This window comes from Ixodes scapularis, unplaced genomic scaffold, assembly GCF_016920785.2.
Source record: "Ixodes scapularis isolate PalLabHiFi unplaced genomic scaffold, ASM1692078v2 PGA_scaffold8__174_contigs__length_109621045, whole genome shotgun sequence".
Taxonomy (NCBI): Eukaryota; Metazoa; Arthropoda; class Arachnida; order Ixodida; family Ixodidae; genus Ixodes; species Ixodes scapularis.
The window spans coordinates 81,036,292-81,324,649 of NW_024609883.1; the positions used below are offsets into that span (position 1 = coordinate 81,036,292).

Genomic DNA, 288,358 nt, shown 5'->3' on the forward strand with positions numbered 1-288,358 from the left:
ACTTAAGAAGCAATATCTTTTGTTTTATTCTCCCCTTCGAAGCCACTCAAAAGTGCCTTTTCTCCCTCTCCTGCCTGTCATGTGCATTTTTTTCTTTCTCAACCTTTGTGTCTCCTGCGTCCCTGTGCTGTCCCTTCAACTTGTGCCTAGGGAGCCTTCATGTGCACTTTGCTAGGGTGATGCCACCCTTTGTAATACCGCTCGCCGACAAACCAGCAGCCATTTTGGTTCTCGGCGATAATCCGTGGTGTTTATAACCCTCCCGGAAACAAGCACCTTATCTCACAAGTTCGGAGCAGCGTTGTGGAACCCACGAAGGGAGGAGGATTAGCGTTTTCCCCCTGGGATGGGAGGACCGATGGACGCAAAGGCCACTTTCCGGCGCACGGGGAAACAATGAGAGGGACAAAATGGCGGTGGAAGAGGGTGTGGGAAAGGGAAACAGGCAGTTGGCCTGTTTCTCTTTCCCACACCCTCTTCATGTGCGCTTCACTCTATGTGAAGCGCACATGAAGGCACCCTAGTCGTAATTTTGCAGGATTTGAACGGTACGCGGTCGCGCATGCGCAGTTAGGCCTACGGTAACGGTAGTACGGTAACGGTTTGCTAAACGTCCCCATTGACTGAAAAGATTTATTCTGTCCTATTCAGCAACTCCTGAGGAAGCACGACTACAGCGAGCCCTAACAAACGGCTTACCCGTTGCCAGTGGGAAATCCTGCTTTTATTGGTTTCAGAAATGACTCAATGGCACGTATTTATACTCTGGGCCTCCTGTTTGACTGCAAAAGTTAACGTATTAAGTTTATATTGGTACTCGGTGACTGCTATGTGAATGTAAATAATTTTTTTAGCATTAATTAAACAAAGTATGCAAAAAAAAATGTTATTTAAAAGCTTATTTTAAATATTTTTGGGCGTGAACCACAAATATGTCACTGAGATACTGCGGACCCCCGCTTGGTTTTTCAGTCCACATCTTGCGGATGATTTCCGCCACGTCCGACTTGAATACTGTCTTCGATCCTTCGGGCAGCAATGGCAGAATGGGATCTAGTGAGAGTTCCACCTCTAAAAGAAAGGGAAGAGGGCAAGGGAGAGTTCAACACCACCTACAGGGTGTCACAAAAGAAAATTTACACGGTCTTTTTTACCGCAAAAATAAACTAGGCGTCGCCGAACGCTCATTCTCCGCCCAAAGGTAGCGCAAGAGGTCACAACCAGATGCCAAAGTGTCAGTCCGATACAATAACTTAATCAAAAGTAATAAGTGATTTTCTGAAAATTTCAATGGGAAAATGGCGGCCGACGGAGTTTTCAATTAGATGGGGCTCTATGGCACCAGGAACCGAAAACGGGCCAAAATGGGCTCTCTCTTTCCATTGAAATTGCCCTAGGAGGCCGGAAATATCATGGAGAATAGAAGGGTAGGAAGGGCATGACGTCAACCGCGTAGCCTCCACAAGTCATGCTCCCTTGACGCCTCGCCTCTTTCTCATTTTCCTCCTTACTCTCCTCACTTACCAGCCCAACATGACCACATCACGTGACCGTCGCTAGCCTTCGTCTAGCCTTCGATCTGATAAAACCTACGGGACGGAGCGCGCGAAAGCCTGCAAGGAATCCTCCTACAATCAACCATCCATCTCGCACGTGACATGTCACGCGCACCAATCGCCAGAAAGATCTGCGGTCATGCTGGGCACAATACCGTTTAAAAAATTTTATGACTATAGGCTTCACCAATATTGCAACGTGCCCCCTCCTAGTACTTCTAACCTCCATGCGGAAATATAGTGGTCTGAGGGCCGCCATGTTTTGGGCTTCGATCACTTCTTGCGCGAAGCGTGCGATTGGATCTGAGTTCACGCCGAGAGTTGACGCAGCACTCGTGACCAATACAATGCGGAGCGCAGGTTCGTCTTCTTCTTGCGCAGGCGAAAGCCGTTTACAACTAACTCCCTGTAAAGCGCGAAACACATGTACGACGAAACCGTCCGATCCGACGTCCGACCGCGCAATACGACGGTCGGAGGCGAGGGTTTTCAACGCTCTCCGATGCTACGAAAACCCTCTCCCCCCAAAGTCATTCCGGCAGTCCGCACGTCGGATCGGACAGTTTCGTCGTGCATGTGTTTCGCGCTTAACGCCGAATCAGAGCCCAGCTCTTGAGGAGGAGGGAAGGGTACTGAGGAAAGGGTACACCCGTCCCCCCTCCTCCTCACCTCCTCATCCTGTCTGCTACTCCTCCCTCCGAGCGGCGTCGCCGTCGGCGTTACCGTGAGGTCACGTGACCCTCGTGATGTCACGGAGGTCAGGTGACGCCGCGAGGACGTTTCGACACGGTGCCGAAACGTCATCATGCCGAAACGTCGCCGCAGTTACGCCGATGACGACGGCGTAACCGTTTAATTCGTAAAAAAAAAAAAAAAAAAAAAAAAAAAATAGTGGGTAGACCTTAAGGCATTTAGCATTGAGATCTGCCCGAAATCCTTTCAATCAATGCCAATCAGAGCTCAGCTGGCCATGCGGGGAAAGGTTTTGCCGCTAAATTTAGTGGGAAAAATTGCCGTGCTAAATTTAGGAGGAAAATTGCTCTGCTAAGTTTAGCGGGAAAATTGCTCCGCTAAATTTGGCGCGAACATTTCTATGCGAAATGTCGCGAGACATCCTGACGGTCACGTAGCTGAAACGTCGCGTGATGTGGTCACGGGACAGCGTGACGTCATGTGACTGTGACGTCACGCGCCACAACTGCCCTACGCGAAACACCGCTGCGAAACCTGCTGCCAATAACGGCTGTCACCTTAAAAAATATATCTATGGTCCTATAGATGTTGCTGTCCGTTCACGTGTCGTCGAGACAAGAGAAACCAGGCTAGGATAGTGACGAAAACTTACGGACGTATTTGTCCACATGCATGTGACTCAAGTCTTCGGACAGCACCTGGCACGTGCGCGGATTCAGGTTGGAACCCTCGAGGACTCCCAGCATGTATGAGGTGAGGCCCGACCTGTCTTCGATGTCCTGGCTTGGCGGAATGAAGCGCTCAACGACCTACGAGAAAGTGAAGGATGGTTGGGCCATTCTCCCGATTAGTTTACCTTTTATGTCGAAGAAAAGATAATTATAGCGACATTGATTTTAAGTAATAATACGAGGCTTTTTTTGTTGTTGCTTTTTTGAATTTTTGTTTAACTGGGTGAAAACAACAAGGGTGATGAAAGACGTTTCAATATGCATGAAGCTGGAATGCATACCGTAAGCTACTTCCCGCAATCACTGCACAGGTCTAGGCATTTAGCACGACGTCGCACAAGCTTTTGAATATCCACTTCGAAACAGGTTGCCGCCTGTGTTCTCAGTTATTCAATCACGCGTTCAACCGGACCCTCAGTCGCCACAGACGCTCTTTCCCGATCCCCAACATGATAGACGTCTGTTCGTCCTCCCCTTTCCGAAACTAAATGCAGGTTCCTCCATTTACGTTGCACGTCTGTGGTACTGGCATTAGGTTTATTTGTACGTGAATAGTTTGTAACTTTCGTGGATATCTTATTGTTACTTACGACACTGTAGAAGTACTCCACTTAACATTTTCAAATTTTTGTACTTGTCAGGACACAATAAAAATAAACACTGTCCTGGCAGTTGAATTTTACATTTGCAAACTCGGCACTGTGGGCTCAATCTCTTTTTCTTTATATGTTTCTAACTTCAGCTGGTCCTGCCTGATCTACAATGTGTTTGACCCTGTGAATCAGTCCAAAAAAAAAACTCAAATCACAAGGTGCAAGTCCTCACAGTAATACTAAATAGATAAACTAACTCAAGTAGCTGGTCTGAAATATCCTCGATCCCAACTCATTTACGTTTCATACGTCCACTCTTTATCCGTCGACTGTTCTATAAGGTGCTCCGAGTTCAATTTCTTATATTCACAGACAAAATAAAGCACGCAGGGTGTGTTTAGTCCCGAGCACCTTATAGCTACGCAATCAATCAGATTGCGGCATTACCCGGTATAAGGACGCCGAAGAAACAGACGTGAACGTACAAAGTGATCCCCCAAAACGCTCATTCTCCGTTCAAATGTAGCGCTAAAGGTCCAAATCCAGGTGCCAATGTATCAAAACAAACCGTGATCCCATTCAAAAGTTGTAAGTGATTTTCTGAAAATTTAAACAAAAAATGGGGCCCGTTTTTTTTTCCAGTTACTGACAGTGTTCTCTAGTAACGGCCATTATTCCGTTCCATGTATTCGAAAGTTCCGTGTACGTAATAAGCCATGCCTTGAGTATCCTGAGCTGTCCGCGACTGTAGAAGGGACGGGTGGTCGTGACCAAACGCGGACTCATAAAAGAAGTTTTTCAGTTGCGCGTGCTGAGAAAGCTGTTGGCTGTCATCTGTTTGTATGTAGGCATCGCTCTAAGAATATGTAGCGACTCAAAATGACGAAACACGGAAGCAAAATGAACAGATGAACTCACCGCTTTGTACTGTTTCCACCGATCCATCGCCACAATTTTCCTCCACACCCTGTACAGGGTAATACGAGCCGGGAACACCAGCAGGCACTCGCCGTCGTCGGTCATCAAGTCTGCCACGTTGCGGAGGGCCGCAGTGAGGTCCTCCGTCCAGTGCAGGGCGAAGAACGAGTAGACGCGATCGAACTTGCCGTACTTCTGCACGAGTTCCGAGACGTCGCTTTCGATGTCCTGTACCTCGTACGCGATCTGCGGATGCCCGAAGTTCTCCCTGGCGTACTCCAGCATTTCTCGGGAGACGTCGGTGGCCACAATCCTGCGGCAGGGCTGACAGCGTGGCAGCAGTTCTTGCCGAGTGAAGTCGCCCGTCCCGCAGCCCACGTCAATGAACTGCTGGCTGGCATTCGGTTTGCTACCAAACGACATTTGCATCATGTCGAGAGTTTTGATGTTAGTTTGTCGGGGAAATTGGTTGCTTTTTGCGTAGAGCTCCGGGGCAATAAACGTCTTAAGCGCCCGTTCGTTGACAGTGTCAGCATCGGAACCGGAAGAAGCAAATTTGGCCATGTTACTGTTGAAGTGTCACCAACTGTTGAGATGAAAAGCATATTTTGGTCATTGCTCCGGTGGAAACCCATGAAATTTAGAGCCCTGATTCGGGTTTATCAGCATTACTTCGAAACAAAACTGTTTTGGTTATTTAATTACTTATTTCACAACACGTTCGATGTTTCAGACGGCATAGTCCAACAGTGGGTGGCGAGAAACCATAAAACATATTATACCTAAAACACCTGGGTTGGTTTGCTGATCAATGCGTGTATTTTACACGCAGTGGTGATTTTCATGTCACGTGACCGACTACGGGGTGACAATAAACTAAGCGCAGCGTTACAAGCACATTTAAGGTCCGATTCCGCGCGCGGAAAAAGGGGAAAGAGGCTTGAGATGTAAGTGAAATGACAGAGCTGATCTCTTTCCTTTGGTCGGAAAACGCAAGAAAACATATTTTAAACTGAATTCAACGATAACCAAAAACCACCTCGTGAATGTCTGTAGCTTCAGTGGCATGTCGGGACGACATCATGTCAGTAAGAGCAGCACCACAACGGAAAGTACGCTCACTCAGATGTTATTAGTACCGAGCCGCTTTGGTGAAAAAAACTAACAACAAAGTTGGCCACGGTGTCAGTTTCGCGTGGTCTTTCCGGCAACGCTTGTTTAGGAATTGTGTCCGTGTGATGTAAAGTCGACGCTACGAGATGTCGATTAATAAGGGCCCGCGAATGCCTACCTCTGCCGATGACGGGATAACCGCTTGGTGGACTGCTGCGAACTCGACCGCTACGAAGTCAACACAAATCGTTGCTAGAAGGAGACGGCCCGCACGGCTCTGCAAAGTGGCGCACATTTAAACAAATCGCCGCGGCGTGTTTCGTGGCTTCGGAACGCGGGAGGGAGCCGAGGTACAGGAAAATACGTTTAAACTATAACAGTGCCACCAAGAGCCACGTAAATACCTGTACAGTCTGGGAGCGGAACTTCACTGGCAGCCCGTTCGTGGTAACCGCTTTGGGAACGGTCTTTTACAACCGATATTATGAACAACTGCAAAAAGAACTGTTCGGGCTCGACATATGTTGGCGCACCGTCATGTTGGATAAAGGGACAATACTAGAAACAGTGCGTATACCTACGTTGCGGAGGCAATCCATATGGCGTTTATATAACACACAAAAAATAGATAGAAATAATTAGTTTCCCTTTTCGACGAGAGCGTTCGCTACCGCTGCACCTGACAGCAAGGGGACAACGAGGATAAAGACCTGCCTTCTTAGCCGAATATAGAAGCCAGAGTTCAAACTATTCATACAGGAAGGGTTCATGAAGGTCCCATGATCGCGTGGGCATATTCCATACAGCAAGCCAGCCGGTTGTGGCACCCTGACCAGGGTCGTCGGAACATCATGTCGGAGTACACTGCTAGAGCGTACTATAGCCAGTCTGGCAGTCGCTTTGTCGGTGGGATCGTTGTCGTTGTAGCTTTTTCGGGTACCCGTGGTTCCAGCGTTTGTCTCCGCGGCGTTCAGTTTCAAGTACTTTTCTCTTTCTTTTCTCTCGGTGTTTGCAGTCGCGACACGCGCGGAGAGCACGCAGGAATGCCCGTTGGTTGTCGCGGCGACGTAAGCGAGCTATGTTGCTGGCCATGTGGATTTGGACGTTAAAAGTGCGCCACCTTTGGAACTGTCGTAGGATTGCATTGTGTTGTCGTGCGCACGTTTTAGTTGTCGTAAGATCGTTTCGTGAATAAGTTCTGTTACCTGCGGACGATGAAGACAAGACAGACGGGTAATACCAGAGGCTCCGGAAGTCTTTCTTTAGAGGGGGGGCTCGACATCTCCGAAATCCTCAAGGTTAGGTTGGTTTCAGGTTGACATTAATTGCCACATTTGAATGAAAACATATTAATGCACCGCGTTCGCATATTCACGCACATATCCATGGAAAACAAATTAAAACAATGGTTCAGTAAAATAACAGTAAGAAGCTTGCACTGACAACTCATACAATGATTGGATAACCACTGAAATCAGCCGCACCATGTGTTCTTTATTTTTTCTTTCCTATACCAACTGTTACATGTCAACCGCAGCTGTGCCTATGCCAAATTGGCTATGTCTAAAAATGAAAACCTTCCTTCATTTAGGGATTCTCGGGGAAGCATGATGTATTAACGCAGACGTAGACAAACAAGTGTTAAAAGTTTTAGACAAAACCCCGAGACTCGGGGGAAAAAAGGACAACACAACACGGAGTCTCAAACACAGCAAGTTGGGCCATCGGATGTCTTAACTGGAAGCAGAGGTTGCATACATCGGTATGTACCTCAGGATCAAGTGCATCGACCGTGATCGCTTCGGACTCCTGGCGTCAATACAAGTTGGGGGGCATCACAAAAGGAGGGTACTGAAGGATAAGAGCTGTGTTTCAGACTTCGTGTTGTGTTGTCCTCAGTTTGTAAACATGTGTCGCCTCATGCCTCACCACCCTGCGGGCACGACGCCGCATGCGCGCAAAGCTTTCGCCATCAAAGGCGCCTTGTCAAATTTGGGAGCTCGTAGACTTTCGCCTTTTCTAAGCACTCCCGAATCCCCACTCAAGCTCACCAGCCCCCCCCCCCCCCCCTCCCCCTTTTCCTAATGATGGCCTTTAAGCGCCGCGGTAGTACCGCCTGCCTGTTTTGTCCGCGGGCCAGAAGCACCATGCATCTTCTGGGCTTCTTGCTTCCACACGGGGGAAGCAGACAAACGCTCGCCGACGTCGTCTTGTCGGAATCCATTCGTTTCGCTGTCTCCTCTTTGCTCGCTCTAAACTGGTTGTCAATCAGGCTCATGAGTCCTGCCTGTCATTTTCTTCTGGTTTTGACTTTTCAAGCAAGCCTCTCCGTCGCCCCGGTGCTTTTTGTGCTTGGCGGAGTTGAGGAGGGCGGTAGGTCAGCATGTATAAAGAGTCATTTCATTTATTTCGGCTCAGGAGAGACGGAGGTACAGCAAATAGGCCGAAGGCCCATACCAGATAACCTGCAAACACACAAACTAAAAAAAAAAAAAAAGAGGGAGGGGGAGGGGGGGCTCGGCAGCTCGGTCCTGAGGACAGGAGGGGCTCAAGCCCACCCTGCCCCCCCGCTTCCGGAGCCCCTGGGTAATACGGATTCGGCTCTAGGCCGAATCGTTTCTCGGCCATCATGGACACTGGTGGCCGAGAACCAGGAACTCTCTGCTCCGCCTTTTCCCATTCCCCTTGGCCGATAGCTTCCAGTTCACTAATTATACTGTCTTCCTCCTCTACTCCTATACCGCCTATAAGTCTGCTCGTTACAATTGTGCGACGGCCCCCTCTTGTGTCTGCGATAATTCCGAGGTAATCAATCGTTCATACCAATTTTAATAGACAAATGGGCCATGCACTAATGTAATATTTGTTTTCTGCGTGAAGTTATTTCTAGGGAAAGCCGTGTTTAGCGAGAATTAAAGAAAACGACAGGCAAGGGCTTCATCTTTAGGAGGAATCGGCTGGAACGCTAGTTACTTTGTTTCCCACGAAGCTGGTCTCGTGGCCTCAAAATCTCTGTTGCGTGTGAGGTGTATACCGGCGGAAGAAGAGACACCCGCATTGATCTGTAAACCGGCCCTGGAGCGTACGTGTTCCTTAAATATACCGGGTAAGCATTACAGAACGCTCTAAACACTCAAGTTAAATTAGAAAAGATCAAGTGGATTACAAATATTCTTTTAACTATACAATCACGTTTTCTTACAAAATACGCAAGTTTCGCGTTGAGGTGCGATACTTGTTTCTGAAAGGCAGCGAGAAACGCGAACATGCTGTAAATGCTATAGAAACGCTGGCTATATAACTTAGGCATAATACAAAACGTGGTTATGTTTTATGTCCTTAGTTGTCTATAAAAAGCCGCTTCCGTAATCGGCTTCACGTGGCTGTGAAGCTAAAGACGTCTTTGATTAACAATTTAAACGAAAAGACCCTCGCACAATGCCAGTCAAATGTGCGGAACTATAACCTCCGTTTCGGACGTTGCTGCAGTGTATACCCTTCTCAAAAGTGTGCCTTATCTAGTGGTTGGTGCGCCGATTTTCCGAGTCCGCCATTGCTTGGCCGCATGCGCTGAACAGTTATAGGACACGAGGGTTACGTCAGCGTTCGGCGAGGACTCTTATCCAATCATATGCGGCGAGCAAGTCGTCTGCTTCTTGCTCGGGAGTGGCAGTGATGTCAGAACGACGCCGAGTTCTTACCGGGTGATTGAATAAAATAGTGGGTAGACCTGAAGGCATCTAGCATTGAGGTATACCCACTATCCTTTCAATTACGGCCAATCAGATCTCGGCGTCGTTCTGACGTCACCACAACTCCTGAGCAAAAAGCAGACGACTTGCTCTCCTGATAACGCTTGGCGCCCAAGAAATGGCGACCGCCAATACTGCTTGATGGGGTTCTGGAATAGGGTCGATTATTTCCGCCGTCACGCAAAGCTCTCCGTAATCAGCTACGAGATCCGGAACACTACTGACAAGGCTGTAGCGGTGCGCATGCGCAGTCGGGCAGGCGTCTTCATTACGGAGTGCGTAGAGCGGAGGGCGTCTGCAGAGATTCGCGGGTGCAGAATCCATTTCGCGAATGCTTGCGGCTCGGTATTTACTAGGGATGTCGCGAACCACCCCAAGTTCGATTTCGAAAGGTTTCGATATTTGAGAAGCGAACTGAGGTTCGATTTCGAAAAAATTCGATATTTTCGTACCGACCGACCGAGGTTCGAATTCGAAATATTCGCAACTTTTGATCACAGTGAAGTTTCGAATTCAAAAAGGTCGAAGCTTTCACGGTTTCTAAAATTTCGGATTCGAATATTTCGAATATTTTTTTACTTCAGGTTCGATAAATTCGAAGATTTCGAAATTCTTTGGAAATAAAATTCGAAAACTTCAAACGCTTCGAATTTCTTTCTGCATAAAGTTCGAAAAGTACGAAGGTTTCGATTCTCCTTTAACGCTAAATTCAAAAAAAAAAAAAAAAAGAAACTTCGAAGATTTTAAATTTCTTTCTAGTCCAAGTTTTCAAAGTTCGAAGTCCGGTTTTCAAGTTCCTCCACAGTTTGTTTCAAATAACGTTTTCACGACTCACTGGTTTTCACAAAATCAAGTTGAGAAAAGTTAGGGTGTGATATCTAGATTCTGCGAAGTTGGTCAGGCAATTAAATGAGACGACGAGTGTCCCGGTTGTGCTGGAATATTTGCCAGTGCAGAGTGACGTGTGACCATGGATCAGTAATTGTGACCGCCAGCCCGGGGGGGGGGGGGGGGGGGGGGTCTTTAACATGCATCACGGAGTAGTGATCACACGAACACACTGTTTTACGAGACTCATCCAGTTCGAAACGGCCAGGGACGAGGAGGAGGTTGAGGCTCAGAAAAACCTTAAAGCGACCTGGCAAACTACCTCGCCACCCCTTGCACGCTGGTAGTAATCGGATCGAACGCCGCCCGAGTGACGCTGGCATATAGTAAGTTAAGTTTGTAATTGTCCTGGAGGTTTATTTTCTGGGACGGAGGAATCGCCTCGCAAAAAGCCGACACAACTCGAGGTCGAGGAGCGTTCTACCATACAAGTGGCGTCGGAAGAGGAAAAACGGGGGGTAAGAGGGTTAATGAACAAAAAGTAAGGGCGCAAACGAGCTGGTGTACATTGCACATGTTTGAAAAAACCCCGAGACTGCGGGTAAACGACACAACACTAAAAAGTCTCTAACACAGCTGAAATTTTTATTTTCCAAACCTGGTTATATAGGCACTTCGATACAAAAGAAAAAAAGGGGGAGAGGGTGAGAACCCCAAAGAATGCCACTTTCCACCAACGTAACCTCTGACTAAACAACAAGGACAACAGACTCTGCGTCACGCACTTCTCTTATCTTTGACCCCTCGCTTCCCGACCGCCAAACACACTGGTAACCCCAAGCCCAGTAACACATATACAAAAAAGAAAAAGAAAAGAACGACCCATCGTCCCTTCTTCCCGAAAACCGACAGACATAAACCTTGAAGGTCAGAACTTTTCACAGCCTAAGAAAACGCCGCAGTTCATTGTCCAACCCAAACGACGGCTTATTAACTGCATTCCCGTGACCTAATATCGTTAATGACTCTTTTATCAACCGCTTATGATCATCTTTTTCCCGCAACTCTACTGAAGTTAGATGCCACAACGGTACACAGTTTCTACATTCGATAACATGTTTTGACACTTCGGAGTACGGGTCTTGTTTCATTATACAACGTTTGTGTTCCATCATGCGCTCATTTATACAACGTTTAGTCTGTCCAATATAACAGAGGCCACAATCAAAGGGTATCTTGTAAACGACACCCGACGAACATTCTACATCCTTTTCTCTGTGTTTTATCGTGCAACCTGAAACAGTTGAGGCAAAAGGGGTCAAACGGCTCTATCTATAATCTGTAGAAAAGGCAGTGCCAATATTAAACCTGCTGGCTAACGCTTTGATGTTGTGCGAAATTTTATGAAAATATGGAAGGACTACTCGCTTTGAAGGTCTAGGATTTTTCCGAATTGACTTCTTTGGACATATCATATACATCAACTGCCTTAAAATATGTTCCTGTGGATATCCAGCAACCTCGAGCAATTAGTGCATGTAGTGCCTTCTGACAACAAACTTAGTGGTTCGGAAGTTCACGCCTATGTCTTTTCGACCTAAATACCTGTGCCAATAGTAAAAAAAATAAAAAAATATAAATAAAAAAAAATAAAAAGAATAAATGCGGGGACAAAAAGCCGGAGAAAAAAAACAAAAACTATCAAGAATTCGCCGGAAGTGTTGCATTCTTGCGTATTCAGAGGTTCAGAACTTCGTAACAAGTTTCTTTTACCGAAATGTGTACTTTTACCGAAGTGTGTACCGAAATGTGTAAAAGAAACACGTCCCAGGATCGTGAAGCGAAAAAAAAAAAGTTTTCTTTTAATGACGGTGCTGAACTTGAACACTATTAGAAATCTTCACCCATGAGTTAATTTATTCCTTAACGTGAAAAAACAATAAATACATTATTTTGTATTCTGCAGATGGCAATGATATGTACTGTCTGTGGTGTTAATTTAAATGCGATACCTCAAACAACTTAGACGAAAATAAATATCAAGTTTAGGGCATAATTGCATGTAGATACATGTTTGGACATTTTTTTCGAAACTCACGTTGAATAACAATAATCACATCTTAAAGGGATACTACAACGAAATTTCGGCGCTCATTTTTTGGTCTATATGTGTTCAAAAGAGCAGTATCACATGGAACATACCAATATCTTGTTAAAAAAAGTCTCGAAAAGGAATTTTAAAACGAATTAAATGATTAGCAAAGAGCACCTGGTGGATGTCGCAAACGCCTCGTTTGTAATGCTCGTCTAGGAACCTTGATAGCTAGTGACGGAGGTTGTCTCGTCTCTGGCCACGACGAGAGAAGGGGGGAAGGAGGAACTCCCCTCTTCCCGAGAATCCCTTTTGTGTGTCGCAGAAGTCGCTATTGTCCCCCTACAAGATTATAGAAGATTAACCCGTCACTCAAAATTCGTACAAAAGCAGCCGCTTCGGTGGCTGGAACGACTAGGCCATCCTCTCGACGTCAGCCTCGCCGTAGCTTTGCTCGTCTTGAGACGACCTACGTCACGATTGCATTGGATGTCACGTGCTCTAAGCTGGGCCTTCTCCGAGCGCTTGCCAGAGTGGGCCGTTTATAACGAAAAATACAGCCACCAGGATCAAAATACAAACGTGCGATTGTCATTTACGGATATTGTGGATCATATTCAACCTATGTTTGAACACGACGGGAATATTTCAAATTTCGTTGAAGTATCCCTTTAAGACGGCACTTACCTAGGCTATACATAGATCATTCTTAAAAAGTATAACATCTCTACCACAAATAGCTTCGGCTACAGCGCGCTTCAAATCTGGCACAAACGATAATCATCAAAAACCCGTCGTCCTTCCTCGGCCCTTCAGAAATTTATTTCTTTAAAACTAAGCATGCCAGAACATTGAAACAAACGCCATTGTCTTTCGTAAGGAACGCAGCACCGCGTGTAAAAGTTCGAAAAAAAAAAAAACTACGAATGTACCTTACTACTTGAATTCAAATGAAACCGTCCGCTAGTCTTTCGAAGTTCGACGAACGTCGAACGTTTACCCTAAAAGTTCGAAGTTCGTCGAAATTCTGACTTTTCAGGATTCGAAAGTTTGAAAATTTTCGAATTCTCTTGATAAATAAGTTTAAAAGTTCGAAATTCATCGAATTTTTTTGTCAGTCAAGTTCGGAAGTTTGACAAGCATCGAACTTTGCAGCGCAATAAGTTCGAAAGTTCGAAAAAGATCGAATTTTTTAGCGTAAGAAGTTCGACGGTTCGAAAAGCGTCGAACTTCTTAGCTCAAAAAGGTCGAAAATTCGAAATTTTACGATGTAGACAATTCGAAAAATTGAAATCTTTCGAACCTTTCGAACCGCTCGATTCGATTATCGAAACTTCGATTCGAAAAAGTTCGCGGCATCCCTAGTATTTACGTTGTGCTGCAGCAACATTTGAGCCACCTGCTTTAAATTTCAACTTACATACGGTACAGAAATGCCATGTATAGACCTATATCTATTAATAAAAGAAAAATCCATATAGACGCTTTGCAGCTGCTGTGCATGTGCGCCGCCATAACCGACAATCAGTTTTTGTTTCCTCTTGTTCCGTTCGCTTCGCTTCATCGTTGCCACAGCAGGAGAGGTTGTTGCCAGTTTAGGTGCTACTTTGTCCTTCTCCCTGCCTTTGTCGAGGCTGGTCAACGCCCGCTTCAGTGGCTCGGCCTCTCGGTGAGACAGGAGAAGGTCGGCAGTGGCGGCTCAATCTGGCGCGTGTGTAAAGCTTTCATATGCCCATATCAAGAATTGGGCAAATAAGGCGCCATATATGTAGGGTTCTTCGTTTTCGGGTTTTATTTTGTTCGAAAATCGGGTGGTAAAAATCGGGCGCTCTTTGTCAGCTCGATAATCGGGTAGAAATCGGGTCTTTCTGAAGCCATTAGGAAATCGGGTTTTCTCAGGTCTTATTTATGGAGGGCAAGTACCTGAAATGTGTTATTTACACGAACAAAAGTCAATAAAGTATATGATATAGCAATGTGCCCGATCTTACAGTATATTTCCGTCTTCTGACTCATTCTGAAGCGAATATATGCATGGGTAACGCAAGTCGAAGAAGTTTGTTATCATCAAACGAGTGATCGAGGAAGCAGTTCTGAAACAGAAGTTCAAAATTGCTCTTATTTTCTATAAATTCAGCTGATTTAAAGACCGGTATTTGGGGAGAAACCGGTCTATTTTCATAAAAAAGTGTTCGGGGTGCAAAAATCGGGTAATATCGGGTTTTGCCCGAAAGCGAAGAACCCCAGGTACATTTGCCTGATTCTCGATATGACCATATATAAATTTTTCTATATACGTCCATATATGGCAATGTAGGCATATACTTTATACATACGTTTCCGTATATGGTCCTATTAGCCTCCCTAATATGACCATATACTTTTTGTTTTATTAAATACAAATTTTTCTAAATAAAAAGAAAAAAAACCTTCAAAGCTACAGAAATGCGGTACGCGCAAGTGAGTTATACAACCAGGCGGACATTATCTCCAAGAGAGAATGCAACTAATATATGACTAACTAATGAAAATTCACTAATTTTCTTTTTTAATTAGACGTTTTGGGCACATGTTGGTATTGAAGAAATGGAGGCAATCCACGTCGAAGGCCGGCCCAGTTTTTCAAAATCCTGGATCGAGCACCCAGTTCGAGCTACGCTTTAATCATAAAGGCGAATAAAAAAAAATAATTGAAAAAGAACAACTAAACAAAAAGTGAATGCTTCGACGCATTGTGACGCAAAAGCGATGCAAATTTTGTCATTAACACGAGACCCTCCGGCGTCAAATGAGGGATCGTCCTTGCGGCAGGCATCGGCGTGTGGATTCGGTATGGACAGATTTCCGGAACAAAATTTAACAATGAATAGCTCGAACTGCGTGCTCGATGCACGAATTAACAAAAAAGAAGTTGTTTGTCTTCGGCATTGATTGCCCCCTTTTTTTAATATAAACATGCGCCATAAAACGTATAATTAAGGGGGTGGGGGTAGAAGAGGACACTACAAAAAAAAAAAATTCTGCAAAAATAGTTGATTTAGAAACATGTCATATTTACATCTAGTAACACCTAGAGAGTACTCCCAGAAAGTTTCATTAGTTTACACTGCATAGTTATTTTTTTTATAAATTATTTTCGGTCCACCGATACTAAAGAAAAGGTAGAGGTTGGAGCATTTAGAACGCATTTTACACTTTCTGGCATAAATTTAACTTTCAGAAAACTATCATTTTGTTATTACGTAACTTGGATTTAAAAAAAAATTCATGTATTTTCGCAGCTTGTTCCCGAAAATGACATTTATATAGAGGGGTATCCATATTAGAGAGTTTCAGGGAATCATTTTTGCACCCCCGCGCACGATGGGCCTTCTGGTACGATCTGTGCATGTAGGAGTCTTCTGCGGTAAAACGAGCGCGGTTCGTACCGGAAAGCCCACCGTACCGCATGGGATGTGCGAAAATGGTTCCCTAAAATTCTATTGACGGAGTCCATATTAATGAGACATGACTGTATCAGGTCCATGGCAGCTCCGAAAATCTGTTAACAACAAAGATTAAACCAGAACGCACATCTCGATGCTCGCCGTCAACTATTTCGTAGCGCAGCTTCCACAGTGCTGCAGCTCCGCAATGCGGAACAGCGCTAGCCTTGACGACGTAGCATAAAATAGTTGACGCGGACTTCTTTTTTTTGTAGACATTTGTACTGCATTGAGTAGCGAGCTATTTGTAAAAGAAAGCTTACGTATCGGATGCGAATCCCAGCTCAGCACGCCACAGGCAGCGAAAGATGAAAACACCGTACACTTTGCTTCGCGTGATGTTTTCAAAAAAAAGATACGGTTCAGGGTCGACACCTGTTACCAACGAGAGATGCATGGTTGCCGCGTGTAGAGCAAAACACTTTTATGATTAGGTTTGTGTATAAACGCATCTGCCCGAAAGGTGTCACGCACAAAACTAGACCAGGTTTGCGATGTCGATCCGAAATTTGTATCGTTTCAAAGTTCTTAGACTTCGGCTTACTTCTGGTTCAGCTTCGCGGGGCAGAACAAAGGTTTGAACCAAACCAAACCGGAAAATGCCGCAAACATAAGGTTTCGACATTTTCTAGGAGGGAACTATATATAAACTTTTGGCTTAACAATAAATATGCGGACAATGATAGCCACCCATTTGAAGTAACAAAAATAAAAAAAAATATCGGGAGCAGCGTCTGAAGGTGTAGTTGACCAGAGAATGAAAGCAGACGACACGCAGACGAAATCCGTCGGCAGCAAGAGCACGTTTGCAACCGCGTTTTCTTTTATTTTTGCCACTTCAAATTTTCTCATCATTGTCCGCATTTATTTTTAAACCAATTACAAACGGGTTATAATCATTTTAATAGACCACGGTCATCGCGGGCAGTCTCGATATTTTTAAAAGCAAGCCGGAAGGAGCTCTAGCCGTATAGTGCCATCTATCGATGCGTGCGCCAAACACGCCCCACCACTCAACTCGGTCGTTAGCGTCACCGTCCGTCGTTGACCATAACAAACCTTTTGGCCCTTTTTTTTACATAAAGGGAATTACGTTTTGTAATTTTACAAGGTAAAACCCGCCTGTGAAATACATTTCTGACAAAAAGTTTAGATTGCTACGTGCAGGCGCCAATCTTCACGGCCAATTTTAGATTGAACATCGGCTTTTCAAACACCTTATATTTTAAACGTCAACTCGTTTTTTTATTGAGTATTGGCGCGCGCGTGGTACAATCGGCAAGGCAAGTGGTTGCCACACGCTCGGCTGGATCTTTCTTTTATTAATTTGTACTGTTTTGAAAAGTTCCCGTCTATCTAGGCAATCATTGAGTCGTCTGGTTTAGAACATTTCTGCGTGTACCACGCATATAAAAGCAGCAGCAACGCGCTGCTTCGCTTCGGGTCAGTCACACTTCCGTCACCGACGCAGGATGTTTTAGTTTGTGGGCGCAAGCTCGCCTCATTAGACATTTATTTTCAATTTTACACCCGTTCATCATTTTCCATCCGTGATAAAATTAGAAATAAGTAGACGTTGGCTCACGGAGAATTATCGTCTTCTCTCACCATCGCTAGCGTCATATTCTCAAAGTTTCAGCTTTCTGCGATGCGTCGTTTAATTACGCGGACCGCCAAACACGGCTCGTTTTTCTCGCGAACAGCCGGTACTTCACGGCCGGAGGCTGTCTCAAACCGAAACTCATCGGAAAAAGATCGACAATGCCATAGATATATTTCCGCCCATGCTTGGAATCTCGGAAACGACGTCATCTGTGATACAAGATAATTCGCGCCTCCAGCTCGTTGCTCGCCCTCCCGCGGCAGAAACGGGAAGCGTTCTTGAGGGTCTCCCGATTCTCCTTCTCAGCGGGCACAGCTGAACTGTTCGCGATCATGGCTCGCGAAATGTCATTTCCGAACGCAAACAACACTCTTCACTGTCACAACGTAGTGCTGCAGACGGTATGGAATTTACTTTACTACAGTCCGTTGCAACTCAAGAACGAAGGGCGAGGGCGAAATTAAGTCCCGTACCGAGAATTAAATCCAAAATAAAGATTAGTTTCGGTTTCGCTTCAGAGTTAAAGCGTGCCACCTGTCGTAAATATTATACGCTAAACACCGTTTATGTATTCAGGATAAAGAGGTGACCTCCGCTCATAGCACCCTGGCTGTGTTCCAGATCTCAGCCAAATGAATCCGCTTACTCCGGCGGGTCGTGTCACGTTACAACACAGATTCACAAACGCTGGACGCGAGTAGGTTTTAAAACGCCAAGGTAAAAAAAAAAAAACCTTTACCCTGGAGTAAAATCGAGTAAATTTTGGAACACGGCCCCTAGCCTTTTCGTATTACCAGAAATAATTTGTGTCGCCCTGCGAAGCCAGCACACTAGACGGGCTCAGCAGCGGCAGGGCTCTGAGCAGCGGCCACGCATTTCCGACCCTCACTATAACCACCATTTTGGAAAAACGAGTGGCGCCACCTATAGTGAGTTGGAGTCGCGAATATGCCCCTCCGCCCGAGAAGTTCGCGTGGCGCCCCCTTACGGCGAACCGGGGTGACGTCACGGCGAGGAGAGAATTTTTCCCCGACTCGCCCCGGTCGCACTGTGGAGGCTGTGACGACGCCAGCTGTCGGCGCGCTCGTTTCTATTTAATCTTTTTTTGGCGTGTTTTTTGTAGGAAGTGTAAACTTTTATATGTGCCTTTATTGAGGTATGGCCTGTAGCTAAAGGCGAAACTTCAACCAACATTTGAAGCATGGTTGACAGGGCAGGCAACGCATGAATCGCAGCTGGTATATGAAAATGAAGAAATATGGCCACAATTGCAGGAGCATCACTATAGATTTACATTTCGCAGAATACATGCTGCTGATGGTCTGAATGAATGAGCAGGTTATGTATACTTTTTTTTTGTATCTCTGTTTTTAAACAAGATCGCCGAAGCAGAAAAGCTGCATGTTGTTCGAGCAACATACTAAATACAGTCTGTGGGCCATGGGGAGAGAATCACAAGTACGACAGTCCAATTGCTGGGGCAAAGTAAAAAAACAAGATACATTTATAATATACATTGCTCGCATTTGACCTTTGTTGGATTCGGATAGTATTTCAATGGATTACATGGGTGGTATCTGTGAACTTGTTTATATCAAGCCTCGAGTAATGTATAACAAACGTAAGCGAAGGTGTAGGTGTCTAGCTTGTTATTAGTCCCTTAAGCCCTGAAATTGAGATTTTACTTAAATTGAATTGTCCTGAGGCTAAAATATCCCAAGCTTTTCTCACGCAGACTGTCGCCCTACACAGGTTCCACATTTTCTGCTACTAGTGCTGCATCTACCACTGGACAGCCGTTCGAATGCTTGCTTTTACTCCTGTTTTCCTCTGGTGTCAGAGGGTCCAGCTGTAGGGAGTGTGGAGGCTGAGGAAGCTTTTGGGGACCTGCAGCAGTGTCTCTTTTAATTGGAAATGACAATTCAGGCTCAACGGTGTATTTTCCGAATACCAAAGGCTGGAAGAAGGATACCAAAGGCTGGAAGCACCTCAAAGATCATCAGACGCAGGGCCTTTAAAACATCTGCGAACCAGCACATACAGAGTGGCAGCGCAGAGTCGGGGTCGCGAGCTAATTTGGCGACCACCCAAAGGCCCATGATATAAATGCTACTTCAAATGCCTTGAAAGCGGGATGTAATATCTTCCTAAATCATGAACATGCAAGGAACAGAATTCTAGCGTCTGAAACACTTGCGCCACCGCTTCACCGACCCCTCGCAAGATTGCCGTGTGTCTAGTGGACGGACGAGGAGGTTCATCGGCGGAATTGCCTCCGCCGATAGCTTTCGGGATTTGCAACCCACTAATAAAGGTGAAAGGTACGAGCAGGCTTATAAAATGTACGGAAGCACGTCAATATCGGCCTAACTCAACGTCTTGTACACCGGGTAAACGAAGTCCAGCTCCTCGAAGAGCTTGCGGCACACAACGCCAAACCAGGAAATCGGTACTGGGAAGCGAGCCGATGCGAGATCGCGGAGCGGAGTACTCCCCCTGACGTCACGGTACACCTCACCCAATCAGGGCGCGGCGACCGCAGCGACGCTTGTGTTCGCTTTGGGGGCTAGGTACGAACCTGTGTCTTTTACGAGAAAAGATGTGGATGACGCAGAGTTCATCGATTCGTAGCACTATTTGATGCCTGGAACGTGCCTCCGACTGGTCTGTTTACCGTGTCTTAAAAAGTGGTCCCTCCATTTCCGCCTGATGACGTCATAGAAGTGCCATATTGTGACGGTCGCGATCCTAACAGTGTCCCCACAGCGGTGGTGAATACGAGAGAAAATTGTCCAGCTGCAGGTCGCCCTCCAGCTCGACATCAGTCCACGGAAGCTTGTGCAGCCAGGAGGGGGACGTCTGGGTGGACGCAACGACGACAGAGAGTTCCATTCACTCGTAGTTTTTATGGAGGATTCTAGCATCAACTGCCAGGATCGCGACATCCGATAGCATGACAGGCCGGCTTGTCTGACGTCACTTGTGTCCACTTCGGAACTATTTTGATGTATGGGTGGAATAGGGTACGCTAAACACACCCCTCGGAGATGCATTCCGTGCATCGTATAGTTTAAGCATAATTGAAAAATGTGAGCCAAATTTGCTGAATTCGCGGCCTTCCGCCCCTACTGCAATTTTGACGCATTATATACATCCCTGGAGGTTCTCGTATTCAGACTTCTTTTCGGGAATAGCTGAAACTTGACCTTTACGTTGTATCACGAGAGAAGTCTCGGGAGCGAAAGCTCGCGCTGCAGAACCCAGGTATCCTGGGTTCAATCTGCACCCCTGCCCGTTTCGGTCTGGATGAGCATCGTACCGGCGTGCGGTCATGTATCACTACTGCGTGAGCAGGTTAAAGACCCCAGGTTAGCAGTCGTACTGCACTGGCGAAATTGCTCATCTACAGTGTGAACCAGTGTTGCCCCATCCAAGCCTTGGCTTAATACCCAATTGTTCTCTTTGCTCATACCACGAGATATGTTGGGGTCTTCTGCGGAGGTGTTCACACCAGGGCTGGACAGTGGGCCGATTGACTATCCGAATAATCGATCAATGATTTTAAAGCAATAAATTTATTTAACCGGTTAATTGGTTTAGTTTTGCGTTAGGAATTTCGGGAAGGGAGTAAAAGTGCTTGCTTCTTCTTCGTGCGCATTTATGTACTTCAGAATGCAGCACTGCAGTATTCCACGGTAAAACACCTTAGTATTCCCTTTCGTTGTAATCCAGACTGATTGTCAGGCTAAATATAATGTAAAATATTGTATTGTTGAAATGATTTGCCCTATTTTTTTTGTGTGGAACAGCCTTAAGTTTCAAATAAGGTGTACATTCGCTTATAAATGACATCGCAAAAAAAAACAACAAAAAAACACAGTTTTTTTGATAATACCGGTTGTAGATAAACACAGCCAATTTTTCGATTATTGAATTGACTAAGAGGTAGCGATTAGTAGGGTTAAAACGTTTTATCCACGCCCAGCCCTACTTACGCAGTACTTGATGGGAATAAGTCGTGCGTGTCACAAATGTAACGAGGCCTGCTTCAACTGGCTGCGCCGCCGTTCGCAAACACCAGATGGCGTGTAGGTCAACTAAGATTATTAAAGGTCGTACAGCTGGAAACCGAAAACCGACATGTTCTGCTTACCCCCAAGAAAGGCCAACGCGGCTCAGGGTTCGCAGAGAAGACATTTTCCTAAGCCAACGTTCTCGGCTTGAGTTACCACTCCCCGCTGTCTTTCTTCGGTTCAATCCAGGATCCAAAGACACCGCAGAGTTCACGAGGAGTGATCGGAAGAAAACAAACTTAAAATTGACCTAATTACCAAGTAATTTTCTTTTTATTGTCATTTGCAACAGTCCCCAAAAAGTGCGTCACAACAAGAACAAAAGCACAAAGTTTTTCTTACCGTTGGTATAAAAACAAAAAAAGAAAAAATCCTGAAGCATATATTTACAGAGAGTGTTGATCAATGAAGTTATAGAAATATGGACATAAGAAGCTACAACCTGCGTTCCTTAGGGTCTCAGCGGCTTCAGAAAGCGAGGACAAACTTACCGTGTCGGCCACAAACCGGTTCAAACATTCAGACGAAGAAATCTATTTGATAAATTTAGCAGACGACGCAGTCGTTGCCTGAACGAGTCGTGAACCAGCTATACGTCATCGAGCCATAATCCTGCGTTTATTTGTTTTGAACATAACGATTTCTCAATGGGATTTGACAGGCATAATATCACTCGTGATTTGTTAGTTTCAATTCCATAATTTTTTTTGCGTCCTTTTGTGTAAACAAAAAGGTGTCTACATGCATGTACCGGTACCTCTGCCGCACTATATGAATAACGTGAATAATTTTATACAAAGGACCGGTAGAATAACCAAATTCGCTTCATTTTTTATGCTCATTTTGAAACTTTTCTGGCGTGAACCACGAAATTGTGCCCGATATACTGTGAATTCCCGGCCGGTGTTTCAGTACAAAACTTGCGGATAACCGCGGCCACGTCGCTCTTGAATTGCGTCCTTGATTCTTCGGGAAGCACGGGTAAGATGGGATTCAATGAGCGTTCCCTTTCTGAAAAAAAAAAAAAAAAAGAAAAAAAGAAAAAGAAATTGCAAGAAAACGTTTTTTTTTTTGTTTGTTTTTTACGGCAGAAAAAAAAAGGATCGTTAGGTGAAGCGAATTATTTGTCCCAATAATGCTATTTAGTCATGAAAATGCCCCGTGATCTTTGGAAGTGTCACTTGTGAAACTGATCATGAAGTACCCGACCGAAAAGCCCAGTATAACTTTTCACTATGTGGATTAGGGAACTGGAAATCTAACTGGAACTGGTTCTGGAAACCTGAGGTCCAGATTGCAGGCAAGGGAATAATTTCTGAAAACCTGGAATCGAGATAGTATCCAGATAGATTTCCAGTTCCATAATTCAGATAGCGAAAAGTTATATTGGGTTTTTCGGAAGGGTTATATCCCATGTAACCTCATGTTCTGTGTCACAAGTCACACTTAGTTTTTGGGGACTTTACAAATTTTCGACCTATTTATTCGCCGAGTTTCTTTCCCAGACAGACCACGGTCATTAAATCGTCACCTTCTTGATAGCAAGGGCACAGTGCTGGTACTGTGCCTGGAATGCTTCTCTGACTGGTGTGTTTAGCGTCCTATTCCGCCCATCCGTCGAAGGGGGGGTCTCGAAGTGAAAACAAATGACGTCACAAAAGTCAGAGTGTCACGCTGTCGGATGTCGCGATCCTGGCGGTTGGTCGTAGAACTTCCGGCAAAAAGCGCGAGCAAACGCGAGTGTCGCTGTCGTCACGGCGTCCCAACACCTGGCCGCCGAAGCTTCCGAGGACTGTCCAAGCAGGAGAGCGACCTGCAGCAGAACAGGCGTCAGCCACGTCCACCAGCGATGCTGTGACGCCGCCAGTATCGCGGCCGGCGACAGCGTGACACTTCCACGACGCCATCAAGCGGTGCGGAAATCGAGGGACCACTTTATCGGACGCGGTAAACAAACCAGTCTGAGACGCGTTCCAGTCACCGTATATTTATTTATTTATTTATTTATTCATATTACACCTAAAGGCCCTCGGGAGAGGGTATTACATAGGGGGGGGGGGGGGTACATAAATCGTTCCAATAGGAACTAGTGCACAGTGAGCAACATATGAGAATACTAGAAAACAATCAATACACTTAATAATAAAAAGAAAATAAAGGATACACTCAAAAACGAATAAAAAAACATACACTCACTCATCACACTGCAATAAAGCTGAGTCAAGGTAAAAACAAAATAGTACACATTTGCTCTGCACGTTCCGGAAAAAAGGAAACAACAATGTAAAACAGCAAAAGTCAGATGGCATCAGTATTTTGAATTTGTTCTTGAAACTTCGTGGTGTCTTTTCCTGAGGCAATGTGCGATGGTAGATTATTCCAATCGATTGTGGTACGTGGAATGAATGACCGGGAAAAAGCAGATGACTTACAGGTTACGCGTTTAACTTTGTAGGGGTGATCGCGGCGTGGAAAAATAACGGCAGGTGGCTCGAAGAAATCACCGTGAAGTGACGCGTGGTGGTAAAGTTTATGGAAAAGAGATAGGCGTGAAAGTTTGCGACGATGGAGTAGTTCGGGTAGCTCCGCTCGGCGTTTTAGTGCTGTGACGCTGGAATGACGAGAATAATCTGAAAATATGAAGCGAGCGGCACGATTTTGCAGTGATTCAATGTCGTTTATGATGTAAGCATGTTCGGGATCCCAAATGGCTGATGCATATTTTAATTTCGGACGTATTAGTGTGGAAAAGGCAAGTTTGCGTATGTTAGGAGGAGCCTGTTTAAGGTTACGCTTGAGAAATCCGAAAGAGCGGTTAGCAGCCGCCAGGGTGAGCTTTATATGGTAGTGCCATGACAGATCAGGTTGCAAATGAATTCCAAGATATTTATAAGTGGAGACGAGGTCAACAGTATTATTATTTAACACATAGGAGGTAGGAATCCGGGGTACGTGGTTAGTAAATATAGTAATGGATGTTCGGCGAAGATGCAAGTTCCACGCAACTGAACACCGACACAGCACATCTGACCAAACTGTGCAACCGTGATGGCCTATACGGCAAGAGATATAGGAAACACATCCGTATAAGGCTTTCGTAGTCTTACATCTATAGTTATGCCACTGACAGCTTCAAATGCGCACTGGAGTCTCGATAATCTTATTATCGCTCCCCAAGAACGAATCACGGAGCAAAAGCATGAGCATACTAAGCGATGGCCTGCGTTTGTTAAGTTGTTCTTGTTAGTCCCTATTGTTCTCTGCAACAGAGAAGGTGCTCCGGCAGCTTTTAACGTTGTTTGTCGCTGCTGTCAGACGCAGATTGCGCGTTTCTACGTGTCCTGGGAGCAGGGAGAACAGTCACCCACGAGTGTAGTCCCTGGAAAGTACGAATAGCACATACGCGCGATGTGACAGGAGAACAATCGGAGGTCAGGAGAAGTCAGGAGAACAATCAACGGTCAGGAGAAGTCAGGAGAACAATCAGAGGCGCGGCACATCGTATTGCCGTTTGGATCGGACAGACAACTTTTCGGACAACATTCATGGCGGTACGTCGAGGGCCGCCGTCTTCAAAGACAGGTCTGATAAGCAGCGTCGTTTTCAGACGAAACTGCACCGCAGAACATTAGCGAGAAATCGATCCATAGCTGAGGATCTTTTCGTCCGGCCACGCGTGGGCGTCGGCATAAGGAACTATGACAAAGTCTTTACGAAAAAAAAAAAAAAAATCTTACCGATGTGTTTCTCCACATTTCCGGGGTCTGTGTTTTGGGTCAGTACCTTCCAGGTGCGCGGCTCGAGGTTGGCACCCTCGAGAACGCGCAGCACGTAGGAGCTAAGGTCCGACGCGTGTTCGATGTTTTGAGTTTCTGGAATGAAACGCTCGACGGCCTATACGGGAAACAAAATAGAAAAGATTGTATACACGAGTAAGCGATTCACTCCTCTATAGGCATGTCGCCCTCCACACACAGAACGGTGCACTGGTTATAGGCCCGCGCTTTCATTTGAGTGACGTGCCAAACTATATACTCCGCTTCACTTTTAAGTATAACCGTAGTCGACGCGCGCTGTGATTCGACGGAGTCAACCAAGCAGCTTGAAAAGTGAATCGTCACGGTGCCGCTTGGTTCAAGTGTGAACGCGTGCCTGCGCGTTCACACTTTCGTTAGTGAGGACAGAAAGCTCGCGCTGAAGGCGGAGCTTCTAGTCTCAGCTTAAGGATGAACGGAGTATAAACCAAACCGCAGTCACACAGCTAATACATTTCATCATATACTAAAGACAGTGTGCAGACACTGTCTGACGCGTATTCCTTCCTTGTATCACCGGTCCTACCATATTTACCGCACAAAAACTGTCCGTATAGAGATGCTCGAAGCACACGTATTTGTATAACGAAAACCCGCTTATTTCGAACCATGCTTGTGGAGTGTCCACCGATAAGCCTGTCATCATGTCTGCAGAGAAACTCCGCGCCTTTCGTGTAATATATATGAGTAGGTTGACTGCGGTTAGGGCATCCGGCGATCTTATATACACTCTCGCTATGCAACGAACAATATTGCAATATTTGATGATAAGAAGACCAAAGATCGAGTCACGAAGTTATAAGAAAATGCTTTACTAAGGAGGGGGGGGGGGGGGGGACACATCCTTCTCCGCTCATTTGCATTAAACAACGCTCATATACTGTGCCCATTTCTCCCCTGGCGGTTCGAACGTCTCGCGGTGCCGGAGATTGCAGTATATATATACTACAATCTCCGACACCGCTGTAATGGGTCGGTTGTATAAGAAGGATTCGATCGCCGACGTGGTGCGAACTGTGGATGGCTGCAAGAACCGCGGATCGCAGGGAAAGGACTAGTCCTTCTTTCGTTTTCCTTGGGACCCACGCGTGTGAGTGTAGACGGCGTTTATGATCTCGTTCCTGTTCTCGATTGATGCATCTCAACTAAATGATGGGGTATATCATTGTAGCCGGTGGGAATGGGCAGTTCGCTGCAGGTCTGCAGGTTTTGACGCCGTTTCCAAAAAAACATAGGTCAGATCAAACTGAGCCGGATTCTTTGTGTAACAAACGTGTGTGCTCCTATCATTTTCACGAGGACGACTTCAGCAACCCGATTTTGAATAGTCCGGGGTGACGAATTGCGAGATAATATTTAAGTGTATGTCTGTACACTGCATTTTATTTACATATTCGCTCTTTTTTTTCAGCAATACTCAGTGGCGCCGTCTTTTGGGTAGCCCCGGCACACTTCCGGTTCACGTGTATTTTCTAATTTTTTACTCATCATTTTTTTATCATAAGACTGATTTAAGCCTGGCAGTACTATAAGTGACCATTTCCAGAAGATAGCGCGTATATTTGATTTCGCAAATACTGCGAAACCCACCGTTTAGTTCAGAACCGGAGGTGGTTGTGTGTTATTCGCACACTGGCGGCACCACGTTTCAACTCACGAAAGCACAGCAAATTGTTGTGCGTATGTTTATACAGCCTAGAGCTTGGTCTGCCTCAACGGGCGACGAGTCTCCCAGCTATAGATGAGCAATTGAGCCAGTGCAGTACAACCGCTAGCCTGGGATTTTTAACGTGCACCACGCAGTAGTGATACACGACCGCACGCCGGTACGATGCTCATCGAGATCGAAACGGCCAGGATTGAGGGATTGAGCTCAGGATCCTGGGTTCTGCAGCGCGAGCTTTCGCTCCACGGGCTCCGAGCTGGTGTGCGCTAGAGTGGCTCTAGTTTGCGCTAGCCCACTCGGCCTACGATCCCCCTCTTTCAACTCACGAGAGAAAAAGCGAATATACATATACGGAGTCTGTCAGAGATTGAAGAGATCTAAAGCGCGAGCTCTCTTTTTCGAAACGGCTTTGTACTTCGTCCTTCTTCATAGTCAAGGGAAGGGTGGCCAAGCTACGGCTCGCGAGCCGCATACGGCTCTTCGCGGGGAGGAAGGGGCTAGGGGAGAGATTCCGATTCTGCTATTTTCAAGAACAGTGTATTGTACACCGCAAGCTGAAGCAAAACAGCATGCCACCAAGGAACTCGGCCAACGGCCCTGCAAAACAGAGTGCCACCAAAAGCAGGACTTTCAAGAACGTCGCCAGTGGTTACAATTGGTTGAGAAATAAAGCATTGTCAGTGTTTAAATGAAACTGTCCATTTTTATCTAAAGGGTGTTCCAAAATACGACTTATGATCCGCACTAAAATGGCCCGCAAATATCAGCGCTCGAATACCTGTTTTACTGGTCACAGTCGCGCAAAAAATATTTCGAAGTCTCAACTCCGAATAATATAAAAAAAGGAACTGGCTATGGCACAAGACATTCCTGCAAATCATTTCTTTTTTGTGCGTATTTGGAGTTGAGACTTGAAAATTTAATGCGAAAATGTGACCAGTTAAGGAAGCATTTGAGGAACGCGAAGTCGCTGATTTTGGCTGCCCTTTTTATACCTTCAATATATTTTGGGGACACCTGGAAAAATGACTTCCCAGTCTTATCGTGTATCTCTGCAGGTGCTCGTACTGAGCAAAAAATACTAGCGGACATTACCCTTTTAAAGTTGCATAACTCATCAACGCTGATTGGTTGCATCGTGTGCTCATAAAGGCTCCCTACGTTACATTGCATATAAATGTTTGATGTGTCCACAAATTTTTTAAATTTCATATCTCATCAGCGTTTGCTATTTTATTCAAACAGTTGTGTATGAAGACGCTTTAGATATTATAATTTCCCCCAAACATAATTTTGCTCCAAAAATGTTTAGGGAACATGCTGCGACACATATTGAGCAAGCACTTGCATCGACCGAAAGGCCTGCGGCGCGCTCTTTGCCCACCGGCGAATGTTTGGTAACCACGACTTCCATGGCAATAGGTGGCGCCTCCTACCACTTCCAATTCAATAGGAAAAACTCAAGGCTGCTGGTACTCCAACCATTCAAACTGCGTCAAACCTGTTTTCGCCAAGGCCATTGTATTATCGGGGAGTAGGATGTACTCTACCTAGTAAAATAAGTTGTGATAAGCGTGAAGCAAATAGGCCTACGCTATGCATTTGTTAACCCATACTCCGGCGCTATCAGCCTGTCGTACCAGCAGATGGATTCGAAGATTATACCGCGTGTTATTTGGACATTTCGCCCTTCGGGGTTAGAGACGATAAAAGCGGGATCAAATTCAGCCTTTGTTGTTGCGAGGAACGTTCATCCTTCTTAAACCGAGGTCACAAAACCCTGAGTGCAGCTCGGAACATTCGTTCTTCATCTTAGATGTTTCTATTTTTGTTCCAGCGTTCTTCTCAATAGCATTTAAGCGTAAGTTACCCTGTAGCAACACAATGCGAAGAAATTTTCGTAACAGTGAAATACCACTTAGAATCGAGATTATGCAGTACTAGACGTGGGCATATCGAAAGGATTTTATCCATGAACACGGTGGGGTTGAAAGGGGTGAGTCAAGACCATGAATAATCCGAATGTCGTGTAAAGCTGTGAAACCCTTTTTTTTAAATTGTGATTCTGAAGTTTGCAACCAAAATAGAAGTCCTCGTAGAATTATAAGTTCACTTACTGAATCATTGGGCTCAAAATTAATGACATACAAATGTAATCTTTGAAGAGTTTGCCCAGCAGAGTAGCTTCGCTTGCCTTAAGCGTTCGGTTTCACTTGATAACAGGAGACAATGTATGTACACTTTATGCATTAAATTTTTAACTGAATGCACTAGGAGGCTCGTGTGTCTTTATAGAACACAGACTGACATGATGAACTTTGAAGCTGCGCGTGCAAAGATAAGTGGACTCGCTGTGGCGGATTACTAGGAACCGTTTCATCATTCGCTAAAAGGTCAAAATATAAGAACTAGATGAACGAACACACTCACTGCTTTGTACGACTTCCATCGATCCATTTCCACGATTCTCCTCCACACTGTGTACATTGCGTGTCGAGCCGTGAACACTAGCAAGCACTCGCCGTCGTCGGTCATCAAGTTTGCAACGTTGTGCAGAGCCGCGGTGAGGTCCTCTGTCCAGTTGAGTGCGAAGAAAGAGTAGACGCGGTCAAACTTGCCGTACTTCTGCACGAGTCCCGAGACGTCGCTTCCGATGTCGTGTACCTCGTACGTGATCCGCGGATGCCCAAAGTTCTCTCTGGCGAACTCCACCATTGCTCGGGAGACGTCGGTGGCCACAATCCTGCGGCAGGGCTGACAGCGCGGCAACAGTTCTTGCCGAGTGAAGTCGCCCGTTCCGCAGCCCACGTCGAGGAACTGCTGGCTGGCGTTCGGCTCGCTATCGAACGACATTTGCGCCGAGTCGAGAATTTGGATGTTAAATTTTCGCTGGCCGTGGTTGGCTTTGATGTAGAGCTCCGGAAGAATCGTCGACTCAAGTGACTGATTGTCGGCAGTGTTACTATCGGAAAAAGCATTGGCCATGTCGCTGCAAAAAGTTTCCCAACTGCCGAAAAAAAACAAAACATTATGTTATTGCTTTGGTAGGAATTCTTGAAGCATGAGCCTGTAGCTAAGATGGTTGACCTAAATTTACGTGATATTGCTGATGGAAACTGTCCTGGATTTTTACTTATTGCTTCGATTCACGGTATACAGTCACTGTTTCCGTGACTAAACGTAGAAGAAATTGTGAGCAGCAGTAGAGGTTTTATTTTCGTCGCATTGAGTAGAGCCTGCTCTCTTCCAAGTGTAGGGTTAAAAAAGAGCAGCTCGAAACGTCGAAAATAAAGCCTCTGCTGTTGCTCACAATTTGTTTTACATCTGATACTCTCTTGGTGAAGAACCATGCTTATTAACACTTTGAATTTCGGTGACCACTATTATAGGGGTGATCAGCGGAAAACGATGAACAGTGATCGACACGCAAAACACAAGGAGCGTATGTCTTAAATACCTTATAAGCATCGCATAATATTAAATTGTTGTGTTAAATAAAAGAAAAATCCAAAGAAATGGTAAAATTATTTTTGCAATTCTTTTTGTAGTGTTTTTTGTCTGAATGTTTGTGAATGCGAGGATATGAAAACCTAGAAAAGCAATCACTATTTATTAAATAAATCTCGCTTTTGGATTTGGTACCTATTTCGGATGGACAAACTGACGACCGCAAAGATGGAAGTCTGCAATTTTGGCCAAAGGTATTTTTTTTATAAAATAATAGAAATACAGAGCACGCGCGCACACACACACACACACAAACACACACACACACACACAAATACACGCACACGCACGCACACACAAACAAACACACACACAAACAGTTGCAAAGCATTCCGTAAGTGAAAAGTACCCCAGACAGCACACGACGTCGGGCCAACATTGGTATTCAATTGGCAAACAATGGTCCAATATTGGGCCAATGTGGCCATCGCAAAACCAATATTGGTGGTACACTGGAATATACTGGCCAACGTTGGCCTCACTTGACCAACGGCTCACCAACGTTGGTAATCGATTGGCTTAGGCCGCCCAACATTGGCCTACCTCAGCCAATGGCTTACCAACGTTGGCAATCGATTGGTTTAGACTGGCCAACATTGGCCAACCTCAGCCAACGGCTTAGCAACGTTGGCTATTGGTGGGCTTAGGTTCGCCAACATTGGCCTGTCTTAGCCAATTGGTTACGAACATTGGTAATGAATTGGCTTAGGCTGGCCAACATTGGTCTACGTTAGCCACTGTGTTGCCATCATTGGTAATCGATTGGCTAAGACAGGCCAATGTTGGCCAGCTTAAGCCAATCAATTACCGACATTGGTAATCGATCGACTTAGGCTGGGCAACATTGGCCTGTCTTAGCCAGTGGCTTACCAATGTTATATATAATTGGCTTAGTTCTTTCGCGCACGCTGAGAACAATCTCTAGCTATGCCTCCGGGGGGAACGATTCCTCTGTCTTCACACGCAGAGAAAGTTAGCAACTGAATTAGAACGTTGTATGCATTGCGAGCTGCAGCAAGTTTGAACGTCCACGCAGAAAAAAACCGTGTTCGGTGACAGGTTAAAAATAAAAGCTGGGGAGGAGGTCGACTCCTCCTGATCTTTCGATCTACAAATATGGAAAGAGATGGGAGGAGCTTCTACCACCTGTCCCCGACTATAACGAACACGCGTCTTCCCAAAACTGATAGTTATGCTTAGTAAATTCCACACAAAATACAAAATGCACGCTTCCTTCGATTTGTGTATATGTTTATACGGCAAAAAGCATAGTGCCTCTTCTCTTATGCCCATTTAGCGACGCAGCCCGGAAACCTTTCCAAAGAGGGGGGGGGGGGGGGAGGAGGCAGGGTTCAACCCCGAAATTTCCACCCGCCTCCCCAACCTAGGACACGGGTGTATTGTCAGCTGTATGTGATCTTAAAAATCTCAAGGCAACCCGCTTTGCTGAGCCGCAAAACGCGGCCTGTAATTCAGACTGAACCGGGCAAAATTAAAAAAATAAATAAAAAGCACTAATAATTTTAGCAAAAAAAATAAAACCTTAAACAAATATCCAGCGACTGATTAAGCAATTACATGTCTTCACGAATAAAAAATTGCGTTGAATTAACATCTCGAACACCCTATGTTTGAGGTAGGAGGTGACATAAAGCTGATGCGCATTTCAATCTGCAAAGAAAGGTTATCACGCAACATATAGACCTTTCCAGAAAAGGGCTGCTGGCCGGTTTCATTTTCAGTGTTCGTGCATATCGCGCGTGATTTGCTCGCTTTCCGAAGCGACGCACACGCGCGCGCTGAGCTGTGGAGATCGCACGCTGAGCTGTGGATTTCTAAACATTGGAAAGGTCTATAACAGAAGAAGCTGAGCATTATGCCTGCTTGCCCAAAAATGACTTCAAAGTGCGTACAAAATACGGCAACTGCAGTACTGACTACGGTAATGACAACGCCCTCAGAAATATAAGCTGTAATAGAGCCAACGGGTTACCAAAGTTGGCAATCGATTGGTTTAAGCTGGCCACCAATTGCCTGTCTTAGCCAGTGGCCTGGCGCCCTCCTATGGTTCCCCCTTGTGACGTCATTACCTTGCGAACAACAAGTTCGATGGTGTTTGTAAATAGCATGGTGGAAGCCTGAAATCATTGCGCTCTCAAAGGAACACTGCCAACACAATCGAAATTAAAGTTCCTTCATTCTTCTTATTTCCGTCGATGGTATACCCTTTCCGACGTCATAGTGAGCTTTTGGGCCAATCGTGAAAGGCCGACCACAGCGACGCTTTCGGTCGCGCACGTCGCCAATTGATTGGCTTAAGGCCGTTTCAGACACTTGCGTTTGAGTGGGTTTGACTGCGTTGCGTCGAGTACCGAAAGCGAGTCACCGGCACATCTGTGCTTCGTATGAAGCGTGGAATCCAATTCAAGGAATCATCTTGGCACGCGATATAAGCAGCAGGGATGTCCTGGTTTCTCGCTGCCGCAACGCAGTAAAACGCAGTAAAACGCAACTGTCTGAACCAGGCTTTAGTCTGGTGTGATGAGCGATCCCGCGACCAGCCGAAGAGGACGAGAAAGAAGAAGACGAGGGGGGGGGGGGGGGGGGGGCATGCGAGGAGCGCGAGAGGGGACTCGGGCGGTTGACAAAGGACGGTGCAGACGCGACCAGGCCGGACCTCCGTCGGCGTGACCAGACGTCAAGAGGCCCGACCCACAACCCACTTCTCACGCAGTCCGGGCGCCAACCTTTCGGAGGTAGACAAGACTGCATGCGTGGCGCAGTTGAACACCCGCTGCCACTCCGTGCCACAGACGTTCTGAGCCTGACTCAAGCCTTCGGCCAACGCCCAACTGCCTCGTCGCTACGTCCTTCGGTCCAGACCTTGGCGGACACCTGGTCATAGGCTGCCACCGGCGTACGGGGCCTGATTCAAGCCTTCGGCCATCGGTCAACTGCCTCGTCACTACGTTCGGACCTCGGCCCGGACGTCGTAGACCCCTGATCATCGGCTACCACGGGTGCTACGTCGCAAGGACTGAAAAGTCGTGAGCGAGGGACTTTTTAGGGGACACTCAAACCTTAACATTTGTTGAAGTGCTGCTTGGGAGTGTGCTTTACTAAGACCAATGTGGGTTTGAAAGCGTTGATCTTTGACCTTTGGATCTTTTCGTAGATGCCATCAGTGCGAAGCTAACAATTGAAGAATCGGCAGCTTAAAAATGGTGCTGAAGTGGCTGCCAGGGTCTTGCGACAGGGGAGGCTGCAGGAAGGGGCGTTCGGAAGCCGTAATGGCTCCCCAGCCCCAGGACTCGCCCCAGGACCTTCCCCAGGACCAGGCATAGGCTCCCCGCTGAGCTTCCTCCCTAGCCCCTTTCAATAAAAGTTCCGAAAAAAGTATTAATTGATCTTGAAATAGTCATTTGCTCGCCAGATAAAATAGTGCACAGACAGAGCATAGGCGGACCTTGCCATTTGTGCCCAGAATGTTTTTCTTGCAGTGGGCTGCTAATAAGAAACAGGCCAGGGGTTCTTAAAACCCAATGTTGGAATAACCAGGATTTAAACACATTGCCATCATTGCATGGCCAGCATTAAAGATATGGCATTAACACTGGGACATGCCAATGAATCAACTTGACTGCAGATAACGGACTATGTCATTGGCTATGCCAATTTTGGCTTTCACACTAATTCAATGGCTATGCCATCATTGGTATACAAGTTCAATATTCAATGATTGAACTTGTATACCAATGATGGCATAGCCATTGAATTAGTGTGAAAGCCAAAATTGGCATAGCCAATGACATAGTGTGGATGCCAACGATGGCTGAAATATTGGTTTAACGATGGCCTAAAAAAGGTGCCAATAATGGCTGGAGCATTGGTTGAACGATGGCCCAACGTTGGCGCCAATGACGGCTGGAAGGTTGGTTGAACGATGGCCCAACGTTGGTGCCATTGATGGCTGGAACATTGGTTGAACGATGGCCCAACGTTGGTGCCAATGGCTGGGCCAACATTGGAAGAAGTTGCGCTCGGCCAGAATACCAATGTTGGACCAACCTCCGGAGCCAGCGTTTGCCATTGTTGGCCCAATGTAGGTCCAACATTGGTGTGCTGCCTGGGTACGCACTCACTGCAATAAATAAGTTCATAATAAATACAAATTCTTATATATACACAATATATATTTTCGAAAAATCAATCTTTACAATTTAGCTTTAAAAATGATGTACATTAGGTCTGAGAAGCTTTTGTGACTCTCATGTTTATACATAATTTTTAATGAATCAGATGTCAGAAAACGACAGGGTTTGAAGATGCTCAAAAGCTCCTGATAAACCTGTATTCACACTGGGGCTACGTTTTATACGTCTCATACTACCAAGCTGTTTTTCTAAAGGGCTTTATTCAACCCTAAATTTAAAGTAATGTTTTCGAGTAACAGCTAGTATTGTCTTTTTTTTAAATACCCTCGTACAATGCGTCGCCAAATTTAATGAACCCTGGTCTTGAGTCGTAACAGCAATGACGACGCATTATTTATCGACGTCTGCAGTTTGGCGTGCACAGAAATCCTCTCGCGAATGGTTGAAACTTAATATTTACAAGGCTATAAAACCGAGGGGTTATCTTTCAGCTTAATTGTTCAAAACTTCGCTGGCGAAAAGGATTAAATTAGAACGAAAGACTCTAAAGACAACAGATTAGATCAATGAAAGTGCGACCATTCTCGCTTTGATGCTTCAGGAATAACTTACATGACCTTCACGAATTCCGGCGCTGCGCGGTGTAGCGAACACCTCAAATCTATACTCTGTTACGTAATGTTTTAGACACTGAAAAAAAAAAAAAGAAAAGCTGAAAGTCACCAGATGTGTAATTATTACTTCTGTCACAGTACGCGCGTTGCAAAATGCCTTTATGATTGGATTCGTGCACCTGTGCACCGCGAACGTTTTCGGATCTAAAGTTCTAAAGTTACACCAGGGGTTCAAAATATTTTAGCAATATATTCGAAACTTTTAGAAACTATTGTGGTAAAGTATTTGCCGGCTTTCTATCTTCAAAATTCTTTACGCAAAAAAAAAAAAAGGAAGAAAGAAATGATTGGAGTACATTTAGAAATGCAAGAATATTCCGACTTTAGACAGTCGCCCGAATGGTTTGTCAGCGCAGTTTCGAACTGCCGACGCTTTCACGACTCGACGCATTTGTTCGACGAAAAGGAAACTATTAATGTTTGAACTTTTTCTTACAGAACTTCTTCGCAACGGCATTGGAGCGCTTTGTACTTGACCGCACCGCGGCACTGGCGTCGAGATGGGGACAGACAGCCGCCAATTTAACCATCACCGCTTGAACTCTGGCAACTAGAAAATGTTATCGGAATGTCAATCCTACCTGAATAGACCCGTCTTGAAAAGTCAGTCACCTTGTGGCAGTTTCAAAAAGATACAGTATTGCCGTTTTAATGGCGGCGATAGCAGATCATGCTCGGCTAAATCAAGTACGCTTGATATCATGAATTGAAGGTGACGTAAAGAGACAAACGCCTTTTCCCCTTTCTGCTTTATGCTTTCGAAGACGTTAGCTTTTCCTGTTGTGTGGAAGTTGTGTAGCGCCACCTAAAGTCACGGGATCTTGGGAAAGTAGGGCCAAGCTCCCCGTATGGTCGCCATCTATGTTCGTAAAACGAGCAATTTCTCCTTGACTCCTCCGTTCTTGGTGAGCCGATTTAATCTCGCTATTGACGGGTAGCTTTATGGAAATGTTTCTTGTATACCGAGGTTTTGCCATCCACACACTGGCGAAACAAGTGCACATCTTCGTACCGCCACCACATGCTGTGTCGGTGCTTGGAGGCACTGAAAAATAAAGTTTACTGTTTTGAAATATGCAAGAAGAACAATACAATTATAAGGGATCCGTGGAGATGGGTATGATTGATGAGTTGATTGCATACACGGCGCCAAAGACGCTTATATTGGCGAGTAACGCTTCCAGTACGATGATGCTCCATGGCGATCTCGGCGCAACTGGTTTAGAACAAGCCCCTGCCCAGGTAGCACCAAACATTGTATAGTAACGTTATTTTATTGTTGCGTATGTTTAAATAACGTTATGTGTTATACCTCAACATTAATGTAACGTTCAAGTTAAACATACTATGTTTTAGTTGTATTTGAAACATTAGTATAACGTTCCAGTAAAACATCTAATGTTATATGTTGTGTTATTAACGTTAATTTAACATCACATATGTAACTGCGAAATAACGTTAAAAATAGAATGTTCAAATAATGATTTTGGAACATTTATTACTAACGTTATTTCTGTGTTATTATTGAAACGTTAATGTAACATCACATATGTAACTGTGAAATAACGTTAAAAATAGAACGTTCAAATATTGATTTTGGAACATTTATTACTAACGTTATTTCTGTGTTAATATTGAAACGTTAATGTAACATCACACATGTAACTGTGAAATAACGTTAAAAATAGAACGTTCAAATAATGATTTTGGAACATCTATTACTAACGTTATTTCTGTGTTAATATTGAAACGTTAATGTAACATCATATATGTAACTGTGAAATAACGTTAAAAATAGAACGTTCAAATAATGATTTTGGAACATTTATTACTAACGTCATTTCTGTGTTAATATTGAAACATTAATGTAACATCAAATATGTAATTGTCAAATAATGTTAAAAATAGAACTTTAAAATAATGATTTTGGAAGATTCATTACTAATATTTTTTCAGTGTTAATAATAAAACGCTATTGTAACTTTATTTGTAGAACAATAAAATAATGTTGAAAATAAAACATTAAAATAACTTTATTTGTAAAACAATAAAATAATGTAAAAAATATATGTTCGCCGGTTCCTTTTTTTTTATTTGCCCGATTTTTTAAAGGTCTTTCTGAAAAGTACTCTACCTGCCCTGTGATAGTTGCAAGGAGGTGAAGGAAGAGGATTAAGTACGGGAGAAAACGGAAAGAAGAAAAAAGGAAATTTTTCTTAATGAATTACTTCGAAGCTAGGTGGCGCAAGGTACCGCCCGTTATAAAGGGAACAGCCGGAACAGCCAATATTCATCCGTCCGCGTTCCCGCCACTGCAACTGTGGCCCCTGCCACTACAGGTTTCGCCGGTTCGATTTCTTCGAGCGAACTTCTGGGACAGTTTGAATAGCTTGAACTAGTTTGAACTTTGAGTTACTTTGATTTCCAATTAAGCTACGTCCAGCCGCGTCCACAACGGTGACTGCTGACTGATAAAGCGGACAACCGAACAGCTTCTGGACGGCGGGACTCGAGAACCGTAAGTAACCACCTTTTTGATAACCACTGTGCACTGCTTATTTTCTTGAAAACAATCTGACGTAAACTGGTATCCTGTCATTTCTTTGTTTCAAAAGTAACAAGAGGGGGAAAAATGAAATGACATAGAAAACCGTTACATCGTCTGTGCAACCGGCAAAAAAGAATTATTGCCGAGAGCGTCCGCGACCATCTTGCAGACATTTTTCCGAACTCAGTTTTTGTGGCGGTGGATAGGGATTTGATGGTCGACGGAGCGGAGGACAGCGACAACGGAGCGAAAGAGGTTTTACGCAGTGCTACCGAACGGTTTCAGTGATCTTTGCGTGGACACAGATTCAGAGTCGGGTGGTACTGAAATCCGGTCGTAAGGTCTTTTGAGCTTGGCAAGCGAGCTATAGTAGCGAAATGGGCTAGGTCATCAGTGCGACGGTCTGCCCAGCAGTTTCTTTGCGATTTTGGAAATTCTTCGTGAAATTTGGGCAAATGCTAGTGAGAGGTCTGATCCCACATGGAGACACGACTGTTTGTTTTGCCTGTTGCAAAAGCTGAAAATGTCAGTCCCCACAGGTGTGCACAATGGCAAGGAGGGCAGGAGAACTTTTCGAGAAACTTGTTTGAAAACAGGTGCAACTCACACTACTTTTTTAACAAAAATGTTTGCTATTAGTCGACAACTGCCCACATTATCTCTCCGTCATCCCTGCAAATCTTTGACAAAGGGCTGAATATTGAACTAAGCGAAGTGAGTTCAGGAAAGCATGCTATGCTTCCTTTATAGCACCTTGTTAACAAGTTTAGGTGTTTTGTATTTAGTGTTGTGTTGTTTTGTTTGCAGGCAAAGAAGTCCTAAGCATCGTGTCCAAAGCAGGAAGTGCTGGTGCGAATCTCAGCTCTAGAAAGACGACATTCTGTGTTTACTTTTATTTTATCTTTTAAAAACAATTTATTCTTGAGTATTTGCCACCTGCTCAGTATGGCAATAATGTTTTGTTTTGTTTTTTGTCTTGCTTTCATCTAGACATCGGTTGTGGACATTTCTTTTAAAACCTTTTCCTAATCACGTGTTCCAGACAGGTTTTTAAGCTTTTTATAGCTCTATTTTTACTTTTGCAACTTGAACATTTATAGCTGCTCGGTATGAGAATGCGGAGAGCTCAAACTCCTCTGAAACGCCTTCGCGGTTGGAGTAGGGTGTGAACGTTTGAGAACATTTACTAAATTATAATAAAGAGAAATAATTTTGGTGTGAAGCGAGTCCACTGTAAAATTGTAAGGTGACATTTTAGTTCTTGTAGCATTCATTTTAATGAGAAAGTTTGTGAGCAGGAAAGATAATTATGCTTTCTTTCATGATGGCAAGTTTTTTCCACCAAAATTAGTGCTAGCATCCTCGGTGCTATTTTTTATGTACCGCAAATTAGGCTTAAGATGGACGTCAGCTCATAGAGAATTTTTTTATTCTTTTATTTTTATTATATTTTGACCCATGTAATGTCGTGTTTTCAAACTTTTGTACCCTACTCCAATCGCCAGGGCTACATTCTACCAGAGTTTGAGGTCGTTGTGATGTCTAGTTTATTTTTGCGGTAGAGAAACACTGTTGAGTTTTCTCGCTCCTTTCTTTAATTATGTGAGCTTCATGAACCCAATTTACAGGCCTTCAAGCTTCTTCGAAAGTGTGAATTTTTTTTCATAATTGTTCACTTTAATTTTTTTTTTTTACAGGGAAAAGAATTTTAAGTGCATAGTCTAGCAATATTGTCGCTGCTCATGTATACATCAATGTTCCAAATTTGGAGAGTCAATAAATGTACTCATAAACATGTACCAAACTGTTTTCTTTTCACAGCAGGGGTAGACTGCAATTAATCACCTGGGAATCATAGTGTTCGGCGCAAAAAAACAACGGACATAAGAGAGAAAACAGACATACAGGTGCCACTCACAACTATATATATTTGAAAAGTTCAGAAAAACAGGAATACATCTATCGTCATCTTCATCACGTCCACGCATGCGCTTAGCCATGTGATATACGCCTCATCTAACACATGGCTAAGCGCATGCGTGGACGTGATGAAGATGACAATGTATGTATTCCTTTCTTTCTGCACTTTTCAAGTACAGTTGTGAGTGGCACCTGTATGTCTGTTTTCTCTCTTGTGTCCATTGCTTTTTCGCGCCTTACACTATGATTTCCAACGTTCACCAACTAGCCCAACTACAAGTTCTTCTAAAATTAATCACCTGTATGGTAGCTTGTTTTTGCTGCGCTAAATCTGGTGATGGTTGTATCCCACACTTTCTGCCAAGGGAACACTTTTTTCTTCAATTAGTGGTGTGTCGAGTGGCATTATGGCTAAGCTGAATAAATGAATTTCTGATTATTCCTCCCCAGGAAAATGTGAGGCGCACACAGCTGTTTATGTTCCGAACAAGTGTCTTTCTATATTTATGCTTACATCTGTTGTCACAAAGAAGCTTTGTGATGGTTTAGTGTTCAATATTTTAAATTATTATGCCTCTCACAAACACACTTTGTTCAATTGCTGGGACAACCAGTATATGGCCAAACAGATTTGACAAGTTTGGGAGAATGATAAACATAGATCAAGTTTTATTTGCTTGTTTATCATTCTCTGCTTAGATCTCACTTGAAACTTTGGGTGAAGAGTGCAAAGATATTACAATAATCATAAGTTAAAAGGCCATTTGGAGTAGAATCCTTTTCTGACATGTATGTACAGACGTGGAAAGATTCAACGAAGCCACAGGAGCGTGCTGCCTCGAGATACTCGCGCACTTCATGACGGCAGCGAAAAGAACTAGTATCGATGGCTGCTGCAGCTAGCTGTGAAATTAGCTGCTGTCAGCATCCGTTTAGATGACCTGCTCTGCCGCCCTGCTGCCATACTAGCGACCATACGCCTAGAGTGGCACTCTCTACACTGCATCTCGATAAGGCTGGTTATCTGTATCGAACAAGCTGATCGTGTGTACTTGGAATTGCGGAACGCAACAGAATGTCTTTCCTTTTATTTCCGCTACAGTTCCAGTGAAGCACAATAAGCTTTGATTCACATCACGACAACCATATTGAACCAAAAGCATGCATCGTTGCAAATAAAGTTCTTGAAAAGCGCATTGTCTGTTCAGCTGACAAAACATTTCAATGTCAGTGTACAGTGCGCCACTTTAGGCAAATGACTGTCAGTACGGCAGCAGTGCAGGTCATATAACCTTGGTGTTGATAGCAGGGTTGCCAGGTGTTTGAACTCCAACCCGCCAAACGTCTACGAGATATAGCCCAAAAATAGCCAAATGTCGATCCAGAAAAATAGCCCAAAAATAGCCAAAAAACAAACAAACAATCTTATCATTTGAAACGTTTATTTTGAGCAGAAAAGACACATAATACATTTATATCCACCAAATGCCCCAGAAATGGCGTCCCTTGCACGTTCGGCGAACTTCCTGAAATGCTCGTACAAGCGCATGACAACGATGACCAGAATGACGTCACGGTATAACTATGCAGAATTAGCCAATCAACAGACAACCTAAAGAATGCGCAGAACAGGTGCTGTTAAGGCCGCAAGGAATCGCGCCGTCACTTGTTGAGTTAGAGGAATAACAACACATGCTTGCATTCGGACAAAATTCGGAGGTAAACAATTGCACAAGGCGCGCAAAAAGAAGACGAATTTGTTTGCTGTCGCGTACTTATCAGGGTTAAGGGACTGAAGCGCCCCCCAAGAGAAAGAGGACTTGAAAGCCTGGTGCAAGGAGGCATTAGACTTCCTCCGGCTGTGACGGACACCTCCTTTTCGGACTGACACGTACCATCCCATATGATCTTTGCGGTAAACATTAATTACCGTTAATGTCCTTGTTACTGTTGTGTTAAGTTCCTGTTGTACTGCGGCACCGCAGGCCTCAGGTACGGGCCAATGGCCTTTCTGTGGTGCTGCGACCCTCCAGGGTTGAATAAGACTATCTATCTACTCTAAAAAACACATTTGAACCTATAAACCTAAGTGCTTTTAGGCATTTTGGTTCCAGCACAGGTCAGAAATTGCCTGATGCACAGGTCAGAAATAGCCCAATACTAGCCAAATAGCCAACTACCATTTTCTCCCGCCAACTGCAAATAAAACTAGCCCAATTTGGCTATTTATAGCCCAACCTGGCAACCCTGGTTGATAGTCGCTAATCTCGCTATCTGCCAGTATTAGAGGGGATAGTTCCCCACGCCACCGGCAGGACGCGCACACATAGTTCGAGGTTGCACGCTACTGTGGCTTTTTTTTTTCTTGTTTTTTTTTTTTTTTTTTCTTGTTTTTTTTTGTTACGATTGTATTAGCAAAAAGCGCACCTAGCTTGGTTAGTGTTCACGGAAAAAAAAATGCAATTGCTTTTATGAAAAAAATTTTGGAGGGACTGTTAAGAGTCACGAAGACAAACCATACATGTCTGTTTTATTTAGTCTTTTCACTGGTGTGGAATATTGAAATGTGTTAATCTGCTGTTTTGAAAAGGTCTAATAATGATTGTGCCTCACATTTTTATGCTCATTGCAAAGCCCCCATCTTCTGAGTAAACAAGACTCAATAATAGCTAGGGTGTCATTGCTGTGTAGAATTGTTTTGGCCCACCATATATTGTTTCAAGGAGTGTTAAAGCTTGTGAAACAGAAGAGAATGTTACGCTGGTAAAATGTCTGCAAAGTTTGGAGGAATACTTCTGAACCATAAAGGCATATATATACTGTGTGTAGGGCACATCTGAACTAAGGCTACTTCAAACACTAATTTGACTGTGTTGCAGGGCTTGCACCTTGGTAAGACGACTGAGTTACCGTATGTGACAGGTGTTGCCATGGCAATTCACCGTCTCTCGGCAACAGCCCTGGCAATGCAGTCAAACACAACTGTCTGAACCAGACTTTTACAGTATATATTTGTCTTCATGGTTCAGAACACTCCTCCGAACATTTTGCATACATTTTTCTGTAGTCGGTGACAGGTCAAGAACCAAGTGGAAGCTCCTCCCACCTCTTTCCTCTTTAGTAGAGCGAACGCTGGAGAGGAGACGACCTCCTCTCCAGCGTTTGCTCTGCTCAAGTGGAAAGAGGTGGGAGAAGCTTCTACTTGGTTCTTGACCTGTCACCGACTATAATGTGGTAATAACATGTTTTACGAATATTATTATAACGTTTGCCAGAACATTATTTTAATGTTTTGTAAACATTATATTTCTGTTGTAATAACGCTGTGTAAAAAATTTATTTATGTTGTACAAATGTTACTACAATGTTTACAGTAATGTTATGCTAATGTTTTCCGGACATTGTATTTACGTTGCAAAATTGTTTTCCAAGTGTTCAAATAACGTTTATCAAAACGTTATAAGAATGTTCTGCCAAACGTTCAAATAGCTTTATACAGGCGGACATTAAGAACATTCCTCGAACGTTTGGGACGAACATAAAAATAACATTATTCTAATGTTTTCGTGTTACCTGGGTGGAAGCTTCAAAGATTTGAATGGACCGAGATGGCGATTTCCATAACAACATTGAGGGGTTGGCTAACTTGGCTTGTGGATTGTGGAGCCTGTATATACTGTACATAGCGCGTTTTCGGTTTTTGGTTTTGTTGTAGGCATGGCACCACTGTTGTAAATAAAAATTTCTAACCAGATTAGCCAATCGCCTTGCGAGGTTTTGGCCCTCTGTATGTTAGTATCTGTTTGTGTCCAGCGCTACTTTCCCACGATCCACTGACTTTAGCGCCACCATTAGAGGGTCGGGTTTTGCTCCGCACAGGGTGGGTAGATTGATTTTTGGAAAACGTCTATTACACACCCCTAAATTTTGGTGACACTTAAAGTGTTTTGTAAGCGTGCGGATCTTCGGCTCCGTACACACAATAAACTGCTCAAGGCTCCTTTATCTGCGACAATCTTCGAAAATTATATCACATTAAATTTAATTTTTTTTTGCCGTAAAATTAATTTTCGATAGTGCCACCACCGTCGAAATACAGCGCCGCGAGTGGCGGGACGTGTCAAAGCTGAGTGGAATATAACAGAAAGTCCGAACAGTGGTGCACGCGGCACGATTTTCTGCTGATAATTTCAAAACACTAAGTTTCATCTGCCTGAAAACGTAACAGCTGCGAATGAAGACAAACGTACAATTTATACGCCTACATCCCGTCACGCTTAAGGGCGAACACCCTGTATACCACATGGCTCGTGAATAGATGTGTCCTTGATGAGCGTCGCAGTTGCACATACTGTCACGAATGACAAGATGAAACAAAGAATAACTGGGGAAACTGAAACGTTTAATGCGGGCCGAACTTGTGCCCAAAAATAAAAAGGAAACAGAAGATAACAACAAAGCGTCGCGGGCGTCGAAGTCGGCGAAAGAGCAGAGTCGAACGCTGGGGCGAAACTCACTCCGGTTCGCCACGCGGAGCCCCTTATGTGTACATGCGTGAGCTTCTGGAATAATCGGCGTAGAATGTTCGACGCGTAGGGCGGAGCACGGCGATCAAAGTGACGCCACAGCGAACGCCCAGTGAATGCGTGATGACGAAGCAGCCAAGCCCGTTTCGTCATTGATTGAGGTCGAGAGTGAACTAAAGGACGCGGGTGTATTTGGCGGGAATGAAACGCACGAGGTGCGCAAGGATCAGGCGAACTTGCACACCGCATAGATGGTCCAAACGCGAACAGAACCGCTGTACTTCAAATACATTATCGATTTTTTTTTTGTTTTTTTGCGATCGGCGTTTACAGTTTTTGCTTCGCAGCCAATTCGATTGCGTCATCAGCAGACAAGAAAGCCGCAGAAGGAATCACGATGCAAGATGGCGGCAAGTTCTTTTTTTCTGCAGTGCACGCAGACAGCCGATCAAGGCGCAAAATAGAAAGATCCTAGCGATTGACAAAGGTCAGAATATGACTATAAAAAAAAAAAAAGACGAAATTTTGTTGCATACGCGTGAAACGTTCTAGCATCACGTAAAATCAGGTCACAGACTTCAATTCCCCGCTTAATTTAGCGGGGAAACTGAATTGGCGTGTAGGTCACGCAACATTTCCTTTTCCGCTAAGTTTAGAGGAGAGACCAAATTGCCGTATAGGTCACGTGATGTCGATTTCCCTGCTAAATGTAGCGGGGAAAGTGAATTGGTTTGTAGGTCACCGGACGTTAGTTTTCCCGCTAAACTTAGCTGGGAAATCGCCGTCACGTGACCTCACGTCACTTCACCTATACACTAATTCAACTTCCCGCTAAATTTAACAAAGAAACTGAATTTATTTGTAGGTCTGTGACGTCCTATAATGCAACACTGCGCGCGTTGCATTACGGGGCGTCAAAAACCTATACGCCAGTTCAACTTCCCGGTTAAATTTAGCGGAGAAACTGAATTGGTGACGTCCTATAATCTAACACTGCCCGTGTTGCATTATGGGACGTCACAGGCCACGGCTTCACGAAATGCGGCTTTACGAAATGCGGCTTTACGAAATGCGGCTCCACGAAATGCGGCTTCACCAACTCCGGAGCTACTAGACAAAGAACATTTCGCGTTAAAGAAATGCGATGTGCACAGCACGATGAGCATGACGCTTAAAGGCCCGTTCACACACTTGCAACTTCTTAGGACCGAGTGCCTTGAAACCTCTTAAAATCTCTTACGACGAGAGGATGCACTGGCACCACCTATCGGGTAGCACTGAGACACTTGGCGCACCTGTATATATTATATTTATTTCCCGCATCATACTTTCTTTCTTGGCATGGAAAACTTTTGTCAATGTTATAAACGAACATTTCTCAGTGCACTCGATCTCGCAAATACCGCCAAACCTTCGCTATAGGGAAATGCAGTTCCAGAATCACCCGATAGATGGCGCCAGCGTGCCAGTGTGTTCTGTCGTCGTAAGACACACTAAAGCGCCGTTCGCGCACTTGCAACCGAGTAAGACCGAGAGAAACCAGACCGGTTTTTAAGCCTTTTGCGACTTCTTAGGACCAGTTGCGCTGCTGCGGAGCTGGTCTTAAGAGATCTCAAGAGGCTTAAAAACCGGTTTGGTCCCTCTCGGTCTTACTCAATCGCAAAAAAGTGAACGGGCCTTAAGATTTCTTTGGTTCTAAGGAGTCGCAAGTGTGTGAACGGGCCTTTACTTGCTCATCGTCACTGCTTAATTTGCACTTTACAGGTGTAATCGAAACGTGTCTTTGCGGAGCGCCTGGTTCGTCTGCTTCTTTCGCAGGGGTTGTGGTGACGTCACAACGCCGAGCTCTGGTGGGCTCTGATTGAACGCTATAGTAGGGTAGACCTCAAGGAAGCTTGCTTTGAGGTCTACCCGCTATAGCCAACCGGCAACGGCCAGGCGGCGCCAGTAGGGTGAGAGCGCACGATTATATCCTGTCTCGTTGTAACTTGGCAAAGGGTGAACGATAAGCGCCACATTGCGCGCCGAAGGCTTCGAAATGCGCGACGTATACGAGCGCAACGCACTCATATTGGAGCATGACGCAGCGAAAAGCCTGATACTTCTCCGGAGTTGAGGCGCGCTCCGGTGATAGGCAGTCACGTTCCGGTTGGCCCGCCAGGGCCGTAGCTTCCGCTCTACTGGCACGTTACGCGATCACGGCTTCTTGGGATACCCAGTATTTCTTGCTTCAGACACTAGGCTAAGCGGCGCCACCTCGGCTAATAGCTCACGTTTGAACAATGCAGCCATCACTCCCAGGGGTACCCAATATTTCTTGTTTCAATCACTAGATGGCGCCAAACCAAACAGGATTGCAGGTTGCCTATATCCTTCCAAACCGAGCCAGTCAGAGCTCGCCGTTCTGACGTCACCACAAGCCCCTTGCAAAAGAAGCAGACGAACTTGCGCCCCGCATGCCCTGTTTCTCTTCAATTCCTCAGTCGACGTTACAATCCGACAGAGCCAATCAAGCAGCGTCAAAAGTGCATCGTCATCTTTGCGCTCGTCGTCTTTGCGCGTTTTCCGTCACCGGCTACACCAATCGCGGAAAGAAACGCAGGATTGCGGCGGATTCACAGCGTGTGATTGGTTTAAGTCGGAATTGTAAACGCACAAAGACAACCAGCGCCGTGACGATTCACTTTTGACTGCTTGACTGGCTTCATAGGGTAGGGGTTTGACGTAAAAGTGGAACAGAGTTTAGTAACTTTTAAGTTTATCAAAAGATACGAGGGGTGATCTGAAAGTTTTGCAACTCGGCTATAACGAAAAGTGTGACAGTGATGTCTCTATAACAGTTGGTTAGCTCACCTCTCTAGAGTCTAGCCAAACATGTTCGTAATACCAAGACTTCCGGTTCCGCTTTTGGACTGCACCAGTCAGTTAAACATGGCGCCCTCCCCTGATTTCAAACTTGAGTACCGGAGCATGATAAAGCTTTTGTGCAAACAAGTGAGTTCCGCCAAGGAAATTCGCAGTAGAATGGTGACTGTGTATGGCGATGAATGCTCTTCATATGCTACAGTAACGTTTTAGTTCAACGAGTTTAAACGAGGTCGTGTGGACGTGGAAGACGACCCAAGGTCAGGGCGGCCCAGCACTTCGACCGATTTGGATCATATAGCCCGAGCTGAGAGCCTCATTATGAAGAATCGCCAAATTAAGGTGTCCGAAGTTGCTACAGAATTGTACATTTAGTATGGCAGTGCTTTCACGAATCATCCATGACGTTTTGGTTATGTCGAAGGTCTCGGCACGACGGGTGCAACGGAACCTATCTAGGCATAATCAATAGCACCGCTTGCATTCGTCAAGGGAGCTTTTGAACATTTAGGAAATCGACCCAGAAGATTTATTCGCCCGCCTTGTGACTGGGGATGAGACGCGGCTTTACCAGTGGGACCCCGAAACAAAACAGCAGGCTATGCAGTGGAGGCATTCGGGGTCCCCCCCTCCGAAAAAATTCAAGACACAACACTCGGGGAAGAAAGTGAAGGCGACAGTTTTTTGGGAAGCAAAAGGGCTCCTGCTGATTGATTATTTGGAAAACAGCAGGACAATAACAGGCGAATACTATGCCAACGTTCTCCGAAAACCGCGTGAAGCCATCTTGGAAAAACGACGAGGATTGGTAACAACTCCACCTTTTACAAGTCTCGCGTTGCCCAGGCTGTCATTCGAGAGTGTGCTTTCGAAGAGCATGACCACCCACCCTACAGTCTTGAACTGGCCCCTAGTGGGTTCTTTTTATTCCTGAATCTAAAAAAAGACACCTAAAAGGAACAAGGTTTGATGACTTGAGTGCGCTGCGAACTGCCACAGAGCAGTGGCTTAACAAACAATAACTTTTTTTTTTTGCGAGGTATCAAAAGCCTTTAAGGCAAATGGGAGAAGTGCGTTAGTGTGAGGAGGGATTATGTTAAAAAAATATCTTTTTTTTTTTTTCAAAACCCTCTGTAGCTTTTGTTATATGCAAGTTGCAAAACTTTCTGATCACCCCTCGTACACGACACAACAGAGTGACTAGTCAAGATAATGTGCTACGGAACCCCCGCTGCCAGTACGCACCAACACGGTGTTTCCAAACAAGCCCGCTTCGCCCTGCACTGCGCATGCGCAGAAACCAAATTTTGGAAAAGTGAAGAGTCTGCGCATGGCGCGGTACCGACAGCAGTGCCACCGCAGTGCCATGACGTCAGTGGGTTGAGTTGAACTATACAGACACCGTGCGTGCTTTCGGTTCCCAGCACGCGGTAGGCATGTACTGCTCGGCGAAGAGACGTGCAGCTGTTGGTCTAAATCGCACCACGTGAGGTGTGTTTTACGCTGTCGCGACCTTCAACCCGGGGAAATTTTTCCTCGCAGCGCTTTAAAACCGCGCAAACCTGCCTTTTTTCGTCGGCACCGCATGTCGCAACGCAAGCGGCCGTGCGTCATCTAACCCCAATGTGCCGGCTTCTTGATTTTGCATTTTGTGTCACTTACTGCCTTTTGGTGCTGGCGGAGAGTTGTTTTTCGTGTCTGAATCTGATGCGCGTGTCTGTTTTTGACGAGGTTTGCGATGTGTACAAACGCAGTGAAACACCTCTGACGCGTTTCCATGGGCTGCCTTGATGTTTTTAGTCAAATGTTTAACCACCACCAGCTTGTTTGCGCTCTAACCTTTTGTTCACTAAGTCTTACTACTGCCGAATATTCTCGAAAACATAAGACAAACAGCCCGTTTCAGCGGTTACACCTGTCTCCAAAGTATTAGTCGAATTTGTAGCATGCATGCAAATTTAGACAGCGAGAATTTAGTCTGCCCTGGTTCGAATGCCGCGTGCCAAGCTTTCGTCTTTAACTCATCGCCATGCGGCATTCGAAGCACGGATCAGGCGGCGACTCGCGTTCGAATCTGTATGCAGACTGTCTTTCGTAGGATGTATTACCGGTGTGACCCCGGAGTAAAGCTGAAACTGCAGCCAATATCACAAGCACGAGAGCACAAGCTCGCGGCTTAAAAGTTCTTCCACAGAACTAGCGCTCGCGCTAGAAGGGCACGTCTCGGACCCAGGAGCGCGGAGCTCGCGGTTCTAGCTTTGGCACAGAAACGAAAATCAAAATAAACGGAAAGGGGTACAGAAACGAAAATCAAAATAAACATAAACCTTTCCAAAATGAGTGAAAGGACCTGTGATATTGTAGATGACAATCGCACGTTCGTATTTTGAGCGGATGGATATATACCTTTCGTTTCAAGCGTCCGATTCTAGCGACCGCTTCGAAACTGGCCATCGAGGCGTGCGATGTGTCATGGGAACTCCGTCGCAATTGTGACGTCAGGCTCCTCAGCACAGCCAAAGGCTGGCGTGATTATGAGCGCCGCCACGGCGGTGGCTTATGCGTGTTACAATCTCGCGTTTCGGAGTGGTGGAGGTCTGGACAGCTGCACGATGACATTCGTGACGTATTCATTTCGGCTTTTTGAGTCCGCGGTGCGTTCCGCCAAGGTCTATGAACTCGATAGGACGAGGATTTTGACTAGCAAGGGGACTCGGAATATGTCAGTGAGGACGAGTAGTCACTCTCTCACATGGTGACGGTCAGGCGATTTGGTCTAGAGCCGTACGAACTATCCGACAGACCGACCGTTCGCCCGGCAAAATCTGACAGGCGTAGGGGTCGCCGAGAAACGCCTCGCATTCAATAATGATTGGCCAACTTGGAGGTATGCCTTATTTGGTGTTTTATTAACAACGTGCTAACTTACCAGTTTGCTTCGCTTTTCGTGCGGTTCGCTGAGCTCTTCTGATTTTCTTTCCTCAGAAAAAAAACTGTTGGCACAACCCCTGGTAGCAGCCGAATATTCTCGCTAGGAAGACCCAGACTCCTGAAAAGAGTGTTCCGCCTTTCATACTCCCCATCGCGAAAATGGTCACTGCACAGGCGATCGGTCTTCATCAGCGCCCGAGATGCGTGAGACGGATCCAGACGCTTCGGAATTTCTCACCGTTCGGAAATCCGTGGCTTGGCGTCTTGTAATTCAGCACGCTGTTGTCGCAGCCCTCTGCCGCGCAATAGCACAGCATCCTGCACGCAAACGTGATGAATAAACACCGTAACAACTCGGTGGTATAAAAAAAATAATCGCGCCCCGTGCGAAGCAGCACGATTGCGTCATTGCGTTCACGGCTAGGGTGTCTACAGGGGTGTCAGAGAAAAAAAAATTACAGGGTTTTTTCACCACAAAAATAAACTAGGCATCGCCGAACGCTCATTTCCGCCCAAAGGTAGCGCTGGAGGTCACAACCAGATGCCAAAGTTTCAGCCCGATCCGATACCTTATTCAAAAGTTATAAGCGATTTTCTGAAAATTTCAATGGGAAAATGGAGCCCATTTTCGCCCGTTTTTGATTTCTGGTGCCCTCCATAGAGCCCCATGTACTCGAAAACTCCGTCGGCCGCCATTTTCCCATAGAAATCTTCAGAAATTTACTTAAAACTTTTGATTAAGGTATCGGATCGGGCTGAAACTTTGTTTGGCATCTGGTTGTGACCTCTAGCGCTACCTTTGGGCAGAAAATGAGCGTTCGGCGATGCCCACTTTATTTTTGCGGTAAAAAGAAAACGTGCAAATTTTTTTTTTTGTGACACCCTGTATATGAGTACGGTGTCCCGCCGATGGTGGCGCCACTGCGGAAGGGGCAACACGTCACGATCCCGCAAGAAAGCTTCGGCCCCTTCAATTACCAGGTTTAAGTGGAACATCGTTTTATTAGTTTTAGAATTACTTTACTTGCGCTTACAAACGAGAGACTGATGCTCTTCAGGTGCTGATGCGACATGGTATATAGCTAAATAATAAAATGAGCACTAAAAGTTCGTTTCCGTGCCCCTTGAAGGGTGAATGGAGCGCGTAATCATTGTTGGGGGAATGCGGATCACGTCACACGGGAGTGACCGAAGACCAGCGTGCATGAATGGTATGCGGAAAGCAAGTCGTCTGCTTCTTGCACAGGAGTTGCGATGACGTCAGAACGACGCCGAGCTCTGATTGGCTGATTGAAAAAGATAGTGGGTAGACCTTAATGCTAAACGCCTTAAGGTCTACCCACTATTTTTTTTTCTTCTTTTCAATAAGGGCTCGGCGTTTTGACATGATCGCAACCCCTGTGCTAGAAGCAGACAAACTTAAGCTCCGAATTGGCATGAAGGTGTTGAAAGGTCTTGTCTGGTGATATCCGGAAGTTACTACGTTTTTGGCGCTAGTCACGTAGAGAGGACCGCAATAATATGGCGATATGTGATTTTTTTTTTTAAAGATCAGTTATAAACACCAATACGAAACTTTATGCCAAATTTGGCAAGTATGCATGGCTGGTCGTGTCATGACGTCAGATCAGACATGGTAGGGTCAGAGTTGCTGAAGTTGACTTATTCCCGGTTTTGATCAACATGGTTGGTGGTGCACACAGTTATCATCCTCGAATAATTGAGCTTCCCTCGATACCGTAAATGTTGTCTTTCTTAGAACGAAGTTATTTTACTAGGACGGCAGTAGAAAGCTGAGGTGTCTCTCTTTGCCTTATGCTCCGTCAGAGCTTCCGTTGCCAACGAAAACGCTGCGTGTTTTGCAGGTGCAAACTGAGCAGTTGGGCTTTGTTAAAAATTGAGTTACTTGTGTGGCGGAGGATTAGAAATTCGCATTATGTGCTTGAAAACACATTATAGTTAACTGCAGCCATTTCTTACTAGTCTGCTTTTAGCACTTGCCTCGTTCTTGACGCAATTACCACTACTTCCAAAAATTCAATTACGGTGCACAGTCCAGCTGGTGGAATTTTGCCGTAGTGTTTACCATTTTCTATCACAGTAAACTTTTCTTCTTCAAGCGTCAATCGCCAGTTCAATATGATTATTCTGTGAAAACACCAGGAAGCCTTAAGTTACAGTGCCTTCATGCACATCGAGGCAACCAATTTAGGCATACAATATTTCGTCTACAAGGTCATTGTCACAGCCCTACCCTCTTATTCCTTCGATGGATGTTTTCAAGTCTAATAATAAACTTGTAAGTATACTACAGTAGATTCGTAAGCACAACATGTACATTCAACTTTAGACAATCCTAGCATGGCTGTGATTTTATGTTTAGCGGAATTGACAGCATGAGAACCACGCGGTAGTGTGGAAGATGACTTCGTTAGTCAAATGGTAAATACAATAAAAGCATTAAATATGGGTGGATCCAAGTGCAACTTCGTTTAACTTAAATACGAGAACGCGAATGATTAGAAAATCTTCCGCGTTTTCGATGACACTCAGCAAGTTTCTTATTGAAACCTGAAGGCACCCTATTGAAACCATGTGTTTATTTTAACTAAATAAAAAAGAGCATTAGCAAACTGTAAGTAATTATTTCGCCATTAATGGTTTTTCTGCAATCCCCGACATCTGCCGTGGCCGGCAGTTGTTTCCCGAAAATAGTTTTTTTCCTCTTCTCCCTATTCATAGAGATTTTTTTTTTTTTTAAATTCAGTATTCGCCGAAACACCCTGTATTTTCTCCACACGACGTTGCACCTAAGGATGTTGGAGGCGAACTGAAAGCTGGTAGTTTCTTTTAGCGCAGCTTAAAACTGGCTCAGACCCGTGTCTACGAGTAAAACCGACTGCTTCACATCTCACTGCGTTCCACTACGACGCATTAGAACGTTGTAGGGAGCCTTCATGTGTGCTAAAGCATTCTAGGGCGCACATGAAGGCACCCTAGAACGTTGGACATGCAACATATACAGTTCCTGTCGGTTTAGGAACCGGGGGGGGGGGGGGGGTGAGCCCCGAGCATGTCATTATCGTTCCGCGTCCAATCAGATTGCAGCATTAGCCGATAAGAACGCCGAAGAATCAGTCACAAAGTAAGAAGCGTGAACCAAATAAACCACACCCTGCGTTTCTTGGGTATTGAGTGACTCTCGAGGAGAGGGGATCGAGGGGTGGCGCCCCCCTTGCGGCCACCTCGGGAACTAACGCTGTGTGGCAAACAAACGCTCCGACTGCAGTGATTAGTGCATTCGCTGTCATGAAAGACGACAAAGCAAGTGCTTTACGGGAAAGTACACGCTCCAGATTTTTCAGAGTGCACCCCTTGACTACCAAAGGAGTTACAACGACGCGGGTTGTAAATTTCCCGCAATTTGTAAATACAAATTGTTCTACGTTCTGTTGTTGTTGTTTTTTTATCGAAAAGCTAGAACCAGGAGAGACAGAACTTTGTTTTCAAGTTTTGGCTTTGACATGCTAGCAATAAAAACGAAATACGCTGCTTCTAGCTAGTGGTGTGTACATAATACGTATCGTAATCGAAAACTGAAACACAGAATGCGTCTGTGATAATATTCTTTACCACTTATTTATTTTTTCATTCTAGTACCTCCAACGCTGTAAAAGATGGGGAGAGGTTAACAGACAGCTGATGTTAGATATAATTAAAAAGATATTCTAGAAACGTTAAGAACTCAATACATATTGTTTAACACAACACTACCCACTTAAATTGGCACTGTTTCAAGCGTGTACTGTATTAGGAGAAAAAAAAAGAAGAAGGTTTTCAAGACATAAGTTTAGCAGCGTGTTGCCCTTAGCTCGAAAACATAATCTCTTTCTTGCTACAGGTATATATATTTTGACGCTAAGGACAGTTCCTTTACTCGTTCATTGTGGCATTGCAAAAATGACATTAAACTGAGCTTTTTAGAACTATCCCTGTCTTGGGGAAGATAAAAATGTTTAATACACACAACTATAGCGACAACCGTGGTAACTACGCCGATTTACCACTTTTATTTTTGAAACTTATAAAGATATTTTGATGCAAATGTATATGTATTTAGGTTCATTGGTCATGCGATTCTTGCGTAAATGCACTAACTTTGTTTCTACATGTTTATTAACATAATTGCTTGTCGTGTATTGCCGCCCACACTTCCCCACTCTATTCCATTTTCTTCTACTCACCATGCCCGCGAGCACGCGTTATGCTCCCTTGTACCCATTTTAACACGGGTACCTTAGATGAACAACCACATCAGCCTTGTTAAACCGCACTTTCCTAAACCAAGGAAAGCCGTTTTGCCTTTCTAACTATTCGACCCGCTTTGAAAGAGTAAAGGGCAGGAAAGCCCTTGACAGAGTTGGCAACGGGGGCTGCGCGATGCATGCATACACGATTTTTTTCGGGGGGATCCTCCGCGTGAGACATGCAAATTAATCTCGCGACACCTTCGTCGCCATGTGTACTTTCTTCATCTCGAATTAGCCTTTTCCGGGTTCTTAAGTATTTTTTTCAGTGGCGCCACGTACCGCGAAGCATGTGTCTCACATGGTTGAACATGCTAACCTCGACCTCTATGCACGCTCCTCGCTTGTATCGATGTTTTTATTTTACTTCCTTCGATCGAAGGCAACCCTGGAACTCGTGAATCGGTTGCACGTACGCTCTTGTTACGCAACATTCCAAGTTTCCATCAAGCTGCTCGCTGCCTTGACGGATTCCTATAAAAGGCGCGTAGCGGAGAACGGAACACACATTCCCTTCCAACACTAGTCAAGGTTTGAGAACCGTGTGCTCCGCAGAAGCAACATGAAGGTCCTGGTAAGTTTACTTTGATCTCACAATACGCTTTCGTATTTTTTTTCTTCAAATGTACAATGCCTATTATTTGCCTTCTGCTATCTCAGAAATATTATATTTGTAGTTGAGCACCTACACGCAGAGTTATTACTGTACAATAACCTTAATGTTCTTGGCGCCAAAATCAACGATATATCATCTGGAGCGGGCGTTGCAAAACATGTTTTAAGTTTATTACAAAAACTGCATTCGCTGCATATTAGATTAAACGCAGAATTAAACTTAGCCAGAACAGTCACTTGGTAGATAATTCTCTAAGCCTATCATCTCATTTTACGAAACAATTATATTTTAAAAACAAAAACAAAACGTCACTAGAGTATACCATATATTTCGCCTTGAGCAGGCAGATTATGTACGCTACATTAAAATTATGCAACCTAATGAAGTAGAGAATGCCTGCAACTGATGTTCACAAATCGCTTTCAAAAGCTTATGGTCAAATTCAAATTGAGTGGGGGGATGGATTTTTAGGTGCAAAACCAACAAAGGGCAATCTGGCAAGCAGACACCAGCGAACGACCGAGGATTACTTTCGACCACCTTGGAAAATGACTGTGTGGAATATTTTGACACGCAACCAAAATCTCGGCTACACGGCGCCTTGTTCCCAATAGGCCTCGGTCAGAATGCGAATACCTCCGTTAGGATTCGAACCCACCACCTGAGGATTCGTGGGCTGGCGCTTTTCCTCGGAGCCACTGAGGCGGCCTGGAGCTTGTGGCGTAGTATATTTGAAGTAATAACTCGTTACGGCCTGCGGTAAAGCTGTCTTGGTGCGTTCAGCATTGAAGAGATCTATTGGCCCAATGTCCAGGTACTTCTGGCCGTTCTCGCCATGTTCGCCGTGGCTTACACTGTGGCGGCGCCGCAGTACTACGTCGGCGACGCCCTGCACTACTACGGCCACTACGCGTCGCCGTTGGGATACTACCACTCCTATTACCCGTACTACTACTACGGGCGCTAGAGGGCGTGGAACTCCTGCTGCCCTTGGGATGGGTAAGTGTCCTCAGACGTCAAACGTGGAAACGAGATATTCATCCTAGGAAAAAACATTTAGTAATCCTTTTGGCTTTATAAGATTTCAATCAGATATAAATTAGAAAAAGAAACACATATGCAACCCGAGCTATTTGATACAAAGCGGCTGTCTTGGATTGAGTGGCATCTAGTAAAGAAGAATCTCGATTGCTAACAACTCGTTTGGATCTCTAATGGTTAGCAGCATAGACATTGGCAATTTAAGATACTCAGACCGTGATATGTCTCGAATATCTTATCATTGGTTCACAGTCAACGAAATCGCGGAATTAGCCGATACAAATACGGAAGAAGAAATCATGAAGCTAGGAGTGCGTGGGAGAAAGCTACGCCCGGTTTCTTAAACTGTCAGTGAGAGTAATAGAAATATGTGATTGCCAAACCTTCATTTTCTAACTGGAAGATTAAAGGATAATTTTTTTAACCTTTCAAAATTAAAAAAAAAAAATCCAATACAAAAAAAAGGTCATGGACATAGTAAAGCAATGCACATAAGCAGGTTTTAAGTGCTAAAATACTGTTTTTCACTATACCTGGGCTCGATCGACCAGGGCTTATTTATTTATTTGTTTACGATACTACTAAGCCCCATTCGGGATTTTTGTAGAGTTATATAAAATAAGCAATATACAAAATCATGAAGGATTTTATGCACGCACCCGATGAAAGTAACATGTTGTTCGATGTCGCAGGTACGCTCCTGAGTCGACCCAAAATGATTGTGGGGTAGTTGAACGTACGATGTTTTGCGGCAAATGATTTCTTTCATTCATTACTGAATCGGAGGAAGAGAGAAAATATTGAGGGGGTGTGAACTCTTCAAGAAGTTTACAGCGATTATATGTCTTGTTACTCATTTGCTAGTAGGGATTAAGCAATTTTGGGGAATATATCCTGTTGCACTGTTGAGTTTCGTATTTTAGATATGAAGTACGTTGCAATGACACCGAATTCAATATACAAACGTTCGTCTGAACTTCAAGTAAATTGCTTTTGTGAACGACGGGAACGACTTAAACTATAAGAAAGTGATCAGGAAGTTAACATGATAGACTAAAACTCCGAGACTCAAGAGAACGAGGAACGGAACGACACAGAATTATTATTATTATTATAACAACCAGCAGTAATAATAATATTATTATTATAACAACCAGCAATAATAATAATAATAATAATAATATTATTATTATTATAACAACCAGCACCAGCTCGTTTGCGTCCCAACTTTCTGGTAATAAGAAAATCTAATTTCCTGGATTCTGGATGTACCAGAGTAGTAGTAATAATCTTTTTTAAAGTGGTTCGTGCAGCAGATGTTTACATAGAAATATAAATAAACGAAGGTTATGAGTTTGGCACGCATACTAACATTCCTTATTCTTCTTTCAACAGCGTTCTGAATTATCACTCCGTCCCGAGAGCACAGCACCGCGGGAGCCACACCACAACCATCTGTACTCTGATTCCTTCACCTCCAAAGCTACAAGAACCCCAGCTCTGATCACCCTGACTACAGCTCCCTCGATTACCACAAACTATTGCTCACTGCTCGACTATTGGCTTCTGAAATAAAATGTTTCCTAAACACTATCATTGAGGATGTTTTGAGCGTATTGTTTTCAGCATCGCGAATGAAGAATTTTACGGCAGCGTATACACGTTTGCAAGTAGCCACGCTTCTTCAAAAGCTAGTCTAACCACCACCGAAAAACACTCTTTGGTGGGTCAACATTCTGGCAACCATGGGTACGCCCTAGGAAGGCGTTTTGACGCCTTAGCAATCACAAAAAAATAAGGTTAGAAAATCGGTGAAAAAGGTCTGGAGAAGCGTAATAACACCAACGATTCGTTGGGTAGACGATTTAACTAGAAATTCAATTTAGAACAAAATTTGAAATTTTGATGAATTTGATTCATTTTTTTTAAGCTATAGGTGGCGCAAGCTACCTCCGGTACAAGGGGTATACAACCAATACCATATAACAGAGCCGTACCATCTAACCATCTATCCAGACTCGACTTGTAGAGGATCTACACACACCAGTAGCAGGACTGCCAATCAGAGGCCAAACTTGCAAACGCGTGTTCACTATTGTTGCGTTCTATTTGCCTCTACCTCCTGCACCAGCTGCACTCGGTGCACACCTCCGTATTCGATTTACGAGTGGAGCCTATCTGAAAATGCAACCGGGAGCACATTGCCCTGCACCTTTCTGCCCCGGTGCAGGCTGGTGCAGGGAAATCGAATGAGCCTTGTGTGGGCATTAAATAGAGGACGCTATACTTTGTCTCAGATTGAATCCAGACGCAGCCCACGTTACAAGGTAATGGGACCAATCAAGCATTGTCAAAAGCGCAAGTCACTGGGCCTTTTTTTCTGTTTATAATTGGTTCAGTGATGGTAGAACACGTACAGAAACACGACGAACACCATGATGGATCGCTTTTGACGCTGTCAAATTGATCCGATCAGCTCGCAGCGTCGGCTGCGTCTGGACTTAAGGTGAAACCAAGTATGGAGCCACATATCATGACTCCGTGTTTGTTTTCGGTTGAACTGACGCACACACTCAAAAGTTAAGGGCTGCAGCTTTTGCCTAGTGATTCTCGGCTGTTGATTGGCCCATAGCAATTCATCTAGAGTGCTACTTACATAGCTAGCTGATTTATATTAACCCGTTCCCAGTGCATTTAGGGTAGTTCATTTGTTATCGAAACGTATCTACAGTGCTCCATCCAGAGATTATTGGTTCGTCCAGGTGTCACATTGAAGCTTCGGTACAACATTATATTATTAATAATAATAATAGTGTTTATTTCCACCATAAGATGATGGGTGCGATCAGGAAAAAAAGCTGTGAGGTACAGCTTGACGGGTACCTGACCGCCTACAGCAGCAGCGACTAAGTGGGGAAATAATACAGCAATCAAAAGAGAAACACAAATGTACAGAAAATGATCGCCATCACAACATGTTAAGCACAATACCTTAGATTATCACAATGTTGACGTATACATCCTACTACCGTATTAATGCAAGAACCGCCCACAGTCACGGTTGATTGTGTCCTATCATTCATTGCTAGCACGTGACTTCTACTGCCGGCCATTTAGGCCATTACCTGGCGTTGAAGTTTACCTTTTTTTTTAAACTTATTTACTTGAGTTTTAGGTAATCTGGTACTGTAAGAGTTTTGTTTCTTTAGCTCCATAAAGCCAACCAACATTATTTGAATGCCAATTTTCCACGTAAAGGTGTAGCAAAAAACGTTATTTTTATTCAGAAGGGTTTTAACTTTTGTTGATCCGTATCACCACCGCACAGGCACCTTACTATAAGAAACCACAAACACAAATTAGCGCATTTTTGCAAACACGTATTATTAATAAATTTTATTTAGAAAACAAACAAAAAAGTTAATGTAATTGTGTTTGTTTATGCTGTTTTCTACATTTTTTTAAGGAAATTATTTATTTGAAAGGCAGCACTGCGTCTGTATATCTTCGCTTGTCCGTCTGGGCTTCGCTCAGTTTTGTTTGCTTTGAATGACATGACACAAACTAGATAACAAATATCGAATGACATTTCCCGAAGAAATTTGGGTTTGCTGAAGTAGACACCGTCTCCAGTATGGTCTGAATGAATGAATTTTAGGTCCGAGGACACCTCCGGAGTCCTCGGACCTAAAACAAACTTGTATTCACGTCGAAAGTTTCCACCAGGAATTTCCCAAACGGCAGTATTATTTTGTTTCCTTGGAGGTAAAAATCAACCACTCGGAACGTCCGTTCTGCTACTCGCTAAAAAAAAAAAAAAAAGAAAAAAAAAGAAAGGAAAAAAAGGAAGAAAACGTAGAGCCACGATTGCGGTAAATTTGCGGCTGACAAGGAATACGGCCGGCGTAATGTATACTATACTTGGCCACGACATATATCACATAAAAGTTAATGATGATTATGATGGGATCGCGAGGCAACCCACCAACCTTTAACCGTATGCAGGTTTTAGCAGGACGCGAAACACTTAAATTCTATTCTTCTTTTCTTCTTCTTCTTCTCTTATTAATAATATTCTTATTATCACAATGGTACATACTTCTACTTTGAATTAGAATACTTCCAAGTCTTGTTATTCGCAAGTAGGTTGACGGTTTTTCTTGATGACTGTTGTGGCGTCACGCCACACTTCCCGTGGGAATTCTTACACACAACCGGTGATCATTAGAAGAAAGTGAGTTATTTTAGAGCTTTGTCCGCGATGCTATTCGAAATTCAGAAGCTACAGTTTAGTGTCGTATGCATGAGCAAGCGCGTAAACCTACGTGATAATTTACAACCTTAGGAGCGCAATGCGAGTCGAAACACGCTTCGAACACTCTTATTTTGAGCGAGCCGAGCGTTTTCAGGATTGAAATCTATTTTCTTGATCTGTGAAATAGTTGAGGCTCTATCAGGCCCGTACGTGATAAGGGAGTTCCTTATGAATCTGCTAAGGGGCGAGCGTGCTTGAATACCCGAGCCGCTGTCGACGGTGGGTTTAGCTACTGCGTCTAATAATTACCACTTGTAGGGATCTATTTTACTTGCAAACACCCCGAGAGATCAAGTTTCGTGTCGTATGTCCTCTAGAAAAAACGGAACATACTTGAGGCCTTAATCATTTCGGAGATTGTTCTTCATATCATGACCACCTTTAAAGGGGACCATGAAGGCGATCTGGAAGTTCAGTTCAACGAATGCAATAGATGCCAGGTGTATTTCAGGTAATGTTGACAAAGTTTTAGTGGAAAGTCATGCTTGCTCACCGCAAAAATTAATTTAACAAATCCAGCAATAAACACTCCGAAAAAAAAAAACTGAAAAAAACACACACAAAAAACTAGCAGTTTTTGAATTTATGTGGTTTGTGACATCAGTTGAGGCTCGTCAGACGATTGGTCGAAGTGAACGGAGTCAGCTCGTCTTCGTTTTCGATCGTGAGTTGCAAACACATTGCGTTTTATTTAATTCAACAACAACAAAAACCTTTCAGTCCGCAGATGCGTAGACTGAAATACTCGAGCGCTTCTCTCTCGCGAAAATGGGGCAAATCGTTTGGTTTGGCAACAGCATAAGATTTTCTTTTTTTTTTTTTTCTAGTCAAGAAATACAAAAAAATGGCGCACCATTGTATTTCGTTCCGTTCTGTCGCGCGATTCTTGATTCCACGCGTGAAGGGAGTCACAGGGACCACTCCAGGCTGACGCGCTGTAGTTTGCGGTATACTCCTCCTGGTCCATGCCAAAAAACCTTCTGTCAGACCGTCGTCTCGTACACCGCAATCTTTCTTGCACATGCACCCAACGTTTCATCCAGCGCTGAGACTTTTCTGCGCCTGTGGTTTACTGGAGTGTTGCGCGCGAATATGCGGGGAACGAGGGCATCGGTAAACACCACTCCGCGAGCCCAAGACAACGTCGCGTTTACGCTGAGCCTCCTCCAGGAGGACCGTCGTATGTCTTGGGTTAGCAAAATGCATTCGGTACGTAACAGAAACACGCAATTCGTATTGTTCTTCGTAATGCGATACTGGCAACCAAGCAGCATACGAAGCACGAATGTCCTGGCAACGCCTTATCCGTGTTACTCACCATGGTAACGCGGCGCAACGCTCCCAAGCCACACTAAGCGCCGCTACAACTCATCGGGCATGCTGCGGTAACTACTAAATTCTACCGAAACGAACGGTTCATTGTTGATGTCACCTGCGCTTTAGGAGAAGTTGTATGGCGGGAAAGCCGAATGTCACTTTTGGTTTGGTTAGTTTATTTTACTCGAAATATTAAGCTTCAGAGTTTTGTATTAAAAGATTGCTCACACTGCCAAGTCCCTGCAAAGTCAGAAAACACCCTTTTCTAAGAAAAGATTGAAACTCGTCTTCGAGGATATTACGTGGAAGAGCTGCCAACACGAGAGCGTGATTTCGTAGTCGCACGGGTGCTTCGTGCCGTCTGTATTGGTTGTTATTTTTTAAAAACTATATGTGGTGCGGGGTGCATGTGAAGTTGATGTTTATAGAACGCAGCCCGATGACGTGTCGAAATATCTCGAAATTTGATCGGCAAAGGTGTTCAGCTGGTTAATTTCCCTTTAAAATTGAACAATACAAAGATGTGAACACCGTAGAAACATCTAGGACAAGGGGGTTTTTCGGTGCAAAACATCCCCAATGTCATATTGGTGAGCTGTGCCGCGTATTTTACAAACTATTTATGATGTTATGTAATTCTCAGCATCACGACTCTTTCTGTATATAATTTTCCACGTCAAACCAAGGTGAAATATTTGTGCTCAGTATACTTGATCAGTAAACAATGAAGGGCTCGCTTATTAATAAAAACTGAAACACGTATGCCCCCTTCAGCCTATACTACATTGCTAATTACCTATAGTTAATTCCGAAGCTCGTGATTTTTAACACCAGTGAGACAAATACCTCCGCTGCTCGTTTCTAAAAAACATGTACAAATTTGTACTGGCGGTTTGAGAAGCTTCATTAGGTTTATCCTAAGAGGTACACCCCGCTAGGAGTTATAGATAGGAGACGCCAGCTGTCGCCCAATACAAAAAAGTATAGCTACTACTCCCTTCATCCTTGCACTCATGCCTCCTGTCCTTGGTCCATCTACAAACATGAAAATAAAACATATATGCCAAAAGTCTTTCCTGTCCTTGCTTAATAGCGCTTGGCGTATTTGCTCATTAAAAAAACATGACTTTTTTGCCATTTGGTGATATTCAAGCGTAATAAATATTGGTATTAATGTGTATATTGGCACTCCTATGTGCTGCGTTCTTTCTGTCTACCGGGAGTCTGCTGCCATTTTGAGATTTCCAATTGAGTTATTTTTCCAAGATATATGGTGATTATAATCTGTCGCAAGTTAAGAATATCTGTACAAGCAGCTCTTCAAATCTCTTCGCTCTTTCCACTTTAGCAGAGCGAACGCTGGAGAGTGCACATGGGTGAGTTGAGAGCAGGAAAGCACAAACCCTGGAGAGCAGAGAGCTCTGTAGGAAGGGCTTTTCCCAATATTCTAATCCTGCGAGACGGGTTGGGGAATTTGTTTTGCCGCGCACTTTTCTTTTAAACTTTTGCGACGCCACACTCGTGCACGCGTGTGCGTAAACGTAAACCTCGCACGAAGATGTCGGAAATCGATTGTGGCGCCATGCTGGGTCGGAGGTGGTGCAAAAAGGAAGTGCCAAAATTAGCTCACTGGAAGGAGAACTTTTGGACACGGTCAATGAATACCTTTCTCGCTCCGTTGGCGTTTGTCTGTTTTGCCCGCCCACACGCCACCGGCGAAGCGTAAAATATAAATAAAAGTTAAATATGTTGTTTCTTTCGTAGATTTTGAAGCTGGTTGTTGTATCTTCGTCTCTTCGAAGGAACTTAATGTAGTCTTACTTTTAAAAAAAAAATTATGTGTGGGTTTAATGCATGTTCCAATGATTCTGGTATGACGCCCTACGTGACTATTGTAACTATAGTCACGACAGCTTTAGAAACGCAGGTCGTGTCAGGTGCCGAGCATTTCACTATGCGGATCGCAAGTTCGTCTGATAACTGGGGTTGTGTAGATATTGATACAGCGTGCAGTTGGTCAGCCGTTTCAAAGTTGCGAGGAGTCACTCGCTGCAGACGAGCAATTTAGCTAGTGCAGTGCAACCGCAGCCTGGGGTCTTTAACGTGCACCACGCAGTAGTGATACACGACCGCGCACGCCGGTACGATGCTCATCCAGATCGAAACGAGCAAGGGCGGGGATTGATCCCAGGATCCGGGGACTGGTGGCTGAGTGGGCTAGCGTACACCAGCTGGGAGCACGTGTAGCGAAATTTCGGCCTACAGAACCCAGGAATCCTGGGTTCAATCCCCAGCATCGTACCACACTACTGCGTGGTGCACGCTGAAGGCCCCAAGCTGACGGTTGTACTGCACAGGCTAAACTGCTTATCTACAGCGAGTGACTCGTCGCAACTTTGAAATGGCTGACCAACTACACGCTGTATAAATATCCGCACAACTCCAATTATTAACCCAGGATTTCTTGGTTCTGCAGCGCGAACTTTCGCTCCACGTGCTCTGAGCTGGTGTGCGCTAGCCCGCTCGGCCACCGATTCCCCCGCAAGAATGTTTGCTTCTTGTGCAGGGGTTGATGACGTCAGAATGCCGAGCTCTGGTTGGCTCCGATTGAAAGATAGTAAGTGGACCCCTAGGCAGCTTGCTTTGAGGTCTACCCACTATTCTTCTGATCGGACCCAATCATAGCTCGGCGTTCTGAGGTCACTGCTACCCCTGTGCAAGAAGCAGGCAAACTTGCACTCCGCATTGCTCCGCTGCCAATGTTATTGCGTTTCTTGAGCCATCAGAGACTAGAACGGCTCTAATACGACACGTAGGTATTTCCTTTGTCCTAATTGCCCGCAGCACGCAATCCCCCTTTTAAATTTGTAGCACCTTGGCTGAGAGTCCACGCTTAAAGCCCCTGTCATGCCCTAAACCATGATGTATGCTGAGGGAAACCTCAGATTGGGGGAAATAGCTGCCTTTGTCTCTATTCAGGGTTCAAACGCGTTTGAACGCGAAACGCTGGACGCCGGCGTTCGGTGGTCTAAAGCGATCAAGCAGAGAGTAGAGGTAAAGACAGCTAGCTTTACGTCTACGCACTAATCCTTCGAATCAGAGCTCGGCGCGCTGACGTCCCCGTGCACTCTCATCTCCCCCTTTCCCTGAGCTTCTACCCGCATAGCCAAATAACTGGAAAGAGAAGATATTAATGTGTTGTTATCAGAATGACGTCTTGCTAAAGTGATTCCGTGCGGTGAAAGCTCGCTGTCAGCATGCGTTCAAGCTCGATCTACCATCCACGATAGCTGTTTTCGAAGAAGATACCTGGGTAATATGAGCAAAACAGGAAAGCTGCGATGAGAATGCAATTAATGCGAAGGTGCAGGCGAACTGGGCAGAATAGACGATACCAGGACTAGGCGGATTTGTTTTCAGCGCGTAGCCATGGTCACCTAGCTAGCTATGTTTGTCCTTCGCCCCTCTTGTTCCCCTTCTCCAAGGTTCGTTATCGACAAAAAAAAAAAAAAAACTCCTCTTGCTATAACTTAAAAAAAAAATTATGGGGGTCGGTGGTTAAGTAGACTAGCGCACATGCACACCAGCTTGGAACGCGTGGAGCGAAAGCTCACGCTGCAGAACCCAGGGATGCTGGGTTCAGTCCCCATTTTTTGCCCGTTTCGATCTGGATGAGCCCCATACCGTTGTGCGGTCGTGTATCACTACTGCGTGGTGTACGTTAAAAACCCCAGGCTAACGGTTGTACTGCACTGCGTAAATTGTTCATCTACAGCCGAGAGACAAGTCGCCATTTGAGGCAGACTAACTTTAAGCTGTATATAAACATACACACAACACAATTAAAAAAATATTCAGTTGTACGTCTTTTTTATTGAGTAGGACCATCGAAGTAGCACAATTTGTAGAAGGTATAGTTTTCGTCGCGCGAGCACGGACAAGCTTTTGTGGCTACCTCCACGTATCCGTTCCTGCCCTATAGAGATGTGTATGCTGTGTATAGGCAAGTGGCTCCCGTTGGTACTCCAGCGCAAGTTCCCGTACCGGACGTCCAATAAATCCGGTCGCAGGCTGCCAGACCCTGCACTTGACGATCACGTCAGCCACCGGGCGTCTCACATCAGCGAACCGCAACGAGTTGCGTACGCAAATTCATGCCGCACCATGTCACTTTTTCTTCCTGGTCGCGACTCTCATTCGAATTGCCAAGCGGATTTTTTTTTTCTCTCACTCTCTCCGGGTTCCGCTCCAGAATGCGGCGCTCTTATCTGCCTTTACGAGCCGCCATAACTCCCTTTCCGGAAGGGCCGAGGACGAGTTCCTTCTTATGTCACCCCAGCGTCACGTCTTTCCGGAGGACGACCAGAAGCGCCGACGTCTCGGGTGCAGAACGCTTCCCCGGTAATAGACCCTTTCCGGAATTCAGTCTGGCCACTTTGATCATTATCATCATCATCTGAAAACGGCATATGTGCTATACTAATGGCGGCCTTCTGTTTACTGATGGAGGAAGAAGTTGAAGATGCTCCTAAGCAGATGATTTGTGGCCTATACATTTTAGATGTTAGCGCGGCGTGAGGCAGGAATTGGACGCAAGAGCTGCGTAAGAGTTCATTTCTAACTCGGTCCCAGTCAATCTGTTAGTAACACTCACTCGGCTTCAAAGCCCCTTGATGTATAGAAATCTATCAAGGCGTCTATGCGGCTTGGCGCTTCGTTCCGACTGACTGCATTTGTTTCGTCATTGACACTATAAGAGATTGAAAAATAATTGTAGTGAAGTGCACATTCTCGTTTACCGTTGACCTTTAAGTGAAGGATCCCTATTAAATACTGCAGACCACAGGTTCATTGCCGCCATTAGTATAGTAAAAGATAAACTGCCATTTGAGTCACCAGATGGCACTGAATTCCGGAAAGGGTCTATTGACCTATCGGGTGATGCGTCTGCTCTTTTCGCACGTCGTGCGTTTTGCTTACCCTAGGGATGCGTCCAAGATCCCCTAGAGATGCGTCCAAGTGCTTGAGTCCCCCCCCCCCCCCCCTCCCCCCTCCCCCCGACCTCGACCAATGACGGCTCGCTCTTGACTGCCTCGTCACTGCACGGTCTCTGCCCTGCCCTTTGATAGGTGTGCTTCTCCTTGCGCCCCTATGCGCCAAAGACGCGTTTTGAAACACTTGCTCCCCGTATAGTAATTGACAGCTTAAAAAGGGCCATGAAACAATTTTTTTTTAACTTTCGCTAGATACTATTGAAAATCACTCCCTGGCGTTAAAACTGAATAAACTAGCCTTAGTTTTTCCTTTCTAAGCAATGGCAGTCGGCAAATAAATTCCAGATCTATGAGCGTCGTTCATCCCCTCAACTCGGAGCCAGAACAAGCACCCATGTGGCCTGCTGCCTATCATATATGCCGCCAAGGTTAATTATAGCCACGCCCACTGAGGCAGACTAACTTCCGGCTGTATAAACATATACACAACAATTTGCTTTGCTGTCTACCTTGAACCGAGAGATTCTGGGTTAAGTCACCATCCCTGCCCGTTTTGATCTAGATGAAAATCGTAAAAGCATGCAGTCGTGTATCACTACTGCGTGGTGCATGTTAAGGACCCCATCAACAATCAATTCGTCCACGAATATTTGAATTCGTGTTCCTGGCCAATGAGTGCCGTGACGGAGCTTATCATCGCTTGCGTATGACAAGTTTCATGGTTTGCTTAAAAAAAGACGGTGGAAGTTTGGATTCATCGTGGGATTTTTCATTTCAATTTGGGTTTGAGGAGAAAAGCTAAAGAAGCCCCTTCATGGCCCTTTCAAAGGGATACCACAGCGAAACTTCGGCGCTTATTTCTTGGTCTATACGTGTTCAAAGGAGCAGCAATCACATCGGAGACACCACTCTGTCGTTGAAAAAGACAAGAAAAGAAATTTTAAAACAAATTAAAAGATTACCGAATGGCACCTGGGGGATGTCGCTAAAGCCTAATTTGTAATCTCTCTCTAGTAACACTGACACGTAGTGACGATGCCTGTCTCGCCTAGAACTATAGCGTCACTGGTGCCCCAGGTGTGCAAGTGTGGCTGCGTGTACGCGGGAACGTAGCTTTGGAAAGCTTGTAATTGCATGCACTTGCCCGCATGAGCAGAGACATGGCGGCTGCCATATGCCCTGCTTGCAATCGTCTCGTCGACGTCAGCCTCACCGTAGCTTTGCTCGTCCCGGGACAGGCTACGTCACGATTGCGCCGGATGTCACGTGCTCTCCGGTGGCTGCTCTCCGAGTGCTTGCCTAAGCAGGCCTCATAACAAAACATACAGTCATCACGATCAAAATACAAACGTGCGATTGTCATTTATGGATATTCAGCCTATTTCTGAACGCGACGGGTATATTTAAAATTTCGTTCAAGTGTCCCTTTCACCAACGCCGGTATCGAATCAACAGGTATCGAGTCAGCAGTCGGAATGAATTTAATCTCGAGGATGAACTAACTATTTACAAAGACAGGGGGTGCCACAAACTTTTGGCAGATAATTTACACAGACAGTAGATGGAAACGTATACATCTCCTTACTTTAAGAAAGATCGGAGGTGGAGGCAAATCGCAGAATTTAAGTTCACAAATTCAAACGAGCCGGCGGAATAACACGTCGGCCACTGCGAATTCTCCCAACACCATCGCTGTCCCTTGCGACGGGGGCCGGTTCCTCGGCCGGCCGTGGCTCTGCCGGGTTTGCAGGTTGTCGAAATGAGCCAGAAATGTCGACGTGCTGCGCTGCCTCAGGTAAATTCTGAGGTTGTTCTGTTTCACCTAAATGCACAAGGTGGCGATGGTTGCATTGAAGAACGCCACCACGTTCAATTTCGACAATGTAACACCGTGGTCGCTGAGCTGGATTCAACACCGGAGCCTGAACTTCCTCAGGTCTCACCCAGACTACCACGGTAACGGTAGTACGGTAACGGTACGGTAACGGTTAACTAAAGGTCCTTATTCACTGGCGAAAGAAAACGTTGGCAACGTCGCCACGCACGCGGCAGTGTTTCGCAACTTTTTTCACGCGAAAAGTTTATAGCCCAGGCTTTCAGGTGAAGTGAAGCCTCAAAAATTGTAACCGCGAATTTCCCCGCTAAAGTTTGCGGGGAAAATGACGTCACATGGCTTCATTTCACGTGACCTTTACACACGTGACTTATACGCCTTCGTTACGAGAAGCTTTTAAACCGCCGAGATGGCACCAAGGAGTTGAACGTAAATGCACAGCTGAGCAAATGCAAAAGCCAAACTAAAAGTTTGTCGGGACAATCCAGATGACGCCCTGCTTCAAACCGGAAGTGACAAAACTGAAAAAAAATATTTAGAGCGGTCCTGGTTGGAATGCAAGAACGCGTCTTGATGGGAGAGAGAGAGAAAAAGGGGGAGAGATTTCTTTTGTGAAGTTGTTGCTGACTTCTCGCACGTGTCAGCTCCGAAGCGCGGCGTTGTTTCGGGAGCATGAGTTCATCTCTCCGCGGACCGTAAATGGAATGTCAAACTTCCTCTCGCGAGCGTCTCAAGATTTGATGGATGCATTCAAATCAAAAGCGCGCGCGCGCGCCAGTGGTTCGTTATTTTGCTTCCGGCAACCAAACGTTCTTGCTCGATTAAAAATGCATGTATAGTTTACCTGATAGACACCTGCAGTATTTATTGTGAGATATACACCTAGATTACCACACTGTGCTTTTGTTATAGTCACAGATGAACCGCAGGGCGTCGCGAGTCCCATGCATATTATTAGCTTTCCACAGCCAATCAGATTAAGGGATTAGCCGATAAGAACGCTAAGATCGAATCACGAAACAAGACGCGTAAGGTGACCACAGCTTTCTCATCCAGACGCTCGGTCAATCATAATGTATCCCGTGACGTTACAGTGTTAAACACTTGACCGCATTGCGGTCCAATCACAACAAGTAAGACGTCTTTCTCATTCTTGTAAAGCTTGCTGAGGTATGTAGAGGCGTGATCATATTGCTTCAAATCGAATAGCGAAGCATCATCTCCAGTTTCACTACTGCCAATAGAGCCGGTTTCTCGATAAATTTTCTTAGCTCTGTGAAGGCTAACACTGACTCAGCACTATTCGATCTGAACCCCTCTCGCGCACTCCTACAATTGAGGTTTATCGTTCGCTAGTGGCAAAGCAGAGCGACCCATTTTTTAGAAGTCATTCGAGATGATAAATCGTAATATCTTTCCTGGTTTATGAGTAAACGCGCCTGCTTTACTTTATTGAAACGTGAGTGAGATGTAAGAGGCACTCCGAAAACAAGAGAGCCAGCGGTTGCGTTTCACTGGGTCACTGTGCCTCCTTTCACTCTCGCTCAAGCGTGGTACGTTGCAAGAACCACCGGACTCAAGACAACAACGAAAATAACGAAACACAAAAAGGCAAATAAACGAAGACAGTATCTGGCCGTTCGTTCTGCTCGGACGACGTGCTCGTCTATTCTCAAAGTACACACATAAAGAACCGACTGCGCGGAGAGCTCGTGCGGGAGGAAGAGGAACTGCGGACAGTTCCTTCCGTCCTGGTAGGTTCGCACTCTGCAAGCAGAATGCTTGAGGGACTTTCTCGAGGAACCGCTTTTGCACTCCCTTGATTCGTTTGCGGGGAGAGCGGCTTGGGGAGATGGAGAGAGCGGTAAATTGTTTGACCGCAGGGGGGTTCCGATTGAAGGGGTGTGGGTGGGACGTCCGCGACTTCCAGGGTATATAATGGACTGAAAATCTCTCGCAAGTTACCATCATGAGACTCCTGGTGAGTTGAGATCGGCTGGTTGTTTCCAGCGTCACCATTGCTTGGTTTGCTTTCTTGTTTCAGGAAAAAACTCATTGGTCAAGTTGTTGATTCTACGCTAAAAATGATTCATCTTTTTCGCATGTACCTGGCCAATTTACGTCTGAGAAACCCATGGAAACAATTAGCCAACACTGTTTATGAACATAAAAACAAAATAGCCTGCTTATGAGCATCGTAGAAATAGCACCGATTTCGGCGAATATAGGGTTTCCGAGCCTTTTTTTTTTTTTTTTGACGCGATTCGGCGTATTAAATCAGTGTTTATCTAGAGGATCTGGGGTAGTACATGAACCGAATGTAGACACCGGTATGTTCCTCCTACATTTTTGTTCAATCTCATGAGTTTCTCAATGACGCGTCTTTACTTTACAATATTTTGCAAACTTTACAAACTTTACAATATTGACATATAAGATAGTCGAGATATTACCTTTACAATGTTTACATATGCCATAGTCGATAGAATTTTGTGTGCCAGTGGCGAAGACTATAGGAGATTGTCTAGTGTTCTCCCTGTGCTACAAACTATGGTAATTGACCGAGTGTATTTCCTCTCTTCACCAGACCCTGCATGGCAGTTTAACTTGGCAGCCGATTATATTGAACATAATAGTTGTGCTCTAAAGTTTCATGCATTTGAGCACTAGTCATATATTCCTGAGCTGTCCCCAGTGAATACGTTTGAGTATTCTGACGGTGATTTCCGCTTTTCAGACGGTCGCCTTCGTCATCTACCTGACAATAGCCAGCACGCATGCGTTCAAGAAGAAGAAGTTGCTGGCCCTTGCAGCCCTGGGAGCCGGAGGAGCCGGGCTCGGAGGTCTGGGCGGACTCGGCGGTCTTGGACTTCTCGGACTGCACGGCCTGCACCATTACGGTGGCCACGGAGGCTACGGAGGAGGCTACGGAGGAGGCTACGGAGGATACGGTGGATATGGCGGATACGGCGGATACGGTGGCTACGGCGGTTATGGAGGCTACGGTGGTTATGGCGGATACGGATGGCCATCCTACGGCGGTTACGGATGGTGGTAATCGACTGTACAGGTTAGTGTTTTCTATTCGGGCTGTCATTTGTGTGACTGTGATTGCGTTGCACTAGGGATTTCCAGGTTCGTTGAACAAACGTGTATTTTGGATGACTTCTGTATTTCGTATACTCTAAGATGGCCAGTAGGCAGTTTTAGTATAGCGTCACAGAGGGCTACCATGGGCACGGCAGTGCTGCTTGTGCGCGCTAACGAGCATGCTTCGGAGGTACAGCTCGAGCTCCCGGTGGCAATACCGCTCCGTGCGGCAACGCTATGCTAAAGCTGTCTATAGAAAAGCATTACACGACGTTACCGTAAAGGCTGGTTCACACAGTACCCTCTTCTTACGTTGCGTTGAAGTCACCGAAATCTTCGAGTCTGGAATGTCGCATACCAGGCTATATCCACGAAGTGGTACCCGCGCTTGATATGAGGCACAGATGTCCCGGTGACTTGTGGGTAATCAGGCGTTAGCTTTCGTAATGTAACGAAAAAAAAAATGGGATCAGCAGTATATGGACCTTTCGTAGATCGTTCGCAAGAGCTTTGCGTTGCTTGCTGTAAGTTGGGCCGTCACCTTGAGCATGGCTTGAGCACGCGCCCGCGGGACCCACAGTCCGCAACTTGCGATACGAAGAGTCCCTAATAGGGACTTTTAACTAACCGTTACCGTGTTCTGCGTACCGCACGACCGGAGCCTTTGAAGCATGCTTTTAAGCACGCGCCTGGGGGATACCGTGACCGCTGCAGGCGCGCGCTTTAAAGCATTCTTCAAAGGCTTGGTAGTATACGGTATGCGGGTCACGGTAATGGCTCGCTAAATATTTCTAATGTTTCCGTTGTCGCCATACCGGAACCCAGCAGGAAATGTACTGTGAAGCAATCATTTTAGCCGACTGTATTCTTAAACCGTAATATTCCTTTCCGGCTGTTTTTTTTTTTTTCTTTTTTTTTTTACGTTTTCGGTTTAGTTTCGTCATGGCTGTAACGCCATGGTTGCAGCACTAAGCTAAAACTCCCAAATACAGGACATGCGAAAAAAATTATGCTACAGAAAATGGGTATTCACTGTTGCTTGTCGCGAAATGTGTGCCAGCGGCGAAGACTTGGTCAAAATAAGACATTACGCTATATAAAACTGATTAGCGCGATGTGTTATTTTTGGTCAAAATAAGGCATTACGCTATATAAAATTGAAAGTCCGCGCAGGTATGCGCGGACTTTCAAATGGAAGTATTGCATATATTTATTTCCTCTACCCAATTTTTTCTACGCGTTAGTGTACAGAGCATAAATTCGTGATTTGGAGGTCACGTCAAGACGATGGTACCTGCACTCGGGTTTTCGAAAAACAGGTTTTTGCGCAAGCGCATGGCCACAGCTTGTGAACTCACCGCAGGCCGTCACGTAACTTTTCTAGAATCCTAGGTCATGCTTCATGAGTAGGAATGCCTAAAGCCCCATTATGTGTTTGCGTTGGCGGCGCAACTCTGAAATGAGCGGCCCTTGGAAGCGAATTGGAAAGGGGGGGGGGGGGGGGGGGGATTCGATGCTTGAGTGGGCTAGCGCACACCTGTTTGGAGCATATGGAGCGAAAGCTCACGCTGCAGAATCCACGAATCCTATAGCTCAATCCGCACCCCTGCCCATTTCGATCTGGATAAGCATCGTACCGGTGTGCGGTTGTGTATCACTACTGCGTGGTGCACGTTAAAGAACCCCAAGCTAGCGGTTGTACTGCACTGCCTAAATTGCTCATCTACAGCCGAGAGACAAGTCGCCCGTTGAGGCAGACTAACTTCAGGCTGCATGAACATATACACAAACACACAATCGGAAGCGAAAAGCAGCGGAGCAGCCGCTCGAGGCACGTGTCTTGCGTGTTTCCACAACTATATGGTTGGCGGCCCGTACTTGCAAGAAAACGCTTTTATCACGGAGCCAAAGCAGATTATACTGAGAGAGTTTGGCCAATGAGCGGAGCTTGCTGCACTCTAGAACCAGCGAATTTTTCGATAACACAAAATGGCCTTACTTCTTTATCTTCTTTTTTTCCTGAGAAATTGCATAGAGTTCATATGAGTCAGACACACAAAATGTCGGACTTAAAGGGGTCATGAAACGATTTTTCTACTTCTTCCTCCTTAGCTTTAATCCTCAACTCAAATGCGAATTGTGAAATCACGTGGTCGTGACATTTCTTCGGCACCGGTGCGATGACTCCTAGCTTCCACCGTGCTTTTTATGCACACCATAGAACTTGTCATTCCCCAGTGACAATAAGTTCCGTCAGGGCACTCATTGGCCACGAACGCGAATCCAAATATTCGTCGACGGATTGATTGTTGACGAGCGCATACGTCCGAGTGACGCAGTTCTCGTGTCCAATGCGTGAGCTGGGCTCTGCTGACGTCAGTTTGGCGCCGGTGACGCGCTTTTGGAACCGCGGATGTATCATAGTGAAGAGGCGGAGAGCTTTCGAAGGCAAGAAGGTACAAAATAGTCCGCTATATTTTCAAATGTTCGTACCGAAAAGCTGGCTGTTGACTTTCTAGCCTCTTTCTTGTGGCCAACTAAACGATATGCGATTAGTAAAGTCCCAATTTAAAATCATTCATCCCAACCCAAAATTCGTTTCATGGCACCTTTAAGTAGTCATCCCCCGGTTGTCACACAAAGCCGCTGTGGTTGCCAGACTTCCACTGTCTCAGTATAAACGGCTCTGCACAGGGCTTTAAAGGGATACTGAACCAAAGAATTTAGTGCCCGTAATAAGTGGCGCACGTTCTTTCCACCAGCCAGCAGCCGCCGGTGTGCGCGAGCACACGCAACAAAAATGACGTCACAGACCTCCATTCGCGGTTAAGAGGACAATGAAATGCATGGGCTTCGGACTAAAGGAGAATAAAGACAGGCTTTTCATCTCTACAAGTGAAAGCTACGTGCTTGTTAGACCAATTCATCGCTTACGTTTTACACCAGGCACCACTGTGTAGATGAAAAACTTGTCTTTATTCTCCTTTGGTCCAAAGCCCATACATTTCACTGTCATCTCAACCACGAATGGAGGTCTGTGACGTCATTTTTGTTGCCTGTGCTCGCGCACACCGGCGGCTGCTGGCTCGTGGAAAGAACGTGCGCCACTTATTATGGACACCAAATTCCTTGGTTCAGTATCCCTTTAGGGATGCATATAGGGAGTATTCACTGGACGCCATATTTGTGGGTGCTGTTTAGAGCTCATGCTCAGAACGAGCTCACATCAATAGGCTGCTAAGACCGGCACTCTGGATGGTGCGGAATGCACGTTGCAAAAGAACTGTCGAAGCTCGCCATCAGCACGCGCTCAGCATTCGCGAACACAGCTATGGCCGCCAGTGAATACTCCCTATTGGCGACGAAATGCGTCGGTGGCGCCCTCTTATGATTCCCATGTTTGACGTCACGGCCAATATTATTGGACGCAAATGACTTCGATGGCGCGTGAAAAGCACGGTGGAAGCCTAGTCATCGCGTTTTAAAACTAACACCGTCAGAATTGAGAGTCTGACTTTGATCTGATTCCCGTCGATGAGAGCAGGAATAATGTTACTCAAAACGTCATAGTGGGCGTTCGGCCAATCGTGGAAGGCCGATCACAGCGACGCTCTTGGTCGCGCACGGCCCAAATAAAGGCGGTAGTTTGGGCCTCAGACTGTGTCGACATGTCATAATGTTTTTTTGTTTCTTTTTAAATCCAGAAAGCCTTTATTATTCTCATTTCTCATTTGCAGAACATTTTAAGTGCCATGGTGTCTCGACCATCGAAAAGAAGAACGGCGAGTTGCAACATCTGTAAATACTCCTTTCAGCAATCTTCAAAGACGAGGGGAAAACATATTACTGCTGAAAACGGGAGTGTAATAATAATAAACATATTCAGCATACTTGTAAAACACCATTTTGTTGAACATAATTTTAATCAATACTCAAGTTTGTCATTTTCCTTCAATTCTATTTATACACACACACGCACAAACCTCAGACAAAAAAGAGAGGAATCTCTTCAAACGTGATATTTTTTCACACTTTGATTTCCAGGCACGTCCTTTCTTTTCAGCCTAATCCAGTGCTGTTGCCCGGTCTCTTGGCCACCGATTTCTGAACTGAATGCGTTACCTAAAGGATGCCGATAACAGAGTTCTGCAATGGTGTCTCCAACACTACTTTGACGATTGTCAGCTACGTTTGTTCTTAGGACGCTTGCAGCTCCTGCTGACGTCGGACTTAACTTTGTGTTCGTGCTTGGTACATTTCGTACCATCACTTGAACTGGACACTTGGGTTGACTCCTCATCGGAGGAGGAACAAGAAGTTTCGGGGCTGGGAGACGGACATTTCCTTTTCTTCACTGCTCTCCTTTTGGATTTGGGTGAGTGGCGGCTTCGTGCGCTCTGTTTCTTAGCAGTTGAAGATTTTGATCCCAGCGCCTTGGTTCCAACCTTCTTAACCTTCTTCTTGAATGTACGCTTTTTTGCCTCTTTGGTAGAAATATTTGTACTCCCAGAAGAAGTAGACGTTGTGTCTTCTGACACTGAACTCGGCTGCTTTCTGGCTGCCCTGCACAAACGAACGAAAACAAAACAGACTGATGACATTTAGATTTTTTTTGCCAAGCTCAAAATTATTCAATAAAGGATTGATTTGTTCCTTGTGTCATAAATAGCGCTGAGACACATTTGCATTAACAGACAATTGTAGTTTATATTGACCGTCCATGATGTGAGTTGTATCAACTGTGACGTATCTTTTAATTCGTTCGGACTGATTATTTTTTCAAGCGGTCAATCGATGAATTTAGATATTGGGTAAGCTTACTTAATTAACATAAACAAAATGTTCAACCGTTTGACTTCAATCTTTATGTAAACAATGAATAAAATGCTACTTTTAGAAGCTTTTCTGTAACTTATACTTTCGTAACAAACACACATCTATAGCACTGAAAAACATAAAACTGCCAAAAATTATTATTACGTTTTTTTAAAAATTTTTTGTGATATTTTGTTGGTACCTATTGTGTATCGTACTTGTTGCTCCAAGTGAATGAATGGTAAGAGACGATCCTGAAGATGTGAGGACTCATACCGTATCCTCAGCTATGAACAAAATTTATGGTGAATATATTTCTAGATTACGCACTCACACATCCCTCAATTCAGAATGTCAAACGCATGTAACTCAGCACAAGACTGTGCAGCGTTAAAACTGTACAAGTAACTTGACGAGTTCTAGACTAATCATTTACAAAAAAAGGCAACCGCAGCGACGCTTTCAGAGACACGCGTTGTCACACTGTAACGTCCCTTATGTGTCTCCACTTTCTAAATGTTTAAAAAAAGCACCAACACGCTCAAATAGTGTAAGTTGGAATATAAGTTGACCAATTAAGCTATAAATGTATAAAGAAAACGGCTTCAGTCAATGTGTATATGTATCCCACTTGGACAACCAAGACTTACCGCCGTTGCCTTTTCCTAGCACCAGCCTTTGATTTTGGTTTCCTTAGTACTTTCTTCAGCTTATTCTTATTTTTAACACTGACAGATTGTTCGTTGCTTCGTGCTTCTATTTCTTCGGATGACTGACATTCAGACATACTTTCTGAGTGGGATGTTTCCAGCGGCTCAACGTCTTTCGCTTTCTTAACGGATCTTGCCGGTTTCTGTGATGCAGGCCGGGGCTTCAAGTTAGCGCTCTTCTTGACCTTCTTCTTGGGTCTAGCGTTTTTGGCAACGATGTCTTTTTTTCTTTCTGAAGACGCTGTACCTTCGGTCGACCTATCCCGTGGCGTTGATCTCTCAAATTTCACTCGCTTAACACTTTGTGCCTCTTTTGAACGGGAGTTATCCGGGGAACTAGATATTGGTTTACGAGTTTTTCCTGTTGTGGATGACGTGGGTTTTAGCGAAGCATCTAGCAATCCGAGTCCTGGTTGATCTTGCTCAGACCTTGATTCTTTTTTGATATTTGACGATGGCTTCAACGAGGACAACTGAGCAACCTGTTCCTGGCAGTTGGTAATGGACCCTGTCGAAGAAATCGACGGGAAATGTTTAGATTCATCGCCTGTCTTTTGTTTTCTTTCTGGGCGGCTTTCATGACAGACACGAGCCTCAGTTTTTGTATTGTCGACAGTAGTAAGCTTTTTCTCGCATGAGACGTCCTGTGCCACCTCTGCGGAACATTTTTTGTCACAGTAATCTGTTTGACGCTGTGCGTGCTTCGACGTTTGTTTGATCGTCGCCCGAGCGTTTGCTGTTTTCTTAATTTGGCCCACGTTTTTGGTGCCTTCTGTCAAGACGTGAGGTCTATAAATGACGTTGCCAACTGGTTCGCTCTTGACTTTGGACGGCAGAGGACTCTGACTGGAGACTGGAGGCTCGCTGTTTAGACCTTTCTGATTCTCTACATGAGTGACCGAGCAACTGTCAGGCAGTCCTCTTAAAGTGTTCTTTTCCACCTTGACACTTCCTGACAAAGTACATTGCTCGCCGTTGCCCACTTGGTTTAGTACCGACTTCTGCCTTGAAAGGGTGATCTGATTTTTTTCCAGACGTGTGGTTTCGAATAAAGAGACGTCTTTAGTTGGTGCGGCCTTCGCGCTTTGTTTTGTCGTTACTGGAACATTCGATGCACTTTTCGAATGTGGCCTGCTACACATGTTTGCGTCATTTTCTTTTATGTTGAAGGTACCGACTTTTGCTTTACGAAGCAATTTTGGCTTCTTCACTTGCGCAGCATTCGCAGCTGCGGTAGCGTGACAACCTGAGCTTGGAATCTTATTTTCGGCTTTTTCGTGGTTCACGTGAAAATTTGGATCTCTTTTGAACGTCGAGTTTGGGTTTACGATCGCATCGTGCTCGTTTGTTATACATACTTCGTCCCTGGCGCTTTGAAATAGCCTTGACTTCTCTGTTGGTGAGATAGTATTATTTATCCCTGGGTCACAACCTTCATTTGTAGGCTCTTGATTATGTTCTTGCTTCACATTAGCTTTCAGACTCGAGCACTGGGGTTTGAGCACAATTCCTAATCTCAACCTGGTATCGTCTTTTGTCGTGATACGCGGTTCCCCTTTGGAGTTCTGCACTGGTGTGGAGCCTTTCACGGGCACGGCATCCTCAATAATCCCGCAGCAACGACCTCTGCTCGGAGAATTTTGTTTTATTTCTTCGTTCTTCACATTGAGTTTTGTCGTCATTATAACAATTCTAGGACATTTGGAAGGCCGATCGAATTTGGCTTGAACGCTAAGACTTCCATCTTTCGCTAAAGTAGACTTTACGCTTCTAGTGCTCTGAATCTTTGACTTTTCCACGGCCACTACGTCGAGTCTCCCTGATAGACAACTATCGTCGCTCAGTGGTTGTCGCTGGGTTTCCTCCTGTTTCACAGTAGGTTTTGATTTGTCTTCTGCAACCACCAACCCCCTACACTGAAGATTGAGCTCTGGATTAGTCTTTGAGTCATTTCCCAGACTTTGTTTAGTGTTGCTTATAAGAGTTGGCTCTTCGCGCAGAGCTATCCAAGTCCCCAGGAAAGTGGGACGTGCCTCATTCCCCGATTTGCTTTTATAGGGACTCGTTCCTCTTGGGTTATCCGTAGGCTTTATGGTGTCGCCAGTTTCGCTGCTCCTGGACCGCGACCTACTTCTGCTTCTGGAACTACGCCGCCTTCGCGGCGTATACTCTCTCGAGTCGGAAGTGCTCCAGGACCGACTCGAAGTGCTTCTGCGTCGTCGGCGCGAATGGTCGTCCCTAGACTTGCTCCTGGACCTGCCCCGACGCCTTTCATAGGACCCACTGCGAGATCTACTTCGACGTCGACTGCTGTGCCGGCTTCTAGACCTCGACCAGGACCTCGACGACCTCCTGGAACTTATTGTCGACCGAGACGACGAGAACCGTGACCTTGACGACGAGGAACTCGATGACCAACTTCGGGAACTGTGTCTCGATCTTGTCCGAGAGCGACGTCTTGGAGAGTAGCTCCGAGCTCTCGTTGAGGCCAAGTCGAGGTTCGAAGTAGGCCGGTTCTGTTGCTGACTGAAGTCTATTTTGGCCCATTCTACGGGCAGTTGGGCTTTCTCGAGGCTTGCGGCTAGTCCCGCGATCTTGCGTCTCATCTCAAGAAGGGCGTTGTGAAGACGACCACTTGAGTGGTTCGCCACCCGCTGTTCGTTGTCATCCAGGCCGATGCAGAGGAGGCACTCGTCGCAGATGATCTGCTTCTGTTCTTTCGCAGGTTCGCTGCTCTTGCGGAATAGGTACCTACAAGAAAAGAAAGAAGGAAGCTGGGGAAATAATAATTTCACTATACTTCTGTGCCGTCACAGGGAGGCTTCGTGAATAATACAAAGCGGATACAAAAAAGAAAATGCGACAAACGTTAAGAGAAATTTGTGCTTGACACTAAATTAAGAAACATTTGTTAGATGATTCCGGTCCGCACCAGCTTACTCAATAGGCTAGTCCAGTGCTGTCGACTTTTCTGCCTTTCTGCTTATTTTGTTCCTGCATCGATCCGAAACACTGCTCTGGCACACGCGCTCTTCTCAGAGTAGGTTGATATCCATGTAACAAGAACTACAAAGAAATAACTTCCTGTTTTTTTTTTGTTTTTTTTTTTCTGGTGCGTTATGCGTGTGAAGGTTGTCAGTATTAGAACTTGTAACATATTTTTCTTTCTCGTAGTAATATCATACCGAGCCGCGATAGTCATTCTTTATGCACAAAAATGTGCCACAAAAAAGTGATCAATTACTTCGGTCCATTAAATGAACCAAGACATGTCTTGTATCTCATGTCTCTTTGGTGCCTACAGATAAGTCTACACACGGGGGCAACTTTCTGCGGCAATGCATTCAAAGGCACGAGAGTGGGTGCTGCGCCTATTAAAGCTAGACACCTGCCCTCCTCTCTTCGCAAATGCCACACAAAGCTGACCCCTATAGTCGGAGACAGGCCAAGAACGAAGTGGAAGCTCGTCTCACCTCTTTCCACTTTGGTAGAGCGAACGCTGGAGAGAAGGCGACCTCCTCTCTACCGATTGCTCCGCTGAAGTGGAAAGGGGTGGGAGGAGCTTCCACTTCGTTCTTGACCTATCACCGACTATAGTGTAGTGCTGCCCAAACTATTTATGCAAGAGACAAACCCGGAAAGGAGAAAAAAAAAGTATATCCCAAGGCATCGTATGTATACTTACAGATACGTACAACGGGTAATGGTTAAAGTCATAGTTCAATTACTTACCAACCAATCATATAGTTTTCTCGGCCAAAACCTGAGGTTATTTCAATGAGTTCACGACGTATCAACGTAAAATAACACGTTGGCCGACCCGTTTTACGCAAACACAGTCTGGAGTACTTACCAGTCTTCGTGCGCAAGCCCTATTCACAACAAGACGAAGACGTTGCTCACTATAAAAAATCCCGAACTCACCTAGATGGAATAGTTTTTGTCGTTAAATAAACCAGAAAATACAATTTTGACGGGTTGCATATTAAATCAGTATTCAAAGTGACATCTACGCAGGTAGGTGGTGCGATTTACTACATGTATATATGTTATTTATTTTTGTGTTTTGTTTTTATTCTTGTTTTACGTAGAAGTCTTGGATACTGATTACTCCTCACTCAGCCGTTGGGCCCACTCCTCGAATTCACAAAGCCACAATCTCCTACATTCGTTCATTCCTTGCATTCTTCACTGCACGTATAGCATTTAAGAAGAAAAAAACAACAACTATGTTCTGTCTTACATAAAATTCACTCTTACCTTGACTATTTTCGCAGCTTGGCGATTTGTTTCTGATTGTTCTGATTGTTCTGATTGGGTGATGCTCTGTTCTCATAGATTGCGCACTGCTAAATCGAGTTGTACACTCCCGGCTGTCTAGGCGCTGCAAGGTATTGTATAATTTTTGCAATTTTTATTTTACTGCTTTTTACTTTGTTAAAATTGAGAAAACATTCACACTAGAGTTTATACTGTGACTCAATTATGCGTATTTTACTCGAGACATTTTAAGGAACAATTGCCCGACTATATACTGACGGCGGTGCGGTTGGTCTGAGTGGCTACGACTAACCGAACTTGCATTTTGTTGTGTGTTACGACTAAGAAGGAGCTGTTCAATGGCGCATATCGACTTTATTCACGAAGTTTATCAACTATTGCAAAGGCAATCAAACAGTCACGACTCTTGTGGTTTACTTCAGCTGTGGAAAAAAAAAAAAAACTAATAAGGTTTGAAGGCCCATGGGGTGTAAAAAATTGAGTTACTAACAAGCCCTCGAGCTACAGAAGCGATGCTCAGGGCAACGTGCTTGTCCCGACGCCCTTCAATAATAAAGTCTTTTTTTTTTTTCTTTCTTTTTTTACAAGCGTCGACAACAATTACGTTTGTCGAAGCAAGAACGGAGCTTTGTGGGAAAAGAACGTGAACAAAGTGCTTCCTATAGTTCAGTTTCCTTGCCAGTAGTTGTGGCTGTGGTTGTCAAAATGAAATACATCTAAGCTATAGATAAAAAAATACCGCACTGATGCCGATTCGAGAAAATATTAACGCGATATGCCCCGAGGAGCTTTAGTTCTGACGGTCTGTTTCTTGCCTGGCCGTTGAAAAATTCAACAGAGGCTGAACTTGCTGTGAGTAAATATGTGCAACTACGACATCTATGTACCCAATTAGAGTTATATTTCATTTTGAAGTGAAAAAGTGGTAACGGTATCTGTATACAAGTTATGTGCGAAATGGGGGAGTATGCCATCCCACCGCTGAAACTTTTTGGATGTTAAGTCTCTGGAAAACGATCGCTGATCCTCGCGGCCTCCTGTTGGGAAGGCATTTTCTTAGAAAAGGTGGTTGCTCCTCGGACAACACAGATGGTCCTGTGGAGCTACAAAGGACATCCGTGGGATATTGAGACTTCATAGGGACATCCGTCGGATCACGTGTGTGTTTGGGAACCCTGACTGGCAAGAGTACATCAAATGCCGTCTGCAAAGGAGTAAGCAAGGCTCGCGTTGTATCGAGACCCAATCACTCACTTTTCAATACGGTTCCGCTTTCGCTTGAGCTTCTCCACCTCGCGAATAAGAGCCAGGGCCTCGTCAACTTTGCCCTGAGAGCCCAGTTCTTCTGCCTGGACGAGTTTCTTGTCCACCGTCTCTCCGTACGTCTTGAGCTCCTTGGCCTTTTCCGCCGCGCTGCCGTTCCAGGAGCTCGACTGACAGCGGGTCAGCCTGCCCTTCTTAGCCCTGTCAAGTATTTCGCAAGAACGGACCACCTGGAACCAGCGTCGGGGCAAGCAGTGTTAGTGTAGGTAGAAACAAAATTCTTTGCGTCCTGTAGTTGCATTTAATTCGTGTTAAAGTACTGTGCACTCCATATTGTTTATTGTTCCGTTTATTACAATCCCTAACTGTTCTTAGAGTTAATGTCCTCAGTAGAAGACGAAAAGCTTTTGGCCTTAGCAGATTGTTTCGATGGAGCGCATTCTTTTCATACTGATGAAGTAAATTCAGCGTAATATTTGACTTCTAAGCACATTTCTCAAACTGTATCTGCGGCCAAAACCATATTGATAGAAGCGCTAATGCGCAGAAGCGCCATCGCTATGAACGATTCCTTTTGTGCTGACACATTGGTGAAACCTCCAAGCGGTTCTAAAAGCCCCTTTCACCCCACGAACGACACTGCGGGACCGTCACCGCTCATGGTGTTCACACCGCGGTAATATTTTGCACGGTTCCTCTCATTACCCTAACGTACGTGACAGCCTAAAGGCCTGTTCTCACATGCAGCGAAGCGCTGATGTAGTGATGCTCACGTACCGTCAGCTACTTATCGTCTGCCTTGAGCAAAACAGTTTTGACGGTGCGATACAAAGCTGGTGAACGCTCCCGTCAGCACGCGCTTAGCGCGATCTGCTTGTAGCGCTGTGCTTCATGTTGAAGCCTTAATGTGGTCGTGTGCAGCGCTTGGAAGATTATTCAGGCATGAATGGCACGTGGCTTCGGAGCGCGCTTTCCTTGCATGAGCACCCTGCAAATAAAGCCCTTTGCTGAGCCCCGTTCTCGTGTCCGGACCCTTAGAACAAGTGCGTGAAAATTAATTAGGACAAAATGTATACTTAAAAAAAAATTGTCTTGAAAGGTTTTTTTGATGACCCAAGAAGTCTTTCAGCTCGTAAAGAAGAGTTTCGCCTTTAACGCTATCGCCCCCTGGCGCACTAGAAAGGCAACTGGGCGATGAAGAACTATTTCGCAGTACAAAAGGAGCTTAAAAGGACCCTTTATAGGCTTTTTTTACAGAGAATCCTTTTAAAGGGTCTTATATCAACGTTTAGGGTGCAAAATATGGACAAGCCGAAGAATCCCTAGAAGTTCTTTTACTACCAGGCTTTTTTTAGAGTGTATACATTCGAAGCAGATGCACATGATCAACGTCAGCTGCGATTAAAATTGTCTTTGGTATACGAGCCACGGTAGGATGCCATATCTTGTGACGCAGCATTTGGTCTCCCGTACGGTCATGCTCGAAAACGCGCGTCGCCAGCGGCTTCAACGCCGTTCATTCCGCACCACCGAGCGTGTAGTTCCTTATAGAGAATAAGTAACAGCGACGCAAGTAGGCCATGTCGAATCTACGTCTTGTGTGAATGTATACCTTACGCGCTTCGATATCAACTTAGGGCGCTATGAATAGTCACGTGGTCTGGGACATGTGCTTTTGGTTCTATTGTTTTATTTGACCCATACAGCGATTCAAACATGCCGCTGGAGTGAGACATAGATAGATCATAGATGTTCACACTAAGTCTAGAATGCCTAATGGAAGTCCAAAACCGGGAGCTAGAAGCTTTGTGTGCCTATCTGGTTGCATTGGAAACCGAGCTGGTGACAGTCCTATGACAGTCCCACGCGGTCTAATCTCCAGCTAAAGCCTCGTGCCTGTAACAAAAAAAAAAAAAAAAGTTTTGCTTTTCAACTTGGCGCGTCTCACAAACAAATCTAAAGCACGATATTGGAAGAAGCGGATAGAATTACCAAACAGGAGAAGCCGCGGGCATTCCATGCCTTCATGCCTTCCGAGCGCTCTTTCTGCTCTGTTTGCAACGACCTTGATCCTGCATCGTCTGTTACTGTTGCCAACTGCAACCTATCCCGAACCTCGTGCCATCTAAAGGGTACATTCTAAAAAAGCAAATTGCCACGATCGAAAACGGCGAACGGAAATATTCACGCCCACAGAAATTAGGAACCGAACCTTCTCATTACCTCATGTGCCGAAAAATTCAACTGGCCTTGTTTAGACATGTACACTAGAGGTCGAACAAAAGCCTAAAAAATTTTATTTTTAAACTGGCAACAAATTTTTAAATGGGTTTTGATGAAAAAGAAACCTTTGTCACAGGTTTTAGAAATAAAATGGGAAATTTATAGGTAGTATGCAGTATTTAATAAGCACTACCCGCTTACAAACACTTAAATGGGTTAAAAAATTGTTTTACTTAGTTTTTAGAGATAAAAATGGTAAATTTAAATAGGACGTACTAAGCACAAGCTGCCATAGATGAACTGAATGAAAGAAGAAAAACTGCGGTAAAGGGTCTGCTTGCGGTAGGTAAGTCGCCAGTATGGCGGGCCAAACAAACCAGTCCAAGCTATCTATAGCCAGATTTTATTTTACACCTGCCACGCAAAGCCTAATACTGCAAGATGTACCGGATGCGCCATGTAAATTTGGGTCCACGATGTCTGCTAAATTACATTTGCGTGTCATGTTAATTCGCAAATTTGTTGTTGGAGGTCACTGCGGTAAAAAGTTTACAATTTCTTGTGCACAATGTATTTGATGGTACGAAACAAACAACTTTGAACGCTGGCTTTCTGAACACGACAAACCACTCATAACAACAAACTGGTGGACCAACGTGCGCCACTGAAAATCCCAACCACCCAATAGGAAACATTACACCTATTATTTTTTTATTATAATGCAATTAAATGCAAAGGTGCAAGCGAGCTGGACAAGAATCACGAAAATAATCCCTGGAAAAGGGGAACAAGAGGGACAAATAACCCCTGGAGACTTGCGTTTTTCCTTTGTCCCTCTTGTTCCCCTTCTCCAGGGATTATTTTCGTGACCTATTATTTACCTATACTTTAAGATAAAAGACATCCTGTACCTTTTGGAGATAGGTGAGCACCGTCAACTGATAGAAGCGATGTTGGCTGGAGCGGTACGTCGTCGAACTGTTTTCAAAGTCGGCCTTGAGCGCGTAGTTGTGTATCTTCAGACAGGCACCCAAAGACATCTTGGTGCCTGCCAGAGCATCGTGAGGACACAGTCCCAGGAGGAAACAGCGACACACCTTGGGGTCCGAGTAGTGAATCGGGTTCTTGGTGCCATCTCGACCAGTGCCCATCAGCTCGTCGAGCTTCTGGCGCATCTGGTCTCGGGCCGACATGTCCTCCGGTACCCGGCGAGAGCTGCAGGTCTTCTAAAAGTGAAATTGTGGAACGGGCAAGACAGCTGCCCTCTTCTTTTCTTCGGGTCTGCCGCACGTACGCACGTGCCACCGTGAATCGACGTGCATTGCCGTGGTTCCACGATAGGCCAATCGCACTGCTCGTGCTGCTGAACCCAGGCAGGTACCCAGGGTTCAGTGACTCTAAATAAGTTACGCCTGTACGATGCTCATCCAGATCGAAACGGGCAGAGGTGGGGATTGATCCCAGGATCCCTAGGTTAACACCGAAACTAATGCTGAGGAAGTCGCACTTTTGTATGATAACGAACGGCAGTTGCGTGTGCTCTGCACAAGCACCGAGATGGCGCCGCCCACGACAATATCAGGAACAGAGTGCCGATACTTTAAGCGTAGTTCATTTAGGGGCTCTACCAGGGATCATAAGTTCGATTCACATCCCTGCTGTTGTCCATATCCGTTTCGATTTGGATGAGCATCGTACACTGGTGTGCTTTTGCGTAATCAGTACCGCGCGATGCCCGACCACAGGTTAGCAAAGTCGTGCTGCACCGGCGAACTTGCTCATCTACTCCGCAGACGACAGACATCCCAGACTAGCTTCACGCTGTCTAATTAGTCACACGGCAAATATGAATTTTGAGTCTCCGCTGGCCAGGTGTTCGTTTTTAATATCAAACACGCGTAACACACATGGGAGGACACGTAGAAAATAACTGACACAAACACAAAAAAAGAAGAAAATCGACGTGGAACTGACGTTATTAGCCACACGTAACCACGCTACAAGACCACGCCGCCTTTACGACGTAACGTGCAGGTCTCGGAATAAACACGACCTTACTTCCGTTAAAGGTTAAAGTGACGGTGCCATAATTTTGGTACTTTCACCAAATACCCCATTGAACTCATCCATGACGGCTTAATTAATAATAACTGCGTTGTGTGTATGTTTATACCACCGGAAGTTAGTCAGCGCCAATGGGCGCCTGGTGTCTCAGCTGTAGATGGGAGATTTAGCCAGAACAGTACAACAGCTATAGCCTGGGGCCCACGCAGTAGCGATGCATACGCTGCCGCACGCCGGTACGATGTTCATCCAGATCGAAACGGGCAGCGGTGGGGATAGATAGACCGATCTCACTAAAAGTTCGGCGCAGGCGTGACGCCGCCATAAATTTAGTTCACACGAGGCAGGTCGCAAAGGAGGGCTAGTGGTATCTCGAGCTCTACACGCTCAGAGCTCCAGCTAGATTGTCGCACGTGCTGAAGGACCAGAGTTCCCTCGATCCATTGCGCGGCAGTGGTGGCGTATATTCAAACGGGCTGGTGCAATATAGGGAGTATTCACTGGCGGCCATAGCAGTGTGCGCCAATTCTGAGCGCGTGCTGATGGCGAGCTTCCACAGTTCTTTTGCAACGTGCATTCCGCACCATCAAGAGTGCTGGTCTTAGCCGCCTATTGATGTGAGCTCGTTCTGAGCATGCGCATTAAACAGCACCCTTGCACAAATATGGCGTCCAGTGAATACTTCCCATAGACCTTTCTAGAAAGCGCTTCTGGCAGGTTCCATCTTTAGTGCTCGGTCGTATGGCGCGTGATTTGCTCGCTTTTTGAAGCAACGAACACGCGCGCGCTGGGTTGAGGAGATCGTACCTCTCGGTTACCGTGCTCTGGGCTGAGTGTACTATACTCTGTTTCACCTTATGATGTACCGCAGGAAAGGCCACAAGCGCGAGATCCTTGCTCTAGGGCACATTTCGGCGGCACAAGCTCTCGTGCATTAGGGGCAGCTCCCAACGCTATGAGCTCGCGCTTCTAGCCTTCTCTGCGGTACAACATAAGGTGAAACGGAGTATAGTAGTAAATATAGACTATAGACCGATCCCACTAAGCGTTCCACGCATGCGTGACGCCGCCATCACTGTAGTTCATAGGAGGCAGGCACCAGTTCACGAGGCAGCTCGCACTGCCTCGTGCTCTGCTCGCGCAGACCTCCAGCGGGGTTGTCGCGCGTGCAGAAAGACTACATCACCCACGATGCATGGCGGCAGCGGTGGCGTAATAAAACTGGCTGTGAGATCGGTCTATTGGAATGGTGTTGAACCCAGGACCCCCGGGTTCTACAGCGCGAGCTTTCCCTCCAAGTGCTCTGAGCTGCGATCTGAAATCCGAGCTCCGAGTCTGAAATCGGGCTCCGAGCTCCGATCCAAAATCGCAGGAAACGGTTTTAAATATCAACTGAGCTCCCTGACGCCGTATCCGAAGCTCAGGAAGCCGCATTCTTGAATCGAACCGATCACCGATTGCGCCCGTTCTGCACAAACTAGGCACCAAAATGGCGGCGCCTCAAGGCAATTGAGGAGCAGAGTGCCGCTACTCTGAGCGTTTGGCATATCTATAACAAAGAGTGCTAGTAGAGTAGGGAGTTTAGTAGTTTTGGTACAAAGTTTAAGTAGAGGTATAAGAGAGTCTTTAGTAGCAAACTAAAACTCTGGATATACGCAGTGTCAAGAGGCTCAGGCGGTATATCGTCCTGCTCACTGTGGTCCTGCTCTGTCAAGGACAGTTTTAACCCTTCTGGAGGACGGTATATAGAGCGTTTCCCGCCATTTCAGATAAATCTTCAGATAACTGGCAACGATGATTTTACGCACCAAGATGGCTGAAACGTCGTTACTTTGAAGCGTATTTAGTGGCTCTAGTTTCGTTCCCCACGCGTGTTCCGGATGCGGCGTGTATACGTATAACCTGGAACGCGAGTATCGACACGTCCCGCCGACCTGGAACCGACGAAAGTGCACATGCTCCTCCACTCTGCGCTTTCGACGGGAGCCAAGATGGCGCATCGGGTTTCCAGGGCACGTCCCGCACGTCGCGCTTACGTGCTTCTGCCAGAGTTTTTGTTTTTTGGTTTTGGTTTTGCTCTCTTACTTTTTCGTTTACCTTGTCGTACCTCTAATTCTTCGAAAACTAACCGCTCCGGACGGGATGTAGTCGCTCCTCGGTGAAAATAAAAAGAGGAAAAAAAAAAGACATTTCAGGTGCCACTGCCCTCTGGTGATCCACGATTTAAAGTGTGATAACAAGAACAGTGTTGCGGAATTCATGCGTGATAATAGGTGCGTCTGGTGGACATCCTGTCCTGGAGACAACGTACGACGTTTGACTCTTTCGGCAGAAAATGAAACGTTTGACTTTTATGATTCTCAACAATTTAAGAAACGCAGGGCGTGACTTCGTATACGTTTGCGCATTTTGCTTCGTTTCTTAACCTTGTTAAGTTGCGAAAATGAAAGCGCGAAAAAACTGTACAAGAAATCCGAGACGAACATCTTTCTTAAGCTGTCTCCGACTGTAGTGAGTTTTAGTATTGCGTATATACGAGCGAACGCAATCACTGTAAGTTTGCGTTATCGTTGCCTGTTCCACACTGCGCGTGCGCAAAGCCCAAACTGGGGGTCTTGGATTAGCTCGTGGCGATGACACGCATTCGCAGCTTGGAGCACGCAAAGTACAACGCAAGCGCAGAGCGGAAATTCGTCTGCTTTTTGTGCAGGGGTTGCAAACTGACGTCAGAACACCGAGCTCTGATTGGCTCTGATTGGCTCTGATTGGCTCGGCGTTCCGACGTCACCGCAATCCCTGCTCAGGAAGCAGACGAACTAGCGCTCCGCATACGCAATACTAAAACTCTCTTATAACTCACACTGACCGCTGCTTTGCCACTTGCGGAAACCGTCATAATTTATTATTTATGGTTGTGATTATGATGATGATGAAAGAGAGTAGGGGATCTCAAGGTGGGGGGGGGGGGGGGGGGGGTGTAGATTTCCCATGGCCCCAAAACGTATAGTGGACGCGCCCAAAACGACGCTTGTCGACGTTCAAGTAGACGTGGCTTGTTGCCGAGTGCCATTGTGGTTGTCTTGCCCTGCCACCTGCAACACACATTTCATTCCACCGAATTTGTTATTTTCTCGGCAAGAACAAATGAAAATGGCCACCAGAACAGTTTGGATGACGTCACATGCAAGCCATGAACAGGGCCGAAGAAGCAGTGCAGTTGTCGAATATAAGACAACTGCACTACCTTCTTAATTACCGAGACGGTGACCGAAGAAGGTCACATATAAGACAACTGCACTTTGTTAATTACCGAGAAGGTGAAATCAAAGCGGAAGTGGCGGTCTCATGATATTTTTGCAAACAGTAATAACTTTATTCTGATAGTTCGTTTCTTCATCAGTATCACAGAACACAGCAACCATTTTGTAACAAAGATATATTCCACAGGTCCATCATCTCTCCAGCCAATGAGAGCTGAGAAGCTATGCTTACAAAAGCACTCACCTTTCGCTAATGGGCGGAACCTAGATCCGGGGCACCTCCACCTGGATTGCGTCTTGCGGCGCAAATACTAGGCTAAAATAATTTTTTTCTTTTGCTTCGGGTCAGTTTTATTTTGTGATATATATCGATATTTAAAAACATTTTTAAGTTTTATTTTCTTAAAAAAAGGTAAGATGGTTTTAAAATGGAACTACTATCTAATTTAGAAAATATAGAATACATTTATCATGTTTCCGAGAGTATACGTCGCAGGTCGTCCAATCGATGCCCTCTGCACGCTGCATGCGCTATCTTCGTGTACAGGGTTGTGGAAGGCGTTCTGAGCATGCACAATTGCTCTCTTCTAAGAAATATCCGATGCTGCGGGACATCCGACCCCGCGCATGCGCACAACCTAGTGAATCAGCATTTTTCGCCCAGTCTCAGAATAGCAACAGAGAACTATTCATCGGCACGCAATCACGACGCGGGCTCCGCTTAATAAGCGCATCCTCACTTAATCGTTGCCATGCAACTTTCGAATATACCATAATATGATCTATAATCTCGGTCACCTTAAGATATGCAGGGCGTTTTGGGATCCTTCTGGTTCACGCTTCGCAGTAGCCAATGAGATCCCTGCGTTAGACCCAATCAAAGCCAATCACAACTCGGCGTTGTTCTGAGTCACTGCAAGTCCTGCGTAAGACTTGTTCTCCGCTTATAGTGACCACTGACGCAATATTCGCGAAGACTGCCGAGTTTTACGGGACGCGTACTATTCTAGCGCCCCACCAAAGTCACGTTTTTTGTTTTTTTTCCCTCTTGTACAACAGTAGTAAGCGCACAACAAACTCAATTGAGTTATGGCGGCGATTTTATCTGCGGACGAGAATGGATGGTTTCGCCCGCGGGAGTGGCAATTGAGTCGGTTCATTCTCAAGGCAAGAAGGTAAAAAGCTTCGCGGGCTCAAGGTCAGCCCGTGGTGTTTTTGACTGCGCACAATCCCCTGCATGCTGCAGTTTATGCAGTGCAGTCTCACTTCTGTATCTAAACACACCCACCTGAAAAAGAAATAAAATAAAAAAAGGTATTCGGCGATTTTTGTAACAGCTCATCGGGAACACCGACGAAGATTGACCCCAATCTTAGCCCAATTTCTTGAGCGGCGTGATCTGTTTCCTCTTTTGTTTTTCGTAGATGACGTATACTTCTTGCTTTGTTTTCTTCCACTGGGCCGATGGGAAACCAAACACGATAATCACGATTTTTTTTATAAGCATATTCCGGAGATGGTATTTGTCTGTCTTTATATTTTTTCTTTTTTTCAGTAGGTAGTCGGTCAACTGATCAGACCGACCGCCCTTTCCGCTTATATTTTTCGTCTGACGAAGAAAAAAGGGGGGCAGCGTTCTGACATCAAGACAACGAACGACGAATGGAAGGTCTTTAGGGTCAACACAACTCCACCAAGGACCAGTTTCAGCGAGGTTAGTAAAGAACAAAAAGAATAAAACGAGACGACGGAATCTGCTTCAACACCGTTCACCCCTTAAGGGGAGACGTGGGTCGAAAAGTCGCAATTTCCTGAAAAAATTTCACTTTTTCTTTTTTGTTGCATTGCCGACCTTGGACTATAACCTTTCATTTCTGAAAATATCAAGCTGCAAATCGCACAAGAAATATCTAAATATGCGTCCAAGTGAGCAGTGGTGACGTGAGAGCCGGGCAAAAGTCGCGAAAATTTGTGTGGTTTGCGTCCTTCTGCCGCGAAAGTAACGCGCCACCCGCCATTTCGCATGCGGAGGCAGCCGTCTCCTCCGCTCAATAGTAAAATATGGCTGCTGTGCCAGAAAACCAAGTTCGCCTCCAGGACTATTGTGGAGACGGCCACAGAGATTGCTGTACTTTGGTACAACAAAGGCCATACAGGCTTTGAAAGAGTGCTGGAAGAGATTGGAGTACTTCCTTCTGAAGATTTGGTCATGCATGGTGACCATTGCGATCAAATGCGCATCAAGAAAATGAACGCCAAGCAAACAGTGGAAGCCAGGGCACATCGTCGCAGCACAGTGAAGAGGGCCCGGAGTGAGGAAACAACCCGCAAGGGCCAGGAGGGACAAAGTTATTGTGCTGGAGGGTTTTAGAAACTTGTCAGTGCATTTTGCCATTGTGGCCAGATTTTATGCAAATAGAGTGGCATTTCAATGAATAGAAACTTCACAAACTTTCAAACTTGTGTTTCTCATTTTCACGTTTTTTGAAAATTTCACGTTTTCCGGGCAGCCTTTTGTGAACTTATAGTTAACCTATAGTAACGAAATTTGGTACACATGTTCCTCAAGACATGTAGAGGGCTGATATCTAATTGAAACTGAATTTTCTATCAGCATTAGTTATGGAACTTCTTATTTATTGTTTCAAGGTAGACTGAAAATAATTAGGTACAGAGCACAAACTTTTTTTGCATAGTTCTAGTATTTTTGTGCAAAGTGTGGCTAGATATCAGCACTCTGCAATCTCTGAAGGGTCAAATAAGATACAGCACGATACTTTTCTTGTAAATTTAGTATATCAAAACCTTCCCGGAAAAAGTGCTCTTTTTTGCATTGTGTATTTCATAAATCGATAACTATAGTAGCTAGGTGAAAACTAAATACATATTTGAAATCCGCATGAAAAACTATATTAAGGGCTGAATTTTTATGTCTCTAGTTAAAAAAATTTAAAAAAAGTTGTTTCGGGGAGCATATTTCGGGGAGCGCCAACACTGCGGTGGAAGCTACGAGCCCGTTTGAACCAATCTTACGCCTTGTATATCTTTCGCCACGGGATCACGCCACTCCCTCTCATACGTACACATAGGGACAACGCGGCCTAGAATAAAACTGAACAGTTTCCTTTACCTCCACGTATGACGTCATCACACCCGAGTCAGCAATTGGATCCGAGTCCGAAGCCGAGCGCCCTTCGACGCGTTGATTGGACACGAGCTCCTCCCGAACGCTGACTGAGCAGTCGTGTCCAATCTGGCTGTGATGACGTCAAAACGCCGGTTTAAATCTGGAGGTTTTTACGTGCCAAAGCAACGAAGGGCATCTGGCACGTCCCAGCGGAGGACCGAAAACTACTTTCGAACACCTGGGGATCTCCTAATGAGCAACTTGAAGGAATTCGATAGAAGCACAAGTTCGTCTGCTGCTTGCACAGGGGTTGTGATGATTTCGGACCTTAAAAAGGTAGGGCGAGGATAAGACGGGCCGGGGAGGAGGAAGCCGACAGAACGCTGGAGAAGAGAGGGGGAAACCTCCTCACTGTAGCGTTCGGTCTGCTTCCTCCTCCGCAACTCGTCTTACCCTCGCCCTACTTTATTGACTTGCAACGGACTATAAACTTCAAGGCTTCTATAGCACTGATGTCTACCCACTATCCTTTCAATCAAAGCCAATCAGAGCTCTGCGTCGCCCTGACGTCACCGAAATTCCTGCGCAAGAAGCAAACGGCTAGCTCTCCGCGGATTGCTGGCACCTCGGCTGGGATTCGAACCCACAACCTGGGGATCCCGGCGCCTTGACTCACGGAAACACCAAGGCGGCAAAACGCTAGTGTAGGGGCTTTGATTACTTAGTTGGTGTTGGCGGAGAGCTGGGTCAGGTTACGAAAGGGAGGCGGCTGACTTGTCCGGCGAACGCGTAGCTCCCACCGCATTGTCACGCTTAGGGCTGAACGGAATATATATTCTACGAACCGCACCCCAATCTCGTCAAGAGCTGCTACACACTTTCTCGATGAAGCCCCTCCCTCCGAAGCGCGGTACACCAGGCAATTACGCGGACGTCCTCGTAAGACTACCTAATGACCGAACTTGCGTACGAGCAGTTGCTTAACGTCGCAATAGTTTGGAGTTTCTTTTTCCTGATTTTATTGTCATTTTTTATCGCTTATTATTTTAATACTTTTTGACGGATCTTTCCTGATTGCTTCGAGACGAGCAGAACCCCGTGGAGGTATATTGGAGACGTGCCAAGATCTCTCTCGCAAATGAGTGTTAAAGTTCACAACTTCTTGCCCACGCGGAGAGAGGGCGCCACGTAAATTAAGCTCGATAAACTCGACACTAATCGCAGGTGATGATGTTTAAGAGTAATGAATATATAAATATATATGTGAAATGTTGGCAGCTTGGGATATTTGGCATATGCCCGAGACTAGTGTTTGTTTGTTGTGCGTCTTTTATAAAGGAATTGGACCATTTGTTTACTTTCGTCGGGGTGAGTGTGTCGCAGAAGGATTCTGATATTTCTTTAGAAGGTGGCAAACAAGACGTTAGCAAGTTAATTTTTTTTTTATTATTATATAGTAACTCTGAACTCGACCAACGCCGAGTTCAGACAATTAGTTCTTTTTTTTTTATGTTTGGTTTCTCATTGTTTTTGTCAAATGACATGCTGTGACCCCATTGGTAGCGCTTAGAAAATTGGCATTTTTTAATTACTAAATAGTAATTTCGCGATTTCTTCCTGATTGTTTTTGTTGTGTCCTGCCGCAGCCTCAATGGCTGCGCAGCGTGAGCTGGGGTTAAAGCCCATCTCACTTTTACTATACTTATGATGGATGTGACTATATCATAATGTAAAATTTTTTTTTTTTGTGAGTCAGTGGGGTTACAAGGAAAGGGGGGATGCAAATTTTCCCCGGGTGCAGCACTCAGGAGGATGTTGCGGATGGCCACGAGAGCCGGGGGGGGGGGGGGGGGGGGGGGGTCGTCGCAGAGTGCTACCGCCCCGGGTGCCACTGACCTGCCACTGACCCTAGTGACGCCACTGTTGTGAGTCGAGAGACCCTGGATATCACCTGGCAAGCGTTCGGTCGCACAGAAAATCACAATAATATGAACATGACTAAAAAAACAAAAACAAAGATATTTATTTGTACATTTAAGTACAGGTCGCATAGAAGGCGTTTCCGCCCGTACACATATGTGCCTATGTGGTAAACACAAATAACGTAAACACAAATAAGTAATTTAAGAAAGAATCGATAGTTCATGCTCTATTTTTTATATAATGCTAGAACATTGCAGGTAACTAAAGCGAATAAAAATCAAATTTGTTCGTTTGGACAGTTTACAGTTTGTCTAGAGTTGGTCGTGGTCTGCAAATGACTTCCTTTTCCTCAGTGTCTCCCCAAAGACGGGGCTATCCAATCAGTGCAAGCAATACAAGCATTAACCAGGGACATTGACGTGCCCCGCGCACGCAGTAGTTATTACAGGACAAAATGCCGCTACGATACTCATCCAAAACGAAACGGAAAGCGGACAAGTACATGAAACCTCAAACGAAACTACGCGCGGCCTCGACGATCGCTGGGCGCCATGTTCCCCTACCGGCTTTTATCCAGTTGTCTCTGCTCTGCAACCGGAGGGCTCTCTTCAGCAAGCGCCATCTATCGCGAGCTAGCGCAAACCTTCTCACGCCGGTTCCTCGGTCACGTGCGCCGTCCCGCGAACGCCGCGAACACGGGGAGTGTGGAAGCGGTCGACAGATGTTCCTAGTCCGTTGTCGCGTCGAGTGCCGGCGAGTAGTCGACACCGAGATTTATCTACCGGCGTACTCGTGTAGCCAAACCTTTCTCGCTCCTCCAAAAGCTCGGACTCCTGCTACTGAGCGCGTCTCCGTACACAATCACCACCACGTCGCCGGGCTCAACGTGCTTCAACGTTCTCGGGATCGCTTCTAAAACCGGATACAAGCACCCGACACTGACACGACTGATCTGCGTCTACGGAGAACAGCCTGATCAACCAGCCCCGTGTACTGAGGAAGGGAAAGAAAGAAAGAAGTACCAGAACAAGAAGCTCCCAAAAGGACGTAATCTGTCGTCGCGTGGACTCGGTGAGTCGGAGCGCTTTTTACTGTTGATCTCAATCTCTTCTCTTTCAATGTTCCCTCGAGTTTTTTGTGTTGACATTATCTCAACTCGCCGGTCGACTGGGAAGCGATGGTTTGATTTATTTAGCCGGGGACGCTTTCCAACCGGTTAGACAAGCTGGGTAATTCGTGCTCAAGAAAAAAAAAAAAACATTTTGCAATTTGCAGCGCGCGTTTCGTTTCATCGTTTCATCTTGGCGAACCGTTTTGTAGTCACTGTTTTAAAACGTTGTTGTGACACATTGCTCTTTCGTGTGTTTGTTCCGGGAGAGAGTACGAGCGGTGGCAAATAGTGGCAAAAGCGCTTTCCTCTTATCAGCGACCGTGCGGTAAACAGGCTGATAAAGGAGGCTGTCTCGGGATTTTGCCGCTCTTCAGCGAGCGATCTGTCTGTTGGGGGGCTGCTCGCATTTCGGACCATTTGGCGCTCTCACGCGGGATAATGGACTTTGAGTGTCTTCTTTTTTTCCTCCTCTTCTTTTGTTTCTTTGTTAAGATCGTTTGAGTTTGTTGGTAGTGAGAAAGGAAGAATATGAAAGGAGAGGGGTTTAACTGTTCCTCCTTGAGTGTCAATAAAGGGTGCTCTGGGTTGTGGAATGCATGCCGTTTTGGTGTTTCGTGTTTATATATTTTTTTTTATATCTTTACCCCTTTCCTTTGTTTTCTTTTTGTTGCCCCTCAGCTTTTTGAGTTAAGAGGCCGTTATCTGGAGTGTCAGAGTTCGCTTCGCGCGCCTTTTTTGCACCCCCAGACCGAGAATGTGCAAATTGGTTTTACAGAATGTCAATACTTGGGATGATTTTTGCTCTGTTTTTATTCGATGTATGTTTAACGTGGATACTTCTATTCAATGGTTGTGCAGACTTCGGATGGCACGCTTTATCATCACAATGCTGGAATAATAATACTGATAACAAGAAGGAACGGGTCAATATCAAAATAATTAGATACTAATAATAATAATTCACACTACTACTACTACTTATACTGATAATAATAATAGCACAACAACGCGGACATCACATGAAACAAGCGACGCCTACCCACATATTCATTAAATTATTATGAAATGTCAACTTTGTGCTGTAAAAACAAGATTATGAAAATAATTTAATGATGCCGATCATGCGCAGTGAAGTTCACGCTGGTATGCTTTCTATGCGCGTTTTAAAATGTGTAATGTCCCATTGGGTTAAACGCAATTTAAATTTTATACCCTGTTGTTTTTGCCGCTTCCGTTTCAACACGTGCTTGTGTCTCTCACCGTGATTTTCCCTCGTATACGGGCCTTGTATTGTTCGTTCTGCTATTTTCGCATTTTATCCTGGTATCTTTCTTTGTTCCTTGTCCGGCGTAATTAGTATGCCAAGTGCGTCTCGCGTATTAGGCTACTTAATGACACATTACGTTGTAACGCATGACACCGCCGCTGGCGGATGATGGAGGTTTTGAATGTTATATTCATTCTTTTCTCCACTACCTTGTTTCCTTTATCTCGTTTGGTTGCCTGTTTCGTTATCAGAATTGCGTTAGTTCTGCCATTTGCCCCACACTTGCCAGACAGAATTTGTCAATGCATATACCCCCCCCCCCCCCTTTTTTTTTTTTGCTCTTCTTTTTCCCTGCTGTTTGTTCATCTTAGCTTTTGCTGCCGTTAGGCCATTGTTTTCGGGCCTTACCTTAGTTTTCCCAGTGCTTCCCTTTTTCTTTTTTTGTTCTTTTTGTCCTCGTGCGACGAAAGCTACACGACTCTCCTAAAAGGAGCCATGGGCGGACTTGGAAAGAGGGGAAGGGGGGGGGGCTGCGTCTCCCCCCCGCCCCCCCTTCCTTAAGGTCAACATTTTTTTAATGAAAAAAGTTGACATACACCAGCCAAAATATTAGTTTTTAGTAGCAGCAATTATTGTGTCACGTTTCGGCCCCGTAACTTCGATCATCTCTCAGTAGACCCCCCTCCCTCAAGCCTGACCATCCACCCCTGAGTAGCCTCCTGGAGCCTACATTGCACTGTAGAATCGGTCTATAGTATCTGACAGCTTCAGGAACGCAGAGGCGTGCCTTATGATGTTAATTCACGCTTCATGCTTCCTGATTGGTTCTTCGGCCTTCGTGTCTGCTAATGCCGCATTCTCATTGGCTGCAGAGTGAGAATGAAATGCTCGGTACTTGCCACGCCCTGCGTCTCTTGAAACTCGAAAACTTTAAAACAAACCGCCACCACCCTTAATTTTTTTAAAGCATTTTACAAAAACAAAAACAAAAAAAAAAAAACAATATATATATATATATATATATATATATATATTTTTTTTTACGTTGTTGGTCGTTAGATGTAGATCGTAGTCCTATTACGAAAATGCAGACTTCCCCCGTAAATTGCGGGTTACCCCTTTAATAGATCGTCTGGAAATTTATTCCGAGAGGTTTATGTGCCAAATTAGTGAATCTGACAAGCCGCAAGCCAAGCACGGGGGTCGATTAGTATAGTAGACCGCCTGAGGACCCAGAACGTGCAACCGCAGTCTATGTCATAAACTGTGTCTGTGTATATATCTATTTTTTTAACGTTGATTAAACAACTGTAAAAAAAAAGTGTACAGGGAGGGGGGGGGGGGGGGGGTGCAGGTTGGTGAATTGGGTCACACCTGATGCGTGGCCGCTAGCTCTTTCACAACACCTGGACACCCGCCAGTCCCTACTCACTTTCCGAGTGAAATAAATTCTATCGCATGACGCTGCTCACTGCATGCACTGAGATCTCGCCAGGTTGCGGGAAACTCGGCCGAGGCTCGAACCGGGGACCTGTGAATCCGTACGACGAAATTTTTGCTCACGGGTAGCGATGCAGATTCTATAGGATAGTGGACCGTCGCGTTTTCTACTTTGATTCTACGCTTGCAGATACCTCATGTGTTATCTATCCACAAGCAGTGTTGCCAAATCATAAGTAAGAAAAGAAACTAAAAGGCTACCCAAAATAGCTAAAAGTAGCTAAAGTTTCCAAAAATATGCCAAAAGTAGCTAAATTTACCCAAGTCTTATTGAAACATAGCACTTCTATAAAATGAACATTTAAACCAGCTTATTTATACTCATTAGAACAATATTTATTTCTCATTGCACCGCCGTTTGGTAGTGGATTTTTGGAAGACATATCGATAAACTCACCAGATTCAGGAGCAAAGTTATCAGTTCTGACTAGTGAGCCTGAAACAGGAAGGGTACGTCGCGCTGAAGGGATCGACCTCCAAACATTCAGAAAATCGTCTGCTAGAACCGAAACTTGACCCCGCGCCCTTAAATTTGTTCAGACCACGCTGCATTTTGTACACATCCTGCGTTTAGGAGGAGTTAATTGGGTTCATTTACAGATTCGAAATTGAGGCGAAATCATGCAGTTTTTTTGCGGGTCAACGTTTGTCTTCAGATCAAGAAACGTGAAATTGCCATTTCCTGTAGCCATGACGGGCAACAATGAAATCTTTCGACAGGAGAAGAAACTATATAAGCCTCGCAAACTTGTCAAAAACTTTAATTACAACCCCTGTTGGCTGATCATATAAAATGGCGCCTGCAGCGTCTTCTTCCGCTGTTCCATACGAAGACATCGCCAGCGTTAGAAAGAGGCAAAGAGAGCACTGTCAAGGCAAGGGATTCTTTCCTGTGCGATTAATCCGGTCTACAATCCATACATATCATGACTTCAGTTAACTCCAGCAACAATGAGGCACTCTATCTCAGTAAAGAGAACTCGTGGCGCGTTTGGATGCAGCTAGGGGTGTCGCGAACTTTTGTCGAACCGGATTTTTAGGTCTAACTTTCGGGGTTCGACTGGGTCGAACCGGTTCGACGAACCTTTGAACTTTTCACCAGATTCGACCGGTTCGACTTTGTGGACAGTGTGGCCAGTCCTTGATACAAAACATGTCTAGGTTTGGAGAATTTTTTTTTTTATGCAAAGGGTTATTACACTTTATGAACAGTTGCAATTAAAATAAACCAATTTTAATCCCTGAGTGGGTTAATACCTTAATTTTTGTATACTGTATTAACTGAAATAATCAATCAGCGCTGCCCTTCATTCATCCCTGAGCCATCACCATCTAATCCCAAGCCAACTGACCAGCTTATCGCGCATGCGCACACGAGTCGAACCTCAATAAAAGGTCGTCGAATTTTACACTAAAAGTTTGAAAAAGTCGAACCTGATCGAACTCGAACCTCGGCCGGTTCGCGACACCCCTAGATACAGCACAGAAAAATTCAAGTACCGCTTGTAACGGTCCCCAAACCTTTATGTGGCCCACTCAATCGTATGTAGTCCACAACCTAAGTAAAAAAAAAAAAAGTTACCAAGTTACCAACCGCAGAAAATATGCTATAAAAAGCTAGAATTCACGGAAATAGCTAGGTATGGAGCTAGATTTTAGAAAAAGAGCCAATTTAGCTACTCGTAGGCGACGGAGAAATTTCGTAGCTAGTTCTAGCCTAAAGTAGCTAGGTCTAGCTACAAAGTAGCTAAATTGGCAACACTATCCACAGGTGTATTCCGTCGTCCGCACATATCCCAGAGAGAGAGAGAGAGAAGTACTACAACCAACTTTTTACTAAAACAAGAAAGCGTAGTTCTTTTCTTTTTTGAGAAATAAAATTGTGGTATAAACACTCGACTACAATTAGGTGTGAGCAATTTGGTGCCTCACAAAAGTCGCTACACAGTCCCTCAAGCACAGAGGCAGTCCCAGACATTGGTCTTAGGCGCTAAATGACTTAGGCGGCAAGCGTAACCCATCGTGGCAAAAGCAACAAAAAATAAAAAAAATAAAAACAATTTTGACGGCGAGAGTTTTATTTGAAATTCTGCGCGCGAAGTCCATGACGTCGCTGGTCATTCCTGAATGACCATCTCGGTCGTGAAGGCGAAGCCGCTCCTCCACGCGCCCGAAATGCCGAGAGAGAAAACAAGTGGAAAGGAGGGACTGCCGACTAAATCGCCGTCTCGCGCCGTCAATATTGCCCTAAAAAACTTTTTTTTTTTTTTTTTCGGGTCAAATTTATTTTTTGACAGGCGTGTCCCAATCAAACTGCTAAAGAAAAATTTTTTTTTTCCTTTTCAGGGTTTTTTTAAGCTTCGCCTTTATGAGTTGAACGCGATAGCGTTACCGGGTCGCATTCGCAATGCCTTCTCATATAAAAGCGCGCGCTCGTTGCCAAGCCGCGCAAGCGTGTGTCCACGGTCTAGTTCCTAGCGTCACGTGTCACGTGACGTCACACGTGGCTGTGACGTCATGACCCTGTCGACGCGCCAAAATTGGCGGGAAATGTTTTCCGCTAAATTTGACGGGAAAATGTTTCCTCCATTTTTAGCGGGTAAATCCCACAATGCAACGCGCGCAGCCACGTGTGACGTCGCGTGTGACACACGTGGCTGCGCGCGTTGCATCGTGGGACTTTTTGGTCCCGCCGAACGCCGTCGCCGGATTTTCTGCAACACGAGCTCCTAAACGCTATCGTATTAAAAAGAGAGCAGGATCACGGCGCATTTATGCGTGAATTGTTTAGCCGGTGATCGCAAGCGCGTAAAGACGACGAGCGTTTTGACGATTCACTTTGGACGCTGCTTGATTGCTCAATATCGGATCGGTGGCTGCTGCGCTCGGGCTCCTGTGTGTGTATGCAGCCAACAAAGCCATCTGCTTGCTCTATGGAGATTACTCAACGTCTGATGGACATCCATGCGAACGTTACAAGACTCTTAACACACTTTTTTTTTTTTCGTCGTTCGATTGTGCGGTATGAGAGGTGTAATGTGCGGTATCTCCGACGCGATCACCCTCGTTCAGCAATGCGGTGGTGAGATATCGTCGTCGGTGTCGAGTGGCTTCGAATTTTCGAGTATAGGCAAAAGAGTGTGGTCCATCACCTCGACTAGTCTAGCTTTGTCCTAATTTTTTTTATCGTCTTTGCGTAAGGTTGCCGTGAAAAGAAAAAAAAAAAAAAAGGAAAGAAAAAAGGAATGCAGACTTCAGTAGACTTGGACCTTTCTAAATCAGCTGTACGCATGCGTGACGCAACCACAACTTTATTCCAAAATATCATTCTTCTACAATGCTGCTGAAGGCGAACCTTTAAATGGTTACGTAGAAAAAAAAAAAAAAAAGTCGCTCTTTTAAATTTTTTAAAGAATACCGAGCCAAAAAAAGAAAAGAAAAGGTCATCCGCAAAGCGAAATTGCTAAACGACGCATTTTTTTCCTTCTTTTTCTTGTAAAGTCGCTTGTTTTGGCGCGGAACTTGTTTCTGGGAGAATCTGCCGTCGAGCGAGACGAGTGCCCACGGTGCATGTCGCGAAAGCGCTCTTGAATCTTGAATCGAGGCGCTGTGGCCGCATAAAACGAACGGCGTCGTATTCGTGGATGTTCTATGCGCCGACTCCTTGCTTGGTCACACATGCCCGGAAAACGCCTCTAAAGAACAGCTTCAGTGCGGCTTGTATTCTCGGGCGCTTCAGAGTTTGTTTCTTTTTGTCATATCTGCTGTTCCTTGGCATTATAAAGACGCCGTCGTACTACATCATAAGAATAATACAGTCTGCACGCAATGTCTGAAACGTGTTTCTTCGCGATGGTCCTGTCACATCGTCCATGCCAAAACTGTTTGCAGAGACGTTCGAAGCATACATTCCCAGGAAAGGGGGAGGTGTTGTACTTACACCCTCTGTCCCCTATAGACGTTCGAAGCGTACACTCTCAGAAAGAGAGGGTGTAGTACTTACATCGCTGCAAAACGTAATTTTTTTTCTGTAGATTTTTTTATGCGTACATTAGCAATTTAGGAAGTTTATCACACCGCTCTCAAAACGCGCGTAAAATTTTGTATCGTCAGTTCGACGTGAGTGGACTGAACGTCAAAATGTAGTTTTGGGGTGTCATAATATGGAACAATGGGTGTAAATACTACACCCTCCCCTTCCCATATTTCTGAGAGTGTAGACATGTATGACTATAAGGCAATTATTGTTGAACATGCTTGGCACCTGTCCGCACATGCTTTTGTCGTCGTGTCTGCGGCAAACACTGCGTGTCTTTTGTATGTCGTATAAGCGGTGGGACAGCGGTTTAGCGATCGTGCTGCTGCGTGTCTCCAAAGTCCGACGACGAGGACGAAGGCGAAAGCGAGCGGAGCAAAAAAGAAAAAGAAAGAAAGAAAGAAAAGATCGGGTTGCTGGGACCGTCACAAGATCCGCGACCACTATCCTCTTCCAACCCGACTCTCGTGCTGAATACGTGACGTTTCGCGGAGGCCACGTGAACGCTGTTGTCGGCCGTCTTCCCATTGGCGACTTGCGTGACCCAAAAGCGTCGAAGTTGTGGTCGGCCATAGCCGTCTACATACTGACAAAGCCTAGCAGATCGCCACGAGAAGCGGCCGCCGAAATGGAAAAGGTGGAGCGGCAGACAACGGATGAGAGGAGAACCACGTGGCTGGCGCCCCGCTGCGGCGATACGCCGAAACACACTTCTCCCGACCGAACAAGTGTGTTTCGGGACCTCGCCGCTGCAAAAGTTGTGCGCTGACGTCCAGGATTTCTGAGAAATGGCTATTTGATGGTCTGTGCTACCAGATCCTCGCGCTCCAAATCTGCGACCGGGCACTCTATGGCTCCGTCGTCGAACTGCCAGGCTTTGTGAGTATAGAGGACGCTATGGGTCGGCCTTCCAGGATTGGCCAAGCGCTCCGGTCTTCAGTACGATGAATTCTCTACTTTCAATAATTGAAATGGGAGGAACGCCAGACTGTCGAGTTCTCAAGGATATGGTGACTGTACTTCCGCCGTGCTTCTTAGAGGCTCCGCGGAGATGGTCGTTGGCAATCGATAATCCAGGTCATGACGTCAAAGACAGAAACCGTAACAAGTAGTCACTGAAACAGCTTGTCGCCGGTTTTGGTGGAGTACAGTGACACAGCCTCGTTTTGTTCTCGGATTCGGTGTGCATCCATGTACACCGTATACAAGTATATTTCCGCTTCTTGTCACCTAGCGAAAACTGCTCCGTCACCGAGCTGTGAAAGCGCGCGGCGTCTGATTTTCCGCAGGAGAGAGCTGCTCATGTTCAGAACTACCTAGCTACCGCCCTTTGTAACGGGCGGTAGCTAGCGTCACCTGGCCGAAGCATCACACAGTATAGTGATGCACGCCGGTATAAGATGCGTACCGCGGCGCGAATGTTTACGGAAAAGAGATAGGATTTTGTTTCTCTCTTTTTGTACGTGACAGAACACCTCGTCGAAGAAAACGAACGACGTGTTTTGTGCGTGACAGCTGGATAGTGACGAACGATAATGTATCCGCGAGGTCGCCGGCGCCGAGATTCTTTCTATGAGCCTCGTCGTCATCAACGACGATCGCAGCAACCGATCTAATCCGGAATCCCATCTAACTCCGTTTCACTTTACGACGCACTCAGAGCCAATTTAGTGCCGAGCGTTCGCGTGACCTCTGAAGGGGACGCAGCTACTCGCGGTGCGCGTAGTCACGTGCTATGCGATCGCAGTGTTGGATTGGCCGAGACGGCTCGCACTCTGATCCACCGCAAGGTCAAACGGAGAGTAGCAAATCTCGTCGCCTCTAAAGCCAGGGTCACGCTGCTTATCCATCATACAAGAGACTGTCTGCACACAGATCCGAACGCGACTCACTGCAAAATCCGTGCTTTGAATGCCGCACGGGAGGAGGAAACTTGGCGCGCGGCATTCGAATCTGACAGTGCGGTGGGGACTCCGCGTTCGCCGGACCCGCCTTCGCTTTCATCATCCAGCTGACCCCGCTCTTTGCGCGTGGGTATATGGGCGAGAACGCAATCACGTAGCGGAAGATGAAGTCCTGATTCAACGAGCGCATAGCGTCCACGACACTTTGTTCAGGCCGAGGGCGAACGGAGTTATAGTTTCCGAAGCACGGCGCGCGCGGATTGCATCATCGCGTTTCCGTTCGTCCGGGTCCGTCCGTCACTTTCTGGCGCACTTCGTGCAACGTGCGTGGGAAAGAAGACCTTGGAAGTGGTGTCCGTGCGTGTAGTATACAACGGCGCTTTTTTTTTTTTCTTTTGTCTGAACCGCCCGCCTACAACGACTGACGCCTCTGCAGTATAGTGTACCGCGTTAATTACCGCGCTAATTATTCGAGGGCGTGTTGTTGCGTCTTTCACGAATGCCTCCCTTTGGACATCCAGGTTGTAATTTAACCGGTTGAACTTTTCTTCCTTTTTTTTCTTTCTTAAATTTAGTTTTCGAAGAAAATATGTGACTGACGAGAAGAGTTGAGAGACTCAATGGCCGCTCTCGTGACTATTTTAACTAGAACTGCGCGAATAGTGATTCCATCGAAGAGCGCGTGATCACTCGTAGCCTTCACAGTATAAACCACGCCATACTGGCTAGACCTAACTCGACCCGAGACTGCAGCAAGCGAAAACGACACACACACTCACACACACACACACACACACACACACACACACACACACACACACACACACACACACACACACACACACACACACACACACACACACACACACACACACACACACACACACACACACACACACACACACGCACACACACACACACGCACGCACACACGCACGCACGCACGCACGCACGCACGCACGCACGCACGCACGCACGCACGCACGCAGAAAAAATGCACCTTCTGCAGCGTTTTTTTTTTTCTTGAATGACCTATTGGAATTAAGTTTGAGCAGCTTGGTTGTCCTGTCCTTCTCTTTGCCCACTCTCCGGGGATAAAAAAAAATGTCAATATTTTATCGATGCAAAGAATCTTCGCTGTCGTGTTTCGTGCTAGCTGTGTCCTGCAGTGTTTCCAGACAAGTGAAAGGCTGCGATGCGAGCCAAGACAGCGTTTGTTTTCCTTCCTCGAGACGCTCGCCACTGCCGACGTGTCTCAGTCGGCGCTCAGTCACCCCGGCACAATTACCATAATTACGTGCATGCGTTCTCGTTCGCCTGCTGCTCGCATTCAAACCGACGAGAGGAACGAGTTTTGCATTCCTGTCGCACTGCGGCAACGCTTCCACGCCGGGCTTGCCCTGTCTTCGACTGACGAAACATGTCGTGCAAACGAGCCTGACACGTTTCATCACACACCTACAGAGGAGGTTCTCAAGCACAATTAAATCGTAAAAAGAAGAAGAAAAAAAGTAAAAATGAATGCCGAAATTGCCCCGCAGATTGTCGTTGAAATGCGATAGCATTTTGCACCGTCTTGTACCGCGTAAACGTTTATTTTTTTAAACTGCTCAGGAAGTGCTGCGAAAATTCTAGAAAAATTTTTTCGTCAACGTACATGACGTATTCTTTTGTATTTAAGACCAATTCATATAATTTCTCTTAAATGAGACCAACGGCTGTTGTTGTAGCATTACAGAATTTGAAACGTTTAATCAACTTTGCGTGCTGTCTCATTTAGTAAGGCAGCCAACGAAGTGATGGAACTTTTCATAAAGGCGTTTTTTTGGATGGTACATTTAAGGTGATGTGATGGCCGCGCCATTTTTGCTCCAAAAACCGCGCCAAAGTGCTTACCGTGCTGCATCCTGCTACATTTTACCAAAATGTGAAGTATTTGCGCCATCATTGCGCCAAAACTTAATTTCACTTTAATAATACTGAAAATATAATAGCTCCAGCCTCGCTACCAGGTCGGATCGTTAAGATATGTGCATGGGAGTTTTCAGAACTTTTGATTATCTCCTCAAGTAATCTACTATTTGATTTCATTTCATTTCATGTCAAAGACTGGCAGTACACCCGGAAGCTTCGCAATCATTCTCATGTTCATGGTCTGTTATACTTCTGGCTGGCGGGTTCGTTAGTTTCGTTGAGTGCGCTTCTCATCGCGCACCGGTGTACTGCAGAGAAACGTCATCCGCGGAGTAGGTAGGCACCGCAATTTTGCGTGTCTTGTTTCGCCGCGGCGCACCCGTGTGCTAAGGTGAAAGCACTCTTTCAGAGTGACATGTGACAATGTCTGAATACAACTTCGACTTGTAGATATGATAGACGGCGGCAGCCTGGCGGTACCTTTTTCCAATTCGAGGTATAGCGAGGATACTTTGTTGTTGCAAGACGATTTATATGCATTCTTCTGTAGGTTTATTTTTTTAGGGCAACTCTTTTGTTTAGCTGTCACTTTTATATAGATAGGTGTGAGTAAATTATGACTACATTGGCAGGTGCAGTGGAAATAACCTTTACCATTTGGGTGGTATTGTTTTTGTCAATTGCCAATTGTTGTTGGGAAGTTTTACAGATAAAATGTAATTGTCGTTTATAATCAGATGGCAAGTGTTTTGTTCCTTTATCTGAATTACAAATTGCAGCTTCATTAAACCCCCTGGAACTTGAAGGAAACATTAATTTAGGTGCTCAAAAGTATTGTATTCTAACATTATTTTAGTGGGATTCAGCACATCAAGTAACCATTCACAGCTGCTGTCGTTTCTCAGCCATCTTGTTACTGTGTCTGGTGATTCTCCACTTAAATGAATGCTAAATCTGTGTTTGAGGGAACCGCTCTGTCTGTGCAAACAATGCTAACCAAGGGTTGCATGTAAGTTAGAAAACAAAGTAGACATTGCCTTTCAGTTTAGCAGGCCGACACATTAATCTTAACATGAAATGTGCAGTGGTAGGACTGAAAATGAAGTGTGCGCTTATTATGCTCCAAAAGTTACTTTGCCTGCTCCGAGAGCTGCCCCAAAATGACTCGGACCAGTCACGTCGCTGCATTTATCGTACACTAATTTCGTGAATGTAGATTTATGAATAAATACGTAGAAGAGAAAAGAAGTTTTATTCATAGATGCACCGGAAACAAACCGCCTAGTTGACACTGTACCTACTCACAAATGACACTACATGAAAAAAAAAAAATCGAATGTTGTTTTGAGATGAACATCCGAAAGCAGATCCAGCAGTTCCGAACGTGTGTGGTACCATCTATTATTAGAAGCGTCAACCAGACAGTTTATTTCCGCTTTTGCTCCCTTACATAGAAAAGACACGTTTTTCTTTTCTTACTTTTTTTTTAGAAAGATTTTCTCACAAACTCTGGGTAGGACGAATGCTCTAACTGCCTAAATTGTGTGCACGACCTTGTAAAGTTTCATTCCGGTCCGTTCATTGGTTTATTTATTGCTTTTTTTACGATTAAATAATGCCCGAGAGAATATACCCAGTAAGAGCTGGGACGGTCGTACGCGCACACACGCACACGCACGCATACGCACGCACGCACTTACAGAGAGAGAGAGAGAGAGAGAGACGCAGTCAACGCGAACAAGCGGTCGCCGTTTTTTCTTTTCTTATTTTGTTTTATCCTATAATTTAAAGGCTGTCGTCACAAGTAGTGTGATGGAAAGAACTCTTTCGGATCACTGACCTAAGCGACCGAAGTTTGTTTCCGCCGGTACCCGGTTGGTCAGTAAAATGCGGAAAAGTGCCGATATCGCTTTCGCACGCCAACGGTGCCGCGTACTCTACACCGTCTGCACTACATAAACTATGCTTAGAAGTATCGGCACTTGGTCCCCCGATTGTCCTGTGGGTGGTGCCATTTTGCTGCCCCGTGCTCATCGGGCGCAATAGACCCTTTTCGAACTTCAGGCTGGCAACTTTAATCACTATCATCATCGCAGTGTATGGCATCTGTGCGAGACTAATGCCGGCCTCCTGGAGGCTGAAGAAGAAAGAAGTTGAAGATACTGCCAAGCGGATAATGTACGAGTCCCTTCGATACGTCAGTACAGCACGACGCACGAACTGGATGCAACGGCTGCTCGATATTTCCGAGTGTAGTCCAATCAGTCTCTTGGCACAAGTTTGGCTCTAAAACCTTTTGATGGCGGGATTTTAATAGAGGCGCTGATGGGTCGCAGCTTCGTCACTTCTTACGTTCACATAACCGTGACCCAAGCAAATGAAGAAAAAAAAATCACGAAGAATCAAGTCTCATATGGCATTGACCCAAAGTAATTGTGTTGTTTAGACAGTCGGAAGTTAGCCTCAGTGGAAGTTTTCAGTGAAAAAAATGTATGGATGAAAACCTTGACCTCTCCCTTTCTTAAGCGTTTTCGTTTAGAACACAATGAAAAAGGTTGCGATCTTGTTTCTCATAGCTTCCCATTGTGATCGCGTTTTGTTATGGGTCTTTATCATTCCGCTTATCTGTTACGCCACATTAGCGCGTCCTTTGATTGTTTGCGCTAAAAAGAAACTGTGGTGATTAAATAACGATAACGCGTCATTGCAACACACCCGTCCCATTCCGCTCTAGACTTTCCGATCGGCTGCAGTAGGCAACAGCTCGTTATCGTGTTTCTTTTTCGTATCATACAATTAGGCTTCCATGGTTAGACCTGCTGCGTTATCACCGAGTTTTACTGATCGACAGTCAGCCCAAAACTCCGCAAACGAACTGATATGCCTCGATATCCTAGATGTGCTTGACCTAGATATATGCCTCGAGTAAGGGATATCTAGGTCAAGGCTGTAACTCTGATTTGGTCTACGTAGAGTTAGTGGTTCTATACTGAATAGCTATACTTAGTGGGAGAGAGAGAGAGAAAGGGATGGAGAGATTGTTGGTTTGTTTGTTACTTCCGTGGTCGGACGAGCTCGAGCTCCGTTCTGGTGGACTACCACCTTCGCTTAGAGTACGAGACTCAATTCCCGGATTGTCTTATGACTGGCGATAGTATACAGTGGACCGATCTCACTCATCGTTCCACGGATGCGCGGCGCCGCTATAACTGTAGTTCACAGCCGACTCGTGCCCCTTACTTGAAAAATGTCATGGATTACAATTACAAATTGCCGAGCCTCCAATGTGTAATGAATTATCGTTACAAATTACTTTCGCTGAAAAGTAATGGATTCCTTTACCCGTTACGTTACAGGTCATTTTCACGTTACTTTTCTCGTGCACTTATCAAGAAACAGCAAAGCAGTTTTCAAAACATTTCTGCAACACTATACAATGTATTTCGCATACGCCCGCATTATTGTAGTCCTTGTAAAAATAAACTATTGTAATTAAGAGACAACGTAGGTGCACTCCGTTCACCTGTAAGCTGACACAAGGCAGCTGCAACTGCACCCGCTATCCCGCTGCCATGGCTACCGGAAATGATTCCTGGAATTCTGCAGACAAAGCTAGCACGTGCTCAGTAGCAGCGTCTACTTCCGCTATAGGAGATCAAGAAGACATATTGCTTACTCGGCGTTGCTTTCTTGATCTCCGTTTTTTGCATATTTTAATAGGCCTTGCACGGTGTTGTAGTGGTTCTAGTGACCGTTCTTACAAAAAAAAATCGTGTTTTCCTTTCGGTTATTCCCCTCTTCACGATGTTTTCTATTTTGCTGAACTTGCTCTCTTTATGCTATTGAACGTTCTTCTCGTAATGCTCCAGTTACTGTATTATGCTCATATATTTTTTTTTAAGTAACGAGTTATTAAAGTAATCCGTTACCAATATTTTGTAACGAAATTACATTACAGAATACTGCCGCAAAAAAAAAAGTAACCAGGCAATTACAAAATTACTCGAAAAAGTAAGGGATTACTTCCCAAGTCTGGTTCACAGGTGCCAGGCGCCAGTGCACGAGACGGCTCGTCTTGTCTCGTGCTCTGCCCGTGCAGAAAGAAGACAGGCTCCCGCGACGAAACCGACATGGTGAGATCGACGCCCAGTTCTGATTGGCTTTGATCGGAAGGATAGTGGGTAGAGCTCAATGCTAGATGCCTCGAGGTCTACCCACTATATTTTTACGATCAGCCAATAAGAGCTAGGCATTCTGACATCATCGCAACCCCTGTGCTAGAAGCAGAAGAACTTGCGCCCCGCATGAGGTGAAACGGAGTGTGGGGAGTGCAAGTTCGTCTGCTTCTTTTGCAGGGGTTGTGGTGACGTCAGAACGACGCCGAGCTCTGATTGGCTACGATTAAGGATAGGGAGTAGTCCCCAAGGCAGCTTGCTTTGAGGCCTACCCACTATCCTTTCAATCAGAGCCAATCAGAGCTCAGCGTCCTTCTGACGTCACCACAACTCCTGAGCAAGATGCAGACGACTTACTGTTTCCGGATAGTTATGGTCGCCATCTTGGTTTGACGCAAAGTCACTGGATCGCGGGAAAGTAGCGTCACTGCCTTCCCTTCCTGCTAGCCGGAGGCAAGCAGATACTAATATGCAGACGACCGAAATCTCGCGAAGCGATTGGCTGATCGGTCTTAGTTGCCGTGACAAATCGCCATTTCGGTTCATTTGAAAGTTTGGAAGCTCGGAAAGGTTCGGGGCCCGGACTAGTAGCGCGCCAGGATTGCTTATGGAACTCATCGTCGTGGTGAAAGCGTTCCTCACCGATATAAGCGTCCTAGGCCCTGTGCGTGCAATCCGCTTGTCGACCGTGCTCATTTCCACAGATCTTCTTACAAATGGTATTGTTCTCACGTTATCGAATGTGCCGCCAAGCGAGCACATTCGAGAAACGTCTCTATGAAGCTATATCCGTCACCAGCGAATTTAGGTCGGCTCGCCAAGAATTGAGAGTTGAAGGAGAAACTGCCCATTCCATGAACTAAAATGGCGACCATATACGGGGAAATTGGCGCTACTTAGTTTGACACTGCGGAGTCGGTTTTCGGTCCGTCAGCTTTGCCGCGTACACGCCGCAAGCATGTTCAAGCATGTTTGCTTCGTGCGTATGTGTGCTTCAAATATGTGAGCAGACAGCTTTTTGTGTGACCAATGTGACATGAGAATCGTACGATGAAGAATTAGCAGCTTTATTCCGAGGTCCCGTTTCGTAGCTCATAAATAGAACCCGTGAGAAAAAGAAAAAAAAAATATATATATATATATATAATGCCGCTTGTAAGAGAAACGAGAAGTTTCCGCTGCGTGGACACCGCGGAACCGTTGGGAGTCGCAGAGTCAAGGTGACAGCTGCCTCTCTTGTCGCCGGCCGGCTATACGCTTTTCTTTTCTTTTTTTTTTTTCGTGTAGGTTATTTTATATTCTCCCTCCCTTCAGACTGCTACCTCCCATCCGCACCAGGTGTCTGCTTCCCACGGGTCTCCTCACCCCAGCCCTCGCTCAACTCTCGCCACTATTGTGGACTGAAAGCGTGGAAAAGCAGCTTTGTTGGAAATGCCTCCCCACCCTTCTCCTTCTCTCTCTCTCTCTCAGTGGACTCCGACCCCGCCAAGCGATTATCAGACGTGGCTCTTTCGGTCGTCTGCATAAACACGCTCGCGTGAACAGAAAAGAACGTCTGGCACCGCGGATTTCCGATCACGAGGCTGTAAAAGAAATCGCTATGAAAACAGACAGAAATCACGTTTGGGACGAGAAATATTTTATAAGTTGTGTGTGTGTGTTTGGGTGTGTTTTGATGTATTTTGCGCTATTAGGGCGAACTTTCGCAGCGGGGTCGTCGTCGCTGGGTAATTTCTCCGCTAACCGTCACGGGACCACGTGACACGTAACGTGACATTGTGACGTGCTTCCGTAACGTCACGACGTGACGAGACACCGTCACGTGGCACCGTCATGTCACGTCACACGACGTCGCGGTTAGCGTGCAGTGTGTATAGTATAGTCCGTGTGCAGCAATCTGTGTAGTGCCGATCGGCTGCCGCTGGGCTTAATTGGCTTGACACGACGAGGAACTGCGGGAATTCTTTTTTCGGTTTTGTTGTTGTTGTTTGTTGTGGATGACATCTATTCCTGAAAGCTGTTTGGTCACAGCGATGCCGATTCAGAATGAAATTGATAGAGGTGGCGCTGTAGATGGTCGGCGTGCTGTTTGTCGTCACTGCGCCTGCGTCTCGCACTGGTCGCGCGCGTCGAGCAATCGGCCGGGTGACTTCTCGCAGATGGGTGCCAAGTACAATTTCAAGATTGGCCTAGGCTTAGTGCACTCACCCTAACTAAACATGATGTAAGTCCGTCCTCAGCGTCGCAACACAAACTTTTTTTTTCTTTTTTACTTTTTTTTTAAACTGTTGGTTGAAACATATTTTTAGGCTCGCCATTCGTCGGCTCTCTTCGTGGGTTGCCTAAGTGGTTTGCGGGAAAGCCGAAACACTCGAGTTTTTAGAGTGCCTCCACATCGTGACAAACTATTTGTTGCTTAGCCATACTTGATAACGGGTTGGTTTGCACATTGTATGACACCGGGAAACCTCTACGAAAAAGAAGCAAAAGATAAGTGAAATTGAATAAGAAAAGTAAAACACATTGATTTATCGGGAGAAACGAGGGAAAACTTTAGAAACAAATCTAGCTCGATAAACGGCATGAAGGAACGAGCGAACAGTTGCCAACTATTTCAGCCCAGAAATGTATAATTTCATACGCCATTTTCCGACTTCTTGTTTCGTTCTTCGTTTTGATACTTGTTTTGTTCTTTCGGTGTAATTTTATTCGTATTTTCACCGTACATTTTCCCACGCATCTTTAACTCTCTCTCTCTCGCTGTATTTCTCAATCTCGCCTAACAAATAAAACCCCCACGCTCTAGAATAGACCCTTTTCGGGGCCGTATATTGGGAGAGTTTGGCCAATGGGCGGAGCAAAGGCCGCCACCAGCGCCGAATATTCGCCCCGCGGTTAGAGCGTAAACTAAAGGTTCGAGAGTCGGGGTGGTTCGGGAGCAATCGGGGTTTGCGGGAGGGGGGCTGGACTCGCTACCCTTCCGCGTGCATGAGGCTCGCGTGCAACGCGCTGATTGCGAGGAAAGTGCGTAGCACGCGAAGCGTTTACGACGGCGGGGGGCAGAGGAGACGGGGCGAGCGAAAGGGCGAGGAGGATGGCACGTGTCCGCTTCTTGCTCGCACGTGCTCCCGAGGCCCCAGTGATTGGCGTCGTCGACAGTGATCATCGATCGTCGGCAAGGAACAAAGCGGACGCACGCGGCTTTTGTCGCATGCGTGTGTGTGTGAATATGGATGCGCGTGTGTGTGTGTGTCGGCTGACGCACGTCCTTGTACTTGTGGGTGTGTGTCTCTGAGAGAGAGTTTATATGCGGGGTGTTCCACGTAACTTTAGCCAAGCTTGAAAGAAAAAAAAAATGTTTTGGTGTATCTTAGGAGGACGATAACCAAGGAATAAGGTCGTTCATTATTTGGAGCAAGTCAGGCTATTTTTTTTTTTATTTTGGCCAAGTAACTAATTAATTTCGATTAGTTAATGAACTTTCGAAATATTCAATTTAGAGCAAAACTTTCAATGACGAAGTTGTAGAGCGTGCTCAGAAACACCCGATTCAGGGGTTTTATCAAGAAACCTTTCTTTGACCCCGACGAATATTTATCGGTGTTTTTCGTCACAGTAAGCACAGAAACCGGTGCGCGCTGGCTCGCACCATACACCGGTAATTCCGACTTCGGCGAACTATACTTTTGAAGCCAATTACATTTCCAAAACGTGCACCCAATTGCACCCAAGCGTGCGTCTCACCCCTTCACCGGTTTTCCCGCGCTTGACTCGATCCTAAAGTGGAGCAGCTACACGTGATCTTCAAAGATCCTTTACCGAGAGCCTTCATCCATTATCATCTAGAAGCAAAATACCTTTTCAGTTCGCGCGGTGCGCCCTCTGCAGGTGCAAGCGGAGCGTAAAACTAGGGAGCCTTCAGGCACCCTACGTAAAACGAAACCGCACGCTCGAGAACGGAAGTGCGTGGCGAGCGAAGCAGGTTGCACCGATGTGCTTCAATTAATTCCTAAAGTTATTTCGTTTTCCTTCAAATAATAGTGCCTGTAACGTAAAAAGAGAAAAAAAAATAGAAAACGTGAAACAAAAAAATTACGTTTGCGGGATATAATTTCGATTCGGTTTTTCTTCGTGCTGTTGTTTCCCACGGTTATTATTATTATTTTTTTATTTATTATATCGGAGTTGAAGGCAGTGGCGTGAGTTCGTGAAAGTTCGGAAACAGTCTGCGTGCGAAACCTTGTGATCTGTTTCTTTTTGAAAGTATACCGATAAGTGTGACAAAGCACCGTGCCCATTTAGACGCGTCTGCAGTGCGGAAAAATTGGCACAGGCGCGTAAGCCTAACTCGACCCAACGCTCTGGTTTGCATGCGAGAACTCCAAGCACCGCAGCTGTTCGTGAAATGGAGCGTAGACGCGTATCCCTCGGCAACTACTGGACGAACATGCCGAGCCGTTGCCCCGCCGACATACTAACCGAGCTGAGCAATACTCAGACGCTACGTTGTTACGAGAGATGAGGTACTACAGCGCCAGCTGTATCAGGAGACTTTAGCTTGTGACGCTACGCCGCAGTCTGGTGTCGCGGCGCACATGAGCAGACCCTTCCCCCCGTCTGATGGTTCACTTCAGCGCATGCGCGAGGCATTTTCGTTGTCAAATACTCAAAATGTGCAGACGGTGTGCCTTACTGATCGAATAAAAATAAAAGATAAAAAAAACAGAAAAAAAAAAACTGAGTCAGAACTTTTTTTTTTTTTTACGTTATTTTCTGCATGGTATTATTTTCTGGATAGTGATAGTGCTCCATGTTTCCTGTCGTTTGCCGGGGATGAAGTTGTGGGGCTTTAATTTTTCTTGTACCCTTCTTCGTTTCACCTTCAACCCCGACGCTAGGAGCTGATGGGACCGATCAGACAACTTCAAAAGCGCACTATCGTGGTCTTCGTAATGTTTCTGTACGTGTTCTATCATCCCTGAACCAATCATAAATAATTAAAAAAAAGCCTATCGACTTGCGCTTTTGACGCTGATTGATTGCTCCCATTAAATCGTAGCGTTGGCTAAAAGCAAGTATCAAAAGCAGCTGTACCATGAAAATAAAAGAAATCTCATATTATTCCCATTATTTTTCTCATTAATATTGTGATAAACATGTAATATATGGGGTCTCTGTTAATTTTGGGCGGACGCAGGTATTTCCAGAAGAGGGAAAGGAGGGGGGGGGGGGGTCAGCGTATCATATGTGCACCCTAGGCACCCTAGCACCCCCGTTTCCCCGCCCTAAATTTTTACACATAGAATTCGAGAAGGGGGGGGGGGGGGGGGTCAGGACATCCGGAACCCCCCCTCCCCCCCCCCCCCCCACCTCCCCTCTGAATCCGCTTCCGGTTATGTCAACACTATCCTGACGCGCATTGTAGCTGGTTCCTTTCGTAGCCATTATTATTCGAGTGCATTATTTCAAAATCTCTCATTACCATTGTCTGCGTCGCATTTCCGTTTCTCCGCGCCATCTCTTTTTTTTTTTTTTTCTTACCAAATTTCTATTCTTGGGAATTTCCGCTTGACTAACAGCTAGGAGACATGGTATAAGGCGAATACGGGTAGGGACGCCCACAAACTGCGCTAATAGGTTTCTTCAGATAGATACCTTTTAAGTGTCAAGCAAATCAGCCTAGGGCTTTAAAATTTGGCAACAGGAAGACAACAGGGGGTCTAAAGATCTACTTAGGTTCTACACTATGAAGCGTGTTATTCTTGACAATAAATTTGTGGAACAAAAATATTCGATACGTAATGTACTTAAATATTTTTTTTCTTTCTCTCGAGTTAACGTCGTTAGACGCGGTTGACGTCGGGCACGATTGCGAAGAGATGATTAGCGATCTGCTTGACTAGAATTCACTAATTAACTGTGTAAATACTGATTTCAGTAGTCACGTCCCAATTGATCACTCCGGAAATACGCAACGCCACCTACCGTCTTTTCGACGCATTACGGCAATCCGATTTACGGCGCGTGAAGGAGCGGCTCATGTTGGCTTAGCATTTTGAGATTTCAGAACGCGAAGAAAGCAGGGCGATATTAGGGAGTTTTCGTAGATCGCGTTTCGCCCTCCGCTAAGTCCTCCGCAACCAAGAAGCCGCTACTGCGCCTGCGCGCCCTTGGCCTTGACTGTAAAGTTCGCGGCCGTATACCGTAGAGGGTTGCGGAGAGTATTGCTGGACAGCAAAAACGATATACGAAAACTCCCTATTAGGAGGTTTTAGTAGATAGTCTTTCTCCTCCGCTACGGTATCCGTGAATAGGGAGTTTTCGTAGATCGTTTTCGCCGTCCCGCAAGGCCCTCCGCAACCCGCTACGATAGCGGGAACTCCACAGTCAAGGCTATCGGCGCGCAGGCGCAGTAGCAACTTCTTCGTGGCGGAATGCTTAGCGGAGGGGACAACGCGGCCTACGAAAACTCCCTAATAAAACGCCGCAGCTGCGCATGCGCGCCGCCAGCCTTGTCTGCACAGTTCAAGGTCTTGTGGCGGATTACGGAGCGCTATGCGGGTGCTTAGCGGGCTGCGGGAACGGTCTACTGAAACTTCCCAATGTAAGCAGGGTACGCATCAACTTCTTAATGTGTTCGGTCTGTTTTGTGTGATCTTACAGTGATGAGACAGAAGCGTACGAGCCGATTTGAGCGTACATCGGAACAGCCCCACAATTCACCGGCCTTGTGGTATTTTCCGAAAAGGTCTATTAGATTTTTGTGGCTTGTCCTCGAAAGAAGTCGTGGCCGCCGTTAGATTTCACGAAAACAGCTTTATCTTCATGCTAAGTTTAGGCTGCCGCGATACCGTAACTCGAGAGTGCGCAGAATGCCCCGCCCTCAAAGGGACAACGGAGTCTGACGTGCACGTGACGCATCTTTCCTGCAGGCACGCGACCCATTGATGTCGCGCCTCTACTAGGTTGGTTCGCGTCCATTCGCTGCCTGCTCCCGCGTCGGCCTCTGACGTCACTTGGGGGCGGGGCTTCGCGCGCGCTTTTCCGTTTTTGTTTTGGCATGGTGGGCCGTTCGTCACTGTAGAGCGCGGTTCGGAATTTATATAATAACTATATTTTCAAAATGAGTTGGAGGGACAGAAGGGAAAAAAAGCCTCCAGTGGAGGCTTGACGAGCCCGAAGCCCCATACGGTGACAGGCGCAGCAGCACAAAAAAAAAAAAAAAAAAAGAAAGAAGCGCACACACGCATATACATAAGAAAGACAAAAAAAAAAAAAAAAAAACTTCATCAGAATTATTATAAACACTACACAATAGACACTGTTGTAGCTCTAAAAATAACCCTATACAGTTCAAAGAAACAAGTAGTTAATAGGTAACGTAGTAGGCATCGATGAAGAATCACAAGCGCAAATAGAATGAACGCAAATCTTTAGTTGATATGGAGTCTAAACAAATTTCGTTGCTGGCGAGGTAGTTGAGCAATTTAGGTATAGTGTAACATAGAGTTTGTGTACCATAGTTTGTCTTACAGCCGGTAACCCTCCGATATTCCATGTGTCGGGTTAAATAGACGTGATCGTTCGGCACTAACTCGAATAAGTCTGACAAGAAACGCGTATTTTTTTTTTGTTCTCGAGTTTTAAGCTGATGCATAATCTATAGTCATAGAGGCTAAATATTTTTACCATTCTGAACTTTCGAAACAAACCCTCACTATGGTAATCATAGGGCACAGTACAAATAATTCTCAATATTCGTTTTCCGAAATCTAACACCTATCCCTATCTCGACGACGGACTACAAATCACTGATTGGGATATGTCCCCCAAGGAAATAATTTATTAAAAGTTATAAAGTGATTTTGAGTTAACTATCATGTCGCTAGCTCTCATGTCACGCTTCTGCCCTGACATCTGCCGGTGTTGATGACGTTATCTTAAACTTGAGAGTTTTTATTTTTAGAAATGCTTTCAGTCTGATTCAAAACACGGGTTGTATGTTGCGACTGGATGCAATTAAATGCACTACAGTAAGGGGGGGGGGGGAATGTTGAAATACGGGAAAAGGGGGTAAATGTTCATGCGTACTATTATTCACCCTAATAGGGGAAAAGACTCGCATGAACAAAGGGATGAGGGATTAAAAGTGGGATAGGGTATTAAAGAGGAATCACAAGTTCAAAGTTCCAGGCGGATTTAAAGGTTGGGAAGGGAGAGGGGAGAGGAGGAAAGGGGGGGAGTGGGTGACGGGCGCGATAGGAGTGTGAGGAGAAGACATGCAGGGGTCACAGGCGCTCGGCAAGCTCTGTCTGGTGGAGAAACTCTAGCACGGCACGGAAAATGCTCCATGCTTGCCGCCGGCTACCAGTGGGAAAAAGGAGACACGTGGTTGTAGCCGTTCGTCCTCCTGCTTTTAGGACAGTGGCGAAGAGCACTTTCCTTGCTGCGTCGTATTCTGGGCAGATGAGGAGTATATGGGTGATGTCCTCGGGGTCCCCACACACTGTGCACTCCGGGCTGTCAACTCTGCCGGCTCGGCCGTAGCGATGAAGTGCTAGCCTCGTAAACGCACTCCCTGTCCGGAGTCGATGGAGTAGCGATGCGTCTGCCCTTGTCAGTCTGGAATCAGGGACTGGGATGGGGGGTGTGCCTCGCGCTGTAGATGGGTCTGGGTGCCGACTCCTGATATTTCTGGCAATAAGAAGTCTCGCTTCATGAAAGGGTCGGAGGTGGTAAGTAGGTGAGGGTAGAGCGTGTGCGTTCTTGACTAGGGTGTCGGCGCGCTCATTACCCACAATTCCTGAGTGCGCCGGGACCCACTGAAATGCTAATGTCCACCCGCGTTCTTGTAGTGTCGTTGCAAGATGGGCTGTTTCTTGAGCGAGCAGTGATCCCTCGCCGGCATTGGCTAAATTGCGCAAGGCCGTGCGGGAGTCCGTTAATATTACCGCAGCGGTCATCCACTCGGTGGTCCTAAGGTATTCCAGGGCCAAGAGTATAGCGACCATTTCCGCAGTCGTGGACGATGTTTCAAGGTTTATACGGACGGCGTATTCTTTCCCAATGGATGGAATCACGTAAGCGGCGGTTGCCGTACCTGCGCTTCTATTTACGGAACCATCTGTATATATTTCAAGGCTGCTGGCGTACTTCTCCTCAAGTGCTACTGCCACAGCAGTGCGTGCGACAACTGGATGAACGTCTTTTCTCGCCCGGACGTCGGGGAGTGATCCCTGCACGTTGAGAGGTGGTTCTGTCGAGTGGGGTGGGCGGATGGGGAACCGAGGTCCAGGGTCACCGATCTCATTCGTGAACTCTGCAGCGATTCGGCCGAAGTGTGACGAGGACCTCGAGTGGAGATTCATCAGAAGATAATCAGTAGATAGCGCCACATGAATGCGAATTAGGTGCCTTTTGCTGCTCTCCTCTCCCTTGAGGAATAGCGGTTGTTCTCTTGCCTCTACGAGAGTAGGTATATTCGGGGAGTTGGAGGGTAATCCCAAACAGAGGCGTAATGCAACTCTGTGAAACCTTTCCAGCTGGTCTCTCTGTGGACCGCGGATGTTTGCAAGAGGTAGCGAATAGAGAAACTTCGACTTTATAAGGCCTTTGTAGAGGGTGAGCAACCCGTTGGGAGGAAGGCCCTGCTGACTGTGGGCACGGAATTTTCTCAGTAGGCCTAGTAGTTGCCGGCACTGCATGAGAAGTCGTTTTACTGCTGGTCGCCAACTCCCCGTCTCATCAATAAGATGTCCAAGGTAGAGGTGCGTTTTCTCTCTTGTCACCTCAGTGCCTTCAATAAGGATATGATGAGTCTGTCTTGCATAGGTAGGGTGGCTGAAAAGCAGGGTTGATTTTTGTGCGGATAGGGTCAATCCAAGGCGCGAAATTTCTGCCACCGTTTTGTCCAGCGCTACCTGCAAAGTTTGGCCGGTGAGTTTTGCCTTATCCGTGGTTCCTACCGCCCATATTGCCACATCGTCTGCATATATTGCAATATTGACGCGCGGATCCAGGGGGTTGTCTGTTTGTGGTATGACTCCAGGAAGGGATGCCATCGCCAAGTTAAAGAGAAACGGGCTAATCACACTCCCTTGCGGTACTCCCTGTGTGACATGTCTTGGGGTACTCGTGGCATTGAGGACTTTGACGACAAATGATCGGTTTTGAAGGAAGGCGCGGATGTAGTTATAAGCCCGGCCTGATATTCCAAAATTGCTGAGTTGGTGAAGAATTGTGTCATGAGGTAAAGCATCAAATGCTTTGCGTATGTCCAAAAACACGCAGTACATCACTTGGCGGGTCGCGCGGGCCTCTTCCAGTGCAGATACAATATCGCAGATAGCATCCGCTGTGCAGCGGTGTCTTCTGAATCCAGAAAGTTGACCAGGTAGAGCCTTTGTTGCGTCCAGATGCCAAGTTAGGCGCCTGAGGACTAGCCTTTCGAGAAGCTTTCCAACGCAGCTGGTCAGTGAAATTGGTCTATACGACTCGGGTGACGTGAGCGGTTTGCCAGACTTGGGTATTGGTATCACGTGCGAGAGCTTCCAGGCATCGGGAATCTCTGAAGTTTGCCACACTTGATTGAGCGCCTGAAGAAGATTAGGGTAATGGCACTCGTCAATGTTGCGTAGGGCTTGATACGTGACACCGTCTGGTCCTGGAGCACTGCGGCGCGTGCATTGCACAAGGGCTGCCTTCAGCTCGTCAACTGTAAAATCCGTGTCAAAATAAATAGGAGGAGGGCCATCTGGGGGTGAGATGGTGAAGGGACGATACCCCGCAGGTGACGGGATATTTCTAGAAAATTCGTCGGCAAGGAGCTCTGCAGTCGCCTCTAGTGTTAGCTGTAGAGAAATGGCGAGTCCAGCAGTAGGATGTGTCGGCACTTTTTCCGCAGAGAGTGCTCTGGCTATTTTCCACGCTTTAGTGAGGCCTCCTGGGGATGCGAAAGAGGCGCATAGCTGGTTCCATTGCTTACGTTGAAGTCGTGTCGTATGTCGGCGAAATTTCGCGTCAAGCTTCCGGTGGTGCTGCCAGTCAGCTGCAATGTTCGTTCGGCGAGCTTTCCGCTGGGCTCTCCTGCGAGCAGCGCGCAAGTTGAGGTATTTCAAATCCGGTGCAGGCCTTTGGATTGGCAAATTGACTGTTCTCGTTGATAGGCTGAGGGCGTTCGTGATTGCTGTGCCAAGATCGTTCATTGGTCCATGTTCCAGGGCTTTGCTGAGATGTTGGCGGAATAGATCCCAGTGTGTAACTTCGTACTTCTTGTACTTCCTGGTTCTCGTATGAGGTGATACTACCATGATTGGGACATGATCGCTCCCCCACGTGTCTGCCATTACTGTCCAAGAGGCTGCAATGTCCCGTGGTGCGAAGGTCAGATCTAGAACACTGCCGTGGACACCCTGACGGACAAATGTTTCAGAGCCGTCGTTAAGGGCCTCCAGGCCAAGGGAGGTGGTAACCTCCTCAAGTGCTGACCCCCTTGGTGTGGTCTGATTATCACCCCATGTGGTATTGTGGGCGTTGAAGTCCCCGCAAAATAAAAGTCTGCCGGGACATTGACGGGCTATGTCCCTCAAGATTCTTGCGTCCCAGTCGGATGTGGAACCCGGAGCCACGTACACAGACACCACTGTGAACTCCACCCCACGAACGCGAATCGTGGCGGCCACGTATTCTGCGCTGTGTGAGGAAAACGCAGAGAGATCGACGTGGTTATGCGAGAGTCCAGCTTTCACCAGCAGTAGCGCTCGGCTTCGTCCATTTGCTAGCGCCGGCGCACTGCTGTAAATCACGTATGGTGAGAGTCTAAAGTCCCCAGGTTGCGTTAATGGCTCTTGTATGGCAAGAACGTCCACAGGATTCAGGAAGAGATGCTGTCTGAGGTCAGGGAGACGTGTTCGAAGGCCACGAGCGTTCCACTGTAGAACTGTAGGTATGATCGGCTTGGCTTTATTCTTTACCTGTGTTGCCACGCTGTACGTGTATGAAGATAAATGTTGAATTGTTATTAGGAAAAAAAATATATAAGTTGGGTTCATTTTAGAATGCTGTCGACAAGTGGCTCAATGAAGGAGAGAATTTGCAGCAGTGTACGCGCCCCTGGGAACGCCATGATGGAAATAAATTCCCGTGCTGTGGAAATCGCAAGGCGAATCAAGGCGGACAGCGTTGTACTGCGTGGACCTTCAGAAGCTGTTCTGCAATGTGATGCTTCAGGAGCTAGAGGTATTTGAGCAGAGGCAGTAGCAGCTGTAGGCAGCCTAGGTTCACTGCGTAGTGCCTCGGCGTAGGTGTGTGGAAGGTTTAGTTCTGGAATTGATACCAGAACCGGGGCCGACACAGAACAGACATCGTTGGTAGGCATCTCTGTTTCCATGGAGCTCACCTTCTCTTCAGCAGGATCTTGCGATGATGGTTGTCGGTGGTCTGACGAGCGACGTCTGGAACGTCTCGGATGCCGTGGCTTGTCCGAGGAGGCAAGGTCCCCAGTTGCTGCTGGGTCTTCTTGCAGGGTTTGCTTAGATACATTAGCCTTGCTTCCGTGACTCTTGTTGACCTCAGCTCGAGCTTCAGCAAAGGGGATGTTATTCTCGCAACTATAGCGGCAGATACTTCGCTGTTTCTGCCATTGGGAGCAACGCATTGACGTTGTTTCGTGGGATTTCTTACAGTTAATGCAGCACGGGCTGGGGGCGTCGCATTTGTCAGTGGAGTGTGGCTTTGAGCACCGGAGACATTGTACCTCTCGCTTGCACGACGCAGACACGTGGCCAAAATGACCACATTTCTTGCACTGCAAAGGGCTGTTGACATGCAGAGTGACTTGGTGTCGGACCAATCCAACATAGGCATGTTCTGGCAGCGTCGGTGATTGAAATTCAATACGAACGGTGCGCGACTTGCCAAGACGGCGTACCTCCTTTATGGGCGCGTCTGAGCGCATAGACGCAAGTAACACGGCGTCAGTAAGTTCTGGATCAACGTCGTGAATAACACCGACACTGGAGGTCTTCCCCCTTGGTTCAAAAGCTCGTACTTTTATACCGCAAAGGGTGGTCAACTTCAAGAGCAATTGCGTGGTCTGACCGTTTCGGGTGTCAACGGCAATCACGTTTTTCCACTTGTTTGGGCGCACCTCAATAATGCAGGAAGGCGCCAGTTCCTGGAAGGTGTCCGAGAGGCGCAGTGAATTGATGGATTCGACGCTCACTGTCGGATCGGCCGGGGTAAACAGGACGACGAGACCGGTGGTCGGCTTCGACTTCGTGTCGATGTCTCTGCAACGTTTCCGTTTACCTGAGGTGACCTCCTGGTACGGCATATCGCTTGATTGCTCTTCATGAGGCAGCGCTGAAGGTATGCTGGGACCTCCGTTGATCGGGATCGTCGCATTGATTGGAGTGGGCTGGGCACTGTCTTGTGAGACAGGCGGTCCGTTCCCCAAAACATCATTGGTCAGAAGCGCAGGAGATAGAACAGGCGGAAGGTCGCCCAGCGGAACAGGCAAGGACATGCCTCACTGGGTTGAAGGCAGATGGCTAGGCCATCCAAAATCCACCCTAGAGGACTGCCGGCCTTTTCTGTTCGTATCAGTGTTATAAAACAGGCTAATAGAACAAACTGCAGAGTACTTAGATTAATTCAGATCAGGAGCAGGGGTGCTATGTTGCGCTTTTTGGACTCCCAGGAGACTTGCGCACTACAGTAAAAATAACAGTAAACCAACACGCTCTTCTACCAAGCAAGAGTAAAAATAAGGTTAGGTGCAGGCACTTAGTTCTTGCTTGTAGCATATCAATTTCTCATCCATGCTTCTGTTTAAATATGCTAAGTTATCTTTACTAACCTGAGAAATGACCAGCGAAAGAAGCTAACTTTTTGCAGATTATTTTGCTGTGATAGTAGGAAATAATAAATATTTTTGCTACGACAACATGCCATTCCTTTTGGTTTTCTGTTCGGATAATACTTGAGCAGATCATGTATTACTTGGTGATTGCTAACTAACCAACGATGTCCTCACTCCAACATAATATTCATTATGTCCAGGCTGTAGCTGGAAGGAACGTTTTCTTTTTTGTAATTTTTTTTTTTTTGCCTAGACAAATTCGAAAATATTTTACATAGCACAGTTTAGAATTATCTGTCTTGTTTAGCACTGTGTACGACTTAGCGCAGGAGCTTTAGAAAACTAAACTGTATCTCGTCCGTAAAAAGTCTTGCCAGTCGTTATCCGATAACTTATACACTTCGTCTGTCCTTTCTGAACCATGGCAGGTCTTAATATGGCATTTCTTTGTAATCTATTTAACCTTTCAAGGCATTAAGATTAACTCCCTCATTCTACAGCTTCACAATGCCAAGTGCTCTAGGTGCGTCGAGCTTCCAAACAGCGATGTCTGAAGCCCCGAGCACGCCAGGGTAGTGTCTTTTTGGCCGGAGGGAGGGAGCTATCAAAGTGCTCTTATCAGCGGCACTCGAAGAACGCCTGACAAGCCCACCTGCTGGAAGAGAGAAAACTCAGATAGCACAGGAAGCCCACGTCGATGATAAAGCTGGCCGCAAAAGAGACCTTGGAGTAGCGCGTGAAATAACCCTACTAAAAGGTACCCCCCCTCCCTCCCTTTCCCGATCTCGTACGTCCTAGAGTGTACGTCCCAGGCTTGTATCTCGTGCGAGTTGTGGGATATCACTCTTGACGCGTGGCAAACATTCGTTGGCGTCACTTATAGTGCCTTCTCTGGGGGATATTCCAGCGTTTTGTCGGAGGATGTGCCGATACTGTGAAGCCTCTGAACGAACGGATATCACTGTTGAACTTCCAGTCCATACGGACGCTGCAGTTGTGCTTTACTGATTGGATAGCGGTGAGGCAGTGATTTCGTTTTATTCTTAGCTTGCAAATTCTGGCCAGGTCATTTTTTTTTTATCGCCATATATATTAGTATATTTGGTGATCTCAAATGACTTTTCTTCTATATACGCACGTCAGTAAAAAGAAGGAGAAAAAAAAACCCGGTTCGGGTTAGCTGCAGCATGTTTCGAAAGTTTGTCTGGCAGCCCGCGATGCAACTGATCATGTTACTATGGTTACAGCGTCCTAGAAGGGTGAGTTGTGGCAAAGCGAGGCCATCGTCAATGGGAGGCGCTGTACCGAAAAAAGTGGACGGCCGCCTGTGGCACTGCAGTCGACAACTGGAGGAGAAAACTGCTGTACATATTTGATTATAATGCAATTTTAAATGCAAAGGTGCAAGCGAGCTGGACAAGAATGATGAAAATAATCCCTGGAGAAGGGGAACAAGGAGGACAAAGGACAAACACAAATCTCCAAACACAGCTGGTGACTGGTGCGCGACCGAATTTGTGGTTGTCCTTTGTCCTTCTTGTTCCTTTTCTCCAGGGATTATTTTCGTCGTTCTTGTCCAGCTCGCTTGCACCCTTGCATTTAAAATTACATTATAATCATAACCTTAAATTGCAAGCTTCACCCTTGTTGGTGTTAGACTGGTGGTGTTAGACTGATAAAACCCGTATGCTCTACTGACGTCTAACCCCTGGTTAGCTCAGTTGGTAGAGCGCTCCACCTGTAATGGAGAGCTCCCGTGTTCGATAACCGGACCTGGCGGATTTTTTCGGTCGCTCACCAGTCACATAGCTTTGTTTGGAGATTTGTGTTTGTCCTTTGTCCTTCTTGTTCCCCTTCTCCAGGGATTATTTTCGTCGTTCTTGTCCAGCTCGCTTGCACCCTTGCATTTAAAATTACATTATAATCATAACCTTAAATTGCAAGCTTCACCCTTGTTGGTGTTAGACTGGTGGTGTTAGACTGATAAAACCCGTATGCTCTACTGACGTCTAACCCCTGGTTAGCTCAGTTGGTAGAGCGCTCCACCTGTAATGGAGAGCTCCCGTGTTCGATAACCGAACCAGGCGGATTTTTTCGGTCGCTCACCAGTCACATAGCTTTGTTTGGAGATTTGTGTTTGTCCTTTGTCCTTCTTGTTCCCCTTCTCCAGGGATTATTTTCGTCGTTCTTGTCCAGCTCGCTTGCACCCTTGCATTTAAAATTACATTATAATCATAACCTTAAATTGCAAGCTTCACCCTTGTTGGTGTTAGACTGGTGGTGTTAGACTGATAAAACCCGTATGCTCTACTGACGTCTAACCCCTGGTTAGCTCAGTTGGTAGAGCGCTCCACCTGTAATGGAGAGCTCCCGTGTTCGATAACCGGACCTGGCGGATTTTTTCGGTCGCTCACCAGTCACATAGCTGTGTTTGGAGATTTGTGTTTGTCCTTTGTCCTTCTTGTTCCCCTTCTCCAGAGACTATTTTCGTCGTTGCTGTGCATCGGTTGCTTCCTCTCGCGTTAGCAGCCATCGGGTGCTCTTGGCAGACGCCGCTTGTCCATTAGATTGGATGTGCATTTTATGTTGCCGCCAGGCTGCATTTCTTTTAATCGTGCCAGAGTACAGAAGCATGTAGTGGCAAAAAGTCGGTTCGCATAGTTTTCGCCCGGATTTGTCATCAGAAGTGTCTTTTACTTTCAGTGCCTTTAGCAAATTCTACTTTTGTAATTGTGCCATGCACTTCTGTGGTGTGCAACCGATTGTATTATTTCCCTAAATGCCTTCATGCGAACATCCTTATTGCGTTTTTTTGTTGTTGTTTGTCTGTGTGTATTGTTGGGTGTTCGCCTGTCGTAACGTTTTTTTCTCACTTCGTAACGTTTTATAGGATGCATAAAGTTGGATTCAGCTCTGTGCGTACGTATTTTCAAGCTAGTTTATTAATATTATTATTATTATTTTGTGGTGCATGCGAGGCAAAGTGTTTTGGCTCAAGATCATGAACTGAGCAATTTTTTTTTTTAGCCGTCGGAAAGTGAAATTTTTGGAACTTTCCCCTTTTATTTATTTGGTCGTGTTCTTAGCAGCATTCATTGCTAAGTTGATGAATGTGTTTTTCTTTGTGTGTGGTCAGTGTGAAAAAAAAATTAGGATATTTTTTAATCGAATAAATCAGATTTTTATTTGAATCAAACTGACGTGAATTAAATCTCTTCATCTAGAAATTGGTGACGTTTTTATCACTAGATGTGTTTTCTCTAATTTCTGCCCGATATAAATATGTTCTGCTTGATCATTGTTTACTCCAAATACAAAATAAATACCCATGGGAAGAGCGCTGATAGGCAAACAGTAAATTAAAGAGAAATGTTTTTGAGTATTGTTTGGGGGAAAAGTGTTTATGTATTTTCATTATAGGCAAAGTGGTGCGACTTAAAATTTTTATAACCAAATTGCTGTGATTTAAATAATTATTTAAATCAAGCTTTAAATCATTTTGATATTTATTATCCACCCTGTTGTGGTAAAATTTTATCAAAGCATGTGATAAAATTCGTTGTTGTTTTCTTGCTATGGCAAAACAAGGAAGGTAGTGTTTTTATTCGGAGTTACAGTTGCAGATCAAATGAATAAATTTAGGAACACAAACGTTGGGCAACTTCTGCATATATGAACTGTGAGCAGCTAAAGAAACCGGGCATAGTTTAAATTTCTGTCCCCAACTTGCAAGCCAGTCCGCGAGTAAAGAACATGCCACTAAATTAATTTTGCTGGGTCAGTAGTTTTCATATATCGGGCAGAAGTAAACCGAAAGGAAATACCAACAGTGCTTTTTGTCGCCGCAATAATGAACTACCCATCACCGAACCCTCAATCTAGGTCGGAATGTAAAGCTAGCCGCCGGGATCCGAATTCATAACGGAGCGTATGCCACTGCATCCCGCGTTTGCCACTACATCCCTTCTATACCTGTTTTCACCTCAAGAACCGTAGTAAAAAAAGTCCGGCTCCACGCGGAGCATTACTAAATTCCCTCTTTATATTGATAATTAAAATATACGCAGGTGAATTTTAGATTACATATCTGCTATCTAACCAAGACGCAAGCGTTTCGAATGCTAAAAGCATCGCTTTTTCCCCTGACACCAAATCTCGTAAGAACTACTTCGCGTCGCGTATGAACAATGCGCAAAACGTCCTTTTTTCTTGAGGTGAAAACGGGTATAGAAGACTGTATTATGGTGCCTGGAGCGTGTCCTCGTCTGGTGCGTTTAGCGTCCCATGCTGCCCATACATCAAGGGGCAACAAATGACGTCACAGAAGTCGGAGTGTCATGCTGTTTCATGTCGCGGTCCTGGCGGTTGATCGCAGATATGCTAACGAGAAGGTTGCGAGTAGCACAATCGAACGCGAGTGTCGCTGTCGTCACGGCGTTCCAACTCCTGGCCGTCGAAGCTTCCGTGGTCTGCCACACTGGAGAGCGACCTGAGGCAGAACAGGCGTCTGCCACATACACAACAGCTGTTGGGACGCCGCCAGGATCGCGACTGACGACAGCATGGTAACTTTTATGACGTCATCAGGCGGAAATGGAGGGACTACTTTTTTGGACGCGGCAAACACACCAGTCGGAGACGCGTTCCGGGCAAAGCCATCTGGATTAAGTTTATGACAGCTGCTTGTCTGGGGACAGAGTTACGGGAACAGTAGCCAGTATGAGACACAGATGTAGACTATTTATGTTTGATCTTCATTGCACACACATACATACACACACATGAATCGTTAGTGTTATCTGGCCGTCGACAAAGCGGTTTTCGAATTTCATGTATTACTTTTCCCCTACCAAGGGCTGATATTAGACATGGTCTTTGTAGTTTTTAAAGCTATGATCGAGTTTAAACTGTATTGAGGCATGTACATACACTAAGATCCAATTGACCATCTTGAGATAAATTATTCAAGTTCGCCTTCTAAGGTAAAGCAATAATCTGTATGAAGTTGTGACTAGAGGGTGAGTTTCTGTTTTTTGAAAATGACAACAGAGAAACTCCAATCAACTGCAAATAAACTGCATTTGGTTTGACAAACAACTGCTTTTGGTTTAACAAAGACATCTTCTCTGAAGATCTTTGTAAAACAATCGCATTACCTAGCAAGAACTTTTGTGGCAAATTTCGCACCTTTGGCACCCTACGCTGTACATCGGGAAGGTCAGGTGTTGGTCAGCATATCTTATGTTTAAGACCCCCCCCCCCCCCCCCCCCCCGTTTCCATGCCCTAAATTTTTACACGTGCAGAATTCAAGAAGGGGGGAGGGGGGGAGGGGAGGGGGTTAAGACATCCAGATCCCCCTCCCCCCCTCTCTTTCCGCCACTGTGTACATCAACGAAGCCACGACCACACGAAATGGAATATGACACGGACTCCAGACGCTTATGACGTCAACTCTTTCGCAAGTCGCCGCTCGCACCAAAATGGCGTGGTGATAAGAGCATCGTCGGCGGGATTGTTTTTGTATCGCGCAGAGCTCGGGCGCGATGCAGTTCTGCTTGGTGATAACTGGATCCAGTGCACGTTGCTCTCGCCGTTCAGATTTACGAGAGCCACTTTGGTAGCCTGCCAAGGCAGACGAAAGCTCTTGGAAGTTGACGTTTTAAGTGACCTCATTTTCTCTCCGTCGTCTTCTTCACCGATAGATCCAAATGACAGGAGCTCCTGTGTCGGGCGTTTAATTCCAAGCCCGTGGGCCGCGATGCGTGAATTACATATTGCATCTCATCAAGCCGGCTCGGTTCCGGATTCATGCTTGAGCGAAGCCCGCTATCCGTGTGCGTCTTTCTCCGAATCTGCGTTAGTGCATGTGTAGCCGCACATGTCTGGAGGCCAGCTGTTGCTTGTGGATGTGCGTTAGCCGGAAAGTATGTTGCTGCGCAGTGCAGCGGCACTGAGGTTCTGCATTGGTTGAAGTACAGTATATTGTTTTAGCCGCTTCGAGGAGTCGGAACAGCTTTATTGTTTGCAGATGAGTATTATCAAATGCAGGTGGTGCGCCATTATTGATGTATTTGCAGAATTAATTGGCTTCATTGATTTTTGCTGTTTGCTCGAGACAGAATTAAGCTGTCTGATTATGTATATTGTTGCTGATAGTGCTATGCGTGCTGTCGGTTGTATTTGTAAGGCTACGCATTTGAGTAACAAGTCTTCCTTATCAGTTTGTGTGGGTAGTGGATGCATTGCTCAGTAGATAATTGTGAATATAATTGTGATAAGTGTGGTTGTAAAGTAATAATATTTTTTTTCGTACTGCAGTTAGGTTTTTATCGTATTTAGGATGGTAATCAAACATCAGGCACAACTGCACTCAATTTTTTTAATGCTGGTTTCTGATATGTAAAATCGCAGTCATTGAGGGCATCTGCTTCTTGGAAAAACAGGTTACTCTGGAATTTGATTCTATTACCTGTATGCACGTTTTAAAGATATGTTCCTCTTGAAAAGCTTTGAATATAATTTTAAGGTGCAGTGCTTGCTCTCAACAATTGAGATCATAACAAATGTAATGAAACGAGTTTCGATAGGACAGCAGAGAAAACAGTAATTGAAATATTGTATGTTGATGTAATGACATTTTTCTATTCTTTCTGTATTTCAGAACCAAAGATGATGTAGAAACTACTGCTTAAAACCTTGAAAAAAAAAAAAAAAAAAAGTCAGGCTGTTTGGTAACATCAGGTAAGGAACACTTTTTTATAACATTTTTTTCTAACCAGTTGGAAATTACTTCCTTGTGCTAATCGGTCCCAAATTTAATTTACCAATACTTTTTTTGTCGCTGCTATTTATTTATTTATACTACCTTCAAATTCCCCAAGAACGCCTATCCAAAATGAAGAAACAAATTATGAAAAATATGGGGTGGGCTATCTTTGGGGATGCCAGAGCAAAGCTTTGTCGAAAATTAATGCCGATACCCCCAGGTGTAGCCGATTCCCCACCTGGACATCGGCTACAAACCACGTGACGCGGGAACTGATACTGCAGATCGCGGACACGGCGAAGTCGCGTTTCACGATGCGATAAACACGCGTGAATTCGCCACGAACTCCTGCGTCACGGGAAAGGACATAGCAGGTTGCAGACGCAGCGGATTCGCGTTTCACGGTGCGAAGGACCCGCGGAAACCCGCCGAGAACTCGCATCTCACGGGAACGAACACTGCAAATTGCGGACGCGGCAGATTCAAGTCGTATGGTGCAATAAACACGCGGGAACCCGCTTCAGACTTGCCTGTCACGGGAACCGATATCGCGCGCGCAGATCGCGAAGAAAAACGTGGGAACCCTCTACGAACGCGCTTGTCACGGGAACAAATACCGTAGATCGCGCACGCATCAGAATCGTCTTTCACGATGCAATATACACGCGGGAACAACTCGCGTGTTACGGGAATCGACAGCGCGCGCGCAGATCGCGACGAAAACGCGGGAATCCACTAGAAACTCGCCGGTACGACAGATCGCGCGGTTGATGCGATTCCCGTCGGTCACCGCGTGACGTCCGACTGGAATCGTAGGTGGGCGATGTTTCGGAATTCTCAATTTGTAGATATTTAGCCAGAAAAACGGGATGGGCGATCTCTCGGGAGAGGGCACCCCTTCAGACTTTTATTGTATATAGCCATGACCTTGCATTTTCAGTTTTTATAAAACATGCTAGAATGCAGCCACTGATTGTGTCAACAACAGTAACAACAACAATAGTAAATAATAATAATAAAATAAAAAAGCCGAGCTACAGCCAACGGCTGCAGCTCGGCTTGGCTCGGCTAGAATCATCCCTCCATCTGTGCGTGGACCCAAGATGGCGGCGCCTGACGCGCTTCAGACGCATAGTTTTGGAGTTTCGGTACTTTGAGAGCTTAGCTTTATTTAGTGACTCCAGTGGTGACACCAGAACGCCGAGCTGTGATTGGCTCTGATTGAAGTATAGTGGATAGGCAGCCTGCTTTAAAGAACACATGCAAAGGAAAAAAAACTTTTTTTTTAACAGGCTAGATGAACAAAGAATATTATAAAACGAATTTACAACGAAGAAAAAAAATTAGAGCTATATTTACGGCGTAAAACGAATTTGTAGTTGGCGCCCGCGGGTGCCGCTGTTGGTCACGTGGTAGTAGAGTTCCTGTAGGCCCGCGCGCTGCCGCGCTGCGTCGCCGCTGCCGCAAAGTCACGCCGTCGCCGCACGCTGAGCGTTGTGCGACGCCGCCTCAACGCGTTCCTCCACGCCGCCGTCGCCGCCGCCGCTCAAGTTCATCTGCTTCGGGGCGCCGCCGCCGTCATCGGACCGGCGCACAGGTCTACCACATCTGCTTGTGCTTTTTCAGGAGTTTCCTTTGGGCTCCAAAAAGTTACTTATTAATTTCAGTTTTTTGTTATACTTCAAACAAAGACGAATAAGTTACTTTTAGACGCCAAAGGAAGCTTCCAAAAGAGCGCAAAGCACCACGTGATAAATAAGGGCCAGTCACCTGATAAATAAGGGCCACTTTTCCCCAGCGCCCGCGGGTTCTAAAATTTTTTTTTTCGTTGTAAAATTGTTTTATGACATCATTTTTCCATCTAAGCTGTTTAAAAAAAAGTGTTTTTTCTTTGCATGTGTCCTTTAAAGGCTTGTGTGACTAAACCAAAGTTGCAGTCATAAAGTTATAAGTGTCCAAAATAGAAGGCAGTCTTATAATAAAAAAAAATGTGTGCACTTGAACAGTCTTTACACCAATTCAAGCCTCAAGCTTCCATTACAGAAAAAAAGTGGCACAAAATTAAATATATATAAAAAAGTTTGGTCATGTCACTTAACACTCTAATTGTTTCTCAAAAAGTTACACATTGTAGGGTATTTCCAAATGCAATCTGAGGTACCAAATGTGTAAGAAAAAAAGAGCACAAAGTCACTCTCAAAAGAAATATACACAACAGCATTTGACACTTATCACCTTTGGATTATATTGCAAACACACCTGTTGTGTCAACTTTATTGAACACACTCAAACACAATAGCAAGAAAACAAATGAAGTGCTTGGGAGTAGATATTAACAATTAAAAAAAAACACATGCAAGGCCAAGTTGTAAACAATTAGAGGGATACGTCGGTGGATGGGAATTGGCGAAGCACTTTCCTAAGCTTTTTTCTGGAAGTAAAAACAGGGAAATTACAAGGTAAGGAATTAAAAATTTGAGGAACGTAGAATAACTGCTGGTGTTGCCATGACAGGTGTAGCATATGGGGACAGAGAATCGTGAAACCGTTCATAGTTGTCGCATGTTCAGACAAAGTGTCTTCTACTATTGACCAAGCACTACCGTTTCAACAAAGAGATTGGAATTAGAAGTTTGGCATAGATAATATGCAAAACATCCAGATAGGATGTAGGAGGTTTCTAATAGACATTGTGCAGCATTCCTTTTAAAAAGCAATAAACCTAGGAAAAAAAGTCTTTGTTTTTACCTGGTTAGAAAACTAGGTAGGAAATAGGCACACTGAGTTTGCTGGGCACTCAGAGTGCACACTAGTTGTGTGCAAACGCTACTATCATTGGTTTCGCCCGCAAATCGAAAAATTAAAAAGTTAACATAAATATTGGGCAGAACAATTTTTTTTTTTTCGACAAACATTTATTGTGAGGTATGAATGTCCTCTTTCTTTTTCCTAGCTTCAGCGTTCCTTTAAGACATTATTTACTTTTAACCTCCATAATTCAGAGCATTTTCAAAAAAACTGTTATATTGTATCGGAGAGTACCAATAAATAATGAGTAAACTATGAGCTTTCGGAGATTATATGGAAGAAATGTAAGGTGGGAATTGCAGGAAAGATCAGAATGGAAAATACCTAGATACTTCACTGTGTCTGGGAAAACGATTCGAGTACAATGGCAGATGACACAATGTAATGTGTGGAGGTAAATATTAATATTTAGGTCAACAACTTTAGGGGGGATTGTGAAAACATACTAACTTTGAAAAAATCGTAAGGGTGCAGGCGAGCTGGTGAATATTAACCATGTTGAATTAACCTGAGACTGGGGTAGAGAAGAAACATCAAGACGTAGAAGAGACAGAAAATAGACAGGACGACGTCTCAAATAAAAAAATTGAGACATTGTCCTGTTTATTTTCTGTCTCTTCTACGTTTTGATGTTTCTTCTCTACCCCAGTCTCAGGTTAATTCAACATGGTTAATACTAACTTTGTTTCTGAAATTTTGATATAGATTAGATTGTTGGCAAAGCAGTTCATTAATTCTAGATAACTTTCCTGGAGCATCCCATTGCCTTTAAATAGAAAAAATGACTCATTAAAAAAAGTGTCCTCCACAAAAAAAAATCTTGATTTTATGTTAGACAGCAAATAAATAACAACTTTAGAATAGGCACATATGCAACTCTTTCTACATAGGTATTATACCTTTGAGATACGGCAAAAAAAAATTATAACAAGTGTTAAGGAGAAAAGAGAAACATGCTTTTCTTACTGCAAAAACAAACTATGCATTGTTTTTTCTCTGTACAAATGTAGCACTAGTAGTTGGGAACAGGTTCCCGGGTTTCAGGACTTACTGCCATCTTCGTTTAAAAGTTATTAGCGATTTTCAGAAATCCTCATTGAGGAAATGGCGGCCAAAGAGCCCACAGATACATGGAGACGAGTCACATATTCTTCCAGAAACAGGTTCCATTTCCTCGTTGAATATTTCCGTGAACTGCCTGTACAACTTTTAAATTGAATAAAGATAAGTTCCGCCACTCCGTCACTTGGTCGTGTAACCTCTATAGCGCTACATTTGGACAGGGGCTGAGCATTTAGCGATGCCTACAATTTAATTTTTGCAGTTAGAAGGACCTTCGTTTCTGGTAAAAAGAACCCCTCATTGCATTTGGCATAGTGTCTAAGCCAGGCTATTTTTTTCTACTCGTCGTTCTTGAACTCTTTCTTCAGGAGCGGCAGGGTGGTGCCGTCAGGGTTCTATCGCCGCCATGGTGTGCCAAAGGGGGTTCTGGACTTTTTCGGCGGTGTGCAGCCTACTCCATCTGGTTGGTGTCGTGGAGTTTGGTGCGCGAGCGCAGTCGGACGCCGGTGATGTCGTCACCATGCAACCTAGCCAAAGCAGTGGCACCGGCGGGGACAGCAGCACGAACCGTGCCGGTGGATACAAGCTGTCATCTAGTCAAGTGTTCACTTTCCTTAAGGAGTCATCCTTCTTGAGGGTGGAGCCAAAGTACTGGCCTCTGCAGCATGCCAGAGAAGTCAGCTTCCAGTTCAAGTGAGTGGGGCTGTGTTTTGAAGCCTGTCTTGCGGGAGGGGAATGTGTCAGGCTACCAAATAAGCAAAGTTTAGAGTAATATTACCGAGGTCATATCATTGCATAGAATCAGTGTTGCCAGTTGTCACCAGAATTTACTGACTGGTCTAATTACAACCACTTGAACTTCTTGTGACGACTGGGTAAGCACTTTTGCCAGTGTTTTTTTTTCAACTTTGAGTTATTTTAGAAGCTTGTTGGTGCAAGAACCAACATACCTACCAAACCTAATACAAAAAAGGAAGCTTTTTATGTTTGTTGCATGGTGAAGGTTTTGTTTTAATATTTCTTCGAATACATGTACTGTCCCATTTATTGATAATTTTACGTAACTCAGCCTCAACTGGAGTCCCTCTTGTCACATCGTATTGCTTGATGAGATTCCTGTTTTTTTCCCCACTAATTTCAAGTGTATGACCTAAATGTAATAACAGTAGTTTAAGATAACTAGATTTTGTCCCGACATAGGGTAATACTGCCAGACTTAAAAGAAATAGCCCTAGTTACTTGCCCGGCAACACATAACATTGAGGTAACATAGAAAACATGCATTGCATATGTAGCACACATATGAGAAATGTTTTGAGACATGTGCAATGCATGTTTTGGATGTTTCCTCAATGTTATGTGTTGCCTGGCAAATACGGCCATTACAAGTTACTTCGACCATACCCTTGTTTTTGCAGGACAGAAAAGCCACATGGATTGCTTTTCTACCACTTGCTCGAGGAGTCTTCCGAAGAAGACAGGGTGCCAAATTACGAGCTGTACGTGATGCTCGAAAATGGGAGGCTCAAGATCATCCACATCTTCAACACGGAAGGCAATGAGGTCTTCTACATGGGAAAAGGTGAACACACTCAATTGTGTTGTGTGCCTGTTTAGCCACAGCGAAGTCAGCCAGCCCCAATGGGCATTTGGTGTCCCCGCTGCAGACGAAAAATTTAGGCGATGCAGTACTATGCTCTCCTATGGTCTTTAATTAACGTGCATCATGCAGCAGTGATACACACGACTGCATGGCGGTACGATACTCATCCAGATCGAAATGTGCTGCAGTGCCCAGGACGCCTGAGATCTGCAGTGTAAGATTGTGCTCCGCGTTGTCTGAGTTGCAGTGTCGCATTCGGCCACCGATCACCAAGTGCACCTTGTTGAAAAATTCTTTGTTACCAGGGGTACGCACTGGACACCATCATGTTTGACTGCCCCGTTCACAGCGCATGCTCAGCACATGTTCGGGCAACACAGATATCTTGTGCACATCCATGCATCGTCCGTACAACGTTAGGACATCTCGAGATGTTTGCAGAGCCCTGTGCTACCAGGGGTCCATCGTCTGCTAGGAATGGCGATCCTGATGGTGTGGAATGTACGCTGTGCAAAAGCGCTGTGGAGGCTCGCCGTTCACGTGCGCTCGGCAGCCATGGATTTGACGTAAAATTAAACTTATATAGGTGCCCAGCTATACCTAAATGAATGGATTTACAAAGCTTGCTATATGCAAAAATCTTTTCTTAAATCTCGACTTTAAAAAAAAAAGAAAAGAATCGCGAATGATGATTGCAGGTTGTCAGGGCATCTCTTCCTACACAGTTTAATTTTGAAAATTTTGCTACGATGTGGATATCAACATTCGCAAAGTTCTTTCGTTTCTTTTTGAATACACCAGGTGCGCATGTGCAGCATCCCCCTTTGAAAATGTGCTTCTACCCAAGCACCCAGTGGCGATATTCGTACTCTTCCAAGTGTTGATCGTGGTGGGTTACCCCGTTTACTGTGCTTCTTACCGAACACAGGTGCACTGCGGAGAAGCAACACCTGCGGAGCTCGCTTCCACGGGTGCTGCTTCTTTGCAATGCACCCGTACTCGGAAGGAAGCGCGCTCAATGGGGCTAAGCCGCCGCGATCAAAACTTCGAAAACGAAGGATATTGCAGTTCACCTCGTAACAAATATTGAATAATATGTTATTCAAAACTGCTATTCGAACTTTCTAATCTTCAAACAACATTAATAAATTCATCAAATAATCTAGAAAAACAGAAATTCATTGAAGTTTTGGTTGGTGACTCAATTTGCATTGGACACTTCAGATTTGTACCTCCTTTGTTAGTTTAAGCTTATGATGTTCTTTACTCTAGCTATAGTCATCATTTAGCACTCTTTGATTTTCTATATTTGTGTATTGGAGAAGTGATGCACCAAAATTTTAATGCACTGTGGTTGAAAATTTGTGATGTGCGCACACTTCGAGTGCAAAATTGTTAGGGAAATCTATTTCTTTTACTCGTTTAATCTATACTGGTTTTTAGCCTCTACAGGCATGGGCAGTCGCATGTCCGTGATTCAGCCCTTACTGTATTTGCTTCATAAGTCCTTCTCTCCTGTCACTTATGTTCACTATTTGTTTATGAGACACTTAGTGACTCTACTTTAGCTGCTTAGCCATTAGGGTTTTTACACAATCAATTATCACAGTTAAATCCACCATTTGCATTACCCTTCATCCTAGGTCTGAACCAGGACAGGTGGCACACTGTGAACCTGCGGGTGGTGCCTTCAAAAGGGGAAATGAGAATTCGTGTTGACCATGAAGATCTCACTATCATCCTGTCGTCACTGATGCATCGAGGAGGCTACGACATTGGAACAGAGGATACGCCTTCACACTTGTACATTGGATGTGAGACATCTTTTTTTTTTCTTTGGATTTTGTTCTATGCTGGAGCATGCAGTGTGTGCTTTGCTCCACCATGCAATGCTGACGAAGTAAAAATGCCATGTTTGTGAGCTCTTAGCATGAGGATCTGTGTATTCTAAGTGCATGTCTAAGGAATAAGCTTTCATCTGTAGCAATTGCTTCATTATTATTAGGGCGAATCATAATACTACATATAGGCTGCTATCTTTTCTGTTTTAGCTTATTTTCTCGAGACAAAACAGTTAACCACTATAGGGGTGATCCTTCTTGTGTGCAAAAACCAGATCTGTTGTATAAAGGTTTAAACAGTGGAAATTCTATCTGCCTTGTAATGTCCTCTAGTGTCTTCACTGTGGATGAGCGATTTGGCCAGTGCAGTTGGACTGCCAACCTTGGATCTTTGTACGCAGTGATCATGCATGACCGCACACTTGTTCAATGCTCATTCAGATCGAGATGAACAGGAGGGGACCTATTACAATTGATGGGCACGACAACCATCGTAATCTAACTTGCCTTTTCATTATTATCATATTACATGATTTTTATTATGTTCATAAATATACTGCATTGGGAGAGTGGTTGTTTATTAATGTATATTTATTTCTGTTTTGAATTTATTGTATGCTGATGTCTCCTAGTTTTTATTTTGTTAATTTATATTCTTGTCTGTGCTTCATTGCATGCCAAAAATAGGTTGTCTTTGGCAGTTGTGGAAGATGTTAGCAAATATATTACTATTGGGGCATTCTCTTTATCTCAAAGTGTTACATTACTATTAGGTCATAACTGTTAGGTCATTAGGTCATAGGGAATAACATTACTATTAGGTCATTCTCATTATTATTGAGCTGATAATCCATTCAACAAGAAAAGACTTTGAATTGGGTATATCTTGTCACTTGTTTACTAATAAACTTATAACGATTAGCCGTCTAAATTCTTAGATATACTATGTGCCCAAAGGGGCTAGTGCATCATAGTTACAATTCCCATGGATCCACTTTGTTACCCGTACGAGGGACTCGCATAAAATACAAGCTTACGCTCATGTCACAATTGGCACCCATCTGCTACTTTTGAAATGTTTAAAATTTAAGCAAAGAACATTTCAAGTGCCCACACCATGCATCTGAGCCCGCCTAGCTAACCAAGATGCTCCTCCTTGTCAGCTACTTCTCCAAGTACTGTATTTTCTGGGCTATAGTCCACAGGCTATACATGTTTTAAAACTGAAATTCTATGTGATGCAAGACCATCTACAGGTGCGGACAATACAAGGATTTGTTTTTTCTAGATCATTCACTATTACAAGACGTGAAGGATTTTATGAATAACAGAATATTAAAACATTGATTTATGTATGATACATGCTTCTTTGTGAGCTAATACAGCAGGCATTTTTTAAGGTGTGCATGTACTATAATTTTTTTGTTCGTACTAGGCACTAAGTGTGGACTATGCACCGGGTGTGAACTATCTAAGAACTTGTATTTTTGAACCCTAATTGGCCCCGGAGGACTATGCACTGGATGCGGACTATAGTCTGGAAAATACGGTACCCCGATGCAAATGCAAGGAAGCCCACTCTATCATGTGCCCTTTCTGCACTTTTTATCTTGGACCTAGCAAGTATTCATCCCCCCCCATTTTTCAATATTGTCTCCAAATATTTGGTGGACACTTGCTCACCATTTTAGGGTATTGGGAAAGGGGATCCTTTAGGTGGTAATAGTGCAGTGATGGAAGTGCTGCGCCAATTGCGCCAAATTGCGCCAAGGACGCAATCCTGCTACATGTAGCGCCAAATTGTGAATTTACCGAAGAATTGCGCCATGCCTGCGCCGAGATGAGATGAAGCAATAAAAAATAAAAATTGAAGTCTTATCAGAGCGCGTGGCGGTACCGAGGTATTTTCCGCGCCGCAACTGTTACGCAAACCGAAACTGCGAGAACGCATTATCATCACCATCACTGAAAGGAACAACGTTAGCAGCATCTGAGACCAAAGCCGCAGAGGCTAAGCGAAGAACCTAGAAGAACCGTCCCACTGAGCAGCCTATTTAAAAAAAAAAGGCCGAGCTTGTGGATGTTTTCAGTGTTGGCCCGTCCTGTTCCCGTCCACTAGCTACCAGCGAAGTCAAAGCTAGCGCGAGCCCAATGCTCTGTGCATTCCTGACTCGCGCTTGGGCTCGTGCAGTGTGGGCACCGTTACGGGCTCCATGCGCGCGCTTGCAGCTTCGGCTGCGTTCGCACCGAAGCTGAAACGAAGTATAGTTGAGCTGCACCAAACTCTGGATGTACTGCTGGCAAAGCCTCACCGTCCTTTTCGGAGCACAAAGCACTGCGCGACTCGCACGACTGCGGTGTCTGCTTTGCGGGTTTCGCTTCTCTGCAGCGCGTCGGCACATGCCAAGGAGCGCACTCAACGGGTTAACTCGCCGTGATCCGATCGTGATTTCGCCAGCACATCGAAAATTAATCGGAATCTCTGAAGCGAATATTAGATACCGCAATATTTGAAGCGGCTGCCCGAAAGACAACTCTAATCTGAACTAAAACATTCCACAACAGTGAGGGTCGTTAGATGCTGCTGCAGATACCTTAGAAGTGCAGGCTGATAAAACTAAATGTCCTGTACCATCAGAACACAGTGTGACATGTTTAATTGTATTTTATTTTTTATCTGGCGAGCAGATAAACTTTATTTAAGAAATGTCTTTTTGTGCGTACTTTGTTTAATATTATATATCCTCTCTTAAAAAGGCGACAGGCGCTGTGTTCCAATAATAGAGATGGGCTTTATGTAGCAATGCAGCATTATTTCATTTTCAAGTAATATGCCAAGATATGCCGGACCCTGCTCCAAAAGGGCCACTACCTGCTCAAAAACAACATTTTGCCTGCTACAACGCCTGCTCCAAAAGGTCAAATGGCACTTCCATGACTGATAGTGTCATCCAAGCTTATTCACCTGATTGCGACCGTTTGACAGTGATATCTCTGGTTAGGGCACGACTAATTATAAAGGGGGACGTCCAACCAAGCCCTAACTAGGGGCTTAATGTTTTGAGGCGTATAAGGCCTCCTTTTCAGGGGTGACTGTAGTGATGGCTGTGGAAAATCAGTATTTTTTAAATTTTATTTTGTACTTTTTTTGTGGTGGTACATTTCTCTTTGCATCAGTGATATCGCACAACCTGTTGACACAGGCAGGTGGCAAAGCACCAAGCGACCTATTGGCGTTTTCTGGCTTAGTTTGAATGTTCGTCGATCTCAAGAAAAGTGTTTGTCGGTGGTTAGTTGTCATGTTGTGGACGTGGGTGTTCTTGAAGTCAATGCAGTGCCCGCCACGCTGTGCTCGTGATCGAAATTGCAAACATTGTTTTGATGCTGGCGGATCCTCTCCCAAAAGTTCTTGGTTTCGCCGATGTATGTAGCCAAACATTTCACGCAGGGAATCATATACTCGATACCTTGCACTCTCTCTTTAGGGGTGCAGTCTTTTGGTTGTGGCCCATTTTCATCTCACAATTTTCATTTCATCAATCCCCACAGCGATTGACCCGCGCAACTCGTCTGTCGACCTGCACTACAACACGGACAGCTTCTTTGGCTGCCTGGGCAAGATATCCTTCCATCTGGGTGACGGTGCGCCTGTGGAAGCGTCGCTTGTGGCCAGGGAAGACGTGATCGATGGGTGTGTGGACCTGTGCTCCAAGTATGACTACTGCCTCAACGGGGGACGCTGCGTGAACCATTACAGCTACTACGGCTGCGACTGCTTCGGAACGCGCTACGAGGACCACATGTGCGGATACGACAGTGAGGAGCCATTGTTGTTACTTCTTTTTGGCTCGTGGTTAGCTCTTCACCGGGGAGCCTTTTTTCTCGGAGGGGAGGGTGTAGGAAAAAACGCTGCTCTGAGTGCAGACTGAGCCCTGAACTTACCCGTAATCGATTGCTTTTTCGAGTCATTTTGGTGATCATTTGACTCTGTTTATTAGGAAGTACATAATCGCGGTAGTTACTGTTGGAAGTTGTAAAATTCCATGTAGCCATTACCATTTCTTCCCTCCCCTCTCTAACGGGGCCCTTTTTACGTACAAGTTTCTTGCCGAGGAATCCTCAAACTGAGTCCCCGACAGGAGGACGGTTTACAAAAATTGGTTGATCAGGAAGATATACAGGTCGTAAATCGGTAATTCTAGTCCATTGGTGGACGGTACAAAAGACCAGTTTTCATACAGGCTGAAACCTCTGTCATTTCGAAAATCTGAAGTGATCAAGGCAGTAATGGTCACTTTTTCGAGTAATGGCCAATTACTTTTCTTTTCAAGTAATTGGGTAAGCTAATTGAATACTTTTTAAGCAAGAGTAATTGTAATTGTAATTGATTACTTTTTTCGAGCGATGTGCACAAGACTGCCTGAGTGTAGGGGACAGTATGATTATTAAGCTAGTGCCTTTCCAGCATCTCGCGACACATAGCCGTGAGTTGAGGTACCATTTGGCGAAAAGGCCCTCCGTGGCATCTGCTCTGTGCCTGGCGGATAGCAACTTGACACCCTGTCGCACGTTCTAACGGGAAACATTCTTTGGGTAGGTGCTTGGCATTTCGTGAATCCGAGATAAAAGTGAATGCCAGATAAAAGCGTGGCCGTGAGGCATCGACACCGATTATGATTTTTATCAAGTGGGAGAGGAGGAGTAAGGTGCTCGACGCCGATTGGTTAACGGGTAGGTCATGTGACCAGAGGAGCTCGACCACATGTGCGTACAGGGGAAGAGGGGCTCGAGAGTATGGAAGGCTCTTAAGATCGCCAGGTCTGTCAGCCCGATTAGAGGTAGTATCACATCATCTTAAGAACAACTATTGAGGGTACACATGGTATGCATTAAACTATCTGTTGAAGAGCGCCTTGAACATAGGAGTCTGGCATCTGGAAACTCAAGAGTATCGCTAAACGTTTGTGATGCAAGAAAGTTTCACGTATCCAACATAATTGCCTAGCAAGTTGCCATAAAATTTTTATCAGTTCGTGTTCTAATTCTTGCGCGGTTTCTTCTGCCACTGTTTCTCGACGAGACAGAACCGCAAACCTAAAAAAAGTCAGTTTTGCTTTTAGTACTTTTAAAATTGACTTAAAGAATATTTTCATAACCATTGTTATTCGTGGTCCCAGCATATCTATAAGGAAGGGAAGCTTATTATGTTATGTTAACGTTAAGCAACAGTTAGATGTGGCAATATATCTTGTCCTTTCACTTGTGCATAGGGGTATCTCCGTACCACTCAATGCTGAAATATTTTGACCCACAGACCTGACGACCGTCACATTGCGTGGGAACTCCTACATTACGTATCGCATCTACGACTGGAAAGACAGGGTTCACTCCGATTCCAATAGGATAGGCATCGTGTTCAGGGTGAGTAGAACTTTCTTTGTTCTCTGAACTAGTGGTAATCAACATCGAAGAAAATGGAATCATTTTATTTTACCTAGTTTTAAATGATTGTTAGAGTTTGGCTAAAAGATCTAAGTTTAGTTATTTGAATTGACAAAGGGCATCTGGCACGCCCTGGCGAAGGACAGAGGATTAATTTGGGCCATCTAGAGATATTCTGTATTTTATGTTTTCGACAATTACCGATAAACTCCAAAAGTGAAGCAACAAATCAATTTTATTTACATCGGGAAAACTGAAAAACTCTGAATTGGAGCTTCCCTTGAATAAGAAAAGTGCAAGTTTCACGAGAATAGATATTTAACCACAGCTTCATTTGGTGTTGACCCAAAGTACAGTCTGCACTGAACTGTCTGTGAGGCTGCTTGTTTGTTTGGGAACCCAACTTTTTATCTAATTTCTTTTGCTTAATGGTATGGGAGGTTTTCCGACTAGGTCGCACATACATTCTCTAGAAGTTGGCTGACATTATGCCCGTATCCTGTTTTTGTAACGTAAACGCTGATAAACTCGGATTGTTTGTCCGACACTGAAACTCGACACCAAAAACACAGAATTTGTGGAAAGAAAGAAATCCCCCAAAAAACGGCAAATTCGAAGGTAAATAAACCCCCAAAACACAAAACCTCAATCATAAGCTATTTCTTTTTCTTTTTTTTGTTCTTTTCTGCCTGCTTTGTTCTAGCTGTACGTTCCTGAGGCTGTGCTGTTCACGGTGACTGGGGAACACGACCCTAAGAATGAAGTTGCTGCCAGCGTTAAGGGAGGCATGCTCTTCTTCCATCTCGACTTTGGAGACGGTCCTTTCAACGTCACCATGGGGGCCAACCTTCACGACCAGATGTAAGCTGCAGATTTTGGCCCGAAAGTGAGATTACACTCTAGTTTGTCATAAAAGACGGTTTATGCATTTATACTTTAGCGTAATCGAATGAGTTGTAGCCCTGGTAGGTACACTTCGAATCGCACATATGTTTTGAATCATACTTTTGCCGTAGGCTCGAAATAGTTCTGACAATGTTATCTATTTATCATAGATAGTGTATAGCTCTGATCTCACGTATGCTGCAAATCCTTGAGCTTAGTTATACGCAAATTGAAAGGATTCCAGGGCTTCCTGAAAGATGGCGCCAGTGTCTGATTGCGCGCAGACGCAAATGTGGGTTGTGCGAATATTCAAATTTTTGAATAGTATTGAATAATATGCTATTCGATATTCACTTTGATACGAACTGCGATATTCATACTTTTCAAAGTTTTGATTGCAGTGGGTTAGCTTAGCCCCATTGAGTCTGCTTCTCATTGAGCAGCTGTGCAGTGCGGGGAAGCAATGCCCGTGAAGCTCACGGGCTCTGCAGGTGCTACTTTCCCTCGGTGCATGGGTACTCGGTGAGAAGCGCACTCAACGGGGCTAACCCATCATGATTATGCGAGTGTTATATGTTAAACAGCGATGTCTTGACAACCTGTGTCAAGACATCGCTGTTTTGTCGAATTTTATATTGAAGAAAAGGTATTTGCATATATAGTAAGCAGATTATAAATCCCCTCAATTAGTATAGCTGCGACACATGCCACAGTTCCTGAATATGTAAATACCATAGAATACCACGCATCCGCCCATTACACATTAAGCGCCCATTCCCAAATTTGTAAGATCTGAGAAAATATGCACAGTACATTTATATGTAAAATTGATGGCTGGACAAGCGCTCATCCCCCATTTTTTTCGCGATTATCTCTAAATTTTGAGTGGGTGCTTGCCCGGTATTTTATGGTGGTTATACTTAAATTAAGTAAGCTTGGAAGTGTACAAGTGGAACGTTGGGAACAGCCTTCACGAGTTCAGCTGAATTTCTGTTTGAGCACGGTGCACGATAGTCAAAGGCTTGGAGAAACAATTCGATAGGCGATTAAAAATTATTCGGTCAAGACCACGATTTGAATTTGCATCAAATTTAGAATTCACCACTTGCACTTGCCTGGTTAAGGAGCCTTTAGGTCTCATAATTGTTTGATGGAGTCAGTGTGCCACCTGGCACAGAAGAGGGAGTTATATCTCTATTGTGTCTAAAAGCCGGCCGCAAATTCTTCATAACAAATTTCTCAGAAATTGAGGTGGCAGTCGAGTAATTGGAAAGGCAAACATCACGCGTAATGTAATCTAACTTCTGGACACCATGTATCGTTCCAGGTGGCATAATTTCACCATGATCCACAATGCCAACCAGGTCAGCCTGTACCTAGATAAGTTGTCACACTCCATCCGTCTGACCGACACCAACCACCACTTGCACCTGGATCCAGACCTCTACATCGGCGGTGTTCCACTCACCAGCAGAGGTAATCATCCAAGCACGCTTGCATCCGACTCTTCGGCTGTTCAAAAGATGTACCTGTTTTAACAAGAAATTGTTTATAAGAATGCTGACATATCTGTGCACTTGCTGCTTTTCTCAACTACCCCCTCTAGTAAACTGTGTTGCTCTGCTAGGTGGTTCATATTTAGGTACAAAACAAAAAAGCACGGGACAAGGACAAGAGAGGACCGTAATATCCTGAGAGATAGCTCGCAGTCGAAAGCAAATTGTGGGGAAAATAAGTACTATGCTGTCCTTCCGTGTCCTTTAAAAAAATAAAGTTTGAAAGAGTGCTTGTTTTAGATTTTGTGACCTGCAAAACTTGTGATCGCAAGGAGGAGCGAACTAAATTCGACTGCCGTTCCCAGTCAGCGATGTTCACTTATCTCCCGCTTGGGCTAAATAACACCATTTCTGCCAAGGTCACTATTGGCTAGGGCCTGCAATTACTTGAAACTACCTATCTTTCGAAGTTTAAAAAAAAAAAAAAAAGCAAATCGTGCCAGAAATATGGGTGGATTATCTTTCGGGGATGGTACATCCCTTGCATATTATGGTAGATGGGACGGGCACTAAATTTTTTGTAGTTTTAACACTGATTGAAAGTTAGTACCTGTCCTGTCTACTCTCTTGTCTGTCTCTTTTATGCTATTTTATTTTGTACCTAGTTCCTCTAGATGTCTTTGTTTTAACAGTAGTATGTTATAAGTGCAGCTGTTATCTGGGGGTTGCACTGAACATGTTATTTCTGGTCAAATTCAGAGGTTGTTCTTATTTTTACCACAGATTCTGCATTTATCATATTTTACCTCTGTTAAACTCCCAATGCTCTGCAGCTCGGCACTTATCAAAAATATATTCTGTGAACATGTGAATTTGTAATTCTTAAAAAGTATGGATAAGAAGAAATGATGTCCACATGCAAATGCATGACGAGGCCGTCTGAGCATCTTCAATACATCCTGCATCAGAGATCTTCTGGAAAACTGCATAGGAAAGCTTTTTTTGTTTTTTTTTCGTTTTTTTTTACTTGGCACGGATTGGCATAAATCTCTCGGAAACCCCTAGGGGTCTGCAGACCACAGTTTCAGAACCGCTGCTCTGAGAAGATGCATTGATTTCCACTTTACACACATTAGTTAGAAAAAAAAAACATACTTACATGATTAGATATAATAATTTTTGGGGGAACTCTCCCAGGTGGAGGGTAAATGCACAAAAATAAACTGACTTCCGCCTGAAATGGAATGCACTGACGCTCTCTAGGCAGCCGGTGATCGCTTTTTCAGTAACCACCAGTCGCCTGGGAGGGAGGGAGGTGGCATGAGTTGCATTTCATTTCAGGTTAACTCTTGCGCAAATATTTAAATGGTACACAAGCAGTTTATTGGTGTAGGCCGTAAAATTTCTGTACTGGCTCTTTTCCATCCGCAACCAATTGCAACTCTCATAACTGGTGCAGATGGTACGGCCGTCTTCCCGGGCCTGGTGACGGACCTGAAGCTGGTGGGCTGCATCCGCGAAGTCTACTTCAACCGGGACAACTGCCTCCAGTCGCTGAGGAAAGGGGAGCCCAATGCGCGCCACATTGGGATCTTTCCCGTCGAGTATGGGTGTGCGCTTGTGGACACAATCCCGCTCACATTCCCGTTTGCCGAGTCTCGGCTCAAACTCAACCTGCCGAGCGCGCGGAGGCTCGACATCTCGGTCGACTTCAAGACGCACCAGAACGAGACTGTCATTGCTTCGAGCCTCCTCCGGTCCGACAAGGGACAGGGATTCTGGGAGGTGAGTGCTGCTGAAAGTGAATTGGATTTCAGATTTTGGGTGGGTTGCGCTAACTGGCGGGAGGAGATTCAGTGATAGGGTGATGCATTCTTGACTCTCCATAAAGTAAATGTGTTCTTAAAAGAACCATTAGATGGAGTTTCAAACTTTCACTCAGTAGTTTCTTGATTTGTTATAGAGCCAGTGTGTATTTTAAGAACTGCAAAAGGATATTCCACCTTCTTTTAAAACTTGTAACTTTCATGAAATGCAGGACAGGAATTCGTTAGTTTTTCAATGCATCGACTTTTAAAGAAAAAATAACAGTGTTGTGCAAATATTCGAATTTGTGAATAGTAGTTTAGGATAATACGCTATTCGATATTCACTCCGAGATGAACTGCAATATTTCTTTTTTTTGATATGTTGATCGCAGCGAGTTCGCCCTGTTGAGTGTGCTTCTTGCCGAGCGCCTCTGCGCTGCAGGGAAGCAATACGCAGAGCTTGCGGGCTCGGTGGGTATTGCTTCCCCGCAATGCATGACTGCTCGGTAAGAAGCACACTTAACGGGACTAACCCTGCCGTGATTATGCCAGAGTATGTGTTAGGCAAGGCAGCGATGTCTTGACAAGTTGAGCTCATCATTTGTGCTTGTTTTGTTTTACAGCAAAGCTGTTAAGGGCTAGTTTCCCCAGTATCATATGTATCCGTCAGCAAACAAATGATGACACCAAACTCTGGACAGCTACCGCCATCTATGAGCGATGGCAGCAACCAGACAACTGGCTTGCCAGTTGTCTGGTTGCCACAGTCGCTCAGTGTTTACGGCAACCTCTCGAGCCTTTCCACTCTGGCTTGCCGACTTGCGGCCGGCCATTACTTCATTCCTACCATAGTACATAGTACACTTGAAGAAAAAAATATTTGCATATAGCGAGCAGATTTATAAATTTTCTCGATTAGGATAGCTGCAACAATTTTGTTGTTTACATGCCACAGTTCATAAATATATTTACCATAAAACCCCGAGAGATAGCCCACCTAAAATCAATTGAAAATTGGGTGAAAATAAGGAGTGGGCTAACTTTCAATGTGCAAACGAGAAAAGTTAAAAAAATGCTATTTTTAGATTATGTGTTTCTGTGAAACTTTTCATCGCAGCGAGAGGAAATGAAGCAAAGATGACATCTGCCCAGTCAGCAGTTTTCGCTTATATCCCGCCATAACTAACTAGACGCATTTACGCGAAGGTCATCATTGATGCGAACACTACAATTAGTAGGAGTGGGCTATCTTTTGGTGTTTAAAAAGAAATAGCAAATCAAGCCAAACACAGGGGTGGGTTACCTTTCGGGGGTGGGGCATCTCTCGGGATTTTACGGTACATTAAAATGAACCGAGCTTAGAAGTGGACAACTAGAAGGCTGGGAACAACCTTCACAAGTTCAGCTGAATTTTCGTTTAAGCATGATGCATGGTAGAGAAAGGCCTAGAGAAACTATCCAGTATTCAGTTTAAAAATATTTGGCCAAAACCACCATTCGCTTCGAATTTGCTTCAAACTCAAAATCCAAAATTGGCACAACACTAAAAAATAATAAAAATCTGAGTCTGCTTTCTTTCTTGACCCAAGAACAAAATGGGCAGTCACATCTGTTGTGTCATATACTGCCCCTTAAGTACTTGCTCTTATGGTTCATGGCTTGTGTTGCCAATGTTCATTATAGTTACGCATTTCGATTTGTGTTGCTTATAGCATGTGCAGTGCTGGCGTTCTTATGGTCTTAATTTCTGTAGCTGCTCTAATTTTTTTATGAATGTGAAGCCAGATATTTGCTGAGTGGACTGATCTGATAGTTACGGAGCGTAGTTCGAGTGATGACTGTGTTTGTACATCCAATTCTGAGCTGGATTCGGCTGCTGCGGTTGAGCACCCCTGATACGATACACTCTGTCATTGGAAAAAGGAAATATTTTACTGCTATAGTTTTCACCATTTTCAGCAAATATCGCATTACTTGCTTACTACTCTGATGTGCTAAATTACTTTTGCTTCACTAAGCCATATGCAGTTGGCAAAGCTCCAACTCGATATTGTACCATGGTCTTGATCTTAGTCACGGAAACTCATCAGATGTGCCCTAAATTTAACAACTTTTATTAAACTGTGGCCTGGGTAAGAGGGACAAGAACATGGTGAAGGGATAACTTGATGGATAATTGATATTCCCTTTTGATTCTAGATTCGCCTCAAGAAAGGAACGGCCATCTTCACTATTGTCCCGGACGAAACGAATCCGTCGCACTATTGGTTCCTGAGTAAAGGGAAGCAACTCACTGACGGGCAGTGGCACCAAGTTGGAGTCGTCTTTGAAAATGAGTAAGACAGGTCTGATTGGGATGAATTGGATCATGCATTGAGTTAGAATGGAGTTGCTTTATAGCCTCGTCCCACTAGAACGACAAACACCAATTTTTGTCCGACAACACCACAAAGTTCCGTGTCGCCGATGCTGTCCCACTGCAACGACCGACACCCACGACAATCGCCGACACGCGCCGACAAACGTTCGACGACGGACGAGTTCTTGTCTGTCGTTGGACTAGAAGCGCAGCAAGCAGTCCCACTGAGGAACATGTCTCGGAGACAAACTTATCCTCCTCGCCCGCTTGTGCCTTCTGTTGCCTCCCCTCCCACCCTTCTACCCTTCCTCCCGGAACGAAAAGCCCTTGGCGGCCACTCCTCGTTCCCGGCCCCGCAGTTCCGGTCCCTCGATTGCACGTAGTGGTCGCGGGCGCGGCTTGCTTGCTGGCGCCGGACGGTCGTGTTGCGAAAGGGAATTTGCTGTGGCTGGTTTTGCTCGCGAAAACTTGGTGCGCGAGATGGTGCTTCAAGACGCCGAGGTCTACGCCCCTGCATCAGGATGGATACACTCATGTTCGAGAACTGACCAAAGTAAGACCGCTCACCACGAAGTAGGACACAACATTCCGAGGCAAGCCATTCCGGCAGACGAGAGACTTGTCGTCGCGTTCTGTGATAATCGGGATGCCGTACTGTCCTCCAAAAAACGCCTGCCCTCGATCATTCGGATATGAGGTTATAAACAACCTCAAAAAAGGCGTGGAATTCCGTGGCGCTCACCTAGAATTCCTCGAGCAACCCAAAAAAAGGAACGATTTGTGTATTCTAGTTCGGAAAAAGTTTGGCGTCGATTGTCACGACTGTTTACAGAAAGTCGCCAACGGCAAATGAAGAGAAGCGGAAGCTTTAATGAAGAAATAAAGTAATCGTCTCCACTTTCACCGTGTCTGTCGGCACGTTTTATGCCCAAAGAGCAAAACACGAAAACCGTGTCGCCAGACTCAGTTTGTCTGTGTATTTTGAAGTGTTTTGTTGACAACTCCAGTCCCACTAGGAAACAAGTTTTCTTGTCCCCGTGTTCTGTGTCGTGTCCGCCAAGTGGGACGGCGGATTCCGACAAACAGGCTGTTTGTCGGTGTCGTCTGTCGCTCGTTGTCGTGTGTCGCTGTCGTTTGTTGCTGTCTGTTGCTCTAGTGGGACGCGGCTATTAGCATATTGTCTCAATGGATAACTGTCACAAAAGAACCTGCCAGATATTCCAGCTAATCTTAATCATCAGAATAAGGTTGATATTTTATTAATTTCTTATTAATTTTAATATTTTGAATTTCTTTTATATGAACTGGAATGATCAGAATTATGTTTCCTTAACCATTAAAAATCCTTTTTTTTAACGTAGAATTATGTTTTTTTTGCGCTTGGAAGAGGGTGCAAAGTTAAGAGGTCGCTGTCACGAAGACTTGGTCATGGAAGGGATGTCACACAGATGGTGTTGAGAGCCACACAGTGTGCACGCGCATTCTTTCTTATCTGCTGGCCTGCTCGTTTGCTCGCTTCAATGCGACGCTCCAACCGCCGTAATTCCACAATCTTCGCTTATCGCTCTGGACAGCGGCCAAGCTCGCGTGCTCTGGGGCACGGGCAGTTCACACGACTCTCTCACGCAACTTGGGGAAGTGTTAAAAGCAATCGCACGCAATTCCAGATATGCACTTTGGAGATGACGGTGCAGGGGGCTGCACATTGGCCTCTGCTGGACTCTGAGCCATGGGCATTTGCTTCTTGTGCACCCGACGTTGTCATGAGGCAGGAGCCCGTAGACGTTTCTTCGCTGCGGCAAAAGTTCCACGGGAATTTATGCAGCATAGTAAACCTATTCACCGACCAATCTTTTTCTTTTTGTAAACATCAGTAATTAGAAATTTTTGTTTTTCTGATTGTTTAATCATCAGAAAATTTTCTTTCTTTTATTATCGTAATTATCAAAAAACATGCTCTTCTGATAATTTTAATAATTACAAATGCGTGTTTTTCACTGAAGCATAACAGAGTTCTCTCAACCAAATGCAAAATTCCTGTACAGTAGAACCCTGGTAATACATACACTTGTAAGCCATAGTTTCTCTTTAAAAGTAGTCACGCTGAGTCTGCGATTCGGTTGTCATTACACATAATACATGCAATGCCTGCCGTAGTTAGTTACTGTCTACCTACCAGTTTCTCGCATACCGTTTTCACTTCTTAACTATAATCAGTGACGGGCTAAGAGTTCAGGGGAAGCTCCTCCCACCTCTTTTCACTTTAGCAGAGTGAATGCTGGAGATTAGGTCACTTCTTCTCCAGAGGTCACTCCAGTGGTCACTCTCCAGAGGTCACTCATCTAAAGTGGAAAGGGGTAGGAGGAGTTTCCCCCAAACTCTTAACCTGCCACTGACTATAGCACCTACTGTCTTGAATCATTTTAAGTAGAGTCAATCTTTTCAGGGTGGTGGAGCTCACAATCGACTTTAACCGCAAGTTAAGGGACACTTACAATCGTCCAGTCGAGCTGGTGGGACCCCTGGTGATTGGTGGGTTTCCCAAGGAGCATGTCATGGGTGAGCTTCACATTCGCTTTGTTACATGAAAGTAAGCATTTTTTTTTTTTTTTGCACATTGGGCAAGTGGGCTTAGTCGTGGTTGTTAGAAATTACACAGTACTGTAAACGACTTTACTTTTTCACGCTTAATATTTCGCAAAATCTTGCAAGGGTGGATTTTGAGAATGCTCAGTGATCCCGAAATTTCACGTTTTGGAGCGATATGCTACATATTTGTTGCCACAAGGTGATATACTCGCATGGTCAGTGTTTTGCTATATCCTTTGAGTTGCAAAAATATCTGAAACATGGGTCCTCGCGAAAAATTAAGTCGTTTACAGTACACATTTTGGCAAAATTTTAGTGGGCATACATTTGTGCCGCACATTAAGAACGTTGAGCCGCTCGAAAAGTCTGGAGTTGTACGGTAAAACTGTGGTGATATGTTTTTCAGAAACCGCAACGAAGAATGAATTGTCTGGGAATAACGCTTTCGAGGGCCAATAGATGCCATCGTTTCTAAAAAAGTTTTTGAATGTTCTCTAGCTTTCTAGACTGTTCACTTTTTTATACTTCTGGGATGTGTCAGTATATCTTACATTGTTAAGGCCAATGAGATCGCGGTGCCTATAACGTGTCTTAGACTGGTGTGTTTAGCGTCCTATCCCACCCACACATCAAACATGATCCTGAAGTGGCAACAAATTACGTCGCAGAAGCCAGAGTGTCATGCTATCAAATGTCGCGATCCTGGCAGTTTGGCGTGCAAGTCTCGACAAAAAGTATGCGTGTGATGCTGCCGTCACAGTGTCCCAACTCCCGACTGTCGAGGCTTCCGTGGACGATCAAGCTAGAGGGTGACCCATAGCAGAATATAGGCATCGGTCTCATCCACCACCGTGACTACCGCCAAGATAGCGGTCGGCGACGGCATGACACTTTTATGACGTCGTCGGACAGAAATCGAGAGATCCCTTTTTAGGACGCGTGGTAAGCACGCCAGTCAGAGATGGGTTCCAGGCCAACTGCTGTAAATGTTTGTTGCCACGCACATGGGGCCGCAAAAACAGAGTCGCGGTGTGCAAAACATTTTGATGCAGGTTTTGTGGGGTGCATCCGGGACATCTACGTGGCAAAGGAGTGGGTGGACCCCCGCAAGGTGGTGGGCACTGAGTACGCCCACGGAGAGGTCTCCCTGGACAACTGTCGTCTCATCAACCTGTGCAACAACCCCAATGCCTGCGAGCACGGGGGACAGTGCTACCTTGAGGGCAACCAGTTCAAGTGCAACTGCAACGGGACGGGCTACACGGGCAAGACGTGCCACTTCTGTGAGTCTTTGTCTTTGCCACCTGCCGTCTCGTGCCAGAGCTTGATGCTGTTCGTTGTGTGTGCCGTAGGAATCCCCAACGATCGACCGCTAAAATCGTCTTGCTTTGTGGCAGTAATTCTTGACACTGCACACCTCCACCTTTTGGGCTACCTACTATACCAAAGCGAGTTCCTAGAAGTCCTTGGGTTTCAGAGCACCCTCATGGGTTTCCAGATTTCCTCAACTGTTTCTCCCCTGTGTAAGGTGTTTTCCACTGGTAGGCTAGACGGCTCCGACTTGCTATTTCAGTAGGTCTAAGCCCTCTAATGACGCATAATTATGCACAAATAATTAAACTTTGCCAAGTCTCTAGGCCTCTGAACTACTTAAATGCAACAATGCCAAGAGCAGAAGGAGTTCCTTGGCTATCAATAAAAAAAGAAATTGTAAACGACTTCATTTTCATCGGCTCAATATTTCGTGAATTTGATGGAGTGTGACTTCCAGGAATATTTCGCGTGTACACAATTTTGCTATTGGGAGTGGTTTATTTACCATTAGTTATTAGTTACCATGGCATAATATATTTGCGGGAATTAGGCCCTCATTAAAATTAAGTTGCTTACAGTAGGTGTTCTTCAAGATCGGAAAGTTTTAGGACCCTTGCTCTAGCCCATGGTTTCGGGTCTGTCCAGTAGCAAAAAAATGTAAGTTGGCAGTTGTATTTTGATCTACCAATCAAACCGTCGTATGCAGGGTTGCATGAGAAACATTGAGTTTTCATTAAGTCTTTTTATTGGCACGCTCTGATTCATCATATGACATGGTCACGTGACTTGACGGTGTCAAGTTTTGGTGTCAGGCGATGTAACAACAGTGCTACGTGACCTGTCGTTACGTGACCTGACATCACATTACACCGTGTGGTTCTCCTTGGGGCCACTGCCTTTGGGAGTACCACGTTCGCGGCGAGACGTTCTACCGCAAAGCGGGTTCGTACTCGCGTGGCATGCTGCTCGTTGAGCGCAAACAGACACCAGTCACGTTGGTAACGGTGATAAACTGTTTATTTACAATGAAACAAAATAACAACAACACAGCGGCTATAAGCTGGTGAACGCCGTCGGTGTGGAGATCGCCCACGGCCGAACGGTCGTTCACAAATGTACAAAGGACGGGGTAAACGCTCACCGGTGCGCCGGAAGGTTCCCCGTTGTAGCCGCCGCCGAATCCCAGGAAGAAGAAAGCGAGACTGCTGTCCGCTGGTTTTAAGATAACGGCGGGGGCGAAGTGGCCAATCAAGGAGCGACACGTCGATCTCCTTTGTGCGGGGGTTCGTTACGGAAATCGCCCCAAGGGGGAGAGGAGGAAGCCACTCACAGTGGTAAGTAGCGCCACCTCTCGCTACGCCAGCTCGGCCGCCACGGCGCGCCAAAACGCTGACGCGACAGAATGTTGAGGGATCACAATCCCCACACTCCCCCCTCCTTAGCCAATAGTCACCCGCAAACGGGTAGACCAACACAAACACACAACAAGACTAAAATAATAAAAAAAAGAAAAAAGGCCGCCAGCTGCTGCAACTACACGGGAAACAACAGCCCGGCTCATTGGTCCATGGTCCAAAAGTTTGTACAGCGGTCCCTCACCAGCGGTACAGCTCCCAGCTGCAGTCGATCAATTGCGTCATCCCGTGACGGTCGCGCACTTGGCGGGTCACCTCCTGAGCGCCCAGGCCGGGGTGGGGCGTCGAGCCCAAAGTGACGAATGTCCCACAGCAGCATTCCGCCGAACGCTCAGACGTCGTACTTGAGGGGCGCCCTTGGACTTTTGGCGGTAGACGTCCGTCTCGGAGTCCCAGTGCTCCTTACGAGCCCTGCTGGGCGAGCTGCGCCACGTCCCTGGGGCCCTTGGGACTTGTTACGGGACGATGGGAACAGCTGGTCCCTGGTCGGCGAGCTTTCCGACCGCGGCGAGGATACCGAAGATGAAGAGCCGGTAGTCCCTGACCGGATGACGATCCCGACGGCCTACGAAAACGACGGGTTGCTGGTTTGGTCCGCGGCCGGCTGGGGTAGCGGGGCCGCCTGACGAATCACGCGCAGCTCTGGACCCTGGACACCGCTGAACTACCGTAGCCAGGAGACAGCAGCTCCCGAACGACGCGAAGCAAAGGCTGGAGGTCCTCTTCGTAGGTGCGGAACGTACTGCGGTAGAATGACCACTTGGTCTCCGACCGCTTGTGACGACGCTCGCACCGCGCTCTTGCGTTGACATGTGGCCCACGTGAGCGTAGGTGGCAATAACTGACCAATGGCAGTTACGCGTACCCTTTCCCTCGGAAGCCGTGTTTGGGGGATTCCCCTACGGGTTCATCCGGGAGCGAACGCTGAGGTGACGTATCTAGGTCACTGCTTGCCAGTAAACAGTGGTGTCTGGCGCGTTCGCGAAGGCAGCCGGTGCATTGTGTGTTGCACTTCCCTTAATGTGACATTTCGCCACTTACAGGGGCTGCCTCTACGAAAACTTCGGATAATAGTTCCTCCGTCTCCGCAGATTGTAGCGAGACGACTGTTGTTCGCTGCTGGCGTCGTCTCGCGCTGCGTGTGCATGTTTCTGCGGGGGCTGAGTTTGCTCGTTGGCCCCGTTTTCCCTCTCATGGTAGGGTTTCAGATCGCACACATGTACCGGCCCACCGACTTTTCTTGATTGCAAGTTTGTCAGCTTGTACACGAGTGGGGAGAGAAGTTCCTGCACTCGGTACGGGCCACACCACTTCGGAGCCAATGCGGCCGAGAAGCCTTTGCTGGCATCACTCAGAACATGGTTGCGTCTGAGGACGAGATCGCCCACTTTGTAGCGGAGATCTCGATGCGAGCGGTCGTACTGAGCTTTTTGTTTCGCTCGTGCTACCCCGAGATTGCGACGCGCCTCCGAGAAGGCTTCCGTCATCCGAGTTTGTAGCTGTCGCGCGTGGTCCGTTTGCGTCGGCTGCGCGTTGTCCACCCCGGCGCTCCCCCCTAGGACACGGTCCATGGGGTTCGGAAGCTCTCTCCCGAATGTGAGGAAGGCGGGGGTGAAGCCTGTCGAACGGTTGAGAGTGGTCCGAAGTGCGAACCCGATCTCGGGGATATATGTGTCCCAGTCACGGTGCCTTTCCGCGAAGGCGGCCAGCATTGGTTTGATGTTTCTGTTACATCGCTCCGTGATGTTCGACTGCGGGTGGTGCGGCGTGGTTGTTCTGTGCTTTATGCCAAGGGCCTTGCACGCGTCCACGAATACCTTCCCGACGAAGTAGCTCGCCCGATCAGTCAAAAGAGCTTCGGGGAACCCAAAACGAGTGAAAACCTCCATGAGCTTCTCCGTGATCGCTCGGGCTGTCAGCTTACGGAGTGGAAAAAGTTCCGTCCATTTGCTGAAGTGGTCAGTTACAACCAGTAGATACTGGTGTCCTTTAGGGCTCCTCGGTAGGGGGCCGACCACGTCGCAGGCTGCCAGAGACCATGATTGCTGGCTCGGAATCGGTTGCATTAGGCCCGGGGGTTTGCCGCCTCTTGGTTTGAAGCTTTGGCAAGAGTGGCAGGTGCGGGCATAACGGAAAACGTCCCGTTTCATGCCCGGCCAGGTGGCGATGCGACATAACTTTGAGTAAGTCTTGGAGCCGCTCGCGTGTCCGGCCAAGTGCGAGTCGTGATAGTAGCGCAAAACTGCGTTTCTCAGACTGCGGGGTACCACTACCTTGAACGCCTCGTCGGAGTCGTTCTCGGAGGGTATGTACCTCAGCAAGAGCCCGTCATTGCTCAGCAGATATGAATCCTCCGTGCCCGCACCAATACCAGATACGTCCCGGCACTCGGCGCCTACTACAATACCAGTAGTGTTGCGCCTGGCGGTCGCACCGCCCGCCTCCACGGCGTCCGACTCTTCCGCGAGTCCGTCGATCACCTTTCGACAAAACGGATCATTCTGCTGGGCTTTCAGAAGCTCTTCTTTGCTGAACACGATTCCCACGGCGCTCACTGCGTCTAGGTGGTTGATCGTCTCGTCCGGGGTGGTCAGATCTGCTGCCTCCCTTTGGGACTGAGTCACGGCTTCGCCTGACAATGTGGATGTCGTTGGCTCGGCCTGGGTCTTTGCGGAAATTTGTGTGCAGTCTATGGGGGCTCGTGACAATGCGTCCGCCACCACGTTTGTGCTGCCTTTCCGGTACCGCACGACGTAGTCGTATTTTTGCAGCATCAAAGCCCATCTTGCCAAGCGACCAGCGGGTTCGCGAAGTCGGGAGAGCCATATTAGGCTTTGGTGATCTGTTTCGATCACGAAAGTGGTCCCGTCGACATAAATGTCGAAACGCCGGAGTGCAAAGACGATGGCCAAGCACTCTTGTTCGCATGTGCTGTAGTTCCTTTCAGCTGGCGTCAACGAGCGGCTGGCGAAGGCCACCAATCGGAGTACACCTTCGTGCTGTTGGAGCAGGACCGCGCCCAAGCCAAGATTGCTGGCATCTGTTTGGATCAGAAAGGGCTTGTTCAAGTCGGGTAGCTTGAGTTCAGCTGTGTCCGCGAGCGCTCGAGAGGTGCGGCGAAAGGCCGCTTCCTGCTCGGGACCCCAGCTCCAACTCACGGACTTTCGCAATAGGCGTGTCAGTGGTGCTTGAAGCGTCGCGCAGTTTGGGATGAATTGGTGATAGAAGTTCACCATTCCCAGGTAGCGACGGAGGGAGCTCACGTCGGTTGGCGCAGGAAACTCCAGGATTGCCTGTAGTTTGTCGGGGTGTGGCGCAAGGCGCCTGCGATCCAGTTCGAACCCGAGCAAGGCGATGCGGGTTTCGGCTATTTGAGCCTTTTCGGGGTTCAGGGTCATTCCCGCAGCTTTTAGCCGGTCGAGTACGTCCTCGAGATGACGTAGGTGATCTTCGAAGGTGTTGGAGTAGACGACAATGTCGTCGAGATAGGCCATTGCGTGTTTCCATTTGGCTTCTCCCAGTACTCGGTCGATCAATCGCTGGAACGTCATAGGCGCTCCGCACAGACCGAAGGGCATTCGTGTGAATTCGAAAAGCCCGCGGTGACAACAGAAGGCTGTTTTTGCCTCGTCACCTGGCTCCATCCGAACCTGGAGGTAGCCTCGGCTAGCGTCCAGGGTGGTGAAGTACCGCGCACTGCCCAAGTTGGACAGAATCGAGTCGATGCTCGGTAGCGGGTAAGCGTCCTTTCGTGTGACGTCGTTGAGACGGCGGTAGTCCACGCAAAGACGTGAGCTGCCGTCTTTCTTCGGGACCAGCACCACGGGGAATGCCCAGGGGCTGTTAGATCGCCGGACGACTCCGGTGTCGATCATTTCGTCCAGGGCACGGTCGATGGCTTTTCGTTTAGCCAAGCTTACGGGTCGAGCGTTCTGCCTTCTTGGCAGTTCGTCGCCCGTGTCAATGCGATGGCGCACTTCGTTTGTGCAGCCCGGTCGGTCCGTGAACATTGCGTCATAGCGGCGCAACAACGACGACAGTCGGGCTTTTTCTCGCCCTGACACGCTGCATGATTGCGTGAGCAGTGGGTGCGTCATTTCCCCGATGGGGGCGGCGCCCGGCTAGCTCAGTCGGTAGAGCACGAGACTCTTAATCTCGGGGTCGTGGGTTCGAGCCCCACGTTGGGCGCCAAATTGTGGTTCTCCTTGGGGCCACTGCCTTTGGGAGTACCACGTTCGCGGCGAGACGTTCTACCGCAAAGCGGGTTTGTACTCGCGTGGCATGCTGCTCGTTGAGCGCAAACAGACACCAGTCACGTTGGTAACGGTGATAAACTGTTTATTTACAATGAAACAAAATAACAACAACACAGCGGCTATAAGCTGGTGAACGCCGTCGGTGTGGAGATCGCCCACGGCCGAACGGTCGTTCACAAATGTACAAAGGACGGGGTAAACGCTCACCGGTGCGCCGGAAGGTTCCCCGTTGTAGCCGCCGCCGAATCCCAGGAAGAAGAAAGCGAGACTGCTGTCCGCTGGTTTTAAGATAACGGCGGGGGCGAAGTGGCCAATCAAGGAGCGACACGTCGATCTCCTTTGTGCGGGGGTTCGTTACGGAAATCGCCCCAAGGGGGAGAGGAGGAAGCCACTCACAGTGGTAAGTAGCACCACCTCTCGCTACGCCAGCTCGGCCGCCACGGCGCGCCAAAACGCTGACGCGACAGAATGTTGAGGGATCACAATCCCCACAACCGTTACTTGACACCCAATGTTACTTGCCATGCCAGGCCACGCGACTATGCGACACTCGCGAAATCTGAGTTGGTTTCTGTTAAAATACAACTCTGCATTAAGACCTTGGGCACAAGAATTTCATTGCCAAATCTCGACTTCTGGCCGCATTTCATCACTTGTGCTCCAACAGTATATACAGTGGCACAGGCATAGAATTTTGCTGCAGTCCTGTCGGGGAAAGGAATTCTGTTAGACACTCTGACTATACATTTATAGTACTTTCAGGTTGGTGCTTTTGAAGTTGGTCATGGGGCATCATCGGTGTCCGCTTTATCTTTGAAGACAGCGAACCTCCCGATCGAAGAGCAATGTCTTTGCAGCCACATACAAACGGACGTGCCAAGAGCTGTTCCTCGTGGGCTACCGGAAGTCGGGCACGTACAAGATCGACATCGACCGCAATGGTCCTCTACCTCCTGCCCACGTCGAGTGCGACATGCAGCGTCCCGACGGGTCCATAGCCACCAAGGTCAACCACAACATGCAGCGGGAAATGGTACGGTAGCCTTCCAGTCGGTCGATGCCGTGAAGCCTGAATGGAGGCATCTTGCAGTTTTACACTGTAGTCTGTTGCAGGTTGCAGCTCTCTGCTCGCTTGGTGGTTTCTTCTTCTTCACTCTCCTCTTCTTCAGCATTTGCTCTGCTAAAATGAAAACGGTGGTGGGATTTGTGGGCAGGAACCTTTCCCACTTCTCTTTAACCTGCACTCGAATATAAACATTGATTGGTTGGGCTGAGCTACAATGGCACAAAAGACTCGAGGCAGCGAAGAGGAGACGCACGCAGCAGAGCGCTGTGGTGTGTACGTCTCCCTCTGTCACCTCCCTTGCACCTTTTTGTTTTAGTGAAAATATGGTAAGGGTGCAGGCGAGCTGGTGAATATTAACCACGTTGAATCAACCTGTGACAGGGGTAGAGAAGAAACATCGAAACATAGAAGGGACAGAAAATAGACAGGATGACGTCTCCCGTCTATTTTTTGTCTCTTCTGCGTTTTGATGTTTTTTCTCCACCTCAGTCTTAGGTTAATTCAACATTGCTTTTAGTGTTTGGTTTAGTTAGCTGATGAGTCTAGGCTAGCTGCCTTGAACCCTATCAAAGCTACATTCTGTCTCGCAAGGGTTCAGGTAATTGGATGGCACGCAGGTGTCCGGGTTCAGTCAGCATTCCAAGCTACGACCGGCTCTGAATGCTGCCTTCACGTTGCATGCAGGTATTCAGGGGCCATGGTTAAGATGACCCCTGACCTTGCCAAAGTGCCTTAATAATAAAAATAGCTATCCTAGGCTGTGTCAATCATATTACTATGTCTGAAAATGCTGCTGAATGGATGTTTGGGATTGTCTGTCAAAACCCTACTAAGTTACGTGCTTTTAGAAAAAAATCATCACCCATTGTTATTGGAACAATTACAGTAATCCCTTGTTATAATGGAATAGCTTTTTTCATATTATCGCTTTTATCAAAGTTCAGTGTGGTCCCGACTGAAATGCACGCATTTTTAACCAGATTATTCGGTGTGTTGGCGGCCGACCACACTTATTAGGAAGGCCGAGGAGCCGAAAGCCCGCAAGCCCACACGGAGGCGTACAAAGACGCTTGCGTTCCCTTCCTCTTCTCCACCGAGGCAATTGACAAACTGGGAAAAATGGCGAACAAGAAAATGGAACAAACCAGTGACGGAAGGCAGAGCGCCGCTTCCGGTGTCGATGCATCGACGCTCCGACGTGGCCAGGGAGCAGCAGGAGCAGCGTCCACGTTCTGAAGCTACTCACGGTGCCCGCGGTCGATGCTACCATACTCCTGTCGGGATCAGGTCAAGGCAGTGATGGAGCCAATGAAGCCCAGAGGAGACCATCCCTTCGGAAGCCCTCGACGCACGCGCCTGAGCGGACAGGCGTACACGGGTACACATGCGCCGTATGGGAGAAAGGAAGTTAGATCTCCGTGGTTGAGAAAATTGGCCATCCCAAGTCCGAAATCGCCAAAGAATTTGACATTCCAGGATCGGCTGTTCGGCACTGTCCACCATTTTGCAGAGTAAGCGAGGCATACTGGATGGGTTCCAGAAGTCTTTCATCAAGAGAAAGTGTGCCCGCGATTCGAAGATGAAAGATCACCAAGTGTTTTCGCGCACGTCGGATTTTCTCTCGTGAGCATGCTTGCTGAGCCGGTGCAGAATTCCCAGAGCTGCAACGATCTATACAGGAGTCTGTAAAAACATGTTGGCGAAGCCACCGAAAATAACTTAGATTCATTCGCGCTTGTTGATACGGACATTCCCGTTGTTGCTCCTGCCACGGATGCTGCGATCGTAGACCTTGCATGCGGCCAGGGTATACAAAGCGATGTCCTAGAGGCACCTTGGGAAACCCTGACGACTGAAAAGACGCGAAACATCCTACGGCTGCTTTGAAATAATGTGGAGTGCAGCGGCGGTAATAGTGTTCTTCCGATGCCTGGAGCAGTTTTAGGAGAACAGATGCCTGGATGAAATTATTGACAAACTCCATGTAATATTTTTTTTTACTTGGTAAAGCTGACGCGAGTTGTTCATAACAGAGTTTTGTTTAATAAATATATGGTCACAGTGTTCCGCAGTGTTCCCGTTCAATTTCAAGGCTGCATTCGCTGTTTTTTGGCTCGCTTTTATCGAATTACTGCTTATATTGAACTTTTTTTTCGTACCGTTGACTTCGTTATAATGAGAGATTACTTTGCTGTTATTCATAACTACATAAACAATTATTTTTTCATAATTTGATTTAGAAATATATAAACAATATAATAAAAATCATTTTGCCTGTGAGCAATAATCTGTTTGTTTCCCCGGGTAACCTTAATGTTTGCAGGTGGTGCGCAAGTACGGCCTGGAAGGGTTCTACATGGACATCACATACCGCGAGTTCACCCCTGAAATGTTGCAGTCACTCATCTATGCATCGAAACAGTGTTACCAGCACATCACTTATGAGTGCTTCAAGGCTCCCTTGGGGTAAGCTCCCATGATGCTACATAATCTTCAGTGCTCCAGTATTAACACATCTGGTTGTTTAATGCAGTGGTACAATCAGGTTTCTGGTTTTAAGTTTTGCTTTCTTCAGTACTAGCTGTACATAGGCCCTTTACACACAGAAGACTGGATTGTTTTAAATACGTAGCATTTGTAGGGCCATCCTTACCGATTTTGTGTCCGTGGCGTGTAACCTCTATGACGTCACATGACAGTGGCATCATGGAATGACCTGACTCGGCATCACATTAAGGCTGGTGCACGCAAATGGACGCGCCGGCCTTAGTTCGTCGAAGCCACTAGCATATGCTCTCTGATTCACCCTGCAGGCTGCAGAGCTACACCTGGATGGAGTCGTCGGCGGACAACCGTTACGTTTCGAGCATCGGCAGCGACCACCCCGCCTGGTGTCAGTGTGCGGAGACACGGAGCTGCTCTAACGCTTCGCGGTTGTGCAACTGCGACGTGGGCGACGCGCGCTGGCGCCTCGACGAGGGAGTGTACCACCGCAAGGAGGACCTCGGGATTGTGCGCATCTACATGCTGCAACCCAAGGGCTTGGCACACGATGCCGAAGCGAGGATGACCCTTGGGCCCCTGGAGTGCACGGACACCAGTGAGATTGATCTTGGATCCAGTTGTTGTTGTGTGTTTACGTTTTCGCTTCACGACTTTTCTCTAAACCTTTTTTTTTAATAAGCCCAAGTAGGAGGAGGTATACAATAAATGAGCAAAATGAAATCTAGCTTATATTAAAAATGCATGTATGTTCAGTTGCATTTAAAAGTGATAAAAGGTAAACAAACCAGTAGGCAGGCATTCAAAAATACAATTTTGGTGAAAAACATCCCACACATCAAAACTATTTTTTTGGTTTAGATGCACAAGAGGAAGCTTGACATGAGTCTTGATGTGGGTGCAAAGGTTCTTAGTTCGGAAAGCGAACCTGACAGAGGCGAAACCGAAACTGAACTTGTGTGATGTCCAGACAATATATATAGGAAACAAGATCAACCATCAGTCAGTACAAGGCTACATCAAATATGTAAAAAGCAACATGATCAAAATGGATGGAGGCTAAAGTTTGTGTAGACTTACACATCTTTTAGTTGAGGGGTAGCATGAGCATGCAAAATAAATAAGCGAAGCTAATGAATGAAACTCAAAAGAAGTTTATAGTATGCTTTCTCAAATGGTAAGTTATGTAGAGGCACTTGCCAAAAGCAACCAGTGAAAAAGGTTTTTGGTAGTGCTGTGCGAATACTCGAAATTTCGAATAGTAGTTTCGAATAATACACTGTTCGATATTCGTTACGAGATGAACTGCGATATTCATGTTTTCTAGTTTTGATGGCAGCGGTTAGCCCCATTGAGCGAACTTCTTACCGCGCACCGGTGCGCTACGGAGAAGCAACACTTGCGGAGCTTGCTCCCGTGGGTGTTGCTTCTCTGCAGTGCACTGGTGCTCAGTGAGGAGCGCGCTCAATGGAGTAACCCGCGGCGATCGACACTTGGAAAAGTATGAATATCGCAGTTGCGTGCTTGGGAGAGAAGCACACCTTCAATGCGGGATTGTGCACGAGCGCGCCTGGTGTATTTGAAAAGAAACGACTTTGTGAATGTTGATATCTACATGCCACTAAAAGTTTCAGTGCCAAACTGTTGCTGTTATGCAAGAGTATGTTAGGCAGAGATGCCCTGACAACCTGCGTTCCTCATTCGCGATTCTCTTTTTTTTAAATTTGTGATTGAGTCAAGATTATTTACATATAACAATATTCGTGAATCCACTCTATTAGATACAGCTGGGCATCTCTATAGGTTTAATTTTATGTCAAACCCGTCATTTGCTTGCCATCTCAAGGCATTGGACTTACTGAGGTTGCAGTCCATAAATATGGTTATATTAAAATTACCTTATAAATGAACAAGTTAAAGCTTGGGAACAACCTTAACCAGTTTAGCTAAGTTTTCGTTTAAGCATGGTGCAACGGTAGTGAGCGGCTTGGAGAAAATATTCTATATTCAATCAGAAAGTGTCCAACCAAAACCGATATTGCTTCAAATTTGCTTCAAACTTAAAATCCACCATTCAAACATGACTAGTTTTTGGCTTTAATTTTTTTTTTGCACAACCTGGAAAAGCAAAGTCTTTACTCATTTTGGCTTTACAAATGGCCATTTATGACAATTCATTCTGCTTTGGTGAGACTTCAGTAATAGATAACATTCAGAACAAAATACAGTAGTGCTGAAGACCGAACATACTCTGCACAGCGATATAGAACTTGACAGCTAATAACCCAGCGTGCTGTTTTAGGCGATTGCTTATTTTCATTGAACAAACTGTCATTTTTTAATGTGTATATAAGGGATTGCAATCTGAGTTAAGGTGCATCACTCTATAGTCACTAATGTGATAAGAATGCCAGAAAGAAGATATCAGTTTGTCCTGCTTTCCGGCATGAGTGTGCTGCCTTTCGTAGCTCTCTGACCATGTTTGTAAAAGAGAAGCGTATGTAATGCTTTAACATCATTGCTGTGGGCGTGAGCGTGTATACCTAAGACGTATCCAGTGATGCAAAAAAGTATACACAATTTATTTTGATTGGCACGTTTTCTTTCAGACACGCAACAGTACGTGATCACATTCAAGACAGCTCCTTCTTACTTGGAAGTACAAACTGGCTGGAGGCGTGGAGACCTTGCCTTCAGCTTCAGGACTTCTAGCAAGCGTGCAGTCGTTCTGTATCAGGCTGCATTGCACGACAAGCATGGCTACCTCCTTGCCATGATCACCAGTGGTGAGTGATTTTAATGATTTTAATAGAGTGGTGAGTAGTGTACAAAAGTCACTGACTTACTTGATAGTTCCGACGAATGCATATTAAGTTGGTGGTGCAAGTCATGCAGGAAGACAAATGAATATCTAGTGGACATCAAGTTCTTCATTGTGCACATAGCTCACTTATGAATATGGTAAGCATTCTATAGTAGAGATATAAGGTGATAAAAATATAAACTACAGTCGCCGATAATTTGGACTTGTTCAATATTTTGGACCTAAAGGAGGAACCATGACCTACCCAATAGAAATAGTGCATATTCATGATCAATGTTTCAAACAGTTTGAAGTCTGAAAGTTAAATTGTTCGAAAAAATTGTCGCAAGCGATTAGCAGGAAGCACGCCTAAGAAGCTTCCATTTTAGATTCTATGTTGGCTGCACATAGATTAGGTAGGTTTGGCAGCACTACTTGAGTGCTGCTAAGTCCTACCGCTAGGTGATGCTACGGATTTTTTTCTCTCTAGTTGCACGTCATTATCATCATTGTTATCATTTGCTTTGTTCATTCGCCATTCTGCAGTCGTGGACTTGTGCCTCTTATTTCGGTGAATCATGTTTTCGGACTACGCTGGCTTGGACGTCATGGCCCCATCTCTTCTTACGGCACTGCGAAGTGTCGCTAAGATGCGCTGGAACTACTTGACCATAACGCGAGAAAAGGCTGCAATTCTCAAGCTAATAGAAAGTGGCCGAATGCAAGTGGAAGCATAACCTGAAACAAGGCACTATTGACGGCTTTTCTAAGCCCGCTTAGACGTAATAAAGGCAAGCGTTTTAATCTGCTGATTAGAAAATCAGCAGATTAAAACGCTTGCCTTGTCTATTATTCTGAGTTTTTTTTGGTTCCTGCAAGGTCAGAAAAATCGATAGGCAACTGTAATTAGAGTGATTACCACTTTCTTTTGGGGTCACACACTTCATCAAGGGGGGACATGGGTCTTTGGAGCCAAAAACTTTCTAAAACTGCATTTTTTTGAAAATGGCGATGGCTGTTCTTCTGAATCTACCAGGCTTATAATTTCGGGATTGAATATTTGAGCTATAAATCAATTTATATTATCTATGTGGGCTGCATGTGCATTGAAGTTGACTCTAGAACATTGTTTTCACAAAACACAATTTTCGGACTCGTTGAAAATTTAAAGGAGGGATATCTCAGCATCTAGTGCAGATAGAAATACAACCATTCCTGAAATGTGTAGCTGAATGTGTGAAGCATACAATGTTGTGAGCAGAGTTTTTAATATAAGTCTAGAAAATTTCTATTTGATATTTTGCTATATTACTTGTTAGACATGCATTGAGCACTGAACTTCAATGTGGGGTAAAATCACTAATAGTGAGTTTATCTTAAAAGTGCTTCCAACATTGTATTCTCTACACTTCGTAGTATCTAGCCATGTGTTAGAAAGAATATTTTGTTGAGCAGTTTTTTTTCTATCGTTTTTCCAAACAAAGGCAGGCAAGTTTTAATTATTTTGAGGACAATGCTACTGACTGAGAAAATGACCAGATATATGAAATCAGCACAAAAAGCTGAACAAGCTTGTGCAGTTTCATTAAGTTTGGTCATAAAATAAGAAAAAAAGCTCCAAGACCAGTGTTCGAAGCAAAGCTATGCCATGTAGATCTTTACCTGATCAAGACCAGGACGCCATTGTTGTCATTTATTGCTACAGAAAAGAATCAACTCTAGGAATATTCACAGCTGCACCCAGGATTAGAATGTTTTGACATAATCTTTTACCTACATTTGGCTTCAATTATTTTTGTTTTCAAGTTATCAGGCTGTGCAGTAATAAAGAAACGGGAAAAAAATGTGGATGGAAGCGCTTCGTGTGTTTACTCCTGCTCTGTGTCCTTGTTTTTTTTTTTGTGCTTTTACATAGTGGTTATGTAAAGTATTCCCTCCTTATAACAGTATTGCTTTTTTCAAATTATCGCTTTTATTGAAGTTCAACGTAATTCCGACCGAAATGCATGCATTTAGAATCGGATTAAAGTGTATCGGCAGCCGACCACGCTTACTACGAAAGCCGCGATGCTGAAAGCATGCAAGCCTACGCGAAGGTGCATGGAGACCTTTGCGGTGCCTTTCCCTTCTTCACTGAGGCAAACGGCAAACTGGAAAAACGGCAAGCAAGAAAACGGAGCAAACGGATGACGGAAGGCAGAGAGCGCAGAGTGCCGCTTCCAATGCTGATGCTCTGATGCGGGCAAAGAGAAGTGGAAGCAGCATCCACGTTCCGACACGGTGCCCGCAGCCGACACTGCCCGACTCCTGTCGGAACCAGGTCAAGAGAGCAATGGAGCCCATAAAGCGCAAAGGAGATCATCCCTTCGGAAGCCCCTGACACGCGCTCCTGTGCCTGCTTGGCCTGCAGCGTAATATGTACAACATGCACATGTGATGTGCGTCATATGGGAGATTGGCAGTGTTCACCGAAAGTCGCTTAGATCTGCGAGGTTGAGAAAAGTGGCCTGCCCGAGTTTGAAATTTCCAAAGAATTCAACATTCCGGCATTGGCTGTTCGACACTGTCCACCATTTTGCAAAACAAGCAAGGCATACTAAATGGGTATCAGAAGCTTTCTTATGCAAAAGTAAGCGTGCCCACGACTCGAAGACGAAAGATCGCCAACTGCTTTTTGAACGTCAAATTTTCTCTCACGAGCATGCTTGCCGAGCTGGCGCACGATTCCCAAAGCTGCAACGATCTCTACGGAAGTCTTTGAAAGCATTTTGGCGAAGCCACCGATACAATAACTTGTATTCATATGTGCTTGTCGATGTGGACGTTTCCGTTGTTGCTCCTGCCATGGATGCTGCAATTGTACAACCAGGATAAACAGGAAGCGGCGTTGGAGAGGCACCTCGGAAAATGCCAACGACTGTGGAGATGCGAAACACCCTACGGCTGCTTCGAAAAAATGTGGAGTGCGGCAGTGGTGACAGCATTCTTGCAATGCCTGGAGCAGTTCTAGGAGAACTGATGCCCAGATGAAAATATCAGCACACTCCGTCTAATTATTTTTTCACTCGATAAAGCTGCTGTGAAATCTTCATAACCAAGGTCTGTTTGATTCGATATACAGTCTGAGCGTTCTGCAGTGTTCCTGTTCATTTTGAAGACACCTGGCACTCTTTTTTTAGCTCTATCGCTTTTATTGAATTACCGCTCATATAGAATTTATTGCTGTCCCGTTGACTTTGTTGTAACGAGGGATTGCTGTACCAATTAGCCCACTTGCATACCCTGAAGAAATAAAATAAGAGTCAGTACCGAATGGCAGAAGTGCATTCATCTTGTCTGAGTATACCACTGTGGATATCAGAGTCATTTTACGATCCCTTAGTTCGAGTTTCGAAAGCTGTTGGGCCTCTTTTCGAGGGTGCCGGTCGACACTCAAAGGCCTGCATGTACTGCATTCTGTTTCCTTTGCAGACTACGAGCTGTCTTTCGAGTACACGGTAAATGGGGAGCCGCGCATTGTGAAGTTGCTATCCCGCAGCCGCCTGAACACGGGGGAGTGGCAGCAGGTGTGGCTGGACCACGACACGCACCACATGCGTTTCACCGTCAACCTCGACTCGGTCATGGTCGACCTCGGCAAGGACGAGGGAGTCGGGCCTTTCGAGGGGCCCCTCTACATCGGGGGAGCGCCCAAGTGGGTCCTTTGTCTCTTCGCTGTTGGTTGCTCTGCCATATTAGAGTTGCTTTTAACTATTGGTTAACTATCGCAGGTTCTTATCCTATCGGTTAACTATTGCATGTTCTTAACCTATCGGTTAACTATCGCATGTTCTTCCTATCAATTAACTCTCAACAGTTGCTTTGCTTTCTGTGGTCCATTACCATAATCGTTTAACTATCAGTTAACTATCACGGTTGCTTAACTTTCAGTTATCTACTACAGTAGCTTGGCTATCAATTATCTATCACAGTTGCTTAAGTACCCATTATCTATCACAGTTGCTTAACTATCAATCATTTGTTGTTGTTCTTTTGCTATCATATTACCATCACTGTTGCTCAACTATCAGTTAATTAAGCACATGTGAATTTATGATCTTTAGTTGCTTGATTTCATTGAATATGTACTCTAATTTGTTTGAATTATGTTGAACTTCAAATGCTTACGGAGAATGGGCATTCCTCTCGTTAGAGCCAGTGTTAAGGAGAAGTGTAGAAACAATGCTGTCATTTAGTTTCATTGTCCTAGCAAATCAGATACACTATGGGATAGAACTAATCCACTGATTGTATTCTGGACAATGCTACCTAGAACATTTTTCTTTTAGGTGAGGTGTGTTTCACTTGTATTCTCTCGGACCTTGCAGGTGACTGAGATTACTTGACTATTTCAGGGACCTCCTGACGCATCCAGACATCACGGAAGGTTTCATTGGCTGCTTCAGGGGACTCATTATCAACAACCATGTTGTCAATCTTTACAATCATCTGAGCAGAAGGTTTGCTGACTTTTAAGTTTATTTTCTCAACACCTCGAATTTCTTAGTTTTGTTTTTATTCATTGGGTTTGTTTTTTCGTGGCTTCTGACCATGTCTTCGTTAGTCCTAATCTTTCATCACAGTAAAGTTGTACAGTTGCAAACATTAAAGTTGAACAGTAACAAGGAGTATAAAGTTGTATGGCAGCAAATAGTAAAGTTGTACAGTAATAAGCTAGTATAGCCAAAGTAATATATACTTGTTAGACTAGTCATTCCCACAAGAGGATTGAAGCTTAGAGATGGTAAGTGTTATAGGAAGTTTTTTGTACATTTGTTTTGTTCTTTTTAATATTTGAGTACTCATAACAGGCTAGATATCTGACTCCCAAAGTTTCTTTTCTTCTTTCGGTTGTGGCTATGTTATGTGTTGGGTTTATACTGGAGGAGGTATCTCTTAGGAATAATTGCACAATTTTCATTTCTGTTTCTAAACTTTTGCACAATTTGCCTCCCCCTTTAGGAATAGAAAGAGGTGAGTTTAGTTTGTGACAATTCCTACTGGCATGAGCTGCACACCCTGACTAACTAAAGATGCCGTCTGCTAACGAAGGTTCCGCTTCAATCACTACCCTCACGCAGCATTTTTACCATCTGCTTTCGATAAGAGGCTATCAGCCTACTGCCTCAGCCGATTCCTTAACTGCCTAACCACCTTGTCGTGATATACTGTATTTTCACAAACCTATGACAACCCCATAAGCAGTGAAGAAAAAAAATAGATTTCGTGGTCTTCTTTCAAGCAACATGCAACACCTTGATTATTGTGGTGCTGTACTGCTGCAAATTATGAATGAACTGAGAATGGGGGGGGGGGATTTTTATGGTATTTTTCAGCTCTGCTTGTACTGCTCGAAAGTGCAAGCATTTAAAAATTTGTGCCATCCCTCCTGCCTCTGGCCTGTCACTTTTGCGAGCCCTTTTTTTTCTAAATGTGTGGCTTTCTCAGGGCCTCTGCCAAGTCTGAATGCTGCCGTTGTTGCACCGCTGGTAGACCTTTTTGGCAGATGTTTCTAGCTGGTTCTAATAAGACAACATTGAGACCAAACAAGGGCTTTAAACAGTAAGGCTGTGTTAGGTTTGTGGAAATACAATATGTACTATATCATTTTTCAACTTCAAAACTTTTCGCAATCCTTGCATTCGAACTGGCCATCGAGAATGTTTCTTTATGGCGCACCTTTGGACATCTTAGGGTGCCCGACATTGTGATGGACTGCCAGCCTTCCTGCTCGTCCAATCCGTGCCAAAATGGAGCCACCTGCCACGAAAACTGGGGCTCGTACAACTGTGAGTGCGAGAACTCGTTGGCGCACAGTGGCACCAACTGTGAAAACAGTTGAGTATATGTTTGTTTCTTTGCGTGGGTCACTGTTCAGAACTTCTCTCTTCCGCTTAAAATGTGCTAACCGAACAAGTGGAGGTTGCCACGTTGTGGGCAACCTCGACCATTTTTGTCAACAAACTTTTCGTGTTTGGTCATTGTTTTCGCTAAGTAAGCGAACAATTTTAATTATATTTTTTCTTAAAAGGATATGAAACCGATTTTGCAAGTTCTATATTCTGTTTCACTTTTGCCCTATGTCACCAGCTCAACTTCATTGCTTTCGTAGACCCATAAGTGTATATAAATGAACCAAGCTCACCAGTGCCATGAAGGAACAAACCAGATATGCTACTTATGTTTGGGGAGGGACATTTATGTCGCTAAACATAGAAGCCCGCCAATTTGTTGCGAGCTTCCGATCGCGTTCGCTCATGGTGGGCATGGCTCCCTCTCTCGCCAGACCTGAACCAGAACTCCATGACGTTCATCACTTCGAGCTCGTGCTACCACCGGGCAACCCTGGGCAACATCTCTGACCCCGTGCTGGCGGAGAACATCCTGCTCAGCTTCCGGACATACCAGTCGGAGGCCCTGCTCCTCTATTCTTTCAACCACCTCAACAACTTTGTGCAGCTCCACTTTGAAAAGCGCAAGCGCGTCGTCTTCACCTTCAACTCGCAGAGGTCCATCGTGCAGGGGTTTGTGGAGGCCCCAGGTACACTGCTCTTCATTTAATATTCTGTATGACAGGGGTTCTCAAGCTTCTTGGTACATTGCTCATCAACAAACCAAATGTGTGTTTTCTCATGGATGTGCTATCTCAGTGGCAGCCGAGCAAGCTTAGGGTATCATGACACAGTACTGAACAAACCATCCTGAAATGCTATGTCAAGAAGCCATTGTTCAGTTTTTTTCCAGGATAACACTGCCATGAGAAAACATATATCACGTGCGTTACATACAAGTTTGGTTAACACTGTATGTATATTTACTGTTTTGTAGCGATGTGGGAATATTAAAATTTTAAATAGAGTAGTTCCGAATAATGCTCTATTCATTATTCGCTCCGAGGGGAGCTGTGATATTCATACTTCCTGAAGTGTTGATCGCAGCGAGTTGGCCCCATTGAGTGCGCTTCTCACCGAGCACCCGTGCACTGGTAATTGCACTGGCTATACCTGCAGAGCCACGAGTTCTGTGGGTATTACTTCCCTGCAGTGCAGGTGTTTCACCTAGCACAGGTGTTGGTGAGAAGCACACTCAGCGGGGCTAACCCACCATGATTATACAAGAGTGCAGTGAAATCTCGTTAATTTAAACCAAAGGGGCACCAGAACTTTGTTGGAATAATGCAAAGTTTGAATTACCGGGAGTTTCCTTCCTGGAGACACATAGGACGGGACCTGCATGTTAGTTTGATTTATCCACGAGTTTGAATTAAGAGTTTGAATTAACAAAATTCTTGTTATATGCTGGTCAGCAACGTCTTGACAGCCCGTGTTCGTTGTTTGTACTTCTTTTTTTAACACAAAATGCGTTTATATTAGCTGATTTTCATGGAGCTTTGTAACATTTGGCTGAAACATTTGGTTGTAAGGGCCAGCCGCTACGGCCAACTGTAGTAGTTGGTTGTAGCGAAAAACCAACACTGAGTTATGCCCATAGGGAACCATATAAAAAGTCTTCTGTCCCCCGGCTGGATGAACTCAGCCCCTTGTGATTGTGAGCCAAGTGCTTTGCTGGCTCGTTAACATAGACCATGCAAGAGCAAGCTCATTCGCACGACTCAAGAATGAGCTTACGCGCTTCGTGGCCTTTCCAATCATGTAGCGTCATCTCACGGGGTGTGTCGGAAATGTCAGCCAACCTTCAACAGGCGGTGCCCTTGAGACTCCCTTCTCTTCTTCCCTGGAAGACCCGTTGCAGATTCCGTGCTTACCAGTCTTTGTCAGCATAACCAAGCTTGTATAATTTTTTTTGCCCAATTTGAAATAGAAGAAAGAATACTTGCATATATATAGCAAGCAAGTTTATAAATTCCTTCGATCTGGATAGCCGCGACAAATCTCTCGTTTATGTGCTGCTGTTCATATAGTAATATTAAAATTAACTGCGCCTAGAAGTGGACAGGTTAAAAGTTGGGAACAACATTCATGAGTTTAGCTGAATTTTCGTTTAACCGTGGTGCACGGTAATGAAAGACTGAAAAAATACTGAATTCAAAAATATTCGGCGAAAACCACTATTCGCATTCAATTTGCTTTGAACTGAAAATCCACGATTTGCACATGACTATACACCAACTCAACTCTCCTACGTCACGCCGCGGTGGTGGCGCGCCGGACGCACTTCCGGTCTGGGGCGGTGGGCAGAAGTTGCCGTGCCAGACATGCATTCCCGCGTTCCTTTGGAAGAAACGAGACAAAAAACCTGCCTTCTCGTCAAAATGCTGCGATGGGGGCTTTACCAAGACAGTCTGGAAAGGTTTGAAGATCAGTTTTCATGTGTTTTTGCACCCTCCGTACGTACGAGAACGTGGATAGTAGCCATGAAAAGGGCAAACCAGACGCTGTCGAACTACGATTGCGTGTGCGGGCCACAATTTGTGGTCGCCACATGTATTTGCTTTGTTCTAACATGAACGAGAGAAAACCCCCAAGTTGTCCGGACCACCCACGGGTTCAGTGCGTCTTTAAATTCACACGGCCGCCTGATCGTTTGAACTTTCGTCTGCTCTTTCAAAGTTGTCTGCTTTTTGTCGTCTGCTCGTTCAAACAAAAGCGGCCCGTAGACCAAACTTTGACCCGGTGATCGCAATAAGAAGTAATTGCAGGCCTCAAAAGGCTTAAGTAAGCTCGGTGTAAACAGTAGATACAAGATGTTAATTATTGGTACCGGTGGCCATCACCTACTTGTTACGCTTGGTCTGTTCCCGCTTCCGATTTTCAGTATCGACGTCAATCATCGCCGCTACCTTTTACGCTTTTGCAGCACGAGCGAAGTCGCGACCGAAAATAGCTACAAGAATCTCTTCATGGTTTTGGCGTCCATTCTGCAGCGTTCATGCGAATGAATCGCCGCACGTCAAATTATTTACGGAAAGTTTAGCGGCGTAACGAGCCTTGATAATTTCGCTCAGGCGATTCAAGTGGTAAGACATTGCGATGAGGACGTAGAATCGACAACTCCAACGCGAAAAAGAATATGCAGACTCACACAGACGCCGACAACGTGACATTCGAAAGGTTTGTTGACGCGGGACGCGGTGCTTCTTGCCCGTACTCCATTGCGCGTGCGTTCGAACTGTCGTCTGCTCTTTCAAACTTGGCTGTTTTTTGTCGTCAGCTCGGTCAAACGACAGCGGCCCGTAAACCAAACGTTGACCCGGTAATTGCAATAAGAACTAAGTGCAGGCCTCAAAACACATTTGAAGGTTGGTTGGGGTAAGTCGGCTAAGTGTAAACAGATACAAGAAGTTGTTGATCATTGTTACCAGTGGCCATCACCGACTTGTAATGCCCGATTCTACTTGCTGTTTTCAGTATCGATGCCCACCATCTCAGCTACGGTCCACGCTTTTGCAGTCCGAGCGACGTCGCGACTGAAAATAGCGAGCAGAATCTCATCGTGGGAGTCAGGCTTTAGCGCCCATTCTGCGGCGTCCACGTGAAATGAATAGCCACACGTCACATTATTCACGCGAAGTTTTGCCTCGATAGTTTGGCTGAAGCCGCTCAAGTAGTCAGAAATTGTTAGGAGGACGTAGAATCAACAATTCCAACGCGAAAAAGAGCACGGGGACTCCCACCGACGCCGACAACAACGCAATTCAATGGTTTGTTTATGGGCGACGGCGGGCTTCTTGCCCACCGTCCACCGCGCATGCGCGGCGCCGGTGGCGTCCGCTACGGGTGCTCCGGTTTGTTTGTAAACATGAGTTGGTGTATAGTGTTTTGGTATGTGAAACCTTGCCCATCAATTGGTAAAAGAAGTTACTGCTTTTCTATAAATGTTTCTTGATTTTACAAAAAACAAACAAAAACACAATGCTACATTTCTTGATGGGTGCTGGCTGCATTTTGCACTGGTCATGTATTACCATATTAAGTTGATTTGCTACTTAGAACCATTTATTTTCAGTAAAAAGTTGCACTCTCTACACAATTTTAAATCTGGACTTCTATTTTTTTTAGAGCGCGGCTGTTACGCGTCCGTTTCCGGCTTGAGCGGCGTCGGCATCGCCATCGCCGTTGCCGTCACCGCGCGGTGCATTATGAGAAATGTCCCATAATGCAATGCGCGGGACTTGTGATGTTGCGAGGGTCACGTGATGTCACGAGGGCCATGTGACGTCAAGAAGGTCAGGTGACCTCACGTCACGCGTTGCATTATGGGAAATGTCCCATGATGCAACGTGTGAGGAGGAGGAGGAGGAGGAGGGATGAGCAGGAGAGGAGGGAGGAGCACAGGAGGAACTCATACACAATGTGCTAAGTGTTTGACAGATGGAAAGTATTTTCTTTTGTGGGGGGAAGAGCTGTTTTTTTAGAAAGGCTAGCATCAGCAAATGTCAAGTGTAATGTTATGCGTCCTTTTACAGACCTGGCAACTGGACGAATCGTCCAAGTGTTTGTGGACAGGCACGCAGACTACACCGTCTTGCAAGTGAATGGGAACAATGTCACCATCCCTCACCCTGCTGTGTTCCTCACCACATACTACAAGGACCCCTGGATACAGGGAGAACAACTCGGTACGCGGTGCATTGGATGCGTGGCCCTCTGATGCTGCTTCAATATGCATGAGGGCAGTTTTTTTGTTCCCTTTAACCTCCGACAAAATGGGCAAAAAAGCAAGCGTAATGGAAACTGTTTTAGTATTCACGAATTTCAGATGCATACTGCACATAATTCTGCGCAGATCTGCACATAATTCTGCACAGATTTAGCCAGTTATTAAGACCTGGAATCAGCTTTTAAATTTGCTTTTTTTCAGAGAAGGGCTCACCGTCATTCCAACACGTGTTCAGCAAAACCGTCATTCGCCACGGTGTTTTTTCTTGACTCCCATCGTCGTGAATGTCACTTTGCCCTCCCCGAAACTTTATGCAGCTTCCTTGGGCCCTAATCTACACGGCAAGACCAGGCGGGACCAAGGGAGTGTGACATCACCGCCTGCTACTATTGGTCGGCAGTATGGGTCTGGTCAGTCGCAGCAGGCGGCGATGCCCTCCCGGTGCCCCCACACTGTTTGGTCTCGCCATGTAGATTTGGGCCCCTGGAGATACTCGACAAGTCTGTGAAGACTGACAAACCATTATACCTACCATATTTCCCAATGTAAAAGTCACATTTTTTTTTTTTTTTTTTTAGATATACTTTGTTGGTGTTTTTTTATATGCGACAGTGCGTTTTATGTGCACTTTTTGTTGTATAAGTCGAGAACATTAAAACTTGCTCTCGCTTGTGGATATATTGCGATCATAATAGACAGGTGCGGGCTTTCAAATGCAGTTTCGCTGTGCTGGGCATATGAATACCCATAGGTGCGACTTATACAAATTGGTGCTACTCACATACCAAATTTTTATTCTGAAAACAGCCGTTCATAGGAGGGTGTGGCTTATACAAAGGCTAAACTTGTAGCCTGGGAAAATGCGTACATTTAAATTGCTTGGAAGTATAATTTTGCCGGATGCGGGTTAGTTTCTCACCTTGGCCTAACTCTTTCGGCACGCAGAGTTGGTGAAGCCGGCCCGTGGGACGTTCGAGAGCGTCCCAAACAGTCAGATGTACCTGGGAGGGGTGGACTTCATGGGTGCCACCACAAACCTTCCCGGCCTGGTGGGCTGCCTCCAGGGTCTGCGCATTGGCAACGTCCAAGTCGACCTCATCAAGGACGTCGAGAACCAGAACGTGACCAAAGGTTCGAACTCGATGTCTTCAAAGTGGCCCAGTTGTGTGACTTTCCCCCAAAAGTTGCATCTGACATTACAGCCGTGCCCTTGTTGAAACTTTTTTTTAGCGGTGTGCGAATATCACCTAAGGTTTGAACTTCTCACCTCCCAAGAAGCCCCAAGATGCGAAAACGTTGCTAACAAAATTGCATCTAATAAGCCAGAGGTCCGCAGATATTAAGTATTTCAGTATGAATTAAATATGAATTTTAAAAGTTGACTGAATGGAATTGAATAGTTTCAAATACAAATATATTTAACATTTGATGTCCACTGAGCATGGACACTTTAATAAATCGGAGCGGAAGCTTTCTTTCAGCGAGCGTACATGTGAAAAGAAACTGTTTTATTGCATGAGAGGCATTTCACATACTTGTGTTCAATAAAAAATAAAACGAGTCAGATAAAAATAATGTAACAAAACAAGCTTAGCAATGGCTACCTTATTCATTTGAATATTAGTTGACAGTCTTTTTTTTTTCAGCCCTTTCAAATTAACAGTGAGCCTATAATTGCATCCAAAGATGGTTGACCTCAAATAGTGATCAAACTTCTTGAGCCCATCGAGCCAACTGAGATGCTCCGCTGCGTGAGCCTTTGTCCAAGCACACTCGTGAAAAACTGTGAAGCTCGGTGCGGATGCACCAGTGCAAAGCAGTGGAGCGTGGTGTGAGACTACCTGTGCATTGCAGTGAAACTTGACATGTGAAATCGAGACGTTCTGAAGGCACATTTCGTAATTATGGAATTATTAGAAAAACACAAACACTTCAAGCAGTCAACTTTTGATGAAAATCGAATGGAATAGCAAACACTATTTGTAAAGTATTCGAAGTTTCAATTATTTTCACACTTCTACTTCTTTTACAGTGCTGACATTTGTGAAATAGGTAATGTTACATGTAGTTCAAAAAAGACAGTGTGATTTTTTGGGGGGGTTTTAACTAGGGAAAGTATGGTATTAGGATTGTGGTATTAAGGGGGGATGGCATGTTTGAGCGGTGCATTCTGGAGCACTCGTGGCACTAGAACAATAGCCAAAATTGCTTCATCAATCTGGTTGTGTCATACGATGCTCAGCCACTGCAGAAGAGCCAAACTCTTTGTGCTTTCAGTTTGATATGTTTTGTTGATACACATTGGAATTTAAGAACATCATCTGATATCTTTCTCTTCTGTGTTGCACGAGATGTGAAATTTCTTTGTCACGCTAACGTCACGTGGTCTTGACATTGCTGTGTATTGCTTCAGGTCAGATTCGCCCGGGCTGCAAGATGATGTGCGACTCCACGCCGTGCCACCACAGTGGCCTCTGCATCGAGGACTGGAAGAACAATCTGACAAGTTGTGACTGCTCTATGACGTCTTACCAGGGAGATGTCTGTCAGACCGGTGAGGATTTGTCACGACGTGCTCTGCCTAATTCCCCTCGCCTCTAACTCGTGAAGGCTGCTGAAACACCTGAAGCCTTTTCAACCTTTTAACCGTTTTGAACGAGCCTAGCTCTTCTAGTTAGAGCCGTCCCCAAACCGTATAGGGCGCGTGTAGCTTGTTTGCGCACCCTCACTTGCTTCTTGGCTGTTTTGGATGACCCAGGCTCGTTTAGAGCTTAGTTTGCTGCACCGCCGAGAGATGGCAGCACATGTTACTGTCAATATTTTTTTCTTGCGGTGCACATGTTCAAAAATACAACCGGTAGTGGAGACATGCGTGACACACTGGCTGCACGTGCAATAAAAATTAAAAAAACAGTTTGAAAACAAAAATTGCAAAAAAAAAAATGAGAATGGCTAAGGGGTTAATGAAGTAAGGAAAGTTTTCTTAAAAACAATGTCTGCATTAGTTAATGTTTTAAAGGATTTAAAAGAGCACTGACCATCAGGGTACGCTGTAAACAGCTTTATTTGCATACATTGGGAGGTTGTATACACCTGATGCCATATCATGATGCTCTTTGAGCTTATTTTGGGGTCGTAATGATTAATAGAAGTTAGGTTGCTATGAAGTTTGTCACTATAACAGAATTGTATTATCTGTGCTAGATGAAATTGTTTGTAGGGTGACATACATTAACACTACGACACTTATGGAGCACTTTAGTGATAGCTTTACTAGCATCAAGGAGCCTTCAATGAAGGTGCCTTACACTCACTCTCGGCAAGTAATTGTGTTGTGTTCTATTTGTTTATACAGCATAAAGTTAATCAGCCCCAGGGGGCGTCTGGCATCTCCGCCGTGGATGAGAAATTTATCCAGTGCAGTACATATCTGCTGGCTTGGCGTCTTTAACGTGCATCGTGCAGTAGTGATACACGACTGCATGCCATTACAATGTTCATCCATATTGAAATGGGCAGGGGTGGGAATGTTTGGCTTGTTTTCTGCTGGAAAGTTATAGGAAATGTGTTTTGTTTGGTCGTTATTTTCAACCGAATTATTTTTATAGTTATGAGAGGATTTGTGAACTCGTGAAGTTAGATTCGTCGCACAACAGGAGTACAATTCGTGAACTGACATATTTGTATAAGATTGTAAATGGTATAATTGATTCCCCAGAGCTACTTAGTCACATCTACTTGCACGTTCCTCGTCAGTTTTGTAAACTTTATACTTTGTTTTACCCTACCGACTTTTACTATGCTGCACCCATGACACCCCTACAACTGACTTATAATCATTTAGAACAGATTTGTGCGAATGCTAGCCTTGATATTTTTTATGAAAAGCGTAAATTTCGAAAGTGTCTTGAGGCTATTGTTTTTTTCTAATGTTTCGCTTTTATCCTGTTTAACCTTTTTCTACTCATTCACTCATTGATAGGTGCACCACTAAGGAGGCGTTAAGCTGTTGGTGGGTCACTGAAAATAAAAATAAATAAATAAATAAATAGCTGAAGATCTGCATTCTGTCATAAATTTATGCAGACATTGGGGCCCAGTTTGATGGCAAGGCATGGATCGAGTACATGTTCATGCCCGAGACATCGGGACAGGACCGCATTTCCATCCTCCTGGCCTTCTCGACCAAGGCAAAGGCTAGCGTGCGGCAAGCCATCCTCCTTGTGCAGTACGCTCAAAGGTGGGCTCACCTGCAAGTTCCTCCACTAGCGTATGGCTGAATTGCCAGTGATTTTTCCTGCTCATTTTACGAGGTTTGCAATGTTAAGTTACGCTTTATACCTGTTCATTGACAACTTTAAGTTGACCTTCGTTCATAAACTGTTTCGAAGCTGTACTAGGTATTCAAAGTTGTTGGTGCTACTGAGAGAAAGCTTTTAAACAAAACTTATTCACTTTCACATCCATGGCTTAGTTTGTGACCACCAAAGCAGGTGGCACACACCTGTTATATACCTACTTCAATTGTGCATATCAGTGGTAATGCACCCATTGAATGTTAATTAGCTTCTAAATGGCAAATAAAGTTACCAAGGATCTTATTACATTTATATACATAATATGTTTAATATACATATCATGTTTATATTTGACATGTGCGAATAGTGGATCTTGAGTTTGAAGCAAAATTGAAATGAATTGTAGTTTTGGTGGAATATTTTCGATTAGAATATCGGATAATTTCTCCAACCCTTTCACTACCGTGCACCATGCTTAAACGGAAGTTCGTTTGATCTCGTGAAGGTTGTTCCGAACCTTCCACTTGTCCACAAGTTCAGTTAATTTAAAAAAAAATTATATTTATGAACTGTGGCATGTAAACAGCAAATTTGTTGCAGCCATATCCTAATTGAGGGGATTTCTAAAACTGCTTGCTATATGCGAATATTCTTTTTTCAATCTTAAATTTGACAAAAAAAAAAGAAGTCATGCAGGAATGATGATTGCATGTTGTCAAGACATCACTGCTTAAAGGGCGACGACCAGACACGAGAATCTGCAAGGCAGAAGATCCTCCTCACTGTGGAGGAGGAGGAGACAGGCAACGGTAGACAGGGCAAAAGGAGGGATAGGAGAAAGCGGGAGCAAAGTGTAAAGCGCGAATTGGTCGTCGGTCTTTAACGTGTGTTCTTCCATAATCGCGGCGGGTTAGACCCGTTGGGTGCGCTTCTCACCAACCACATGTGCACTGCGGGGAAGCAGTACCCTAGAAAACATGATTGCGCTTTGAAGACGGGGACATAGGAAGGACAGACATTATGTCCCCGTCTTCAAAGCGCAATCATGTTTTCTAACGTATCATACCAACTTGCCCAACAATCAGCACTTGTCGAAGCAGTACCCGCAAAGCACACGAGCTCCGCGGGTTTGGCTTCTCCACAGTGCTCCGGTGCTTGGTAAGAAGCGCACTTCACGGGGTCATCCCACTGCAGTCAACACTTTGAAAAGTATGAATATTGCAGTTCGTCTCAAGGCTAATATCGAACAGCACATTATTAAAAGATACTATTCAGGCTCTTGGTGAATAGACGGGTTTGATACAATGAAGAGATATTAACTATGATGGTGTCACCAGCACGATAGTTGGAGCAAACGTCCGAGCACACCTTGCGCATTTCCGTTGCTGCACGAGATGTGAGGGTCTTTTTGGCTGAACCTCACTTCTTTCTTTCTAACAATATTTGCACAACACTAGTTTATATCCTTTGAGTAAGAGCAAAACAATTGCAGAAACACTACAAACTGTTTGTTGGTTGTGGGAGGCCCATCCACAGGAAGTAGACACCCAGACCAGGAAATTCTATGAATTGATTTTAAATGGGATAGAAGACTTTTTGGATGTTGAATAAAAATATTTCTATAATTTCCACAGCAGTTCCTAAGCAGTTTAATAAAGGAGCATTTACAAAGCACAAGACTGTGCACAATGGTAGCGCGATTCAACATTAATCTGCGCAGCGATTTCGCCAACAATTGTTTCTCATAAACGTTCCACGTATAGGTTTTACCGACCGGTTCAGTTATCTAACAGTTTGCAGTAGTCTTGGTTCTTTGGTAATAAATGGGAGTGTTTTTTTCTCTGTCTCTGTCACGGTGCAGCCAACATTACGTCCTGGTCGCAGTGACGCCGGAGGGGGCGCTTCAAATACAGGAAAACCATGCATCTGCAAAGGGTACAGAACAACTCTCGTGTTCTTTGGGCAACACAGACATCGCGGTCATGTTAGTAACGGAGATTTTTTTCCGCAGTGTTTGGCAAGCAGACTGGGAACTTTGCCGATGGCTTTCGTCACTGGCTGCACTACAAGCGTATTGAAAACGATGCTAGGGTGGTGGTAGGTTTATTTCTAGACATATTCATTTTCGTCAGAATGTGCAAGCTTTTAAAGAAAGGCAGCTCCTCTCGATCTGGGAAGTTTTCTGTGGAAGAAGCGTGGGACATCAATATTTGTGAAAGCGTTCTTAAACTACTGTAGAATACCATGCATCAGCCCATTCCACATTAAGCGCCCATCCCCAAATTTGTAAGATCTGAGAAAATATGCACAGTACATTTATATGTAAAATTGATGATCAGACAAGTGCCCTTCCCCCATTTTTTTTATTATCTCTGAAGTTTGAGTGAGCACTTGCCCAGTATTTTACGGTAGGGAAGGAGAATTGGTGCAAGTAACCACAGCTAAAATGGCACAAACTGGCAGTTCAGTCCTGGGCATTTTAAAAACCCTTCACCAGTATATAATAAGCTTCTCATAATATACATTTAGTGTCTCAACTTGTTGGTCTACTCAAACTATATTCAGGATATGTTAAGTGGTTCCGTTATTCTTGTAATTTTTTTTCTGCTGTGTGTAATACTGTGTTTGCATGATTCTAACGTGCCCCCAATTCTATTGTGCAGGCAGATTTAGCTACCAGATAATCACAAAGTAAATTACTGCCGATTCTATTGTGCAGGTAAAATAATGAAGATTGAACACATACCTCAAAGAACAGATTTTACGAAACGCGCGCCAACACAAAAATAAATATAGTGCACTAGTTGCCGTTGCAAGAGTCCAGCGATGGTTCTTTGCTGTTCAAAGAGGTAATACTTGCTTTCATCTAAAGTGTTGTAAGTGCTGCGCTTCTTGCGCGTATACATATATACGAGTGCGCGACCATCGCCTCTGGCAGGGTGGTCTTTCAAACACTTTGCGAGCTCGTTGGGTGGCTGGAATTTGAGGCCACGCAGTGCTGCTTCATTGTTATCTTCCTCCGCCGGCGTGATGGCCTTTCGTTTAAATGAAACCTCCCAGTGGAATTTGTTTTTGTTTTTACATCTTAAAACAACAGACATGAGCACGTAGACACGAGAGAATGCGCGTGATACGGATACCAAAATAGCGAACGTAAACAAACGGTCACAATGGCGATGGTGCTGGCCACTTTATACCAAACATTGCGTCTTTATTGAGTTTCAGTTTTGAGTTTTGATTGTAACGCACATATGGTTTTGGGCCCCGATTTTGGCGAAAAGAAGTGCGCATTAGAATCGTGCAGACACGGTAATTAGGTGCTGGGGTCAAGACAATTTTGTCTTCTTTTGCCCCAGCCTCCCAGACATTTTTTGTCTGAATAAAGAATATACTTTACTACTACTGCTACTAACACTTAATTAACATGGCACTGTAGACATTATTGAGCCTTTTGATTTCTATTCTTTGCTCTTTTTGTCTTCACATCATTTTGTTGTATTGCACTCCACTGTCAAGTTGATTCGAAATCGACAATGTGTTCAAGATGCCTACTCTTTCGGGCCTTTCTTTATTCTTGTTTTTTGATGAATAGACCCTTTTCGAGAGTGTGTGCCATCGAGTAACTGCTGTGCCAATTATCTGAGCCCGCCATTGTTTGATCAGATACTTTGAACTTGTATCGGACACGATCGAGGCCCACGTCGGTATTTGGTGCAAACTCAGCTCAGTTTGCATCGAGAATGAGTTCTGTGTTAGCGTTTGATGCCAACACAGATCCAATCGCACTCTTCGTGCCCAACAAATGGCAACTGCCAATGTTGCCGGACGGGGTTTTGAAAAGATTCTAGAACTCGAAAACCTACATTTTTCTCTTTTTCTCCTGCTTCCTTGGAGGCAGGTTGATGGAAAGGAGTACGTCCTGACAAGCACCACTCCTGACACCTCCGGACCCACGGTCGACATCAGCTCTAGTTTAGTCGTGGTCGGTGGCACAAAGCGAGACCCGAGGTTTGGAGACTACGGAGACTTCCAGGGATGTGTGTCCAGTAAGTCCGCCTCCGAAACCATCAAAGTTTTTTATTTTTTTATTTTGGGAATTTGGCTTTTTGCAAGTGCACATGTTTGGAGAAGCGTTGTCGTAGCCGGTTGCCTATACAAACCAGCTTTTGTTGGCGAATCTTTTAAGCCAAAAACTCTTCTTTTCTGTCTGTCTTTTCTTTCTGTCTTGTATGTTGTGCCGTTTCCTGTTTGATTTTTCAATCATTACGCTGGTCCTGTATAGATAAGAGAAATGGTCTAAATATTTTACCTTTAGATTATCTCCATTGGCTTGGGTGTTTGCAAGCTATTATACCATAATAGTCATGTCAAGAAAAACACAAGTTTCGCACATAGTTCACGGTTTGTTTGAAAAAGTTGTGGCACAATATGGTTGTCAGGGGCACATTTGATGCTTCTGCATGTGAAATGTGTAAATTTTAATAAAATAACAAATGACTTTTTTTAAATGCACTACAAGTACTTTACTTAAATAATACTCTGCAAGGGGCTTACCTTTATATGCCTATATGTACTACAGTTTATAAGGTGAAAATAAATAGAGAATTGATCAGCTGTCAGTTTTTTTGTCTCTTAAGTGACATTGAGAGGGTACTTATGCATGCCAATGTTTTATTTGAACATGACCTATGAGAGCCCAACTACCCGGAACATAATTTGCGGCTCGACATTCGCATTCTATCTGCCTGAAAACCGCCGGTTGAGAATTTGCCAGTTTCAGTCGCACTCACTCTCTTTTCCATGATCACGTGCCGTTTAAACTGATGCATACAAAATATATTCGAAGTCATGTGTCATATAGGCACACATTCAATGTAAAAGAATATGAAATGTAAAAGAATATGAACCCCATTTTTCGTGGCTTCCAAGAGGTTGCAAATACATTGATCGAAAAAAATTATTGCGCAGATCACAGGAAGTAGATGTGCATGTCATTCGCAATATGGTGACGTACCGCACTTTGCACGATGCGATGGCATCGTACGACAGACCAACATTATGACGGTTGTGGGGCCGCTACTTCCGACCTGTGGTTTGTGGTACTGGCCAATTAATCTTCAAGCGCAGAACAGCGAGGTGAAGGGGTATATCGCAAACGGTTCAGGCAACGTCCTCGTTGGCGTCGTCTGCTTCCCACGCCCGAGAAGCAGAGTAACGTAAAAAAAACGAGTTGGGAGCGATAGCCACGTGACTTAAGGCACCTCTCGCCTCTGAGCGTCCGTGCACATGTTTTGGTTTCAAGAAGTCGCATCATTTTACTTTATTAAAGATATATGCTACTCTAGTGAAATATTGATTGGACAGTCTTCTTACACCATACCAAATCGCTTGGCAAAAAATAAACACAATTTTTTTGAGGAGTGGTAGTGTCCCTCTACCCCCTTTACCATTTTTTTGTGCAATTTTTCATCCTAGACTGTTTTTGTTTTTTATCGCACGTGCGGCCCGGGTTGCACCACATGTCTCCACAATTGGTTGCCATCCTTAAAAACGTGTAACATAAAAAAACATGTGCTGCCATTTTTGGGCAACGCTGCAAACTAAGCTACGACCGAGCCTGAGTCGTTCAAAACAGCTAAGGGGCGAGTAGAGTGTGCGGACAAGCTACACTCGTCCTAAACGATTTGGGGACGGCTCTAAGTGGACGGGCTAGGCTCGTCCAAAACGGTGAAGGGGTTAAGGGCCGGAATAAACTGACATTAACTTTACAATATCTTTTTCTTTTCAGATGTGGTGGTGGAACTTCGTACCTTGAACATCAGGCCACTGGAGACGTACTTTGGCTACCAGAAAGGTGCCCTTGAAAAGGTCAAGGTGTACGGGACGCTGCGGGAAGGCCGATGTGCTGAGTTTGCGGCCATTATCGGAGACAAGACAGAGGCCATCTTCAAACCACCTGCTGTGAGTTTCATTCGTAGTTTCAAATGCGATAGCATTCTTTAGCTACTTCTCCCAGTTTTCGCAACACGCTATCTAGCCTCAAATGTGCCGTGCATATGCGTACTGCTGCGGTGCGGCGCCCCCGCATAGGCAGAACGTATACGCGCAGTGCCCGCATACGCAGGCACTGCGCGTATGTGGACGTCGTCCTCGACGTCATCTTAGAGGTTGTCCAAGAGGTCGTCCTAGACATAGTCCTCGACGTCGATCTTGAGGTCGTCCTTGAGATCACCTTAGAGGTTGTCCTAGAGGTCGTTCTAGACGTCGTCCTCTAGGACGTCGTCCTCCATGTCGTCCTGGCAATCAGATAAACCCGCGCCGCGTATACGGAGTGGCAGTATGCTCACGTTCACATTTGTGTCCAGGCTACGAAGCAATTATCGGTTTGAGTTGAGCTAGTTGGTACATGGTCAGTGATGGTGATGAAACAACTTGAATATTAAACGATTAAACAGAGACAAAGCAATCACTCAATTTTGAAGTGGCGCTGCAGCCGCGCTGACGTCAATGATTGCATCGTAAATGATTTATAGCATATTGTGTTTACTCGAAATTTACATAGTCACATTTACAGTGAGTTGTGTCATGAGTCTCGTAACAAATGCTATCGCAGTTCATAGATAACCAACAATAATGGCTTCTGCTGCAAATTTTTTTAACCGAACGAAATTATGGTGGTGGGTCTGACTTTTGAGAGGCAGTTGGATTTTTAGAGCTCTGCTCAAAAAGACTGTGATTTGTGAGTAGCTTTTGTTTTAGGCACGACAATGCAGTTGCTCTAGTACTGATCGTTTTCGAAGCATTTGGGTCACGTAGACCTTTCCTGGAGGTTTTGAAGCCCCATTCCTATGTCCCGTCTTTTTTAACGTGAGCCCCAACAGACATTGATTTTTGTCTTGCACTAGAGATTGACACTGAAAAATACAGAACCTATGCGAAAAAATAAACCCCAAACAAACACCACCGAATCCGGAGAAAAGTAAATCTGAAAACAGGGTACCTTTAGTTATAAGTTTCAGTAGGGATACATGTAGAAGAGATGCATGTAAGGGCCACACTTTTTTTTTTTTTTTTTAATTTTGAGACTTGTAATATTTTTTAGAACAAAATAGTTTTGAATGTGCGTAAAAAATATTTGCGATGGCATGCAGTGGTCTCGAGCACCTTTATTTTCGGTCTCGATCGTCGTATAACGTGCGGTATCCTCGGCGCTTGTGTCTGACCGGCGTTGACGGTGTTTAGAGTTGCTCTTTCAAGCCGTCCAGTAAGTGACTTTTGGGGGTTTGCTTTATTCATCTTTTCCAAAGAGTTTCTTTCCTAACGCCCGTTTTGACGCCAAAGTCGAGCGACTGTAACATACCGGCAAGCTCGCGCCGTACGCGGGTCTCGTACTTGACCGCACCCTTTGTCCGGTACTGTACACAGATCTTGTTGACACCATATGTGCAACCCGTTGCACATCCGCCCCACTCCAGGGCATAAGTGACATTTCGGAAGTACCTGCTTACTGCCCTCGTGTTGTGGGGCCCGCGTAATTAAACCAACTTAGCAGAACAAAACATTCACGAAGCCTAGTGTGATGTGATGGTAGCTGCTGTGAAATCGGACACGAGCGTCCGATTTCACAGCCGCTATTGTCACGTGAGCGGAAGGCGACCGTGAAGGATGCGAGAACCATAGAAAAGACAGCTTTTAAAAGCTTTGCTTCTGTAATCTTTCTTATCAGCGCTTCAAAATCACTTCAAAACACTACAAAAAGCACAAGCAGAGGCACAAATATGGCGGGGTATTGACGGCGGAGCATACGGCACTCTGCGGAAGCGGTGGTCAGCACACCTTGGAAAAGGGGGGACGACCGATACATACACAATATTTTTTCAAATCTATTTCTTTTTATATATTTTGATTTAAATAGGGGGGCAGGAGGGGGGGGGGGGGTGCGGCCCTTACACAAACGCGGCCCATACGTGCGATTATATACGATATGCATTATCGAAAAGTTGAACTTGTAAACATTTCGATTCATTTGTCATGGATCATGCTTGGTGTCACACTACCAAATAAAAAAAAGAAGCTGGCTTTGCTTTTTACTTTCTAGTCTTGGGGAGCCTCAATGAAATTGTTTGATTTTGTGGCTTCGCGCTTTCTTTCAGGTAAATGTTCCCGAATGGCATAGGGTCAATCCCGTACTGGTGCCCTATAAAAACAACTTTTTCCACCCACAAGCAACGAAGTTGCTCTATGCAAAAGCAACAAGCACACGTAAGCCTTGACATTCTTCTCTTGGCTAGCCTCTCGCAGCCTGCAAAACCTCTAATACTTTTGGTCGCTCATTGTTTTGTTCTGTATTCTTAGACACTCGGAAGTGATTTTTTTTCTTCTGTAATTGTGTTTTTAATTTTGAAAATTGAAATATATACATTTGTTCTTAATTTTGAAGCTTTGGCATCTTATTCTAACTGCTAGCATTACATTAGGAGAGAGTCTGAGGTCTCTTCAGCACATACACATTCATTTATGCATTGCAGAAAACTCGGCTTGCCTCATCTAGCATTGCTCTATTATAAAAATGAAGGACAAGTACTTTTTCAGGGCAATATTTTTTTGTGCCTATTTGTTTCCACCAAACATATTGTTAATGAAATAAAGAAACCAAAGTTGATGCAATGAAATTAACTTATTGTGGAAGAACAGCAACTTAGCTCTTGGTTCAACAAGTAGGGTCATGTGCAAATCATCCAAGTTGTTTCATCAGTACTATAGTTTCACTCAGCAGACTGAATTAGAGAAATGTAACTGGAGGTGAGCCATTGCACTTTCTGTATAAAGTCCCTGGAAATCGTCCTTGAGCTAAAGTTGAAGTATTCATGCTCCAAAATGTTGTAGAGCATTCTTCCTAATCAATACAGATGCTCAAACTGCACTTGCTACTCACAAAGTAGAAAGTATACCTCAAGCATCAATCAAGGTACGATTAATCTCCTTCACTGATAGCACGCCATATATCACCAGCATGTACTTGGAACAGGCATTCGAGCAGTTAACTATGCTGACCTCATAATACTAGTGTTTTGTCCTACTTAAGAGCTTATTTTCTTGGGTATTTTTATCAGTGGGCCACTAGACGTAGGAAGTTTTCTAGGTTCTGGCTTTGCTCAAATCAGACAAAACTTCTGAAACAAGTGCGGGTCGCTTTCAAAGATGAGTTTGTACATATTTGGTGCGAGTGTGCTATGTTTGATACCACCGCCTGAACAACGCCGTCTGCTTGTGTTCTGCTGATGCTTTTCATCTCTTCCAACTTAGCCGGCTCTTGTGGGACCCAGTACCTCATCTGTACTCTTCCCTTTGTTGTGACCTGTTGTCTGTTCTTTGCAGGAGTGGCTGTGATCATGGCAGTGGTGCTTATTGTGGTCCTCATTGGCGTCTTCCTGTACGCCTGGCGGCTCCAGAAGCGCCACAAGCACCAGAAGCTCCGTGAGGACATGTCCTACTTCCGGCGTGGCGGGGGTTCCTACAGCACTGCCAACCCTCCCAAGCGCAAGTCCAACAACTCTCCTGTGAAAGGTGACACTTCAAGCATTCCCAGACCCCTAGTCAACTTTACTTTTATTTGGGATTGCAAAAGTTGAGGCTTGGGCGAGTTGGTACATACTTCGGAACTAAAAACAGCGCAAAAAGACAAGGACCAGACAAAGAAGTGACACGGACGTAGCGCTAATGCATGTTAGGTTGTAGAAATTGTTCATGTCGGTTTCTAAATTTTTTTTTTTCAATAACTGCTTTTAACATGAACGATGCATGCATAGCTTTTTTTTATATTTGCCTTCTACTGCAAGGGAGCGACGCATGCCTTTGCCTCCTTACAAGACTCGGTGGCGCTTTCCTGCATCACAGAGGGGCACCAGGAGAAACTTGATTTTCAATAGTACGAGACGAGTTGTCCAATGGAATTTTTCAGGGGTTCCCCAGAGTACCCTCAAGGCTTTCCCAGGTCCCCAAATTTGTTCGGTCGTTCCCGTCCCCAAGTAAAGTGTTCCTCCAGTTTGTGTTCCAAACACTTCCTAATATGTGCATTACTGTTCATAAAGTCTGCAGACTTCTGCACTGCTTTATTGGATCAATGCATAGATTGGATGGGGTTTCCTGGCCATCAGTCAAGAGCTGTTCTTCAAGATATCAAAGCTTGAGAACCTCTAGAATAAATGTTTCTGCTGTTCTATTGATGCCTACAGAAAGACTGCTTGCCTACAGTGCAAGTGTCCTTGCAACTATTGTGTGGTAGAACATATGAAAATTTTTATATAATTTTTATCACTCAGCGGTGAGCTTCAGCAGCCGGAACAACGACTATCGGCCGCTGCCACAGACGAAAAACGAGATGTTGTCGTCGACACCTCGGCCCTCCGTGGACATCGTGAAGGCGAGGTCTCCATCCATTGCCATGAATAGCAGTCCTCCCAAGCCCATCCTGAACAACCGGAACTCCACACCTCTGGCACTTTCGCCCATCGTCAATGGTCTAGGTGAGGTACCAAGAAGAATGTGCACTGGTGCGTTTCAAAAGAGCACATTTTTTTTTTTTTTTTATTTAAGTTGTTTAGGTCTTGTACGTGCACTCCTTCCTCAATGCGGAGCACAAGTTTGTCTGCTTCTTTTGCAGGGGTTGTGGTGACGTCAGTACACCAAACTCTGATTGGCCCTGATTGAAGTATAGTGGGTAGGCCTCAAGGCAGCTTGCTTTGTGGTCTACCCACTATCCTCCAATCAGAGCCAATCAGAGCTCAGCATTCTGCTGTCACCACAACCCGTGCAAAAGAAGCAGACAAACTTGTGCTCCGTGTAAAAATGTACCAAGGTATATTCTCCAAAAGTTAATTCAGAGAAGAAGAAGGCAATGGCCTGAGCAGAATTTTGTGAGGGTGTAATGGATGTAAACTAGGTTCTTCAGTTTTCTGCTATTCACTTGCCATGTATTTTGTTACTTCGGTGTTTAAATGTTACATATTCTGGAGTGCAACTTTGTTGCATGATCATTTTGACTATTGCACTTTGCTTTTGTATAGATCTGGATCCTGGTGAATGGGCCTACAAATGGCTAGCACGAAGGCAGTGGTCATCAAACGAAAGAGAATGCTTAGGCTCCTTGTCTGTGCATTCTTGCATAAGCGAAAATCTTTGATGTAAACTCCTTCTTTATGATAACTTGAAGCCAAATGTTTGAACATAACTGTCTTAAAAAATGTAAAATACATGAAAGGTAGTTCTTGCATTAATTGTCAAAACAAAAATAGCAAATGAATGTGAAACTGAAAATAAACATCTAATGAGGCAGCTTGTGCCTACAAACTTAAAAAGAAAGGTGCCAGCCTCTTGCGTCAGTAACAGAAGGGTGACTCATCCGAACAGCGCATTACTGCTGCTTTTATGCACGCGGTGCATATGTTCCGAACCAGAATTCTATAACAGCCGAGAATGAGCTGGAGCTTTCCAGAAGAGTTATATAAGAAGAATTATAAAATGAAGATCTGGGCCAACTAGAATTGGCACAAGGTTTGCATCCTGTTCGTCTGCATGGCAGCCATATGCATTGCCAACTTCACCATGCACGCGGCAATATTTTGTTTTAATGCTTCCATAGAACTCCTTTTATCAAGACTTCTTTTTTTTTTTTCTAAAATTTTTAGTATATGAATTATAGATGCCGGTTGTGAGCTGTCTGAAACAAACATGCCTGGCCTAAATTGGCCTTTGAGGATTGGCCTTTGTGTGAGGGTAGGTTATAGTGGGGGCGTGGAAAAAGGTGTCATAATAATAATAACTCTCACAATATTTTACATCTGCACAAGGGACCTCCACTTTCAATAACCCAAACAAGCTTTTGGTACCATACCTATCACTTACTATACACCTGGTCTGCCATATCCACAACTAAGACATTTCTCTGAGTTACATACTTTACTACTTAATAATCATAAGTAGTTCAACTTGTTTGTATGTAGTACATATCATTCAAATGATTCCAGCTACCTGCAATTTGCTGCTAATGTCGTCTTAGTTTTCATGGGAAGGGCGATGCATGTTTCATGCTGAGGTTTACATGCGTGCAGGGGACTTGAAGTCCAAACGGCCTGTGTCAACAGCGTCTCAGGAGCTCGAATGGGACCCTGCCGCCGACAGCGGACTCCTGACGTCTGCGGTGAGGCTGAGTCTGTACACGTGCCAAGAGAAAATATTTCTTGTCTTAAAAAATCGTAAAGTATTTAATTGGCCGATTTTGAACATTTTCTGTTCAGAGACATATAGGAATGTAGGTTCTTTTTTCTTCAAGTGGAGACTCTAAAAAGATAAGGCATTCCTTCCCTGCTTGGAAAAAATTCTTTTCCCTTTGCATTACTGCAGTAGAAAGGTGTTCCTCCTTTCTACTGCAGAAAGGAGGAACACCTTTCATCTCGTCATTCATCTCGTCATTCATCTCAAACGAGATGAATGACGAGATGAATGAAAAGAACCCTCAGTTAGTTTTCTCATTCTGTTTTATACATTTTTGACAAATAAGCATAACGGCTGTTTTTTTTTTTTTTTTTCTAAGTAATGTGTAATGTGTATTGTAAGCTTTGTATAGTAATAATGTTTATTTTTTCTGGTGTCCCAAAACAACCAGACGGCTTTCTCTTAAGCGCACTGAGAGAAGGGCGTCTAGTCCTTTTGCTCATTTTTTACTTTTTGCTTACTTTTGCTTTTTGTAAAAGTAAGCACCTTTGCTTACTTTTGCTTTTTGCTTACTTTTTGCTGTTTGCTTACTTTTTGCTTTTTGCCTTCTCTTGGGTGCATCAAGAGAAAGCAGTCCAGTCTTGGTTACTTTTGCATAAACAAAATTCTAGTTGATGAATAGCACATGCCCCACCTGAGCAGTTTTGCTTCTTCTTTTGTGCATAGGTGCACTGCACTGTAAAGAAACATGGCTTGAGGAACTCTTGCATGCAGAAAAAATCAGTCGTGTCACCTTTTAGCTAACAAAAGTGAGTCACGGGGGGTGTTGTGGCAGATCTTTCTGAAATACTTTAATCGTTAGTTAAAAAACAAGCGAGATGAAGGTAGCATCAGCATGTAGAACCTCAATGACATGTTTTTCGGGGAACTGCAGGAAAAAAAAGTAGGATCTGAGCAAACATAACGGCCAAAGACACTTTTGAGGGCCCACAGATGAGATGGCTTGCAATTCTCACAGACTATATTATTCCACAAGGATTCTTGTGCCTGTGAAACACTCGTGACATTGATGAACGTAGCAACTGGAGCAACATGGTAACTGAGAAGGTACCAACGAGGTTCTACTGCAACTGATAGGCGCACCATTCTTTGTAGTCATTGTTGTTACCTACAGCACTATTAGATCAAGGTCAGTTGACATGCCTCCTAGAATGCCTAGCGCCTTTTCGTGTCACGTCCCTTCGGTAGTGCTTGCGACGCTATAAGCCTGCCCTCTCGACAGAAGCGGCGGAGCCGGCGGAACATTGGATGCTCATTGCCTGCAGTGGGAAAAGATTCTTTTCTGACACTTAAACAAAACAAACAACAAACTTTTCGCGTAAACAAAGTTTCCGCGAAAAGAGCATCGTTCGAAAATGTTTTTCCTCCATTGCTTGTTGAAGCATTGCCACTGCAGGTGCCAGGAACGGCATTCGACTGTACCTGCTCATGTGCAGGAAAAAGAGAAGAACCTCTTTCAAACGATGCTCTTCCGTGGAGCCTTTCAACTGATAGGTCTAACAACGTTGGTTACATGGGATGGTGCAGCAGTTACCTACATCTTAGTGAGGTTCGATCGGGCGTGTTTCAAAATCAAAGGTAAACGGTTTGTGCTTCATCTCAGGAATTGAGTGCCATGGATCCGGGAGACGAAGACGGCCTTCCCGAGACGCCGAGGAAGAACAGCGGCTCGGAAGAGATGGTAAAAAGGCGTCTGCACTTTCTTGCCCCGCTCGCATCTGCTAGTGAGGTTACCATCAACAGTTTCTGAAGGTCTCGGTCGTGACGACGTGGCACGCTATGCAGCTGCAAAGGGCCTCTGATTCAAGCAGTGCACTTAAGTTTTACTTAAACTTTGGACTTGGCTAAGTTACATATCTGAGCTTTTCTTTATTATAAAGCGACCTGTTTTTCTGAAGGGTCTTAAAAGTTTTTGTTGTAAAGCCAATGATTGATTTGGCAAACTCTTAATTATGAAGAGAGTTGTTTTACGTCTAGTTCCTGATTTCTGCTTTTCTTTTTCTGTAGATTTGCAGTGGATGTTTACTATCATGGACAGTTTTTTTTTAAATGTTGCACTTAATGTAGACATATACTGGTGTATATTTGGTATCTAAAATGTATTGTCTTTTAAAGCTGTCTTTGTTTAATTCTTGCTTAAGTGATTCGTCACTTTACGATAGTTGTAGTCCGCTAAGTGTTGGGTGGGTTAGTCATCTTCTGCCTTATATGGTAAACATCCATAATGAATGAAACAACAGTTAACATGCTACTATAATGTGGCTGCTGTCTCAGGGTCCTTTGGAATTTATAGCAGAGTGAGTCACATTCTTTTGTTTGTGTTCCTGACATTCCACACATTATATGAGCTGGCTTTAAGTCCTAAATTTTGATCATACTTATACCCCTGTCGGATCAAGATATCAAAGGCAAAAGGCAGTTAAAAGAATCGGCGACCCAGCGCACATCGCATGGAACTTAATTATAAGGATGATCAGTTAATTGGCTGATCATTTGATGGGCATTTTGCCAAATGCCAATATAAATCGCTCATCTGACAGGGGTATAACACCTAATGTTGTGAACATTTTAAACTACTTTCTTACGATCTTACAATATTTTATGACAGTGGAGTTTGCTGGGACTTCAGTTAGGTGAGTAGCTCTCACCCTAATGTTTAGTGATTTTTAATCAAAATATAGAGGAACCTCCTTATATTTTTGTGAAGGATAGTCGCCGACCGATTTTTTGGACTTTGCAGGGACCGGAAAAACATCCGAATAATAGAGCAGTCCGAAACATCAGCAGATAAAAAAAGATACTTGCCTTTATTACGTCTAAGCGGGCTTAAAAAAGCCGCCAATAGTGGCTTGCCTTAAGTTATGCCTCCGCTTGCGTTTGGCAACTTCCTATTAGCTTATCATCACTGCCTTTTTTTCTAGCGTTATGGTCGAGTACTTTCCATGCTTCTTAGCGACACTTTGCGGCAGCGGAAGGACAGAAGGGACCATGACGTCCAAGCCAGCGTAGTTCGAAAACACGATTCACCGAGACGAGATGACGGGTGCAAGTCCACGACTGGAGAATGGCGAATGAACAAAACAAAATGCTAGCAATAATGATGATAATGACTTGCAGCTAGAGAAAAACAAAAGGCATAGGTATAGCGTCACCTAGCGCAAGGACTTAAGTACTCAAGTAGCACTGCCAAACCAAGCCAATTCATGTGCAGCCAATATAGAATCTAAAATGTTGGCTTCTCGGTGGTGTTTCACGCCGATTGCTCGCGACGATTTTGTCTGAAAAATTAAACTTTCGGACTTCAAGCTGTCCGAAACATTGGTTTTGAAAATGCACTATATCAATCATTTTGGGCCATGGTTCGTCCTTTAGATCCAAAATATCGAACAAATCCAAATTATCGGCGTCTGAAAAATCGGTCGGCGACTGTAACGACGTTTTAGACTTTGATTACTACATAATCAGATTTCATTATGACTACTTATCATACTACCTTCCATGTGAGCCAAATACAGTTGGCATGTTTAGTCACAAGGTTATTTACCGTATTATGAGAGATCTAGAGGTATTTGCAGCTGTGTGTGAAGTGTGGTCCTAAAAGGAGTATAAGCTTAGAGATTTTAATTATGACAGCATTCCAGTCAGTTGTGATAAATGCATGCATATTCCTAGTAAGAGTTCCATGGTCAAACTTCAGAATTATTGGAAATCTCGCTGAACTGATTACCCGACAGGTGCAGCAGTTGTGATAAATGCATGCATATTCCCAGTGAGAGTTCCATGGTCAAACATCAGAATTAACGGAAATCTCGCTGAACTGATTACCCGGCAGGTGCAGGTACCACTTCGACACACTTTTGTGCGATCGAGTCATTAGTCAATTTTCACATTGGGGGTCGGCATTCTACGACTTGCAGGTTGGATGTTGCCAGCGAAAAACTTTGAACATTTCTTTTTTCTTTTGAGTTGAAAAGATTTTTATAAAGAACTCTGTCAAGGTTCTGGACTAGATACAGTGCTACTCCACCTCAAGATGTTTAGATCTAAGGAAACTTAAACTCACATTGTCTCAGTGGCATGACTGTTACATTGTCATGCTTTTTGTATAGACCTACCTCAACATATCAAGGTGATGCTAGACTTTCCTCACAGGTAAAAGCCAACAGATTGAACATGACTACTGTCGTCAATAAGCATGTTTGGCCTTTTGCCGGGCTAAAAAGAAATTTGTGTAAGATAGATTTGTCAAGCCGCCAGTACCCCCGATTGGTCCACTGCTTGTCCATTTCTGCGGCCATTTGGCCTGCTACGATCGATGATTGCCGACCCCGGCCATACGAATTGTGCAGGTCTTACTGAATGTGAAAGAGCAGCTCTCTGTCCTGTTGTGTGATATGTGTTTTCTTTGTCCAAAGACTGCGAATTCTTTCGGCTGTTCTGCTGTCGTTGTCATGACCTCCCGTGTTCGTGTGTTGTCTTAGCACTGTTTTCATCCTGTTTCCTATTTATGACATAGAGCCATTTAGATACACACAGTCATGGTGTTCTTTTTATTTGTACACACAGACAGGTTAATTTAGACATTAGTGGAATTCATACTTGACGAAACGAAATTGAGAACACGTCTCTCTTCAGTTTTGTACAATCCGTCCACATGTAACGGCCTTAACTTTCAACTGACAGCCTGTGTGGAAGGCGTCGTCTGGTTGCACTGAGGCATGCAAAGAAGTGGAAGCAGTAGGAGGAGCCGCTTCTCCTGCATGCCTTGGTGCAACTGGCAGAAGCCCTCACACAGAGTGTGGATAGAATAACCTTTGGAGTATAAGCAAGACTTTGTGATAGAGATGTTTGATCAGTACTGTTCCTGGTTTGAAATTAGGTGTGAGACTTACATGACTCAGTGTCATCCTGTAGACATCATCTGTTCAGTGTTGTGTGCATTTTATTTCTTACGCCTGATTTTCTTAACTTCCAATTTCACTTTCCAACTTTGGAAGGTTTTCCTGCCCTTGAGTGTTGGTGTCATATGCTACAGGTGGTTTTTACTTGAGAGCTCTGTTCATTGAAACCATGTTGGCTGCTTTTCATCTTCACTGCTGAAGGACACTCTCCTCTTCAACTTTGATTTCTGGTGTTGGCTGGTCACATTTGTACTTCTTGGGAACTGCTGGTCTTGTGTCTACTGGAGCTGTTACATCTGTCCTTGTGTGGGTGTGCTGTGGCCATGTCTGTACCAGTAAAAATGTGTGCATGTTGGGCAGTGCATTGCTACATTGTGCCACTAATGTACTAACTGGGCATGTGTGGATTGCAACTGCCACAAAGGCTCTATGCACTCCAGTGCTGTCAAAGGGTTGACTCAAGGCTTATAAAGACTTTTATACCTTCTCTTTTGTCTTGTTTTCACCTTTCCTGGTTGAAGGCTTTCCCTTTTAGAGTCTGTTGGCACCCCAGTGTCCTGAAGGCATCAAGTAGCTTTGCAGAAATTAGCAAGAAAGTTTGACAGGAAGGCGTCTTTAAATGATGCAATTACATTGATACAGTTGTGCAAGAATATTGTTGTCAAAGAAACGTTTGAGAGCAGAAGCTGCTTTTACTTATGACAGGGGCAAGACTGTGCATTGACACATTGTGGTTGTTGACACCACCCCCTGATGGCATCATGCCAAGTTCAGTGATGATTGTGAACGATAATGATTTATATTGCTGGTCTGGGCATGCAAGAGGTCTATCCTAGTTTTAGGTACAACCTGAACACAAATCAATTTTGCAAATCTCCTTGCATTGTAAATACATTGCTCCCAAACCAACTATCTCCCACCAGAGCTAGTGGCGTGAGCTTAGATACTACATAGATTCCCAACAGGCCTCTCCCTCAAAGCTGACTACAATATTGTCGTTAGTGCACCATAGTGTGAACTATCATGACAACGATGGAGTAATTCGGCTCTTGCCACTGGCCTCCTTTCTGTCTCTTCCAGCTGTCGAATGTCTACAAGCTGGCAGACTATAGTGGTAGCTTGATTTTCACAAACACACCTTACGAGTCCGCCAGCGACTGAGACTTCTCTTCGCACCTTGTTTGCGGGAGGTCGAGGGTGCCGCAGAGTTGCCCCGGTGTTTAGTGCCTCCCCACAGAGTCCCATCTGCCCATCTACAACGGCAAACGTTCATGACGCTCTGGATAATGCGCATGTGCTCAACTTTTAACGCTGAAGCTAGCGGCCAAATGTTGTGCCTCCATAAACTCTACCTCCATTGTTAAGGTTGTCCCATAGTCATGAACCCGCCTGCGCCGAATCCGGGAGCTGCGGCTGTTTTAGTCTGTTGGTCAGCAAGTGACTGTGTCGGCAAAAGAGTGACTAGAAAAGATTTTTGCTGCCCTAGTGTGTTTATTAAAGATTGGCGTTAGGTACTTGATGGAGATTTAGTGACTCCTAGCTGTTGTGACGATTTAGATTGGGAAAACTAGGGGAGCTGTGAGTATCTGGTGAAAAGAAGGCCTGTACAAGAAGCAGTGTTGTCTTCAGCGTTTATGGCTACCGTGAGTTGGCATTCTGTAGATCAGGTGCATTTCTGTGTCAGCCACGTGGCTCCATGTGCTCTTGGCTATCTAGTTCAAGATGTGACCTGCCAAGTCAAGACTGGTGGTGTTGTGACAGAAGGAACTGTAGCTGTCCATTGCCATACTGACTAATCAATTTGTTTGTGAATTGTCTTTCTTTACTGCATGGTACTTTGTTTGATAAAGGACATGTTGATGAACAGATATTTTGATGTGTCACTGCTGTTCTTTGCTTTTGGTGTCGTTACTGCTCCAAACTTCATTCGTTTTATTCATTATTTTTTTTGTCTTGTGTTTTATAGTTAGATGCCCGAGATTGTTGATCATAGTGGAGCTTCTCAGTTGTTGTATTGTTGGTTTCACCAGCTTCTTTTTGTTTTGACCAGTTGTTTTATTAGGGTTTGTTCCTGAAGTATGTGTTCAACCCATCAAGTGTACTTAACCGCATGACTGTTAATAAAGCATGCAGGCATGTTGTGTTCATTGCATGTGCATGTTATGGTGCTAACTACCATTGCAACTGTGCAGGCTACTTTTTAAGCTAGTTTCCTAATCATGACTGTTATCATCCACAAAGCTGTAAGGAAATGACCCTCGCCTGTCATTTACCTTATAGAAAAGTGAGTTTTAAGAGGATTTTCACCTGTCATCCATGACTGTTTGCTTTCGTTGGGATTACCATATTTTATGGTGTATAAGACGCATCTTTGTATAAGATGAACCCCCACGTTTTGCAAGTTTTTAAGGAAAAATTAGTATATAAGAAACACCTGTGGTATAAGACGCAGGTATATTTATGCACTTGCCACGAAGCAACTTCATAACGTGTGGTTAATCTGCATCAACAAATCAGCATCAGCAAGAGTTCTTTCAGAGTTTGCCAAAAAGAAAAAAATATACATATAAGACACACCATTGTATAAAACGCACCGCCGAAAATTTTGAAAAAAAAAGTGTATTATACTCTGAAAAATACGGTAATATTTTAGTATTTAAAACTTAAAAATTGCAGAGGGCACTACGAGTCACCGAAGTCAATCAAAGGCATTCTGGGTGTCACAGGAACTTTCAGGAGAGGTTCAGCAATGCACGTGAGGGGTAGTCAGCTGATGGCATTCACAGCACTGGATTAGCTGTATTATAAAGAGCCTCTGCTGGGGCTGGAGTATAGAAAAGGTTAGGATTATGCGAATATTTTAATTTTAGAATAGTATAGTTTCGAATAATATGCTATTCGATATTTGCTTCGAAATGAAAGGCAATAATAATATTTTTCGATATGTTGATCGTGGCGGGCTTTGTTGAGCGTACTTCTTACCGAGCACGGGTGCACTACGGAGAAGTAACACCGGTGGGGCTTGGTTCCGCGGATGTTGCGTCTCCGCAGTTCGCCGGTGGTTGGTAAGAAGCACACTCGACGGGGCTAACCCGCCGCAATCAACACTTAGAGAAGTATAAATATTGCAGCTGCGAGCTCTGGAAGAAAGCACACTTTCAAAACAGGACGGTGCACGCACCGGCATGGTGTACTGTGAATGACCTATTGTTCGCATGCTCCGTATTTCGCGATTTAGGTCAAAGCTGAAGTTTTGGAGTAATTCGCAGTTTCTAATTTTCGCGATGTGGTGGGATCTCAATATAGAATCTAACGTGTTTACATTTTACTGGAATTGTTTTGCGGGACCTATTTTTTTGCGAATTGTAGGCGATTCGCGAAATTCGCGAAAATTAGGACCTGGTTAAAATTAAGTCGTTTACAGTATTCATAAAGGAAACGGAAACTTTGCAAATAAATTGATATCTGCTCTGCAATAAAATTTTAAAAATTAATTTGTTGATATCATGCAAGTCTATTAGGCAGAGAGGCCGACCTGCATTCATCGTTAGTCATTGCTTTTTTTTTAATTCTAAATTTAAGAAAGAATCCTTGCATATAACAGGGAGATTTAAAAATCCCCTCGATTGGGTATAGCTGGGCATCCCTACAGAAAATTTTATTTTATGTCGTGTGTCGTTGGCTTGCCATTCCATTGTAGGCATTAAACTTTCTGATGCCACAGTCTCTAAATATAGTTATATTAAAATTAAGTTAGCTTAGTGACGGACAACCTTCACGAGTTCAGCTGGGATTTCGTTTAAGCATGGCGCAGTAGCGAAAGGCTTAGACAAACTATTCAATATTCGATTAGAAAATATTCGGGCAAAACCACTATTCGCTTCGAACTCAAAATCCACTTTTTGCACATGTCTAGAGAAGGTCAGGAAACGAAAGGAATGGCCATCCCCAGAGGCACACATGACATGCATCTGCCGACGTCAGCAAGCATAGCCCGGTGTAGGATGCATACCAAAGCGTCTACTTTATTCTTAACGATGTACAGCTAGCCTTACAATATCTCATTGCGTTCTGCATCAAAGAAATTATTTGCACTTTTCAGGCTCTAAAAACGCGGGCGTTATTAAAATAAAATGACCGGGAAAACGGGCAGGTACATCATCGTTTCGGTTCGGGTGCTGGGCAAAAGACCGATACAGTGAAGTTTGCCTAGCTTTCACGGTAACTTTAGTGGCGCTGTTCTTTGATCGCTACATAAGTGCGAGCTCTTACTTTGACGTGTGCCAAGCTGCACCAAAGTGCTTGCCTTGCTCTAGTCTGTTGCATAAAAAAAAAAAGCAGGAAAGGCTTCTCCCACAAAGTGCTCAACTCTTTCCACTGTAGCAGAGCGAAGGCTGAAAGGGAGATGAGTGGAGGGAAGAAACTAGTGATGAACCGAATCTGCCGAACTTCAGATTCCGCTAAGTTCGGCACGTGCCGAACTTTTGAAGAAAATTTCGGCAAAGATTCGGCGAAAATTCGGCAAACGTCTGTGCACGCGCGAGAAAACGACGGGGATCTGGATTGCAAATGGACACCGTGCGATTTACCATCGTACAGTTTAGAGTACTGCCAGCGGCTACGGCAAGGTGCGGAGAAGGCGACATGGTTACTGTGTTTGTCAGCCTTTGCGAATGTGGTTCTCTTCAATATTTTCTGCCTCAAGAACAGAAGGTCGACCAGAAATTTACCCAAAAACGACGCAGTCCACTGAGCAAGTGACACATTTTGCGGTGCGTTCCAGATAACGGGATTTTCATTTGATCTTTCCAGTGATGCAACGAGGTGTTGCATATTGACTGACAAGCACTTTAGAGCACTCCTCGCCATTATAGCAATCCTGTTTTCGGCTCACAGATAGTTGTGCCAAAACAAGATAATATTGCTTTTCAATTAGTGTTATTTCGCGGTTTTCACTATCTTCATAAAATTAAACACAGAACTATCATGCTCCATGTTGCACATCCGACATTCTTGACCCTTCTTATCTTCCTAGACGTCCCGTGTGTCCTAACATCAGAAACCGGCATTTTAACTGTTAAAAATGAGACGTTGCGAATATGGGACGCATACTTGCATATGCAAAGCTGAAGTGTCTCCAATCGTAAAACATGCTTATTTACAATAATATTGTTATCTCTTCTGGTGAAGGTTCAGCAGCCGTTGCATTCATTTTCGCGCACGAAACGGTGACTCGCAGACAAAGTGAGAACACAGTGTTACAACCTTTATTTCAACAATACACACCTGCAGGCTTGCGCTTTAGGCCTCAAAACCGAAACTCGCGTATCATGACTGCGGCCGCTACTACCCAACCGCCTTGTCACACCACTTCTGCAAAAAGTCACTTTAAAATTACCAGCAAGCGCACAAAAATGACACCGATACAATTATCTTGTAGAATATCACCTTATTTACTAATAACTGCGTTAGTGTGCATTAAAAAAGAACCTAAACACTTTTTTTTCGCACGAAAAGACGATATATAAACTTTTAAGTCTATTAGCGATGCATTTTTGCCGAATCTTTGCCAAATCTATAGAAAAGTTCGGTAAAAATTCTGCTTTGCCGAATCTCAAGATTCGGTGGCGCCGAATTTTCGATTCGGCAAAAGTTCGGCCCATCACTAGAACAAACCACTAATCATAGCTAGCACTGAGTTATGGGGAACGGGCTTGTTCTGCTTTTCTTAACCTACATCAGACAACCGCTCATTTTGCTGTATTTTTGTAGAACTCTGAAGGAGAATTCGCGCCAGCATTGTACCAAAAGTTGATCTCGCTTTTATCAGTACGGAAACTTATAGCTCAAGCGCCGCCACATTGCCGAGTCGTCACGGTAAGCTTTTCCGAATTTTCTAAAGTTTTGATTATCGCTTAGTATAATGTATTATTCGGTTTGATTTTCGTATCGCATACATATACGCTATGTGGACTTTTAGCGATATTTCTCACTCAAGGTCTGTTCCGCCGGGCTATAGTTTCCTTGTTGAGTGCGCTTCTCACCATGCACTGGTGCCTTGTGGAGTGGTTAACACCCGCGGAGTAGACATAGCCATTTTGCGTATCTTGCTTCGCCGCCACGCAGCTCGTGGATAAGTACTCCAGAGGGGGACGATGCAGAATCGTACGTTAGCTTTCTAAAAAAAATAAAAAAATAAAATGGGTTAGTGAATGTAGATGTGACAACTTCCCTACCTTGCAGTAATCCTTGCAAAGTAAAGCCGTGGTTAGTCTATATGATAGACGGCAGCATTCTGACAAGTTGCGTGCAGCATTTGCTAGTGTTTAGTTTTCAAATTTGTAGTTTAAGTAAATAATTTCTGTAACTTGGGTGTAAGGTGAGAATTCATGAATAACATTGATTTGGAATAGACGGGCTACATATAGGTGCAACCCAGCTTTTCCATTAGTGGTCTCCACACTATAGGCCACCAATGCAGTGGAGTCAAAGTTTGGAAATAACCTTAATCAGATCAGGTAGACTAATGCATATTTGATATTTGTCAGTCACATGCTGATTTTGTAATATCATAAAATTACACCTAAAATTCCATCAATGTGGATAATTGAGCTACAAAGGTGATTAAATTACCTTTGTAGTATAATTATGCTTTGCACTGGAGGCTAACAAGTGGTTACACGAAAGTGGGGAGTCAAAGAAGCAGTGCCCTTCAACTGGGCTGTATACCAATTCACTTGAAGTATTAGCAGTGAAATGAAAGAATGGAGTGTGCATTGTGCTCCAAAAGTTATGTTTGTTAATCTAAAATGGGCTTTTGGCTGGTCCGAAAAAATGCCCCAAAACGACAAACCAATTGCATCACTGAGAGATTGATCTGCATCATTTGCACCTAACTGTGCCAACCTGCTTAGCATGCTACATTTCAGCAAGACGAGAGGCATTTGCGCCAATAGCTAATCGCTTTATTATAAGGGAAACTGATGGCCCAGGCATCGCTACACTGTCGGTTAGTTACGGTTGCTAAATTCTATTATCACTTAGGATAACATATTATATTTGATTTTATATGAAACACTCAGTTCTCGGAAGTTTTCAGAGGCGTAGCCGGGGGAGGGTGGAGGAGGGCATATGAAGCTTAACCCCCCTCCCCCCCCCCCCCCCCCCCTCCCACCGCGCTAACCCCCGCTCCCAACGTCATGGATATGGATATCCCATGTGGCCAGAAATTGTAAACTGTTTGAAAGGCGAGGGAAAATAAGAACTGCATACAAGAAAACAAAATGTAAATGATGGCATTGATTGCCAAAACATTACTTGAAAGTTGTAGATTTTTTGTTTCAGTTAAAAAGTGGTTGTAGAACATTATTTGTTCAGAAAGATATTGCCACGCGCGTCGCCGAGTTAGCGCGTGCGTGGCCGAATGGTTTTCGTGCTTGGCTTTCGCGCAGAGGCCCCAGGTTCACTTCCTGGAAGCGGACGCTCCTTTTATTTATTCTTGCAATTTAGCGTTCTCGTAATCGTAAGTTCGATCGAGAACCTTGTCGTCTGATGGAGGTACTATCCTAGACCCTGTTAGCTCTTTGGCCGATCTTTGACAGTATATGACAAACATCTAGGAGCATTAACATCAACTGCAGTTTATTCGAGGCCTCATGAGCGACGTCGGGATCTTTGAACAGGTCGGTCAACTCTCCTAACGTTCGCGGTTCTGACGACTACGTCTCGGCATGCAGCTCGGCCTGATTTAGTGATGCTAACGGAGCACTCTTATTTGCCAGTAACATTCATATAGCCTCCAGGCCTATGGAGCGAAAAAAAAAAAAAACACTTTGTTTTTGTTTTGCCAATTCAAGAAACAGTTTTAAACGCGTAAATATAATTGCAAATGCGGGAGCGTTATTTCAAACTCTCTTTTGCGCTGTTGGCTGTCTCGCTAATATGGACGCCAAGGACAACGGAAGTGATCGAGAGCATGTGCTTAGTAAAGAAATATAATTCTTGGTGAGAAAGGCTGGTATACATTCAGTACACGCTGATCACCTATTCCTTGTAGGGCACGTCTTCTATGTCCTAAATTAAGGGAACAGCAGAATCTGTTCAACGCAACACGTACAACGTTTCTGCGTGTCCATAAAATCTTGCTGACCTGCAGTATGATTTCCCGTAGACCTAACACTAGCGGAACAGATGTGACTCAAGTGTCAATCGTGAAACTGCACCAAAAGGTCCCCATTGTCGCACCTGCCCTTCTTGCTGGCGATGCTTCTCTACAACGGGGTTTGCTTCGCTTTTGCTTAAATGTTGATGTTGCTCATTATTGATGCCTCTGTTCACGTTGCGGCTGCGAAGTACAACTTGCGTGACTTCTGAGGAGCTTTCAGTCTTCGTCGGGCTTTTCCTTTGTTCTGTCTGGTTGGGTTACGTCATACCTTATGGAGCAAGGTTAGAGTGGAGATCTTGATTGATTGGCAGCGAAATGAATGTAGTGTACGGAAGTGACGTATCTCTCTGTATTGCATCCCAGGGATCTCGTGCGGCGTCGCTCAACTTCGAAGAGGACTTGTACAGCAGCTTGTGCCTCGTAATGTAAACCGGAGTTTCCAACGTTAATCCTGGTTGATTGAAAGTTTCTTTTGGTTCCGAAAGTGGATTACCCGTCAAGGATGGTCCAGGACCCGAAGCCCAATGTCTGCCTCTAAGAAGAGGCAGTGTGTTCATGTGAGATACTATGCGGATTGTGTCGGTGACTTGTGTTGGTTAGGGCGCACATTAAAAGGCACCATGATGTTATTGTTCTAAGGTGTGATTTGCCTTGGACAGTGAGTCATTACCTACCGAGGGCAGCGTCTGACGAAAGACGAAGATATGTCAAGGATGCACGTGTTTCCGGTTCATCGAAAGTCAGCAGGGACTCCTTCTGGGACCCCTGCTGGGGTGTTTTGAAACCCCTTCGTTTGAAATGTGCCATTCTTTTTTTGATGGTCTCTGGCTCATGAGCCTTCGCTGTTTCGCTCTGTACGTTGCACAGCTATAACGCCGCAGCAAGATTTAATTAAAAAAGACATGCCACACTTTTTTGTTTTTATAATGGTATTGTTCTTTCGGTCTTCATGGTTTCTTTGCCCCCCTTGCTTTTAGTTACACTAAAGGATGGCTGGATTTTGGTGCGAAGGATAGGTCCGCATTGAAAACCATTTTCATCTGTACTATGACTGCGTACAAATCCCTGCTCGAAAATTACTCGGATGTTTAGAGCTCTCATCGCCACTGCATTTCCGGAAAGGGGCTTGGCTGCGGCAATGACGGGGAACTTTAAGGTGTTATTTGTTATATTTTGGACATAAGCGATACTTTATTACTCTAGGTTATGATGTTGATGAAACACCCTCGAATCTATTTTCGTCATCGCACGAATTCGCCATACGAGGGCCCGAATATTAACCGACCAACGGATTTGATGGTTGCCAAGCGCAGTCTCCGTAGTTGTCCGTAGCAATCGATCCGTCTGCGCCCGTCCGCGAGCAGCTATCGGCCGTGACACGCCCGACACTGGTTAGAACTGTGCGAATCGTGATGTCAGAAAGCTTACCGAAAAAGAAAAAATGTAAAAAAAAAAAAAAAAAAAAGCCAGCTTTCTTCGAAATTTGGCACCGTAAATTACGTTTATCTACCCTCAAGTGCTACTCATGCCCTGCTATGGTCACCGAGAATCCAGTATTGTTCTTGGTCCCTTCAAAGAATTAGCGCGGGCGTCTGCATGCCCCCAAGTGAACCCCGTTGAGCCAAGCATTTCAGCTTTTGTTTGTTTAAATGTGAAAGCATGAACTGGTCCCATGGAGCGCCGCGGAGAACGGGCAACTAATGCGGGCATTGTTTGTGAACACGAAAAACGAGCAACTAAAGAGGGTGGCGCGAGCTCGGCAGCCCCTCTCTCCCTCCTCTTTGGGTCACATGTCAGGCGTGGCTGAAGGTCCGGAGGGGGGGGGGGGGGGGTGAGGGGAGCTGTCCACGCCAGTACTCCGCAGACGAAGTAAGGGGGCGGATGAAGGACGTTCATGCTTTCGCATTCACAACTCGTAAGAAGTGCTTAGGTGTCTTCCGTGTTTTTTTTTTGTTTTTTTTTTATTGGAACCAACGCATTCTTTACTCCACTTGAAGACCCGGAGGGCTTGGGGACGCCTTCCACTTGTTACAGATGGGCTGAAAAGGCAAGCACACGCAACGTGGCATTACAAGTTATGTATGTTCCTACTATGAAACTATAACAGAAAAATAAGACAAAATCAGACGGAAGTGAAGTGGCTGTGCTACTGAACAGTCAAAAAGGGAAGGTCAGTCAATTACAATCATTTTGAAAAATGAAGCCTCTGAAGCCTGTGTTAAAAATGTGTTTTTTGGGTAAGGTCATGCAAATTATTTAGAGTCCTGCTCCTTTTGAGAGAGAGGAAAGATATAACTTAGTTTTCGACAACAGCCTGGGATTTATGCTTTCATGTCAGGGTGCTGTTATTAAGTGAAAACATTAAGATGTAATTAAGCATACGCTGTCAGTATACAGGACAACACATGTTTTTGTCGCTTAAAGCGGCGGTGCAACGATTTTCGGACTTTGACCAATTAACTGCGGGTGCTAATCTGTATCATATAGAACGAAGAACAGAAAATCATGTTTTCTCTTGCGCGCTACTTATATATATATATAAAAAAAAAATCGAATGTCCAAATGTTCAACTCTCACGCCGTCTTTCGAGTGACGTCTCTTCGGGACCACCTAGTTTCACCCAAGGTCGCGGCGAGCTGTCAACACAAGACCTCGCCACGGCTTTGCCCGCGAGTGTAGCAGCGGAAGGGGATATGGTTTGTTGACTTCCCCGTTCCCCAGTGGCGTGCCGCTGTTGATCGCTTAACCGCCACACGCAACTGCAAATCAACCAGTTGCCCGTTTTTTTTTTTTTTTTTTTTTTGCGATTACGCGGTGAAATATTAGTTTTTCTGGGTAAGATGGCGCTTTTTTTTTTTCACTTGGGCGTAGATAAACTATATAAAAAATACAGGCTGCTAATTCCTTCAACATTAAAATCGTTGTACTATGCCTTTAATTTCATCAAATTATTTACAGCCCTGGATTTTTGCACAAGGGCAACGTTTTCCTGCTGTTGTTGAAAGGATTGTATTGAGCTAGAACACTGGCATTCGTCTCTTATTTATCAAGATTACGTTGCATACCTATACTTTTATTCTATTATTTTGCCATCAGTTTATTCGTTTTATATATGTATTATGTGAATAACAATGACCTTAGCGAAATTCACTTCATTGATGTCGAGTTGTCTTATCTCGAATAGAATCGTGCCCAGCATGCCGCTGGAGGTTAATTAGAAGATAATTTTTATTTCTACGGAATAAATTAGGTATAGTCGGATGGAATGTTAATAAGCTTCCAGTGCATTATTAGCTGCACGTGCTAGATCACATCTTAAACTAATCGCAAATCCGATAGAGTTTTTTTTACTTGAATTATTAAGCTTAATCCATCTAGAGAAAACATCTACGATATGTCATCTTTTTTTGAGTACCGGCGCATGGCAAAGGGAAGAGAACTACACTTAATCAGATTGGTAGCACAAGGCACTCCCATCATGATTATACATGGTGTCTGCAGATATGTTATTATTATCAAGTAGAGAACAAGAGACCTCCATCCTTCTTTTGGTGTTGCTACTAGCTGTGATTGGGTTCTATGAAAGAAGTACAATAAAGGTATATTTAGAATATTCAACAGATCGTTTTAAGTACTCATTTTTCGTTCGATGTATTGATGAATGGAACAAGCTACCGTCCTGTGTTATTAATTCAAAAGATGTCGTGTCGTTCACCGAAGAACTCGATATTTCCTATGCCTGAAATTAATACCCTTGTCGCGTTTTCTATTTAATTTTGTACCACTCCTGCCCTAAACTAACGGCTGCCAAAAAAAAAAAAAAAATTGCAGCACGGTCAAAGCATAGGATGTTTTGAACACGCGAGCTTGCTGTTTAAGATCGGCTCCCGCACGTAGCTATCTCAAATTTTATCGAAGGTGGATCTTAGTGGCGCATATTACCTTGTGAAATTTCAAGGCGTAGCTCCCTTCCTGCGGAAATCTACGCCAAGCCGGATGCCGACGCAGACGGCCGAGTAAGCCAGGGCTCAATGGCTCTGCCATGCTTTACCAGGGTTGTGCTTGTGGCGCCATCTATCGACAGGCGTCGCGAGTGGACGACGGCGTCGTCTGCCGTTGTGTTAGTCCCCCGAACATATCCCAGGAAAGTAGCACGCCTCGAAAGATCACACGATAACATCCACCACTAAAGTCCACTTTTGATGAAAATTTGACATCTGCTCGACGTGAAAGGAAGCTCCGGGATTAATAACACCCTTACATACAGCGTGCCCACCTCACCCGACCCACCCTCCCCCCTGAAAAGGAAGAAATGAATAAAAAAATAAATATATATATAATAAATATAGTTTTTTTTTTTTTTTTTTTTTTTTTAACGCAAAGATAAACGCCGAATGCCCAGCCTTTGCCGAAATGTATACCGCTAGCGGTCGGGACTAGGTGTCTAGGTTTCAGAAGTAACCTTTATCTCATTCAAAAGCTGTGATAACGGGTTTTCCGAAACTTTTAATGGGAAAATGGGACTCGTTCTCGGTGGGCTGGTGACATTAATCTCCATGCACTCGTGGGCTTCTTAGGCCGCCATTTTCCCGCTGAAAATTGCCAGATGTACATCGCTCTCATCCTTTGAATCAGATGACGGCGGTCAAGCTCGGAAACTTTGGCATCTGGCCCGTATTGCTAGCGCTACATTTGGTCGGAGACTGATCTAGCGTTCGGCAAGGTGTAGATTATTTTTAAAATTATTTTTTTTTTTACTAGGGGACATAGTACTTTCACTAGACATTTTGGTTAGTGCGCCAAGGACGCCGATCTGATGTCCGGAATCGACTAATGGGGGGCGTGCATACCTTTCCACCTGGAGCATCGCTTCACCACCAGCCTCCTCCATGTCCTCCTCCGCCCCCACCTCCGTGACCTCCTCCGCCTCCACCTCCGTGTCCACTGCTGTAGCTGATGACGGGCTTCAGCTGGTGCCTGATGGTGGTCACGGGCTGCTTGACATACGTGACCACTGGCTTGGACACGTACTTGACGTCCAGCACGGGCTGCTTTATGAAGGAGATGCTGGCGTGTCCCTTGCCGCCTCCCCCTCCGCCTCCGCCTCCGCCTCCGCCTTGCCAACCTCCGCCTCCGCCTCCGCCTTGCCAACCTCCGCCTCCACCTCCGCCTCCGCCTTGCCAATCTCCGCCTCCGCCTCCGCCTTGCCAACCTCCGCCTCCGCCTCCGCCTTGCCAACCTCCGCCTCCGCCTCCGCCTTGCCAACCTCCGCCTCCGCCTCCGCCTCCGCCTTGCCAACCCCCGCCTCCGCCTCCGCCTTGCCAACCTCCGCCTCCGCCAAAGTCGCCGCCGTTGCTGGATCCACTGTCCTCGTAGCCCGCCAGGACCCTTGAAGAGGCTCCTGCCAGGACCAGGAAACACAGGCTGGCCTGCGGCGTCGTCGTTCGTGGGATTCTTAGTTAGGATTAGGGATCAATGTTGGTTTGAACTTTTAACGCAGAACGTGTTATGGCTGGCATCCAACAGTTTCCGGTTTCACACTCCTGAAACGGAAGAAGAAACAGCCGAATGCTGACGCGCAGCGCTCGTCTGCTCACTGGTTAGACACGGGTGCAAACCGATCATCTAGATCTGAGTTGTCCCGCTCAAGTGCACAGCACGTGCTAAACGAGTGATCTCTGGGCTGCACTGCGACATCTCCACTTTTACAAACCAAACAACTAATGCATGTAGTATGCCATAAATTGCACTTAGGCACTTGCGCGCTAGTATATGGTATTCACAAGGTTCCCACTATAATATAGAGCATCATTGCCAGTCGAGTTGTAGAGCAATGGGAGCGTAATCACAGAGTTTAGGAACCATAAAGCGCCGTAGGACAGTAAGGACGAAGACGCATTAAGACAACAGATGCAGGGCCTTGTGTTGCATTACTTTGTCTTGGCCCATGTTGTTTTCGGCGTTTTGTACCTAAACTACCAACTAGCCCAAATAACCACTTTGCTGCAGTACTCACAGAGACCCTCATGGTGGTGCAGATTCGCTACGAACTGACGCTTTGTTCATGCTCACCTAGTATTTATACTCTCCAAAAACTGCACATAACGCTCTAATTGGCGGACACTTCTCGACGGGACCATTTTACTTTTTATTTAGTTAGGTTTATCTTTTTCTTTTCTTATTGCAGCCGTGCAACGAACTTCCTTCGCACCGATGGGCTTGTGGCCGTAATCGCCTTCAGCGTTAATAAGACCGAAACGCTGTTCTTAGTAATTAGTAGTCATCGGCTTCCGTGTTTTACGAAAGTGGAAATTTAATAAACTGCTTCCCGACACATTCTGTCGTTAACGGTCCAGCACAAACTCAATGGCGCGCTCTGTCTTCAGCTGGTCAAGCAAGGTTAGTCAAGCGCAGTCCAGGAAAAAAGAAATGTAATTTGTTTTGGGACGCATTTGTAACGTGATGCGCGCGTTTTGGGACGCCATTTTAGAATCGTTTTTTGCCGACTGAAGCTTATGTTTGCAAAAGAACAGTGAGAATGATAGACGTTTAACACTCGAACTGACATTGTCTGACATAACAAATGCAGACAATAGTTTTCGTGTAAGAAACAGAAGCAAAAAGACGGGAGTATTTAGTCAGCGTGAGCTTGGTCGGCTAGAGAGTGGCGATATTGGTTCCCGCTGTAGATTAGAAATTTAGCCAGTGCAGTATACGGCTGCTAGCTTGGGGTCTTTAAATTGCATCACGCACGACCGCACGCTGGTGCGATGCTCGTCCAGATCGAAATGGGCAAGTGTGGATGTGATTCAGAATTCCTGTTTACTGCAGCACGAGCTTTCCCTCCGCGGGCCCCGAACTACGGCGTTCAAACCGTTTGTTTACTTTTGCATGGAGCTACGCGCTCGAGATTATCGGGCACGAACCCATTATATTTTTCTGGTGTTTTTTATTCTTAAGAGATTGTTGAAATCATTGACGTATCGAATTTTTTTGGTGGGTATGCTTGCCTTTCCAAGCAAATATTTTCGATATTAGAATTACGTTTTTTACTAGGCCGTCGCGCAGCGCTTTTCTACGCACAGGGAACAACATTTTAAACAACTGCGATGTGTCGCATTAGCTTGCGACGCGCGTAAAAATGTTTCCACGGAAAATTCATAAGGCACAGTTCTGAAACGCAAACTCGTTTCGGGGCGATGTGAATTCGCTCCGTTAATTCGCGGCTTCCACAATTTGAACCCTTGCCGCTCTCCTTCCGAAGAACCATTGGAAATCGCTTTCCTTCTTTGTTGGTAGATGGCGCTAGCGGTATTGATATAAAACTTCCGCTCCCGTGTGTGGGTATGGTCTGGTTTGCACGAATGGTGTACGTTGCAATATCCGGCACCGTTGTGCCGGGCCCCTTGCGACTATCGCCTTCCAGTCCTGTTTATTGAGATTGTGATATGTTCGAGGAAAGTCATCTGTGTGCACGATTTGTTTACTATTTCCGTCGAGGTATCGAAGGGCGCGCAGTCACGCAGCAGTTGAATATACCACTAAGTCAATACTTGCGGTATGGCACCCACATTTATATCAGTTTAATGCACCACTTTTCAGGCATGGTGCTGTTTGCGGACGCATGAAAACAAAGATTATTATTATGGTGTAAATATAGACATCGGATGGGCGTTTATGTTTTGGTGTGCGAGGAGAGCGCGAGGAATTAACGCTTGATATGTTTCAATGGTGCAAGTACACTATGCATGCTAAAACAAGTTTTTTTTTTACCTCGTTATTTTTGACAATAAGACAATATTTTTTGGCTCAGTGCCTTTTAGAGCAAAAACTTTGGTTGTCATGATATACGGAGCGTGCATTAGTTTCGTTTACGCTTTATATATTTTTGAAAGGGAATAAGTTCGAGCAGCGCCCTGCTAGAAGACAAATTAAATCTGCTTGATATGAAGTGATGGGCAAATTCTTTCTGTATTTTGCTAGGCCCCAAGTTATAGCACTGCACAAACTCCAGTTGCATATCCTGAACAGATTATCAGTCTGCAAGAGATGATCCCGCTTCTTTTGGGTTCGTGCAAGAAGCCGTTTAGACTGCATTCTTGATAAATCTCGTACACTTAGGGATATAACGTTAGTGGATATTTTGAACTGTCAGACGAGAGAAATTTTAGTTCATTAAAACAGATACCATAAAAACAAAACACGAAAGTTTCGACGCCTTTAAACACATTTGTTTGCTCTACACTACGCGATCATGGAGGTGTGTGTTTTTAGTGCACACATCGGTGTCTTGGGGACAGTTTACAGGACAGTCAGGTATCTCACAGCCGTGGAATACCTTGCAGTATTTCTAAACGGCTTGCTTTTGTCCTTCGGTCGACGATTCACCCGAGCCACAATGAGCATATTAGCAAACGTTAAATTGCGGACGAACCGTTTGACGAAAGTCTCCGAACGTTTTCGTTTCGGAGACCACCAGCAATGGACAATGGTGAGGGTGGGTTTGTAGTTAATTGCATTGGGTTATCCTATCCAGGAACCTAAAGCAAAATTGAACCAAAAAAAAAAAAGAAAAGAAGCGACATTGCAGAAAATAAATTTACCGTGTCACTTTTCAGTTTTTTTTTTTTTTGTGTCAAGCTCACCAGACATTTTGTTTTTTATGTATTTGACTAATTTTGGTCATGTAAATCTCTACGTACACTAGTGTATCAATTTCGAGAAGAAAAAAAAATAAAAAAGAATAAGTCATTCTAGCTTTATTCCTGATTTGTTTTTTTTTTTGTGTGTTTCAAAATGAAAAAGGTATAAACAAAACGGCCCCTGTTCCTTGCACATCGAAGGCGAGAAGTTTATATTACCCCTAGGCAGCAAAAAAGATAAACAAAAAGTATATAAAAAAAAGAACACGGTTCGAACACGCGACCCGACACTCGTTGATCGCCAAAGCCTTCCGATCTTCATTTGCATCGCCGCGCGCCTGGTTCTGCTCTCTCCGTGTATAGTGTCCAGCATATTTCTGCTCCAATTGTAAAGGTTTCTAAACCAAGCCGTCATGCCCCAGTCACATTACGCGTACATGCAACCCATAGTCTTCGCCGTCGTAACAACGAAAGGAGACTGACTTGTTGGCAACCCGAACAATGTTCCGCAGCACAGCTTTTTTTCACAAGCGTATTTCTGCTTGACCTTTTCGGCGACCTTCATGTGTAAAACAGCACATTAAACAGGTTGCTAACCATGTGTGTGTGTGTTGACACGTTTCCTAGCGGTATTTGTTGTTCTGAAGCCGCTCTCACTCTGGTCATAGATAATCGTCCAAAAGACGCGGTGTTGGCTGCATACATGATGACAAGAATTATCTGAAGACAGGTCTTCATCAGTGTTGTACATGTTCCTAAAAAAAAAAAAAAGGAACGAAAGCCCGGTAAGCTAGGCTAACACTTACGCATATATGGCGTGACTAAATGGTCCGTGACATGATACTGGCTTCGAATTTCGCTCACGGCTTATCGCTTATCGTGGGGCACAAGGAAACGGTCATGAGGGTCGGGGCGTTAGAAGCGGGATTTTCGATGCGAAACTTTAGAAATAAGAGCGGGTTATTTCTCCACTTCTATCCGTCTGAAAGCTATCTAACGGTTTAAAGCACTGCCGGATGCGCCACGGCCGAACGTGTCTCGAGCACTGCATCACCAGTCGGCTCTCGGTTGAGTGTGGCGACGAAAATGACCGAATTCTAACGATATCTGATGCAGCGCGCGTGGACCGCGCTTGTCCCGTATATAAACACTTTCATCGTTTTTGTTGTGCGCTGTTTTTAGCTGTATCACAAACCAATTCTTGCCTGCATCGCTACTTTAATCAATTATACTCGTCGTCGCAGCAAAAAAAAAAAAAAAATTTTTTTTTCGCTTTAATATTTGTGCGTTGCGCGAAGTAGTTCTTACAATATCTGGTTGTCAAAGAGGGAAATTGGTAACGTTCCGCGGGGAGCCGTACTGTTCTTTTACTGCGCTTTTGAGGTGAAAACGAGTAAGTGCCGCCAAATAAGCTACGCTTTACACAAACAAAACTTGATCCATCTTGTTGCCTAAAATCATTGTTGCCAGTTATCTGACGTTTGTTCTGAGGTCGCAGGAAACGGCTTTGCGTCTTCCGGAAATATTACAACAGTCCTCGGCAGAGCAAGACGAGATGGCGTAAGCTTTTTTGCACTATAACTATTTTAACGTGAAACGTTTTCTGGCTAGCTGCCTCGGATTTCGTCTAGCCGCATTGCGTTAAGCCGTGGCCTGTGACGTCACATGACGTCACTATGATTTTCCCGCTAAATTTAGCGGGAAGATTGACGTCACGTGCAGTGGCGTCATTGAGGGTCCCCCCCCCCCCCCCCCCTTTTTCGGGAACCGCCGCGACACCCCCCTGAGCGCTGCACCCGAAGCGGTCCTCCCTCCCCGCCCTCCACCCCCCCACCCCCCTTGTGACGCCACTGGTCACGTGACCTCAAGACCAATTCAGTTTCCTCGCTAAATTTAGCGGGGAAAATGATGTCACGTTATTTCATGTCACGTGACCTTTACAAAAAATAGTTTCCTCGCTAGATTTAGCGGGAAAATTGACGTCATGTGACCTTAGCACCGATTCAGTTTCCCTGCTAAATTTAGCGGGGAACATGACGTCACATGATTTTGTGTCACGCGACCTATACACACATTCAGTTTCCCCGCTAGATTTAGCGGAAAAATTGATGTCACACGATGTCCTGTCATGTGACCTATACGCAAATTCACTTTCCCCGATAGGTTTATTGAGGAAACTGACGTCACGATATTCCCAATCCTCTGTGGACACAGGCCGGGCCGACGGGAAAAGTAAATGGGTCGGTGATGTCAATGGGGTGGAGGGTAGTGGGGAGACATGGAGGAACAGCTCGAGAAGAAATCCCTGCGCTAAACCAACACAATAGACCGATCTCACCAAGCGTTCGGCGCATGCGTGACGCCGCCAAAACTTTAGTTGGCAGGAGGCAGGCAGCAGTACACAAGACTACCCGTGCCGCCTCATGCTCCACACGCGCAAAGTTCCAGCGAGGTTGTCGCTCGTGCAGAAAGACTAAAGCTCCCTCGATGCGTTGCGGCAGCGGAGGCGTAGTCAAACTGGCAGGTGAGATCGGTCTATTGGAGGACAATTTGTGATTTAGACATCTTAAAATATTATCGATACTGCTGCTCTCAGTTGAAAGCATTAGCAGGAGTGGAAGTTTTCATAATAGATACGCTATGAATACACACCCAAAATGTGATCTAGACATATATCTAATGAAGTGCGTTATCAAAAGTGGTAAGCGACGAAAGCGTGGCACTTTCATTTTACAGTGAATTCCAATCTTGAATTGCCAAAGCGAAAATTTAATATTAAAAAAAAAAAACGTGTTTAAATCTGTATTACTGAATTGATATGTTGCTCTTGATCCTTGCCGATCCGGTAGATGAAAAGGTGAAATATTGTTCAAGGCGAATATTCAACTTGCCGTTGATAAAGGAATGCAGAAGTGTTCATCTATTATTTTTGCCCTAGTTACCGACGTCTTCATATTGGTGTCTGTAAGCAAGTGCGTCCAAGAAGTCCAGTTTCCAAATGCGTTGAAGGTGAACCTAAAAGCTTGTTTTTGGACGCCTTAAAGAACGACGACCAGTTCGCGCTTCCCACTTGTCCCCCGCTTCCTCCTCTCCCCTTCCCTGTCTACCGTTGCCTGTTACCGCCTCCCCCAAGGTGAGGAGAATCTTCTGCCTTGCATAATCTCGTGTCTGGTCGTCGGCCTTTAAAGTCTGCTTATCCCTTTTGTCGTGCGAAAAAACCAAACAGGGTTAGCGTACTCCAGCATCGGTCTAATCATTGTTTTATATGTCATAGTCTGTCTCGGCATCTGCAAATTTAAGTGTACGCCTAAGCGTAAAAAGTTTAGATCTAGCCTTGTTCACAATTTTATCAACATGTCGATTCCAAATCAGTTTTTTTTATTAAACCCAATACCGAGGTATTTATAGTGGTCTACAGATTACATAATTTTTTCAGTTCACTGTGCAATTAAAATTAAAATGTGAGGGATTATTTCTCAAAGTTATGGTCATAGCTATACTGTTTTGTCTTAATTTATTTCCATTTGCCATCGGTTAAGACCATTTTTCAGTCTGCAATAGTGCATTAGTGAGATTTATTTGATCTTGAGGGTTTAGGATTTCCGAATAAATGACACAGTCATCTGCAAAAAGCTTGATTGGCGCTTGTATCTGTTTTAAAATATCATTCATAAAAATAAGAAAAAAAAGTGGGCCAAGTACTGATTCCTGGGGGAGGGGGGGGGGGGGGGGTACACCCGAAATGACAGGACGTATTGAGTTTGCCCAGATAAGCAGGCAGCAATCACGTTTATTAATTGGCCATTTTTAAAAAAATTAAGAAAGCTTGAGTAGAAGTTTAGGGTGTGAAACACGATCAAAAGCTTTAGAAAAGTCTAGAGATCTAACACATGTTTGTGCCCGTTCATATATTGTAGTAGCGAACGAAGCCTTGTTAATCTGCACTCGACCAGAACATGATTTCTTCGGAGGTATTCTATCGTATGCTTAAATATTATATCTTCAAGTAGTTCACAGAAGGTACTAGTTTATGACATCAGTCTCTAATTAATTGGGTTATTGCGGTCGCGAGATTTATGAATGGGGATTATTTTTCATCTTTTCCAATGCGCGGGCTAAACTTCACATCTGAGAGAAACTGAAAATTATGCGTAAATATTTTGATGTCTGCTCCGTATACCGCCGTAAAAGAATAATTATGCAAAGAGTCGAGGTCAGGACATTTCTTAGGGTCAACATGATTGACCAAGTTGAAAACTCCCAATTTTTAGATTTCAGCGTCTTGAATCCGAGAGGAGAGAATGCCTTCGAACTCGGTTAGCTGGCTATTGTCTTTGGTAAATACTGATTCAAAGAAAGAGTTGAATTCGAAAGGTCGTTGAGCGCAAACTTTCCTTTTGGCACTGACACATCAACATCATATTTCTTTTTTATTATCCGAAACGATTGAAAACGATGCCGGGACGTTACCCTCAAAATGCGAAACTTGGGAATTGGGTATTTGCCAAGTAAAAAAAAAAAAAACAATTTCCAAATGCCGAATTTGAAGTTCCCGCGCGATCCGCGCCAGTGCTATGACGTCAAATGTTGCGGAGTCCTGCGAGTCAACTTTCTTTCACGCCTCCGCTCCAAACCACCGCGACCCGAAGCGAGGAGGTGAGGAGCGGGAGAAAAGGGTGCCGGTGGACTGGGAAAAACCGGTTTCTTTGTCCGATTCCCCGACTCACTGATCATCCTCTTCTATGTGCGTCGAGCTCCGCCATGTTTTCCGAGGGAGGATACAAATCTAGGAGGGGACATCACACCGGACTGCGATTTTTGTTATTTTAAGAAGAAGGGCCATAGTGCGTTCGCAATTGCGTTAAAAAAACATGATTTACGATTGCCGTTATTAAATGTTATAGAAATGTCGCCTACAAAGCTTCTAAATTACATGATTTTTGACGTCACCGATCAAAAGAAGCGAGGAGGTGAGGAGCGGGAGAGAAGGGCGGCAAAAATAAAAAGGCGCACGCGCTCGTGGGCAAATATTTTTTCACGATGCGGTATCTTTTTGCTGTCTATGACTACAACTTGCATCGTTTTAGACAATACAAAAATACGACCTTTGGAGTGTCAGTGCCCCTTTAAACGATACGTACCAGCAGAACTTGTGAGGTGCACTTGACACAAACGAACGCAACGTAAGGTAAAAAAATGAATGTTTTAATCTAAGGATCGTAGTATTTTCTTTTTAATTAAAGGTTTAAATGTTGTATGTCTTGTCCAGTTTCTCCTTCTCCACAATGTTTAATACTCTTTTTCGCTCGGGCATTTCTTCGCTTGAGTTGGGGTCTCTCGTGATCCATGGACCGTTTACATCGGTCTTCTTCTCGGTTATTCGTATACTTTCAAATCGCAATGATCGTCAATGGCGCTTGCTCTGCACTCAGCACCAAAATGTCGGCGCCCATAAGAATAACGGGGAACGTAGTGCCGATGCTCTAAGCGTGGCCTGTCTAGTGGCTCTGTTGCCAACCTAGGCGCGTGGCTGCGATGAACGTTGTCGACACCAGCCGACGAAGCAACGCCCGACAGGTTGCACCGGCAATGAGCGAGCACCGAGGACACTGGACTTATTTCGATATTTCGAAAAATTCCGGGCGAAATGCGAAAAACACTTACAATAGTTGAGCGCTAACTTTTTTTGCGAAATGTAAACAAAGCTTAAAATACTCCGTTAAAAAAAAAAAAAAAAGGAAGACGTTTACACTTTTCTGCAACGACGAATCAAAGCGCAGCTCTTGAGGAGGAAGAGGGGGAGGGTATGGGGGGGGGGGGAAGGGTTTGCCCCTCCTTTTCTCCCTTTTAGCGGAAAATTGTCGTTAAATTTAGCGGATAAAATTCCCCGCTAAATTTAATGGTGAAATATTTTCGCTAAATTTAGCGGGAAAATTTTTCCGCTAAATTTAGCGAGGAATTATTTCCGCTAAATTTAGCCGGGAAATGTTTCCACGGGGAATTTTTTCCGCTAAATTTAGCGGGGAAATTTTCTCCTAAGTTTAGCGGGGAAGTATGCTCATAATGCAACGCGCGGTTACGCCGACGCCAACTACGGCGACGGCGGCGCCGCTCATGCCGGAAACGGGCGCCTAGAGCTGCGCTTTAAAAGTTTCAGCCTGAAAGCACCCTGCAAAAAATGCTGAACGCACGCGCAGCGTCTGGTATACCGCACAACAGAGCTACAGCGCATGCTCAGAAGGCGTTGCACAGCCCAGCAGGCAAAGATGGCAGCACGCCAGAAGGCCCCATCGTGAATGTTGTCACTGTTAGCATGGGCGGAAACATTGTCTTGCCGTCGCTACACCAACTGAAGGCATTCAGGATATAAGCCCCAGCCATTCTTGTTTTTCCTCACCTCTACTTTTTGCAGTGTTGGGAAGTACTTGAAGTACATTGTACTTAAAGTACTACTTCAAGTAGGTTTAGGAAACTTGTACCTTACTTGAAGTACATTCTCGGAGTATGTATTTGTACCTTACTGAATATTTTTTTCTGGTACTTTCTGAGGAAAGTACAATTCCCGACTTCAAAGTACATTCCCCAAATTTGGTTTTGTTAAATTTGTATCGCGAAATGATGCTTTGTTAACTCCAAACAAATACTGGGAGGAATATTCTACCCTTACCAGAAAAGTGAGTAGGCGACGCATCGCTCCACTTGTTCTGGTAGCGGCTTTCCCGTAGCTTTTTGAACTCTCGCTATTTCTCAGTCGGTCAGTGCGAGCGAGGAGGTTTAAAATATTAGGCGAGCAAAATTAATCGTAATGTATCACCTGAGACTGTGGTGCGGAACGATTAAACTTTCGAGTCGAAGAAAAAGACAACACATGAGAACGTCAGAATGTTTTGAGACATTCTCTTTTGTCTTTTCCTTCGACTTGAAAGTTCCTTAATTTTTTTTTCGCACCTCAATCTCAGGTGTCACATTATGATCAATTATCACCAGCTCGCTTGCTCACTCACTGTTTTTTGTTTTCATTAAGGACAGGGGTCTCCTCTAAGAGAGGAGTGCTTGCGGAAGCTACAAGGCTAACGTCATGCTATATCCTTGTACACTTAACCCCCTTGGGTACAACAATCTAGTGCACGAAAATCACTATACAGTGGTTTTTTGAGAATTTGGCTGAACTCCTGAAAATAAGTACTCTGTGGCCTCATTATCAAATATTCGCCACTTTTTTTTTTTTTAAAAAAAAAAAAAGGTCATGCAGCCTTGATTTTCTCTGTGCAATGCATACCAGTTAAACAAATCACTGCATAGGGGAATGAAAGGGCATCATGAACGATTGTGTTAAAATACTTGTAGTTGTACTTCACTTCGAAAGTACATTGTATATAGTACTTTATTTCAGGTACATTGCACACAGTGTACTTCTTCTTTACTACTTTACTTGAAGTACATCACGTCTAATTTACATTGTACTTCACTTGAAGTACCTTTTAGAGTTACTTTACCCAACACCCAACACTGTTTTTTTTTGGTTTTTGCAACTTAAAATGTTTTTTTTTTCGTCACCCATACCTGGTATGTTTACTAGGTGGCTGGGGACGACTGTAAATGAAAATGGTGTATACGCTTCGAAAATTTCCCTCAGTTTTATTTTTCAGTTTTCTAGTACTTTTTGTTTCTGGCAAATTGGGAGCACGTGGCGACCTGTGGCGACAAATGAATGTGCTACGTCAGTAATGTATGAAATCCCAGTGGCGTGGTAAGTTGTACGTTGGGCAGATGGGCAGGTGTTTCAATGACAGGGCGCGAGAGCGTGCTTCGTCTTTATGACGAGAATACCCTCTGGTATTTTCGCCATAAACTGCGACAGGTGATCATATGCTCCTGATTTGACAGAAGCGCAAAATGCTAGGAAAACTGATAAATAAAACTGAGAGGGATCTTTCGGAAGCGTATAACATAAGGGCGAGAAAGGGAGACAGACGGAATAAGTGTACCGTCCCTGCACCTATCTGATAACTAATTCGCCTTCTGTGCCGACAGCCCGACGATATGTACGTATAATGCGTGTTTTTCGATAAACAATCCAGTTGAGGGTAGCGCTCTTCGTCATCTTGTTCTCTGTCCCTGTCTTTGAAGCGCTTATTCTTTCGATGAACCAACTACCCCAATTTTTCATTTTGCTATTCACTGGAATACGTATGTGTTAATGATGATTTTTAAATCCGTACATGTGCCAGGTTCATACGACAAACACGGGTGCACGTGTTCTATTAGAGATTCGGGCTCGTTGGACATTCAGGTCACAAGCAGGATGCACTGTACCCGTGCAATTTGTTGGAGAAACTACATGTAGATGTCTAGAACAATCAGTCTCTTGTTATTGCAGATGTACCGACTCGGGTTTGGATAATTTTTTTTTATTCCTCTACATGTAAACCCACTGAAACGAGAATGGATCATTGCGCTGGCTTCTATGAACACGCGATATTGATTGAGTTAACTATTAAAAAAAAAAAAAAAAAACCTGAAACTCATTTTATAGCTTTTTCAAGAGAGACACCTAGCAAAAAAATGGACATCCTCGGAAGATGATGAAGATAAATATGGTATTTTTGTTGGCGCTTCAGTTAAAGTACCATCTCGTTAGATATTCACATTGTGTCCCCGAAGAAGCGTGGCAACTATAACCAAACTTCAAATTTTTTTTCCCTTCCTTCCTTGCTTTTGCTTTTCTTTGTTTGTTCTGCGCGTTTTTCGTTTTCAACCAGCGACCTCCCCGATATCGGTTGTATTTGACGGCGTGGCTAGCTGTTTCTCGCGGTCAGAGAGGGTTTCGGCTGACCAGCAACATCCTTTCGTCCGGGTCGTCGCGCCAGCATCACCGCGACGAAAGTTTGCACTACAGACGGCCCTCACCAGTGCTGACGGCCAGGTCTAGGGTACTATACCCGCGGACGAAGTGGCGTCCTCCCCCACCCCGCGGCTCACACTCCCCTCTTCAAACCGTTTGCCCACCGCAAACATGGCGACGGTGTGCCGACAGCGTGCGTCCGTCAGCGCGGGTAGCTGCTGCGGGTTCACGAGCGGCAAGTAGGTATGCTAGCAGTTGGACACCGACCGACATGTCACCAGCTGTCACGGTCTTCCCACGCGTCGCGACGCACATTCTGTTACGAAGGACGCGAAGAGGGAACGTGTCCGTACTCCGTCCACTCCACCTAAGCTGACAGTGCGGTGGTTGCTGCATGGCGTTGGACCAATCATATAGTTGACCTTTCACCACGTGATCACGCTCTCGATGCCATGCCCACGCGTAGAGAGAGGGGTCGTGTGATGAAAGGAAGGCACTTGATTGATCCGGCGAGCCCTTAGTTGCCCACCACCGTGTCAGCTTAAGGGTGGAAGGAGTGTGGTTATCTCAACTTGGCGAAATGCGAAAGCCAGGGCTTTGTGACGAGCCAATCGGAGCGTCGCTTTAAGGCACCAGACGTCGTGCCACCGGTGCGCACTCCGGCAGTGAGTTGTGACGTGCTTCGCACTATCGCTCTGATTGGCTTAGAGGCAGCGTAGCTTTTGACCTTTCTCAAGTTGAGTTGAAACGGGGTGTAGTTGAGGACTGGCCGGTCCGGTTGTTAGTCGAAAGTTTTCCCTTCTCCAAATTTCTAGAATGGTGCTTCGAGGGATTGCGGGTCATGTTCTGACTTCCCGTCTTGTTTAGAGACGAAATTACTAAAACCGACTTGCTAAAAACTAAATAGAAAAAAAAAAAAAGACATACATAGCCGTTTCAACGAACGATGTCTTGGCAGAAAATTCTGAGTCAACTTGCGAACTTAGTCCTGCATTTTGAGCAAAACTTGCGCTAGTGTAATGCAACTCGTACCGCGTGGAGCGATAGTTAGTGATGTAAAACTGAGGTACTGGGTTTAATCCCGCATGTGCTGATCTCGAGGTGGTCTGTCGTATAATCCCTACTGTTTGATACACGTTAAACACCTGAATTAGCAATCGTACTGCAGTGAGCAGAACAAAGCCTTTTCAGAATTTCATCAAGCAACCCTGGCAGTCGCCATATCTTGAGCGCGAAGCGTGTGGTTCCATACTAATAGTACGTTCCTAAATAATGGCGGACTCGGATAATAGATCCTCTTCGAAATTTCGAAATTGTGCATAGATTGTGGGTGGTCGCCATGAGTTGGTCATGCACTGTGAGCACGCATTGGACACGAGAGCCTGGTCAGCATTCGGAGTGTACTCGGATCGAAAGGCATTCCACACGAGTGCTGCGTCACTGCTCGGCGCGAACTCGGAGCCCATCGGGCTTCGCACCGGAAACGATGAGACCAACTATAATGGCGGCTGCGCACAATCCATGCACCCTTTTCACAATTTCCCCCGCTAAATTTAGCGGGGAAAATAAACGGCCAGACATAGACCTCAAACTGGCCTGAAAATCATAAGAAAGCTAATAGACCTTTGGCTAAATCACCCAGGCGTCAAAAAGAATGTTGGGACATAGCCTTCTCTATACTGACAAAGCCTGGCAGATCGCCACGAGCCGCGGCCGCCGAAAGTGAAAAGGTAGAGGGGCAGAAACAGCGAATGAGAGGAGAGCCACGTGACGGGCGCCCCGCTGCGGCGAGACGCCCAAACACACTTCTCGAGCGCGATGGAATGTCCGTTGGTGCTCCTCGCGTTCCTTGCGTTACCGCTTTTTTTCTCGTCGGGTTTGAAAACCATGTCTCGGGTCCTCGCCGCTGCGAAAGCTGTGCGCTGACGTCGAGGTTCCTCGAGAAATGCTCCCTGTTACCAGATCCTCGCGCTTCAAATCTGCGTCCGGCTCTCTATGGCTCCGTCGTCGAACTGCCAGGCTTTTTGAGTATAGAGAAGGCTATGTTTGGGAACGTGGGCACACGCACTGCACGTGCTCGACTTCCCTATAGAAAAGATTCGAAGTAAATAAGCAAGACAAAGCGTCTGTGGAACGCGCGTGCGAAGTCCCATTTCTTTCCGATTTGTCCTTTCGAACAATTAGAGCTGAAGAGGCCAGCACGCGCAGCTTGTGCGCCTGCTTTCCCGGCATTTGTTTTGTCGCTTGGGTAATTCGGCAAAACTATCTATCGCTTTTATAATCGCTTTAAAAGCACGGTGAAAGCTCATAGTCATCGCGTTCACAAACCAACACCGTCAAATTTGTTAGTAAGTTCGACATTCCTTTTTTATTGCATCGTACTCAAGGCGTCATAGTGAGCGTTCAACCATGCATTAAAGGACGATCACGGCGACGCCTTTGGCCGCTGACGTCGCCGATAGTCAGAGGCAAGATCTCGCCAGAAGCTCCTCCCAGGCTCTCATCTTCCGCCAGCCAGCGTTAATTCGCCATGCGCAAGTAGTCGGCTGCCGAGGCGCACGTCCCGCTGACGTCTGCGGGGACCGGCGCATACTGATCGCCCGCAAGAAGGACGAGACAAGCTGGGCAAACGTCACGTAAAGTGGCATTGCTTGTGCCTTTCCTGCTTGGCCCGCGGATCGATTCAACGTCGCGGTTGGTACGTTGTGTATGCCGCATTCCTTTTAGCTGCATCGCCGCCATGTTTTTTTTTTGTTCCCTAAAAACTATAGAGTGCCTTGGTCACCACGTGTGTACGAACTCAAAAAGGCGCGACTCGGACGGAAGATACAGTGGCATATTTAGCCAGTTCTTTTGCCACAGTCGTACAACGTGTTGTCCGCAAGAGCACGAAAGAGAGAGAGAGAAAGAGACTGAAAACACGAGTGCGTTTAAAATGGATCAGGCTTAGCCGCGGATTACACCGGCAAAGTGCACCGGCGCTCCACGCGCAGCGGTGCGAGGCGACCGCTCGATGCGCCGACTTTTTGCTCTCGGTATTAATCTGCCCCAAGTGGGAGAGCACTTAGGCCTCACCGGAGGCGGCGCGGTCTCTCGAGTCCTGGCGCTGACGTGCGACGGACAAATATGCGGATTATCGCCCGAGGATTACACGCCGCGGCACTAGCTGCCACGCGGAGGAAAAAAAAAAAAGAAAGCTAACTGAACGTAAAAGGTGTAGAAAGTACGTTGTGGACTGGCGCCGGTGCTTGTCCGAGATCGTTCTATATCGGCCTCGTCTGGGTCAAAAAGAGCGCCGCGTAATAAGACGTCATAATGCCGTGAAGAAAAACGGGCGCTAATATGTTACCGCGCACACCCTTTTGAGCGAAATGATTACATTAGACTGCGGAACCCTCGAGGGAAACTCGGTGACCTGCTACAAGGCACTGCACTGCTCGAGCTCCAAAGCGAAGATTTTAGCGCACGCTGGCGAGAAGAGGTCAAAAAGGAATATTTGGTGTCGGGTTTCGAGTAGCAGTCGACATTTTGTGTGAGCCGCAGTCATGGTGACGGAATTATCTGCGAACAAGCATGTTGGAGGCATGTTGGCTTCGCCTCAAACATGTTTGCAGAGAGTTGTTGTGTAACCAAGGTAACAGGACGAAAGGAAGAAACACGCCAAACACTGGCTCTGCAGACAGTCTGTTTTATGATGTATTCGCAGTATGAATGCTGCTTTAGAGACATGTGGATTCTCCGGGACGGAAGGTATTTTGGCCATCCTCTAAAAGCTGGTTTAGGGCAAAATGTTTTCATGACGTTATTTCTCGATATCTGTACTAGTAGCAATGCGAGCTCATTGCATAGTCAGCTGCCGTTAATGCACAAGAGCTTGCGCCGCCGGGATCTGCCCCAGAGCAAGGAGCTCGTGCTTGTAGCCTCTCCGGTGGTACATCATAAGGTGAAACATAGTATAGTAGCAATGCAGTTTTGAAGCCTTTTCAATGGGGAACCTCTTTTTTACAGCGGAGCTGCTAAGAGCTAGCTGCCCCAGGATCGTGTCCTCCGCCGAGAAATGAAGACACCGAACTCTGGACACCTACCGCCATCTATGAGCGACGGCGGCAAGTCACTTATCTGGTTGCCGCCGTCGCCCATAGATGGCGGCAGCCTTTCCACCCTGGCTTGCCGACTAGCGGCCGGCCATTACTTTCCATTGTACAGGCCCCGTGGACTTCCTTCTTCACCAGAGTGTAAAGGCTGAAAGTTTTTTTTTGTTTTTGTTTTTCAGTCTTGTTGGATCATTTTTGCTCTGTGAAAAAACTCGCGTGAAATATATTTATTTTTTAGAATACCTGTATTTTTATTTGAATTTTCCTGTCGAATACGATTTACCACATCTAGGCATTTCCTTTGGGGACTGGGGTCAGCGGTCGCCTCACGTGGTGATGTTTTTTTAACTTGAAAAATTCTTAGGCTAGGTTTTCGGATCAAGTGAAGCGACAAAAAGTGTAACCGCGAATCTAACCTCTTATTCATCAATGGGGTGTAGAGAAAGAAAGGTTTCCCCTACGCATGGCGTAGATAGAAAAGAATATGAAACCTATTTTTGTGGCCTCCAAAAAGTTGGCACTACGTTGATCGAAAACACAAAATATTGCACATGTCACAGGAAGTACACGCACACGTCCTTCTCAAAATGGCGACGTATTGCGGGCTGTACAACGGGATGGCGGCGCACGACAAACCAACGTTGCGTTGGACGTGGGGCTGCTACTCCGGACAGTCGTTCATGGTACCGGCCAATCGATCGTCATGCGCAGAACATCGAGCGTAAGGGATATAAATGCGAAACAATCGCACGACAAACGGTGCACGCAAATTCGTCGTCATCGTCGTCTGGTTCACACGTCAAAAAAGCGAAAAAAAAGAAAGAAAACCGCGGTCAGGTGTAGCCACGTGACTTCCGGCCATGAGCTTCCGTGCTCGTGTTTCGGTTTCTGTTTCGAGCAGTAGTGTTTTTTTTGCTTTATTAGAATATGCGTGAGTCTGCAGCGAAGTATTTATCGGGTAGTTTCATCAAACCATATTAAATCGCCTAACAAAAACTTAGAAAAAAGGAATAAAAAAAAATATATATATATATTTTTGAAGTGTAAGTGGGCGTGACTTATGTTTGTTTGCTTCGTGATTGGTTCTTCCGCGTCCTTGCCGGCTAATGCCTCAATCTGATTGGCTGCCCTGCCGAGCGATAATGAGATGCCAGGAATTTGTCATGTCCCGTTTTTTTTAAGCTGTCGGTGGCTCTATGGTCAAACCGCAAAGCGGTAGAAGTGTACAAAAGATACAAGATTCGCTACAAAAAAAAAAAAGAAAAAAAAAGACACAATAAAATGAAAAAAAAAAGAAGGACAGAGAGAGAAAGGGCAATGTTTTGGACTGGTGCCTTTTGTAAACATTAAGACAGAAAAATTGACCAAGCCTTTGATTTCACTTATATTCCATCAAAACACAGACTGAGACCAAGCACCCGGCGAAAGTTTGGTTAATAATAATGAGGCATGCTTATGATTTCTTTCTTTTTTTTTGTTGATTGGTAAACATGTTTAGCCTTGGTAATTTAAGACACCATGTTTATTAGTGCGACGGATCCTGCTTGTGTACAGCACGTCACAACCCTAGCGTTTTTTTTTTTTAACCAGAGTTATTCCCGAGTGCGGCTCACGCATTCTCATCTCTAGCGTTGGCGGTCCTGTACGCCAATGTATACGAACAAATTATAGTTTGCGTTTTTGGCACTCATAAACTAAAATAAATAAATAAATCGAAGTGAGAGATTGCTCTATATCCGGCTGCGGCTACAGCCTCAAGCTCACTATGGCTGCGTCGTTTTCAGTGGAGGCAATTAACGTCGAAAGATTCAACCACAAAAAAGAGAAAGAAAAAAATAAAGAAAACGCGGAGCGAGACCGGGGAAGATTAATGAGTAGGCAAGTCACGATGAGCAGAACCTCAACGTAATTTTGTTTTTCTGGTTGGGGGGGGGGGGGGGGGGTTGTGCTTTTTATACAATTATTTTTAAGGTGGATAGTGAAAGACAGTAGGGGAGAAACTGAAGGCGCCAAAAAGAAGCTGCGAGTGTAACGGTGAATATATCGCGCGTGCAAAATCAGTTGTTAACGGGCGCCAATGTCGGTTATTGCCTGTCAGCGCCACCCGTGGTCGCAAACTTCAAGAGTTGGCGGTACAGTGTTGGCAAGACGCGAGGACGCTAACTATACCTCGACGAGGACGTCATCACCCGACTATGGACAATGCCATCCATAGTCATTGCCAGGATGAAGACGGTAGGGATGTCTCTCAGTTGTGCCGCCTACGGCAGGAGCTTCCTACAATCGAAAAAGCTTCGGCGTTTCGTGGACATTGAGTGCGCAGACAAAGCACGGCGGAAGGCAACATGCGCGTGTTGAAAACAACCCTTAGCAAAAAGAGGCCGTACTTGAAACGAACTTGAAGTATATCGAATACGAATATTCATTTTGTATTCATTCTGTATTATTTTGTCCGCATTCGAAATACGTGCGAAAGGTATTCAAAATATATCATAAATATTAATCAGAAAAATTTCAGATATACCAAAAATATAAATCCTTGACCCTCAAGATGCCATTTCTGCACTTTTTGGTGCAGAAAAGCTACACATTTTGGGGGGGATTTTGTTAGTAAATGTGTCCTTGCGGTATTTGAAGGCACTACTATATACATCCTACAAATAACCATTATAAACGAACAAAAACACAAACACCATGACGCACTGAACACCTGAATGACAGTCCCGTTAACTGCTCTAGAGCCTTATATAGCCTACATATTGAAGGTAATCATTTGGCCGGTGACCAGCCCTGCACTTATTAATGTTCCAAGTATTAGATATTCTCCTCGGGAGTCTGTCAAAGGGACACAGTGTTTTGAAGTTCGTGGTCAATATCTCTTACTAGAAGCATTAATACAGCTAATAACATTTCGGCGCAGTCGCTAAAACAATATCCATAAAAACGGCTCCTAGAAAAAATTGTATTGCTTCTCTGCGTAGCACCACCCAGGATGAAGCGAGTGAAGCTAGTTTCTTCACTTCAAATAGTTATTTTGCTTTTCTTTACTAGTTGACTATTTAATATGGTCATTAACGTCACTATATTGAAGTCACTGCTCACATCACGTACAATGGTGAGTATACGCATTCAGTGCACTAACATTGTGCTAACACAATTACACGCCAAAAATATCTGCTCGCAGCACTTGCTGAAGCTTTCCAATGTCAGAAAGTGTTGTGGTTGTAGTTTCCGAACCCCGTTTGTGATTTGTGCGCAAGAAACTCATCAGCTCTGTTCTTGATAGAAAAAAAGAAACAATAACATAAACTGGGCTGATTTACCAGTGCGATGCTGCACAACTCAATTGACAAACTAGTCAAATGTTGTATTTAGGCACTTCAATGTACTTAATATCTGCTTGAAATGAACTTCTGGTAGGCGAGTTTTTCAATACTTCTATTAGCTTAAATCAGACCACCAAAGTATTGGACTCAAAAGATACTTAGAGCATAACACAACAGTATTTACGATTTCGAGGTATTTTAAGAGTATTCTGCACATAATTTTCATCGCTTCATTTTTACTAGGGTTAGAGTATATTTTGCATGAAATAAATACATATTTTAAAAAATCTAAGTGAAAGGTATTTTGGGCCTACTAATTTAGTATTTACATATTTCAGAACGCATGAAGGGAACTTCATATGTAGTTTAAAAAAATGTATTTTTAAAATATTTTCAGAAATATATTTTAGTACTAAGTAAAAAAGAAGAAGTGTATATTTTCGGTCTATTTATTGTGTACTTACAATTATGAACTGTACTTCAAATACACTCAAGTTAGAATGTGGTATATTTCAAACGTCTTAGTTTTCGGTAAGGGGCATGTAAGAGAGACGCTCTGCCGCTCTCAGCGCGCCAGTCGGTGGCTATGATGGAGAACACCTGCGTCGTACCTCTCTCAAAAAGTCCATGAAGTGAATTTCGGGCTGGGATATAAATGATTTTAAATTGGCATTTTACTAATCGCGTAGCGTTTATGATGGGCCAAAAGAAAGAAGGTAGAAATCCAATTTTTGCCAGGAAAATTTTAAAATACATATAGCGGACTATTTTGTTTACCTCCTTTCCTTCGAAACCTCTCCGTCTTTTCACTGCGATGCATTCGCAATTCGTCAACGATCAATCCGTCAACGAACATTTGGATTCGTGTTCGTTGGTCAATGAGTGTCGCGACGGAACTTATCATCACTTGCGAATGACAAGCTCTATGTTGGTGCGTTTAGAAAAGCACGGTCAAAGCTTAGAGTCATCGATTTCAACGCCCAAGCACCTCTCGACCGCGTGATTTCTCATTTCGATCTTGAGGCTCTTGTATCGACCACAGCCACCGGATCGTGGGAAAGTAGCGCTGTTGCCTTCCCTACCTGCTAGCCGGACACAAACCGATATACTAGAATGCAGACGACCGAAACCTCGCAAGGTGATTGGCTGGATCGGTTTCTGTTGTCATGGCAATCGCCATTTTGGTATTTTCGGGTACTCGAAGCTTCGAAAGGTTCGTTTTGAATCAGTCGCGCTAAGATCGCTGTGCAGCATCGTCGTACTGAACGCGTTCGTCGCCAATATAAGCGTCTTTGGCTCAGTGTATCTAATAACCTTATAAATCATGCATTCACGCTCAACTCTGCAGATCTCTTACAATGGTATTGTTGGTCTTGCGTAGTTCAAGACAGCAAAACATATTTTTTCAGTGTCGCCAAGCATCGACGGGTTGCGGAGTGATGATTAGCCCTTGTTTCGTTGGTGTGTAGATACCGAAATCCCGGGTCTTTGTAGAGCAAACTGGTAAAATTTGGATCGGCTCAGCAAGAATGAAGAGGTCAAAGAAAAACTGTTCATTCTCTGAAGAAAAATGGCCACCATACGGGGAGCTTTGGCGCTACCCTCTCAGTATCCAGTGACTCTAGTATCGACTACAGTCGCTGACAGCTCAAGAAACGGAGGGCGTGGATTGTTATGTTAAAGTTTTTTTCTTCGTGATTGGTTGTTCGTCATTCTTATGGGCTTAGGAGCGATAATGAGATGCTTGGGACTGGCCACGCCCTGCGTTTTTAAGTTGCCAGAGACTATATAAAGACACTAAATAGGCTATGCCTACAGCATCCGCACTCCGTTCCCCGATTCTCTTGTGGGCGCCACCATCTTGGTGCTGAGCATGGAGCGGGCGAATCATGCGTAGCGCAAGTTCGTCTGCTTCTTTTGCGGGGGTTTTGTGACGTCAGAACGGCGCCGAGCTCTGATTGGCTCCGATCAAAGGATAATGGGTAGACCTCAAAGCAAGCTACCTTAAGGTCTACCCACTATCCTTCAATCAGAGCCAATCAGAGCTCCGCGTTCTGACGTCACCACGACCCCTGAAAAAGAAGCAGACGAACTTGCGCTTCGTAAAGACCCCTTTTCAAGAGCGCGCGCCATCTAGTAGTAGCTGCTGCGCCAGTTACCCGAGTCCGCCATTGCTTGATCGCGTACTCTCAGCCTGTATTGGACACGAGCGCTGACGTCAGCGTTCGGCGAGGACTCGGATCCAATCACACGCTTCGTGCCCGAGCAATGGCGAACGCCAATATTGCCCGATGAGGTATTTTGAAAATGGTGTATTGACGATCGTTACTCTTTTAAGAATGCGACTTTTTGAGCTCTAGATGCTGTGTGAGGAAGCTCAGGCGATGTCGTTTTGTTCTGCCGTGGACTATTTTAGCTTTTATTTTTTTGTTTTGTTTGAGGACGGGAAATCGTTTTTTTTTTGTTGCAATTTTTGATAGAGCTTTGGATAACCAAAGGCATTGATTTTAAGCACCAAAATATGGCTGAAATGTTGTTAGTTTCAATCGTACACTCGTTGGTGACTCTAGTATCGAGCACTGGTATGCGCCGAGAAACCGGAGGACGGGTGGAGACAAGAGAGCGCGCGGGAGGCGTCAAAACGCCGAGCTCTGGCTGGAGTGATTAGTGGGTAGGCCTAAAGCTATGGCTGCCTTTATCTCCACCGCTCTCGTCGAACGCTTTTCAACGCGAAATCCAAACGCCGGACGCCGGCGCTCCGCATTCTAAGGCGTTCGACGAGTGCAGTGGAGAAATAAAGGCAGCCATAGCTTTAGGTCTACCCACTAATCGTTGAAACAAGGGCTCGGCGCCCTGATGTCCCCGCGCGTTCTCGTCTCCTCCTCTCCCTCAGTGTCTGCCCGCTTAGTCACTGACAAGGTGGGAACGGCAGGGAGGATCCTTCAGTTGTCCCGCCTACAGCGCGAGGTTCCTGCCTTCGACAATGCTTCAACGTGTCGTGCACGGGACTGAAGCACTGCGAAAGCCAACGAAAGGCGACGTTCGAAATACACGCCCTGCCGTTTTCGTTTTCTCGGTGACTTTAGTCGGAGATTTCCCAATATGTATATATATGTGTCTCGTTGAATCGGGTTTGTTGGCTTCGTTGAGTGAGCTTCCCCCCATGAGTTGTTACAATGCGGGGAAGCGACATTCGCAGAGCAGACATTCTGTGGGCAGTGTAATAGTCTATAGACTATTACACTGCCCACAGAATGTCTGTTGGACAGGCACGTAGCCATTGTTTCGGGGGGTGGGGGGGGGGGGGGGAGGAGGGGAGGAGGAGGAGGAGGAGGAGGAGGAGGAGGAGGAGGAGGAGGGGGGGCGTTCATGACAAAATGCTTTATGAGGGGGAGGGGGAAAGGAGCTCCCGGCAAAATCGAGGGTTTCGGGGGGGGGGGGGGGGGGGGGCGGGCCCCATGGGCCGCCCCCCTGGCTACGTGCCTGCTGTTGGTAAACGTGCAGCGCCACGACGACGGTGGATTTTGGGAACCCGCGGTACAGATCACGCGCTTTCTCGATTCGTTGCCGCGGTTGCGCGTGAGTAGCGGCAGATACCGCCATCAGCCATGGTTATGAACATGAACATAAACCAAAACGATAGCTGTGGCAGCGTAAACGCATCGTGACAGGTGAAGCTATTCACTTATTTGAATACGTAATGAGTCGTAACTTGCCTTCACGTCTTGCAACGTCACCGAGTCCGTCTTTTTTTCTTTTGCACCGCAACCGTGGCAGAGTGCGCCTATAGGTTCGACAAAGCGTTGGTGTAGCAGAAGACGGAGCCGGTCCAAAGGAGAGGGTTGAGAAAGGGACAGCCTCGCAAGCTATAGCCAACACGATACCCTCTCCCCCAGTTCCATGCGTTCGTCCGACTCGGCGGCTCGAGCGTTGTTGCCTCGATAACCTGTGTCTGCTCGCGTATGTCATGTGGTAGAGGAGGAAACACGGGGCGTACCGAGGACTGTCATGATTCGTCGCGCGAAGCGCGTGCGCGGGCGCGGCCTTTTGCGATTTTCGCGTGGCGGCTATTTGTGCGCAGTCCTTTCGGGGAATGTGGTGCCGCAATCACGCCAGATTGCGCCTTTCGTAACGCCCGATTCTCCGCGAAAACCTCCGAACGGCGGCAGCCACCGCCGTCTGCTCTCTTTCAAGTTTTTGGAGCGAAAGTTTGGGCCGGCAGCAGCGAACCGCATGCGTCCCTGAGGCAGCTGCATCTTAGCAATTGGTAGGTCACTGAGCCCCCGTCACGCTCCTCGTACGTCATACGAAAGACGCGGTGGTCGATGCAGACGACAAAATGTTCTGCGGGCACACCCCAAGCGGGTTCGATTGCACGTTTGCTTTACACATGCCTGCTTTCAACTTGTCCGCGAACAGTTTCTCCCATACAAGGAAGAAACATGCCTCAGACAGAGTTTGCAGATTGTCTGTATAATTTGTAGCAGGTAGAACGCGCCTTTAAAGTTATTTCCTTATTTCAGCCAGAAACAAAGCGAATAAAAAAAAAAGTCGGAAACATACACAGACTCACACACACGCACAGGCACACACACCGTCTGAAATCGCGTATATGTACGTCCGTTTATTTACTTTTTGCTCTCGGGTTGAAGTATGGAAGTCACACGCCATTTTGCCTTCCTTTATTTACTGTTGCATGATTAAAGTTATTTCTACGTGAAGTGATATTTCACTTTTAACAGCGAAAAATGGTGAACTTAGTATTCCGACTCAGATTGTGTACTACTACACTGGGATGTTATTAGTACCGTGTCCAGTTCAACTCCTACCATTAAAAAAAGACTAACATTCGTGTACATCAATCATGCCGACCGCACGTGCCGAATATTTAAGGAGGTTTCAATTGAGCTTTTTTTCATCATCAAAGTGAATGTTACGCTGTTGTCACATGGTTCCTACTGAACACTTACTATGGTGTTTAGGGGTCGCATAATTATTACCTGCGTCCTTGCACCGATTACATCTAAGTGGTATTGCTAAAATACAAAAGCAAAAAAGTTATATTTTTTTAAAATATTAACGCTGGAATTTTTGAGCCTCAGACACACTGCTTATACACCATACAAAAAAAGCGAAATTTGGGGGTTTTACGTGCCAAACCTACGACGGGCATCTGGCACGCCCCAGCGGAGGACTGGGGATTAATTTAAACCACCTGGGGTTCTTTTGACATGCAACCGAAAGCTCGATTACACGGCGCCTTCTCCGCAATAAGCCTCCGTGTTATTGCGGGCACCTCGGTCGGGATTCGAACCCGCCACCTGGGGATCCGTAGGCCGGCGCTCTCGCCTCGGAGCCACCGAGGTGACTATACACCATACAAAAGGTACCCGGTTGGCTGCAGACAGTGGCGACAAAATTATGTGCGGACATGCCTCGAGCATGTTCGGAGCGTGTTAATTTGCATCGTACAGTACATGTGTGAGCTCCAAATATGTCTGCAGACAGCTTGTGTATTACCGAATTTGACAGAACCTTCTTGTGAGGTAGAAGCACAGCTCGGACATTATCGGCAGGCTGTCCTTTCGTACGATGTAGTAGCGATGTCACTGTTTCTTAAGAGCAATAACCAGTCGCTTCGTGTATTAATCAATAGCGTCATATTAGTTGCTTACTGCTTGTCTGTTCGCAATTACGATGACTACGACACTGTGAGCCAACCCCCTCAAACGTGAATCCCCCCTTTTACTAAATAAGAAAAAACAAAACAAAAAAACACAGCAGCCCACGGCTAGATGGTCACAAGCATGCAGGGAGGCGACGAGGATATACAGTCCCACAACTGGAAATTCCGATGGGGGTTCGAGGCCCGGCTTCGAGCGAGAGCGGGAAAAAAGAGAGAGAGGAAACCTAAAATGGAACGCACAACAAAAAACAAAAACACAAAAAACAAAACAAAAAAACAAAAAACAAAAGCGGTTCTGGTGGAACCAGAACACATTCGGGGGAAGCTTTTGAAAGAGGATCGGGAAGGGGATGAGGAAGAGCTTGGAGAGGATCGACCCGTGGCGATTGAGGGAAGAGGATGGTGGGAAAGGACGAGAATGAGAGAGAGAGGCAGAGAGGTCGATAGGAATTTCTGCGCTTCCCAAATGAAGGCGGTGGTGGAGAAGGTTAGGGAGGATCGGTGAGGAGGGGGGGAGGGGGTTGGATTTCAACCGCGTCGCACGCACGCCAGTCGACGAAAGAACTGCCGCCGCGCTATGGGCTGGCTGGTTTCGGTCCGGTGGTTATGAAGGGTTCGCCAGGGATTTTGGGGCGAATGATACGGACCCCGTCCTCCTCTGCTGCGCCCGAAACGCGCCGAAATGGAGGTCATCTCCGCGGATCAGGCGCGCGAGAGACGACGACGAGTTGGTTTGATCGGAAGAGAGAAAGTGTTGGGGAATCGGCGTTCCGCTTAGAGTTACACTGATGATATTAAGGGAAAGCGTTAGTATAACTGGACATCTTAGTATACCCGCTGCTACGTTTCGGCGACGGTTAAGGCAAACGTCTATCGAGGTTTCGCCGAAAAGTTGCTTGTTCGTATACGCCAAAGAGGAGGCGGTGTAATTGTTTTGTCTTGCTGCGCCGAGTTCTTATCGCTGGACGTTTGCTGCGCAACTTTACATTGCTAACGCTTGACGCCGAAACGACAATGCGAGGTAGGCCCGCCCAACAAGTGGGGTCCGTATGGGTTCGCCGAAAACGTTTTTTTGGAAATACGTTTCACCGAAACACGCTTCGCGAAGCAGGTTTCGTGGACAACCTTCTTATGGACACGCGACTCGTCGACAGACGTTTCATTGACGCTGTGGCATTCGTTTGGAAACTTGTTCTCTTGTGAGTTTAGTTCGCTCCTGCGACGTCTGGTCTGCAAACTAGTTATGTTGCTAGCTAGACTAGATTGGGTTACAACCTTCATTTCGTTCGCTGGAGGTATTTCAGAGCTATAGTAGAGCCACCTAGGCAGTTCCTATTAGCACTAACAAATCTTCTAGCCCTAATGCTAGGCTTCCAAACAAACGGCGCTACGCGCGGTCACCCCCCGCTTCGCTCCACTCCATTCGGGGAAAATGAATTATAATCTCAGGTTGGAGCTTGTGCCAAATCTCGTAAAAATTGCCAAGGGTTCGGCAAGCTAGGCTATTGTTAAGATACGGGCAGCCGAAATGATATGCACGGTAAGAAGCGGGGGACGAAACGTCGCAAGCTGTGTCGATGAAACGTTCGTGATCCCGTTTTGGGAAGACGAACTGCCGATTCGAAAAAATGATATAAGGTTAATTTCTAAGTAACTTTAAGTGTTTATAAATCTGCATGTTTCGCAATGCCCTACTTTGTGGCGCCAGAAAAACAACAACAACAACAACAACAACAACTGGTGTGTCTTTATTGAGTAGAGCCCTTCTCTGGGAATTCGGGGACGAAATTTCTGCAGATCTTATGTTGCAACAGATAGTAGAATCTTCACTGCAATGGGCGGTATTTGTGAACGAAAGCCCTCTTTGGGTCTTGTCCTGCAAGGATAGAAAAACAAAGAATAGACACGAGTCACTGATACGTGAAATAGAAATGCCTATAGTCTCGAGTTGTAAGCTTGAACCTCACAAACTCGCAACACGTGTTTGCCCACAAACCGTATGCTGTGCAAGCTTGCTCGGTTAACCACAAAGCTGCTTCCTCTATATCAGTGAGTACTGTTTGAAGTTTTACCAACTCAACTAGGCCCTTGGTTTTATTTGCGCGGTAAGCACAGCTTTCGTTTGCCGACATAAAAACAACAGCTTTTTGTCGACTTCGAGCATTCTTGGAGAGTGTTGCTTTAAAAAAAAAAAAAATTAATGTAACCAACTAAATATTCTAAAACGTGGAGGGCTGAAAATAAGGTGTATTTGATGTGTGTGCGAGAAATATCTGTAGCCTGTCGGCTATTGCAAGATGACATTCCAGGCTACACTAGAAGCTACTATTACTCGCTTCCATGTCAAAACCACAGAAAAAAGCGGAACTTCGCTGCTTCCCAGCTTTAGACGGCAAAGCAAGATACTTGCATTTGCATTTAAGAAAATATTTTTTTGTTGTTTTATTAAACACACAGCATTTGAGCGTATAAAACATACTTTTTTTATGACAACCAAACGATGTTAGCACTACTTCGACAAGCGTATGAACTGTACAGAAAACGTGCTTTAGTCTTGAGATGGCAACAAGTTCCAGCGACTAAGATGAAGTCAACCCATGGGGAACACCAAGATTACTTATTTGTTTGTGGTTTTTACGCAGCATTCGGGTGATGCAGCATTTGGTTGAACACAAGTCCGACTCTACACCGCGATCAATCGGGAAAGACGACGCAAAGAATGCAGTCCGCACGCCATGTGCTGGGTTAACGCCGATCTATATGTGAAAAACAAGCTGATCAAAGCGCCCTCTATAGGGCGACACGCTGTCTACAGCCAAGTCAGCGTTTGGCCACGCCTAGTGAGGGCAGTGCGCGTGAGCAGAAAAATAAAGTAGCGTGAATGACGCTTCTGCGCATGCGCCGTGCCTACAACAGCGCCACCGCAGCGGCGTGACGTCAGAGCCGCGCATTAGACGGAGCGCAAGTTCGTCTGCTCCTTTTGCAGAGGTTGTGGTGACGTCAGAACGACACCGAGCTGTGATTTGCATCTGATTGGAAGGATAGTGGGTAGACCTCAAGGCAGCTTACTTCGAGGTCTACCCGCTATCCTTCCAATCGGAGCCAATCAGAGCCAATCACAGCTCGGTGTTCTGACCTCACCACAACCCCCGCAAAAGAAGCAGACCAACTTGCGCTCCGCATAGTAGCATAACTTTCTTCATCTTTGCGTTCATCTCTAGACTTCGTTTCGGTCCAAGTCCGACCGCGGACGACGCCACGATTCGACTGAGCCAATCAGGGAGCGCGAAAAATGTATCGTCACGGCACTCGTCACTTTAGTTCGCTCGTTAACGCTGACTAAACCAATGAATGTTCCGCGGACCGGCACTAATTTTCTTCGCGTGATTTGTTTAGCTGATGCTAGCAGACGCGCAAAGACGACGAGCGCCATGACGACGCACCTTTCGCGCTGCCTGATTGGCTACGCCGGTTCCTATGCTTCCTATGTTCCTATGAAGCAGAAGAACTTGCGTCCCGCAAGTTTGTCTGCTTCTTGCACAGGGGTTGCGATGATGTCAGAACGCCAAACTCTCGTTGGCTGGATGAAAAAAACAAAAAAACAAATAGTGGGTAGATCTCAAGGCATCTAGCATTGAGGTCTACCTACTATGCTTTCAAGCAAAGCCAATCAGAGCTCGGCGTTGTTCTGACGTCACAGCAACTCCAGCGGTACAAGCAGACGACTTGCTCTCCGTATAGACATTTTCCACAGGGGCGCCGCCATCTTGAATTGTCGTCACTTCCAGTATGGGCGACGAAAAAAAAGTAAAACGTTTCAACCTGTAACCAGTAAAAAAAATAGAGTGGAGCCAAAACGATACTGTGTGACGGTTAGGCTTATATCCTAAATGTCTTCTGTTGGCGTGGTGAGGGCAAAGTAATGTTTTCGCCCATACTGGAAGTGACGACAATTCAAGATGGCGGCACCCTTGTGGAAAAGGTCTATAGCATCGGCTCTGGGAGGCCTTGAAGTGAAACGGAACATGAAGAGGGTCAAAGCGAGAGGATGAGGGAACCGCACGACCTGAATGGGATATAAAGGAACAAAAAAAACAAATAAACAACAATAAACAACAACAAATTTTGTTTTGTGGCGGTTTCGTGACGTTTATTCCATTCGTTCAGTTGGCTGGATTCGCCCGCATATTTCGATTGTAGAGTGTACACCGACAACCTCATACTGTGACAACAACCGATGTGCCTTTAAGGGTGTCGATTTTATAGTGTAGACGCTGTGCCGGAAAGTCCGTTGCTCACTTCAGCAAAAGGATTTGTTGGAAGAGTACTTGTGTGCCAGAGAGCGAGAGCGAGGGAAATAGAGAGGGAGAGAGGGGGGGGATCGGGAGCTTCGATTTTGATTAATTGGGTTTTGAGATTGATTGGTAAAGAGAGCCACGCTGCGCGTACGATTCTTTTTTTTTTTTTTTTAAAGTCGGAGCGGGCGCTGTGGGACCCAGTGGGCGTGTCCTTTGGTTTTCAGGCATTGCGGCCTTGGCCGTCCTCGCACTTGGTGAGGAGTGCTGGATCTTCCATGATATGGGACGCCGGAAGTGCTCGCTTAGATTGCTCGCTCGCGACGCTTGTTTCTCCCCCCCCCCTTTTTTTTTGTGGGAAAGAGGGAGGTTTGTGCACTTGGAGCCGTGTGGATGATTGAAAGATGGGCTTCGGTTGAGATTGAATGAAGCCGAGGAGAACTGAAGGACATTTACGCATTCCTTTGCGGAAACACGGCCATGCAAGGTCAGAACTATCCGGAAAGAAAATTCGCGGTTTCTTATTGCCGTGATCTGAAAACGAACCTCGCTGATATCAAATACACTTCACACTGCTGTAAACAGTTACACTGCCTCGTTTAAATCTACCCGCGAAATTTAGCAGGTGCTATTTATAGTCGCGACTTCGCGTGACGTAATGACAACACATGACATTGTGACGTAACGTTACACCGTGACGTCACGCGACGCCGAATTCTCGCTAACTATAGTAAAAAAAACGTTATCCGCTAACTTCAGCGGAAAACTAGTGACCTCGTGTTACGTGACGTCACATCACACCGTGACCTCACAGTTTCATGACACTGATTCCCCGAGGAACTTAGCGGCGAATCGCAGGCTCGACCGAAATTCTTCCTCAGCGTTCAGCTGAGATTCGTGTCTAATCAGGGAGAACACGAGCCCCATCCGAACGACGACGCAGCACTGGTGTCCAATCAGCGGCCTCGCATTGGCCTCCGATACGTGACGTAGAAACCCCTGCAACCGCGGCCTTGTTGTGCTTGCACGGTGCATTCATGATGAAGAGGAACTGGAGAAAAAAGAGGAAGATGCATAGGAACACATATACAGAAAAAAGCATCGACAGCGGTCCTCGCCGTCTAAGCACGAGACAAAAAAGGCCCACAAAGCAGGGCGAACTTCGCAGTCGATTGTCGTCCGCCGCGTCTGAATAGATGGAGCGGTGGGGGGGAGGACTCGGTCGTGCCTCAATGGTCGGCTCCGCAAGACGAATGCGAGGAAGACGAGACCGCCTCGCACGGAAAGGAGCCCCAAAGACAAAGGCGTCGGGCCTCGGGGGCCGACCCTATTTATTCCGGGCCCCGAGATTGCGTCCCTTGAATGAGACGAATGGCGCTTGCGAGCGTCCCGTCCACTTTGTACCGGCTGAGGGCGCGGCTGCCCTGATCGTTTCTGTTTTGGAAGTGCGCGCGCTCGCGCCCCGTGCGGCACCGAGAGGAGAGCTCGCCGAGGGATTTCCCGCAAGTCGGCTGGGCCGGCCGCTGGTTCTCCTTTCGGGCTCTAAAGTGTATACCTGCCAAGACGCGTCTATCGGTTTTCTTGTCGGTTGTTTGCTGGTTTTTTTTTCCTTTTTCTTTGTTTGTGTATTGATTTTTTTCCAGGTGACGGTCGAGCTCGTCTTTTGCAGTGCGTGCTCAGAACTAAACTCAGGAGGAGCTCTTATGCCAAAGTCCCACTACAACAAGAAAAAAAAGAAAAATTTGGCAACGTTAAGCCTTAAACACGTGCGGAATACACGCGAAGGCTTCGCAGGCATGCGGTCTGTCGGTGCTCGTGAAGTGAGCGCGAACGCACGAGTGATTGCAGACTCGTGAAAGATAACTTCGTGTGCTCTCTGCACCTGCTTGCTACTTGTCGGTGTTGGTTGTTTTTATTTCTCGCTCTATTAGCGATGTGAGCCACCAAAAGCGTCGCTGCGGTCAGCTTCCCACGATTGGCCAAGCCATGGGCATATGAGCATTGTAAGATTGTCAACTTTGACGGTGTTAGTTTCGGATTGCGATGGCTCCTAGCTTCCATTATGCTTTTTAAACACACCATCGAACTCGTCGTCGCACCTGATGGTAAGTAGCCAGAATAACAAGTGGTGACGTCACGGCGAGGCAAATCCCAGTCGTGACGTCACGGAGGGAAACCATAAGAGGACGCTACCGAAACATCTCGGCGCTAATACTCTGTACTCCGTTTCAGCTTATGTTGTACCACAGCGAAGGCTAGAAGCGCGAGCTCATAGCGTTGGCAGCTGCCCTGGCTGCACGAGAGCTTGTGTCACCGAGATGTGCCCTACATAAAGTTATTACAATAAACGCTAGAGGCTCAGCTGGCGCTAGTGTCTATGGGACTTCCGGTTGCAAATTGAAGCACACAGCATGCAGTCTACTTTTCCAGTCTTCCTGTGTATTCCTACGGGAAAACGCGCGTGAATTTTGTCTCGTCGCCAGAAAATAACATGAATAACTTTTGTTATTTCGGTTGTACCGAGTAGTATGTAACTTTATTATTATTGTGAAAGTGTAATTGTTTTAGTTACAGCAATTTTCTTTTACCACTGAACGATGCTAAGCTTCGCAATATTTCAGGCCCAAACCTCTGTTCCATGGCAGGTATGTAGAAACGAGCGACGATTCTAAGCAAAATAACAATAGAAAGGAATGTAGAGTGTGTTCAAAGTTCGTCAGCATTCCGTTGGTGCTTATATGTTGCTAACGTTGCTGATATGCCTGTCCTCTCACTAATGAAGAGGACCCCGTCGTGCATCTTTACGAGTGGATAAAAAAAAAAAAAAAAAAACGTTTGAAACGTAAATAATAAAGTACGTGGGCTACGAAAGGTGTATTTTCTTAATATTTCCTATGTTGGGCAGTTTTCTATCGCGCACCTGTCCTCTGGCTTCCCCCTATTTGCAAAGATTTGAAGCGTTCGGGTGATGATTTGAACCCAGAACAAGCATCTTCGCACATATTCATGAGCAGAAAGAATAAAGTAGTACTTATTTATTGCAAATCTGACTATATTTACGTGGCTTTCAATTTATTTTGATCGTCTGCGTGCACAAAAAGTTATTTATCCAGTGTTACTGCGTAGTTCTTCCCGTCTGTCTTGGTTTTCCGCGTGTCCTTCGATCGTTTGGCACCCATATCCCCCATGCTGGAAAGCGTCGACGCCGTGTTCGCGCTAACAGTGTCCGACAGTGCGCATAAATACACGTACGAAGCGGTTTTAACACCGTTTTTCATACCACGAATTTCAAATAAAAATACTGGAACTGACCAATTATTTCGTCTGCCTGACTGAGAAATGTTACAATGTGCCTGGTATACGTACAAATTATTAGTGATATTGGTTCTTATAATCGAACGCAGAGAGAAAATGCACTCGCTTTTTCCCATAGAAATGCGATACCGGAAGTCAATTTCTGACTGCTTGCTGTCTGCTTCAAAATGCAACAGCACACTAGCGCCAGCTGAACCTCTAGCGTTTATTGTAATAACTCTATGGCGCCCTAGAGCAAGGAGCTCGCGTTTGTAGCCTTTCCTGCAGTACAACACAAGGTGAAACAGAGTTTAGAGAGTATTCACTGGCGGCCATAGCTCTGTGCGCGAATGTTGAGCGCGTGCTGACGGCTACCTTCCACAGTTCTTTTGCAACGTGCATTCCGCACCATCAAGAGTGCCGGTAGCATGCGCTCTAGACAGCACCCACAAATATGGCGCCCAGTGAATACTCCCTATAATGGGAGTGTCAAATGCCCGTTGCGGGAGCTGTGGAGCCGTGCACTTGGCAGCAACGGGCTTATATATGACTAAAGCTTAATTCACCGTAATTGGTTTTTGGCAGCGGCTCCCCCTGTGCGTTTCGTGTACGACGTGGCCTGCTAATTTTACCGTGAGACTCCATCCACCGAATAAGCTAAGCTTAGCGTATCAGCACCCTATTCCCAAAGTTCCTCGTGAGTGACGCCATTATGATGCTTAGCGCGAGTCGGGTTCATTTTGGCGATCTTAACGATAAAAAAATGCGACTTTCTGAGTTTAGATATGGTGTCAAAAAGCTCCAGGGGTTACCGTTTTGCGCTTTCGCGGTCTGTTTTTAACATTTCTAAAGGAGAGAAAACCGTTTCCTGCGATTTCAGATAAATATTCAAATTAACCGGCAACAATGAATTTAAGAAGCTAGGTGGCGCAAGCTACCACCCGTTACAAAGAGTATAGCTATTAACATCCATCCATCCATCCGTCCATGATGGCCGGAGAGTCGTTACTCTAAAGTGTGACTTATGTAGTAGTACGGTGGCGTGGAACGCGTCCATGACTGGTCTGTTTAGCGTCCTATCTCACCGTACATCGAAAGTGGTCCCGAAGTGACAGCAAATGACGTCACAGAAGCCGGAGTGTCACGCTGTCAGACGTCGCGATCCTGGCGGCTGGTTGTAGAAGCTCCGGCAAAAAGCACGAGCAAACGCGAGTGTCGCCGTTGTCACGACGTCCCAACCCCTGGCGGCCAAAGCTTCCGTGGACTGTCAAGCTGGAGGGCGACCTTCAGCAGAACAGGCGTCTGCCCGCTGTGACGCCGGCAGTATCGCGGCCGGCGACAGCGTGACACTGTCGTCATGACGTCATCGGGGGGAAATCGAGGGATCACATTTTACAGGGAATCTGTTTATAGCTAGGGTTCCGTGGATTTTTCATGTGCGTCAACAAAAACTCGCGTGCCCTTTCTTTGTCGTCGTTTCAAGCGCTTGCATGCCTAGTTTTCTTCCGCTCTCCCGGGGTGGCGGCCCCGTCGCGCGTGTCTACTTTCCGCCGAGGGGCGCTCCCGTCGCGCGTGTCCAGTTTCCTCCGGCTCTTCGGGGCGGCGATAGTCGGTACCTTCGTTTAAAATTTTGTGTCACGTGTGTGTCGTGTGCTAAACAGCTTCGCTGGTCACCCACCGTCACAGAGTGAAATGGCTCATGATTTTTCTAAGGCGTTAAAGAATCCAGTCGGGGACGCGTAACATGCGCAATATGTGGTAGCTCTAGCCATGACTGTCAGTCCATGGTTACCGATCCATACACGGTACAGGAGCGATGTTAAAGATGCCGATTTAAGCTCACTACGCCCAGCCCCCCCTCTTCTCCATGAAATGCAGAGGCGACTAAACAACGTCACTTACGAGCCTACCCGAAAGCCTGTCCACTTTTGCCTACACAACCGTGTCGTTGGCCATATATATCGGAAGACTCAACCACGCGGGGCAGCAAACGACGCCCAACCAACTCGGACGGCCGCGTGCTTCTCGCTTGTATACCCACGAGCCAAGCGGAAGGCAGGCAGGGCAAGCAAGGGTCTCTCCCGAAAGCCACCGTCGCCGCTCACATTCCGAAAATTGATTTTCGGCCCCGGGTCCGAATGCCATTCAGAGGCGGCGATTTCCCCACTGGAGCAACCGACCAGCCGTTCACATTCTTGGAGTCGGAGCACTTCAACTAAGCACCGGGCGCGCTGGTTCGAGCACGCCCCCCCCCCCCCCCCCCCCCCCCTTTTCTTTTTTTGTACGTTGCCCCCTTCGCCCTTGTGCCTTCCCAACTGCTAATTTGCGTGCAACTTGCGGAACTCGTTGGCTAATCCCCGCCTACCCCCCTCTCCCCACTCTTCCCAATTCCTCACCTCCCCAGCATTTTTCGTGTTTTTGTGATCCTTGTCCGAGCAAAGCAGCAATTAGGATAGTTTTGCCCGGAATTAGAATAGTTTCAGCGAGCCAGTCCTCTCGCCCTAGTATACGTTGTGACCGTTAACCGCTATTCACAGTTCGGGAACTCGGGTATATATATATATATATGTTTTTTTTATTGCGCTGCTGAGGAGTTTAAAGGTTACCCAACACAATATAGGTTGTGCTCTTTTTTTTTTTTTTTTTGTGCGTGTGTGTATTGCGTGGCTGTTCCAAAACCACGTGCCGAAGTCAGCGAGGTATTTGGTTCCGAGAATAATGCGTCAGGCGGTGTTCGGTCATTTCGCCGGCACGCTTTTGCGAAAGTGCGAAGCGTCGTTTACACCGCATTATTAAGGGAAAACGCGCGATTATGGCGTGTGAGACCAGAATGCTGATCAGGGGTACGATTGACCCTAAAAGGTTGCCATGTTGTTTAGTTTGGTGACCGTTAACCACTTTTTTTTTTTGTTTGGCTCGGCAGAAGGCAACCATTGCACACGCGTTCAAGATAGTTCAATACATATGCCATGCACCCCTCATAAGAACAGAAACACGCGCGTGCGCAACTTTGATCAAGTGCGCTAGAGCACAAGCGCCCATAGCTGTGGTTTCATTGTGCATCCATCTCGGAGAGCGCGTTTCTCACTTGCCGCTGCAGCAAGCAATGTGGAAGGCAAGTCGTCTGTTTTTTGCGCAGAGGTCGCGGTGACGTCAGTACGACGCCCAGTTCTTATTGGCTCCTATTGGAAAGATAGTGGGTAGACCTCAATGCTAGATGCCTCGAGGTCTACCCACTCTCCTTCCAACCGGAGCCAATAAGAGCTCGGCTTTTGGACATTATCGCAACTCAGTGTTGCTTAATGAAGTTGTCAAAAGGGGTTTATTGCTTCCGCTCTGCACTTAACAACAAAATGGCGGCATACGAAAAAAAAATATAGAATGCGTAGTCCAAGCGTAGTTTATTTTGTGGCCTTTGGTGTTGCCTTCTTTATAAAGTTCACCGGGCGTTTTTATTTTTCCTCCCAGTATGAATGCTTGGCGAGCGCACAAGCCATAATCGACGGCGAATAAATCCCAATTTATATTTGAGTGAAAACAAGAACGCCCTTTTGTTGGCTGAATTCATTCCTAAAGTCACGTGCCCCATAGCCACTGAGATCCTACGAAACGCAGAGCCGTGGAGAGTCCCGTGCATCTGATTATCGCTCCACAGCTAATCAGATTGCAGCATTTGCACATAAGAACGCCGAGCAACCAATCACGAAACACCACGCGTGAATACAATATGCCACGCTCTGCTTTTCTATAGTCGGTGACAGGTCCAGAACGAAGTTGAACCTCCTCCCACCCCTTTCCACTTCAGCGGAGCGAACGGCGGAAAAAGAAGGTCGCCTCCTCTCCATCGTTCGCACTACTAAAGTGGAAAGAGGTGGGAGGAGCTCCCACTTCGTTCTGGACCTGTCACCGACTATACAGGTGTTCCGAAGCGCGTCTTCGGCGCATTGAACCGCAAGAAGGGGGGTGGGGGGGCGCGCCAATCAAAGGGCAATACAGAGGACGCGCGACGCGGGCAAGGAGCAGACAAACTTGGGCGCCGTACAGTTGGGGAGGCAGAGTGTACGACCCACGCTCCTGCCGTGCAATGAACGGCGACTCGGTGTTTGCCCTCGCGGCCACGAGATGGCGAAGCGAGATTGATGTCGGGGTAGAGAGCCCTTATTACAGAGAGTGTCAAACTACTCGATCCGAGTCACGTGGTTTCTGGGCCGCATTTTGTAATACGAGCTGCGAGGCGGTGACGAACGCGTAGATCGTCTGCGAGTGTCTCTGCAGCCATTTCCGCCTGGTTTCCTCGTCGCCACGCTACAACGCACAGCGCATGCGCGCTTGCGACCGATTGGCGCGGGAGGCGTCCGCCGTTAAACTGCGAACGGTCCCCGTGGTTTGAGATGGCTCTCTTTTTACAATTTAGGGGCTCTTCATCTCGGGGCAAGGCCGTGAGACCGGTCGGGCGGTTCTTCAGACCCGAAGCCGTCGAGGTCACGCTGGCGAGCCTCGTGATACCGCAAAATTTTTGCATGTCGCATTTTTAGGACTTACTCTGAGTCACCAGTTAACACAACATCAATGCAAAAAAAAACAAGAAAACAACAACAAAAAAAAAACAAGAACAACAACTCACCAATGAGATATATAGAAATATCTCGATTCTATAAAAATTACAGCACATGTTTTCCTTCGATACCCTTCAAATGCTTTATCATTGCTTCATTCATTCTCATATTTCGAGCGGGTTACCTATTCATGAAGTGACATGCAAAACAACGCCCAAACCCATAGACACTGCCCAGTATACGGCACTTCGAGCAATGCTTTTTATCAATAAGCGCGAAAGCGGTACATTTGCATGCACTTTTCTAAAAATAAAAATAACAATTGATCAATGCCTCAAATACTGTATAGCCCCGTAAACATTGAAGTTTGTAAACAAGCACGAAACATGTTTATTGATTAAATTTACGGATCAAAAAGTCGTGTATCCTTTGCGTTTTTATTCTGAGACGTTACTATCTGTATCACGCATAAAAACTATCTATGGCGCATTCTGATTCGCTTGCGTCGTAACCAAAACATGGAACTCACTTCCACAACTAACTGCCATGTCATGTTTCCATTCCTTCAAAAAAGCGACGCGTGTATGCATAAAGTTTGATTGATTCTTTAACATGTCTCGTGTCTATCCGTCCTGCTTTCAATTATTGACCAACACACTGTTTACAAACAAGCCCGCGTTTGAACACTTCGGGTGTGGGCATTGCGAGTGCGCAGAAACCATATTCCCTTGAGGAGAAGCATCTGCGCATGCGCAGTACCGACAGCAGCGCCACCGCAGTGTCATGACGTCAGAGAGTTGAGTTGGTCTATACACACATTGTCATGCCTCTCAAACAAATGCCCAATACGCATACATAAGCAGGAACTGTCTTTTTCATAGGCTTTATTTTTGACTGCTAGTCAAAAATAAAGCCAATGACTCAGAAGCATACCGGCCGCATTGTAATACTTGGAGATTTTAATATTGATCTGGCATGAAATACGCGCAATGATTATACTCTGCTTCTTGAATCCTTTAGCTTACACTATATTATACGTGAACCCACTCGGATTACCAGTACTTTGAGTACATTGATTGATCACGCGCTTTGTAACATCGATAGCGGTGTATGTGCCGGAGTTTACTCTGATCCAATAGCGGACCATCCGCCTATTTTTGTTGTTTTGCAAAACCAGTTGTCTGTAAATGCGAATCTTTGTCCTAAAATACGCACCAAGAACTATGTCCTACTACGAAGTATATTAGAACAAACAAATGTTTATGCTTTGTATAATCATGACATCAACAATGAATATCAAAACTTTGATCATACTCTGAAAAACGCAGCAATTCAGAGCGCTGAAAGTAGGGCAAACCGCAGATATAAAGAGCCGGTCTGCCCTTGGATGACGAGTCAAATTTTAGGCGTACTGACTGAGAAAGACAGCTGGTATCGTAAATCAAAACAAAACAAAAGAAACAATTATTATTTAGGACAATTTAAGAGATTAGGAAACGCATCTGTTTCTCTTATGCGGAAAAGGAAATGGCAATATTACTCCTCTCTTATCAAACAAGCCGGCGGGAATGCACAAAAAATTTGGGATATACTTAATCACGCAATCGACGCGTGCAACCCGAACTAGCCAACCAGGAAATGGTAGACAATTTTAATGACTACTTTACAAACATAGGTCCTCTCCTAGCAACACAGTTGCAACATGTGATAGTTTCCACGAGGTTAGCGGCTTCGGTTTTTAATACCTTTGTCATACAGGAAATTCAGATGGCTGAAATTACGTCTGCGATTAGAAGTCTTCGAGTAAACAAATTGGCTGGGCTCGATACCGTTCTAGTAAAATGAAATAAAGATAATATAGAGATTTTAGGCGTTCATTTTTTACACTTGTTTAATCACTCATTGGAAAGCGCGATATATCCTGATGAGCTCAAAAAAGTAAAGGATGTGCCCATTTTTAAAGAAGGAGATACTTCCGAGCCGTCTAGTTATCAACCAATATTAGTATTAAGTGTAATAATAAATTTTTGAAAAAAAAAATAATTTGTAAACACGTTCAGGAATTTATAAGTAAGTACAATATTCTCTGCCCTAGTCAGCACGGATTTAGGCCGAACAGATCTACCTCTTCCGCTGTACTTGTGTTAACAACCGCAGCAATAAAATTGCTGTGGTTGTTTATTTGGATATAAGTAAGGCCTTCGATACAGTTAATCACACCATATTATTGCACAAGCTTCATGAGTACGGTTTTAGGGGAAAGATATTAGAGTTATTTAAAAGTTATCTTTCTAAACGAACACAATGTGTAACGATTAATTTTATTTCTACACCACAAACAGTGCCTTACAGGGGTACCACAAGGCCCCTGTTCTGGAGCCCATTCTTTTTTCTCTCTACGTCAATGATTCTCCTTCTGTTTTAAGTCAGTCTGAAGCACTCATGTATGCTGATGAGACGACATTAGTTTTTGTCGGGGACACAAAAAGTGAACTACAAGGTAAAGTAAATGAAAAACTTACAAGGGTCTTAACGTGGTAAGCTTGTAAACCAACTCACACTTAACATAAAAAAACAACTAAGTACACTGTGTTTCACTCTAGGAGAAAGCAAACAAATTATGAAGAACTAGCTATCTACTTAGATAATGTGCAGTTGCTGCATGTGTCCTGTTACAAATATTTAGGTGTCTTGTTTGAAACCGATATGCACTGGAAGAATGAAATAAAAAACATAAGCGCAAAACTTGCACACGGTTGCTACACGCTTCTAAAGGCTCCGGAGTTTTTTAATTCGTCTATACTGCGCATTTTATACTTTGCATTTGTACATAGTCACTTGAATTACTGTATAGAGTCTTGGGGTGGAACATATACCACGTATTAAGAGCCACTCAGTCGATTACAGAAAAGAGCTCTGAGACTCATTACTTATTCTAGATATACCGAACCAAGTGGTCCTCTATTTCGATCAGTTGATGTGCTGACACTAGACTTCCTACACAACTTAAAAATAGCGGAAACAGTCGTTAAAATAATAAAAACTAACGACCCACTTTCATTACATCTATTTAAATTACCATTACGAAATATGAGGGTTGCAACAAATAATCTGTTTAACTTGCCACCTTGTAGAAATGTTTATGGAGAAAGGCTTATTGAATTCAACGGTGCCCTAGTATGGAACGATATCCCTACCGACATCAAATGTAAACCCAATATTTTGCCATCCTTAAAGAACTATCTAATTAATTTGCAAGCCAATGAATAAGTTCAATATCATATCTCCTGTCTATATTTTTCAATTAGTATGTATTATTGTTTTGTGTATGCTTTGATATGTGCGTACATTTGTTTTGTTTGCCTGCCGCATTGTAAAGGTTATTTCTAATGTCGGAACCCGCGACTAGCCTCCGCGACTATGGGTCCAAGCAATGATTCTGTATTTAAAAAAAATAATAAAGGAATAATAAAGAAAAGCAAAACAAAGAATGCATTTATAAAAAAAGAGCTATGCATAGTTTTTTTTTTCTAATTTGGCATTGGAATTGTATAATTTTTTTATAATATTGTATTACACTTTCTCTTTTACTTGGCCATTTTACTCTCGTTTATTTGCGATGGTGTTCCTTTAATTGGTGTTAGATGCTGGGCAAACGTTTGTTCGCTACCTAACCCTTCATTACCAAAGGGTCCCTGCAACAGTTCTCTTTGAAAACTTTGGGACCTCTGCTTGAATAAATATTTTACGAATTAACAACTTGTTGGAAAAACAAAACATATTTTGACATGACTTCATAAGAAAAAAGCTTCGTCAGCTTTTAATTTGTATTTTAATTTGTGCCTGTAAATCGCTTGTTAATGTCGACTGCTGAATTTTTTTACGAAACATGTAGTTAAATGGGTGGACAAGGACACCGCTGACCAGATGAACGGTTTCGTATCTTTTAGAAAATGTTCAGCTGTTCACATTAACAAGTATGAACCAAAAATAGCTCATAAAGCCGTAAACAGCAGTAAACAACGATCATCAAATTGTTAAGTGTATTCTACAACTCTACACGGCAATCTGCTTCTGCTTCCAAATAGGGTCACGTTGAGTTATTTAAATTTTTTTGTATACCCTACGAAACATTTGCTTGATTTTATTAGCTTTAAGTATGTAAACAAATCAATATCTAAAATACTTCATTAAACCACAGTAAAACGTCTTTCCGAGATTTTCTAACTAAAAATGTTCCATTCAGTTAAAAAAAATAAAAAAGACACGATGAAAACACGATAAAAACAAGATATAAATCATCTTAATATGTTATCTCCACCCTGGCCAAACAAATCATTACCCGCCAACGCGTCTGTCTTCTATTGCCTGTTTTAAAGGCGTGATCAGCGGGTATTGACAGAAAAAAGTGAAAGCCGTTTACAACTCCCTGTGACGCCGAATTAGAGCGCAGCTCTTGGGGAGGAGTAGGGAAAAGTACTGAGGGCGGGGGGTCATCTGACCTGGAGGAGGGGGGTCACGTGACCTCGGGGGGGGGGGGGGGGGGGTGTCGCGGTTACGCCGACGCTGACGCCGCTCAAGCCGGAAACGAGCGCCTAAGAGCTGCGCTTTAAAAGCAACATGACGTGCAGAACTGTTACAGAGATCTATTTCAACTTTCCTGCTCCGGCATGCTGGTTAACCATCAGCATGGAGGACAAAGAAGGGTCCTGTAGCGTTTAAAGGAGCGGTGCAACGATATTCAGTTGGAATGTTTTTCACTTTACACGAGCTTACTGGCACTAGTGGGACTCTAGGATACTCGCACGCAACGCCATTGGCCAAGAAACTCCTTTGTTGCGGTGGAGTTTCAAGGGCAAACGCGAGCGTTTCCATTCAATATATCGTTCACAAAACGTGATGACGTAGCTGGGCGGTCGCAGTACTGCCCAGTGACGATATTTGAATACAGCTCATAGACTGGACCCGAGCATTGCGTGGGCACTCGATTTGGTTTCGTGATTATCGATAGATCGACAAGCATTCTGGTAGTGGCCCGTATACAATCACTGCAATGACGACAATAGCCGAACTATAACAATGTCCGGAACTCAGCGCGTGTCCTGTGCCTTGCCAACCCCAGTACGTGGCTATGTTCAACATTGGCGGCATATAATGGGCTCCAGATCACGTGGCCGCTCGTTCTGACTGTGAGTTGAGGGGTGAACGGTGCTCGTTTTTCTTTAGTTCTTTTTGCGACTTCGACGGCATGTGGTGAAAAACGAACGGGTGTTTCACCGGCCATTAACGTCAGGGATCCGTTCTAAGCGCTATTTGCGCAAAGTACAAAACTCGTTGCATCACCCCCAAACCTCCTTTTTTCTCGTTTTGGTGGCGCTTCAAGCGCGAACCCGCCGAAACGAAGCGATCGAAAGTCTTTTGGGAAGCAAGAGACTGCTTGTGTTTGGAACATGAAACCTGCCTTCACCGGTGAAGAAAAGCGTAGTGCGGTCTATAAAAGTACAGGGCAATGTACTTCAAATTATTTTAAATTATAGTTATACAAAAAAACAACAACAAAAAAAACACCTGTAATTGTAATTTGAGCAAGTCCGCAATGTGACTAGTTTTCATTTTGAGCTTACGCTTACCGGAACTTGTTCAAATAGCATTTTTAACAAGTTGTTTCACTGGGGCGTTCTCACGACCGCTTTAAATTAATTTACACAAACACTTAATTTCCTCGCATCGTTTTTGCCCTCGCCTTTTGTTTATGGTAGTCGTGCCCCTGCACAACAGTACAAGAGTTGACATAGGAACTAATCTCACTTTCCCGTGTACCCTGCCTTTTATAGCGCTGCACACAACATGTAAGTTAGAGGATACACTCATTACGTGGTGCCATATCTGGTATAACATCCTTTCCTACAGTACATTAAAGGTATTGTCCGGTCGAAACCAGAAGTAGTTAAGCTTTTGCGCTCGTTACGTCGAGGGAGCTTTCATGTAGACAAACTTCGTTTTTATTTTGATACATAATCTCCCGTTATTAATTAAACCTTTCATGAGCGTATGTGCGAAACTGCACCACGAATTTCGCCAGTGTCAATGGCTGACATCCGTAGCTGCTGCGTGACGTCACAAAACGCAAAGGTTTGTCGGATGGCCGGAATAACAAGCGTTGGTCGATGGATGTCTTGTATTTTGTTTAGAATTATATAGTCTCCTAGGCTGTACCCTACTCATATACGGTTCTTTTAATGCGTGTGCGAAAAACGTCACGCCTTTTAGCAGGATATTGCTCGAAAACAGCCATAAGCTTCGAGCCAAACGTATGCTGTTTCGCGCAAACACAACTGCGACGGCCACCGATCAAACTAGGAGCGCTTGCAAAGCAAAGGATGCAGATTTCGCCTCTGAACCGGCAACTAGGTACACATTTCGGCGGATCCACTGGACTGGTGATGAGGCTGCAGGTCGTTCCCTCAGAGGCGATGACCGCGGGTCGAAGGCAAACGGCGAACCGTTCAAATGCATCTGGTCACTTGACTTGGACGAGCATGCATGGTGAGCCGTAGTCGCGCTCTATTTGCACACGCGAATCAAACAGAATTTGGCTGCACGCGTGCTAAATACAACTTCTAATATCGTTTCCAGGTGGTCTAGTTGTTGGTTTCGGTTTCGCTGCATAATCAAATTGATTGATCCAATTTGGGCGAGGAGTGGATGGACGTAGTTTATTATCAATGGCACAGCATTACACCTCGACTTTCAAGCCTTCTTTCCGCTTAGAGCTCAGCTCGTAGCTCTCTTCTGTGAGATGAGTGCTGCACAAATGGGATCTCGATCTTGACGGGAACCCAGTCCTTACGCACTGCAACGGTCCATTTTGCTCGTCCCTTACATCTCGCGGAAAAGTGTGGAACGTCGTGCCTTGACTCGCATGTGCTGCCCGGTGGTTTTGGCACCCAACCGCGCAACAAAAATCTCACCCAACCACAAAGCAAGTCGAGCACAACAACAAGAACGAAGCACGCTGAGGCGTTCACTCGCAGGTAATCGACGAGACAGAAATGCTCGCTTTGTGTTGTGTGACGACAGAGCTCCAATGTTGCCACTGAAAGCAGCGTTTACGCTAGAGTGCGATTGGAGCAGTATAAATTTAATCACTCATGCATAGGGGCATATAGACGCTTTGCAGCAGCTGTGCGTGGACGCCGCCATAACTGACCTTCAGTTTTTGTTTCCTCTTATTCCGTTTATCTAACTTCATCATTACCATAGCAGGCCAGGTTATTGCCATATTGGATTCAACTGTGTCCTTTTCTAAAGCATCTGTCTTTGTAGAGGATCGTCAACTACCGTTTCAGTTTCTCGGCATCTCTGTAAGACAAGAGAAGGTCAGCAATGGCAACTGTAATTTGGCGCGTGTGTAAGGCGTCTATAAAATCCAAATATTGCACGTACGATGGGTCTCGAGGCAATAAGAATGATATTCAATCGTTTTCTCAAATACAAAATTTGACCGGACAATCCCTTTAACGCAAAATGGTTTAAGTCTGTTTTGTAACCTGAGACGCAATTCTCACAGAAAACAGCTTCTGGATAGCTTATTATGAAACGCTGTACTTGTGACCTGCTCGTTATACGTCACGCTACTTAGAATGCCGTGGTAATGTTGCGAAAATGCAATTTCTTTATGAAAGTGACTTGAATGACCACATTCATGCACAGTCTGTCTTGAGCAAGAATTTCCCGAACGGATCAGTGCCTTGTATAGTGACTTCTTAGCGAAAAATGTTGCTGTTCCATGAGCACTAAAAATAGCCATAAACTAATTACCTTGGTCTTTTGAACCGTTGCTAATAGTCTTACGCAGTTTTTTTGAGGACCATAGCCCCGCAATGACGTCAGAATTTTTTCCACAAGACACGCAACTGCTTCCGCCAGTACTATTCGAGGACGCGTCTTGGGAGTTAATGAAGGCCCACTCTTGATTCATTCATGCCCCGATGATTTTCCATGCAGCACGCACCGAAGGCAAGTCAGTTACCGTGTCTCTTCTTTAAGCTGTAAAAAAAAAAGGAAAAAAAAAACTCAACACAAAGAGGCAACGATCTTCAGAAGTCACGTCAGAAAAGCCAAGACTTCTTCAGAGCATGCGTCCCAAAAACAGCGCCTCGAAAGTCAAAGGCAGAGCCGACGGAATAGACGCCAACTTGAACCGTTGATTGCGCAGTTTCTGGGCGGAGACGTGCGGACTGGATATATTTACTCCACTCCGCTCTTCTGGGCAAAGAAGCCGTCTTCTTTGCCCTTATTCACCAAGGGGGACGAGAGTGGGGTCTCGGATTGTGCGGGGTTCCTCCTCCCCCTCTTCCACGCGTGCGGTAATTAGTAAGCTAATTAAGTTCCGCTAATGGGAACAAGACATGCAAATTCTGACTCGGCACGCAGTGAATCGACAAGACGAAGGATGCAACGCTTATGCTAATCTTCGGAGGAAACGCGCGGGCTCGCGAGCTGCCTGTCAGCCTTCGGACCGGTCGCTCCGGATATCCAGACGACCGGTTGCACACGAATCCCCTACACGCAAGGTATGGGGAAGGCGGCTCCGTATAGGGAAGTTGAGTTGTCAGTCAGGCGGTGTTATAGGAAGCAGTCAATGTTGTCGTGACCAGGCGCGAGTCTGGTAAACCGTGAAACTGACGATGGCCGGATCTTCATGTAGAAGATCCGGGACAGCTATAGGCGTAATAAAGAAACTCGTGGAAGACTGTGAGCGCATGGCAGCTGGCAGTGCGCTTAGGGACTAAGAAAGCCGCGTTTTGGATCAAAATGTCTGCTACCACCTTGATGCACACTGGTCATATGTGGAGCGCAAGTTTGTCTGCTTTTTGCGCAGGAGTTGCGGTGACGTCAGAAAGACGCCGAGCTCTGATTGGCTCTCATTATCCTCCGTTCAGATTCAATCAGAGCTCTGCGCTCTGATGTCATCACAACCGCTGCAAAAGAAGCAGACGAACTTCCGCTCCGCATATCGTATGAAAGGCACAGCGTTCGCTGCAAACATGATAACAGAAGTATCTGTGCACGTGCCTCGAGCAAGTTCGAATGTTTGCTTTACACGTATGTATGTTTCGAACATGTCTGCAGGCAGTGTCTGCAAACTGCCTTTTTTTATGACCTTTTCGCATAATGAACGCGGCTTGAGACTTCAAGGAGGTTCCGTTATATCTATTTTTCTACCATCTTCGAATCCTTTCGGCGTCTTCGTGTTTTTGCTAAAGGGGCCCTTCACCAGGAGAAAACAAAATGGCTAGAGGCTAGCTCTAATGGGGCAGCGGTGAGCGGCAAACAGAAGCGTTTAGTAATGTTGTGCTGACGGCACTGGTAGAGTAAAAGTGTTATGTTAGATGATCTAGGTGGCCAAGCCAAGTGCACCACAGTTGCCCAATTTATTGATCTGGAATTTTCACGTTCAGAAAATTAGAAACACAACGTCACCACATTGGTCGTTAAATACTTTTTGTGAGATGAATATAATTTTGCCTCTATTATAACTGTAAAGGCTCGTTCACACTCTTGCGACCGAGTAAGAGCAAGAGAGACCAGACCAGTTTTTAAGCCTCTTGCGATCTCTTAGGACCAGCTCCGCTGCAGCGCATCCGGTCCTAAGAAGTCGCAAGAGGCTTAAAAACCGGTCTGGTGTCTCTCGATCCTACTCGGTCGCGAGAGTGTGAGCGGCGTTTAACTTAATTTTTTATTCCCTGTCAATGTAAATGTGTTTTTTTTTTTCGGTTGTCCTGTATTTTCACACCGGCAGTGTGTTGCAGGAAAAGATGCTTGATGATTCACGGGGAGGCCCTTCGCTGTTTGAGGTGAAAACGGGAGTGTTAAGAGAAAATACATATAGGGCTAAATTTGAGGGGAGGGACACACTATGGTGCCGTATGCTATAGCGTAAAGGGGCCGCTAGAACAGTTGGTTTCGCAGTGCACGGGGCTTCGCCCCGTCCTTCCCTGAAGCAGTAACGGATTTGGCGGACTCGCTGGATTTCGCTGGCGGTGATGGAATAACGAAGGATAAATGGGTTACAGTCACAACGAGGACGTTATATGATTGGAGGAAATTATATAGGAAGTATTGAATAAAGTAAAACGAATAGCACAGCGGGAGGACAGTCAGGACTGAGGAAAACTGGGACTTTGGGCCGTATACCACAGCGTGGTATACGGCCCAAAGTCTCAACCCTGTCCTCCAGTGGGTCCAGTATTGGAGGTGACGCCGAGAAGGTTTGACCAGAGGAGGCGGGGGGGAGGGGGGGAGGGTAATGTTTTTAGTTCTTTTTGCACGCTACACCAAAGGTCGTCCTTGTGAACACCCCCATGGCCTGGTGATTGTTACATAAATTCATTGGCTTAAGAGGGGAGGTTTGATGCTTTTTTTAAAGTTTTTAGGCTAGGAGGCACAAGCTACCGCCAGTTATAAAGGGCATAGCTGTTACCATCCATCCATTCACTCTTCCAGGTGGCGCAAGCTACAGCCAAGTACAATGGGTATAGCAACTTTCATCCATCCATCCATATGGGCTGCAGTTGTGTTGACTTCATACCCATCAACGAAATGACGTCCCTCAACGCCCGAACTTGCGAATGAGCGCTAGCATACTTGCCGTTTTGGCAAGTATATATCGAAGCCTCTTCGTGAAGCACCTGCTAGCCCTTACGTAGTCCACAGAACAGCAGGGAAGATATCCAGGACGATTGGGTAAGCTGAATCCCCACGGTGTCCGTATTTGGGCATGGACTTCTCTATGCTGTTGGTACCCGGAGTCCTCGTTTAGAAGACTTTTCCCGGGCGAGCACTTCTGCGTGGTTTTGTCTTTCTTATTTTCTTTAGCGTGCGGTTATCTGTTACCGTTAGAGTGGAAGTTTGTCTTTCTACGAGTTTCAAGTGCATCGGGTTCACTGGCTTACTGCAAAGAAACATGTTTCTACTAGAACGAACCGGCTTTGGCGTGGACATGGGTGTCCTCTAGGGAGGCTTCGAGGATATCCACGGGAACTTTCGGGTACTTACTCCGCTCGTTTTGATCCTCCAGGGCAAATCGTGCTCACATTGAGTGGTACACAGGGGGAAGGAAAAGGGGGGGGGGGGGGGGTGTTCTTTGGAAAGAAGCAGAGGTTGTTCGAACAGAAGGGGTTCAACTGGTTCTGTTTGAGAGGAAAGGAAGTGATACATATATAAGGCAAGGAAGGCAAAAAAAAAAAAAAAAGAAAAAGACTTGCAATACTAGTAGAAAAGCGGCCGGGAAGGGGAGAAGTTGGGGGCTTGCTACAATCGTAGCCGACTTGCAGAGTAGTCGTCAGTCAAAGGGGCGACATCACTCCACAAAACTCTTGACGGTAACTAGATGGTTGACTGGATAAACGATATTCGTTTTATTTATTTATTACTACAAGAGCCATAACACCCTTTAAGGGAAATATTGTAGAAAAGAGACAACAAAACAAACTAGAATATAAGGTACAGGGAAAAGACGGTGAGAGTGCAGGCGAGCTGGTGGTAGCAAATCATGTCGTATTACACCTGAGACTGCGGTGGAAGAAATCGGAAGAACTTTCAGTAGAAGGAACAGACACAGAGAACGTCTCAAAAAACGTTGAGACGTTTTCTGTGTCTGTTCCTTCTACTGAAAGTTCTTCCGATTTCTTCCACTGCAGTCTCAGGTGTAATACGACATGATTAGAATATAAGGTACACATCGAGCATAATGTGACGCCTGTGGTATTCATAATAATGCAAAAATGAATTTAAGCAATCATGGCAATACAATACTTTCTAATGGAGCAGCTAAAAATAAGAAGAACACACAGAAAAACAGAAGAAATGACAACGACACTAAGAGACAGACAAGTAGGTTAACACATGTGCCATTTATTTTAGAGTAATATCTTGTTGAGTACTAAAGAGGAGCAGACAGATGCAGAGGCGATTTCAGTTGGTAAGTAAGCCTAGTCATAGTCACTCACCAGCCACCTTGTTTTGTAAATATTTTATTAAAGAATTGGACAGGTTTTAACTGCACGCTCTCGAACTGTAGGGGGTATAGACCCTTTCCGAAATTCAGTCTGGCCACTTTGATCACTATCATCATCAGTGGAACGGCATCCGTGCCATACCAATGGCGGCCTTCTAGTGAGTGATAAAGGAAGACGTTGAAGATGCTCCTAAGCGGATCTTGCGAGGCCTGTACATTCGGGGGGTCAGTACGACGCGACGTAGGAATGGAACGCAAGAGCTACGTAAGCGTTTATTTCTAATAACTCAGATTCAGTCAATCTGTGTGCGGCACGCAATCGGCTTTAAAGCATTTTGGTGTATAGAATTTTCTCGAGGCATCTGAGTGGGTTGGAGCTTTGTTCTGAATGCAGGTTCTTGGTCACCGTCGAACTGAAAGTGATCGAAAAAGAACTGACTGGAACAATTCCTCGCGTGCTGTTGACTTGCGAAAGTGACGGTGCCGATACAAGTTCATTTCCGCCATTGATATGGCAAAACCGTAACTGCTTTACAAACCACCAGATGGCACTCAATTTCGGAAAGGGTCTATTGGCGCCCTCTTATGGTTCCTCTCGTGATGTCATTACCTCGCGAACAACAAGCTCGACGGTGTTTGTAATGAGCATGGGGGAAGCTTGAAATCATTGCGTTCTGAAACCAACGCTGCCAACACCGCTAAAATTGGAGTTTCCTTCCATTCCTCTTATTTCCGTCCAAGAGAAATTCTTTGCTGACGTCATAGTCAGCATTCGTCCAATCGTGGAAGGCCGATCACAGCAATACTTTCGATCGCGTACGTCGCCAATATTTGAGGGCAATATTCAGAGCGCATGATTGATTGATTGAAACGTTTATTTGAAGGACCACGCCTCTGGCTTGTGGGCCTCGTGTGGCGTGGGGGAAGGGGAAAAGGGAGCTAGCGATGATTATGGATCAGATGTACCTTCCGATCCCGGAGGACCGGAGGTAGGAGATGAGGGATGAAAAGACGGCTGTTCTATCCGCGGGTTCTGAGGACCTCGGGTGGGCCCATTCCCATAGGGTATTCGGTCGAAGGGAAGGAGGCAGGTTGTTGATCGCCGCCGCCCGTTCGTTTGACGTCTCTGGACAGAACCATACAAGGTGGTCACAAGTCGCGGGGACACCGCAGTGGGGACATCTTGGGTCAGGTCCCGTGTCCTCCTGGTCTGTTGGCCTGTGGAATTTGGCAAGCCAAACGGGAGTTAGCATACTGCGAGTTTGAAGTCTGTGCAGGGCCACTCGTTCCCATCTTGGAAGCCCTCGAGGGATCGGATGGGGGTTAACAGGGAGGAGCGCAGCAAGTCGCGCTTTCCGGGCATTTCTTTCTTCTTTTTTGATCTCATAGAGGTCGAAGACTTCTTTGCTTGAAACATCTCGTTGAACGGGCGAAGGGACCGGGCCTTGTGAGGGCTGAATACTTGCTTTTAGCAGTGCCCTCGCGGCCCCGTCCGCCCGCTCGTTCCCCGGAATGTTGGCGTGGCCAGGAATCCACGCGATGGTGATCTTCTGTTTAGCCCCGGCGAGGCGAACCAGTTCCCGGATGTGCGCAACCGTAACGTTGCACGTGCTCGACTGCCCAAGTGCGCGCACTGCCTCTTGGGAGTCTGTGTATATGCGGGTTTCACTGATTTCTGGGCGTGGCATGGTCGTGGCCGTTTCCACTGCGAACAAAATCGCCAGAAGTTCTGCCATGCAGGTGCTTCGTGTACGTGAGGTAAGCTGGTTGCTCGTCTCGTTGCGTGTAGGTGAGTGCCATGCTACTGCAGTTCGGCCGCTATCGTCCCTCGCTGCATCCGTGTAGAAGACTTCTACGTGTTTGAGGAACTGGCTGATTTCCTTGTTATGAATGGCCGCTTGCGTAGCTCGTCTCTCGGGGCGATCAGGTCCTTCGTGACTTGGAAGGGGTTTGACAGGGGTGACTGCCTCCGCGTTCCAAGGTGGAGTTGGTGTCGGCATGAGCGGGCCGTTGATGAGGTGGGCGCGACCACTGGACGTGAGTATGATTCGACCGTGAGGAGTGCGAGACAGCCGTTGAGCTTGGCTCACCCGCATCTCATCGGCGATATCACGGATGGTATTCATTTGAGCGATGCTCTCGAGTTGGTCTACCTGCGTGAAGCGGGGAAGTCCAGTGACAACTCGCATGGCTGCTCGTAACATGGTGGTGAGTGCAGCTTCTTGTTTCTTGGTGAGACGAAGATAATTAAGTCCGTACACCACCTTAGAGATCAGGATGGTACGGACGAGGCGTCGAAGGAGGTCGTCCTGTGCACCCCATGCCTTGTTTGAGATGGCCTTGAGTAAGTTTAGGCCTTCTTTCCACTGCGACTTCACCCGCCGGAGCCATGTGATAGCGCCGCCTTTGCGGTCGAATGTGACTCCTAGAGTTTTGATAGAGTCGGTCTGGGTAATAGGGACTCCATCCACCTGCAGTTCAATGTCTGTACGGGCTCTCCGGCGTCGGCCGGGAATGACCATATAAGTGGTCTTCTCCTTTGATAATTCGAGGCCTGATTGGAGGGCGAAGGTCGTGACGATGTTCAGCGCTTTCTGCATATAGAGTTGTTGGCTTTCCGCGCCACCTGCCGTCGTCCATAGGGTGACGTCGTCCGCATAGATTGTAAAGCGAATTTGCGGGACGGCTTCGAGAGCGAGAGCCAGGTCCACCATAGCGAGGTTAAAAAGAAGCGGCGACAGGACCGCCCCCTGGGGAACTCCAATGTTGTTAGTTCTCCACTGGCTTTTGGTTTGACCGATGGACACCTGAAATGTTCGGTCTTGGAGAAATGTCTTGATAAAGTTTAGGAGGCGGCCCTGAATACCTCGCCTCTTTGCTGCATTCACAACGGTGCTGTGTGGTATGGAATCGAATGCTTTGCGTAAGTCGATGGCCACGAGCGTACGCGGTTGGCTTTTGAAGAGCCGGCGCTCGTAGAGGTCATGGTAAAGCATGAGTAGGCTGTGCTGTGTCGAGAGTTGAGAACGGAAGCCCGTTTGCATCGGATGAAAGGCCCCAGTCGACTCGAGGATCCAGGACAAACGAGCATTGACCATCCGCTCTAGAACTTTGCACAGGTTTGACGTCAAGGAGATTGGTCGAAGGTTGGCCACCATGTTGGGAGCCTTTCCAGGCTTGGGAATAGGGATCACTGTAGATCTCTTCCATTCGGAAGGTAGCTCACCCTCCTCCCAGATGGCGTTGAAGATGTCAAGAAGCTCCTTCATGGCGTCCGACGGAAGGTTCCGGAGCGCGGAGATAGTAACGAGGTCCGGGCCAGGTGCCGACTTGGCTCGCGCTGTCGCGAGAGCGTCCTGGAGCTCGGCGAGCGTGAAGAAAGCGTCCGCCGGGTGTTCATTTTGTATGGGCTGCCGGACGTAGACATCTGCTGGGGGCGGCTCGGGTTGCTGCGGGAAGAAATAATCTCCCGCCTCTGCCGCGAGTTGTTCTTCGGCAATGTCGAGGCGGAGGGCCAAGTTGCTTCCGGTGTTGCAGGTTTTTGTTTTCCCGGCGAGCCCTTTATAGGCCCGCCAAAGCGCACGGTAGCCTATCCGCTCGTTAAAGGAGTCGCACAGTTTCCGCCAGTTGGTACGGCAGAGCTCGATTGTGTATTTCTTGGCCTCGGCCGTGGCGTGATTCAGGCGGATCTTGTTCTGGAGGGATCTCCTGGTTCTGTAGCGCATAAGGGCCTTTAGTCGCCTGTCCCACAAGTTGATAAGGTGCAAGTCGGGTTGCGGTGTGTCTTCTTTCACGTTGTACTCAGTGCGGGCCTCCCGTAGCGCGTGTTGGATGCGTTCCGCGAAGGGGACGCCGGCGAGGCGTGTCATGGCGGTGCGGTAGCTGTCCCATTTTGTGAAAGTGACCTGTCGCCGGGACGAAGTGCGTATGAGAAGTCGTATATGAATGGGAAGGTGGTCGCGGCCCATTGGATCGGCCTGCACTTGCCACTGGACCCGTAGATTTGAAGAGGTCCAAGTTAGGTCGGGGGACGTGTCGTTTTGGTTGGAGCACTGGGCCAGCCGCGTGGGGGTGTCTGGTTCGTTGCAGAGGTGAAGACCAGCTGCGACGCAGGCTTTTTTTAGATGTTTGCCGCGGGCGTTCTTGTTCGGATATCCCCACGCGGTATGTCTGGCATTGAAGTCCCCCGCAAGTATAGTACGCTTGTCCTTCTTCACCAGGTCTTTGATCCAATTGGCTTCATTTGGGCCCACGGTTGGCCTGATGTATGTGTTATGTATATCAATGGGCGTGTCCTTAATTTTGACCCTCGTGGAAACAACTTCACGGTCGTCAGAACACGCTGCCTCTGAGTTCAGTTGTGTCTGTGGGTGTGTTTTCTTTACAAGAGTGGTTACAGTTCCAAAATTAGAGGTTTGTCTTTGTATACTGGGGTTTATGTAAGTGTTGTAACCCCTAATCTTAATTTTCTCTACGTTAGCTTCCTGTAGAAGAATAACGTCGGGCGTCTTGTTTTTAAGTGCAGTGAGGCGCGTTTTGAGTTCATAAAGTTTCTGTTGCAACCCACCGCAGTTCCATTGGAGGATCCATGGTTGCAGTTTGCCGCGGTGTTTGTGTTGTTTGGGTTTGTGTGAGGCACTTTGGGTGCTTGTACCTTTTTTGGGGGGATTATTGTCGGTCGTTACGAGTGTCTATGAGTCTGTGGATGGCTGTCGTGAGCTCGGCCAGTTGCTTCTCCATCCGAGCAAAGCCCGCGTATTGGAGTTGAAGGACCTGTGTCGCCATGTCCAGCCGTTGGGCCGGATACTCCGGTGATACCGTTGGTTGAGAGGCTCCCATCGTCACTGCTGCATACGACGTCCCGGCATCTTGGCTCGCCGTTCTTCCCGCTGGTGGTGGTAAAGTGGGTTTATCTATCCCTTGCGCCGATTTTTGACCTGCTTTCTTGGCGGGGCGCCGCGGAGGAATGGCGCGCTTCGGGCACTCATTGCTGGTGGCCACGTGGGCCCCGCCACAATTTGCGCACTTCGGAATCTGCGAGCACTTCTCCATGCCATCGTGCTCAGAGCCGCAAGTTCCGCAGCGCTCCTTCTCTCGCGGGCAAACGTCCTTTTTGTGTCCAATCGCATGACAATTAAAGCATACGAGTGGTCTCGGGCGGTACTCACGCACGGGGAGGACTTCGTGCATGTAACTTACCCGTTGGGGGCGAGTTGTGCCTTCAAATGTGACAAGTATCGTGTTTCCCTTCGTCCCCAATGGGCGTGCTGCCACCAGCTTGTGAGTTCTGCACTCAATATCCTCCTGGAGTTGTTCAGGAGTAACCTCGTTGTTCTGACCGCGTAGGTACACGACTCCGCGACATTGGTTCCCGGCAAGAGCCTTGTAGGGTTGGAGCGCGTTAGTGTCCTCCCCTTGGCGGATTGCCTTGATTTTCAGAAGCTTCTCTGTGAGGAGAGGGTCCCTGGTAGTAATGGCTAGGGCATTTGCCCTCTCATTCCGATGGACGGTGTAGTCGGCGTGGGCTTGAATGCCGGCACTTTCAATGGCTTCGCGAATTTCTTTTCCGGTGAATGCACTTACTTCTTTCTTCCCGACAGAGCGAAGCACCACAGTTTGCACCGGGAACAACCTCGGCGTGGATTCGTTGGCATTTCTCATAGGCTGCGAGCTCAATTTTCTTTTCCGTGAGGAAATTCCTAGGAGCGGCCATTCTATGTCGTCGTTTGTCTCTGGGGCCGGCAACAAATTTGGTGGTGCCGGTGGTTTCGTCTGCTTCAGAGGGTGTCCTTGAAATGTGCCTTCATTGAGCGGGGGTGCGCTGGCTTGGGGAGGCCGACCGCCATCTTGTTCTGTCAAGCGTACCGGCGTGAGATGGCCGCCATCTTGCATTTCCTGGGTCGTTTGTTGAGGTTCTTCGTCGCCTTTCCCACTTGTTCTATGGGGCGACCGAGATCTTTCGTTTTTTCGTCTAAATCGTGGATCTTGCCTTGTTTCCTTCAGCGTCGGCCGGTTCGGGTTATCAATCATTTCTTGTGGTTGTGGCGTGAATCGAGCAACGAGTTGTTGCAGAGCTTCCAGGAACGCCGGTTGTCGCTCAATGACGCCGGCCAGAACTTGAAAAAGCTGACTCACTTCCGGCGTTGACAATACTTGGTGGTAGGGTAGATTGACTTGAATCGGGAGCGGAGTGTTCTGCAGCTGTCCAGTGCCGTCTTCGGAAAACGGATTTTCGGATAAAAGTTGGTTTTCGGGAAGGTCGGTCATTTCAATGCCGGGCGTGCCCTGCATTGACTGTTGTGGCCCACCGCCTTTGTAGGGGTAGCCCAAGGCTGCGGCCAGGTCCGCAAGGGACCCGTAAGCCTACGGATCAGAAATGAAGGCCTATTGAGAAGAAGCACAGAGGAAGTCAAAATACCTTCCGTTCGACAGAGCTCGGTCTTCTTCGCTTCTTCTCCTCAGAGCGCATGCTCCGACCGAGTTCACGTTAATAGGCTGCTAAGACCGGCAATCTTTATGGTGTGGCATCCACGTTGCGAAAGATCTGCTGAAGCTTGCCGTCAGCACGCGCTGAGCGGCCGCGTACATAGCTATGGCCGCCAGTGAATACTCCCTATATATCTCCGTTCACCCGTAAGCAGAGACTGCGAGCCAAAGCTACCAGCGCGAACTAGCCAGGGCTCCTCGTTTTGAGACGTGCATTTCTAACGCGAGCGCTCGTTCTGCGAAAGGACGCTTTAAAGCAGCAACCTCAGGCTCTCGTGCTTGTATCATTGGCTGCAGTATCAACTTAAGGGTGAACGGTGTACAGCGAAAAATACCTGTTGAAAGACAAAACGTCTACGAATCGGGTCTCTGTGTTGAAAGGCGTAAAGTTCAGGCACCTTCGTACGTCTTCTATTGCGCAGGTACTTCACGCTCTCCCCTCGGTGTGTTTTTAGTCTTTGCATTTCTACAGCAGTGGCGTAACCAGTCATTCTTTTTAGCGGGAATGGAATCGGCTCCCCCCCCCCCCCCCCCCCCCCCTTATTCTGGCTACACCGCTGTCCTACAGGGACTCCACAAACACCCGTATTTTTATGACCTATAGTGATGTGGGAGAAGAAACCCGCAGTACTCGAAATTTCAACTATCGCTCCCCCTTCCCCCACCCCCCACACACACACCCCGCCGCCTTCTCCCTCTTTCAACTCAGCGTCTTCACGGCTTACTTTGGGGGTCGTATTTGACGCGTCGCTCGAGATTTATTCGCCATTTGGTTGCGGTCGCTCCCAGCAGTCGTCGATCGGCTCATTCCGCATGGCAAATATTGACTCGCCGCCGCTCGCCGAGACTTCCTACCCCTTCTTTTATATCCCCCCCTTTATTTTTTCTACACCCTCTACGCTTCTTTTATTTTATTTTATTTTTTGTTCCGTTCCTTCGATATTATTTCGTTCTTTTCTGACCTTCCATTTTCCCCCGTCGATGCCTCTAACATTTTATTTTCAATTGCGTTTAGAAGTTTTTCGTTTGTTTGTGTATTTTACCAACACCGTTGCTCAGAGTCCATAACACAAGAAGGGCAGGGCCCGTGTTGTGTACACGATTCCCGAACCCTTCCTCCCAGCCCCGCTTCTAAAATCCCCTGGACGTTTTTTTTACTCCTTTTATCAATAAAAAAAGGCATATATACTGTTGTATGCTTGTGGTTTGTAAGGAATAAAAATGTTCTTGTTGTTGATGGTGTGCGTTCTGACTGTGGTGTGAGTGTTTGTGTGTAAAGGTGGAGTAGACGTAAAGGGGGTTTTTTATGTACCCTACGGTGCCAGTTCCTCTTTTGAGAAGGTGTGGACGTGTGAGTCGTGCCTGTATGGACGCTGGGCAAGCTGGCAATAGAAGGTCGATTTCACGGACATATCAAAGAATGCCACACGGACCGTTCACTAAGACGAAAATGGGGAGGGTAGAGGGTGTTTCTAAAGATCCGGGCGCGTGTGGTTGTGCCTTGTGATTGAGACGCATGTGCTGGTGCGTTTAGTGCGTGCGTGCTGTGATTCATTCGCGAGTCGGTGGCAAAATATTTTATGTAAGAACGAGCTTTTTTCTTTAAGTTTTGGTCAAGGCGATTTAGGTTGCAGGGGGATCGACCTGGCGCAGGTGTTCGAGGTGTGGTCGCGGTCCCGAGAATAGGAACTTGGTCTGTTTCTTTTTTCTTTTATGCTCTGCCGGTTTAATGTTAAGGTCTGGTCGGTATCGAGCAGTTTTCGGGCCGAATCGCACTGGAAGCTTAGACAGGATTCAAATGGAGCTAAGGGGGTGGTAATGTGTTCGCTAGCGACTTTGAGGCAGAGAAAAAAAAAACACTCAGGCAAAAAAAGCTAAAGAAAACACGCGATGGTCATTTAGAAAATGATGACCGATTGTATTGGCCAGCATCCTGAAAGGGTGCTGAAGGTAATGTTTAGTTGGGCATTGCTTAGGAATGTCTTCATTTTACGAAAAAAAAAAGTAAGTAGTAGCGTTTGAGTGAGTCTTCAAAGAACAGACTAATTACCCCCCCCCCCCCTTTCCCAATAAAGAAAGGAACAGAAACTACGTTCCTTGCGACAGGCGCTTCTAGTTCTATTATCTGTCCCCACGTGATGTTCTCACCTTCAACTTTTACTCCGTGCGCAAATTCCCGCCAGCACAAAGTGTGTGCCGGGTGAAAAAAAAAGGCAAAAACTTTATGATAAAAGGATGAGATAATAAGTGTATTGCGGTTGCAACACACTGATAATTTTATCATTCTCCGTTACCATTTCATCGTGATACTGCGATCTACAAAAACGTCAAAACTTCTAAACGATTTCGTAGGAATCGTTCCACGTATTTCTATAGTTCTTATAGGTGACTTGGGGCTCTAAACTCGTCAAAGACAAAGTTGGGGCCGAAGTTCGCGGAGCACACCGACTTGACTCTCCCGACGATGACTTCGCGTTTCTTTTTTTGTTTTTTTTTGCCGGCGTCCAATCATCGCGTTCCGCGAACTTTCGGCTACGATTTTGTGTTTGACGAGTTCAGGGCCCTTGGAGGTGCGATATAATTAGGTACCTTCAGATATAGCTGTGTTGCGAGTGAGTGACCTAATAATAGCATACAACATATGCTAATATTAGGGGTTGATGCCCTACTGGACGTATCTGAGGATGAATCGTGAGCTTATGTAATTTGGGCACGTTTTTTTTTATTTGTCTAATTATATCGTCTTTCCGCCTGGTGCAACGTTGTCACCAATAAAAAGATCAGATGAAATCAGAACAGAAAATTAACGTTTAATGAGGCGCAATTGTGCCTACAGACATTTACAATTTTTGTTCCCAAAGACAATTTTTTTTTCAGTACAAGGATTGGCTTTATTCTTCTGGGCATGGGGCCAGCAAAATATTTTTTTTTTATCAAAACTAAAAAAAAAAAAAAAAAAAGTCACCGGACATGGTTGTTCAATCTTATCTGAAAATGCACAACAACTTAAACTAGTTTAAAATGATTGAGGAAGACGAAAATTGCGTTTTCGAGCACCTCTAAAAATTAGAAGTGCTAGATTGAGCGGATTTTTAACAAACTCCTCGTATGCCGGATGTTCTACCAAACGTCGGTCAAATAGTAAACTACCGATCGCACACACACACACACAAAAAAAAAAAAGTAGTGCCGATTTGGTTATTGCCGAGAGGCCACTTTGGTGAGGCACCCATTGTTTCAGTTCAATAAGTACTTAATTAGTAAATATAAACATATAATTTTTTTTGGAGACTTTCTGAGTACCATTAAAACATTAAATTAGGAAGTTAGTCCGCATTCAAACGCATTTGGAACGGATAATACATGCCTATTGTGTAAACACAAACACGATGCAAGGAATGTTTTTTTTAAAATTGTGAATATCCTAGCCGTTGAAAAAGCGTGCAATGGGTTGAACTCCAGAGATATGTTTATTTATTTCAATGTATTTAATATTTATGTTTTTTTAATATACCTAAAACCTTATTGACAACGCATTGTATAAAAATACGAATATAATTAAAAAAAAAAAAACACAAAAATCAGTTAGCAAAGCACTCGATGCTCATAGCGTAATATACATGTATACGTATAAAGGTTACCTTATTCTCAAACGACGATCGACTGTGACCCGGTGGCATTTTGGGCTCGCACTCACAGCTAACGTGCTCAAAAAAAGGTGGCTACACGTCGTCAAAGGTTGAGAAAACTACGATGATAAAAAAAAAAGCTGGGCACCGAGCAGAAATATTTTAGGAAACTTCTTCTAAAATTCGAAATTGTAAACAGAGGATTCTACTCGCTTTTCCGTGCTCTACTTCGGTGATCAATTAAAAAACAAAAGTGTATATATTTGTCGAGGGGACAGTGTTCTTAACCGTGGTCAGCAATGAGTCTTCTATTTCTGGTGGTCAACGTTGTACTGGACAGTGGAGGCCATGGCATCTGCGCCACTATCTATTACCAGGACCACCTCTGCTAATGGTATTTCTTTTCCAGCTGCACGACGGTGAAAACAAAAATATCTCCGAGCCATTCCTTGGATGTCCTCGGCTTCCCCTCCTCTCCCACCTCTCCTCCTCTGCCCTCTTTTTCCAGGGAGAGATGTCCTGAACGCTGTCCTGACATTCCGTCCTGCCCCTAGTCTTTTATTTCTAACGAAGCCGACGGAAGCCAAGTAAAAAAGAAAAAAAAAAGATAAAGGGCTCTTTTGCGCACAAAACCGCACTTTCTGCCCCTTAAAATGGTCCGCAAGAAAAACGAAAAATAAAATAAAAGCAAACACAAACCGAAACTAAGAAAAGGCGAGCAGAAAAAAAAAGAAAAAAAGATGGCCGCTGAACGGACACGAGATGACCGGACAGAAAAATACCCGAGGAATCTTCAGGGTTCCCAAATAATTGGCCTGACCGACTCACTGCCCACCTCTTTCTCTCTCTCTTTCTCTGTCTCGCTCTCTGCTGTTTCTTCCTCTCTTCTTTCGCTTGCAGCTTGGGTGATAAAAAGAGGGAAAAAAAAAAGCAAAAGCAAAAGGAGAGAAAAAAAAAAGACTTCTCCGTGAAAAACCTCAAGCGTCACCGCTGATTCCGACCGGCGTCCAATCGATATCGATATCAGCGGAAGCAGCTGGGGCGCCACCCCGCGGCTACCGCTCGAAAGAACACGCACCCTTGCTCACGTGACCGAATCGTTATTTTTTCCTTTTTAATGCATAATTTTTCTACGGTTATTTTTTTAAATATTTTTTTATTCGCTTTCTTTTTTTTTTTTTTGGGGGGGGGGGGGGTGTTTTCTGGGTTTACTTTCTTAGGTTTACGGCGAGCTCAAGACGACGCGATCGGGTTGCTCAATTGTGATCAAGCTCCCAAGCGACAAGTCTGAAAGGTCAACCTTCGCAAAGTCGAGCCTTATTTCTAGATTTTCAAGAATTGCGTCTGATCCTAACGTTTGTCCACGGTGCGGCCGTAAGGATTAACACGTTGGACCCGCCATGCAAAATTCGAATTCCGGACGTAATATCTGAAATGGGGCACGAGAACGTAGTTTTGCTAGAAGTTTTATGTCTACCTTTTTTTCAGAGCTCAACTGAGATATGAGAAAATATAAAAAAACAAAATAAACAGTACGAAAACGGCGGTCGTGCATTTCCTGTGTCCTATACCGAATTTATTTATTTATTTAAAATACCCTCAATGCCATCCGAATAACAGAGTTGAGTGGGGAGTTAGTGGCAGTAGTACACTTTGCAGCTCAATCTGAGCAGTATAGATTATTAATGGCAGTTCTAAATAAGTAGTCAGGAACAATGGTTGCGATAAATGCGGGAAGGTGGTTTACAATCCAGTGAAGTTTTCGAAATGAATGACTCTCGGAGTGCGTTAGTGTTACATTTTAGAACGTCTACTTTATACATATGATCAATGCCCGACGAGATAAAAGGCGGATGATTCACTAGTAGGTTCTGAAGTAATGAGATATTCGTCGTTTGTAAACTGGCTTGTGAGCTTGCTCCCAAATGGTCATTGCTCGTATATTTCGTAAAGTATTAATTGTCACGTTTATCTTGCTGACTCTGCTATTGGTTATTAGCGTTCTTACGATGAGAAAGCTATCCGGGAGCCAGCTCATTAACCAGTGTGGAGGCGTCAAAGAGGCTGGTATAGGACGTAGGAAATACACGGCTTCCGAGTTTGCTTAATTTCTAATATTTAACTACATCAGAATTGAGATTAAAAAAATATATACATACATTTTCTAGCAAAAGCACGTTCGCGTCCTCAACTTCTGCGATGAACGCGTGAAATTCAAATTTTCCAAGGCGTGCCAAAACTAAAAATAATAATATAACCTTTATTGCAGATAAGTATACAAATGAGGCTCGCGTCAGCCCAGGTCTCAGGGACTCGTCGGGCTGTACCCGACTGTGAGCAACATAAACGTAGAAACAAAACAAAAAAAAACAAAAAAAAAACAATAAGATGATCAAGAAAACATATTCACTACAACATTACAGAAAAACTATTTTGCAGAAACAATTTTAACACACGCTTCGACCTCTAAGAAAATATCTGATCAGGCGAAAAATTAAAGATACTAGGAACATAAAAACTTCTACGAAAACAACCAAAGCGAGAATAGCATCTTGGACTTGAAAACATTGGACTATGCATGAATGCTTTTACAGGTACATGAAGATGAAGGAATTCACTACACCAAAAGTGCCTATAAATAACGCAATGAAAGAACAATGCATCAAACGAAGGCAATTTCTGAAAAGAAAACAGATTCGCTTCAGCTGGGATGTCTAAATTAGGAGCAACGCTCTGAAGAACCTTTTCTTTAAGATAGGGATTACCCTCTCACGCCAGGTAAAAGAACAATGGTAAAATACAGTAATTCCACACCTAAAAATACTGTACACAAGGGCACGAATTACCTTACGAATCGGAAACGGGAGCAGAAAACGTGAATTGTTAAATAAACATGATAAGCTACGAAGCTTATTGCAAAGGAATACTAGATGAGTATTCCAAGTCATGTCACTATTGAGAATAACACCTAAATATTATACACTGTTAGACAACGGAATGGGAGTACACCGACGGTCTCTACAACGAGAACCATGAAGAAGGAACGGTATGGGAACAGTCTTTTTGTGTGGGTTACGAAAACATACAAGCTTTGGTTTTTGTGCGTTAATATATATATATATATATATATATATATATATATATATATATATATATATATATATATAAACCGTCCATCACAAAAATACCATCTTGTAGGAATTGAAGCGCAGTATCATATCGGGAGTCAGTGGCAACAAGAACAGTATTGTCAGCGTATTGAGAAATACGGCACAGAGATATGACATTTTTCCAATCATTCACATAAATGGTAAACAAAAGTGACGATAATATAGATCCCCGAGGTACCCCTGATTATAAAAGGAATTTCGAAAAAAAATAATCACCAGCTTGGAAAAAATGAGCACGATTACAGAAGTAGCTGGTTAGTATAGCCTGATAAAAGTACGTACCACGAAATCCCAGTAATTCAAGTTTTTTGATAAGCGGTTCATGATCTACTGAATCGAAGGCATTACTTGCGTCTGGACAGAGAGCACGTGAAACTTTGTTATTATAAAAGTAAGAGTATAATACGTCAGAAAAGTATTCTAAAAGGAAAATAGTACTTATTCCAGAAGTAAAACCATATTGGGTACCCGAAAATATATTGTTCCTATCAAGAAAACTGTTCATAGTTAAAAACAAATGCTTCTCAACACTCTGACAAATCGCAGCTAAAATTGAAATAGGTCTGTAATTCTCGATCTTTTTGAAAGAACCTCCCTTACGTAATGGCCTAACTATAGCGATTTTTAACTCATCCGGAATAAAACAATTATCTATAAATCAATTCAGCATAAACAGAAGAATATTTTGTAGTGCCGAAAAATTACGTTGAGGTTCTTGCGGACAAATATTGTTTACACCACCAGGTGCTTTATTGGATTTTAGACCAAACTATACATCGTAAAGATCATTAACAGTGATAGAGGGAAGAAAAGGTGATTACATAGTACCATTAATTATTTGAAAAGGTTTTGCGAAGAAGGATTGAGAACTCGGCGGCAGTATTAGAAAACAAAAAACCGTTGAATTCCTCAGCAGTAGTGAAAAGATCAGAAAAATGCTTTCTAATGCTATCCTCTATGGTAGCTCTGAATGCCGTCCAAGTACTTAACTGATTTATCGCCGACCATGTTTTAGCATGAACACGACTATTCTCGCGAAAAGCTTTATTAAAGTGGTTTCGCTTTGCTATCCGTGTCATAGCAGTCACTTTGTTGCGAAGCGATTTGTATGCATTCTTTAGGTCACTATTATTGGGAGAACGTTTGCAGCGTGCCCATAATGCAACATTTCCTTTAATAACCTTAAAGGGGCACTGACACCCCAAAGGTCGTATTTATTTTTATCGTCTAAAACGATGCAAGTTGCAGTCATAGACACGCAAAAAAAACCGCATCGCGAAAAAAAATTTTTTCGCGCGCGCGCGCGCCTTTTTGTTTTTGGCGTTTGATTTTCCCGCCTCTCGCCTCCTCGCTTCTTTTGATCGGTGACGTCAAAAATCAGGAAATTTAGAAGCTTTGTAGGCGACATCTCTAGAACATTTAATTACGGCAATCCTAAAACATGTTTTTTAACGCAATTGCGAACGCACTACGGCCCTTCTTTTTGAAATACCAAAAATCGGGAGTTCGTTGTGGTGCCGTCTCCTGGATTTGTATCCTCCAGCGGAAAACAGGCGACACCGCTCAAAACCGGTCCGCCGCGACGCCGCCGCTCACTCCTTTCCTCCTCGCTTTGGGTCGCCATGGCAACAGCAGGGAGTGGTGAAAGAAAGTCGACTCTCAGGTCTCCGCGATTTTTGACGTCAAGGCACCGGCGCCGATCGCGCGGGAACTTCGAATTCGGCATTTGGAAATTGTTTGTTTACTTCACGAATACTGAATTCCCAAATTTCAAATTTTGAGGGTAATGTCCCGGCATCGTTTTCAATCGTTTCGGATAATAAAAAAAAATATGATTTTGATGTGTCAGTGCCCCTTTAAGAACATTCGCAATAAGCCAAGGGAGGTCTGGATTGCGTTTTTTCACTGTAACAATATTTGGGCGACATTTTTGAATCTATTGAACAGTTTCACACATTTACTATAAACATAAAAAAGTGTAACCCCATCCAGGAAACGTCCCAATCATAAAACGCAACCTGACTATCAAAGTTAGCTATGTCTAGGACGACAAGACGCGCATGGTTAAAAAGCCTGCTACTTGGCGAGCGAAAAACAATATGGCAGCCTAAGAAATAATCAGAGCGTGGGGGCACGCCAGAGAGCCCAGCTTTGACTGGAATGAGTAGGGAGTAGACGCAAAGGTAGCCGCCTTCGTCTCTACTCACTGTTCGAAAGCGTTCGAAGAGTGAGTGGAGACAAAGCTTTGCGTCTACCCCCTACTCGCTAAAGTCAAAACTCGGCGTTGTGACGTGTCCGTGCCCTCTAGTCCCCCCCTCTCCCTCAGTTGCTATCCGTATGTGATAAGAAGGTCCGCAACAGGCGCCGCGCCTCTAAGTTGCGGTAGGTTCTTGTTATAGTGAAACTTCTATGTTTGAACGTTCTTCTGTATATTTATTTTTTTCAGTCTCGGGTGTTATATTCCGAGAGTATACCACTATAGTCGGTTGCAAGCTAAGAACAATCTTTTAGCTCCACCCACAAGCGCATTGGGCCCATCTGAAGTGCCTCCACCGTCGAGAAAGTAGTTCGCTAGCAACGTTGCTTTTTCTTCCTCCAGGAAACGTGTCTTAAACTACTACAATATTTATTTAATTCATTCAGGACATTTAAATAAGTTAGAATACGTTTTTGTCAACGAAATAGCTGTTTAGTAAAGAAAGAAAGTCATGTACAATGTAACGTCGTCCCAATTCATTTTCTGTCCAAGATACTGTCTAACATACCGTCTTCCAGCTCTCAGCAGTGCTAAGCCTTGCGCCCGCTTCGAAATTTTCGTTGGCGACAGCGTCGCTGGATTCTCACGTTGTCGCGCAAAAACTGCTGCAAACGCAAGCCGATACCATTAAGATTCCGTGGCGTAACCTCGGGCACGTAAAACACGGCGCAAAAAAGCAGAATAATTGTCACGAGAAACTAGCGTCGCGTTGCTAAGGCCAGCAGCCATGTTGAGCTTTTTTTTTTTTCAAAAGGATCGCGATTGGTCCAAGGAATCGTGACGTCATGAAAACGATTGGCTGGCGTTTCTCGGCGTAAGATTACATTTTCCTCTGAGAGGCATTTCCGGTTTTTTCTTAGCTTGCAACCGACTATAGCATATAATAACCTTTCTTTAAGTTCAGGACTAAGACCTAACAGCTCTGTGAATACATGAGGTACCGTGGTGTACGTACCGTGGTGTACGTAACTTTAACATGGTTCGATACGGGACATGACAACCTCGGAATTCAATAGACGGTATTACAACGTCCCAATGCGACGAGAAATTGAGGGAGAGGAGGAAACGAGAGCGGAAGCGGACTTCAGAACGCCGAGCTCTGGTTGGAACGATTAGTGGGTAGGCCTAAAGCTAGCTGCCTTTGTCTCCACTTGTATCCACTGCACTCGTTGAACACATTGGAACGCGGAACGCCTGCGTACGGCGTTTGGCTCGCGCGTTGAAACGAGTTCGGCAAGTGCAGTGGAGACAAAGGTTGTTAGCTTTAGGTCTACCCACTAATCATACGAACCGGAGAGTGTCTCAGCGCATAGCTTCCGCATTTAGACACTGACAGGGTTAGAACGGCTGGGAGGTCCTTCCTTTATCCCACTTCCAGCGCGTGCTTTCCACCTTCCTTTGATGACGCTTCGTCGTCGCGTGAGCGTCGAGCGTTCACGTGCGTACAAAGCACGGCGGAAGGCAACAAGCGCGTGCTAGAGGACAGCCAGCTGTTCGAAAGAGACATCTTGTTGTTCTCATCCTGTCCGTGGATAGAATTACACACATATATATATATATATATATTTTTTTTTTCTTACCGTTTTACCGCAGCTCTTTATCGCTCATTTCGAATCACTTATTTATTGTTGGGTTGCAAATGACTTTCATAAACGCGAACGAAAAAATAAAGAATAAAAACGGAAATTTGCTAAAACAACCGTACGGACATCTTCGTACTTTCTTTTTCTGTCTTCGAATTTTTGAACACTCTTTTCGTGCTTAACGTTTTATTCTGACGGATACTGCAGTGATGGTCGCTGCAGATTCGCTTCGCGTTTACTAATCAATCCCCGGCAAAAACAAAAGAAAACAGTATAAAAACTTTGGAAATTAAAAAAATTGAATTCTTAGCTTAAGGAGCATATCGCCTCCTTCAATTTCCGAAGAGGCAAGACGGACAAATACCTACACTCTTTATTTAAACATAATTTCCGGTTCCTTGACGCGTCCCCGGAATGAAATTCGGCGAGAGCCGAGACGACGCCGCCCGCACCTGCCGCACACAGACCACACACCATTACACACTGTCCATGACGTTAGGCGATGTCGCAGCGCCACGTTACGTCATCATGCCACTTGATGTAAGGGCGTCACGTGACCCGAAGGCATCCCGTTAAACGACGTGGCGATGTGACGTCACGGTGACAAGTGACGTCACTTGACGCCGTAACGTGTAGCAGAAAGATATCTCCGTTAAATTTAGCCGAAATACTTCAACCAATTTACGGCAACGATGACCTGAAGCCGCAATAAAAAAAAAAGCGCTCTTACAGTTTGCAGACATTTCTCGGAAGAGTGTCTCTTCCTCGAATGACGTCCCTGTGCCATTGGTCATACAAACATTTCCTGCGTACATGTTCGAAGCACACGCATATGTATGAAGTAAACATGGCCGGAGCAAGCTTGAGGGATGTCTGCCGATTTTTCTGTCACCATGTCCACAGCGAAGAACATATTTGTTGTCCGGTGTACATCAGGGGATCTGCTACATCAGGGGAACTGCTACAAAACCTCGCCAGTAAGGGCTAATGCCGTAAAAATGAAAAAAAGAAACGCCGACATTGAACTTCAAAAGCGGTCTGCAGGTTAACGTACGCTCCCTGTTTCCCACTTACGCAGATATGAAAGGAAAACCGAGGGATGGCGAAAACCGAGACGCGTTTTTCTTTTTCACATTGAGAACTGCACACGGGAACGGATGAGAAGAAAGGCAAAAACACAGTCCACAGGCTCAAGGTCCAAGCCGAAGTTAGTGCAGACTTCTAACGGAAACTCTAAATTGCAAAGCCAGATCCAAAGCCGAATTCAAACGTGAATATCTATCCAATCCAATCCAGCTGAATCCAAAGATGAATCCGAAGTCACATTCAAGATCAAGTACCAAGGTGCAAGTGAAACAAAAACAGAATAAACTTTAGAGCTTGCGCACGTTAGTCGTGCTTTTTTGTGTGCATCAATGTGCGTGTGTGTGTGTGTGTGTGTGCGTGTGTGTTTGTGTAAAGAGAAAGCGGCAGTGGCCCATCCCTTATGGTGAAATAAGAGAGAAAATCTTCAACCCGCGTTTGATTATAAGAACGGACGGTCCCGAAAGAAAGGCAGACTACGGTTGCTCCAGTTGTGCGAGTGCGTGCCTGCTTGCGTCCTTCCATACCCACTTCCCGAAAACCCGATGGGGAAAGAATAGAAAACGGGAATCAAGGAGAAAAAGAAAGGGGGGCAAAGAAGCAAACGCCGCAGAGGCGGAGAGGGAAAAGCCAGCGTTGGAATGACAGATTCGCCCCGAGGCTGTGTTCCTCTTGACTGCGCTTTTGTTTTCTTATTTTTGCCGCGACGTTTTAGTTCGACCTTTCCGAGGTTTCCCCGGCGGGATGTGCTCTTGTTCGAGCTGCGAAAGGAGTTTCGGGCGACTCGCAAGGGAAAAGATGTCCCCTTCGTTGTCCGTTACGTACCTTTTGGCTGGTGTCGTCTTATAGGAGGAGTTTTCGCGGTTCTTTTGAGACGTTTTGTTTTTGTTTTTAGGTTGTCTCACAGTTTCGGGTTCGCTAAACGGCATCGATTTGTGTAGAGAATTGCGTGGCGCTGCCACGTGTGAGGCTCCGAAGCGTGAGTGTAAGGAAACAGAAGGGGAGGGGGGGGTTGGGGGGGGGGGGGGGAGGGAGGGAGAGGGGGGACGTGAGGTTTCAGATATTTCGATGCTGTGAACCTTGCATTTTTTTTCTTCCTGAAAATGATACCTGATACAAATATCCCCAAAGCACTGAAACGCCAAGGCTGCGTTTAGAACGGCACAGATTAGTATCTAGCTAAACAATGATTCACTAACCCGTTTTGTTTAGCAGAGAAGTAAGGGTTAAAATCTTTAACTCTGTGCTTCCTGATTGATTTCGTGACTTTAACGGGTGGTTACGCCTTTGGGAGGATTCGTTTTTCCATAATTCTACCTTATCAATTGTCTTACGTTTCTTATAGTAGTATGAAAATTAATCTGAGAAGAATTTATTGAAGTTTCCTAGGTACGTATTGTAATGTTGGTTTTGGAAGATATCAATTGTTTGTCAGAATTGAGACGCGATTCATAATACTACGGACAAAGTCTAGATTTCAGTGGGAACTGTTGTTTGCATTTTATACTTGTCTCCAGGGCTCCGACCGCACATTTATATTATCGGTAGGGCCACGAACGTCGCAATGCTTTCAAAAGAGGCGCAATAAACGCACGCTCATCGGCACACCAAGTCACTATGGTGAACGAAACAAAGAAAAACTATATGGCATCTTTGGCGCGTACGCGTTCAACACCGAGACTCTGTTCAATGTGGCTCAGATCTTCTGTCCATGGAACGATCCGCGTCCTCAACTTTTGAGCACTCCAAAGAGCACATCGAAAGTCCTTCAAGATGGACTTTGAGTGGATGTGTGTGCGTGCGCGTGTGTGAGTGTGTTTAAATATCAGGTATTATTATATACTATATAAATTCTTTAAAAGTATAGGGCATAATTACAACTAGGAGATTATTCATGTATCGACTCGCCCAACTACACACCTTGCTACAGCTTATCTCCTTTACAAGCTCCGCCTTTCTTCTGCGTGTTTCATTAAAATATATCTAAGTATCGACATGAGCCTCTCATCTCCTGCCTCCTTCAGTTAGGAAGGCAGTTCATTTGCGCGCCAATGAGGTGTGAGAACTTTGTACAGATGAAGTTCCGACATCCCTCATTAATATACGATAGTACATGGAGCCGAAAGTCGGGCGTATGTCCCGGGCACGGCGCGTCGGAATGGCACCTCCCCGCTACCGCAACCCATACATGAGTAAAAGAGACGGCACAGCAATGGAAACGTGCACGTTTATTGCGACGTGTTATGTAGGATGCGACCCCAGGATGCCTTAGGACACTCAAGAACACACATGCTTTATGTAGCTTGCGTGTACCTTATTGATACATCAAACTGCTAGTTTTTTCATGGTGTCGTCGTAAGTTACGTTTCTTTTTCCTATATATTTTCTTCTGCTTGAGCACTCAGAGAGAAAGAGCAAGAGAGAGAGAGAGAGAGAACTAAGGTTTTGTTTTCTCGGGGCTTATTCTTTTAATTTTGTGTTTTTCAATGTAAATATTTTCTGTGAAATAAAAAACAAATCGGTGCCCAGGCTGGCAGCGCTACTGTATTCGCTAAATGTTCTCATCTATTGCGGAGGCGCCAAATGCCCATTGCGACGGACGAACTTACCGCTGTCAAACCTACACACAAAACAATTCCTTTATTTATTTATTTACGCAATACCTACACTGCCTCGAGGTCATTGGGGACTTTGAGCAAACCGTTACCGCGTCTTCCGCGTAGCGTATACTACAGGAGCCTTTAAAACATGTTTTTAAGCGCGCGCCCCACGGTCACGGTATCACCCGGGCGAGCGGTTCAAAGCATGAATTCGAAGGCTCCGGTGTAGTGCGGTACGCGCAACACGGTAACTGTGTGCTAAAAGTACCTAATATCATAGGCGGGACAGGAAATAATGTGTTACCGACTTCACAGCGCACAAATAGCACACATGGTTGTATTTAGGACAAAACCCAACATACATGCTGCACTGATCACCGCGGTGTGTGTGTTGTGTTTGGTTTTGAATACTAGTTTGCGAGCCGTTTGTGCCATGTGAAGTCGGTAACATGTTCAAGCCTAAGCTTTGACAAGGAAATAACACATATGGGTCACACATGCGCACGATTAGTTAAAGAAAGGAAAATACTCTGTTTTCCAAGATGATTACGGCTTACTCTGGTAGCGAATTTCGCCCTCTGATTTGTGTTACAAAGAAGGGATTACTATAACTGTTTGTTTTATAGGAATATTGGAGAACCTTTCAAAGAATTATCACACCTTGTTGATGCGTATGTACGTACGTTGGATCCAAAATATACTTTTTCTTATGAATACCAGTTTTGTTATAATAAATGCGATAAAAAAAACTCCGCTATTATTTAACGGGTGCGGTTTAGCACCCCTTAATGTGTCAACAAAATCATACAATTACTTAAGGTTTCCAAAGGAAGATATTGTTTCTCGGAAAGCGCAGTTCGAGTTGCGTTCCAGGGCATCACAAAATTAAACTAAATTTCTTCCATGAAGCTTGGGTTATTCTCATTCGAGGCCAGTTCCGACTCAGGATTTTCGGGTTTTCCCCCAATTGTGATAAAAACGGTTCTGGGAAATTTATTTTCGGTTTTTATGGGTATATACCAGGGGTATCGTCCATGCGGATTGCGACTCGCTGGGACGCGGCCCGCGGGTAACTGCCTAGGAGTCCCACTTCCTATATCTCGAGCGGAGTGACCTCAACGCGCCGATTCATTTTAGCTCGAAAGGTAGCCCTGCTTTCTCAACGTATTCACACAGTTTTTACTTATCTGTGTTTACTTGCCCTTTGTTTCGCTTTTTTTTTTTTTTGCCTTTTTAGCCTTTTGTGATGTAGAACAATTTCGCAAGGCTGGAAGCGCGAGCTCTTCGTTGAAGAATGCATCTCAAGTGCGCGAACATTCGATCAGCAAAAGAAACTGCCAAAAATAAAGCTACGAGCTCGGGATTCTCGTTTTAAGAAAAGGATATCGCCATTAAAAGACACGTATTTGTTCAATGTATTGTTATAAAAATTGTCAGGAAAGCAAGAAGTGTAAAATTAGCCGATTGTTTATTTTTAGAGAATTGTTGAGCTGTTATAATTCCTGAGGGCATTTGGTTACGGGAACGACAGTGTACTTGTTCTCTTGTTCTATTAAAAATGCCAACACGTTGGCGTGTCGGTGTCATTTTAATTCTTGTTATCGCGTTACTCCAGGGCAGACTTGCACGTAGTTCAACTACTCTACTCAAGTTACTGTAGTTTACTACCTTCCTGAGTAGTTCGGTAACTTTCAATTACATTTTTATTCCGGTAATTAGTAGTTTTATTTTTTCCGAGTAACTTCTACTCAAATTACAAAGTACTTTTGAATTTTAGTGGTAGGTTTGCTGGTCAACAAACATTCCTGCACAAAAATGAGCGGACAGATACGTCTCAAGTGAGGCCCAGTAAATGCGGGATCAGCGCCGAAAACTGTACATTGCACCAGGTGTACTTCCGATACTTGAAGTACATAACCTCTGATTGGCTTTGTACTTTATTTCAAGTACTTTTTAGATGTCCTTTACGCAACACTCTTAACAGGCAAACACGGCCTGCAAAATAAAGTAAGCCAAAGCAACGCTATACCTCAACGTAGAATTGATACATCCGCAGCACATCATTGTCCAGAAAAAAGAAAGTACAAAGCGAATAATTACACAGAAGCGGAAACAGCAATTAAAGGATTTACGTGAAAATACAAGCCGCTTTATATTTTGCTAGCAGAATGTCGCTAACGAAGCAAAACATTTATGTATTTTCTTATTACTATAAAAATATAAAAGTAACTTCAAAAGTAATTCACTAATTTGTTACGGTAGTTAGTCATTTACTCAATTACTTTACTCAAATTACTTTTGAGACCAATCTACTCAGTAACTTAATTACTTTTTTTTGAGTGACTTGTACATGTCTGTGTCAGGGCCCAAAGTAGTCATATACATAAATCGGATCAAAGATGTCACTAGCAAAACTGTGAGTTTACGGAAAGCATAGAGCACGAGTTCTCTTTAAAATCTTTTGCCCCCCCCCCCCCCCCCCCCCCCCCCCCGGTGTCTTACGTTGGCTCTCGACCTTTCCTGTGTCTGATGTCTGGCTTCTACACTCAAATGAGTTTGATACCATTGGTATGTGTGGAAAACACGAAGCCCTATAGATATAGATATATAGGCGGTAGATTGTTTGGTGTTTATTTATAAAGGAAATCGGGCCGAATATTTTTTATGTCTATTTATTTTTTCAAACATAGGTTCATTTCAGAGAACTCTTCGACGTACGCTTAAACAGTGATTTGTATAAAAATGGCCTGATGAAAAACTAAGAGTTACAACTCATTGTTTTTCATCAGATCATTTTCCAGGAAGGGTTTCGATTCGAGGAGGTGTAAGAGGAAGGGTTTCGATAAAAACACTCTAAAATCCCCAGAAATCAGTGTTTTTCGGTTTTAACCGATTTCGTTTTTCTGACAACAACAAAGATTAATGTTTGTTTTTTTTCGTTTTCAAACGATTTTGTATTTTTGAAGTTGACGAATGTTAATCGGCGTTTCTCAGTTAAAACCGGAATGTCTACGGCCTCGAGATAACCAACCAGCCTGCCGGTTGCCTTCAAAAAGCAGAAAAACGAAATTTGCTGCTACACAGCTCACGCCACCATTGAGCCGCCTGGCGGCTCTATCTGGCGACGGAAAGGAGGTAAAAGGGAAGAAGGTGGGAATCAGGTGGCATTTCAGTCTGAGCAGCTTAGAGGCAAAAGGGGGAAAGGGACAAGGAGGGGGGGGGTCGGCTGCGTGCGAGGGATATATCCTTTTAATCGGCAAGGCAACGGAGCCGCGCTCGGCGGCGCTGCCATAATTGCTCCAGAGGCCGGGTGCCGCGAGGAAGACGGTTAGGGAAAAAGAGGGAGAATGGGGGAAGGGCAGAGGTCTGTGCAGGAAGCGACGTGCGTGGGTGTGCGCTTTCCCTAGGTCTCCGCTAGGGTTGGCCGGGTAATAATAGGGACACCGGTGGCGGCGCCGGGTTTCCCTTCGGAATCTCCCTTTAGGGAAAAGGGCCAGATGAAGGGAGAGAAGGAAAGATAGAGGGGGAGATTGAAAACCTCGGTTGAGGGAAAGGAGGGGTTGGGATAGAGAGAGGTTGATTGGAGGCTGGCACCGTTTTGAAATGGTGCGTTGGGGAAAAGGGAGAGTTGGAAGATCTTGCGGTAAGCTTGCGAAGGCAAGGGGGTGGGGGGTAGGAGATGCGGACGTCTGTTTGTGCGCTGTGTTTTTGAGACCCGGTCTCAGGGAGAGGGGTTTCGGGATTCGACTCAGGTCTTTCTCGGACAGTGTCGCGTGCGTCGGGGAGCGTACGTTACAGATGGTGCACTTTCTACAGTGCTACGTAGGAATCTTCTAAATGTCTTAAAGTTTCTGAAAAAAAGTTTTCCATCCGTGGTCCTGGCGATTTGGACTTAGCCAAAGAGGCGGAGGAGGAAGCCGATACTGAGTTTCCAGCGAGTTGAGCGAAATTTGTGAGGTGTTTGGTTACTGATACAAGTTACATGTTCAAAAAGTCAAGTAGCATGAAGCAGGCACTTTTTCTTAACAAACTCGAGGTCCATCGAAAATGCAGCAATATTCAAACTCTTCAATGCAAAAGAGAAGTCTGTAAAAATATAGGCGTTTTACAAATGCTTGACATATGATAGTCGTGTTTATTATTTTTTTATATGACAGATTTTGGCACCATCTTTTTAATTACTTTAAGATTGCAGTGCCGCAGAGGCAACTTGTGTTGAAAATATTTAAAACATGTGACGCTAAAAGTGAAGTGTAAGGTTTGATATGTACTCAGTATTAAAAATCTTGAAACTTTAAAGTCTACTGGTTCAGCGATGTGCGCACATTCGAGATTGCTGCTCCACCATATTCGATTTCGTTCAACATTAAACAGACAGACTTGTGCTTCTCGGTTGACATAAGCAGTGAGCTCCAGGTGTTGCACAAGCCAAACTTTGAAGTTGTCTTGTAGATAGGTAAAATGTTTGGAATGAACATGAACATATTTAACAAAAATCTGTTTCGATGGGGAGCAAGTATGGTGAAGCCCGCTGTCGTAGGCGGATGGTAGAGTGCCGAAGGACCCATTGTTGGTTTCTCGCGTAATTTGAATGTTGCTGAATACTTCAACTTCAAGGACCACCACATTGTCGTTAAAAGCGCCTGAACAATTGACGTTGAGAGTAACAATTCCGAAGTGGCTATTCTTTCAATCTTGGCACATTTAGACCAGAAAGCATTAGTAGGTACCTGGCCATTTACCATCCCCCTACATTAACGGAATTCGCCATATGAATAATAAAGGAAAATAAAAACACGCCGACGACACTTAAGGTTGCATACGTGTAGGAATGCGAAAGCAATATAGTCGGCGGTGACATCACGCTCCTTCACTGCGCATGCGCGGTGCCCCCGCCGGCTTCACGGCTTCCGTGACAAAGCATCTGCGTTGCTGTGCTTTTCTTTATGTTTTCTTTCTGAGGAGTGTTCGCTTTCACCTTGAGCAGCGCGTGATTTTATTTCCTGTCGGCTTCACGGCTTCCATGACGGTGCATTTGCGTTGCTGTGCTTTTCTCTGCGTTTTATTTCTGAGGAGCGTTCGCTTTGACCTTGAGAGGCGCATGCTTGATGACGTGTTTTTTGGCTATCTTTCGGGCACAACGCCGACGCCTTTTCGCGTAATGGGACAAATAATACTGTTCCTCAACGGCCGTAAAGATTGTCGAGTAACCGAGGCCTCGAACCGCTGGATTTCTTGGACATAATTTTTTAAAAATAATGTTTGAGACGCTTTACACTTCTAAATCTTCTGTTGTTGTTCTTGTTTTTTTCTTTGTGATTGACTTTGGGCTTTAGCCCTTATCCAAAGAGCGAAGCGACGTACCCTCTTTTTCTTTATTTTATTGGTGTAGTTGTACAGTTGGAATGAGCCTAAAAATCACTCTGGTACACACTATGCTTGCCTGCCATAACTTAAGAGCTTTGACCCGGAAAGTCATAATTTAAAC

General features: G+C 45.3%; 5 protein-coding genes, 1 long non-coding RNA gene and 1 other non-coding gene across 13 annotated transcripts; 4 read left to right on the forward strand and 3 right to left on the reverse strand.

The window, feature by feature from the left end:
• Window positions 1-898: 898 nt before the first annotated feature.
• On the reverse strand, window positions 899-5,055 carry LOC120841559 (juvenile hormone acid O-methyltransferase-like). The gene is made up of 3 exons (XM_040212465.2): window positions 4,492-5,055; window positions 2,902-3,058; window positions 899-1,071 (listed from the first exon to the last, which is right to left on the reverse strand). Exons 1-3 carry the CDS (start codon window positions 5,053-5,055, stop codon window positions 899-901), a joined length of 894 nt encoding a protein of 297 aa, XP_040068399.1.
• Window positions 5,056-22,275: 17,220 nt separating this feature from the next.
• LOC8051461 (juvenile hormone acid O-methyltransferase-like) lies at window positions 22,276-29,903 on the reverse strand. The gene is made up of 3 exons (XM_029992622.2): window positions 29,349-29,903; window positions 25,175-25,331; window positions 22,276-22,448 (listed from the first exon to the last, which is right to left on the reverse strand). The coding sequence occupies exons 1-3, from the start codon at window positions 29,901-29,903 to the stop codon at window positions 22,276-22,278; spliced, it is 885 nt and encodes a 294-aa protein (XP_029848482.2).
• A 24,937-nt stretch (window positions 29,904-54,840) lies between these two features.
• LOC120841562 lies at window positions 54,841-57,600 on the forward strand. The gene is made up of 3 exons (XR_005715772.2): window positions 54,841-54,924; window positions 55,781-55,965; window positions 57,403-57,600. It is a non-coding gene; the product is annotated as an uncharacterized LOC120841562 (long non-coding RNA).
• Window positions 57,601-70,380: 12,780 nt separating this feature from the next.
• LOC8051458 (shematrin-like protein 2) lies at window positions 70,381-71,525 on the forward strand. The gene is made up of 2 exons (XM_029992572.3): window positions 70,381-70,448; window positions 71,205-71,525. The coding sequence occupies exons 1-2, from the start codon at window positions 70,437-70,439 to the stop codon at window positions 71,523-71,525; spliced, it is 333 nt and encodes a 110-aa protein (XP_029848432.1). The 5' UTR covers window positions 70,381-70,436.
• A 7,879-nt stretch (window positions 71,526-79,404) lies between these two features.
• Window positions 79,405-86,042, reverse strand: LOC8054019 (putative RNA-binding protein Luc7-like 2). Its single transcript, XM_040220694.2, has 4 exons — window positions 85,761-86,042; window positions 82,618-82,856; window positions 79,635-79,833; window positions 79,405-79,521 (listed from the first exon to the last, which is right to left on the reverse strand). Exons 1-4 carry the CDS (start codon window positions 86,040-86,042, stop codon window positions 79,405-79,407), a joined length of 837 nt encoding a protein of 278 aa, XP_040076628.1.
• A 9,847-nt stretch (window positions 86,043-95,889) lies between these two features.
• Window positions 95,890-207,931, forward strand: LOC115330706 (contactin-associated protein-like 5). Of its 7 annotated transcripts, none has more exons than XM_042286746.1 (36): window positions 95,892-96,294; window positions 131,654-131,733; window positions 135,997-136,321; window positions 137,047-137,210; window positions 138,875-139,045; window positions 142,622-142,888; window positions 144,387-144,493; window positions 145,218-145,375; window positions 146,727-146,875; window positions 148,355-148,680; window positions 150,903-151,039; window positions 153,509-153,621; window positions 154,704-154,934; window positions 161,494-161,669; window positions 164,026-164,168; window positions 164,516-164,802; window positions 166,814-166,990; window positions 170,479-170,701; window positions 171,402-171,506; window positions 172,009-172,020; window positions 172,741-172,883; window positions 173,333-173,587; window positions 177,473-177,625; window positions 178,612-178,797; window positions 180,080-180,220; window positions 181,753-181,906; window positions 183,826-183,899; window positions 183,976-184,061; window positions 185,863-186,010; window positions 187,753-187,925; window positions 190,118-190,226; window positions 191,343-191,531; window positions 192,287-192,490; window positions 194,075-194,163; window positions 195,841-195,918; window positions 200,219-201,285. In XM_042286746.1, the coding sequence occupies exons 3-36, from the start codon at window positions 136,035-136,037 to the stop codon at window positions 200,297-200,299; spliced, it is 5,496 nt and encodes a 1,831-aa protein (XP_042142680.1). In that variant the 5' UTR covers window positions 95,892-96,294; window positions 131,654-131,733; window positions 135,997-136,034; the 3' UTR covers window positions 200,300-201,285. The 7 variants fall into 7 exon arrangements, with proteins under 7 accessions (XP_040076632.3, XP_042142680.1, XP_042142683.1 ...); XM_042286748.1 differs by lacking the exon at window positions 200,219-201,285 and adding an exon at window positions 207,666-207,931 and having other exon boundaries at window positions 95,927-96,294; XM_042286745.1 differs by lacking the exon at window positions 95,892-96,294 and adding an exon at window positions 125,839-126,009.
• On the forward strand, window positions 160,496-160,568 carry Trnak-cuu. The gene has a single exon. It is a non-coding gene; the product is annotated as a tRNA-Lys (tRNA).
• Window positions 207,932-288,358: the final 80,427 nt, after the last annotated feature.

What these genes read in the sequence shown, in the direction of transcription:
- LOC8054019 (XM_040220694.2), bottom strand. Translation starts at nt 86,042, where the DNA reads ATGTCGGCCCGAGACCAGATGCGCCAGAAGCTCGACGAGCTGATGGGC. An exon ending in TGCTCACCTATCTCCAAAAG is followed by an intron (nt 82,857 to 85,760) that starts GTACAGGATGTC and finishes CGCTGGTTCCAG; the next exon opens with GTGGTCCGTTCTTGCGAAAT. An exon ending in TCGAGAAAGCCCAACTGCCC is followed by an intron (nt 79,522 to 79,634) that starts GTAGAATGGGCC and finishes CTCTCGGACAAG; the next exon opens with ATCGAGACACAGTTCCCGAA.
- LOC120841559 (XM_040212465.2), bottom strand. Translation starts at nt 5,055, where the DNA reads ATGGCCAAATTTGCTTCTTCCGGTTCCGATGCTGACACTGTCAACGAA. An exon ending in GGTGGAAACAGTACAAAGCG is followed by an intron (nt 3,059 to 4,491) that starts GTGAGTTCATCT and finishes ACTTTCTCGTAG; the next exon opens with GTCGTTGAGCGCTTCATTCC. An exon ending in GCATGTGGACAAATACGTCC is followed by an intron (nt 1,072 to 2,901) that starts GTAAGTTTTCGT and finishes CCTTTCTTTTAG; the next exon opens with AGGTGGAACTCTCACTAGAT.
- LOC8051461 (XM_029992622.2), bottom strand. Translation starts at nt 29,903, where the DNA reads ATGGCCAATGCTTTTTCCGATAGTAACACTGCCGACAATCAGTCACTT. An exon ending in GATGGAAGTCGTACAAAGCA is followed by an intron (nt 25,332 to 29,348) that starts GTGAGTGTGTTC and finishes TTTCCCGTATAG; the next exon opens with GCCGTCGAGCGTTTCATTCC. An exon ending in AAATGTGGAGAAACACATCG is followed by an intron (nt 22,449 to 25,174) that starts GTAAGATTTTTT and finishes TTTTTTTTTCAG; the next exon opens with AAAGGGAACGCTCATTGAAT.
- LOC115330706 (XM_042286746.1), top strand. Translation starts at nt 136,035, where the DNA reads ATGGTGTGCCAAAGGGGGTTCTGGACTTTTTCGGCGGTGTGCAGCCTA. An exon ending in GGATAGGCATCGTGTTCAGG is followed by an intron (nt 144,494 to 145,217) that starts GTGAGTAGAACT and finishes GCTTTGTTCTAG; the next exon opens with CTGTACGTTCCTGAGGCTGT. An exon ending in AAAACGATGCTAGGGTGGTG is followed by an intron (nt 184,062 to 185,862) that starts GTAGGTTTATTT and finishes CCTTGGAGGCAG; the next exon opens with GTTGATGGAAAGGAGTACGT.